Here is a 285213-nt window from a genome sequence, read left to right as displayed (position 1 = left end):
CATACGGGACCGACACGGCAAGAGGGGTTGTCTACAGGGCAAGAGTTGAGAGGTCCCCACTGGGTCCGACAGAGCAAGAGTTCCCTTGTTGAATAGGAAGGTGTACGTGGAGTCCCACAGGGCAAGGAGGGGTTCCACTATGGAGCAGGTACGTGTCCAGGGAGTCCCACAGTACTAAAAGTTTCCCGACTGAGCAGAGAGGTGCCCATGGATGTCCCACAGGGCAGTGGCAGCTCCCTTCAAAGACAAGGCCTGGTCTCCCCTCCCTGAGCCCCCCACTCACTCTTGCGGCAGCTCCGGCAGCGGCAGTTCTTGCACTTGCAGGACCCGGCGCAGGAGCAGGAGTCACCTGGGGAGCGAGGGAAGGAGAGCGGGATCAGCCGGGAGTCAGGCAGCCGGGAGTTCGGCGGGAGTCAGCCGGGACAGGACGGGGCACTTACCGGCGGCACACGTGCAGTCCTGGGGGTCCATGGCTCCGTTCGGCTCGGTTTAGCTCAGCTCAATCTAGCTTGGCTCCGTTCGGCTCGGTCCAGTGGGGCTGCCAGCGGTGCAGACCGGAGCCGGCCGCCCGCTATTTATGGGGCAGAACGCGGGGCGGTGCCGTGCCGTGCGCACGGTGCAGCGGGGCCGGCACCGGGGCCGTGCTCACCGGGGGCGGTGCCGTGCCGTGCTCACCCCGGGGCCGTGCTCACCGGGGGCGGTGCCGTGCCGTGCTCACCCCGGGGCCGTGCTCACCGGGGGCGGTGCCGTGCTCAACCCGGGGCCGTGCTCACCCCCGGGGCCGTGCCGTGCTCACCCCGGGGCCGTGCTCACCCCGGGGCCGTGCTCACCCCGGGGCCGTGCTCACCCCGGGGCCGTGCTCACCCTCGGGGCCGTGCTCATCCCGGGGCCGTGCTCATCCCGGGGCCGTGCTCACCCCCGGGGCCGTGCTCAGCGGGGGCCGTGCCGTGCCTTGCCGTGCTCACCCCCGGGGCCGTGCTCACCCCGGGGCCGAGCTCACTCTCGGGCCGTGCTCACCGCGGGGCTCCCCCCGGGGCCGTACTGTGCTTACCGGGGTCCGAGCCCTACCCTGGGACCATGCTCACCCCGGGGCCGTGCCGTGGTTACCCGGGTCACGGACCTACTCGCGCACCCCGCTCCCAGCCCGCTGTAGGGGTGTCCCACCTGCACGCCCCTCCCTGGCAGGATGCTGCACTCCGAGGGACCGAGACGCTGAAATGCGCGGGGTATGGGGGTAACAGCGCTGCCTTGGCACTGCCCCCAGGTCCTGCAAACTTGGGACGGCCCCGTGGCGCAGCCCCGCATGTCCAGCGCTGTGCTGGACCTCAGGGGTGGCTGTGGGGTACATGCGGCTGTCTCTGAGGATGAGACTGACTGTTTCAGCACCCCACTGGAGAGTGGGATGGCCCTGGGCAGCCCCCGTGGGACTGGAGTGTTCAGATGGCCTCCCAGGAGGGGTGAATCACAGAACATCCTGAGTTGGAAGAGATCCACAAAGATCATCGAGTCCAACTCCTGAACCTGTGCAGGACAACTCCAAAAAGCACACCATGTGCCTGAGTGTGTTGTCTAAAAACTTCCTAAGCTCTGTCAGGCTTGGTGCAGTGACCACTTCCCTGGGGAGTCTGTTCCGGGGCCCAACTACCTTCTGGGTAAAGAACATTTTCCTAGTACCCAATCTGAACGTCCCTAGGCAGAGTTTCATGCAGTTCCCAGGGTGAGCACGGGGATGCAGTGTGGTAGCTTGGCATTACCAGCTGGGAGCTGCTGGGAATCACTTTCTCATCCCTGTGAGTTTTCCACCTTGTCACAGGGTTTATGTGCCAGCTGGCTTCCACCACCTTGTGCGTACCCGTGGCCAGTTCAACATCCAGCATGGAAAACGGTGGCTGGGCCAGAACCAGGCTGTCCCCATGCCTGCACCCCCTGCTCTTGGTGGTGCCACAGATGGGACAAGCGTGGGTTCAGAGCCGGTGCTGTAGACAGGGTCCATCCCCGTGGAGCCTGGGCCAGTGGGCTGTAGGACCAGGAGAGGACGAGTGACCCAGGGTGGTTGTGCCAGGGAACAGCTCGTGCTTGTTTGCAAAAGCATGGAGTTGATTTTTCCTGGCAGTGTTTGCCAGCAGCAGCGAGGCGAAGCCAGCAGGCATTGCACACGCCACTGGCTGAGCGGGAAGGAGGAGAGGTGGAATAACCGAGCACGTGTGGTGTCACTGCACATAAACAGGGATTGTGAAATAACTTCCCTCCCGGACACCCCCAGCGCAGTGCGTCGGGAATGTGCTGCGCCCGCGGGCCCCCCTCCAGCAGGGCGGGTTCTGCTGCAGTTGTGATCGAGGAAAAGAGAGCCCCAATCACCCAAAATGGGATCGTGCACCCCTGCATGGGGCCATACCAAAACTGAGGGATGATTGTTCAGGGTCAAAGCTGTAGGGAAAGCAGGGGAATTCCCAGATTGCTAGGAATCCTGAATATAGGGGGGCTGTGCTGGGTCCCGGGACACATTGTCCTGGGCCCATGTCACTGTGAGTGGGAAAAGGCAGCACAATATCCCCACAGTACTGTATGTGAAGCTGTGATGGGAAAAGAGCCTGGAAAATACCTGGTTTCCCAATCGGAGCATTTCCACTAAGTAGTGAGGTCATCCTGCAAGCAGAATGGGGAGGAATGAATGAGTATCCCCTGAGCCATGGGCTTTCTGAAAGGCCGTGCCAGACATCAGTGGGGAGAGGAGAGCTCAGAGGGGCCTTCTGTATTACTGCTGGTATTCCAATTTCCCAGGGCATGGAGTAGTTAAACCCAAGGTCTGTTCCCATGTAAGAGGAGTGCCAGGTCCAACTCTGGTTTTATAACAGTCATAAAGTGAGCAGCAGAGCTGAAGCTGCCCAGCATGGGTCTCAGCACTCAGAGTTGGGATGTTGGAACCTCTCTCTGCCCACCCCCCCTGCCCCCCTCACCCCCACCACTTCCCCTGGAGGCAGGGGACAGCACCTGACAGCTGCTCTCCATTATACTGCCATGGGGCACAGGGATGGGCACAGCACAGAGCCATGGGGCAGGACCAATGCAAACCCACAGCGGCTGGCAGAGCCAGACTGATTTGGTGAGCTTTGCTGGTTAAACCACATGTTTGGTGATAAATCCCATTAGCAACCTCTCTTTCACTCTTGTTGTGAGCTCACCAATGAGGTTTTTGTATGGTTGGCACTTCCATCTCTCTGGGTTGGGAGGAATAAAGATAACCCTGCTCTTTGCAGAGCAGAGTTTAGTGTGATTGCTCCATGTCTGCCACGTGCCTGCCCTGCCTAAATTCAGCTGACATAGGGATGGCCTTTGCATCCGTCAGAAGTGTGGGGTGATGGTGACTTCTCAGGGGATACCCTGAGGAAGGTGCCCTCCTGGAGCAAAGGGGTGTGGGAACTGACAATGGTCAAATAAGAGATTTTTAGGCTTCAGGCATCAGCTTGAGCCTATATGAAACTAAGTCACACAACATTCTCACTCTGGACTGAGAAATCATAAGGAGGAATCCAAACAGTCCTTGGAGAGGGAAAACAGCCTTTGCAGATGTTGTTTGTCGCCTTGTTGTTTACTTGTAAGAAACAGTCAAGGGTTGTTGTTCCTAACTGACCAATGATGGTGATGTGTTAATTTCATGACCAATGAGAGTTTTACCTTTTTGGACCCTCTCGGAACTGTCTGTAAAAGAAGATCTGGAAGAATAAAACTTGCTCTCTTTTGCAACCAAAGCTAGAGAGTGCGTGTTGTCATTTTGCAGTTCCTAATACAGTGTGACAAAGGGGTATCCCGTAGGGTTTGGCGCTGTGAGCAGCCCATGGGCTGGAGTGCTGTGCTGTAGGCTGTGCCAAATCCCTGGCTGAGTCCTAGGGTGGTGACTGGGTGGGTCAGGAAAGGTTTTTTACCTAAAAATTGGCCATGAATGGCTGCATTTGAGGAGTGCAGGGACAGGCAGAACCTGTCATGTTCCTGGGAAGCAGCAGGGTGGCACATGGCACCTGGGGTGCAGCATTCTGGCAGCAGCATGGGTGTGCTTGGGCAGAGTGAGCATCACACCCTGACACGGGCATCGTGGGCGTCACATCCCATTGTGGGCTTTGCACCCTGGCATATGCATCCATCCCATTGTGGGCATTCTGCCCCATCACAGGCATTGCACCCCATCACATCCCATCATTGGGATCTTGGTGTGGGCATTGCAAACCACAGTGGGAATCACACTCTGGTTTGGGCATCATGTCCCATCCCAGGCACTGAACCCTATTGCAGGCTGTGCACCCTATTGTGGGAATCACACCCCATTATGTGCACTGCACCCCATGGTGGGGAGCCAGGTCACCTGAGGCTCCCCAGGAGCACCCAGCCATGCTGGCAGGGGGATAGGCAATGTGGTTCTTCCAGCCAGTTCAACTGAACTGCCAGGAGGAAAACTAAACCTGTTTCTCTGCCACCCCACCTGCCATTTCCAGGGAAACATTCCCCCTGGAAATGGGCAGGGCTGGGGTGGTTATTACAGTAAAAGCTTGTAATAACAAGCTACTCATTAGCCCCAAGGATCTCTGGTGGAGGAGACAGCATGGGATTTGCCCCTGGGTAACAAGAGAGTGTGTGTGTGGGGAAAATCCCCTGTTGTGTAGGGAAAGTGTTAAAACAAGAGTCAGAACTACTGGTAGGGAAAGCAGAGCCAAGATTAGAAGACGGGAGCAAAAATAAGACACAGGCTCTTTGCCATGACCTCCCACATGCACTGTCCTCCCGCTCCCCAGGGAAAATGCCGCACCCAACAGAAGTGCCAAGTTCCTTATGGGCCTTTATATACATATCACTTTATTTAGGTAGCTTATTACATGTCAAAGTGACAAACACTAAAGAAATCTGAACACATATATAAAAAAAGACAACCAACATACACAATAAGGTTATTCGTCTTTGGCCCCCCAGATGTGCATCACCCCCAGATGTGCAGCCAGGGGTCCCCTATTTGCAGCAGCTGCACTTGGCAGAGGGGGGCCCCTTGCAGACGCAGCCCTGTGCACACTTGGCACATCCAGCTGGGCAGCAGGAGCAGCAGCCTGTGGGAGAGATAAAAAAAAAAAATAAAAAATTAAAGGACATTCTTGGGAAGTGTCAGGCTGGAGCTCAGGGGCTCTCACTGTTATGGAGACCTCCCATGTATTCATGTCATTCCCTTTTAGCAACATCCACATTCTTGGCAGTGTCTTCCAGGGTGTTTGTGCAGCCAGGGCTGGCACTGGAGAGGCAGGGGGAAAATGTGGAACTTCTGGGGGATCACCAGGATTCCCCCAGTCCATCTCTTTGCAAACCCTCTTGCCATGTAGCATCGGGAGCACCCAGAAGTAATCTCAGTGCCGGTTTCTATCCCAGCGTCCCCTTGTGCTGAGCCTGAGATGCTACTGAGGGGAATGCTCAGGTTTAGGTGGTACTGAGTGACTTGTATTGCCTGGAGAGGTGGTGGGATTTGCACTGTGCTCCTTTGGGGGGGAAAAAGCCATATGTGAGGAATAAACTCGCCACTGGCAATGCTAAGACTGATTTGATCCAGTGAATACACGGATATGTAGTGAAAACCCCCTGAGCGTTTCTGTTCCCCCCAGGGGCTCAGAGACCCTTCTTACCTTTTTTGCACGATGTGCATTTGCAGTTTTTGCATTTGCAGTTGTCCCCGCAGGTGCAGGTGCCACCTAAAACGTGGAGAAAAGGAGAAAAAGAGGTTGAGAAGAGGTGGTGGGAGGGCATACCGAAAACCCAGACATCCGCGGGGAACAGCACTTCCTCCCCTCCGAGCATCCACCGATGCTTCAGCCTCGCTCAGAGGGGAATTCCCAGCCGCTTTCCAGTGAGATGCTCGCAGTGTGACACCGCAGTGCTGGGAGAGGACTTCAGCTGCTGCCCTCTCCCGAGACAGAACATGGGGAAGGGCGGTGGAGGCCGGCGGGCGGGAGCGCCGGTGTTCCCGCTGGGATGCTGGGGGCTCCCGCTGACCCCCGGGATGGAAGGAAGCGCTGCCTTACCTGTGGCACAAGGGCAATCCTGAGAGTCCATGTCTGGCTGGGCTGGGTGCGGGCTGTCGGACGCGTTGGGCGACGGGAAGAAGCTTTGGCAGGACTCGCCGCCGCCTCCTATTTATCCTTGGCCAGGCGAGAGCGAGTGCAAAACCTCCGCCCCTGCAGCCTGCGCACGGCTCGGCGCGGCTCCTGCCCCGGGCGCTGCTGATTCACTCCCCGGGCAGCGGGACCTGAGGCTCCCGCAGCCCCCGCGCCCCCTCCCCGGGCTGCTGTGGCAGCAGGGAGGGCTGCCGGGGTGAGCACCCCTCTCTGCTGAGATGCTGGAAGGGGTGCAGAGAGCGGCCAGACCTCATCTCACTGATTACACCTGTCTGAGGAGTGTTGCTGCACTCGACGGGGCTGGGGACTGAGGGGGTGCACCCAGGGAGCCCCCACAGTCCAGCCCTTGATTGATTGACTGATTGATTGATTGATTGATTGAATGATTGATGCCAAAATTAATCTGCCAATCTGATTTGGGGGATACATTAATCCAGGAAGTGCCTGTCCAACCTAACCCTGCCTAATCCACCACTGCTGGGAATTCTCAGTCCCCTCCTCACAGAGCTGGCACAGTAGGGTGATGGGGAGCTGGCACCATGAGATGACAGGGATTCAGTCCCTGCTTGAGACCCTGTCCCCCGGTTCCTACACCCTCCCCGCAAGCAGGAGTAGCAACAAGCTGGACTGGCCTGGCCAGAGCCTGCCATGCCCTCCCAGTGCCCCAGGACACTGGCACCCACGTCCCCTCGGCGCCGTGCATGGCACCTCGGGGCCTTGTCTCCTTCCTGGCTGCTGTGCTCCATCCCACTCTTCTGAATTAATTTCCGTGTGCCATTACCTGGGTGTGCAGGGGAGGAGAGTGGCAGGCGAGCTGCCATCACCCTGGTCAACTCCTCCAGCGGGTTTTACCCACCCACTCGAAAGCGCAGTGAAGGTTTGGGATGCTTGCTGAGATTTTTGGTGTGGGTACACTCTACTTCATGTGCAGGAGGCATTGTCAGCCGTGGAGCATCCCTCCTCATTCCTGTGTTTCTGTGTGCTCCTTGGTGTCAGTGATGCCCCATCCTGGCTGCCCCCTGCTCTGAGACTCCTTTGCCTTGGGGTTTTATCCCAGCTGGGCTTTTGCCTGAGGTACCTGGCTGAGGCAGTTTGTCGATGCTAATCCAGCCAAAACAGGGGCCCAGGGAGTATTTTTACCACTCAGCTGTCTGGGCTTGTTGGGAACTTGTTGGGTTACCTGATGGGGAGCATTGCCAGCACCCCAACCCAGCGTCTCCTCCAGCCTCTCCAGGCCAGTGTGGGAAATCAGTATGGAAAAGCCTAAGAAATGCAGAGGCAATGGGCCCCTTCCTCAACTCCTCTACCCTGGAGCAGCTTGTTGGTGCCCTGACATGCCAGCCCTGTGGCTGTGTGACCGTCACACTGCTGCTGATGCACTGGGGTGTGATGGCAGGAGATGATGTCAGGGACCAGCCATGTGCCAGGAGTTATTGCTCCTGTGGGAGTGGGGAAACATAAACATGGGAAACACATGTGCAAATGGTCACCTGCCACCCTGGCTACAGCCCAGTACTGTGTTGGTGTCATGACAGAGGGGCAACATCTCCTCGGGATCTTGCATTTGCTCTGCTCCTTGGCTGAAGTAATCAGCCAAGCACTCCTGTGGTGCAGTAATATGCCGAGGGAAATGTTTCCTGCCATGTCGTGATGGATTAATGGGGAACAGCAATATCACTGTTGCATCTGTTGTACCTTCCTTTGGCTACCAAGGCAAAAATTGGCTCTTGTCCCAGCTGGTGGTGGCCCAAGGATACAGGGATAGGTAGCTACTCCAAAGTGGTCCCTCTCCTCTAGCCTAGGGGGAGGAAGGTGAACCCCACACAAAGGGGAGAGAGAACAATCTCTGCCATGAAAGGACAGGGTGCAGGAAAAGCTCTCCAGCATCTGTTCTCAGTCAGACCCTAGCCCTTTTTACCTTCTTTCATCTCTGCATGAAGGAAAAAAGCATCTTGCAAGTTATGTAGGACTGGGAGTCGGGACTTTGGTAGATCTTACACTGCTCCTGGTCTATTTTGTAATTGATTTGGGATACATTCTATAATTAATTTGGGATTGGACTGAAATAGTGGGATATCAGGCAGATGCATACCAATCAGACCACCTCCAGAAGCAATCTGTGACTGGGGTGACAGTGATGAGCTGGGAACATCTTTCTGCTGTTTAAATAATCCCCCTGACAAGGTCCTGCCAGCCTCAGTTTGCCTTCTGGCCCCTGCCCTCCGTTTGTCTGGGGTTCTTCATCCTTTAAGTGGGCCTGATGCTGCTCTCCAGAGCCGAGCAACACAGGCAGGATCCCTGCACAGAATTTATTCACCAACCCTTGCCACACCAGAGCTGTACCCCTTGGCTCTCATGTCCCCTGCGTGGGATTCCTCAGCCATGTCTGTGACAATTACCCCGAGATTGCCAGGCAGATTAACAGGGGTGAGTCAGCATGTGATGCTCCAGTGCTCCAGGCAGAGCTGGAGATGATGTTCACCTGGGGGATGGTGATGGCTGAGCATCACCATGGGCATGCCAGGGACAGGGCTCCCTAGAAAGAAGAGAAGCTGGCAGCTTTCAGGACAGTGTTGTGGAGGCACCTGTTCCTGTGACACCTGGGGTGTTTACAGCTGATTGCTGAAAGCCACAGGATGGTGTCAGGGCTGGTGCTAATGACTGGCAGAGACTCAAGGCTGGTGCCAGGCAGGTGAGGAGAGAGTTACAGCAGCCAGATCCCGTGGAGGTGAGCTGGCACGGGTCTGCCTGACTGTCTGCTGAAGGACATGTGGCTCCAGTCACCTGTGGGCACACAGAGGCGCATAATGGACCAGCATTAGCCTCCAGCTGCCCGTGGTGCAGCTACCCAGCACATCACCTTCAGGAGACCCTGCAGACTGCTACAAGTCCGCCTCTCATGGCATATGTCTCCCAAAGTGCTTGCTCTGGGCTCATCATCCCCTCTGGAGCAGTGATGGGTTTGGTGACCCCTCTTTCACCCAGATACAACATCCCAGGCAGCCAGGGGGCTCCGCTGGCAAAGCACCATGGATCAGTGGGTACAGACTGTGGGCAGGGACACAGGGAGCTGTGAACCCCGTGTGGGCACAGCACCAAGCCCCTGGGGAACAGTCCCTGGGGTACCATGGCCCTCACCATTGCCTACTGCTTGCCAGGTAGGATGCTGATGGAGGGTACCCAGGGGTGCTCCTGACACTGCAGCAGCAGCAAGGGCAGCTCAGCTCTGCCTGCTCCAGCTGCCTCTTTGTGTTGGTCTCTGGGCAGGAGAGCCACGGTTGGCCCGGGCTCAGCTGCCGGAGGTACGTGGAACTGTATCCCACCTGTGACCAGTCTTTTAAACCCAAAAAGAGAAAACAAAAAATATTTTAGTACCCTGCAAACACCCAGCACACACAAGTGCTGAAAGCCAGCAGGAAGCCCTTGAAGTGATTGCTGCTTAGAAAGCAGGGTTGGCTTTGATCCGAATCTCAGGTTATTGTTTGCTGATTATAAACAAGTGTTTGAAACATGGGAAATAGGTGCTGACGTAGTTTTATTTTGCTGGCGCTTGCCAGCCCTTTGGCAGAGGAGGAAGAGGGTGAATCACCCCTTGTCTGCCCTGGGAAGCCATTCCCAACCACTCCCCAAGTGCATAGGCAAAACCTTGGAAACATTTGGGAGTGAAACCAGATCAGTGGGGTGACCTCAGGCTGTGAGGATTTCTTTCTTTTTCCCAGAAAACTGGGGCAAAGACTTGTTCTGCTCTCAGTGGCAGACATTAGCTAAGCTCATTGTCTGTTCTCTCTCCTTGCATCTTCCTGGGAAGCTGCACCTTGATGGCAGCTTTAGGAAAATACATCCCAGTTAGTGCTTCTCCAATATCAGCCATCAGCAAAGACATGGCATGTCCCATTTTCCTGGGGAAATGCCCTCCTTGGGGACTTGCTGGCCCACATCATGTCTGTAACCATAGGAAGGCACCTTCAGCAAGGGCCCGCTGGCAGTGGGAAGGGGACGGGCAGATTTCCATTAAGCAGGAATTGCACGGCGTGCAATCCTGGGACGCTTTCACAAGCCGGCAGCACACTTTGATGTGGGCTCTTTGGGAGCCGCCTTGTGACCCAGCCGGCTGCGCTAGGGCTGGGACTCCCAAAGCCGGGATTATGAGTCGGGCTCAACTGCCGGCTCATCCTATGGCTCCAGGCAAGGGCTTGGTCCTTTCTCCTTATTTCTTATCTGGAACAGAGCTATCAATATCACCTTCCCCTTGAAAAAGAAGAGAGGAGAGGGTGGGGATTTGCTAATTACTGCTTTTTAGGAAGAAGGGAAAAGAAGAAATGCTGAATTGATGCCATGAACTGGGTCCAGGAGGGTGAACTGACCTTGCAAATTTCCTGCCAGTTTTGGAGTGTGCATCCTGAGAGACCCCAGCACAAGGTGGGAGCTCCTGACTGGCAGGACGGGCTTCTGGGGCCAGGTGATGTGTGTTGGGGCATGTCTCAAAGATGAAAGGGCTGATTCTTCTTTTGATCATGAAATTCTCATAAATGTTAATGGGAATTACTTCGAGGTCTAATGAGGGTTGAATTGCAGCCCCCAAGGGAAGGAAGGGGGTGAGGACCAACAAAGCTTTGGCTGGGAAATAAAAATGCTTGAATTTACCTTGTCCTCCACCTGTGAGAGCAGAAAACCAGTGGGTCAGGGGCTGCCCAGCATCCCTGCATACTCTTCTGAGAAAGGGGTTTGCCAGGTGTCCCTCACTTTGCCCAACACTGCTGGCAACTGCATGACAGGCTTTGAGCATCACCTTAATTCTAGGCATCATTTTAATTCAACAATCTAATGCTTTCCCAGTGTACAGTTTGGGTTTTCTTCTTTTTCTTTGTTTTTGTTTTTTTTTCCTTACATCTTTCCTTCCCTTTTGTGTCTTTCAGGTTCCCACAGACTTCAAACTCACCTGCTCCAACTACTCGCCGCCTCCCCTGGCTGAAACGTGACCCAAAGTTTCCAAGTATCGTTACCTTGGGCATATTAATTATTATATTCCCCTTTAGTTGCTAATTAGAAGCCAAGAGTAGAGGGGATGAGTAATTCCCTGGGATGTCAAGTACACACTTGTCTGAGTTTGCAAAAAATACATCAGCCCCCTCACTATAAAAGGTGTGAAATAAAAGGATGTGATATTTTCCTTGATGTCTTTATAGCCTTGCTCTTGAGATCCAGAGATCCTTATTGTCTATCCTGGGAATGATTCACGCAGCTGCTGTGCTGGATCCTGCCTCCCCTGAGAGCAGCGTAGCTGTAGAGGCAGGATCTGGCACAATAGCTCTTTACATCCCCATCCAAAAGTGTCTCCCATCCCAGGAATGGCCATGGGATGTGGGGGGAGAAAAGCTGCTCCAGCTGGGGCAGCAGACCTGGGATGGTGGAAAAGCCCCTGCAGACAGGCTCATTCCTCATTTTAAGGAGTACTTAAGTGTGCAGATGCAATTGCTCATCCCTCCCCACTCCCTCCAGCCATATTATCCCCCTCCTTGAAGGATGGGGATGGTTACTTTTGCCAACATTTTCCCAAACTCTATATGAGTACTCCTCAGCATTCCTCTGCCAGGCAGAGTGAATTTTTGGTTTCAATTGAAGTCTATTCCACAAAACAGCTTCTGGGTGTGTGACAATCCTCATACCTGTTGTGCTGTCAGGTCCAGCTTCTACATGCAACCTGGCTAGAAAGCCAGCAACCCACACCAAGCATGTTTGATTATATAATCTACATATAGATCTATATATAATTTATTATATATTTTATTATGTAATATGTATTATATTAAATCATAGTGGCTTAAACAATGTTATATTAAATGATTATAGTATATCAATTATGTTAGTAGGAGCTCTTGCTGGATTTTAAGACCCGTGCTCTAGCAAAGGAGCTGAATAATCCCTCAACTACAGTCACACTAATCCTGGCTGCAAAGCAGCCCCTGTCTGTGCAGCAGGGAAACCCAGGGGCTTAGTATGGATTTTATGGGATTTCCCCCCTTGTAAATGTGGCAAAAGGGAAGGAACCCTGTCCTGAGCACTGCTCAGGATTCTGTACCTTTGGATGTAAATAAATTTTATTATGTTTTATTATTTTATTTATAAAATAAATACATTTAATTTAATTTTATAGATGATGGGCCTTTCAAACAAAGAGAAATGAGTGCTAAAAGCCACGATTTCAATATTAAGAGTTTCAGAGCCAGCTGATTCAAAGTGGTAGCTGTAATTTAACTGTGTTGCAGACATGCCAAACCCAATACCATAATTAGTGATTCAAAATAATATTTACAGCTCAAATCATACATATTTAGCAAGAAGTTGAAATTTCCATCTATTTACAATTTTACTAGCTTAAAAAGGCCTCTAAGCTCAGTTTTCCCCCCATTTTGCTTGGTTGGGTTTGAAAAGCCTGGCAGAGCAATGCTCAGCACTGCTAGGAGAGGACCTGGGATTTTGTCCCCACCCATGGCACGGGGATTGGAACTGGATGATTTTTAATGTCCTTTCCAAGCCAAACCATTATAGAATTCTGTGATTTTCCCTGCGAGGACAACAGTGTTTGCTGGCCTAGAGCAACACCCCATTGCGTGCCTGAGTTCACGCCAGTGCTTTGCCTTTGTGCTCTGGTACCCAAACCAGCACGAGGGAGGTGTGACCCACAGCACGGCTGGCACTGACACCCACGCTTACCCCAAACAGAACCACAGAGGGGAAAAAATACCCTCCTTAATATGCTGCACGCGATTGCTGCCTTGTTACCGACAAGTATAATGGCACATTGATAGAGGTGCCAGAGAACCTTGGTAAGAACAATTATAAAAGGAGAAAAAGGAGGTTTTCACATTCAGAATCGCGTGATCCCTGCTCGAGTGCTGCTTTTTAGAGCCCTCCTTTGCATGCGGGGCAGGGATGCCGTTGCCGGCCAGGGCTCGGCCAACGCACAAGGAAATGCCAACTGGGATGTGTCTGCCAGCTCTCCTAGAAATAAATGAATCTTTGCCTCAAACCAGTGGCCTTTGCAGGGAAGGAAGGCCACTGGTTTGAGGCACAGATTCAGCTGTTTTTCCAAACCTGCTTCTTGCTGGGATGGGTGTGATAATGTCCCAGTGCAGGTGATGGATTCAGGCACTGTCAGAGAGCACTGTCTATTTTAACATGACTGCCTTGAGGCTTGTCATGTTAAAATATTTCTTAAACCTAAAATAATTAAAGAATTTCTAAAGTCATGACCTTGAGCCAGGTTGTCTAACCTGTGTCCAGGCAGGGAGTGGGCACTGCAGGGAGACCCATGAGGGTCTGTATACCAAAATCAGGATTGGGACCAGCATCAGTGTTTACACTGTGGCTCTGTGCGGATTCGCCCTCTGTTCTCCTCATCTCCAACCTCCTCCCAGTGCCCCAGTGGCTGGATTCTGCTAGGATCTAGGTAGGATCCAGTGCATAATCCCACAAAGCAGCAGTAATGGTGTTCTGAGGCTGTGCTTTTGGCTTCACAGGACATTGTAACTCTGGGTAGGGTTTTACTGGCTTGGAGATGTCTCAGTTGGGGATGCTGCTGGCAAGGTGTGAATAAGGGTGCGTACTGCAGCCAGCAGGCAGCAAAGGGTGAAGTGAAGGTGCTAGGGACCGGGAGGGGACAGCCTTTGGCCCCAGCGGGGTGCTGACCCTGCAGAGAATCTGGGACTGAGATGGCAATGTGGGTGTTGGAGGCCACTGCAGCTGCCCAGGGGGACAATGGGGCAATTGCCTCTATCCTCCTGCTCCCGGTTGCCCCCCAGTACCTCCAGATACTCCCCCAGTTCTCCTGACCTCTACAAATGTCTCCCTTAGTTCAACACCTCCAACTGTCCCCTGCATCCCAAGCTGACTCTCAGCTCTTCTGACCTCTGCATTTGCCCTCCTGGCCCCCTAATCCCACACCCCCAGCTCTCCCAGATGCACCCTAACATCTCCTGCCTCCCCGTATCTCTGTGAGTGCCCCCGACCTCCTCCATCCTACACTTCACTTGGCCCCCAGCTGCCCTGACTTTGTAACTGCCCCCAGTCCTACCCCATGTCCCCCAGCTGCCTCCCCCCTACTTCACCAACTGCTCCTCCGGTCCCTCTGCCCTGCTCCTCCGCTCCCATCTCCCCCAGTTGTCCCCGGTCTCCCGCATTGTCCCCGGTCCCATCTCCCCACTGCCCCCAGCTCCACTGCCCATCTCCCCCGTCCCATCTCCCCCGTTGTCCCCGATCCCCCCCGCCATTGCCCCCCACTGTCCCCGGTCCCCCTCAGCTCCCCCCGGCCCGGCCCCACAGCGCCCCCCCGCGGCCGCCCCTCAGGCCGCGCCCCTCCCGCTGACGCGGCGCCTGCGCGCAAGCGGTGCCGGTGCCGGTGCCGGCGGATCCGCGTCCGCCGCGGCCCCGCGGCCCGGCCAGGCCCGGCTTCCCCCGGCGTGCCCCGCCCCGCCCCGCGGCCCCTCGCCCATCATGTTGGTGCCCGTGTTCACACTGAAGCTCAACCACAAGATCCTGCCCCGCATGGTGGCGCTGGGCCGGTACGACGGGACGCACCCCTGCCTGGCGGCCGCCACGCAGGCGGGCAAGGTAACGGGGCAGGAGCAGCCTCGGGGGCTGCGGCGGGGCCTGGCGCGGCCGAGCAGCCCCGGCGGGCGCCGCGGAAACCGCGCTGAACCCCGCGAGCTGCAGGGGTTGAGCCAGGCTGAGCTGAGCCGGGAGCTGGGGGCTGGTGCCCTTCGCCCTCCGCAGGCCCCCGGCCCAGGCGCCCGAGCGGCGTGCGGGCACGGGGACGCGATGCTCGAAGCCTCGCTGTGCTGCAGCAGGGAGCTTGCAAACATTAACAGCGAGTGACGAAGTCGAGCAGTAGCAGAGGTGCCCAGAGAGGCTCTGGAGTCTCCAGCCCTGGGGAGATTCAAAAGCTGTGTAGACAATCTGGAGTAACACGCTCTGGGGGACCCTGTTGGAGCAGGAGGTTGAATTGGGTGACTTCTGTGGCTTCTTCCAGCCTGAATCACTTTACAAACCCAAGCCTCTGAGGAAACTCACGTTTTCTAGCAGAAAACGGGATTTTTTGAAGCCACGGGTTTTATCATACAGCTCTCAGAGCAGTGAGCCTTGGCACTGTTACAAACCAAGCTCTGTGCTGATAACGGGGCTGAGGTTTCTGTGGCTGATGTACAAACAGTCTGACGGGAAGAGAGAGCATCCTGTGTACTCTGAGTTAGAAACACAAACAAAACAGGATTAAGTACAACCTGACTAATAAAGCATAGGTTGAAGCATAAACCCACAGAGGCACTTAGGTTGTAAATAAAAGCAGGGTTCGTCTGTGATGTTTCCCAGCATTATTCATTTTATTTTGGCACTTTCAGGAACAGCACAGAGCAAGGGCTTGTCTGAGGGACAGATTGCACAGCCAAAAAGCAAACGGTTGAGCTGACTTAGCTCCAGGCAATTACAATGACTGAGCATTGGTCAGTGAGAGTAAAACCATATTTATTGTTCATCCTTTTAAAACTAACCATGTTCACCTACAGATGGAGGTCACAGATATGTACCAGGTAAATTGTCCTAAATGGGGTGTTTTGCAAATACTGCTACCAACTGGAGGTTATTTGTTTAATTTGTTGTTGCTCCCTTTGGTTTCCTATTTTTGCCTTACTTTGAAGACTTGTCAGTTGTCATTTTCAGAAACAAACGAAACAATGATGCTGCAACTCCACTGGTCAGAGCACTGGTTTTTCTGCCATTTCCCTTTTTCTAGTATAGTTTAAAGAATAACTGTGAGAAATACTGTTGTCAGTAAAACCCCCAGTCTTTTGTCCTCATTTAGGTTCCTCATCCCAGTTATTATGCAAACAATAGTCTTTAGTGTTTGTATACAAACAGATATATGTGTTGTATTAATATTTATATCTTTGTTTCTACAGGTTTTTATTCACAATCCTCATGCCCGAGGACAGAGAACATATGCAAACCGAATGGTGCAAAGTAACCAAGATTCAGACATTTCTCTTCTGAACATTAATCAAGGGATCACTTGTCTGACTTCGGGGATGCTGAACCCTCAGCTGGGTTATGATTGTCTTCTGGTTGGAACACAGACTAATTTATTGGCTTACGATGTGTATAACAACTCAGATTTGTTTTACAGAGAGGCAAGTTGATTTAACTGTCTGCTTTTTTTAGTATCTCCATAATTTTCTGTTTCTTTAAATTGTAAAGATTACAGCTTTCACATTACTTTGTCAATTAATTATGTGTCTGTGCTGTACATTATTCCTACTGCTATATTCAGAATATTTTGTCTGTAGAATATCTGCAGTATTTCAAAATTAATACGTGAAAATTTACTCTCACACATACAGATATACATTGCATTCATATGTCACATCACCTAGCAAGACCAAATTAAAAAAATTATAGGCATTCAGAGCTCTGCTAAACTGACAGTGATAATGTTGGAAGCTCTCTTCTTCATTTGTGTGCTCTGATGTATTATTGTTTGCTGTTTCTTTTTCCTTTAATGCCTCTCTGTAGGTTTCAGATGGAGCCAATGCAATAGTTCTTGGAAAGCTGGGAGATATTTCACCCCCACTTGCTATTATTGGTGGAAACTGTGCCCTGCAGGGCTTTGATTATGAAGGAAATGACCGTTTCTGGACAGTAAGGACACTCATAATAGTTTTGATGTTAATAGAAGATTCTTTCAATGGCCCTAAATCATCTTCCTTTATTTTTTTTAATATGATAACTATTAATTTAGCTGTTGATTGTTGTTAATTTATCTCAGGCCTTAAACTGTATTTTGGCCATGTATTCAGTGCACTCAGATGTTGCTTTAACACTGGTTGTGTCAATTGTTCTGTTGCAGTTGAGATAATAAAAATAATTCAGCTTCTGACAGCTGTGACCATCACTGAGTACTGTCCTTCTCCTTGCAGGTTACTGGAGACAATGTTCGTTCATTAGCACTGTGTGACTTTGACGATGATGGGAAAACTGAGGTTTGTAACCATTTACACATGAATTCAGCTGTTCTTGTGGTCTTGTAGTGAAATGATAATTAAAAAAACCTCAGATTATCAAGTACAACTGACTTACATCACCAGTTAATGTTTCTCATTTTCCTTTATGCCAGGAGCAATACAATGAAATGCCTGTGATCATCAGTTGGCAAGGCGTCTGTTTCAGTGGTGTTTCTTGAATATGGTTATGAACTCTTTTAAATTTCTGAGAAACAACTTGCAAGCTAACATGTAAAAGTGAACTTAGGAAAAGCTATTCTTTTGAAAAGCTTCACTTACACTTGCTGACATCGAGAAATGTCTTCATATGCAGCCCTTCTGTTTCCTTGTAGTGACATGGGGAAATTAAATACTGTTTGTTTGCTGATTTAAAATGACAATAATTTGTAACACACATCTTGCTGATAATGATGTGAGACAAACAATAGGAAACAGCTGCCATTCTGATCATGCAGGGTGCAAGAGATGGGTGAAATTGTGAATTTGTGTGGCATTCTCTTTTGGAAATGTTTCTTCATCCCAAATGAGCAACTGTGCTTCTAAATATGAATCTTTAAGAAGAGTAATGGCTTCCTAGTATACATCAGATGCAAATGAATATGAAGTTAAATCATTATGCTAAAAATACTTACTTTTGTCATCTGTCTTAAGACTTTAAACATAATTACTTGAGCTTCTTCATTTAGTTTCTGAAAAATCCTTGTTTGGAATATCCAGTAGCGATGTGTAAAGGTTTCATGTGTCAACAGTTTTCATGTGGTTTTTTATAAGCACTAAACTGACACAGACCCTGCTTGATTGGGATCTTCAGGAAGTGAAGTGGTTCAGGTTTTCAAATCAATTTCTGCACAGCTCCTCTTTGTATTTTTTTAATGTGCTGGGAGGTGTTTATAGAAATTTGAGACAGTGTGTAAGGATTCAGAAACCAGGAAACTGATCTGTAGCACTAATTGCAAATGGTTTGCACTTGTGCTTTTAAGTGGGTTTTGCTATATTTTTCTGCTATATTCTCCATGGTTGCTGTAATCTGGTGCTACTTTGAGCTGAATCGATCTGGATACAATATCCAACTAACTTGCTGGGCCAGTTACCCCAGCTTGCATTTACTGAGATGTTTTCAGGGTTCTTTTTGATCTTAATTATATAGGTGATTTTAAAGGGTCTTCACTTATTTATTTAGTTTTATTTGTGGCTTTTGTGAAACTGCCTCTGGTTTAAAACTGAAGTTCTGAGAAAATGCACAGAAGCAGCTTCCCAAATTATCACTTTGTGTCTTACCTGGTAAATTACTGTGTTAGCTTAATTTCTCTTCTTTCTTCCCCAGTAAAAACATGTTTACATTTAAAATTGATTGCTTTTGAAATTGTATGAATATACTTTTAGTAGCTAACAGAGCTAACTTTTCACTGCCTTCCTCAGGATTTTTAGATTGATGGTTACTTTCTGCCATCTTACAAAAGACTTGTGGGGCAGAACTTTGACTTTCTTTTTCAGATTTCTGTCCAGTGGAATGAAAGTCAGTGAGGTGGATGTGGTGAATCAAACTAATAAAAAAAATCTAGACACCTCTGGAAAATACAGCATCACCATAATTGTTTCAAGATTGTATACTTTTATCTGGTTGCCTTTTGCTGGTGGTTGCAACTTGGTCAAGAAATGTGTGCTTCTTAAATATGTTAATTGTTGCAAATTATTTCAGTAGCTGCAGTAGACTTAGCTTGGCGTGATTTAGGTTGACATAATCTGAAGCATCTTTACTTCAGAAGAAAAAAAGCCTTTAATATTTTTAAAAATCCAACTTTGTTATGGATTTGTATCTCTTTTGCCAGGTAAAGATGAAAGGCTCATGGGTTTCAGTGGGGAAAAGTACTAACAGATTTTAGACTTTGATTTGTAATTCTGTTTGTCATTGATTTGATGGATGACTGTATGGACAAAGCACTGAGCAGATCTTTTTCTTGGTTTCTCAATTTGTGAAAGAGAACCTGACAATTGTCACCATCTTCATTACGAAATTTTCCACTGGGCTCCTTTCGAGTTAATGCCTTCTATTGGTGAACTAGGAAACAGGAAAAGAACTAAAATGTAGGAAATACTAAGGAGTGAGGATGCAGAGGATCCAATTCAATGCCTGTTGATATAGTAATTTACATCAAGATAAAGCCGATTTTATTCCTACTTTGCAGTAGTGGCAGCCACCACTTAGATTGAAGGAGCAGAGATGGTTGATACTTGAATTCATTTGGGTTTGTTTGTTTGTCTTAGTTTTTTCTGTGTGTGTTTGGTCAGTTGGTTTTTTAAAATGAGGGATCTTCAGTGCAACACTGGCAACATTTCATAGATCTGTTAAAAGCTCTTCATTGCTGGACTTGAAATATTCATGTGTCCTCTGGATCCTGGTGCTTGCTTCCTTAGCTTGAATAATTATTTTTAAGGAACACTATTTTTTTTTTCAGCTTCTTGTTGGCTCTGAAGATTTTGACATCCGCGTGTTTAAAGAGGATGAGATTGTGGCAGAAATGTCAGAGACAGAGGTAAATTGTTTCTAGCTAATGTTTATTATAGTTGCTGACAGAGCTGTAAGTATTGTGTACTCTAAAGCTACTCTGGTTCAGGTTTATTGTGTAGTTAAGTACTTAACTATTTGGCACAGTATCTGTTCTGCTAGAACTGCAGAAATTAGAGTTTCATAATGTCTTTCATTATGCAGGGGGCTTTTTGCTTTGTTTATTTACAAACCTTTCGCCCCACTGAGAAAAGTGACTATTCTTGGCTGACAGGACCCTGTGCAAGGGTAATTAAGGTTGCCAGGTTGTAGTTGAAGCTCCTAGTGTCCTCTGAGTAAAAGGATGTCTTCTACAGTTTTCCTCAAATGTTTTTGATGCAGTCATGATGATGTAACTTGTCCCTGTGTGTATATCCAGACAGTGCATGGCAGGGTAGAAGGGGGATTCCCAGGCAAAACTGGAAGATTGTATTGCAACTGGAGTTACACACTGGCGAAAAGAGCTATGGTGACTAAAGTAAGGTATGGGGCAAATATGTTTATAGAGGGATAAATAAAAGGTGTAGGTGTTTAGCTTAAGAATGGGAAGAAGGTGCCCACTAATTTTGGTTTTTAGGAAGGGAGTAAAATATCCTTATCACTGCATTTAGAAGTGTTCTCAGTCTTTTCGTGGCCCTTCTGGACCCAAGGTAGTGTAAGGTCACAGACTTCTGTCCTTAAAGATCTGAGGCCTCCCCGCTGCCCAAGATGGGACTAAAAGGCTTAGCTAATAAACCACTTATGAAGAGCTATAAAAGACAAAGCCAGCAGGCACTCTTGTGGAAAAGGAGGTTGTTGCTATCACTACAATTAGAACTGGGCCTATAATATGTCCTGCTCTCTCTGCAGTGGCTAGTCTGGTCATTAGATATTTCTAGTTAAAGGGATGCTAAAAGTTTGTCACTCTCAAATATGATGTATTTCCAGATCCTCAGTGGAATTGTTTTATATTCACACCTGCAGTCATAGGAGGCCTGTTACAATTCTACTGTTCTAATATAAAAGGATGCAGCTGAACCTAAACCTTTCTTTTTAGGAAGATAAATTCAGGGAACAGTGTTTTTGTACATTGTTTGGTTTGGAAAACTTGGATGGTTTTCATTTTCTGTGTTTAATCACTTATTCTGGTGAAGCTGAGCTTTATTGTTACCTTTGAGTTTCTGACTGTTGCTGTGGTCTTCTGTCCATACTAGGTACTTCTAATTTAGTTTGATACTTAGGAAAGACTCTTCAGAAGATTGTGGAGGAAAGGATAGAGGGTTTGGAAACAGTTTTGTGGTAAAACATCCAAGGAGCACAGTCAGATGAGTCTAAATAAGAAGTTGGGGAAGAATTTAATTGAAGGAAGTCTCCTGTGCTACGTTGTACAGAAGACCAGACAGATTATTGCAATTGTTTCTCCTGACATTAAAATCTTGAGTCTCAGTGTGTGGAAAAACCTGCATTTCCTAGTCCTGAGAACCTTAGCTCAATGAGGAATGGGTCTTAAAAGGGGTGAGAAACAAGCCAAGTTATGACTCTCAGGTCTTTCCCCAGAGTTAATTCAGGTAGGACACCTAGCCTGGTGTTCCAGTTGTGTTCCAAAGAAATCCAACTGTGGGAGTTTTTAGTTTTTAATTTACTGGTACCGGGCAAAGATTTTCTACCAATAATATCTCCAAGGCTTTCCTACCCCAGGCAAGTTGAACCTTTGGCATCATCAGCTCCTTAAGCTTAAGGAATATTGTTTGTAGTTTCTCAATGATGGTGTGTTGGCAGTGATGACCACAGGAATCCTATGAGCAGTTGTTTTGCTGCCTGTGGTAGGAAATAGTTGGTCAAAGTACGCAGTTTGAGGGCAGTTCTGCAATCCTTGCTGAAGTGTGTCCTAACACTGGCAGCACAGCTTGTGTGAGGAAATCCTGCAAGGCCTTCAGTGATTTCAGACTCATTCTTAAAAGTAGTTACTTCAGTATTCAATGCTTCCTCCAACAAACCATTTAAGAAATGTAGGATTCATATGATGAATTTCCCATGACCTGTTCCCTGCTATTGAAGTTACCCAAGTTCTCAGTCCTGTATCCTCTCTCTCCCTCTTTTCCCCACCAGACTGTCACTGCACTTAGCCCCATGTATGGCAGTCGCTTTGGCTACGCTCTTGCCAATGGCACCGTTGGAGTTTACAACAAGACAGCACGCTACTGGAGGATTAAGGTTAGTCCATTGTTGGAGTATCATTATTGGAAGCTTGAAGACTGCCAGGAGACTTGGTATCTAATTTCAGGTCATTCTGATGTTACCCTTAGGTGAACTTTGCTGAGCACAGAACTTAATGTAATTTTGTTCTTACAAAATCTACCTGTTCTTATACATTAATATAAAATACCAGGTCGGTTCCTGTAGTACTTTTGGGCTGTTGGTGGTGGTTTAAACAATGGGGATACAACCATACAACTAGGGATTCTTCAGCTTAACAAGAGACATTTATGTTAGAAAATCCTTTGGTTGAATCAATAAACTGTTTTTCAGAAATTTAAATCTTGCATTGTCTATGTTTAAGGTTATTTTTTTCTCACCAGTAGCAATTTCCTGCTCCAGCAAATCAGTTTAGCAAGAGCCTTTCCTGATGCTCATTTTAATATTCTTAATATAATACAGAATAGTATATTGGATAGTAATAAGAAGATTCCTCAAGAGGTGGCAGGAAGAGACTCATGTTTGTCCTCAGTAGTCTTAATTTTATGACAATGTTGGGGCCCTGATACTTTTTTTCCTATAGGATTTGGTTTTTTACACTTTGTTTTTGTGAGTTCTGATAATTTGCTTGGATGGAAGTGTATTTAAGGGAACGATCAGGTCCTTTGAAAGCAGTATACTAGATTAGTAGTGCAAGGGCTAAGGTGTCACATGTGTCTGTGACCTTAGAAATAGTAATGCTCAAGCTTCCTGTTAAGAGGCATAGTTATATTCCTTTCTGTACTCTCTGTAGTCTCATAGTCCAGTGTTTTGCAAGTGGTAAGCATGTGAAGTTTAGAGGACATACCTGAGCTTAATTTGTTCTTTCTTTTCTGCCCTCAGTCAAAAAACCAAGCAATGAGCATACATGCGTTTGACCTGAACTCTGATGGAGTGTGTGAGTTGATCACTGGCTGGTCTAATGGGAAGGTGAGTTTATACAGGGGGAAAATGAGGAGCTGCAGATATGGGGGCTGTGTTTGAACAAGGCTGTTAAGTTATCTGAAGAACAAAAACCAAAAAATGAAAAAGACTTAGAAACCTAAGCACTGCAGATCTATTACAATAAACCTAGTTTGGCTGGTGAGTCCTGTGCCAAGTGCTTGATCAGAGAAAAGCTGCTTCCCCTGCTTAGCTCAGTCAATTGCTAAGGTGTGGCAAGTTGTTTCCATGACAGCAGAGATCATATGCCACGTCCTAGAGTTCCTGAGTGTGTCTGTTCAGGTGTGTCCTGAGGACACGCTAATAAACCTCTGCCATATATTCTGAATGTTCCCAAACTACAGGGAAGACAAAGCAGTTATGTAACAGGAGAGCAGTGTCAGTCTTGACTGTGGCAAGATTAATCAAGCATTATTTCATTTTATGTAGAGGCATTCTGTACAGTTCAGTTTTAGTCTTTCAAGCCTCTTCCTTGGTATTCCCCTTTGCCAGAAATGACTGTTTTAACTGCCATATCTCTCCTGAATGCAGCTTGCCAGGTTTTTCTGTAAAGCTGTGCTTTCTTCTTCACACCTCTTATTACTCTCATTAGCCTGCGGCACTTTAATAAATTCATATCAAGCTGGCAGTCTGGAGCCCAGATGTGTTGTAACTCACATTGGATTAGATGTGTAACATTTTTACAGAGAGAACCTCTCCTTGCTTTGCTCCTGTTCTTTTCCACTGGTCTCTACCCAATTTGTTGGTCTGAAACAGTCCCTAGCTCCTTGAAAGAGTAATGCTGTGACCTGTGCTTTGGAAAATACACAGTGCATGGAACTGAGCCCACCTCACCCTTCTTATCGAATGAAAGATAATTGAAAGTTGTGGTATTTATGTATAAAAATAATTCACCACACAAGGATTGCAGCTGAGAGGAGAGGTTGTAAATACTGCGTTAAAGTTATTTCTGGTTTAGTCTCATCATTACTGCATCATATGTGCATAACCTTTCCAGTGCAGACTTGCAGTCCCTTTTATTTCCTTCCTTTTTAAGTTTTGCAACTTAGGGAAGCATTTCTGAAGAGATGTTCCTTCTACCTCCTTCTAGAGTCTGCCTAGAGGTCATTTCTTAATAGTACTTTTTTCATGTGTGGTGTTTGGATGAGCAGAGCTGCAACTTCACCTGCAGTTCTGTGAGCAGAGCTGGCTTTCAGTTAACAGCTCAGAGTATGGCATGACATGTGTTTTGGAGTTGGATTTTCTCTTCTGCTGAGACTTGGAACTATTTTTTTGTTCCAGGTTGATGCACGCAGTGACCGGACTGGGGAAGTCATCTTTAAGGACAACTTTGCTTCGTCAATTGCAGGACTGGTGGAGGGGGATTACAGAATGGATGGGAGCACCCAGTTAATCTGCTGCTCAATTGATGGTGAAGGTAAAGGCATTGTTCAGGATATTAATGTAATACACAGCAATATCAGGCACATCACATTATCTCAGATTAGCTAAACATCGTTTTGGTTCCAACGTTTTGTGTGCCAAATTTCCTTTGCTTTATGTGCAGCTAAGGGAATTTTGAGTTATGCTATCTGCAAACAGGATTTTGAATGTTGTCTTCTTTTTGAGAATCAGCACATTTCATTATGATCCAAGAAAACATCAAAATTCATTTCAATTTCTAATGGAAGAAACCCCATCCTAATGCAAAGATAATGATATTCAGTACAGACTCTGATTCTTCAGGCTACATTGTAATAGATGAATGTATAGGAAATCTTTGTTTTCTATGTTTTAATTCTTTGGCCGCTTTACAGTAGGTCAAGCTGTTTAAAGAACTAAGGGTGTGTGTGTTTTGGTTTTCTTCTGCAGATGAAGAGTTTTTATATTAGAAATTTTAGATGTTAACAGTGCTTTGTTTCCTGGAAAATGCTATCCTGAGCCTGGAGAAGTGGTGGATTTATCCCACCATGCATTCAAGAAGTCAGGCCTCATTATTGTGAGTGGAAATAAATATGATCACAGATGATTTAAATAAGCTCAGTATGAATTTACAGGGATGGCTTCAGGAAAGACACTGGTGTGATTATCCGACTCCTTGGCGTCAGTGGCCTGAGACAAGCAGGTCTGGCACAACCCATTTGAAACAAAAGCCTGTCTTTGTTAAATAGCAGAGTGTTTTGCTGTCTGTCTTAATCACAGGCTGTTGGGATTTGCTGCACTTGGGCTTCAGCTCATAAACCTTTTTCCCAAGCTTATGGAAGGGGAGCATTGTAAGCAGTTCTGGAGAACCTTTTCCTAGCAGAGTTGTGTAGGTTGGTATCACTGAACATGATCATCCTTTTCTGATGGGTCCATTGTAAACAAGCCTTGGCACAATGGGGATCCCTTTAAGTCTTAGTAATTAGTGTGGCTGGGGTTATATAGACAATGTTATTAGAGTTCTATTTGGGACCAGCATCCTTTCATATGAGGTGTTCTCCTGTGTTGCAGTGGTTTTTGTCTTGCTCTCATTTTAAATGAATGATTCAGTCAGAAATAATAAAGTGTGTCCTTTCATCAGAGGACAGTGTGCAAGCTGAATGATTTCAAGTTCCACACAGCTTTTTACAGGACAGCAGTCATTTGCAGTCAGGCAGCATATTCTTCCCAGGTAAAAGATTTTTGTCCCTGGCTTTCAATGTCAGAGCTGCAATCAGGGCACACAGCCTTAGAGCAAAATGAAAGTTGTCTCATCACCTGTTCACAGGCCCTCTGTCCACAGACAGAGGTATTTCCATAACTCTGTGCTCCACTGGACTACTGGGAAACAAGTCTTACCCCTAGAAGTGAAATATCCCTTGATTTGGGGAAAAACTAATGTGGGTAAATCTTGTTTACTGGCTGATTAACAGTGACTTACAGTCACTTCCAGACAGCAACAACTCCTCTGACCAGCTCTAGAAATCCAGGTACACATTTCATTAATTTTGCATAATTGTAAACTTGCCTAAGCACCTGAAAGAATGATTGCAGTGGGAATCCTCTTGGAAATGACTGGGTGCTGCCCATGCCTGGTCAGGTGAGTACAGCTTAAAGACAGCTTGGAAATTCACCTTTTTTTTAAAATGTACAGTTCTCTTGCCCCAGTCACGAAGAAAGGGGGAGCCTCTGTGGGTCTAAATCAATGCTCAGGTTTTCAATTGAGTAGTACTACCTGAAGATGGGAACTGCAGAAGTGGTACAAGGGAATCATGTCACAGAAACTGAAGTTCTGGGCAGGCTGTTGAAGTCTTTGCTGAAATGGGCTATGTTTTGTTTTTGTACAGTCCGAGGCTATCTGCCAGGAGGTGAGGAAATGAAAGGGAACCTAATGGATACAAGTGCTGAGCAGGATCTTATCCGAGAACTTAGTCAAAAGAAACAAAATCTGCTGCTGGAACTGAAAAATTATGAGGAAAATGCAAAGGTACTGCTTGAAGAATGTGTAGGGCCAAAACACACCTTCCTATTGGTATAAATCCAGAGTAATCTGGGAAGTGGTTGTGGGGCAGTCCAGACAAGTCAGAGCTGTAGCTTGTCAGGATGCAGTGAGTCTGCTGGGGGCTCCAGCCTCTGCATTTGGCTTGCTCCTTGTGCAAGTTCAGAACTTGCTCTTTGTATTTTAATAATGCTTTTTTTGCTTCCTCCTCTTGCCAGAGCAGTTGTGTTTAGAGCTGGATTCCCTTCAGTCTTGTGTTTTAGCTTATGACTGAAAATTGTAGTTTTCAGTGCATAAGCCATCTTGGGAGTCAGAGGGATTGTGTGAGAGGATCAGGTCACTGGGTGAGGTCTGGGAGTGCTGCCAAGATGTAGGAATCCCACTTGTGGCTTGATGGTGAGCATTTCAAAAAACAGTCTGAGGAAAGAGCGAACTCATATTTGAACAGCAAATGACCACCATGGCAGAAGCTTGGAATTCTGTAAGATTGTGTTTAAAATTAAGTGTTTTTTGAGCAAAGGTTTGCATACAGAGGTCCATCCGTAGTGAAGCACTCAAACACATTGTAACCCAAGTGTCCACAGCTCCATCCCTAATCCAGCCACCACTCATAGCTAATTGGAAGTGTCTGAGAATTGCTGTAACACGACCTTCTTCCAAAAGAAAAGTGAACTGACTTGTGCATATGTTTTCTAGGTTTTTTGAAAGAAAATCTTGAGATTCTGATACTGAAGGGTATATGTTTTGTAACAGGCTGAATTGAACACTCAGTTGAAGGAAGCTGATGCACAGAGAGGTGTAATTCCAGCAAACACCCAACTCCACACATCCCTCTCAGTTAATCTGGGCTCTGACAGCCAGTCTGCGCATGTGGAGTTGTGTATTTCCACCACAAATGGTGAGTGGTAGCTTTCAACCATTGATACTCAATTAATGTAAAGTCATGCAAATTTTTAGTTATATTTAGCTGGTGATTTGAATGCCTCCCCTTTATTGTCTGTAACATCCCTTTTGTGGCTTTTTTCTTTTCACAGAGTTTTGAATTAAGCTGTGTTCCTTGAATGGGTCTTAGGGGAAAAGAGTTTGATGGAATTTGTTTCTTATTATATGCTATTTTCTGAGGCAATTAATATTTAACTTGGCTGAAACCAACCTTGGTGATCCCTGCAGCACTTGTGTTGACTGTGTACCCACTGCTGCATTAGTGAGGGTATTGCATGAATGCAGCTGCATCTCAGCTGGCTTTACATGCAAAACTGGAACTACCCCAAGACAGCAAATTCACCTTGCATCAGCCATGCTAGGATGCAGTCAAGTCCAGATGTGGTAGTCCTGGTTGCCTGGGATATTTTAACAATTCAGAGGAGGGATGTTGAAGGAGTTGAACGTGCTTAATTCTGATAGCAGTGGCGGTTTGTTGCCAGAGGACAGCTTTTCATTTGGGAACTGCTTTTTCTTCCTGTTGCTAAGACACAATCATCCGTGCTGTGCTGATCTTTGCTGAGGGCATATTTGAAGGAGAGAGCCATGTGATCCACCCCAGTCTCCAGAACCTCTCAGGCTGCATTCGTGTTCCACTTACTCCACCCAAAGATGTCCCTGTGGATTTGCACATCAAAGCCTTTGTGGGTTACCGAAACAGGTGAGTTTTTGTGGTGTGATCTCTGCTGGTCTCCAGAACTATGGGACCAGGAAACAGCAATAATGTGGTTTCATGCTTGTCCCATGGGAAGTGCACCGTTAATTCCTGGGTGCTTCATTTCTCTGTCTTACTGAAGGGAGAGCCGGGATGCTTTCTTAAAAACATTGGTGGACCTGTGGCAGTGAGTTCTTTTCCACACAAAGTCTAAATGCTCTGGAATCACTGTGATCTGTTGTGTTCTGGCTCTGCCTTTAGGGAAGGAATGCACATTTGTCCAGATGTCTTATTGTGGGTGTGTGGAGGGAATCAAGAGATGAAGAGACTATCCTGTCATCCCTGAGGGGCTGGGCCCTGGGTAGTGGCTGCTCTGGATGGAATACTTGAACACTTGGAGTACTTGAACACTCTGGAGCCACAACTTTGTTTCTCAATCTATAGAGTAACCCCGAATCAATTTGGCTTCAGGGCAAATAAAAAGTAACACAGGCTTGATTTCAAGATAACATTTTTCCAGTCTCCCATAGAAATATCTGTCCATAGAAAATAAAATGTCTCTTTATATACCCTTGAAAATAGATTTCTTCTTGCTCACATCTGCCAGAGCTGTTGATGCCTGAGGAGGCAGAATTCTTTCCCTGGACAGGGAGGCATATTTTGAGAGGTAGCCACCCACTGCAGAAAGACTGTATGGGACTGAATTCCCTTTCTGTTTTCTCTCTTTGCCTTTATTATTGCTTTTAATAAGACTTCACTGAACTTGTAAAGAAAATATCCAATCATAAAGTTAAATTGTAAATGTATTAGCCTAGAGAGTATACTTCAGTGGAAGGATTATTGAAAATGACAGCAATGGGGAGGAATCATACAACCTCATGATAAGCCTGGAATTTCCAAGTTTCAGTGTTTCTTCTAGGGAAGCAGTCAGCAGCTGATTATATAACTGGAAATTGTGGGTGTCAGTCCCCAGGTAAAAAAGAGCCAGGAAGCATTGCAGTAGGTGAATCCTTGCTATGTTATTAACTCTGTTTTCCCATTGTTGCTTCCAGCACACAGTTCCATGTATTTGAGTTGACAAGACAGCTTCCCCGTTTTTCCATGTATGCCCTGAGCAGTCCAGACTTGGCCACAGAGCCCCTGAGCTTTGTTAACTGTACCATGAATGAGAGGCCACAAAGGGTGAGTTTCTGCTCTTCTTCCTGGTTTCAATTCTTGCAAAGATGGAGAGTTTGCAATCAGCTTGAGATTTCCAATAGCAAAGGAAAAATTATGCAGTGAAATGCCCTACTGGCCTTTGGAATCTGTATTTTTCAAGTCAACCCTGCTTTTTTCTGTCTTTAAAAGATGACTCAGTTGAGACATTCCAAGCATCAGGAATTCCTGCAGGAACTAAATGCTTGAGATCAGAAGGTGTTTCAGATACTATCTTGTTTGCTGTGTGCCTGCTGATAGCAGGAGACCTGTAGTGAGTGTTGAATTTTGTAAATGAGCAGAGAACAGGAAAAAGACAGCACAGTGCTCAAGTAGTGGCTCAGTTTCGTAGCAGTCTCTGATTGTTGGATTTGATTATTTTAGGTATATTCAGCTTTGGTTCAAGGATTCAACTGTCCTTATTCTAACAAATTCATGACATGGGGTTATGGGATAGAATTTAGTAAATGAAATTTCTGGGGTACCCTGAACAGAGTGTTCTGGTGCACATCATGTACAGGGACATTGTGTGGTTCCTGAAGCTTTCCACACAAGGGATGGCTGATGCTCTTAATTTTATTTTTGCAAGATCGTTATGTGGCTGAATCAGAGCTTCTTGCTGCCAGAGGATGCCGAGTTTCAGAGTGCTCCCTTTCAGGTTTGCTTCACTTCACTTCGTAATGCAGGTCAGCTCTGCATCAAAATCAAGCCTGGTGGAGAGGTGAGTGCCTCCCTGGATACCCCAGTAAAACCACTATAATTCTGTAAAAGTGAAGATGACTAAAGAGGCAGAAAAAGTACTGCTTTTGGAAACTTCTGTGTCTGTTTACTGTCAGTGGGTAAAATTCCAGGGCCTGTTACTGAAGTAAGATTCTTAGCCTGTGGATCTGTAGGAGGGAGAGAAATTACTTCCTCACAGAATGGTTTCAGGGAGCCATAATGTGAGGCACAAAGCTGCCTGTAACTTCACTGGTCCTGTGTGCACAGATGCCTCTCTATTACAAACCTGAATAAAAGCCCCTTTGAAATCAGTGTCTTTTTGCCTACTGAGAGCTGTAGAGCTTGTCCATGCCCTCTTGATAAAAGGACCTCCTTTCAGCCTGGGCTTTCTTTCCTTTCTGACAGATTTCCATCAACACAGATGATATTGATCTAGCTGGTGACATTATCCAGTCAATGGCCTCTTTTCTGGCCATTGAAGATTTGCAGGTGGAAGCAGATTTTCCTGCATATTTTGAGGAGCTGCGGAAAGTGTTGGTGAAGGTGAGGAGGCTTTGGCATTTCTAAGTAGGCAGATAAGAAGTCACTGGGGGTTATTTAAGAGGGGCTCTCTAAACTGCTTTATCTTTGTTGTGAAAATCAGCCCACAATGGCTTGCTGTATATTCTGTGTGATACCCTCAACTTTCTGTCTATTTTTGTTCTGTAGAACAGGCCCTTGGTTCCCATCAGTTGGGTGTTTAGGATAAAGTAAATATGTTGTCTGGGAGACTGAGCTCAGGGTTTGGGTCATCATGCTCATCCCTTCTGGGGGCCCTTCTGCTCCTGAAGTGGGGAGAGAGGGTAAGGTGAACAGTGTGAGGAATGCTGGGTTGGGATGTTATTTCCTATTGCACTGGGCTGAGGTTTAGCCTGAACCCTGTGTGCCCAGGGTGCCAAGGACCCTTGCTTGTGACTTGTTTGCCTTGGACAGGTGGATGAGCACCATGCAGTGAATCAGAGGCTCACTGCTGACATGGCTGAACACTCCAACCTCATCCGCAGCATGCTGGTTCAGGCAGAAGATGCCCGGCTCCTGGGAGACATGTGAGCAATTGCTTCCTGATTTGTGTGTTTGGGGTTTAGAATGGCCAGTCTTTGCTTTTCAGGCAGAAAAGAGCACAGAAAAACATCGGAGTGATGCCAGAGTTGTCTAGTTATGATTTTTGATGTAGAATTGTACCTTTGGCAGTCACACCAAGAGCTCTCCTTGAACCTTGTCAGGTTCTTTAGGTTCTCTCAGGTCCCTTTATATATCTGTGGTGCGTGTACTCTTGAGAACACCACAAAAGAAATGTTAGGTGTCAGGTTTTCACTCTGATTTGCTGTTTTCTGCTAATGCTGAGCTTTACTCTGAAGAGGAGTAGGGCAGTGGTACTTTCACTGGGAAAAGTGGTATCTCCACTTTGTCTTGCTGGATAACGTAACTGCAAAAATAGACTATTCAGGTTTTTTTTAGTAAAATAACCAACATGTCTAGACAAGTCTGTTGTCTTCTAGCTGGCAGACGTGCAGGTGACTGTGGTAGCCAACACAAGCATATATTGCTACACCTTTATATTGACAAATCAGGAATGACTTTCTTGTCCTCAGAGCTGAAAATAACTGGATTGATTGTTCCCCAGGAAAAACATGAAGACACGGTACAGTGAGCTGTATGACCTGAACAGAGATTTAATAAATCAATACAAAATTCGTTGCAACAATCACACAGAGCTGTTGAATAATCTGAAAGCTGTGAATCAGGCAATCCAAAGAGCTGGGCGGTTACGTGGTAAGTCTGTTTTTGAAAGCAATGAGGAGTTGAAACTGCCAGTGAGGCACATAAGATATGTCTCAGAGGTTACCTGTGACTTCAGGTCTTTTTGGCCTGAAACTCAGTAGAAATAATCTTCATTATTTAGTCATAGCCAATTATGTGTGACAGTCAACTGCGAGTGTCCAGTATAATCTGGGATCACAATTCTAGAAAGAACAGTTTGAAATAGTTCCCAGATTTTTGAATGAGGCAGACATTGATAGTTTTGTTGAACATACTACTTTAAAAATGTTTTTAGAATTACTTCAGTTCCTAGTTTATAATTCTGCTTTTAAAAAAAAGTAACTACTAACTTAAACAGGACTGTTTTATTTGCATTATTAGTCATGTAGATCTTTGGGGAGGGAGGTACTTTTTTGTATGTTTATAGCATTCCCCTTCCAACAAGCTCTCATAAAACAGAGCTACAGGGGATTCTTCTTTAACGAAAGGATTTCATCTATGTACTAAAAAAAAAGTGGTGTTTCATCATGTGTTTCAAAAGTATTTGAAAGAAACCCCTAAATTTTCAGACAGGATCAAATAAGTATTTTTACCAGTTTCTTACTCTGTAACTGAGGTTTTTTTCTTTTCTTTCCTTATTTTTCCTCTTTGCAGTTGGCAAACCTAAAACACAAGTGGTCAGTGCTTGTCGGGATGCAATAAGAAGCAACAATTTCAACACACTGTTCAGGATAATGCGTGTGGGAACAGCCTCCTCTTAGGGAGAGGAGCAGCAGCTGCACAGAGGCATGATTCCATCAACTGGGCAGATAATGGATGAGAAGCAGTTAATCCAGACCCCTACTCCACTGTAGGGTGAAGTAATTACAATGGTAGTGCTGTAGCTAAGTTGTCAGGTGAGAAATATTACACAGACCAAAGCTCCATGATGAGACCATCAGAGTTTAAGTGCAGATACGGTATTTATGCAAGACAGACATTCAAACAGTTATTTTTTATTGCAGTAATTTATGTATGTAAATATATTTTGTAGTTAAGACATTGATCTTTTCCATTAAAACATAGACTGGCTTGACTGATTTTGTTCTGATTTACTTGGGAAGATGTATACTGCTAAGTTTATTTGTTGAAAAAACCCAACCCAAACAACTTCTCTGGTTTCTGCTGTATAGTTCCTTTACACTTGAACTTCCTGTGCTGGAGAGTCCTGGGTTTTGCAGGGATGTGCGGCTCTCTAGGTTAAGTGCAGAGCAGTGCATGAAAACCACCAAAGGATAACATCTCGCTGGCTCTTGTGCCAGAAGATTTTTGACAGGTATCCAGTTCCATGATCTGTGCAGGTTGAAAGTGGTCTGTTTCATATTCAGCACTCTCCCCACACCTGGATTGCAGAAAGTTTTGCTTCCAGCTATTGGTTCTGTGCTACTGCTGGAAAAACTGCTGATATTGAGGTGGGCAAGGGTGCATTTCAGGAGCAACAAAAACAAACTACACACTCAAGCTTGGTGCGTAATCATGAAGAGCTGGTAGTAATGGGATCAAAAGAAGAAAGTATTGGAAAATTACTTGACTCCTGGCTCACACCTGTTTAGTTGTGTGATCCTTAGAATTGGATTCAGTTGTTACAGTAAGGCTCTATCTCAGATCTAAAGGTATTTTAGAACCTTTGCCAAAGCAAATTTCTTTTGGAAGCTAAAAATAACCTGGACAGGATGGAGGTTGGGCCCCAGTGTTCCTGCATCAGCATTACCCTTGCCACCATATGATTGTGTTTACGATGTGGGCAGGGAGGCGTCAAGTTCTTGGGTGGTTTCTTGGGGCTGTCAGGAGTTGTATCCTCTAACTGGTCTCTCATGAGCAACTACTGAATTAAAACCAGCAACCCATCTTTGTTACAAAGCCACTGGTGAGTAGGGTGTGACCAGTTGAATGGGAAATGTAATTCTCTCAATGTTTATCCCCAAAACTTGCCTCTTGCCACTGCCTTGGCCCTTTCCATATGGAGAACTATGCTCCTGAAAGCGCAGACCTGTGTCAGATAGAATCTGCAGCAGGAGCTCATTTGAATCCCTTTAAGAAACTGGTTAAGTCAAATCCAGCTGCTTGGTAGAAGGGTGGTGAGCCACCCATGCTGTTCTAAGCAAGTGAGCTCAGAGACTTGATTATGGAACAGTCTCCTGGCATAAGTTCTGGGCTTTCTGCCACTTGCTGTACCTGTTCCCACTGTTTCAAGCTCTTGTTCTTTATGTTCAAAATCCTAATGCTTGCTTGCTTACATTTATGTACTCCATTTAATGATAAGAGAGTGGCTCTGATCAGAAAGCAGTTTTCCTGTCAGTCTGATTCTCAGGACTATGCACCAGCCACTGCCAATCCCAGCTCTGTTCTGCTCCTGGCAGTGAGGTCAGTCCTTCACACACTGTGCAGACCTTTGGTAAGGCTGATTTCCCCTATCTAAGTTTCCGACAACAAATTTGTAATTTATTTTCCTGTTAAACCAACTTTTACCTTTGCTAAATGAAAAATGCATGTATTTTGCATGCACCTGCACCTAATTGTAGATACAGACTGGAATCCAGCAAGAGCATCTACAGAGAAAGCTCCCATTACTGGCACTGGATAAATGAAAGCCCCTCTTCGTTTAGGAGCTCATGTCATTTGAAATTTTAGTGAGTGAAGTCTTTCCTCTGTACCTGCAGCACCAGTCATGCCTGGGGCTGCCTGTGGCTTTAGGACCTAACAAGGAAGGGTGGGAGAGCAGAGACATGTTCATTTTTAAACCTTTGAAAGCTAACTGCAAATTTGGCTTCTTAAATTACTTCATCTGAGTCACCAGAGGAAGGGTGGTTCCTTGTGTGATCAGGTAGATAGGGGCTTACTCAAGCAGAGGCTGGTATGCCCTCTAGTGTAACACTTACTATTAAAAAGCAGCAAGCTCTAAAGAGCCTGACTTCTTCCCAGTCTCCTGGAAGGATGTTCCAAGGTCTACCACATACATTCTTAGACTCACAATGTAGTCAAAGAAGTAACTTTGTTTTGTTAATGAATTTACTCCCAACTTTGCCTAGCAGACTGTGCTTTGAATAGCCATGGTGTCTGTCACTTTTGTTCCAAATGACCCAAATTTTATTTTTTTTCTTTGAAACCTCCATTACTTGTCTTGTTCTAGGGGAGAGCTCAGAATAAGAACTGCTTTATTCCCAGGAAGAGCTGCTGCCCCAAAAGGCAGAAAAGTACCTCAGAAACCATGATTCAGAGAGTTCTGTCCTCACTTCAGGATTTGTTTCTAGCTTCAGCCCCTTGTCTTTGTAAGTGACAAAGGGAGATTAAAACTGAGCAAGAGAGTTTTGGCAGCGCACAGAGATGCTGGCTTTGGGAAATGAGTCTGAATATGAACAAGATCTTGCAACAGCAGCTTGGGGCAACCACCTCCCAGCCATCCTTCCTGCCCAACACAGCATGAAGGAGTAGCTAGAACTGAGCAGCTGCTCATCATCTGGGATGATGGAACTGACACTGGAACTAGAGAGTCCTGTGCAGCACTAACAGCAGCGTTGGCCCCTTGCTCTGGCACCTGCAGGGGCTGAGTTACCATTCCCTTTGGAAGCAATGGCAGGGGTTCCTGCCAACTGCTTCAGGGACTCCTTTTTTAGAACTCTGTGTTTTGGGGTCGAAGCTGAAGGGTGTTGCTCCTGTATCTTCACGCAGAGATGCCCACAGGACATCCCACCCGCTTAGGAAAAGTGCAGAATTCTCATGTCAACAGTGAGCCTTGCTGAGTTCACTGCTCCTGTGCTGCTAGCTGTGGTCTTACACCACTGTGGTGGCCTCCAACAACAGGTCTGGACTGGGAGAAGGAGCAGACTTTAATCCAAATCTACCCTCTCCCCACCCAGAGGTGACAGGACAGGAGTGATGCAACATGCACACTCCCCAGCTTACTACAAACCCACAGCCTCCACTGTCTGGCTTGCATGAGCTGGAAGAGCACCTGTCTCTCAGTGCCAAAAAAAAGTTTCAGGCAAGCAGGTGCAGGCCAGGGCTGAGCCTCCAGCAGGGTGTTCTGCACTCTGTCTCCTGAAGCATTGGTACAGCTCTGCTGCACTCTTGGTGGGCTGGATACCTCAGAGGTGAGTCTGGCACAGTCCTGCTTGCAGTGAATGTTGGGCAGGTGCACAGTATTGAAAACATGCAGGGAGGTGCTGCAACAAGGCCACACTCACTGCCTTTCTTACAGTGTTTACCACAGGGCTTGGCTGGTTGCTGCCTCAAAACATCTGAGCTGATCTCCAGTGACAGAAGCCGTGTTAAAACCCAGCAGATCCCAGGACGCAACCAGAAGGACACAAGGCCATGCTGTTGGGTGACCTCCCTACTACCTGTGGACACCAAGGCAGTAAAAGGTCAGTTACCTCATTCCTGCTTCCAGGCCCTGGCCCCTGTTCTGAGGCTGGAGCCTCAGAACAACCCAAGGAGAGTGTGCAGGAACAGATTTCTTGGCTGTTCACCTTGTAAATTCTTTGGAAAAAGGGCTGTGTCTAGGTCTGTCTGCACAGCAGTTAGCATAATAAATTCTGCTCCTTCTTATGGTGCCAAGTCCTTCCCCCTGCCTTTATAGCCTCACTGTCTTCCTTCCCAACTCCACAGAGTTGTGCAGCTGGAATAACCTCATATTTCCCATGTCAGCTCCTTTATTTTTGTCTCGGCAACACAGTTAAGCCTCAGCAAATGTGTTGGGCATCTTGTAACAAAACTTGCCCAACCAGTGTATGAAACATTTAACTGACCCATTTCCTTTTTTTTTTTTTTAATAAAATTGGTCAGTCAGCAGCTTGGGGCAATGTACAGTTGTAATTTTCACCCTGACGGGTCAGAGATGCCACTGTGCTGCTCCCATGACAGAACAGCTGGAAAGCTGCCAGCTGTGTGACAACCTCACCCACAGAGCATTAAAAGCAGTTGAGAGCATGTCACAATGGGCTCAGGAGAAGACTGAATTTCCATTTTTACAGTTAAAAAAACCATCTGCCAACATATTATGCAGTGTGATGGCGTTGCAGGAGCAAAGTTTGTCTGAGCTTAGGTCAGAGCTGAATGTCTGGGTAGGAACCTGCCCACCACCCACCACTGTTCTCTGTGCCAGTGGTCACACTGCACCATCACTCATAATAGACAAAGGAAAAATCCCAAAATCCTGTTCTGTTTGGATGCTTGTTCAGGCGTGCCAAGCTTCGATGATTGATGTATTTCACAAACTTCATAGTTTCTTTGTCTCTATAAACTAAGGCCAAGCAGTTGTCCTCTGGATTCACTGTCAACAGCTAGAGGACACAAAGATAAGGAAGTAAATCAGTTTCACAAAAATAACTGGTAAAATTCTTAACAAAAGACAAAACAGTGTCAAAAGTTAGTTAGAACAAAGGTCTGATGTTAGAAGATGAACTGTGACACTATTTTCATTTTAATACCCTTTACCTGAAGCACTGTTATACATTAAGGGCTTCTGGACTTCTTACTAGTGTGACTGCTCAGCACTGTCACTAGTACCAATGCTAAACGTGACCCCACTGAATAGCACTTCCTTGGAAAAATGTTCTCTCTGCTACAGCCTAGTGTCCCTTCAAGGCAGGCTTCCCAATGGCCCTGGGTGCAGGTGCTATGAGGCACTCTCAGGGCCCAGGTCTCATGCTTTAGGTGAACAGCAGCCTCTTGAAGCTGAGGCCAGAGTGTCACCCATGAGCAGTGACTGGGCCAAGAAGGCTCCACTGTGCTACTGAGCACCCTCTGCATTATGTTATGCAAAGTGTAATTATGTCTCTCCACCCTAAACAGTTTTATCTGATTTGCAGCTAGCAATTGAGGTCCTTACCTCTTCATCTTCACCTTTAGCAATGTAGGAAGTAAAGCCACCATATTCAGGATCCCAGTCTTAAAATAGAAAAGAAAGATTCTTAGAAACCTCAGTGCTGTCCAGGCTCCATGCAGCCTTCCAGGAGATGCCATTTTTTCACCCCGTTCCCCAAACCTACTGGATAAAAGGTAAGTATTTACTTCCTGCAAGTCTATTTGTTTTCTTCTGTTCAGAAACAACTTGAAGCAAATATACTGGATTTGCCTTTTATGGTAGATGGTCTATATAAAGTTGTTTGGTGCACTGTTCCTCACCTGTAGAACAGTTCTACCCTAGCAGATATGCTAAAAGATTTCAGTATAATCATCAGCATGTGCCAGATGGTTTCAGCTGTACATTCTGGCCTCATCTAGTCTAAGATGCTTGTGTTTAGATTTTTTTTAACACTATCTAACTAGCAATCAACCCAAAATGCCTAAACATGCCTAAAGTAACTTTTGAAAACCTTCCCTGGGCTTTGTGAATTGGAGGTGTAGTGATAATTCTGATGAGGAAAGGGGTGGAACCCTCCTGGTGGGTATTGTGGCCATCGTGAGCCATTGCTTAGGAGGAAAGGTCTGGGAGACTCAGCCTTTCCCTCTGTCCAAGCGCCACCTCCTGGCAAATGCGGGAAAAGCCAGAGATGATTCCAAGGCCACAATCCCAAACACAAGGAGGACAATTGAAACCAGGGTTTATGCCTAAGTGAGGACTAGGACAAAGTCTACAGACACCTTTTATGTAGGAAAAAGCAGGGAAATTTTTAATGTTTTAGCACGGAGACTTCTGAGAACTCAGAAGTCATTCCTTTATGCAAACCTTGTAAAAGGAGAGTCTGACATCTCTCTCTCATCCACTTACCTTCACAGCCACAGAAGAAGAGCAGGTCAAGAGCAAATTCTGTGGCTTGAGAGTCGTGGACAAGAGTGTAGTGCCCATGGGTCCAGTGTCGCAGCTCCCCTGCACACACAGGAGTGCCTGAGCCTAGGAGAGGGCACAAAACTCAGTGAGAGCCATGAAGCCACATCAGCTGAGCTCAAAGCATGTGAGGAGGTCAGTGATCTCACAGCACTGTGAAATTGTCTGCTGGCCCCAGTGAAAAAAGGGTAAAACTACAGATCACATGTCAGTATCTTTCCTAGAGGTGACTCTAGGTTAGGTACTTGGAACAATGTTTAGGAGGGGGACCAAGATTTGCTCCATACAGCCTTTGTTCCTGGTAAGTGCTCTGGTGGGCTTTTTTCAGTAGGACTTTTATTCCAGTGTCCACTAACTTGCAGGACATAGAGCAGGATGAGCATTTTCAAAAAGTTTACCCTTAAACTTTAGAGCCACTGTTTTAAACAAACATCAGCAATCAAAATCCAAAATTAATCTAATCTTTGATAGTTGTCACTGCTGACAACTAAATGGTTGTTTAGGCTGTCTTCTGAAAGGTTGAATCCTTTTTGCCTAGTTTTAGGTATCAATTTTCTAATTCTAAAATTATTTTACTTCTGACCTGCTCACCTTTCTCTTTTGGATTTATTATCTCATACAAGATTATGCTTTATATGAAGCAGGGGTATGTGGATGTAGAAACCACGTAACTATTGACAAAAGATTAACAGCCCCCTGCCCCCCAAAAGTCCCACCTTTAAGACCTAGGTATGTTTAAAATGGTATTTTCAAATTAGTCATTGATTTACTCCAAATTCTTTTGCAATGGTCACTGATTTCAGATAATCTAACATGCTTCAAAGTCCCATGTTTGTGCTCGTGCCTTGTGCTGGTTGCAGTACAAGGTGAAACACTAGTTCCAGGAAAATCACTGGAAATTTTGTTTGAATCCCTTCACACTACTGCTGCTCTACTCACCACCCTGTGTCTCACTGTCCTGTGCTTCAGGGGTGTTCTCAGGCTGGTGTGGCTGATGGGGATTGCCATTAGCTGGTCGTTCAGTCTCTTCCTGCCCAGGTTTGGGACTGCTGTGCCCAATAGTGTCTGCTGCTTGTCCCTCCTCAGCATCTTCATCCTCGTCAGAGGGAGCCAGGAAGTGCAGTTTTAGGCCAGTGAAGTTGGAAAGCAGTAGAAATAAGGCCTCAGAACGCAGCAGCTGCAGAAATTTCTTCAGGGTATCAGGGAGGCTGTCTTCCTCTGCTGCCTCATAGAGTCTGAAAGACAGGACATGTGTCTCCTTGCAGGAGAGCCAACAAGAACCATGTCCAGAGGGACAGCATTGACCAGAGCGGCCTCATGGCAGCTGCTGCTCAGCCTGATCACCAGGTGCAGCACACTGTTGTTCCCCACCTTTTATTGGCTGGCCCCCGACTACTCCACTGGATCTCTTTGTTCTCTAATGCTTCACATAGTAGCTGGTATTTCTCTTTCTAGGAGAATGAGATGCAGAAATGTTAGCATTTAGCTCCCGGGAAAAGAAGGCTGAAGACAAGTGTTTTATTTTTGCTGAGTCCCCATACAGCAATGTACAGGCAGTCAGAGGGATCATTCCACAGAATCTGAGTGGCTGAGATTGGAAAGGGCCTCTGGAGGTCACCTGGTCCATTCCCCTTCAGGTGTGAAACTTAGAAGGTGTTTTATCATGTGAAAGCAAGCCCTTTCCCAGTCTTCGTGCCATGTGGTACCTGCCAGCCCTCTGACCAGTTCTGGCAGATCACATCAAATTGAATGCTCACCTTAAGAAAGTCTTTCAGGAGAATTTCTGATCGCTCCTCAAATTCCTCCTGGATTTGAGCTTGGGAGTCCATGTCCAAATAAACGACATTGATCCACTCATACAATATTTCATGCTGGAAGAGAAATGGATTAGAACACTGAATTTTCAAAAGTGAAGGAGATTCTCCAATACCGAGCTGGCCACACGAAGTCCTACACACAAACACACTCCATTGCTTTATTTCATTGCACCACAGGTATTCACCACATTCTCTGAATTACTGTAGGCATACCAAACATACAAAGATGCATAAGAGAGAAACTGGCTACAAATATGGACAGGAAATGAAAAGGAGAATGGAATAAAGATTAAAGCATCCCCAGTGCATTGATGCATTCCCTAGCAGGTATTACAGGAACAGGACAGAGACAGAAATGCAGATGCAGGCTTGTTACTCACATCATAGGGGATGTGTGGGCTCCTGGCCAAGGGGGCTTCAATGTGCCGTGGAGGTCTGGCCACAGATGGGCCGTGGAACCAACCGCTCACTGACAGGCGGCACTTCTGTGACAGAACTTCTGACACCTGCAACAGCATTGGGCAGCACATCACTGGTTAGACAGGACTGGCTACCATGCAAACTCATAACAGGAGATGGACTTGGCTCCATTGCAAATGGACTTGAAGTCCATTGCAAATTTATAGAATTCCAGTCTAAGCTTTTACTCCAAGCTCGCAGAGAATCCGTTCTCTCTCTCCCTCTGAGAACTCTGAGTCATGGATTTTTAAGACAAAATTAAGTCACTACCTGAAAACAATCAAGGCAGTGACCAAGTAGAGGCTGCTGTTAAATAACAACTGTAGAACATAAATTACACAAAAATAGCCCCCAAGTGGCCTAGGTCAGGACATGCCCAACCTATATCACTGATCATCTTCCTCTCCAGCCTTCTGCTCTCTGGCCCTGTTTGATACAGTCCCTGGTAACTCAAGTATGCAGGAGGGTCAGATTTCTGTCAGGTGTTTGTGTCATACAGATCCCCAAATTATTCATCTTGTTCACAGGCATTTTCCTGGAAAGTGTCAGAGTACTCCTTAACTGTATCAGCATTTCTGCTGCAGGGCACTGCACCATGTCTGTGTCACTGAGGGGGTACAGCCATATCTGCACAGTGCCCTTGCACTGTTGGCTAGGTGATGGGTGGCTTGAGGAGCTCCTCTGGAGCAAAGTCATAACCACCACATCAAAAATGTGAGCTAGTTCAAAACAAGCCAACTAACAGAAAAAAGTGAGAGCCAAATTAATAGCAGTGGCTTGCCAGGATAATAACACAAAATAGAAATGGAAATTTTTCTTTCCCAGAATGATGCAGCTAGACTGATAGTTTAAAGTTTGCTTTGTTGGTTCTTGTCCTCCTTAAAGTCCTTGAAGTCCTCTCTTCAGAACACAGAACTTAGAACCACAGTTCTTCTCCCTCCCCATCAGGATTGTAATAACACACAGAATGAATAACCACAACAATGAGGATTAAAAAATTAACAAGAGACAGCTCCTTGCCTGATGGAAAGAGACTGGAGACACTTCAAAGAAAACCAGTGTGTTCCATGAAGGCACTAATGACTTGGTGATTTGCTGTGGCTGAAAATGTTCTGAGGAAGAAAACATATCCTGATTAAGATATGAACTGGGACTTCTCTCTGACTTCATGACTCTGTGACTGGTGGGACACCTGGGTGTAAGGGATAGAGCTCAGAGCAACAGCTTGGTGAGGAATCAGTGCACCCCTGCATGGAGACAGGAAGAGAAACTTGGGGCTGTTCAGCGTGGAGAAAAGGTTCTGGGGCAACCTAAAGCCTCTTCCAGTGCCAAAAGGAGCTACCAATAATGTTGTAGAAGTACTTGGGACAGACAAGGATATGGAAAAACAGAACAAGAGGGAATGGCTTCAAAGAAAGGGTGGGTTTAGATTAGCTATTAGAAAGGAATTCTTTACTATTAACAGTGAGGCACTGGCACAGGTTCCCCAGAGAAACTGTGCATGCCCCATCCTAGAAATGCTCAGTGGGGCTTGCAGCAACCTGATCTAGTAGATGGTGTCCCTGCCTACAGCAGACAAGCTGGAACAAGATAAGCTTTAAGATCCCTTCCAATCCAAACCATTCTGTGGTTCTGCAGCTAGAAAGGGAAGTTACTGTCATCAGTCTGGAGTTCCAAGCACATTTACTGGCATTGCTGCCATCTCGCCTCTACTCTTGACCCTTCCAAAAGTTTGTCTGCTGTTGCCTGTTAGCAGTGTCTGCAAAGCCTGCTACAGCTCATCCCTACAGGGCACATTTTACTTATACATCATCTTCTCTGAACAAAGGAGAAACTCTTTATCTCCCTTCTACTGTTTGAGGTGAGAGCTGCTGTAAGTGGCACATAAGCTTCATCTTTTTCATCCACCTGAGGCTGAGCTTGGAGCTTTTACCGTCTGTGCTGTACAGATCCAACGTTCCCCCATCACTTTTCTCCCAGGGTGGGACGAGGTACAGGATGAAAGCAATGCTCCGACCTTCCAGCTCATCATCGTGGCACAGCAAGACATCTGCAATTTCACACGTTTTGCTGCTGTAGCATCTTTCCAGTATATGCATGATTCATTCTAACAACTGCTTCCCAGCTTTGTCCCCACAAGGATATGACAATAAAAAACATGCTCTTCCCAAGAACTGCATTTTCACTCATCAGCATCACCAGCCTGAGATCTGCAAGATTCACTTCTGTTGGACTACACTGCAATTGACAGATCGGGTCGCTCTGAAGGTACAGGCAGTTATACACCAGCAACAATTTTTTCATAATTTGTACTTCATTTTCAGACACTGTTTTGCTGCTGACAGCCTCTGGGACCCTCTGGAACTTGAATAAAATTAGGTATCCTAAAGACATTTTGTTTCCTACACATGCACAGAAGCTCTAGGGAAAGGATCACTTATAGACTGACCAGTATATTCATATTTAGCACAGGATATGTCAATAGTTGGCTCCAGTGCTATCTGGGTCACAGCAGAAAGCCACGCTTGGAATTCTTCACACAGAGCATGCCTGAAAAGATAAGCACACAGTAAGTATCCTCCTCTGTTATAAAATATATCATCGTAGACTAAACTAATGTACTGTCTCCCTGCCAGCTATTTAAACAGTTACAGGTGCTGTTGCTGTGAGTGACAGTGTGTTCCTGTAGAACCACACAGGTGCTGGCCAGGAATACAGCCCAGCGCTCACAGCACTGCTGGCAATAACCAGCAGCAAGCATGCAACCAGTCGGAAGGTGCACCGGGAAGCGTTTCAGAGGTAACAGATGGAGGAGAGCTGAGCATGGATGAAAGCTGAACACTTCAGTGCCTATGACAAGCACAGAACAGATTCAGCGCTCCAGGGCCGGTTTTTGGCCTGAATACGTGGGTAGAAGGTGGACACGCCGCGGTCTCACCCCGCAATCACCCTCCCTGAGGAGCCACCACAGCTCTTCCCCACCCAGAGAGAGCAAAGCCCCGAGCCCACGCTTTACCTCAGGGCGGCGACGTGGGGCTCCGGGCTTGCCCCCAGCTCCTCGGACTGCGGCGGCCCATGGAAGAGAAGAAGGGACGGGGGTTAGGGTGGCTCGGCTCGGCCCAGCTCAGCCCGGCTCAGCTCGGCCCCGGGCCCACCTGCCGCAGCGAGAGCAGGTCATTGCGCCGCTCGCGGAAGCCGAGGCCCAGCAGTTCATCCCGCAACGCCTCCGCGAACGTCGGGCCCGCCAGAAAACCGGGAATGACACCGTGCCGGAACGGTGCCGGTTCCAGCGCCACCGCTTCTGCAAGGGAAGGGCCATCGGTGAGGGGCGGGCACCCGGGTCACGCCACACCGTGCCGGAGCCGCTCCCCGCGGGCCCGGCCGGGCCGTACCGTGCCGGAGCCGCTCCCCGCGGGCCCAGGCCGCCCCCGCGCGCTCCCGCAGCGCCGCGTCCCCGAGGGCCGCGCAGAGCTCAGTGCGCGCCTCGCGCCTCCCGCGCTTCGCCGCCGCCGGCGGTACCGCTCCGTGACGCTTGGTGGCCATGCTACCGGCCGGCCGGACTACAACTCCCTGCGGCCCCCGCGCTCCGCCCGCAGTGTCCAATCGGATCGCGCGGGGGCGGGATGGGAAGCCGTTGGCCAGTGAGCGAGGAGAGGTGTGAGCGGAGCGCGGTGGGTCCCGGCAGGCGGCGCGCGGCGCTGTGGGCTGGGCGGGCGTTAATGGCGGACGCCGCTCCCGGCGCCCAGAACTGATCGACCGCTCCCGCCGCCTGTTCCCGCCGCTTCTCGCCATGTCCGTGGTGCCGCCCAACCGCTCGCAGACCGGCTGGCCCCGCGGGGTGAACCAGTTCGGCAACAAGTACATCCAGCAGACGAAGCCGCTCACGCTGGAAAGGACCATCAACCTGTGAGCGCCGCCTCGGGCCTGCCTGGCTCTGCCCCCTCCCGTCCCCTCCCGCTGACGAGCTCGTCCCCGCTCCCTCAGCAGGCTCAGCTGGGTTTTCCCTCAGTGCCGGCCGTGCTAGGTCCGGTGGGTCCCGGCCATTCGGAGGGCTGGGGCCCAGTGGTGGCAGAGCCCGTGTGCCGATGGGGGCTCGCCCCCCTCACAGGGGCTGCTGAGCCGCGCTGAGGGTACCGAGGGTTTGCCGGCCTTCGGGGAAGCGTGAAGTATTTGGTGTAAACACTTTAGTGCTTAAATACAGCGTCTGGCTCGGGAGATGTGAATCCCAAGTAACACGGGAAAGGTTTAGGTGTGTTGAGCATCACAGGCGTTTTCGCGCTCTTATAAGCATCCAGAAAGGCGGCAGAGAGACACAGAGTTTTTTCTTGGCCTCGCTGGGATTTGAGCTGACCCTGGGCAGTCAGTAGGATGTGGCTGGATGTGCCTGGTGTTTGTGGATTGTCTGGTACAGGTGTTGGCATTTAAATTCAAAGTGCTTGCTACCACAGAAAATCATCATAGATACAAACTACTTACTAATGAGTGTTCATATATTTTATATGAGAAATCATATATTTTGCTTCTTCTGGATTTGGGACGTGTTCTTTGCTATGTGCATCTGTCAAGTTGCAATAACCAGCAAATGTTAGCTATAACTGTCAATATTCAATTTTAGCTATTAATCACTGACACTTTTGTCATTTTTTAGTGTAGCTAAGTTAATTTACAGAGTTATGTGAAAGTTCAAGTGCGAACTTCAGAAATTGGAATAGTTCTGTCAGGTTTCTGAAGCTAAGACTCATGAAGCTGTTTTATCAAGCAGCATTTTTTAAAGTTGAGGCTGAGGGTTTTGATGTACAGACTAATGCAGCCACATCAGTATAGTATGGGTTAGTGTAATAGGTTATTATTAAAGCCATTTGTGTATCTAAAACCAGAAATGAATGGAAAACCAAATGTAGATGGTTTTAAACTGTAAATGGAAGTGAGAGAGCTTGTTAGTAAATGAATCTGTGGTTTGGAAACTGGTTGTTTTGGCATACTTGTCTACATGAGAAAAGGCTCATGTAGACAATGACAATGGCAACTGACTTGTTATTTTAACCACTGTAAAACATGAGGAAAATTGGAGGAGGAGGAGGGGGGACCAGTGTACGCTACTAAAGTTTGGCATGTTTGGGGAAAGAATCCATACCAAGAGGCATCTCAAGGAAAACATAAGATCAGTCATTCATTCTGATAATTCAGTTGTGTGCTACAAGTCAGTAAAACCATGGTGATAACTCATCACTGCTCTGCCCAGAACCATTTTCTTCTCCCTTTGGATTTAGCTGGACGATTCTGTGTTTCCTCCAGGTCTCCTGCCATCAGACCTCTCTATTATATGGATTTAATTGTGCAGTAACACTCCCCTGTTGCCCTCTGTGCTGTCTTGGACTGACCCATTTCTTGCCTAACCTTTCTTTTCTGTTTTCAGTTTCTCTTACCTGGAGGAATTGCTGAGTTTCCACTGCATTATCACTATCCTGCTGGTGCAGGACCCCAGCACCAGCCCAACAGAGGGACCTGCTCACACTCTTGATCTTTCCTCAGGCTCCCAACCCTGTACTCCGAAACTCAACATTTCTCCTCTTTTGTGATCCACATGTCTGATTTCCCACTTCAAAACAAAACCACTTCTAACAGTTAATTCTCAGGCTCTCATTACATCTGCAGCAAAAAAAACCTGCAGTCCTGTGCGGCTTCCTTCCTTCCCAGCAGAGCTTTTCCTCCAGTTTCTTTTCTAGCTCCTTTCAGAGCTTCAGCTGCCTTTTCCCTGCAGCATGGAGATCAAAGAGGGTGACTGTTGAATGACAGTTGGTTCTGTGCTTCTTTTCCTTCTTTTGAGCCTGCACCAGGCTAGAGTGCAGCTCATCAGGACTATCTGTACTTGTGTGTTCCATAGTGCAGATCTTCCTGGGACAGGGACCTCAGAAGCCACCAAAGAAGATTTTAGTCCTGCACTATGACTTACCCGTCAAGCAGTGAAGGGTTTGCCTCAGGCTAGATGCTGTGTCATGATGATTTAAAGTTAGATTTCTTATGCAGTAGTAACATTTTTTCTCCTCCTTACAGGTATCCTCTGACAAATTACACCTTTGGCACAAAGGAGCCTCTGTATGAGAAGGACAGTTCTGTGGCAGCTCGGTTTCAGCGCATGAGAGAAGAGTTTGACAAGATTGGCATGAGGCGGACAGTGGAAGGAGTTCTGATTGTGCATGAGCACAGGCTGCCCCATGTGCTGTTACTGCAGCTGGGTACGACTTTTTTCAAGCTGTAAGTGTCTGTTTCTTAAGTGTAACTTCAGTTCATTGTCGCTAAACGTGTGGGCTAGAGGTTAAACTGTGGCCAACTTCTCAATGGGGATTCATTGCTTGTAAAGACTTAGTCTGGAAAGTATTTTTTGAATGGTGGGGCTTTAATCTAAAGTGTATTTGCTCGTGAGGGGGATGATTTAGTTTGGAACTGTCTGGGAATCTTAGTTACAGTGCATCACTACAATAAAGTCTTGTTTAAAACTCATTATCAGCAATTGGTTTGTTGTACTTGCATTGTGAAAGCTATTATGCTTCAGTAGCTTATGCTGTGCTTGTAAAAATGGGCAAGTGAAGGTCAGGACTAACCCTCTGTAAGTGCAGAATGACACCTGTTTACAAACTAATGGCTGAGCTGGATAGCAAGAAAGGTAGGCATCTAAATTTGAGAAAATTGCTTCAGTTCATCTCATAGTTATCACAGCAGGATGAAGATTAGTGTTTCAATATGGTTGTAGTGATGGTGGTGATTTTCTTTTTTAAACTAGGTGGCCTTGACTTGTCTCACATTACCATGCTTGTGTTCTTGTTCTTCTGTTTTAACATTTTATATTCTCAATTTTGTTTGTGTGTTAAGTCTAATTTTACATCTAGATTTGTTTTGGTATCTTGATTTGAAGGGTTGTTGCAGACAAACTAGGCAAGACTGTAATGATCTGTAAAATGCTGTAATGATGAAAATGAGTAATCCTGCATCGTTTTCCCGCATGAGTTTTATTTTCTGATTTCTGTGTGCTTCAGTGAGTGCTGGTTTAGTGATAAGAACAAATACAGGCAGTATTTACGGCCCTTCAGCTTCTGGTTATTATTGTTAAAAGTTTATCCTATAAGGGTCCCATTTATTATCATGTGGATTGTTATGCTTTGTCCTGCTGAGCTGAAAGTATTTTATGCAATGGTTATTTTTTTAGGGACATAGCCATTTTAGTTTTAGTTTTGGTGAAAGCTGTCCTGCTGCCTTCAAATTCAGCAAAGCTAGATTTGGAACTTCTGATTGAGGAGCCATAAGTGAATATGTAACTCTCTGCCTGTAAGCACACTGGAATTTACCTGTGAAGATGGGTAAATGCAATAAAATAACTTTGGCTTTCACCATTGATTATTTTAACAGACCTGGTGGTGAACTGAATCCAGGAGAAGATGAGGTAGAAGGACTCAAGCGCCTAATGACAGAGGTCTGTTTTCTTTCATTATGTTACTATGGCAGAATGTTGATTATTTTAGAATTACCAGAATAAGCTGAAGCAATAGAGTAGTCTTCTTACCACTGTTGTTATTTTGTTGCTTTTGTGATGTTCTCAGGTAGTTAACAAATAAAGCAGTCAAGTTTTCATTTATCTGCATCATGAGTGTGGCTGACTCCTTCCCGCTGCTCAAGTCCTGTGTTCATTTGCAGCTTTGCTTTCTGACTGGCATCAGGCAAGTGAGTGTAGAGATGAGCAATAAAATATGTTGTGGAGGACAACTGATGGGGACTTGCCTTTGAGATAGTCCTCCCAATGTACCATTTTCTCCAACTGAATTAATTCTGTTAGATAATGTAACAATGTATTTTATTCTTCCCATTGGTCTGATAGGACTCAGTCCAACTGAGTATAGCATAGATTTTGAAAAGCATTCTAGAGTGCCCTTGTCCTACCAGCTGAGGCTTTTACTAAAAAAAAAATAAATCTTACTTTATACAAAAATAGTATACAGTTCTGTTGAAAGCTGTCTCAGAGCAGTTATGAACTGCATCAGCCATATATTACAGCAAGTCTGTGTGCTTCCAGTATGTGTTTACTAAAACAATTTCCTTGAGGTAGTTTGAGGTCTGATTAGTACTGGATTTTTGATAGATACTAGGTCGTCAGGATGGTGTTCAGCAAGACTGGGTGATTGATGACTGCATTGGCAACTGGTGGAGACCAAACTTCGAACCTCCACAGGTAAGTACCCCTGTGGGCTTCCATCTTCTTTGGTTAAATTCTTTTTGTACTTCTAAAAGTCTCCAGCCTTCCAGATCCAGGTGGGCTTCTTGAGTACCTGCTGTCTGAGCAATTAGTTTTTCTGGGTTTTATCTGTTTCATCTCCTTTCTATGACTGAAGAGAAACAACAGCGTTTTTTTTAATGGAAACTCATCTCCCTTCTCACACCTGTCCTGGTGGATGAGAGACCACTGGATGTACTGGCTTCCAGGTCTATGCTGAGACAGATGCACCATTTCAATTCCTTTTGTAGCCACAGTGGAGACTCTTGCACTGCTGCTTATGAAACAGATGCTCTGTGAATAAATTAGTCTCACTACCTTATTTCTAAGGGCTTTAATATTGAAAATCATTGCTTAGTTTGCTTTTATGCATTTCTGTTTTATTGAGTTGTTTTAACTGCTCGTGAAGTATTGATGCCACTTTAGACCCTGTCAATAGTTGTGACAGCAACAGCATTCCTTTCTTAAGTGCTTTCTTATGAAAATGGTTTTCTTTATTTGATGCCATGAAAGAACAATATGTGACACATTGAAAGCTTGTACAGGGATTGATAATTTATAAAGTAGCACTTAAGATTACGCAATATTTTCAGAGCTCTGTACAACTGTATTTTGCCATTTTTATTCTAGTATCCATATATCCCAGCTCATATTACGAAGCCAAAAGAACACAAAAAGCTTTTTTTGGTCCAGCTTCAAGAAAAGGGTAAGTGTTTTTTTTTTGCATCAAAGTGTTGTATTTGTAACAATGTTTAAATGCTTACATTTCACTCAAGGAAAATCAAGTTGTGATTGTATGCTTGCAGTTGATTGTATGTTTGTAGTTGATCACTAAAAAAGTCAAAAACTGGTATTTGTTTTGAAGGTAGATGATCCTTTGAACATGAGTACCTAGTAAATTTTCATTCCTGTTCCTGCATCAGTTGGTGTACAGCACGTGAATCCTATATTTACCTAGAAAAGGAATAAACCTGTTTGAGTGCTCCATGTAGTGAATTTGTTTTGAGGTCTATGTGGCATGATGGTATGTTGGCTGCATGTGTGCTGGTTTTTCTGATTCATCAACTTGTATTTGGTTTTAGCTTTGTTTGCAGTCCCCAAAAATTACAAGCTGGTTGCTGCACCATTGTTTGAGCTCTATGACAATGCACCAGGATATGGACCCATTATTTCCAGCCTTCCTCAACTTCTGAGCAGGTATGTCGTATTTGTATAGTAGTTCTTGGGAACACATTAGCTGGGGGACACCAGTGCAAGGCAAGGTGCTGCAGAAACCAACTTAAAAAGGTGGCATCAATCCCAAAGATTCTGCTTCAGATGAGCTGTAATGGACATTTCCGAGGCACTGATCACAACTGGCTAGCACCAAAGTCCTACCTAGCAGTTGCAGCTAGACAACATGGAAGACATGGAAGACAGTGAGGATAAGGCAGTGCACAGACTGAGGAACAGCTTCTTGTAGCTACTGTGGACAGATGGAGAGTTAAAATCAGGACGTGAGTTTGAAACACTCAGTTAGGTGTGCATGTTATCACAGCTTTGTGCTGGTTAAATGTAGTGGATTTTTTACACTCTAGTAGAGTTAATGAAGTGTAGCATCTTTATGACACAAATATCTGTAGGGATAGCTGTATTTTTTTCCTTTCTCTTGCAATGTATACATGCTTTGACTTTCTTACCTGAAAATGGCTTGTGGCTTGTCTCTCCAGAGCTAACTAGTCTGTCTCACTGGTCTCTTACTTGAGAGAATGTTCAGGCATGCCAGGAGTCCCACAGCCTGCCAGCTCGTCCTCAGGGATGTAGTTCTGTCACACACCTACTGTGATGAAAAACGCATGTTAGCAGAATGTTAGCACTGGTGTTACCCACAATATTCTTGTTTCCTGATGAGTATTTTTCTCTCCAGCCCAAATTTTGGCTTGCCCTCCTCTAAAGACAGCAGGTACTTCCTCTTGAGTACCAGCAAAACACTGTCTGTTATGCAGGTTGGGTAGTGGTGCAACAGACACATCCAAAGGCTGGGCATCTGGAAGCTGAGATGGATGTTTGCTTCCACAGTTATTTATGAAACTTAGTTGGGAAAAATTCTCTCTTCAGTATGTCTGTATGTTCCCCTTGGGACATGTAAGGTTGGCCTGGCAGCAGAAATGCTGCAAAAGAGTTGCTGATGGAGGAATGTAACTCACTGTGATATATGTATGTATGAACATGTTTTAGGAGATGAAATGTTAATAATTAGTTCTTCTGCAACCATATGAGACAGTGGTGTGATGCTAGTGTAGGATTGGCTGTTAAAAATGATGCTCCCTGCTATACTGTAAAGCTTTGTTATTAAAAAATGCATTTTTGTGCTGTCAGGTGAAGGCTTATCCAGAGCAGAAACAAAACCTTTGCTTATTTATTCAAAAATGCCCTTAAAAAATAAGAATGAAAATTCCTCACTTGGTGTAATCCTTTTAATTTTAGGTTCAACTTTATTTACAACTGAATTCCTATATACCTGAAGACTCCATTAGAAGAAGCCGTCTCTGTGAGCACAGCTTTGAACTGTAGAGAAACAAATAAGTGACACAAGGATTTTTTTAAGTCATTCTGTTCTTGAAGGCCACTAAACATTCTATGGTATGAACAGAGAAGTAAATCTCAACTGTTTAGCTAGAGAGATGGCAATGGGCTACCAGTGTTCTAATCCCTTTTCATTGTAATACCAATTTTTTGTTTTGTACAACATTAAACAATATGGTTAAGATTCTGTTTGTCTTGGGTTTGGTTTGGTTTTCATTGTTGGTTTTTGCTTTTTGGTGATTTTTTAAAAGTTTTTTTAAGTTTTATTTTTCCTTCTGTTTATTAGTTTTATTTTTCCTTATTGTCTCTTACTTTTAGGTGCATCTTTTAAACTTTATTACTTTTCTTTAGGAATACAGATGATCTTGGAATGAGGAGGAACTAAGCCATTCAGGGCCTATTTAGATGCTGTGATCTCTATCCCTGAACAGGAAATATCCCTAAGATCCGGGAGAAATGAAATAGCATTAGTGGGTTAAATACTGTTTTGAGTCTTAATTGACTTGGAGACCAGAACTGCTTTTTTTAGGGAGAATGAGTACTTAGAGGCAAGTGTAGCTTCTACTTTTTTTATCAGAACTGATTTGTTTGTACAGGGCTTGGAGGGGATGCAACATGGATCTGTTCCTTCAGTGCCCCTTATGACAGAAACAACCCCAAAAATTCTGTTGGACTGATCTGAGATACAGTTAAAATAGGGAAAGTGAAGTTAATTTTCTATATTTTTCCTTAGCTCTGGGACAGAATTAGGGTCGTGCTGAAACACTTATCCAATGCCACATGCAAGTGGTTCCATGTTATGCTGTCCTTTGCTGTCTCATCCTGCAAGGGGTACCCGCATTTTTGCTTTTTCCCAACATTTCTGTCTCCTATAGGCAGTAAATATCAATCTTTCTAATTCCAGGGTTTTTACATGCTTGGCTAAACATAAAGTCCACTTGGATGTGACACTTCCCGATGCTTTTACTCTTCCATAATTTTGCTCAATGAGTCTTTAAAAGATTTGTTTCCAAGTTCTGCCTCTGATCAGAAGATGCACTGTTGCTTGAGCACTGTCCTCTTTTATGAAGGCAGGGTTGGAGAGTGCCTGCTGCCAAGAGAACTGAATCTTGCCAAAGTGCTTGGCTCTGCTGCCATCTGCACTGGTAAGCAATGTACAGAACAACCCTGACAGCTTGGTGCTTTGGTCAAATTGAAGCTGTGCAGCGTGGCAAATGTACTGCAAAATGCTGGGAAAGGTAGTGCAAGGGCTGTTCCCTTTGGTCCTATGGATGGAAGGCCCAGACAGATGGTGAGTAGAATGTATGCTTTCTTAGCTGCCAGCTGGGGGAAATAAAGCTAGCAGTGGAATGGAAAACAGAACCCTTTTTGCCCGTGAAAGTGAGGAAGGACAGGTGGAAGTTTGGAAGTCAGATGCTGCAATAACAAGTAGCAAAGTGCAGCTTTTGAGCCCTGGCACCTAAGAGCACCTCTCACTTTACTACACAGTAGTTTGTGAGACTAATTCTTGTTCCAGGCTGTGGAAGGGCGCTGCTCCTGCAGTCTGCGCACTCTCCTCTGGCACCCTGCCTGTAGGTCTGGGGGCTCCCGAAGGCCTCTCGAATTCCCCCAGGCGCGGCTCCGGCGGTGCGGCCGCTGTCCCGGGCGCGGGGGGTGCGGGGCAGGGCCGGGCCGCTGGAAGCGCCGCCCCGGCCGTGACTCAGCGCGCGGGGTGACGGGCGGACGCGGCGCCCGGAGCCGGGGCGGGTGTTCGGGCCCGGTCTCTTTCCTTTCTCCAGCGGGGGCGGCTCGCCCGGCCCCGGGGGAGGGGCGGCGGGGCGGGCGTTGAGCAGGGGGCGCGCGGCGGGCCGGGGCCGGGCGGTGGCGAAGGCTCCGCGATGCCGCTGCTGTTCCTGGAGCGCTTCCCCTGGCCCAGCCTCCGCACCTACACGGCGCTCAGCGCCCTGGCGCTGCTGGGCGCCGGCCTCAGCGCCTACCGCGCCCTCAGCCAGGCGCCCGGCGGGGCGGCGGGCACCAAGCCGGCCGAGCCTCAGCGCTGCGCCGGCCCACGGGCCCTGGACGTCGCCTACTACCTGCTCTCCGACAGCCTCTGCGTCTGGGTGAGCCCGGGGCGGCGGCGGGGCCTGCGGGCCCGCGGCCTGCGGGGCTGGCATCGGACTCGGCCTCTGCCGGCGCCTCCCCGCGGCCGGGGGGAGGCGGGCGGGTCCGGGGGGTGTTTCGTTATTGTTGTTTGGAAATTGCTCGCAGAATAAACAGGGGGCTCATCTGGGTTTCCCCTGCCCGCTCCGAGCCGCCTCCGCAGCCGCTTCCCTTCCTGCCTGGCCGGGGCGGTGGGGCAGCGTTAGAGCCGAGTGCCCCGAGAGTTCAGCCCGCGGCTTGTGCTGCTCTCCCCGAGCGCCCCTCGCACGTCCTGGCTGGGGGGCTTGGGAGAAGCTGTTGGGAGCGTTTGCCGCGGTCCCAGGCGCTTGCTGGGCTTAAGCTTCTCCAGGCACTGCCAGAAATCTGAGTAAGGGGCTGTCAGGTATTCGAGCCCAAGCCTTGCCTGCCTTTATTTATTTATTTAAAAATAGCACTGAAAGTCTTGTAGGTAAGAGGAAACATTCTCACTGTTTAAGGAAGATAAGAAAATAATTTTCTGTAACTTTTTAAACCCAAACCTCATATAAGGGTTTATGAATTTTGGCTCACTGGTTTGTATTTGAAATAAAGGCTCAACAAGGGGAAATTGGAAACCTTGCTGATGAATGTTGCTGTTGAACTTTTTATCTGTCTGTCACTCAAAGGTGGCAGTAGTTGGGCATCTGCTTCACAACATACTTGCTTGACTGAGGTGCTGATTTTTAATATACCAAACACATTAATCCTGTTGAAGCCTGGTCTCAGAGCGTTAAAAGTCCTGGAAAAGTTTATTTTATGTCCTTTGGAAATGACAGGGGGAGGCTTCTTCATCATCCACCTTCTAGCCTTTTTAGCGTCCTGCTTATGTCAAAAGTTAATTAAAGTGCCTTTGCCAGATGTGAGATAGCAGTTTTCCCAGGCCCCTGTGTTCTGCTTCTTGCTATTTTGCTGTAAAGAAGTTTCCCAAGAAAGCCTCAAGCAGTGTTGTTACTGAAGGGATGTGTGCTATTCAGCATGTTTTGAGGCAGCCTCTGAATCCTCTTACTTTAATAACAGATTCAAACTGGATTTTTCTCATCTGCCATATGTTAAAGAAATGAGCATCTTGGTGATCTATATGTTTTGTCCCCATGTTCTTTTATGAAATTTGCTAATCTGTATCAAATAGTTTATTGTGGAGAGGTAGAGCAGTTTGTTGGCTTTACTGCTGTATCAAGCTGACTGTGTTAGTATTTCTGGAAAAAAACAAATCTAAGTGACTTATCAGCTACTTCATGTGTCTTGGAAGAGGCCAGGCTTATATTTCACCAAAAAAGAAGGCAACTAATACTGTTCTGACAATGGCAGGTTTTGTTAGACTCGTTCATTCCCCTTCTCTCCCTTCTTCTAAATAGGGCAAAAGTATTTGTCACTGACTGCTTTATTTCTTTCCAGGTACTAGTGAACACTGCCTGCTGTTTTCTGATGCTGGTTGCTAAGCTAATTCAGTGTATGGTATTTGGTCCTCTTCGTGTCAGTGAGAGGCAGGTGAGAGAGCAAACAACGAAATTGTGAAACATGACAAATGGTTTGATTTTCTATATGGAATTGCTGAAACTGGGCAAGAAAAATAAATTTTACAATATATGTCTTACCATTTGGTTAGCTAGTATATCCACAGCCACAAACTTCCAGTTTATTTCTAAGGGAATTTTTCCTATTGTATTTTATAAGCCCACAGTCAACTTGAAAATCCTGTTTCTTTAATGAACCCTGTCAGATTTCTTACAAGCAGACCTCACTTAAAATACTTGCAACGTGTTCTTCTCTATCCTGCCTGCACCTGGCAGCATTTCTCCATCATGTTCTGTAGTTGTCAGCACTGGCAGTCTTGAAATCCCTCTTCTTTTGTACCTTGACTGCTGGGGAAGTGCTTTCCATCCTCATACACTGAATGGATGGTTTATCAGCCTGCAGGTTTAATAGGGAATAGGCAAGAAAATTGCCAGAGAAAGGAGATGAGCAGGACTGAAAACTCAGGCTGTTTAGTCCTGCTCTTGGCTATGTGAGAATGTTTGTAAAAATTCAGCATGGGAATCATGAAGCCCAGAGTTTTTAAAAACAGGATCCTGCAGAAGATGAAAGTAGCAGCAGGACCTTGAATAGTATCTCTATATTATTTTTAAAAAAAAGTAAGGGAAATAAGTCCAGAAGTTGCTTGTGTAAATGCAGTAGCAGTGGTCTGGAGTGTGTTCCCATATTAAAAAATAGTATGTAAAAAAAGTTCTTTAGGAGGAATCAGGCCATGATGATTTTTGACATGCAGAACTGAGGCACACAAAGCCTCGTTAATAACTGTGGATCCCTCAAAACGTATTGTATTTGTAATTCATGCCTCGTAGAGGCTCTGAGTGGTGTGTGAAAACCAAGGCACTATCAAACTGCTGTGGGCCAGATTTTCTTTCCAGTCCATGTTGACTATAAGGATGTGGAATTTTAACTGGTGATGGTTTCCAGGATGTTCTCAAGCCTCTTAAAAACTGAAGTGAAAAACAGTAGCAATGTGGATCCATTTGTGTTTGGACAGTGGGAGTTTGCCTCAGTTATTGTGTAAAGGAAAGCTGCTTATTAACACTGGCGAGCCCAAAACAGCAGCATCATTAAGGAATTTGGGGCCTGTCTTAACTAAACTCCTGATGACTTCATCATGTACTTTAACAAAACATTTAGTTTCTTAAATTTTTTTATCCCCTCCAAGCTGGCTTGCTCTCTGCTGCTTGAGAACATCATATTACTTCTTGCATACTTTGTGTGTGGGAATGGTTTTATTTTCATTGCTCATCCATCTCATTCTCCACTGTAGGCATTGTGATTCTTAAGGACAGACTTTGTCATCTTTTCTTAATCATCTGTACTTTTTGGCAGGTTTTTTGGAAGCAAGGTGCTAGGCAATTTGGGCATCTTGAATAACTAACTGTGGCAGCTTTTTCAGCAGAGAGGACTGTGTGTTTGCAGCCTGGTAGATGAGTTGCTTGGGCATGAAGAATCAAACTGAAATCAGACTTGCTTTGTGCTGAGCACTGTGTTAGGAATATAGCAGGAAACTGCATTGTGTGCTGTGTAGCACAGTTATGCTGCCATGCTACAAGAAACTAGATAGACAGTAAGGTCTGCTAGTATTTTATTACGTTTCTTACTTGAGTAAGGGTACCACTATTCAAGATGTGTATGCAGCAGACTTCAGCTAATGTATAAGTCACACTTTTATGTCCATATTTTTTTTTTTTCTTTATCTCTTCCCCACCTTCTCTGCAATGTGTGTATTGTCAGTGCTTTCACTACAGTAACCAAATCTCTTCCATTACAGCATCTCAAGGATAAATTCTGGAATTTCATTTTCTACAAGTTCATCTTCATTTTTGGTGTGCTGAATGTTCAGACAGTGGAAGAAGTAGTGATGTGGTGCCTCTGGTTCTCTGGACTTGTGTTTCTCCATCTGATGGTTCAGCTCTGCAAGGACCGCTTTGAATATGTAAGTTTTGATTAAGGGCTGTCTTTTGGGACATGCAGATTCTGTTTCTGGTTCAGGCACTGGCTCAGATAAGGTACAAACAGGCCATTTAGACCTTTTCCGCACCCTGCGGTACTGAGCACGTGCATTTCCCATTAGCTTCAAATACTTGCTATAAAGTACAATGTCAATCTTACTCCTTCAGTTTTCCCATGAGACAAATGGAGCTGAAGATACTTATTTTCTTTAATAAATTGCTCCTTATACGAGCCCTGTAATTACTATTACATAACTGCATGAGATGGCTTCATAGCTCTCCTTAGTAAAGACATCTTAACAACAGAACATCCCTTAGATTGGTGCCCTTTAGGATTGGCCTATGGAGCCTATTTCTGCAGATTCCTGTGCTCAGGTTTCACACTCATTTTGATATACTGAATTTTGACTGCCAGTGTCTTTACAATATACTGTGCAATTTTCTCTCTAAGCTACATTCCACTTTCTGTTAATACCAGGAATAAATTAGGTAGAGATGCAGAAATTGAAGGCTAGGCAAGGAAGAAGAAACTGTAATTTAAACAGTAAATCTTGGCCTTTAAACTATAATGGGCCCACATTTTTCTAGGCTCCTCTTTCCTGGCATAGAAGTTTGACCTGAGCTGAATCCATGAATTTCTTTTTGGTAGATCTGGGCTTTGCAGTTTTTATTTTTTTAAATAATGTCCAGTAAGGCCTGTTAATTCACAGGTAGCTAAGCACTTAAATTTGAAACTGAATTGGCTAGAGTTAGGAAAATGGAGACAGCAGTGAACAAGGCAGTTATCTGGTATTTTTAGTGTTGTTCAGAAAGCTGTGAAAGAACAAAGGTCACGTGGGAAGAAATCCTTATTATATTCCTTTTGCATTCAAAGTGTGCATAGCCATTTTTTGCTTGGACAAATGATATTTGTATGATTTGCTTTGTGAAGATGGGGCATGTAGAGCTGGACCAGATACAAAGAAGAAAGAAAGAACCCATTTGAAAACAAAACATGAGAATCAACTTTGTTAATCAGATCAGAGTGAAGCTTTGGGCAACTCCTTCTTTCCTTGTCCTGTTCTTTCTTATTCTGCCCTGGAAAAGAGGATGGACCAACATCCTCTTGGGTTGATTTAGACAGACTAGGTGTAGCCCTTTGTTAAGGTAGTTGAGAGTTTCAGCACACTTCGCATGCTACTGAATGAGAAGCAGAGTTTGTCCAGCAATCTCTAGCTGCAGCTTAAAATTTTTTTTGGGCAGATGCCTCTTTCTTCCAGAAGAAAATGACAGTAGAAGAAATATGGGGTGGAAGACCAAGCTGGACAAATTCAGATCAGCCGAATTTGGTGAAAAATTGACAAAACGTTGCTCAAAAACTGTGTGTTAGGTTAGGTGTCTTTGTAAAATGCATATTAATCCTAAGCAGATGCTGTGGATTTGATGCAGAAATTACTGTGTCTGTGGTTTTCTTGCACAGGTGATTGAAACAGCTCAAATAATCATAATAATTGTAAATAAAAAAATTGTATCTGATTGTTAAAATGTGACTGTAAATGACAGTAAAATGAATGAGGCTTTGGGATAGTGTGTGGGTTTAGCTTTATTCTTCATAATTTATTACTACATTGCATTGTGAAATTTGTTTTATGATAGCAAAAGATTTTCCTGAATGAGGTCTTGTTTGGTGAGGTGACAATGGAAGGCAGGGTGGATGAAGTACTCACTTAAACCTGTCATGTATTTATGTATTTGTGTTGCAGCTTTCCTTTTCTCCTACCACACCCATGAGCAGCCACGTCAGAGTGCTGGCTCTGCTCATAGCCATGCTCCTGTCCTGCTGTGGATTAGCAGTTGTCTGTGGAGTTGTTGGCTACACCCATGGCATGCACACGCTGGCTTTCATGGCAGCAGAGGTGAGACTTTCTTCATATGTGTTGCGGTTTCTGCTTTGCCTTTGACCCCTCACTTGGCGGTATCCCAATACACAATGGATTTGCTTTTAATTCCCATATGAAAGACGCTTTGAAGACACAAAAAAATCCTCCCTTGTTCCCCTGTTTTCTGGAAGTTGCCAGATTGACAGGAATTTCAATCTTTCTCTCTTCAGCCTTTAACCCTGAAAAAAAAAATCTTAGTCTGAAGAAGAGAATGAGAGGATAGACCTGTAAGATGATGCTGAAATCAAATGGCAGCTTATGAAAAAGTAATGATTGTGCTTCATGAGCATTGCAAGAAGGGTTGGTGAAACAGCTCTTGAGAGATGGAGAGTGTGTATGAAAGTGCAATGTGCACTTCAGCCACTTTCTTTGAAGTTGTATTTTATATTTCATTTCTCCCTAAAAGGAATGAGACATCCTTTTCTTAGAGCATACCCTTGGGATTTGCTTATGTTTGTATGAGTTGTGTCTCAGCTGAGATGAGCAAGACATTTTTGTGCACTCCTGAATGCTTGGCACTGTGGACTGAACATCAGTATGTTTGTAAGCATCAGTATGTTTTTGATGTTGTGGTGGGTTGTTGCACTCTGCTTGAGGAAGTGATGATCTTAAAGGAGAGGAATCCAATCCAAGTATGTTGTCTTAGCACATTGTTAGTTCAGATAACAAATAAGATGTACAATTTATTTTTCTTCTCCTATCTTGAATTCATACTTGGAGTTAGGAAGCAGGAAGGAAAACAAGTGATAGTAGGAGAATACGATGCTTGTCACACCACAGTTCAGTTATTCAATATGTCACTTTATTTTTCCATGAATACAAGAATACGCAAGACCAGATTTGTAATTAAACAGTGGAAGGGTATTGGAAGATTTAACAGTGTCTCTAAAAAGTGGGGTCTCCTTGGTGTCTCTTATCTTGGCTTGGCAGAAGGATTATCAGCATTGCACCAGCTTGGGCTTGGTTAATCAGGGAGTGTTGTGGTGCCTGTGATGCCTCCTCAGCACTGTGTTGTGTGGTAGTGTGAGTGCTTGGGGTTGCAGGATGGACCCAGTTGTTCATTTTAGTGAGAGCTGTTCTATGTGCTGATGAACGAAGGAGTGGCTCAGTCAGTGTAAGTGTGGGGTGTCAAGCCAAGCCCTGGATCCTCTGCTGTGCTGCTGAGGAACTTCGTGGGAAATGCAGAAGAAAGGGTCTCCTAGCTTTGCTTGCAGCCACTGGTGTTTGAGAACATTCCTGAGCTGAGGGCTGCACAAACCCATTGGATTTGACAGTCCCAGATGTACTCTGGAAGGTTGTGTGATCTCATTCATTGAACTTGTTTATATGTGAGCCTCTGTAATATCCAGAGGCAACAAATTCCACATTTACTTGACTTTGTGTACATGAAAGAGCTCTTTGAGTTGTTCTGAATCTTGTGTTTGAAAATCACAGAATGATTTGGGTTGGGAGGCATCTTAAAGATCATCTAGTTCCAACCCCCCTGCCATAGGCAGGGAATAATGTCCTTAGCTATCATCAGATACATTTATGGTGAAAAGAAGCAAAGAATCATTCCCTGTTTAATCTTTTTCATAGAATTCGTGATTTTATCATCTTTTTGCCTGTCCCTTTTCTGCTTTTCCTTCTAAGCAAAAGAATTCTAGTCTGTTTAATTTTTTCTCATAGGAGATGATATAATATCTTGCCATTTTTGAACATCTTAAATATTCCCTGTATGGATTGGGCAACCATGAGTAATTTCCTTGATTTTAATACCCAGCACTCATGTGAGTGGAATAAAATATTTAGGTTTCTTTCTGTACAGGTACTGGCATTGACACCTCATGACAGACTTCAAGCTCTTAGTGAAAAAATAAATCTTTCAGACTGAAATGTTTTCTGGTGATGGCTTGTGTGATGCGTCTTGAGAGGGACCCTGCCAAGTGTATTCCATTAGTGTGAATGAATTACATTAAGTTACATTAAGCTATTAATCTCTCTTCTGCAAGCATTGATTTAGCTCAGGGTTTTCAATAAAGCAGTATAGATGTTTTTCTTGTGTTTTAGGTAACTTCCCCTTGTTCTCTGTTGCTTGTCAGCATTTTTTTTTTTGCTGCAGAGGGTGGATGTGAAATGTGCAAATGCTCAGAGAAAGTTGAGTAGGGACTTGTCTGTATTTTTGAGTAAACATTAATCTTTTTTGCCTTAATATGTGATGTTCAAGAATTATAGTATAACAAGCAGTGTCCAGTCTGTCTATTTTTGCAAGTTTTTTTTTAAAGCCAGTTAGTAAACAGTTGGTAGATATGTTTGGTATTGCAAAGGGTTAAATATGCATAGAAGCACTTTAAGAATGCTTTTTACAGATGGAAAAAATTATTCAAACTAACCAGTTTATTGCTGCTTTGGGAAGTTAGTGGTTTTGATAGTTCTTCTGTCCTGTTTATAGCACTTATGCTGAAGGCATGCCATCAGACCAGTTTCACAGAAGTGGTTTCAGTTGCTCATTGTAAATCCCCTGCCTCTCAGTGTCACTTGGCCCCTGCTAACTACAGGGTGGTGTGGGCAGTCTCTGGGGGAAGCGTGTCTGGTGTTTTTCACTGTGAGGGTAGAATTAAGAGGTGGAGCACTGTGGGCTTGATGGATTACAGAGAGGTGATAGGGCCATTTCTTAGATGATAAGAGCCCATGGAAATGTAGTTACGTTTTTGGTGATTTGTCTTTACACTTCTGATCTTACACTTTCTGATATGCTCAGTTGTTTTTTTCTCTGTACTTAGCCTAGAAATGTAAGTATGATTAAAGAGAGAAGTTATTTTAGCAGCATTTACATCTCAGCAAAGGGGGGAATTATTTGAAATTATCTTCCTCAAATTTCTGATATTATTCTGTTCTTCCAGTTTTGTTTTTTTTTTAGGAAGTGGGATGAGAAGAAGTAGTTGATGGGATTGTGGTCTCTACACTTGCTGAGTGATAGTTGAAAAAGGCAATATGTCCTGTATAGTTGGGAAAAAATGACACTTAACAGCAGTAACACTAGTGGCTGCTTTAAAAGCGTTGTGTCTTTGGGAACAATTTCTTCCATATTTATTTATAAGCTTCATGGTTGTCTCAGGTATGTTGTGCACAGTCACCTATAGTGACCTTTGGTGCACAGGAACTTGTTAAGCTGCAATAAATGCATTTTGTGTTTTAGGCCTTGAGTTCCTGCATCTGAACCACTGTCCCTGCCTGAATGTTGTTAACATGTATGGTTTTTTTCCTTCCTCTTTTGCAGTCTCTGCTGGTGACAGTCAGAACTGCTCATGTGATTTTACGGTAGGTAGCTTATGTTTTACATCATGGGTATTCAGGATGGTGGTGCATATAGCATGTTGATGTAAGAGGTGTATGTAATTACCTCATTGAATTGCAAATGCATGTTTGGAGATTGAGAGCAGCCCTGAGGAGAGACTTGGGGGTGTTGCCGGATGAGAAGTTTGACATGGCCCAGTAATGTGTGCTTGCAGCCCAGAAAGCGCAACCACATCCTGATCTGCATCCTCACAGTGTGGGCAGCAGGTCCAGGGCGGGGATTCTGCTCTGCTCTGCTCTGCTCTGCTCTGCTCTGCTCTGCTGGGACTCCACATGGAGGGCTGCGTCCAACTCTGGAGCCCCCAACATGAGAGGGATGTGGACCTGCTGGAGTCTAGAAGACTCCTTAAAGATTTTCAGAAGAATAGAGCACCTTTCGTGGACACAGGCTGAGGGAGCTGGGGTTGTTCAGCCTGGAGAAGAGAAGGCTCTGGTGAAACCTTAGAGCCCCTTCCAGTACCTAAATGGGCACCAAGAGAGCTGGAGAGGGACTTTGGACAAGGGCATGGCATGAAGGAATGACTTCAAACTGAGAGAAGACAGGGTTAGATTAGGTACTGGGAAAAAAGTCTTCTCTGTGAGACTGGTGAGTCACTGGCACAGTGAGTGGTTTCCCAGAGAAGCTGTGGATGCCCAATCTTGAGAGTGGTCACGACCTGATTACATGAGACAGCCGTAGGGATTGGAAAGAGATGATCTTCAAGATCCCTTCAAACCCAAACCATTGCAGGATTCTATGAGATGAGCAAAGGTGGTTAGCTTTAGCCTGTGCTGCTTTTAAGCACAAGTTTTGCAATTGACTTTTTTTTTTCTGTTTAATTTGAGTGATGTGTGCTGCTGGATGAGGGTTGATAGATGCTATTTAATGTCATTCTACGGGGTTTGTTTTAAGGCCTTGGTCTCTCAAAGGTTTGCTTTGAAAAAGTCAATTGCATGTGTAACTGTAATACAACTATGTGTGCTTATGTAGGACATGGTGTGAAACACAGGAGCCTCTTTGTGCAGTTCACTGTCAGCATTTCAGGTCTGACACTGAGCTGTAATGACTCACCTAAGAAACACCTCACGTGCTGAGAAATGTGCTTCTGTAGTTACTATAATCTCCTAAGATCGACTTTCAGTACATGAAGTAGTTTTTAGCAAATGCTGCATCTGTTCTGTCAGCTGGCAGTGTCTGTAGTGCCAGTGTGGGCACTACATTGACTACTTTTTGCTTTTTTAAAATGCTGCTGTTTGAAACCAGTAACATTAAAAGAAGTCCCCCTCGAGTGAGCACAGGCTGTGGGCACAGGGCCTTGGACGGGCAAAGAATCCATATCCAGAAATTCTTTGAAAAATTGACAAAATAGTTTGAATTATAGAGATACTATTTAACAAAAAAAAAGAGAGTAATGTTCATTTCCTCACTCTTGCAGATATGTAGTTCATCTCTGGGATCTCAACCATGAAGGAACATGGGAGGGCAAAGGCACTTATGTCTACTACACAGATTTTGTCATGGAGCTAACCTTGCTTTCCCTGGACTTGATGCATCATATTCATATGCTGGTATGAAATACTGGACATAATGCTGGACAAATAGACTGGCATTAAAATAAAGGGTATTTGGTATACATATTTTATATGTATTCTTACTTTGATTATTTTAGAAACCAGATATTACAGAGAAGTGACTTAAATAGAGATGAAAATATAGGGAGGGCATTCTGGCATTCTTTCTTCCTGTGTAGTTGAAGTCATCACAGATAACTTTGTTAAGGAGTATTAACTACTGTGTGTAATTATCTGTTTAGTAGGTGTTTAATTAGCTTTTTTATTGAGTAATAAAAAAATAAAAAAATCAGACTGAATTGTTTTCATTGGCAGCAGAGGATGCTAAGCTGGACAGGACTGAATTCAGTTTATCCTCATTATAAATGCTGTGCTGCCGAAGTTGTATGTGAAGAGGTAATGAGTGGTAGTACCTTTGAACATACATGGTTGGTCTGAATGGACCCAACAAAAGAGAAGTTCTTCAGGGCTGGTTTCTTGATTTCTGTAGATCTCTTAAAACTTGATGCAGCTTCCTGTTTCCCATGGTGCTTATTTCTTATCATCACTGCTCTGTTTTTTTCCCAAGCTGTTTGGCAATATTTGGTTGTCAATGGCGAGCCTGGTGATTTTCATGCAGCTGCGCTACCTGTTCCACGAGGTGCAGCGGCGAATTCGGCGGCACAAAAACTACCTGCGTGTGGTTGGAAACATGGAAGCCAGGTGAGCCCCTTACTTGCTCTGCAGTCTTGATGTAGATCTAGTAGAGAGGATCCTGAGAAAGAAGTTGGGATGCTTGTATGTTCCTTTGATACATAGTGGTGTGGTGTGAGCTGGACAGATGCAGTGTTGCAAACCTGACGCTTAAGTCTCTACATTTAGAGTATGTTCTTAACCATTTTATTTGTTAGTGGGGACACTCTGCTTTTAACAGATACGTAGGATTGACTTGTATAATGGCAGTATTACTGGTTATGTATAAAGTGGCAAAAAGTGAACTGCCCTGTCCAGTATTCCTTCTTTTGTTTCTTTTGCATACTACCTTAGTAGGGTGACAGAAGCTCTGAAGAACTCTGCCTGTTCTAGCTGTCAAATAGTGGCTTTGGCTGTGATAGAAATCAATGCTTTTAATACCATTAGGCCGTACTGTTCACCTACTGACTGAAATGAAATCAAAATATTAATTAAAACCTGCCTGGCTTTACCTTTGTATTTACTAAACCTGAAGCCAACTCTGAGACTCTGCCTAAAGTGGAGCTGAGAGCACCGTGGCGGTACTTTAGTTCATTCCCTTTTAGTGAAGTAATACGGAGAAATTGGGAGGCCTGCTAAAACCCAATATTATACCAGATAGTACTGCATTTCTGACCCAATGTTTTCAAAATTTAGCTATGTTCTTAAAAATATTAAGAGCCACAGGAAGTATTACTCTTCCTGTACATCACTGTACTGTTTTAATTTTGGGCCTCTGTATGTTTGATTAATTCTGATTCCTGCTGGTGTAATCCAGGTGCCAGCTATAGAGAAGGCTGGCTTGTCTAGAAACTGCTGAGGCTTTTTTTTTTTTTTTTTTTTTTTGAGAAGTCATTTAATGGCTGTGATATCATGTTAGGAGCTGCATAATAAAGGTTATCCACAATGCATTATTTCTTTCCAGTAAGATGGAGCCACTGAAACCCTTTGAGCTGCTCACAAAGCTGTTTGATTTGCATATGTCACAGACTTCTTGTCTGAACTACTTGATGTGTTTTGGTCATTCTGACTGTGCTGGAAGAACCACATTCTAACGTCCTTCTGAAGCTGCCATTGGCAGCTGCCTTTATGTGCTTGTTCTTCAGGTGTATTCCCCACCAGCAGTGCTGTGAAATGTTGTTACACCACTTATTTCTATATTGTCGTGTTTGGACACTGTGTAGTAACTGCTTACATGGCATTGTAGCTTAAAAAGAAAGGGAGAAAAGTCAAGACAAAAGGGAATGGCAAAATCTGAGGCCAAAATTAGTCACCATAAATGCTTATGTTTCCAAAGAGACAGCTTAATGGGTACTGCTGTTAAGACTCATTTAGAAAAATGACATAAACCAAATCTATACAGATTATAATTTAAGTATCTCAGCAAAATGATCATATAATTGTCTCTTGGAAGGTACTAAGTCAAAGCTTTTTGCACTTAGGATGTATGAGGAGATGTGCAAAAAAAAGTGCCTGCAAAAGGCATCAGAGGGATGTGTGTTCCTTTGCTGTGCAGCTTGAAAAATAAATCAAAAAAATAACAAATCTGTTGGCATATCTCTCTTAATGAAAAGTTAACATGGAGGCTAAGGTTTTCTCCATTCTGGATTCTCTAGAGAGGAGGTCATGCTGAACTTATGTAATCATTCTGTGTGTCTCCCTGTTTCTTCTTTGTAGGTTTGCAGTTGCAACACCAGAGGAGCTGGCAGTGAACAATGATGACTGTGCCATTTGCTGGGACTCCATGCAATCTGCACGTAAACTCCCTTGTGGCCACCTTTTCCACAAGTATGTGTCCAGGCTGGAGAGTGTGCACCCAACTGAGAATGGAAGGGATAGATGGGCATGGCTGAAATTTACAGTGGGATGACAAGTAACAAACTACCAGCAGAACTCTTGGGTGCTTGCTGCCTGGGTCATCTTGGTCTACTTTTGATAACAAAGTACAAGTGTTTTTCACTCCAGTCATTTTCATGTTTGAATTGTTCCACCTGGTGCACTTCCTTACCCCCAAACTAAGAATGTGCACCTTGTCAGCTAGTGGGTAACTAGTGCTGAGTTTCTCAAACACAGGTCGGTAGATACGTTGTGTGGAGGTTGTGTTGATTTTCAGGTGAAGAAGAAAAATTGGAGCTGGATCCTTAAATACTTTCCAGATATCAGATTTAAGGAGAAAACAGGGAGTATTTTTATCTAGTGCATCCTCACATGGTGGTGAGTACCCCAGGACAGCTGTGGAGGCCAGGTCTGAATCTGTGGTTTCAAGGGGCATGAGTCCATCAGGGCTGTAAAAGAGGTTAACCAAATCAGCAGAATAGTCCCTAAGCAGCTGGTAGGTAGAGCTGGGAGACTTTTGGCCAGAGAACCTTTCCATACACTGCTTCTAACACTCATTCAGTAGTGAATAGTAGCAGAGGCTTGTGAGCATAGTGTTCTGAGCTGGATGTGACTTTCCTTGGCTCTTTTGTAGCAGTGCTTACATTTCCATGCCTGTGCTTAAATATGAAATGAGAAACAGGGATTGAAGCAGGTGTTTCTGGAGGGCCATGTGATGAATATGCAGGTCAGTTAAATTGTCCCTGTGGTGTTACTTTCTGTAAATAGCTTTTTGCTTTTCTGGTAACTGTCAAACCAGAGGTTGTAATCTGTGTGCTAATTTGTTGTCATTTATGACAAACCTTGCCATAAATATTTATTTGTGTTCCAAGAAGTCTCTAATGAGATAATGTGCCTCCATAGCAGAAACTCTTTTTCCAGTGCTACTGAATCATGTGAATATTTAATCACCTGCTGAGCACTTGAGAAACCCAGGGTCTTCTCTTCAGAAAGACATTTTCTCTGTATTTAAAAGGATCCTTTTGTATTTTTTTCTGAAGCAATTACAGCTCTGAAGCAAGTTACACTCCTTGGTGCTTTTAGGGAGGGAGCATGTTGCAATGGACAGCTAGCATATAAAACCAGATGTAACTAATAACCCTATTTACAACCTGGGAGTGTTTTCTCTCCTCATAAAAGCCTGGTGATGTTGTCAACAGGCTGAACACTCTGTCCATTTTCAATTACGTGGGATTTTTTTCCCCCATCAGTTATTTGGAATGGAAGAGAAGGTGGCAGGGAAGATTTGTGTTGCTGAGATCAACCATGTGCCCAAATATTAAGGAAATTAATGGGAGCAGGTGTCTGAATCTTTTAGGCATGGATTTCTCCTTTACCTTGTAGGAAGCAGGCAATTTCAAGAGTTGTTGCTCTGAATGGATGCCAGCCTTGACCTGCTGCCTGCCCTTCTCCTCCTGAGGTGCTGTGGGTGACCAAGCCCTTCTGCCTGTGTGGTACACAATGGGTGTGACCACAGCTGGCTTTTTGGGTCTGGTGCTGGTGCAGCTGAAGGGGTTGTGCCCATTCCAGCATCTTGGCTGTTGAACTGCTGAGGAGCAGCAGTGCGGTGGCAGCTCGGAAAACTCTGGGTGTTTCCCAAGTGACCTTTGGGGTACAGCCCTAGCAGAGGTTTGAGTTTGCTGTGGGCAGAGTGATTTTCCTGTGGTCAGGGAGGTGATGTTGGACAGCACTGCTAGTGCCAACATGCTGGTTGTGCTGGTGAACAAGGTGGTGTAAGGTGGCAGATTTTTACTGTGGTGCTTTGGTTAGTTTTGAGAAACCCATCACTGTGTATCCCTCCATTGGGATGTGATGGAAAGCATCTTGGCAAAGATTCAGGAATTGGACAGAATGCTTGTGTCTTTGACTTCACTATAGTCCTGCAATTAGAGCTTTTCCCTTGCTCTGTGCCATTGCCTCATCACAGGCAGAACTGCTATGAAAATACGTCAGGATACATTAACTGTATGTCCAGTTAGTTTTTGCCTTTTTCACTTGGGAATGGTGAGACAAAAGAACTGGTTTCTTTTCCCTTCCAGGCAAAACTTGCTTGTTCTGAGCCAGAAGGACAGCAAGCTTGGAGAGTGTTTTAAGCTTGTGATAAATCTGCATGCATGTTTATAAAAAGTGAACACTTGAGTATTTTCAGCTGAAAGAAATAAGAAACCTATGGCAGAGTCATCAGGAGTTCATTGAGGGTGTCTGAGCAGTCTATGTGTTGATGTTGTGTACAGAATATGCTACAGCTGCTTGGTGTGCTGGTGATAGTGGTGTCTTGGAAAAACACTGCAAGCTCACCACTGTGTTACTCTTTTCCTGTCAGCTCCTGCCTGCGGTCCTGGCTGGAACAAGACACATCTTGCCCCACCTGCAGAATGTCTCTTAATATCACTGACAGCCATCACGTGAGGGAGGATCACCAAAGGGAGAATCTGGATGAGAACCTGGTCCCCGTGGCAGCAGCAGAAGGCAGACCGCGCCTGAACCAGCACAATCACTTCTTCCACTTTGACGGTGAGCTGAGCACATTTGACATCCGCTGCTGTTGCCCAAATAAACAAGGGGAGCAGCCTTCTGTACAAGAGAATTCTCTCTCTGCTTCAGCTGAAATTCAAACCATGCTCTGCTTGTGTTTGTCAAACACCACTGTGTTTCTGATGGTTCTTTTGCAAGAGCTCAGAAGTGTCTCTGAGGTTTCCCAGAGCTGTGGAGATTTCTTGAAATATTTTGTACATGTGCTCCCTTTTTCTGGATTTGTTGTGGTCAGCAGCTTCAGTTACTGCCATTTAGATTCATTGTGTGCCATGTTGACAAGCAGCATGGGAAATTCCTGTGTCTTTTTTTGTTACCATGTGGTGGTTAATCAACAACAGTCAAAGAAGGGGAAAAAAAGCCCTCTGTGGTGCAGTCTAAAAGTCAGTCTTTCCCCTATCCCCTCGTTAATGTGTGGTTGTCAAAAGTCCATTTGCCACTCAGTTTACAAGACACTTACAACGCTTGGTTAGGTGCAGAAGATTAGTCTCAGAAGGAATCATGTAGCCACAGCAGTTTAAAATGTTTGGGGGTTTTTAGTAGTGTGTTTTAAGTACTCTCAAAGCAGATGTGATTCCAGGCCACTATAAGTTCTGTGTTTGGAGACAACTTGCTTTGAAAAAGACAATTTATGTTTGTCTTCCAGATTTTTTTTAGAGTTTTGGTATTGATGTGTGCTGATCTTCCACAGTTTCCCAGATTTTGTTGGCAGTCTTGGTGTTTCTCAGATAACTTCAGTACTGCAAATATTCAGCTTTGGGCTTTGCCCTTGTGGAGCTCCCATGAGGCAGTTGAGATGCTGCAGACTTACACAGTGACCTGTTCCTCATCTCTGCTTGTTTTGAAGTCTTTGGAGATTGTGGGAGGAGAATAATGGGCAGAGAAAGGTTAGACAATTTCTGGGTACATGGAGACTGGCTGATAGCTTCTGCATGGCTTCTACTTCTGGGGTGCTTTAGGTCTCTAGAGGACATTTATATTTAGAATAGCACTGTATTTTTGATGGCTGTCCTCCCCAGTGCTCTCCAGTGGCTTGGAGACCTGCAGAATTACCATGGAGATAGGAGGAGACATGGAATAGAGCAAAGCTTGTGTTTATTGACGTGGCAACACAGAAGAAGAAGGCAGCCACCCATGTGCCCTACTCTGTTGAGCTGAAGCACGGGATTGCAGCAGTCACTTTGTTCAGTTACTCTGTGTCCCTTTGAAGTAGTATTTCTCAGTGATGACCCATCTGGGGCCTGGATTCAGATTGCTTAGAAGCTGTCTTCATAAAATTGCTGGATTTATTCATGTATTCCAGAACTGGATTTGACTCTGGATTATTTTAATTTTCACTTTAATAGGATCATTAAAAAGAGAAAACAAGTCTGTGTTACTTCCTTGATCCTTTTCCAGCCCCCAGATTGTTAAACCACTATGACAGTGTGTTTGAAGAGAGTATGGGCAGTTCCTGATTCACTTCAGCCATCTCCATGTCTGGGAGACTTTAGGGATAGATTTCACTGCAGAACTCCCTGCATGGACCTTGTGGAATATGAAGACTTACATTAAATACATGTAAAAGTACTTGGTCTGCTGAGATTCTCATGCTCTTTCTCGACTTTCTTGGTGATTTCTTACTCCCAGGCTCCCGAATTGCCAGCTGGCTGCCCAGTTTTTCTGTGGAAGTGATGCATACTACCAACATCCTTGGAATTGCACAAGCCAGCAACTCCCAGCTCAATGTTATGGTAAGACTGCACCTCAGCCTTCCTGTTCGTGTTGTGTAAGGGAAAGGGTTACATGGAAATGGAGAACATAAAGGGGAAGGAAGTCAAAACAGTGGTTAGACACTAGATGAAAGCTGTTTTTCTGAGTGAGAGAAGCTTTCCTTCAGTGAGGTTAGGGCCATATTAGGGTTCAAATGTGCCAGCATAAAAGAACAGTTCTGGAGGTAAGTGAATGAGGTAGAAGAATGACATGACTTCCTGGGTAGGTAAGTAGGCTTTTTCTCAGCTTGCTTGGTGCAACTTTAGCTCTTTTTCAGTACTTCTGTGATAACTTGCAGCACCAAAGGGCACAGTGAGTCTTTAACCAGAGAATTTACTGTTGGTCAAGTAGCAACTGATCAAACCATTCTATAGGTTTTAATTTGTTTTTTAAATCCTTAATAGCACTTAGCTTTAAGATAGCAATTTCAGTGTCTTATCAGTGTGAGGTGGGCTCTCTGGCACCCTCAGCTTTTGCTGATTCATAATGATGATAGAAATGTAGAGGATGAAATTCCATATTTGTTTAATTAATCCATAAAAACTGTAATGTAGTACAAAAAGAAAAGGATGTGGCCCATGAAACACTACATTTTCTTGAGAAGTGCTGTTTCCTTTGAGTTCTTCAAGCTACTGTTCTATACCATGGTAATAAATATTCAGTGAGGTGTCTCATGAAAGTGGTTGAATTTTCTGAATGTTAGGTCTTTCCCATGGCCTATACTTCTGTTTAAACATCTGCAGAGTAAGGTCACTATTTTTAGGGTGTTAGAGGCAGGGAGGGACCAATAAGATGTTGGCAGATGATTTATTAGTTAAATATGCAGGAGCTCTCCATCTGAGGTCAATTCAATTTTTCTTTTACTGGACACAATGATACAAATGGGCTTTTGTTAAGGATAAGTAATGTTTTTTAGGATTGTATATTATCAAAAGTACAGTAGTAACTTATATTAAAATGTCTACTTTAATGGAAAGCTGGTTAAAGGTTAGCAAATTATGAAAATGTTACACATTTTTAATAGAAAATAAGTGACATTCTCCTTTGTGTTACTGGATAAAAACCTAGGGAGGTATTTTGAGAGGAATGCAAGAGGCTGAAATGCTAAATCAGTTGGTTTGGTCACAAGTTAATACAGTGGATGGTTAGGTTTGCAGTAGTTGCTTGTGTTGGAACTCACTGTCAGTGCATAATTTTTACTTTGTTCTCAAAACTCCTTCCGCCTTTCTTATTGCTGTTCTCATTCCCCTGTGCCCCCCATGACTTTGGGCATTAGTGAAAGTAGATCTTTAAATACTAAATGAAACCTAGTTGTTGGACTCTAAAAGCATAGTATTTGTCTTTCCTCTTACTTTACTTATTTAATTTGAATATTATTTAACTAGCTTGAAATTCAATAACAACAGTTCCCTGACAACTCAGTTTAATTTACTTGAATTTTCAGACACTATTAAACTGGTTTGTAGGGAAGATGGCTGGAGGTAATGGGTTATTAAAACTTACTCCACCTATCCTTATCGGTACCATTTTGGAGCCAATATGGCAAAAAGCAAAATAGTTTTTTTCTTCCCGGTGTTGATCTAACCTTCAGTGACTCAAGAGTCTTGTATAGATCTTTATCAAAAAGGCTGTCATAAGAAAAAAGTTGGGAAGCTTTTGAAGCCTTTCTGCATCTACAGGCATTGTTCAGGGCCATGTGGTGTCTCCCTAGGAGCTGCAGTTTTGGTGTTGACTTCAGTGGAGGCAGCACATTGCCCTGTAAGTCAAAGCCAGCATGGGTTTTCTTTCTATCTGTGGGTTTGCATATCGTAAGCAGCATCTTTGAGCTGGTAATATTTTTAATCTCTTTCTGTTGACATACTTATCAACTAACTTCTATTTACTGTCTGATACCAACTGTATTGCTTTCTCCAGGCCCATCAGATTCAGGAGATGTTCCCTCAGGTTCCTTATCATTTAGTTCTGCAGGATCTGCAGCTAACTCGTTCTGTGGAGATCACCACTGACAACATCCTAGAAGGGCGCATCCAGGTGCCTTTCCCCACACAGGTGAGTCATAAAACCTTGCACCTAAAATTACTTTCTATCTTATCACAGAACAGAGCCTCTAAATAATGAGTGAGGGGAATGAAGTGAGTTTGAAGCACTGGCGAATCTGGGATTTGTTTTCCCCTTTGTTTAAATCTCTGTAAATGCAGTGTATTCAGTCATGTACCAAAAATATATTGAAAATGTCCTAGCTAGACAAGAGACAAATATTTGCTCAGTTAAAGCAGCTCTTCCCGGTCTCTCTTGTGCAGAGCTTTTAGAACATTTCCAGTTGATTTCTCTGCTGACAGATAATTGAATTGTACCACTTAGGAAGATATTTTGCAAAGAAAGTCGGCAAAATTATGCCTTGTTCTTAATTAGCACCAGCAGATTTCAGTAAAGCAGTCTGGGGATAATGTTTCTGTTAATAAGAATATTGAATTCTGGTTCTGTGCACATCAGATAGTACTGTTATCTGGAGTCTGTGTGTGGGGAAGCAGAGAGAATTCTCTCTCAACATAGAGCATTCTGTTTATTGCTAACTTATCTGTTTCTAAATTGAACACAACGCCTGACATTGCAGAGGGCAGAGTTTGAATGTGTTCAAAGAACTCGGGTTTTTTGCCATTTCCCACACTGTGTTAAACCTGTGATGTTTGCATTTCAGCGTGCAGATAGCATTAGACCTGCATTGAACAACTCTGTGGAAAGGCACAGTAGTGATCAGGAGGATACTGGAACTGTCACACAGGTAAATTGGCTTAAAAATAGCCAAAAAGCACAATTAGAAGCTGCATGGACTGGTAGGTGCCTTTGGTTCTGTACCAGGTCGGGTTGGTGGCAGCCCTTCCTTACATTTCACATCAGAGCTAACACAGTCAGCCAGATAAATCTGATATTAATATAGTGCCCCTGTAGATGATTATCTGTGTGCTTTTCTTTTTCTTCCTTGAGGGAAAGTGCTATCAAATGGTACAAAGAACAGAAGATCATCATGTCTCTTCCCATGTCTGGTCAGCCCATGCCTGTCTGTGGAATATGAAGAGCAGGGTGCTCTTCTCTTCTGCTTTCTCTTCTCATTCCCATTCTGTACATCTCCAAGCGCTTCCATTAAAAGGAGGAGTATTTATTTTCTGAGTATAAGAATTCTTTTGTGTTCTGGAGGAAGCACTTTATGACATGGGGAGCTTTGGTGGAAATGGAGTGAGATATGAACTGGACCAAGAGATAACAGCCCTTCTATATACAAGGGACAATAATGGGTTTTGCTGTTCTTTGCTAAGGCCCTTACTAGGCAGCATGTGCTAGCTAAAGTGTGGCAGGGAAAAAAATTACCCTGTGAGTAGAGTAAGATCGTATTTCACTTTTGTTTTCCCCGAATGTAATAGTGACATCCTGACAGTTTCTGTTTTATAAATCTTCCTGCTGGTTAGGTGAATTTGTGAGGTGTGTGACTTTCTTTGCAGCCTTTAGTGACCTGAATAGCCAACCTGTTACTACCTGTAATTCACCTGTGGCAGTTCCCTTGTTAGCAGGTTGCAAGACAAAAGACCCTTTGATTTGGTCTGGTTATGCAGTTGAGACTGAGAAAGAGGTGGTAGCAATGGTACAGGTATTTGGAAAGAGCCTGGGGTAGCAGCTACAGAACTGCAGGAATGAAAATCTTGGTCTGGATCAAGCATTTTTTGGTTTCTTTGAAGGTTTTGGAGGCATTTGCCCTGCTCTTTCATGAGAGAAACCTCTTTTGGTACAAATAGTATCTAGCTAGTTATCCTTAGCTTGATTCTGGCTTCAAATCCCACTTTGAACTATTGTATTGCTGTTCATCTTTCATCCCCCCTGCCTGGCATTGGCTGTATTTCTGTCCTTTCTTCTACAGAACCTGAAAAACCTGGGAGTGGTGTCCATACATCACTGTACTGAACACATGCTCTCTAACAGAGATGCCTTTTAGCTTTGCAGTGCTGCTGAGCTCTCCTCAGATGATGTGTTCTGGTTGGAGCAAATGGTGGTTTGGATGGAGAACCTGTTTTTATCATGTAGGATAGCACAGAGATGACCTGGACACAGTGGAACAGCTGTGAATATCCTGCAGTTTAGTCGGGCTGCTGGTGGCTACTTGTGGAGAATGAACTGATGGCCTCTGTGAGAGTTTTCCTGGATGGATATGTACTATTCCAAAGGGGAATCATAGCCAAGAGCTGAAGTGGGAGACTGAGACTGCCATGCATAGAGAGAAGTGTGCTGCTGGGTAGTGTTGTGGAAGCTGGAAGAGGCTGCTGTCCTCTTCCTGCCTCAGAAATGCTTTGTGCATTTAGTGTTAGCTTAGGCTGCCTTTGCACAAGCTGCTCACTCTTTTTGCAGAACTCACAGTTCTACAAGGAGTCTTAACTCCTTGCTGTTGAGAGTATTGCTCTTTTGGAGAGGAGCCTTGGGAGCTTCTGTCTCTAGGAAACTCCTGTCATTTTGGTGTCCCCTTGATTTTGATTTTAATTTGTAACCCAATACCTGGTGTATCTCTTTCTGCTTACCAGAAGAATCTGTTGCTGTAGTCAGTCAAGGGCTTGTCTGTGAGAAAAGGGCAAGCAGCAAACAAGCTACTTCAGCAGGGTTCACTGGAGTTTTGAGAAGCATTTTAAAGGCAAGTGGGAAGGGACATAAGAAGCTGCCATTATCTCCTCTGAGTGTGACTTGAATTTCCAAATTGTGGATAGATAGACTTTGACACCTTATGACACAGGCTCTGACAGAGACTGTGGAAACTCCAGTTCCTTTGTGCTGCTGTCTTAGAGTAAGTTTTACAAGTATTCTGCCTCTTCATTTCTTTTTTTCTTTTTATCAGCATACCCACTGGGAATCTGTAGATCTCCAACAGCAAGTGGAGATCAACAACAACCCACCCATTCTGCTTGTTGGAAACAACACTTCTTAGCATAGCTAAGACACTCAAATAAAAGAACTGTTCTTCATGAGTGGTGTTGGTTTTCCTAGTGCCTTATGTCATATTATGACTTCATTCTACTTAGAGTTCAAAGGTCTTAAGATAGAGATAATGACTGGGTTTTTTTTCCCCAATTGTAGCTTGTGGTTTTGGGGAGTAAGTGCTGATGTAATGCAATGGTAGTTGAGAAGCATTTCTGAGCACCATCATGGTGTAAATCATGTTACAGATTTGTGAGATAATGCTGTAAATACTGACTGCCTCTATCAGTCCTGGCCTGTACCCTTAGTGAGACACACTGCATGTGCTTCTCTCCAGCTGTGCATTGTAATGCTGATGCTTCCAGTGATGCGCATAATGCTCTGCCTCCTCTCCATTCCTATCCTATATGCCCTCCCTTGCTTAAGTACTTGGTGGCTATTTAGAGACACATCTGAGGCATCCCATGATTTTCATGAAACTTTTTCTCTTGGAGCCTGAAAGAGGAATATTTTCTGCACTATGCAGGCTTCTACATCTGTGTTCTGCTACATTACTGAAGCTTATCATAACCTTTACTGTAATTGGCAGTGATAGTTTTGTCTCTAAAACCTCCTTGGTAACTGTTCCTGTGCTCAGATAGAGGATTGGGCTCTGGGTATTGGTTTTTGAATATTTGTAACCTTGTGAAAAACCTCCAAACCTTAGGTGAGCCAACTTGCATCTTGCTCTATACCTGTTCCACTGGGTCTGCCAAGGGCCATCCTGGCCCCAGGTACAATCCATTGGATCTTTCTGTGGGGCTCTCCCTCCCTCCTCAGGGATGTGGCAGTGCTTTGAGGCAGTCCAGTGCTGCCCCTGTGTTATCCCAGTGCACTCATGTGTGTACTGGAGCCCTTTGGTAAATTGCAGCACTGACTTTTTGCTGAGAGAGGCTGAACACCCATACTTGTGTTTGAGGTTGCAGTGTCTGTACTGTGCTGACTTGGGCTCTGGGATTCCTGCTTGGCTCACCTCCCTAATGGGAAGTGACATTTGCCTTGGTGTTTGTTCTCTGAAGGCGTTGGGTTGGGGAGATGGCGTTACTGGCCTGTCTCTAGGGCTTTGGGATGACTCAACTTGTTTTGCACATCAGCTGCCTAAACCTGTGTGTTGTGCTGTGATGCTGCCACATCCTGCATGCCATGCTGTCGGGGCTGGAGCAGCAATCCCATGGAATCGACCATCACAGCTCCTTGGCAGCTCTGCCAAAGGCCCCAAACCATGCAGTAGGAGCTGCCTTGGCCCGTATTTCCTTGGAGCATCCCACTGGCTTGAGCCATCCTCTGGGATCCCAGGTGATGGTAACACCCTTGAGCCCTTCACTGAGGTGATTTGTGTCGTGAGGCCACCAGTCTTGCCTCTCACCGTGGTTCTCATCGCGGGGCTGATGTGATCCTGGGTGGCAGGGTGTGATCAGCGTGTGCTGTTTCACCTCTGCTGCCGAACCCAGCGCCATCATCCATCAGCTCAGTTTTTGGGGTAGTGTTATCAGCTGGCTGTCAGAGGGGAGAGGTGCCATGTGGGGGCTGCCAGCTCCTCTCTTGGCACACTGTGCTTGGGACAGCTGCCAGCCTTGCTCCAGCAGTCTAAACCAGGATAATTTGGGTGCTGCAGAATCCAGTGAACCGAAGCCTCATAAATTCCCTTCTTGAACACAAATAATCTTTACAAGTACATTTGTTATTTTTTCCTTACTATGTAGATTTCTGCTTTTTCAACTCTTCACTGTTGCATCACTTGTCAAGTCAGCTGCAGAATCTGACTTTCAAATGCCCCATTTTCAGAGACCTTTAATTATGAGTAATTAATGTTTGTCTTTGACATTACTTTAAAACACAGCATAAAAGATACTGCGTTATAGGATACAGGATCTTTGAGCATGGTTTGAAATAGCTTTGTTCTGTTTTTTGGCTGGGCTTTTCAAAGGAACCCAAGGGAATTGGGTATAGCAGGTGAGACTCTGGTTTCTTCCAGTGCCTCAGAAAATGACAATTCTTTGTAGCTTGTTTTGATGCAAAGAAGCCCAGATTTTGCAAAGACGTTTTCCTTTTCTCTTAGACTGAGAGAGTGCCACTTGAACTGAACTCCAGACTGGAAGAAATGGTGGAATTGAACGAAATGGAAGCAGAACCTAATGAAGCAGAAGATTTTGAGGCCAGGGGAAGTCGCTTTTCCAAGTCAGCCGATGAAAGGCAGCGTATGTTGGTTCAGCGGAAGGAGGACTTGTTGCAACAAGCTCGAAAGTATGTTCTTTCCTAAAACTCCAGCCTGGCCACTTAGGTGGAGTTCCCCAGAATGGGTTTCAAATGGATTTGAACCACTGAGAGCCTGAGTTGATGTGAAAAGCAATAAGAGGAATGAATACATCTGCTACAGCAGGCTCAGGATGCTGTCTGACACTGCTAAACCCAGCTCTGAAGTAGTGTCAGGTGTCCCAACATGTACACCTGTTCAGCTTCCTGTGCAGTTTGTCCAAAGCTCTTTGAAATCAAAGGCTGATTTTTCCAGCTTAAGTGGGTTTTAGTCTAAGAATGTACTGAGGATAGGTTACTTGGCCTGAGTCCTTTAGCAATCTTTACTTTGGCTCCTGGCACAAATGTCAGCCCTCACTGCCTGTGCTCTTATAACTGAAATTCCTGTCAGGCACCACTTTATCCAGATACAGAGCCCAGAGCAGCACAGATCTGACAGGTGACCCTTACTAGACCTCCCCAGAGGAGCTCAGCGCCAGCCAGTCAGCACCACTGAAGAGGGACCAACTTGAACTGTCTTTTAGTCTAACCAGTAACACCTGTTACAGGTAGAATTCAACTTTTTTACTGGTATTCCAGTTACGTTGATAGACTTTACTAGGATCCAATTGCTGATTAGCAGAGAAGGAAAAGCACTATAGTGATGTAGAAAAAACTTTGTAGTGTTTTTAACAAGTGTTTTCTCTTCCTTTGTGTTGCTGAGAGGGTCTACAACAACCCCACTGAATTCTGGGTCCTTTGGTGTTGTCAGGCTACCGCTGCTCTTTTTCTTTTCCACACTGAAATGCCTTATAAATATCTGGGGGTGTAACACCTTTTATAAGTCTATAAACAGACTTGCTCCTAGACCTAATTTTTCCTTGATGTTTGAAAAAATCTCTTTTAGAGAGACAGTGTATTTTTGACTTCCTGGTGTACTGGTTTGAAGAGCTGTTGAATTTCAAACTATCGTTTTTTGCCATTAATGTGTAAAAATTCACAGGGATGTTAACTCTGGCAGCAACTTCCTTGCCCTCTGGCCTCACCTTACGCTGTGCCCCTTCTGTCACGGGTTTACCCGCTGTCAGCAGGGAGTGCCTTGCTGTGGTAGGCAGTGCCAGAGGCTGAGGAGTGGAGTAACAGGAACAGAGGGAGTCAGTAACTCACCTGCTGTGAATGGCTCTGAGTTGAGAGGACAGCCCTGACCTTTAGAATTGGCTCCTTCCCACAGGCACAAGGATCTTGCACAAAACCTGAGAGCTTCTGCCAACTCTGCAGAGCCTGTTGTAGGTGACGTGGGCCTTCTTTTAGGAGCACTTAACTTCTGTTGAGGCATTTCCCTGCTAGTTTGCCTTCCAGCCCTCCCCGACTGCGGGGATGCATTTTTCAGAGCCAGAATGAGGTGGGTTCTACTCACTCACCTTTTCCTTTTTTTCCTCAGGCGTTACTTAAACAAAACCTCCGATGAGGAGCTGAGCACAGAGAAGCCTTTGCCCGAGGGAGCGACGGCCGACGCCGTCACCCTGCGCCGCAGGACCCTCGCTGCCGCTGCCGAACGGAGACTTCAGATGCAGCAAAACTCTTAGCGCTCGCTGCCCCTCCTTCCTCCTCCTCGTGAGCAACGTTGAATAAATAAATTAAATACAAAAAACCCTGCGCTTTCTATACCAGCAGGAAAGTGTCTCTTCAGAGTTCAGCTGGCTGTGCTGCCGAGTGAGCTGGCTGCCTCTCTGCTGTATAAAGCATGTGGTCTAATAATGTTTGGACAGCTGACAAATTAACCTTTTTTGTAATATTTTCTATGTGACGTTGATCCTCTCCACAAAAAAAGGCAATTTCTAAACCACGGGCATGATTTCTACAGCTGGCATGAGCTATGGGGCTGACTGTACAGCAGAGGCTGGGGAAGTGTGTTCTGAGCTATCTGTGGGTGCAGGTCAGGAGTGCACGGGCATGTTCTGCTCGAGATTGGGGCACTTACTCCGAGGGAAGGAAGTTTGAAGCTTGCAGCAAGCCCTGTGCAGGCTCCTCAGTCCTGTTCCTACAGCAGCCAAGGTGTTCCGTAGGGCGGCTTGAAGGGCTGGGGGAGTGTCACTGGGAGGTTTTTACACTGGATGAAGTTGTCTGGCTACGCAACACAGAAAAGCCTGGATTCACGAGTTGTGCAGCAAAGCGCAGATTCACGCCAGTTCCCGCATAAAATAGTTCACTGTTGCTGGGCTCTTCTGCACTGGCAGAGGTTTGGCTCTGTTATCCCCAGGGCTGCACTTTTCCTTTGCCTTTTATGTCCAGGAGCAAGCGAGGGACAGAGGGGGATGAAGAAGAGGGGCCTAAGGCCAGGTTACAGTCAGTGTTGCCAGGAGCCGGGGGAGTCAAAAGTAAAACCTGCCTGTCCTGGACTCCAGCGCAACACGGATGGGACGGCGCGGAGATCGCTCCGTTATCTTGCTTTTTATTTCATTTTTAACCCCACAACCTCACCCTGAGTTTATTCAGAAAGACTGGAGGAATGGGGGCAGCTAGATCTTTGCTGGCTGCAGCCCAACCTGCTAACCTGGATTTTCTTAAGAACTTTTGAGATCCCCTTGGCACCGCCACCGCTAGCTTACATAGTTGAGTTTTACATGGCAGTGACTTAATTTTTAAACTTCTGGAGAGTGAGTTCTAGTTTCACTGTCCTTTAGAAGGAGCCCAGTATTATCTAGAATTGTTGGTAATTTTTTTACTGTTGGTTTTTAGGTGAAGGTGAATTTAATGAGAGGAATTGCATTGATGTTTAGGTAAAAATAATTTATTTCAATGAAACTCTTCGGGAAGCCTTACCTTGCAATGCTATTAGTAAACCTCAAAAATTTTTTTTGAGATCTTTGGTTTTGCTTTGAACACAGCTGTTTTGTTTTTACTGTTAAAAAACCCCAACCAAACAAAAATAAAACCTTGATCAGTGTTGGAAATTGTTTGTAAATTTCTGTAGTGTGATTTCTCATGTTTTCTTCTGGTGGGGATGTTTCAGAGATGGGCTGTTCTTTCCAGACTTCTGTTGCGCTCCCGACTTTTCCCGGCAGCTCCCTGAGGAGTGGACCCTGGCCAGCCACTGGATGGCACCTTCGCCTGCGGCAGCGCTGCAGAGTGACCTACTTGAGCCATGAAAGGCTGGTTTGTGCAGAGCAGCACAGGACCAGTGGCGGCCTCTTGGCTGGTTCTGCCTCCCTGGAAAGGGAGGTCATCTGAGGAGAGGCCTGATGGACTTTCCCAGTGCCAACATACGCTTCTGGTGGCTGTAAACAGCAGGAACCTTGGAAGAGCCGGCAGGAGCTGCTGCTGCGTGTGGGAGTCTCTGCCAACCCCCCCTCCCTCCTCGGGGCTGGGCAGGGACACACCGGGGGTGGCACAGGGGGGTCCTGGGTGCCTGGGTCACTTCGCCTGTGGCTCCATCCCCGGGTGGTCCCGTGGGCTTTGGGAGCGTTCCTGTGGTACGGGAGGGATGTCAGGGATGGTGCCCAGCGCTGTGCCCAGGGCCAGTGGCTCTCCAGGTGTCCCACCTGTGGTCACCGTGCCCAGTGCTGGCATGCACAGGAGCTGGGAACCTGGGATGAAGAAGAGTGCAGGAAAAAGCCAAACCGTGTTAAAAACCCCGACCCCCCCAAAAATCCAAACAAACCCTGAATCGCGTAAGCAGGGAGAAAACCTCAACTCTCTTGAAAAACCTTCCTCTATATACTAGGGGGAAAAACTTCAGTATTGTGGGATTTGTGATGTTGCCATAAATGAAGGACTCACCCTGGTGATTAGCTTTGCATTCCATAAAGAAATAAAAATATTTTGCTGCCTGGGCAAAAGGGAGGGGGACCTTTGCTCCCAGTGATGTTCTCTAGCACCAGAGAGCTTCCACACACCGCTTTCCTAAGATTTACACCCATTCCATACTTACACCAAACTGTAACTCCCTTCTCCACTACCAGCAGCAGCAAATCCCCCTAAAATGCGGTTTTTGCTATTTCTTGTTCCTCTCTGGAAAGAGGCAGGCAGGCGCGGGGGAAAGAAGGAGGCGTGGGAGGGAGAGCCCGGGGTACAGACAAACATTCTCTTTATTGAGCTACACATGAATTTTTCCATTAGTCAGAGAAAGAGATTGGCAGTGTGTAATATATCACAGAAACCTCACTGATTGGTAATAGAAAGGCTTAGAAAGACCTGGCGCTTTTTATATATATATATATAATATCTTTTTTTATGTTTCCTCTTTATTTATTCATTTTCTTTTGAACAGGTGTGACTGCTCTTCTTCAGCAAAGGTAACTCGTAAAAGTGAAACCGTGAAGACGTCTGGTTACTAATCAAAGTAGAAATGACAAGGGATTGGTCATGAAAACGGTGGCTTCAATGTAAACACTACATTCGATTTTTGTTGTTTTTTTATTATTTTTTTAATTATTTTTTTGTGGGTTTGTGTGTGTTTTTTAAAATTTTTAAATTATTTTCATTCTTGCTTTTTTTAAGTTTGTTTTTAAAATTTTTTTCCTTTTTTTTTTTTCCTTTTTTCTTATTTTGCAGCACAAACATCCCCACATGAGAGAGAAAACACCATTCACTAAAAGGGAGAGAGGACTGGGGCAAGAGAGGGGGAGAGAAAAGCAGCACAAAAAAGCATTCACTGGGAAGAGTTGAAAATAATAAAAACGAAACGAAAACAAAAAAATACTCTAAACAAAAAATAAAATAAAATAATATATATATATTTTTGTATAGCCCTCCCTGATGTCCCTGGTCAGCCCTGAGGGAGGGGTGAGGGGGACTCTGGTTGGGGGGGCCGAGCTGTGCTTTTGGATACGGACCTGGAGAGTGAGCAGTGACCAGGAGCAGGGAGTGTTAAACCAGGAGGGAAAAAATGGGAAAAACCCACCGGCTTGGGCTGGTGAGGGCTTTGGCCTGAATTGGTGTGGGAATTCAAAAATTCTGACCTAAACCCCCTGGAACCCTGCGAAGGGAGCAGGAGGAGGATGCCCCTGCTGCAGCCTTCCCCCTAAACTGTCAGGGTGGGAAATGGGAGAAGATCTGCTTGTTGTTTCCCTTTTAAGCTGTGACATGTGGCCGGGGGCAGTTTTCAATTTTTTCCCTTCTTAAAAAAAAAAAAAAAAAAAAAAGGGGGGGGGAAAAAGGAAAAAAGAAGAAAAGTGTTTTTGTTTCTGAAGGTGGCAGTGGGGCTGGGGACCGGCAGGGGCAGCGCAGCCTTGCCCATGCTGGAAAAGAAAAAAATTTAAGAAAGCCAACCCACAATAATGAATTATAATAGTCCTAATTAAAAAATGGCAGCCCATGATCAAATAACTGCTGGGAGGAGAAGCCCCTGCCCAGAGTGACCCCGGGCGCTGCCCTTTTCCCCTTTTCCCTGCCAGGTACCGGGGGAGTTGTTGGGATGGTGGGGCCGGGCAGAGCCCCCCTGGCCCCCGGGGTACCCCAAGCTGGGACACTGGGGACCGGAGGGAGGAGTCTGATGGGAGAAGGGGGTTCAAAAAAACAAACTAAAAAGGTGGGTGTGGATTTTTTTATATATATATATACGTATATATATAATTTTTCCTTATGCCTTTTTTTTTTTTTTACCAACTCGCATGATTATGATGACATTTTTTCTCTCCTTCAATCTGGTTTTTTCGTTTCTTTTTTTTTTTTTTTTTTTTTTTCTTCCCCGCGCGCGTGTGTGTCTGTGTGTCTGTGTGTGGTTGCTTTGGGGTTTGGTTGTTTTTTTTTTTGTTATTTTTTTTATGTTTCTTTTCTCTCCTGGCGCCGGGATCGCCACCCAAGCAGTCGCTGTGCGCCGGGGTCTCAGTACAAGCCGCAGCCCCGCAGGTTGTTGGCAATGATGATGTCGGTGACGGCGTCAAAAACCACCTGGATGTTGTTCGTGTCTGTGGCACACGTCATGTGGCAGTAAATCTCCTTGTTGGGGGAGCGGTTTTTGCTCTCGAATTGTGCTTGGATGTAGGCGGCCGCATCCTCGTAGGTGTTGGGACCTGCGGGCAGAGCGGGGGTCAGGGCTGGGGCCACACCCGGGCCCTGCTGCTCGCCAAGTGCGTGTGTTACAGCAGAAACACGCAAAACTATTTTCACCCACCTCCCCACCCTTCACCCCTTAGCAGGGTCCATTTTCCTCCCATCTCCCTCCTTTCCGCCCCCGTTACCCTTTTGCTCCCCCTCTGCCCCATTTTCCCCGAACACACATCACACCCAAGCCCTGAGGGCTCCTCCTTCCCCAGGTGTCGCTGCTTTGCCCTCTCCCGTTTCCCCCCAGGAAGGGCAGGATCCCCGAGGATCCCAGCCAGGCAGGGAGGCACGGCCAGGGGAGCTGCTGGCCACCCCAACATCACCCATGTACACTGGCTGTACCCTCCGGTGGGGCTGAGCCCCTCTGTGCCCCTCCTGGGCTGGGTGGGGGTCTCACCCCGGGCACTGCAGCGGTGCTGGCCCAGGAGCCGAGTGGGGACACCCGTGCTGGCTCCCTGACTGGGAGCTTTGCTTTGGGAAGGTGGGCTGGAGAGGCGCCAGATGTTTGAGCTGAAAAATGTGCATTATTGCATTAAGCTGCTTAGGGCAGCGAGAGAGGCTGCGCTGGCCCCTCGCGGGAAGCCACAAAGCTGAGTTACGCCCCTGAAATCGCCTTTGCGAGAGCTGCTATTATCTGGAGATTTATTTTCCTTTCCCAGCTTGCTGGTTCCCCTCGTTCCTGATGCGGTGGGTGGCTGAAGGAGAGGGAAGCTGGGCTGGTGCCACCGGGCTGTCCCTCTCCATGGGGTAGCCTGGCTGTGCCATGTGGGATAGTCTGGTTTGTTCCACCAGGTAGCTGTGAGAAAAGTGCTGGTGCCTTCAGCATGGAGAAGCCTGAATGCCCCTGGTGGAAACACTGGTGCACTTATGCCGTAGGGAAATGGGTCCCATCTTGCTGGGGGTCTCCCTTGTCCCTGGTGTTCGGCATCCAGGATGGATGTGCTCTGGGTGGAACAGTTCAGAGACATCTCAGTATCTGTAGGGGATGCTGGAGTCTGAATTTAAACTGCCTTTTTTCTTTCCCTTAGGGAATTCCAGAGTATCTACTCTTGCTCATCTTCTTGGTTATTTATCCTTTTCCCCAGGCCATGTAGGTTTCACTACAAAATGGGTGATTCTCTTGTGGTTCCACAGATTCCTGCTGTAAATGGGCTCTTGCCTCCCCTAGCCACACCCAGCGGAGGCACTCCGGGGAGGATGCAGCCTGGAGGACCATGAGTCTTAGCTCCTCTTGTAGGAGCTCCCCAGGAACCACCAGCAAATAGGATGTCTCCAGTGGTGGCCAGTCAGCTCCTGCCAAGTCTTCTTCTTTCCACAGCTCCCTGTGCCCAGGCTCATTTCAGCTCCTCTCCATTTGTCCTGACCCCCTCTCTGTGCCACCAGCTGCTCAGGCACCTTTGCCACAAGAACTGCCCCACGCAGGACACAGCCCCAGCCCATGAGTGGGTGCTGGAGCTGCATCACAGCTCATGAAGGTGCTTTTGCAGTGCTTTTGCACCCCCCAAAGGCGCCCTGTCCCCTCTGTCCCCCCAGCCCCGGCGGCGCAGGGTGGGTGTCACAGTGGCTGTGCCGTGTCAGCCCCAGGACCTACCTGTGTACTCAGGGAAGCAGATGGTCAGAGGTGACTTCTTGATCTTCTCAGCAAATAGGTCTTTCTTGTTGAGGAAGAGAATGATGGAGGTATCGATGAAGAATTTGTTGTTACAGATGGAGTCGAAGAGCATGAGAGATTCATGCATGCGGTTCTGCAAAGGGGAGCACAGAGGGAGGAGAGGAGAGAGAGGAAGGCAAAGACAGAGAGTTAGAGGAGAGGAGAACATTCTGTGAACTGAAACGGTTAGAAAGCCAAAAAAATAAAATCTCTATAATAAGATAGTGGTAAATTTGAGCTGGTTACAAAGGTGGAAGAAATGGGGTATTGTGCTGCTCTTGGGCTGGAGGCCAGGGCAGCTGTGGGGCTGCAGCTGATCCTCCCCCACATCTCTGTGGGGCCACTCTGCCAGGGAAGACACTTGAAACCTCAAGGAACTGCAGGAGAAAAGTAATTTGCTTCTCTCCTACCTCACCAAAGGAGTAGGGAAGAGGCCCTGTCCTTCTTTAGGGACTGGGTGCCCCTGAAGCATCCTTTGGAGAGCCCAAATAAAGGATGGACAGACAGCATCAGCCAGCAGCTCGGACACACTGGGCATGGGGACTGCGATGAAAGGGGCTTTGGCCATCACAACGTGATCCTATGGGCCTGCCTGGAAGGGTACTTGGCACTGAGTGGTGCCATTGTAGTGAAACCAGTGCCAAAGTATTGCCCAGAGGTTGGGGCAGGTCCAGTCCCTGGAAAAATCTTCAGCTCAGCTTTGAAAATACCTGTGGTGGCCGGGTTGCTCCTAAGAAATCCCAAGGAGGTAACCTGCATGGTGGTAACCAGTACAGGTGCTTCTGCCAGCCACTTCCCAGCTCTCCTGAGAGTTCTGGGCTTACAGGCTGCTCTAGGGAGACTTTAAGCTTGGAAAAGCTTTGGTAGGGCATAAAGGCTAATTTATAAAAGCTGTAGTTTTGTTCGTTTTTTTCCCCTTTTTTATTATTTTCCATTTACATGTGGACAAAACCCATAAACAATAATTTTTCCCCTATGCTACCAAAGTTTCTGAAGAAGTGGAGAGCAGACAGCAGAACAGAGGAGGTGAGGTTGTCCTGGGCCCCACTGGCTGCCACAGGGCCCCACAGAGCAGGGTGTCCCCATGCAGATGCATGCACTTAGTGTGAAGGTGCCACTGGACAGGACAGATCTGGCCCTCCAGAAAGCCATTCCCTGCTACCCACCGACAGCTTTGGGGGACATTTCAGGAATTCCCTGGACCCTTCCATTGTTTGTACCCACCTCATTTCTACTGGAACTTGCAAAACTTCTGGTGCAAAGCCAGGGCTTGGTGAAGTCTGAAGCTGCTGCCCCTCCCTGTAACCCCTGCTGGGGGCTGAGCCCCCCAGCTCTGGCTCGACTGCCTTGGGGACACAGCTGCTCTCAAAAGCCCTGTGGAAGTCTCATGGAAAGGTCTGTACATGGGAGGCTCTGCAGAGGGTGGGGAACCCTCCTGCTGCCAATGCCCCCCACAACGTCCCCCCACAGCCCCTTTTTTTGGAGGCGCAGCCAAGGGGGCTCTGGACTCACCGAAGATTCGCGAGAGCACATGTGTTTGCTAATGAAATGATGACCCAATTACACATTTTGGAGTTTTCCATGAATGTTTTATTAGTGAGTCATTTTATTAGCTCCACTTCAACGGTAGCTTTTGCATGCAAAATTTAGCAGCTGTCTGATTTCATCTTGAAAGGCTTTGCGATTGCACTGTCGGTTCCTTGACAAAGAGTAGCTGGGGATGCCAAGCAGGCGCTTTCCAAAGCCTTGGGACTTCAATTTGATCCTTATCTTGAAATGAAAAAAAAAGGCCTTATTCATAGGGAAACCAGAAACTGCCACAAAAGGATGTGGTTCTTCTTGACTTGTGGTTGCTGCAAAATTGCTGGGTCTTGGGATTTTCATGAAGAGTATCAGGATGGGCTTTTCTTTGTTGATCTCTGGTGTTGTCCTATATATGTATTATATTTAAATAAATAAGTGATGGTGTTGGTGGAAGAGCAGCTGAAATAAAGCTTCTGCCCAGGGAAATGAGAAATCCCATTCAGGCAAGATAGACCTGATGACTTCAGAGTCTTGAACACCCAGGCAGAATCTGAGCAGGATGGTGTCCTGGAGGAAGTTTTAAAAATCCCCACTATCAATACACAAAGTAAAATCCTTTCCCTCTCAGCCATTTGTTTTTCTCAAGACTGGCCTGTAGCTCTGGCTGATTCACAGGATGGGCCACGTGGAAATTCCTGTCTGAGGATGGGTCCAGCTGAAGCCACATCACTGGAAGTTGGTGAAGTCAATAGGAGCAATGGTTCATTTTCCTTTGCTGAGGTTTACATAAAATTTTCTCTTGGTTTCTTCAAATTCCTTGCTCCTATATTATGCCCCAAATAATGGAAGAGCTTTAGTTTAAACATAAAACAGCAAACTGGCTCAAGCATTGTTTTAAAGGGAGGGAGGGGTGCTCCATGTTTTCCATTACTGCAAGGAGGAGAACACACCATTACTGAACTGAACCAGCAATGGGTCTTCTGACTGTGCTCACACAAAGAGTCAGTGGAAAAGCAAAGCTTGTGACTTTGTAACTGATGTGGTGGAGGAGACAGTGGGGCAGCAAGGATGCTCTGCCCTGCTGCTGTCTCTGGTGAGCAAAGAAAAAAAAAATTCTGCCAAATACTTACATAAAATGAGGTATCTTTTGGTTATATCCTCTTCAAATTCCTTGTTTCCAGGAGGCTCTGGCAGACAGCTGGTGCTGTGTGTTGTGCAAGTGTTTGTGGAGCAGCCACAGGGTTAAATAACAAGTTTGAGAAGCTGGACGCACTCAAGGGAGACACAATAAAACCACTCTCACACTAGAAAAGAGCTGGCACTTTATTAACATTTTGTAACTAATAAATACATTACCAACAGCCAATAAATTATTACAATAACTAATGCTCTATTAAACCAATGGACAGTCACTCTTCGTACAAAATTACAGTTAATACAGTTTGGGCCATCAAACATGCAGGAGAAACGATTCAGTGGGGAACCAGCAAAAGGAAATTGGTGACGGCCTCCGGCGATCCTTTGGGAAATGTGACGGGGAGTGGGGAGCCCAGAGTCAGGGTGATGGTCACTCTTCCCTTGTTGAGCTGAACTGGGAAAAAGGAGGTGGGGGAATAGGGCTGAGGAGCACAAATTAGGGACTGGGCTAATTAACAAAGCCATGGCTGGTGCTTAAACAATCTTATCTGCTTACCCAGCACCACCAGGTTGGTCCAGCACTGGAAAAGCTGGTGACACTCAGGCACTACTGAAAATGGTGCTTTACCTGCCATGGTCTCTCCTCCCCACCTCAAGCAGTGGCTTTAGCCCTGGAGGTTTTCCTGCACTACACTCAGGACTGGGTCTTAATTTCCAAGACACTGGGTGGAAGAGGGCCTGGGGCAGTCAGCATCCAGCCAGCTCCCAGCCCCTCTACCTTTTCTCCTGGTTTCTCCTCCCTGTGCCTAGTGTCCACGAACAGAGCTGCCCTCTTGGGGAGATGGGGCTGCTTCTTAATTCCAGCTCCCCTTCCCTCTGCCTGCAGGCTGCCAGCTGGAGGCTTTGGTCCTCCTCTCACTAAGACATCGGTGTTTAAGGGCTGCACTTGCTTGTGTTTGCCCCTAAATAAAGATCTCACAGGCTGCTGGCTGGGGCACGAGGGGTCCTGTGCAAAGTCCTTTCCCATGGCCACATTCTCAGTATAACTAAATAGGTCACGTACCTATATCTGTCAGCATCAATTATCTCATGTCAGTGCTGGAGCTCAGAAATGACACGGTAACCTCAGGTCTCAGGGAGCCTCGGGGTGCGTTTGCCTGCTCTTTCCAGCAGGGAGGTAGAGGCAAGACTGCGCCTGCAATTTTGTGCCACTTGGTCTCTGCTTTCTCATGTGTGCACTGCGGATGCGAGTGAGTGATGGGTCTGGGTGCTCAGGGTGATGCTCAGTAACACCATTTCTACTGACCTTGATGTGTCCAGTGTCAGATCACTAACGAGTGTTTCAGTCTCCTTGGAAATGGTAGTGGAGTTTTTGGTGGTAAGCCTGAAGACAAACCATGAAAACACCCAAGCACACTCGAACTAAGCTTCTCTAATTGACTTGACAGATGGTCAGCCTTCTTCCCAGGAACTCAGCAACTCTCCCTGGCTCCAGGAGACTTTGTGACCACAAAAAGCTTGGGACATGTCACACAAACTAACAGTGCAGGGTTGGTCCCTTTCCCAGCACTGACTGCAAATCCCCCAGGGGCGATGTCTGCCTTGTTGAGCTGCACAGCGAGGCAGGGCGCACGGGGACCTTCTGGCAAAAGGACATCTTCTATGTCACATCCTGACCTCTCGGAGATTGCACTCCTGGACTGAGAACAAGGTCTGTTCCCTTGCAGGCAGGCACTGGGCTCATGCCACGATAGATTAAACCCACTAGATATGTTTTAATGGACATTAAAGACCGCCCTCATTAATACTTTTAGTGTCCTGTAAAACAAAATCACATCAATAGAGGAGGCACGGCAGGCTCCTCCAGAGGCTGCTCTCGCCTCCGTGGAGGGACAGGCTGGCTGGCCATCCAGGAAAGCTGGCTGAAGGCAAGCTAATTCCGGTACAAAACTCCTGAGAGAGCTGTGTCTGGCAGCGTTTCGGGGCAGGCTGTGCCCATGCAGGCGCGGCGGAGGGCAGGAGCGGGGATGCACAGGCAGGGCCAGATGGCCGCGCTGAGCGCTCCCGCTGTGCTGCCGCTCCGCCGGGCTCCTCCGGCCCCCTGTGAAAACCACACCGTGTGCGACTTCTAGATGCAAGATTAAAAACTGCCTGTGGCAGTCTGGGGCTGTATTTTAGCGTGCGCTTTCCCAGTGCCTGGTTATTGCTCGCTCTCCCAAGCAGCCCAGTTTATCCTCACAAGGAGCTCTGCAGCGCAGCCCGGCAGCACTGCGAGACTTTCCTTGCACGGGTGTCTCTATTTCATTGAAATTGTTGTTTAAATAAAGAAGCTATTTGCATTTTTGTGGTCTCATGGCTCCACAGCCGACCATTGACTATGGAGCAAGCCGACAGGGAGCTTCCCTCTTTCTTTCTGCTGCTGTCTGAAGCTCATCATGAGTTGCTAATGCTACTTTCAATGCTGACACCCCTTGGATGCTTCTGCTGCTGGAACAGTGACTGAGTCCTAAAAAGGGGTTTTTTGTTTTTGGTTTTTTTTTTTTTTGGTTTTTTTTTTTTTTTTTTTGCAAATTCCCATATTAGCTTTGAAAGGCAGCAGGATGTATACATAGCCATTTCAATTTTGTGCTTTCAAAATCTATGCTCCGTGCCCTGCTAGGATTTTTGCTATGTGGAGACTGCAAATGAAACACAACTCTGGATCTCCAAGGGATTCAGAGCATGGCAATTGCAAAGCACAAAGAGCTGCTAAGAAAACGGTTTTGAAAGCAGCTGATGTATTTTGAGGTACTTTTTAGGCAACTGCTGCAAGAATTGCTGGTGTTTAGGAAAAGCATGGGGCAAAAGATTGCCTGTGGAAGGCACGTCTGTCAGAAAGGGCTTCAGAGGATGCAGCAGCCAGCAGTGAGTAATAATTTGGCAGGTGTTCTGGAGACACAAATCTATGTGTGGCCATCAAGTGGGAGAAGTAGTAATGTTTAACACTGGAAGCATTTCATCTTCCAAAAGCTGTTTCCAGCATTTGTCAGTGAATCCTCATGACACTTGTGTGAGGGAGGGAATGTCAGCAGCAGCAGCTGAGATGAAGCTTTGGACACACAATATGCCAAAGAAAATGAAAGAAGAGGCTCTGTGTGGCAACATTTCCTCTGCTTTTTCTCCCTTTTCTCCCCATGGGGCACCAGCTGTTGATGGTCACCAACGTGCCAGGGATCTGCTGGAGATGCAGAGGGGCTTGGACCTCCCAGCTGGCAAAGCTGGGAATGGGTTACCTGAATCAAGCCTGGAGAGTGGTAAAAGCACACTGAGCCAGCACTGGCCACTTGACTGCATTTGGCAGTTCAGAGTTAATTTAAATTGTCTTTACCAAAGTATTTCTGTCTGCTTTATGCTGGGAGCTCATGAAGCCTTGGTGTGGTGCTGTCTTCCCTGGGAACAGCTTCTGTTAATTATTTGCTTAGATAAAACATCATTCACAGCAAGAGGTGGGAACAGAAAATCTCCAAAACTCCAGTGCTTCTGATCAAATTCTTCTTACAGAGTTTAATGAAAGACCTGCATCCCTGCCAGCACCAGCCATCATCACTCTGGGTCCAGTGGTTACACACATTACATACCAAAAGTAACCAATGTGTGTTTTTTCTGCCCTGGGTTTGACACAACATCCATGTGGATGCTGGGTGTTTCTGCTGGGGCTCAGACAGATGTGTGGGTGGGCTGTGACATGAGGAGCAGACAGGAGCTCCTGGTTTTGATGGCCAGCTCTTTGCAGGAGCCGATGTCATTGGAGACATTTTAAGGCTGAGATGGTGAAGAGAATGGTGGGTGCTGGCTTGTGCCACAGCAGAGAGGCAGGGAGTTGTGTTATTGCTGTCAGTGCCCAGCAGAACAGCAGCAGGTCCTTACTGTACAATAGTAAATGCATCATTTAATGCTCTCTAGGGGTTACTGACAGTTACCAGCCATGCTGGGCTGTAGCAGGCTGGATGGGTGAGACTCCTCGTTTTCCTCTGCAGGCCTTCCCAGCACTATCCTGGCAGAGCACAGTCCCTTATGGGGACTCTCCTCTGGATCCCAGGTGCCCTTTTCTTCCCATCCTCTCTGCTGCCTCAATCTGCCTCGTCTCCCTTCTTCTGCAGCTTCTCTCCCAAAACGTTCCCTAAGCCTCTCCCACTGTCCTCACCCTTCTGTGCCACCATATGTGTTCCTGTCACTGCCTCCTGCACACTCACCTGGCCCCTCCCCTCTGGGCTGCTCTCACACCATCTCTCCTAAATGGACACAGTGAGAAGAGATATTGTCTCTCTCAACCACAGCCCTGAGGAGACCTCCTGAGACCTGAAAGCCACTCCTAGATCAGGCTCCCAAGAGAGGACAGTTGAACTTCTGGCCACCCTGCAAAGATTCATGTTTTTCAAGATAATTGACTTCTAAGAGAGGCAGAGAAGAGGCAGGGATCAACGCTGCCCACCTGCCCCCAGGTGAGGTGGGCCCTGAGTGGGACCTCAGAGGTGGTTGTCTCACACAGACAACAAACAAGCTTTTGGAGTGGACTTCTAAGAGCCCCTCCATGTCCACAGAGGTGACACCCCACCTCTCACATTCCCTTCTGCCTTCAACTCAGCAGCACCCAGAGTTCTTGGTGGTGGCCACATGTACCTCAGCCACCTGCATTTGTCCTCTGAGCCCCCAGTTTTGCTGTGCTGGGTACTACCCTCACCCTTCCCACTCCTTTCCCCTGCCCTTCTGTCTTCCTTTCCTTGCACTTTTCCTTCCTACTCCATCACTTGACTCAAATCAGCTCTCTGGGCTCTCCCTTGCTATTGTTAACCATCCATTTCAGTACAGATACTGGTAAAGAGGTGCTGACTGGAGACACCAGCCCTGGAGCCGTCTCTCTGGGATACTCAGACAGGAGATGACACAGGAAAGCCACTGGCTTGTGCTCAGCCAAGGAGGCTCAGAGCACAAGGCTGGACATCTCAAGGGGTTTAGATGCCCAAGGGGTGATGAAAGGCCACAAGGCTCTTGCACACTTTGCTGCTACCCAAGCATGGGGAGGTTTTCCAAAGCACCTCTCCCCATCTCAGGGACTTGAAGGTCAGATTCTGCCTACAAGAAGCTGGGCTAAATATTTTTCATGCACCCCAGCATTTCAAGGCTGAAGTTTGGAAAGTGATGCCATGTGTGTGCACGGGCATCGCCTCTGCTGAATCACTAAGGGTGGGAGGTGCTGTGGGAAAGGTCCTCAGGCTGGATTCCTTGTCAGGATGCCACCGAGTGTGGAGTCTCCATCAGGACACCATTTCTGGGGCATCTTCACTGCCTACACTCCAGGGGTCCCAGCCCAGTGCCTCCATGGCCCCCATGGAAGTGTCTCAGAAATGGGTTACAGCAACCACTAGATAAATTTTACCATTAATTTTGAAAAACTTGAGTTGAAACTGCTACCAGTAATGAATGCTTTTAGACAAGACTTAGTAGGCTTTGTTACTCAGACACCAGCAGAACTCGATATGGCTGTTTTACTTGTTCAAATAGCTGTCTGGAAAAAAGGAGAAGGTACAAATACAAGCTATGGTGGCTGCATTCAACACCTCCAGCTTTGGGGTCAGAACTGGAGCTGTAAAGTACCCTCAAAAGATCAGGTTGTATTTAGCACTTCTCAAAGGAATAGTGTTTCTAAGAAGGCAAATAACCAGAAGAATGAACAATATCCCTTAATTTTCAAGGCAAAAAAAAAAGTTTTGGTTTCAAACTACACTGTTACTGACCAGTATTTTAAGGCTTTGATTTTTTTCTCTCTTTAAAACTGAAGTATTTTTGTCTTTTGGCAGTTGAAATGCACTTTGTGGGAAATGCGTTAGCTCCCTGCACAACACTGTGAGTTGGAACGGAGGAGTAGAACGGGGCAGCAAGGGAATGAACCAAAAATGAACCAAAATAAAATAAAATAGGTCTGGGGAAAGCAGAACTTGCTGCAGAGTTTTCTGGGACAGGAGGAGGGAATTATGTATTTCTTCCTTGTCATCTTCTGAGGAGGAAAAAAACAAGGAAAGGGAGGACCTGTCCGCGGGACCGGAGGATACTCCGGGCGGGTGCCAGGAGAGGAGGGTGCTTTAGTAGAGTCCACATCCCCGCAGGTTGTTGGCGATGATGACATCCGTGACAGCGTCGAAGACGAACTGGATGTTGTTGGTGTCAGTGGCGCAGGTGATGTGAGTGTAGATCTCCTTGTTGGAGGACTTGTTCTTGCTCTCGTACTGAGTCTGGATGTACGCCACCGCCTCCGTGAAAGCGTTGGGGCCTGCAGGAGAGCCGAGGGGAAAGGAAAAAGAGTGGGTTAAAGCAACCCTGCAACTTGGAATCCGCAGGGTGCCTGCAAACACCCCGTTGTGGGGATGTGGGGAGCTTGTGCAGGCTGCTGCAGCCCAGGTGCCCTCTCTCCATCTCAGGGATGGGCACCGTTTCCAGCTGGGATTGCTGCCAGGCAGGAGATGCCCCTGACTGTCAGCTCAGCTGTATTTTTATTCTGAACTGCTGTTTATAGTCTATAGAGATGACATGGATGAGGGAGCTGAGCGTTAAACAGGCTGTGATGGAAGAAATTCCACATCATGGTGACAAAAAAGAGAAGAAATCTGCCAGAAATACAGTAAGTGCTTGAGTGCTTGACCTAGGGAAAAGGCTTAGCTTTTTTCCTTTTCTTAGATTTTTATTTTTTTTTTAATTAAAGCTTCAGTTTTTGATGGAAGAGTTAACATGAATTGAGGGCAGTATTGGTAGCTGTGCCCTCCTTTCCCTAAATCATTAAGAGAAAGGGACATAAAAAGATCCAACCTCTGTTACAGGGCAAAATGGGCTTTTCCCAAAAAAACCCCAAAACCCAACAAAAAGGCTGATAGAGAATGTCCCTTTTTTTAGGAATTAGGATTGCAGTATTTTCTGCTACAGCCAAGACTAAAAATCACACTGTGAGGTGTTTCTTGTTTTGATTTATAGAGACATCTTTGCCAAACCTCATTAACCCTCAAATTTAGTGTTCAAAAAGCTTAGGAGGAGTCATGCAAATGAATAGATCCTTTCTCTTCTGGCCAGCTCCAACCCTGCTCACACACACAGCTCCACTTGGGCACCTCCTTAAGGCTGATGAAGGCTCTGGCTGGCCTGGAGTGCAGCTCCCAGCACTGCCAGGCACTGCCTGACCCCCAAAAGGCTCCACAACAGTAACACTGCTACTGCTTTTGGGTCCCTTTCTCTCCATGATGCTTTACTGATGGGAAATGCTGTTATTTGCTAGAGAGAAGCTTACTGGGGCTGGAGATGTGCTTGGTGGAAGGCAGATGCTCTGGGAAATCTCACTTGCACACACATGCACTGCTAGTTGAATACACAAGTTCACGAAGACCATGGGACTTGAGAATAAGCGTGAAGTAAGAGAAGCAAAGTTTTTTCTGGGAGCAGATTCTTGCATGAAGAGCTGTGTAAAGAATCAGTTCCACATGCTGAGCACAGCCAGGAGGGTATTTTATGAACAGGAAGTTGGTTGTTCAAAGGCATGAGGATTTAGATGCTTGATTCTGTCTACAAGAGCAGGGAATCACTAATGCCAGCTTGGTTTAAATCAAGCCATGGATTCTGCTGCTGCTTTACTAAGTATTGTGGATTAGTTAAAAGCATGAGTGAATTAAGGGGATGGAAACAGTGCTCCAGTAAACAGCAGGCAAATTTGTGGATGCAGTCTTCTAATAATTCCCTGTCAGCAGAACTAATGGACATCAGAAATTTCATTTCATTAAAAGCATTTTGTGGAACCTACTTGTGATGTTGAAAGTCTGCTTGTTCAGTTCATAGGCTTTTATCAAATAATTCTTTTTAACTCCAGGGCAACATTCTAATAATGTTGCTTTTTCATGAGGCCAGGAGGGTTTCATCCTGTGGGCTGTGGCCAGCAAAGCAGGGGCGAGCAGGCTGAAGTGTGCTTGGGTCTAAAGCCTGGGCTGAATGTTAGCACAGCCAGCTTTTAACAGCATTGCTGAACACCTGGGGGTGAGATAACTCCTTACCTCAGGTCCCTCTTGGATCAGTAAAAGGACTTTCAGCAGTCAGACTTCCTGTCCTCTCTGATGGCACAAGAGAGACAGGAGATCTGTTGAGGGTCTCTGGTGTTGTGAGAACTCCCAGCTTCCAGAAAAGCATCTTGAAGGAATTTAGAGCACCTTCAGGGTCCCCTGAGACTTGGGGAGGATTGGTTTGGTTCACTGATGGCTGAAGTGCTCCAGACAGAAGCTTTGTTTTCCTCTGTTTAATCAGCCAAGAGCTTAGCTCCATGTGTATGAATACTTCCCACACTGAACTTCCCTCTTGGGCTGGTATCCCTTGGGAATGAATATCTAAAATGACATTCCTTCTCATTCTAGGCTCTCTGACATCAGGGGCTCTGTAAGAATGCTATTTCAGACTGAGGTTTCTGGGAGACAACAGTGAAGACCTACAAAACCAGCTGCACAAAATGTGATCAGGAAGGACTGAGAGGTGAAGGTTTGCTTCACTGAGAAAAGGGAAGAGGACATGATAGAAACCACCCAGTATACAGAAGCACTGCTATAAAGAAGATGGTGATGAGCTGCTCTACAAGCCATCCAAAAGCAGCAATCTAATTTGCAACCAGGAAAATTTGGGGTAGGCATTATTGTGAGCTCAGCTGTAAAGACTGAAATTTCCATGATTAGATCTTTTCAGACAAATGTGTCGGGAATATGTTGGTTCTGTCTGGACCAAGCAGATGACTAGATGGCTGAAATGTGCTGGTAGTGATAAACACCAAAATCTTCCCCACAGAGGAAGTCTGCAGATGTTCTGAAGTCAGCTGGAGTTATTCAGCTCCATGGCCACAGACCATTCAGCCCAAAGCAGCCATGAAGGATCACTTCTGTCTATTCACAGTGAAAAATCGAGTGCTCAGAGATAAGAAGCTCTGGTTAATAATTTGTTGGCCTGCCCAGAACTGTGACACTCCTGGTGCTCCTGGTTCACAACTGTGTTTCCTGACAAAGAGATTGGCTTCTCTCTCTGTCGGCTTGATTCATCTGGATGTCTCCAGTGAGTTTAAATAATTCATGACGATAAAAGTTTATTTTTGTGCCATCTCAGAATGGTAATGAGGGTTTGTGGAAGCTGGCGAGATGCAGAGGGAAGCAGCGGGGTGCAGTTGCAGCCTTTGCATGGGTGATGTATTCCCATCATTAGCGGGTCAGATGCCAGGCAGGCAGCAGGAGTGGGGGCTTCTTGCACACTGCCCATCCCAGAGCTCCTACTCTCAACTCCACGGATCACAAAGGCCTCCTTCTCCCCAGCCAAACTCAGTGTATGGCTCACCGTGGCTCTCCTCTGTCTGCACTATGGGTTAAGAGGTGTGGGAAGAACAGAATCTTTTCTACTTCCATTTCACTGGAAGTGTTTTCATGTCCAGACACTTGACGTTGGCAAACCTGAGAACAAAACTGGGGACTCTTCAACTAATGTGATGAAAATGTATTGCTTGAGCTGAAGCAGCCAAGCTGTGAGACCTGCTGTCTGCATGCTGGAGGGCTGATCATGGAATCATAGAATGGTTTGGGTTGGAAGGGATCTTTAAAAGTCATCTCATCTAATCCCCCTGCAGTGAGCATCTTCAACCGGGTCAGGTTGCTGGGAATCCCATCCTGCCTGGATATGAATATTTCCAGGATCATGATGATCCTACAGCCCTGCAGCCTGGAAGTGGAGAAAGTGGTCAGGAACTGCAGAGGGATTCTTCTTGTGGCTATAAGGGAGCATGGTTGGGTAAAAGAAAAGAAAGAACAAGGCTGAACTCCAGTTGAGGACAGCCTAACAAACCCCATGTGCTGATCTCCTGGAGACCAGTAACCCATTTATAATGGTTACACTCACTGCACCTTTCTGAGAGACCTGCAAGAAGGTTCATGATCCTGTGTGACACCGGGAACTAGTGCACACAAGTTCAGGGCGTGCACAGTGGCCCCACACCTGCAGGTGCTGGCCTGGCATCAAACCCACTGTTGAGGTGGAGGTCAGACACCTGAATCAGCAGGGGTGGCCCTTTGCCAGCAAAGAACTTGGGTCAAGTCATCCTCCTGCTTTAAGTGGACCCTGGTGGGGGTGGTCCTTTGGCAAATACTGAAATAAAACCTGCAGTGAAGCCAATGGGAGCTCTAGCTCTGCATCTTTAGCCTTGTTGCCTGTGATACACTACAGAATCAGCCTGGCTGGGGAGAGCTCTGTGGTCCCTTTGCTCTACTCCTGTGCAGCCACATTTCTCATTACCTGTGTACTCAGGAAAGCAGATACTCAGTGGAGATTTCTTAATTTTCTCCTCAAATATGTCCTTCTTGTTTAGAAACAGGATGATAGATGTATCTGTGAACCATTTGTTGTTGCAGATGCTGTCAAAAAGCTTCAGAGATTCGTGCATGCGGTTCTGCAATAGAAAGGAAAGATCACATCAGGCCAAAGCCAGCGACCCAGGGACGTTCAACATGTAGGGAAGTCTAAAACAACTAAATTAAGGAGGAAAGCAACAAAAAAGAAAATCTACCATATACATAATAAATTTATGTATACATACAGCTGAACATATACATACACAGATGCAATTCCTATTACATTTGACATACAATTAGTAACTTAAGGGCATTTAACAATACAGAGCTGTTTTGATTTTGCATAACATTAATTTACAGGATCCCAGCTCATAGAAATCATCATGCACCATGCATGGATGGAGAATTATTTTTGCCCTTTGATCAGATTTATGTGTCGGTGTAGCTCATGCAGATTTTCTAAAACATTTTCAATAATTTTTCTAAAATGTTTTTTCCACTTTCTCAAATGTGTGCGCCACACAACTGGTTGGTTACATTAACCAAGGACTGGTAGATCCTTGAATTAATCTAGAGTTGGAAGCAGATATCAAGGTGACATAATTTTGGAAATGACCTTGCCGTGACCTTTGCCTGGTTTTGTTATTTTGTTTAGTGTTGTCTGTTGTTGGGCTTTTAATTTTTAAACTTTTTTGTTTTAGTTCTCTTGGAAGATGGCTCAACAGAAAGTGTCTCACAGGGAGGAAAAAAAGTGAAAAAGGAAGAGAAAATAGTATAAAAAGGAAAAACATAACAAAGAACATCTAAGAACAACCAGACTAGAAGTCAGGCAGCTACCACCGGTGTTAGCTCATGCCTCTAGAAGAAGATTAGCAGATGTGCCATACATTCAAACGTACGCACAGCGAGAAGTCAGCTTTTTGGTTAGAGGTCATGCAAAAAAGGACACAGAAAAGGAGAGAGATAAGAGGAATGAAAAAACCAGACCAGTTAGAGAGTTGCAAAGTCCGCCACATGGGTTTATGGTGGTGGAAAGAGCTCACGGCAAAGTCAACCAAGTGTCATGTTCCCTGCTGCTTTCAACTCTCAATTCGGTTTTTCTTTTTTTTTTTTTTCTCAGTTCAAGAGAAGCTTCATACCTGCCAAATTTGGTTGGTCTCTCAAATGCTCATTTTTTGGCCTTTGTTTGGCTAGATAAGGTCAGACGGCCGAGGAAAAGCTGTGGAGGTGCCGAGGCTGGCGACGTTTGGCGCCGAGGCTGACGCCGGAGTGCGCACGCCGGTTGCGTGGCCGTCTCTCAGCCAGGAGCCGGGTAGCGCAGAGAGCAGGCGCGGTGAGGACGAAGCACACCCAAGAGTCAGGGGGTTATCAAAGGCAAAGCATGGTACAGACCAGACCGGCTCCTCGGCTTTTCCCAGCGGGATCTCCTTAGGACAGCACTCCCCAAACCCGCCAGTGCACGTAAGAAACCGGTTACAGCCATCACCACAGAGACACTGGAGAGAACGGGGCTGCACGGGCTTGTTACTGGAGGGTTTTTGGGGTGGGTGCAGCATGTCCTGTTGCCCCCAGCCCTAGATTTGGGACTGTGGAGTGGTACATGAGTCAGCCAGAGGCCTTCACCCCTCTCCCACTCCATTTCACACCTGTGCTGGCATAAAATTGAGCCCAGCACTTCACTGGTTAATACATTCCTTTTCATTGATATGCTTTAGCGTCTACTGAATGTTTTAGATAGACAGAAGAGGCTCCGTGGATGAAAGAAACATCTGATCCAGCCCAGAGTGAAACAGGACACGTGTGATTTGCTGTGCCCTGTCTTGAATGACCGCCCATTTCCCCACCATTTGTATCGACACACGGGGACGACGCGATCACATAAAGACGTAAAAATGCATTTGCTCATTGGATCTCAGTTGCAACACGTTGCTTATCTGGATCATCCTGTGCCTGTGGGCATTTTTTTGCTAACCCATTTGGTACTGGCTGGTGTGGGAGCCCCTGGAGCAATGCTCCTCTTTGCTACTTGTGGTGCCAAAATTGTAACACATAGAAACCTGGTGGACAAAGGTTTTGTGCAGGAGGTCCTTGGATACCCAAAGCCTTTGGGAGGAACGAATGAAGTGGAGGGTGGTCAGGGGAACAGAAAGCGAATATAATTAACCATTTTTTAATGCAGGGTCCCTCACAGAACATTTTAAATGACATTTTTATCATCCTTGATGATTTAAATTAAAAGGGTTCAGAAACACATGAATGCTGCTTGTGGGCTAAAATCACAGCTCATCCTCAGCAGCCATCAAGCCACCTGGACAGCCTCATGCCATGGCCACCACACTGCACAGCCCTGGTGGACAGCTGAGGGGTGAAACTGCTCTTCATGGCATGGGAGCACCACGGGTGACATTGGGTTTGTCTAAGAAACATAAATCGAGGACTTCTGAGCTGGGCTTCATGGTTAGGTGAAGCCAACTTTTCTGCAGTTGTAAGACTATGAAAGGATCCTACAGAAGTCCTCCTACTTCTCCTATCCAGTCTGATCCATTTCCATTAAATGCATGTTAGGAGACAAGACTGTTTTTCCAAGACATAGCGACTCTTAATGTTCAGTGATAACCAGAACATAAAAATCACAGAATCAAATACACACAGCACAAACCAATACATCCCACTACAACATGAGGGTTACACTAAATGACCTCTATTCCTTTCAGATTCCAGAAACAAGGTTCAAAGCTTCTTAAGGCTGTACGACCTGGATTTCTGATCTCTACATGTTGATTTTTCCTCCAGCTTTGCCAGTCAGACAAATAAACATAATGAACTACTCTGCCCACTCATTTATGTGGGAAATGTTTTTGTCTTAAAATCCACCTTTTCCTTCCACACCACTAAAGAGAAGATGACATTATTCCAAAGCCAGAAGATGACATTATTCAAAAGCCATAAATTGCTTTCTTTGTGTATTGTAAAGGTGCAGAGCAATATTCTGGTGAGCAGGCACAGATGCTTCTGTTGTCATAACTGGATGCCATATGGGACATGCTGTTGCCTCCCAGGAGTGCTTCTGGGAGCCTACACATGGTCATAAGCTGTCCTGGTGCTGGCTAGCATCAGGAATCCTCACTATCTCCCTTTCCCTTCCCAACTGTTACTAGCTCAATAGATGTTTGTAGGAGCCCTCCAACAGCTCAGGCAGACCCAGGTGCAGAGGCAAGGATGAGGAAACAATGTCTGGGTAACATATGTAAAAGGACAGAGTGCTGCTAAAGGAGGATTGAGAAAAATCCTCCAAATAATTCCCCTCCTCCCAGTAAATCCACAGTGGAAGAGCAGTTTAGTCCCTTAGAACTTTCCTGGGGCCCCTTTCTGCTGTGGTGGGGCAGATGTGCCTGTTCTGCTAGGAGGCACTAAAGGTTATGCTCCTCATACTTTTAGATGAAGTGACACAAATTATTTCACCTGCTTTTGGACCCATCATGCTGCTTTTTCTCACTTTATGTTGGGTCTATCATTAAGGGGTCTATCAGATATTAATCTCTTAATGTCACTTCCTATTTAAAAATTGGTATTTTAAATCCTTACACAGGCAAATATTTTGTACCCCAATAAGAAAAGTAGCCCCAACAACCATATTAGAGGAGTAACCACTTGCCCATGCATACTCAAAGTCCAGTTAACTTTTCCTGCACAGGACAAGAGACAGAATTGCTCATAGCTGAGTTCAGATGTCATTGCAGACCTGTGTTCCCATCACTGATGTGAAGAGCAAACAGCTTTTCATTCAGCATGAGGGAGAAAGGATGTTGCGGTCAAGACTGTCCAGGCAGAAACACACTCATAAAAAAAAAATCTTTTTTTTACCAGAGCATGGGAGGAGAACTGGTGTTTTCTGCAACACCCAGTTGATTCAGTATTTTCTGTTTTCCTTGGTGATTAAGTGCTAGCTGTCACGCGAACTATACGGACACTGATGGTTATCCTAAGCTCAGTAATTCCATATTCCCCCTCCTGCTTCTATTTCCTACAATGTCCAAGCCACTTTGGCTTGCTTTGTCACTCCTAAAGCAATTTCTCATCACTGCAGTTCCATTTTCCTTGCCCAATGGCATCAGAGAGAGCACACTAAGCAGGTCATGCAGTGCAATACAAACCAACAGGCCAACACTAATGCACACCAAGGGTTACCAGCACAGAGCCTTCCACCCACCCCATCCTCAGCAATGGGGACACAAACAATACTTGCATGTCTTGGCTAGATATGGTTGACCTAAATATCTAAGCTTCAGAGGCAGCAATGTGCAGCATCAACATCTCCCTCTCTTGCCATGATTCCTTTGAATTTGTAAGGTAAAAAAACGGAGGATAGTCTCAGTTCCCATGGCAGATCCCATTCCATTGCTGTTTTTTAAAAAATTCCATTAGGAATTCTATTTAGAAAGAACAATGGAAATCTACCTTTGTGAATCATCTTCTCTAGTTTTACTGAGTGATATGACTGCCCCTCTCTCTTCCCAGATTACAGAGGTGAGGCTTTTCCTTCTGTAACTTCAACTTATGAAACAAAAAGATAACTCACAAATGAGACAAAACAGCCTTGTTATGCAAAGACATAATCTAGGGAGGTGTTCTGCCACGTAAAGCAGAATATTCCCACTGTGTAAAAATATGGCAGAGAGCCTGGCAGTTCTTTGTGAAGGATTTGGCAGAGGCACAGGCAGGTGTAATACCCAGAGGGTGCCTTGTGCATTGGATGGGCTGGGCAGAGGGCACCATTTTGCCACAGGAGCTCTGGCTTGGGCTATGACTGGCAGCAATGGGAATGATGAAGACATTGCTTGAATCTCTCTCATGCCTTGTTCCTCTCCCCTGGGAGCTGGGCACGCAGGGACACAGTTTAGATCTGCCAACAGCAGCATAAGGTGTTGGAAGCAACAGGAGAAGAAGAGTTTCGGTGAAAAGTGTGATCTTTATGGGTGTATGGGCCTAAAAACCACAGATGCAGAAAGTTTTCTTTATGTATTTCTGATCTGGATACAGGGAAGTACTTGCTTTCCTCAACTCCACTGTGTGGCTCTTTGTGACAGGGAATTAGAGAGAAAACACATCCCTCAGAAAAGACTGTCTAGCCTTAAGGAGCAGGGACAGCTTCAAACACAACAGTCTTGTTTGAACCTGCTGCAGGAGGATGGGTGCTCAGTCTTTTAAAACAAGGAGCACAATAACCCACAAAACAACTTTACAAGCATAGAGCTGTGTTTGAATTTTAAGGGCAGGGATAGGCCGGAGTGTTTCACCCAGCCTTGTTTAACCAGCTCAGTGGAAATGATTCAAAATTAACCTGTTTGAGAGCTTTTTTCAGTGAGACAAGCTGTCTCACCTGGAGCTTACCAAGGTGAGCCTGATCATGGTCCACGTGATGCTGATTGCATCTGAACTGCAGTTTCCACCACCTGAAGAGTGGTTTGACTTAGACAAGTGCAAAAAGCACCTGTGAAATCCTGTGCTCGTTGACAACAGGGTGTTGAGTGCAGGAGGAAAAGCCATTCTCCACACACACCCAGCTTTGGAAAGGTTTGTTTGGATGCTGATACGCAGTTGGGCTCTCTCCCTCTCATGGCTCCATGACAGCAATGAAAGCTCTCAAGTCCTTTCATACTCATGGAGACATCTGTACAATCCCCAAACCTTCAGTGGCTCAACACAGCTGCAAGTGCCTGGACTGTAGTATCTCAGAAAATGAAGCTGGAGGAGCAGCATCCAGCTCACTTTCTCAGCTGCCTCCTCTTTGTGTCTTCCAAGTGAGAAGCAATAAAAGCTGATTGACGTCATTAAAGCCAGCAGATGTGACGGATGCAGACAGCAAATCAGCTGACTGAGGAGATGCTGTTTTACTGCTGGGTTTTTGGAGAGGCAATACATTACCAAGGAGGGGGCCAAATGCTTGGGGGTTCACCTGGGAGGGGTCAGGCTCTGTGGGTTTTCCACATTTTCCACCTGCCATTTGTGATGGGGATATAATAGGGCAGGCAAGATCCAACACCACTGTTTTTTCCTAAGTGCATTGGACTTGCTCAGGGTTGTTTATTTGGGTTAGGCAGGGGCGTCCTGCCGGTGTGGTGGTGGCGATGCCTTTCCCCATTTACGCCGAATGTGTAAATGAGCAGCAGCTGCCTCTGCCCTCCTGTTGCTCAGCATCCCCCGAAATGTGTTGTGAACAGGGACTGAAATAGCAAGCAAATGTCAGTGCTGTGCCAGAGCTGCACCAGGCTGCTCTCCTGCTGCAAAGGGAAAGTTGGAGATGCATAAATCCCATTTTCTGCAGCGTGGCACTTCAGGGGGGAGACTGAGATGGCTGTGAGGTGGTGCTGGGTGAGGGACAATCACTGGCAGGGCTCTCCCCAGGAGTGATGCTCTAACCTCCAGCTCAGAGAAGCAGAGTTAAGGCTGACATTTAAAAATGGCATTGGCATTCAGGTCATTCCATTTTGTGCTCCATAGCTTTGAATCACAGGCTCTGACTTGTGTAGATGGGCATCCAAAGGTGATCTGTATTAAAAGCTGTCTTTGGCTTCACAATTTGGGTGTCATGATCCAAGTTATACCTAGAGAACACCTTGCTCTCTATTCATACCACAGCTTTGCTCCCTGGACCCATCCTCTCCCTCTGTTCTCTTCTGTGTCTCCTGGCTGATTTTGCTGCCTAGTTGCAGAGCTCTACAGTGTTGAGCTAATGGCTGGATTTTTCAAATCACATCAGGAGATTTTGGTTCCTTCCCACTAAATCCTACAGGGCTGAGCATCCTTGAATGTATCAGGGCCAGGGTCAGAGGGAGAAGACAACTGGGGATTATAAATAAGTGGACATGACAGGATGTAGCATGTCTCAGTCAGTCTGGAAGGAGACACAGTCATGATCACAGAATCACAAGGACCATCCAATCCAACTCCTGGTCCTGCACAGAACAACCCCAAGAGTCACACCATGTGCCTGAGAGCATTGTCAAAATGCTTCTTGAACTCTGTCAGGCTTGGTGCTGTGACCACTTCCCTGGTGAGCCTGTTCCAGTGCCTGATCACACTCTGGGTGAAGAACCTTTTCCTAATTTCCAGCCTAAACTTCTCCTTGACATAGCTTCATGCTATTACCAATCCTGTGACTGATAATGTTATTATCACCCAGAATTCTGGCATCAATATGGTTCAAACAACCAGGTGATTTCATCAAAGAGTTTGATAGAGTTCATAAACCTGGCTCAGAGGCTAGAAACCACAGTACCCCCTAGTCTTTTTGGGACAAGATAAGTGTCACCTAACAGCAATCTTTCCCTGGATTCCATCTTCATCCACAGCTTTCTGCAAACCTGACATCTTTATCAGTATGAGAATAAAAAGCCTCAGAGAGACAGAGCTGGCAGGAGCAAGCACTCCATGTTGCTGCTGCAGCAGATTGGCACCAATGAAATCACTACTTAGTCTGAGTATGGCCTCCAATTCCTTTTCATTAACTGGGTGCCCACAGTAGTTGTCATTAGTCCCAAAAAACATGCATCCCCATCATATTGAATGAACGGTCAGAATATAGTAATGAGTCTTACTGCATCCTTTTTTGTGTATTCAAGTCACTTGTATTAATTGCACTCTAATACCAGGGAGCACACAGGTCCTCACCAGCTTTATTTCCAGATGGTATTTTGAGCCTAATGTCACAGTGGGAAGTCATAAAATCTCTCCTAGAGCAAATTACCTGAGGACTCAAATAGTTCCATTGTCACTAAGGTAGATGGATTTCTGTAGCCTGAAGAAATCAGTTATATTCCTGGGCCAAGCCCTGGGCTCACACTCTGTCCTGCACCTCTGCACCATGGCCTGACTGCTTCCCTGATTTAAAGCCCTCCCAGCTCTATCCTCTTGCTGGTTATAGTGTCCTGTAATGCATTTTGAAAACACAGGTTGGCTAGAAAGGAGAAGCAAACCACCATGCCTTTACCAGTGTAAGGAAGCATTACCTGGGCACACAGACTTCATGTCAAAGAGTGTGAAGGAGGAGAGATCTCCCCAGGATTTCAGAGTCAAGACAGACAAAAGCACATTACTGTAGCAGCCCAGGGAGCATTTGGCGATCTCTGAGGAGCTGCTGGCTTTGCAGTATCCCATAAAGAGGTGTTGGGGCCTCCAAGACCCAGTTAGACTCACCGTGGTTTCGTCTTCATGGAGGACCTGGTCGTAGCCACTCAGCGCGACACAGAAGATGATCGCTGTGACATCCTCAAAGCAGTGAATCCACTTCTTGCGTTCTGACCGCTGGCCCCCCACATCGAAGAGCCTGCAGCACAGGGGGGAACCATCACCACCCACTCCTCCCTAGTTACCAGGGAACTTTAGCATTCTGGGCATTCTCTGACCACATGGGCCCTGGGAGGCTCCAAACACAAAGCAGTGGGTCTTTCACCACTGGCTTGGTCTTCTCCTCCAGAGTCTGCAGCTGAGGAGGACTGGGAGGAGCAGTTACAGACAGGGATGGGGGGATTTGTGGGAGAGCCTTAGGAGTGTGCTAGTCCCAGAGGGTCTGTGGAGGTGGAGACCACACACTCTTGACTTTTATATGCTCTAAATACTGTTTGTGTGTGGCCTTCTGTCTTTGTACCCTCTTCTTGCTACTGGATGGCATCATGAGGGTCAATGTATTGTGTTAACTACATGTGACTGACCCACTTAAGAGAAAAGATCTGGTCAAATATTTTTATGTTTATGAGCCTTGCTCAGATTTGGGGGTCAATCTTGTCTTATACATTCCAACAAAGAGGTGCTGTTTGGGTTAGAAGAAGCTGCCAGGAGCTTCTGTCTTATAAGCAGTGACTTTCAAGACAGGATTGCCAAACTTTTCATACTGTTGACCCTCAAAAATGCTGTGGAGCATTCCTTTCTGCAGTGGGAGCTGTCCATGCATTAACCAGCAATTTAAGAACTCCTTTAGAAGCTATGGGGAAACCCTGTGATAAATAGTTTTTCTGAAAAATTACTGTACAGTTTTAGACTAACCTGAAGTGGAGGTTTTTGAATGTGAAATGGGTTTCTACGATGCCAGTTGTTTTGACCCTGGTTCGGAGGATATCCTGCTCCGTGGGCTGGTAGTCTGCAGCTCCAATTCGATCTAAGCTGTCTAGGTAGCTAAGAGAAGGGAAAAGAAAAAGAAAACAGCTAAGAATAAGACACACATTAATCTTTGTCAATCTCAGATGAATCCTTCAGCTTCCTATTAATCTTTTTCAATCTCATTTTTCATGGCTGAATGTATCGTAGCTAAAGGAAAAAAGAAATCCTATTCTGGGGAAAAATAAACCTCAGTAAGCTAAGCATAAAATCTGATAGGGAACTGAAAGCAGGAAATTAAGCATGGTGTGTTGTGAGTACCGCCTGCAATCTGTGAAAATACACAGCTTTAATATTAACTTGGTATTTTTATTCCCTGAGGAACAAGGGTCCAAATCAGTCCATTGTTCTGGGTCCTGTACACACACCTTTTTCTGCAAGGGTTTATTCAGACAAGAGGTTGGAGCATACAGGTCTTGCTCCCAAAACATACAGGTTGAGTCCCCTTTGGACATGCCTCTCTCTGTGCTGGGAAGGGAGGGAGAGATATGCCATGCCTTGCTTTCAGTCAGCTCAAATGAAGGGAGATGAATCTGCACAGGTGAGTTGCTGCTTCAGTTCAAAATCCAGCATAGGGCAGGAGATGCAGCTCTTGGAAAGAACCCAGGACTCCACTTAAAGGGTCATAATCTGGGAGCACAACCTGGGGCTTTGGGGGAACAGAGAGGAGATTTAGCTTCTAAAACTCTTGGACAGTTTAAAACATGTAACTTTATTCTGCTTTAAACTTAAAATCTATGAACACAGGCAATGCCTCCCTAAGCTGAAACTTGGGGTAGGAAGTCCTATCTTTTGGCATGAAATGTTTGTGTAGAGGAACCCAACATCTTTGCACATATGACCACATTCCAGTTTTCCATCCACATTCAAGACATTAAAAAAATATATAAAGAAAAGAGGATTTTGGATTACCATTTAATATGAATTATAAACACACGCCTGCATCACACACCTCAGTCTTTCTCACCACCATTAAGCCTGCATGCAAACACTCTTAGTTTCTCTTAAAAGGGGTTTGATGTGCATTACAAGGCATAAATGCCCACCTCTAGCTCCAGGAGCATCAATCTAATGCTCTGAGATGCTTTCAATATATTGTGGATATAATAGAGCATGTCTGTGCATGAACAATGATCTTTTCCTTTGATCCCTGTGTCTGGATGTCACCCAGAGAGGCGGTGGGGCAGGAGGTGACCTGCTGGTGGCGGGACAGGAGGGCACCTATTCAGATGCCAGAAGATGGCAGTTTTGCCCAATGCAATAGGGAGAGAATAAAAAGTAGTACAAGCAGCTGCACAATTGCAGAGAAAGAAAAGACTTTGTTGTCTCAGGTGAGAGTTTGCTGGTGAGTGTGAAATGGTATGAGCTGGAACCATTCACTGAAGACAGCCATGATGTCTATGCATGACTTTCCATTTAGCTAAATGCAATTTTTTTAAAACACAGAACATGGTTTTAGTCCTGATGAGTAACCAATCCAACTCCCCTCGTTTGCCTAGCCATAGCACATCCCATTTGGCCTGAACTTGGCCCTGACCTGCTGCTGGAGGATCCCTGGATCCCTGCTGCATCCAAACCAGGAATGCATTTGTGTCCTGGAGGGAGTGCGCTGAGCCAGAGACACCTGGTGAGCTGGGGCTGTGCACTCTGCTACCCAGAAAAACTCCCTGCCACTGTCTCTCATGCCTACCCGACAAGCCTGGAACAACAAACAGCCAAACTCTACACTAAGGTCAAAGACAGACTTCACCCTGCTCGTATCACATATTTTCCCTACTCATCACATTTATAATTTATTTTTGCTAAACAGTTCCAAGAATCACATCACCCAGAGGAAAGTATATAAGCTAAGCAGGCTTATTTTTGTTGTGCCCTTTTTCAAGCATTTAAAGGCACTGTGGTTTTGTGACAGATGCTCCTTTAATAACCCTATGATGGGCACTGGATGGATGAATGGGGCTTCATTTGAAATCAGATCCTCGGCTGTGACGGCTGAAGCCACGATCACTCATCTATTCACAACTGGTGTCAACTCCAGTTATTTAAGAGACAGCTGCACCTCTTCACAGAGCCCTGCAGACCGAGGCAGCTCTGCAGTGCTGGTATTGAGAGACTCAGGCTCTCCTCTGTCCTCAGGAACAGAGTACTTTATGGTGATATTAAAAAGTTGAGGTGTAAGAGAGGGGATTTTCTTTTCCTCTTGCAGCTCCTGAAGTCCTGAAGTCCTTTATCACTTCCTCCATCTCCATTTTCTGATGACCCAACTCTCTTCAATTTATTGTTCCCCATTAATTATTCTTGCTTTTGAGATTTTCCTTTTATGCTGGGAGTGCAGCAAATGAAGAAATTTACTGCAAACCGGCCAAAGGACTCAGGTCCTCAGCAGTGCAGTGATGGAGAAGCTCATTACTGTAATTGTTGCTCTCAATCTGAAATGATTTGCTGGTGAATGGCAGCAGCACCTAAAACCTGTTTGTGTGCTGGGATTTCAGGGCATTCTCACTCTCACTACAGTGTGCCCAGTCCATGGTTCTTCCCCACAGCATTCCCCTTGGGTGCCTGACAGCAAGTCAACTCCAGATTTGATTTGATCCTGCATTCAACTTGGCTCTGAGGCTTGAAAAACCTTGCCTCCCTTCCCTTGTGATGCAGCCTCAAGTCTGGCTCCACCCAAGTCCTCTTGGGAATCTGGGCTTTGGGGAAGCTGGTGCAGCCTGCCAACCTCTCCAGAGGGCAGCATGATAGAGAGGGGACAGTCAAGCAGGATCCATCCCATCTACCCTCTCGTACCTGATAGCATCCAGTTTGTGATCCCAGCTGGGATATCTCCATAGGAACCTCAGCTGGGGGCCCTCTAGCACCTGCTTCCCAGTGCTTAACTGGTGCTTGGCAGAGGAATACTCAGTACTGCCGGTACTCAACCTTTTCTGGCTGCAGGTGAGCTGAGCTCTGCAAGTCTAGAGCCTTGATGTGACTCCCACACCAACTCCTCCAGCCTGGCTGCTGGGCACCCCAGCTCCAGTACCTGCTTGCCAATACACCCTTTGCCTTTTCTGTTAACTCCTCTCTTCATCTCTTTCCTCATCTCTAAGTCTTTTCCAGTCCCCTGTGTTTCTCAATGACTTAATTTTTTTCATTTGTCTGGGTCTTCTTTTCATCTGTTCCTGGGAGTCTCAATGGGGGTCAGCCATTGATTTATATGAAGTTATAAAACATTTTCAGTGCTAGTTGAGGCTGCCTTCCAAAACTGTTTAAATCTTTGGCTGCTCCCTTCTAGAAAGAGACTCAAGCTGTGGCAGATATTTTCTTCCCCTGCACTTGGCTGCAGCTGAGCTGGACCCTGTTGGTGTGTGCAGCCTGTGAAGCTCAGCTGGAGGAGTGTGCCATTCACCCAGCTGTGGGAATGGGAGGATCAGCCAGGCTGCTGTTTGGATGCTGAGGTGATTTTAGCTGCTGCTTTTTCTCCTGGGTTCCTGCTGGAAGCATCTCAGAGGTTTCACTGGAGTGTTGGTGCTCTCTGCTATGCTGCCTGGAAGGACCTGCTGGTGTGAGCCTGAGCTGCGAGAGGACGGTGTATTTTGGGGGTGCCACCTCTTTGGGAACAGTGAAACCCAAGTGGGGACAAATTGCTACACATGGTGCTGGATGGCAGCACCGCTGGTACACTCTTTGAGCTGAAAATCTCAAGGCTAAACTGCTGTGGAAGATAATTAGTTGTCACAGCCAACAGGCTCTATGACACATAATCCCCTCAGAAGCTGGCATATGTTTAACCAGCAGAAATAAGAGTACTTTGGAGGCTGCAGAGCGAGAGCTTGGCTCCCCCTTCCACGTCATCAGTGCTGGCATCAGAGCTCTTCCATTTCCCAGCTCCAGGGTTTGCACGCTGGAGTGGAAGCATATCTGAAATGACACATCAGCTCTTACTTGCAGCCTGCCTCACCCTGGGTTCGCAGGGGTTAAAAAAAGCTGAAGGAAGGTTAGAAGGTTTGTGAGTACATGAGTTACCCTCTAGCATTTCTGCTCCTGAGCTGAATAGCTCCATTACTGCTCATATCTTTTATTTTAAATGCTTTGTTTTGAAGCAGATTGCAGGTTTCTGAGTCGTTCAGTTTACCATGCTCAGGGAGGTGAAGCCCAACTATTTTATGCTGCTAAAAGCAAAATGTGAGGAAATGGCAATTCACAGAGGCTAAGAAAGGCAGGAACTCTGTACAGGCTGGTTGATAGTGAATAGCTATACACAATAGTATTCCCCCTTCATTTGCTGTTTCCAAAAGCATCTGGTAGCATCACTGTTGATGCCAGAGACACTGCATGGAGTAAAGGAACTCTAGTTCAGGTGTCCCACGGGAACAGCTCAGCAGCAGCAGCCTACGTGCAGTGCGCGCACAGGGACCCCTCCTCAGGCTCTCGGCTAGCACGGGAACCTGCTCCCAGGACTCTGCTGCCTATGCCAAAAGCTCCACTGGCTGCTTTCTTGAATGAAGAAGTGCAGCTGAGGTTGCAGGCTGTGGTCAAGGCTGGATATCTGTGGTAAAGCCCACACAAACATTCACGTCTATTGAGATTAATGGCAGCAAGATGGTTAAACGTCTGTGGGGTTTTTCTTGCAGTGAGGGTGACACCTTGGCAGTCTTTTTGCATCATCCAGCTCTCCATGTGCATCATCATCCGGCACACCCAAGGTGCTCACACCATGCTGATACCATGCTTGCATCAGCAGTGCTCAGTGAGCTGCGGTGCAGCAGCCACAGCTGGGTCTTGGTTTGGGGCAGGTCTGCAGGGAGTGGGAGTTGGAGCTTCGAGACAGCAAGCCTGGAGACGGCAGCATCTTCCCAGTGGCTCCTCCATCCCAGCTGTCCTGGGTTCTGGCCACATCTCCTCCATGAAGGAAAGGCCATGTGTGCGTGGGATCCCCCAGCCTCGATTTGTTGGCTTGTATTGTATTTGATGAGGAAGCAGATCCCCATTTGTCAACACATGCAGCTGAGTCACTGCTGGGTTATTTTGGACTCTGTGTACTGAGGCACTCAAGGGGCAGCTCCAACATTGTGTCTTGGCAAATGCTGAGTTTTTAATCAAGGTTGTCATGAACAGACTCCATCTCATCTAAATATAAATGATTATATAAAGGTGGCTCTACCTGAGCACTCCTTCCTTGCTCATGGATGGAAGGCTGCCTGTATCTGATCTTATCTTCCATTTTATCTTCTTCCTTTCTTTCAATGATGAACACACAATTCAATGTATATTTAGCATTAAAACATTTTAATATTTAGTGACTGTAAAGGTTCAGAGGATAAGCACTGAGTTTAGGGAGTGTCAGTAGTAGCTCTACAGCAGCAGAGTAAACTCTTGTATTATCTCCTACCAGAGAGCAAGACCATGTGGGCACTGCTGCCTGAAGGTGTGATAGAGTTTGGTTTGGCTTCCCAGGGTAGCTGGCACTGGGCAAGTACCCAGAGGTCACAGTGTTTTTTTCTGCAGACACTATGTCCAGTCATACCTGCTGTTATATTTGAGGGAAAGGGGAAAATCAAGCACCAGTCTGGCTTACATAGAGGTGATGTCACAGGTGTCTTATAAATAATCATCAGTTATGAAAGGCTTGAAATGTTGCCAGGCAGTGGCATCGTGTCCTTTCAGGAATCCTGTCTAAGGGCAGAGACCGTGCAGAGCCCTCCTCTTCCCCCAACAAAAGCCAGAAGATGGTACACACTGTTCCTGAGGCATTTGCATGTGGGTTATGGCAGGCAGGGAAAAGACCTTAGGGGATGAGTAACTCATCTGAGGGCAAGAACATTGTCTGGTGTTTTCTCAGTCCAGCCTAGAGAAGGAAGGTCTTGGGAATTTTCTCCTGGATTTCAGGTATTGCGTTTAGTGTTTCTGGCTGTGTTCCTCCATCAGCCAGTCCTGCCTCCATAGCAATCACATGAATTACATGGCAAGCCCTGCTATCTTGCTGCTGCTCCTAATAATAAATCTCATCTCACGTCCAACCAGATGAGATACCAGCATGAAAACTCCCCAACTTCCTTCCCCTAACTTAATCTGACCAGTGAGATGTCACTTCTGGTGCCTGCTTCTTGCAGGCTGCAAACAGCTGGAGTGATGGTCACCAGGCTCAGGGATTATTTGGGTTACTTTCTTGAAAGAACCTTGCTGGATGCCATGGGTTTTCACTATTCTCCTCTGGGGAGTGAGGAGGATGGTCCCTGCTATTAAAGGAAAGTGCCAAATCTTGACAAAAAAGATGCTGCGTTGTGATGCATTTTTAATTTTTTTGGCCCTGCACTGAAGCAAGGCTGTACAGCGCTTGTACATCAAAATCAACTTGACAAGTTGATATTAATACTAATGATAGGCAGGAGGAATGAATAAAAGCAGGTTGGAGTTTAGCTGCCCTAGTTAGACTTGCAGTTTTGCAAGGCATGACTGGATCCAGAATAATTTTTAGCATCACATGTGGATGAGAAGAGTCACTAAATAGCAGCTGTGTAACAAAGGTACTTGAGGACATGAGGGGTCTCCAGGTGCAAGTGCTGGCTGGCTTTGCTCACAGGTGGTCAGATCTGGCCGTGTCTCTGCTCCTTACTGCTGGAATTAAAGGCCACTGTGTTATGGTTTGAGTTTCTGACCAGAGAGCTCTGGCTGGGGGGTGAGGTGGGTTTTGGAGGAAAAGCAAGCATGAGCTTGCTTTTTTGGAGGGGTCCTGGGAAAGGAGATGTGGGCTTATCTTTCTGCATTGAAGCTTAAAAATTGGATGGGATGTAAGAGGAGATGAAAAAGGTTTTTTTTACATATCAGAGCCCTTACAAAAGAGAAAAACAACATGTCTGGGTCAGATCAATGACTCACCTAGCTTAGCTAGTGTCCAAGAGCAGATGTTAAAAGTACGAATACAGGGCAGGGATACAGTATTCAGCTTTTCCAGCCTCCAGTACTTCATATGGATAACAGAGTTTCAAAGAGAAGTGTGATATCTTTATATTATTACCCCTCAATGATTTTTCTTCCAGAAATTTGTCTAGGCACTTTTTGCAGCAATTTAAACTTCTAACAACCACATCTGCAGCAAGGAATTTCCAAGCTCAGCTACCCTGTCTGTGAACAAACTGCCTTTTTCTGGTTTTTAAACTGCCATGTCAGAGTTTAACTTTGTTAATTTTTGAATGGGAACAGCTGTCCTCTCTCTCCTCCCTATCCCCCACTTGTTTCTCTGTAGACATCTCTGAGACCTCCACAACATCTGCTGTGCAGCATCTTTTCTTTGCTACCAAGACATTACTGCACGGAAGCACTTTGGAGCCTCTCATCACATACGAAGGGGTTTTCCTCATCTCCCAAATCCTTTCTGAGATGGAGAAAGGAGGGAGCCATAGCTGTCTTGTTCTACAAGTGACCATCTGTTTTACAGCCACTCAATCTGATGCTATTTGGAGAACCAGGCAGTGTAACACCAGGTCCCTGGGGCTGCTACACAGGGCAGATTTGATGACCACAGTCCACCAGCAGTGCTGTGATGCCTTTTAGCAGTGTCCTCATCTGGGCAATGCCACTGTTTTATATAAAGCCTGTGATTTAAATTGTTGTTTAATGCAGAGCTGCTGACCACAAGGCACCCTTGGCTTTGTTTTATAAGCAAAGGATTTTGATGGGGCTGGCTGTGTCTGTCCAGTGGCTCTGCGTGAGCCCGGGATGACGCACGGCTGAGGCTGTGCAAGGTCTTCTCTCCTGGTGGCCCTGCACGCAGGTGTCCTCGGCACAGCAGGGCAGAGCAGGCACTGATCGAACTTTGGCTGAAGCAGGGGAAGGCTCAAAGCTCCAACCTTGCTCTTGCTTTATGTAAGGCACTGCTTCATTCTGATGCCCAGCTCTGAAGGACAGCAGCTGAGCTGGAAAAGGGATGAAAAATGGTGGGACTTGGAACCCTGGAAGTGAGCAGGATCTGTGCCTAAACCTTTATGCAACAGAGTCAGTGGGTTTGAAGCTTTTTTCTTTGCTCCAGGACTGCTGTTATAAGCTGGCTGACAGTGGAGCTGATCATTTTCTATACTGTAAAAAGAAGAAAGGAAAGAAAAGGAGGGGCTAAAAATAAGCCCCGGGGAGTTTGGGATAATGAAGGGCTTGTTCTGGGAAGGAGCCTTGCTCAGAGAATGCAGGCCCCGTGCTGCAGCAGGGCCCCTGGTGCATTCACAAGCATCTGCTGAGCCCAAAGAGGGGAGAGGCATCAACTAACCCGGTTTGCTGCATGCACAGCCCCCAGTGAGCACACCAGCACAGGCACGAAGGATCTCTCGCCCCAGCGCTCCTCGCATTGCACAGCAGACTATTCAATTTGGCCCCAAGGCCAAATGAGCTAATTACTCAGAATTACTCCAGCCCTGGAAAGCAGACAGCTGGGACCACAGATGAAACCAGTCCCACAGACTTTAACCTTTTGATTAGCCGCTGGCCAGAGATATTCATCAGGGTGTGCACAAAGGCCTGGGACATCTATTTACACACTTGTTGGTGAAATTGCGTTAATATCTCCATTTCTAAGCTGGAAAAAAGGAATTAGATACAACTGCAGTGTTTTGTAGTGCTCGGTGTCTGTCTGCAACAGGGATAGCACCGGTGAGGGATTTAGATCTAATGCTGCAAAAGAAAGCATCACTTAATGAGATCTATGTTCTCCTGTCAAGTAGCTGGAGGATGCCCATGGCTGGATGATGGCGCAATTATGAGGAGTGGGGTAGGTCTGTCAGGAGCTGACCACAATCAGGGGCCTCATTTATCCACTCACCCTGCTGAGGAAGATGTGTTCCTGGTGATGGAATGAGAATTGTATCTCTGTCTCTTCTCATCTGTCCATTTTCCTGATCTATTAGCAAGCTATGCTTTCAAATGTCATTTAAGCATCCCTGCCAAAAACCATGGGTACCAAAATTAGCCAGTGCTCTGCCACGGACAGATGTGACTCATAGGCAGCAAAAGCAAAACCTGGAAATTTTACCCTTGGCTGCACACTAAAAATATTTTAGTTATGCCAGACATAGGTGGATCTCTTGGGCGTGTAAAATCTGTGCTACGCAAATGGACTTTCTGGTCCTTCTCAGCAGCTGTCAGGCCGAGGCTCCTTTGAGAACAGCTTTGCTTGTGATATCACAGCATTTTGGTTTTAGTCCAGGCTGGATCCAGAAGCAGAGACATGTAAGGGAAAATTCATGGAGTTTCTCATCCCTTTAGAAAATGTTCAACCGAATCATTGTCAGCAGAAGATTTGCTTATCATATATCAAAATAGCTCGATTGTTCTCACCAGGAAAGGCTGTCACCTGCTGGCCCCCCATTTTTCCTTTTTCCCTCTCTATTGGCACAAGCAACTTCAGAGGTCTATTATTACCTGTCACCATACACCCACCCCTGGGGTTAGGCTCCTGCAGTCCAGACAGTGGCTTGGGTTGCTCCCAGGTCTCTGCAGGAGTGGGCTGATCCCCTGCTTAGCTCAAGATGCATCAGGGACATTTGCATGACAAAACTGATTTGGGATACTCTGCACGGGACAGCCCAGCCACAAAGCTGGTATGGCTTTGTGGGAGATGAGCTGAGGACACCACCCCAGAGGCATGTTCCTCCAGTAGGGCTGGGGAAAGCTGTCTGCACTTGAACTTCTTCAGACTTTCCTCTGTGCCCTGGGGACATGTCCCTGCCAGAAGCAGCATCTGCTGCCTGCCCATGGACCTGTCAGTGACGACATCTCTTGGGAGCAAGCCATGGGCCAAGGTGCTGCAGTAAGCCAGGTGGGCAGAGCAGGAGCTCCTCCCTGCTTTTGGGAAAAGTTTGATTGACCCTGGAGCACTTCACTTCCAGTGGGAGGATAGAGCTGGGCCAGAAAAACATTAGGTCTGGAAAACATCAGGAGTTCTTCCAGAAACTGAGGGCTTTATTCCCAAAAAATGCTTTTGGTGTGCTTCCTCTTGGCTGCAGGAGGGGAGGAGATCACCTCGAGCAGATGGCTGGTTAGCAAAGCATCGCCCCTGCTCCCTGCTGCTGGAGAACCTCAGCTCTTGCTGAGCAGGATTGATGTGTCCTCCCAGCCTCCCACAGGAGCAGGGAAATACTATTAATCACACTTGCTTTAGGAGGAATAGAAGTATTAAGGGGATAGATGATTTGCCTGAGGACATGATGGGAAGTCTGTGGTGGCACGTGGAAGTCACTTTGGGTTTCCTAAAATGCAGTAAGGAGCTTTGACCACAAGACATTTCTGTATTGAGTTTTATAACCCTCAAACAATATTCTTCCATGCTTTTAATAGAGATTTTGCCCACTTAGGGGCAGGTACTGCAAGGCTGGTAGAAACAGAATGTATTATATCAAGGCCTACTCTAAGAAAGAAATATATTCCCTACATAAAGAACAGCTAATAAAATGGTGTTACAATTGATGATTAAGTCACAAATTGACAAGTTAACGCAAGAATTTGAGTGGAGATAAATAAATGCTTTCTTCTATTTTTTTTTTTTTTGTGAACAAACAAGGCTGAAAATGGATGTTGTCATGTACCTTTCTGCTCCATCCAATATAATTTCATGCATTCCCTTATGGATTTTGATGAGTTCTGCAGATCAATGACATAGCACTTAAACACAAGCTAAGCAGTAATTACAGATGCATGCAAGATTTATTCATCTGGTGGCACTGCACCAGCTGATGGAAGAATCAGCCGTATCCAATCAATGTTTGAAGCTTCTCAAAATACAGAGGTTTTTTGGCTCCCACTGCAAAGTGAAAATAGAAATAACATCCTGAATCCCAGGAATGCCTCCTTAGGTCCATACAGGGTAAGGCTGCAGGATGAATCTGGGTTATATCTGCACTGTTGCTTGTCCCTTGCCTCTGCATCCCCATAAATATTTTTCTTGTGGGGGTCTTCTTCACAGGCTCACTGCATGACCCACTTGTCCCCAGCGCTGAGGACCGGATTGATGAGATTTAAGGCATAAGTAAGGAAAAAGAAGAAGAAGCATTGCAGAGAAAAGGGCCATGAAGCAGGCTTGTCCCATGTGCCCAGGCCTGATGTGCACAGGCAGGGAGCCAGCATGACGTGTCACACTGTGGTGTCAAGGGAGCACCTGCGGGACCGTAGCCGAAACCATTGAGGTGTGTAACGTGGCACTGTTGTTATGGGAACACGTGGCAGGGGAGGCAGGGTAGCATGTGTAAAGAAAGAAACTGGATTTTGTCCAATTTTTTTCAGGCTTTCCTTGTTGATGCGAGCTATCCATTCATATAGGAGGTCTCCCCTTACATTGCTCCCCACTGTCACCACAGGATGCCCTGACAAGCCAAGGAGTCCCACGCTGTGATGATCTTTGCTGGGACTTCAGAGAAGGCGCTGATCTTACACCTTGCACTGCCAGCCCTGAGTGCAGGTGGGACTGGATCAAGACTGTGGATCAGGAGATTCAGCTCTTTATCATGTGTGGGGGAAGAGGCTCTTCCATCTCCAAGTGTGGTCCCCTGGGCAGGGTGTAGTAATTGAGCTACTGGGAAGAAATATGCAGCCTTTTTTCCTGAATTTGTTTGTAACTTCTGCATTTGTGTCATTTCTCTGTTTATGCATTTTTGTACAACAAGAAGGTCCTCTGGGGAGTTCTTCATGTGAAGTTGCTGCTTTAACATTAGTTTAATTTGGGCAAAGGTTTTTGCCTGGACTCCATTATCAATTCCCAGCTCTCAGCATCTGCTAACTAGCATCAGCCACCCCTGCCTCTTTCTCCTGTTCCTGCCCATGGCAGATTTGGCATCACTGCTCAGCACACTGGTGCAGTATTTCTCATGTTGGGGACTGCAAGACCATGGATCTGTTTAACTGCAAATGTTTAAACTGACATTAATGATGCTCAGTAGGATGTACTGGCTGGTGTTTCCCTGAAGGAGGATTTGGAAATGGTTCTTATGCTATTGCCAAACCTTACATACCAACAGTGATACTGAGGGATTGAGAAATTCTGATTTATACCACTAAAAATGCTGTAAAAGCCTCAGAGCTACAGTGACTGCTCACATGGTGTTTCATGGACCAGGCGTGCAGTTTTTTAGCACTAAATTTCTTTTCAATGCTGCTGTTCCCAGCAAACCTGCTGCTCAGCGCTGGGGTAGCCCAGCAAGGAAGGAGTTACAATGACACAAAGTGCATTGTAAATCCCCAACAAAAGACTTGGACTAACCACCAAAACCAGAGCTGACACTTCTTGGCGTGGCTGCGTGGTGCAGTTTGTGCCTGGCTTTCCTCTCCCCTGTATCTCCTCCTTCCCCTCCCAGCAGCATGGAGTAGGTGCTGCCTAAAATCTAGGCTCACAACCATTTCTCCTCTTTTTTTGACAATAAATTCAGCCTCTGGAAAGTGTCAGGTTGCCCAGGGACCTTTGAGGAGGTCCCTTCTCCAGGCACTCAAGCACTCAAATCCATTAAATGTATTGGAGGTGGGGAAGGTTGTAAGCATGAGGATTTTGGCATAAGGATGGGTGTTCACTCTGCTGTTCTCCAGCCTCCTTCTGCTGTGATGAACAAACTGAGAAACCTGCCCAGAGCCTGTGCCCACAGAGCAGTGAGTGTGTGCTGGCCCCTGACAGTCCCTCATGCCCAGCTTGTATGGTAGAGCAGCACGTGAGCAGTGCCGTGGCAGCATCACATTTGTCTGCCTTCAGTTCTGCTGCCCAGATCAATGATAGTCTCATCTCTGAGTGCTCTGGGGAAAAAGAGGTACAAACAAACCCCTTGTCAGGTTTCCAAGAGAGGGAGGAGGCAGGAAGGCCACCCCTGGCACTGACCCAGCCCTGGAGTGCTGGTCTCCACAGGGCTGGAGTAAAACCCCAAGGAAAAGCACAGCCCCCTTGCCGCCTGCACAGCTTGCGCCTAAATGCCTCTGGGGCCAGGTTTCTCCCAGGACAATCCCTTTATCCACCACACACACGGCACTGGCCATGTCCAAACACGCACCCGTGCTGCTGAGTCCTGGAGAAAGGACTCCGAATTTCCCCTCTCCCCATCCAAAAGGCAGCTCCACGGCTGGGGGCTGAATGTTGGCTCAGCACACGTGCTGGATAAGCAAGACACAAAGTGCTGTTTGCTCCAGGGCTAATTAGAGCTATTGTATCGATTAGCCTGTGAAAGAATCGGTGCCCTGAGCTCCACAGAGCGAATCCCAGCCCACAGACCCGTCTCGAACAGGTGCTGGGGCCGTGTTCCCGTGGGGCTCCCCCAGCCGTGCCCTGTCTGCCCAGCCCCGCCAGCTCCAGCCCCGCTCTGCCGCCGCCTCCGCTGCTCTCGGCACCGTGCGCGTCAGCGCCTCACAAACAGCCCCGTGCTCCTGTCCCCAGCGGGGACAGCGACAGGAGCTGCAGCCTGCTGGCCTCCCAGGGGCCCGGCCAGCTCTGCCTTCCCGACAGAGGCTGTGCCACCCTCCCTTCATGGCCACACATCTGGCGCTTCAAACCCATCGCTGCCGAGTCCTGTGATCGTGTGATTTTACAGCGTGTCGCAACGTTTGCTACTCTTCGTCTGCTTTTCTTTCCCCTTCATTTTTATTCTCTCAAGCCCCTCAAGGCTGGTATTAGATGGGCTATTTGCTTAAGGAAATAAAAAAAGGGCTTTCCAGCTCTCCTGTTCACAGAAAAAAAGGCTTTAAAGTACAAGCCAGAGGGTTTAGGAAGCAGCAGATAAAAGCAATTTTCCAATGGTTCTCTTAATAAAAACAGAGAGTTTTAGCTAAGCTTGTGATTGGTTTTGGATTTAACTCCTAACCTTAAAGCTGGATTTTGGATAAAACTCCTGACCTGGGCATTGGAATGCTGCATTCTTCTAGTGGGAAATGTGAGAGTGTGTGCACTGTCTGGTCCCCAGGAGGGGGTGGGGGGAATGAGTGGCAGCAGCTGCACACCTCCAGCAGTCACTCAAAAGCTTTTGGAGATTTCCTGCACCGTGGGGCCTGATGAATTGCACCACTCTGGCACAGTGGTGCCAGATCCCTGAGCAGGGCACAGGATGGGAAATGGGCTGATCCACGGAGGAATCAGAAGCTGTAAAGGAGTGGAAAGGAAGATAACTGCATCCTGAGCACACAGAGCTGATCTGTCCAGCTGGGCAAGGCTCGTCCTAAGCTGGAGTGGCTCCTCCTTGGCTGTCCATGGCTGGTGCAAGCAGCTCTGCCCCAGAGTTCTGCTACATGCTCCCTGGACTGCAGCAAAGTCCTTTTTCAACTTTTCCTTACGAACTGAGGTGATTTCTGGGATAGGACTTGGGGAGGGGAGGCACAGGTGGCTGTGCATCATCTCCCCATCACACTGCCACCACTGGTGCCTGCAGACCTGTGTGGGAAACAGCCTGCTCCATCGTGGAGCCTGGCTACAAAGAAATCCCTGCGTTCCTGCCATTCTTTTCCATTTAAGGATTTCAAACGGATAGCAAATACATCAGGAAACCACATGCCACCGCCACGCTCACCTCCCAGCATCACAGATGGTGCCAGACCTGACGCCAGCCGTGTGAAGAGCCTCGGCATGGTGGTCTCCTGACAGATTGTCCTGCAGACACACTGCAGAATCAGGAGGCTGAGAGCAGCCGGATGGTCCCACGTGGTCACACGCATTGCTGGGGGACAGGGCTCCGAACCCCTGGTGCACAGAGCTGGGTGCTGACTAGCTGGCATAAAGCAGGAATCACACACAGGGGAGGACATATGCCTTGCTAGAGCTATCCAATTCCCAAGGAGCTTCTAGGAGCAATAGTTACCCTGAAAGCCTCTCTGGTGCACCCCTCAGGAGGTGCCCCATCTCCTTCCCTCAGCCTGTGAGTGATGCTGTTTGTCTTGCAGGGCAGGGTGTGATGGTGGAGCGGGGGACACACGGCACATCAAGGGTGCAGAAAGGGAGAGGGAAGCTTGGATTCCTTGGCTTTGCAGGGGAGGAGGAGCAGGGGCTGTGAGTTCCCAGGAGAGTCTGGACTCCCTGGCTGTGAAGCTGCATCCCAGCACTGCCATGCCCCGGTGTGATGAAGAGATCGGGGTGAAAGGTGGGAGATGCAGTGAGGGGCTCACTGCAGGGTGTGAGTGCTGCCTGTGGAAGGGCAGAGCTGGTGGAAGAGGGAGGATGCAGCCAGCAATAGGGGCAGCAGTGAAAAAACAAACCGAACGGAACAAAAAAAAACCAACCCCAACCCTTGGTGGAAGTCTGCCAGCTCCAGCTGGTTTCATAAGGACATTTCAGCCTAAAAATACACAAATACTCAGCCAAAAAAAGTCAAATCTTTCTGCGCCGAATCTGTCACCCACAGCCCTTCACAAGGCAGGAAGAAATTCCTGTTGGGTCTGTCAGTCGGAGATGAGAACAGATTATCCGGGGTTCAGGACTATGGTTCAGCAGGCTTCCTTGGGGGGATGCCCTGTGCTGTGTTTATAGATGGTGCTGGCTGCTCCTCACCACTAAGCAAAATGTGAAAGGAGAAGAGATCATTTCCAAGTTCTTGCAGTGTCTCCTCCTCTAGGCAGTGTGAACTACCTCAGCTCCTACCCTTTTGGTATGAGCTTTGCCAAAATGGGGACAGCCCTGATCTGATGAGTCCATTTATTTGTGTCTCATTAAATACCAATTTAGTTAGTCAAGATGTCAAGATTAGTAAAATCCAAAACCAGACCAAAGACAACACAGTTACAATGCACCACAGAATGAAAAATGGCAGGGAGGTAATAGGTACTGCTGTGCCTTTGTCCTCAAGGAATGAACTACCTATGTAGCTTCTCTGCTCCTCCTTGCAGGGCAGTCTGTATCTCTTGTGTCTCTTCAGAGCTGTGCCCCAAAAGAGGGTGGGTCTGGTGGAGCTCTGCCTCTGCCCTGGGGTCTGAGAGGGGCCAAGTGGGATGGGCGCTATAACAAGATCCAATGTCTTATGATGATGTTGTTATGCAGAGTCCTGCAGACCTGTGCCTGTGAGTTTTCTGCCAAAGAAGCTCAATTCTCCTGCTCTCCTGTCAGAGTTTGGTGGGATAGGGAGGTGAGCGTCACTTAACTCCTGCTGTCAGGATAATCTGATGTGGTCTCCCCTCTGCTTTGGACCAACAGAGGCAGCCCCTGGAGAGTTTGTACCCAATTTTGGTGAAATTGTGTGATCCAGGTGGGTGAAGACTGAGGGGGAGATGCTGGAAAACATCAGCTGATTTAAAAAACAATGTCTCTCCTATTGTGTTCTTCCTCCACCTCACATCAACCCTAGATGAAGCCATATAACAACAGTAATTCCTTAATTTATGAGGATAATAAAGAAACCTAAGACCTGTACCAAGCCCAAACACTGTTAGACTATAACAAGCTGAGGCTCAGATTGCCTGTGTCTCCCTCACCTTGCACTGACAAGAAACAGCCCCACTCCAGAGCCAGCACCAGCAGATATTGCAGAGCTGCTCCTCCTTGGAAATAGATTTGCATCTCTTTTGTGGGAATGGAGCAGGGTTGGTGATTCCAGTCAAGCAGCTTTGGCCTTTATGGACTGTTTTGTTTTTCTTATTGTAGGGGGAACTTGATTATTCAGAGCTGGTGGGCATATTTACTTACTGGGGTAAATTAAACCATAAATTCAGACAAATGTACCTACCTCTACACTTGTGATGTATTTTTCCTTTCTGCTTTATTGGGCTCCAAGACACAAAGGTGGATTGTTCAATAAACAGCGCAATGCAAGTCATCCCAATTAATTGGATTGTTCCATTTATGCTGCCACTGCCTCCAATTAAATGCAAGGGAGCGCAAGTGACAGGCACGAGTAAGATGGGTGTGCAGAAAACCATATTCTAATGCAAAAGCTGTGATGAGAAAATGGAATCTACACACCTGATGGGAATATTAATGCAAAACCTTGACCTATAATTTTTCTTTCTTCAATCTGAGTGTGCCAGAAACAATTGCAGCTGATTAAAATGGATCATCTCCTGACAGTCATGCATAATGACCAAGTCCCACAAGTCCCATGGTTTAAATGTTTGCCTTGCTGGTGAAGCCAGCAAGGTAAATGTTTAGACCATAGGACTTGTGGGACGTGGATATTATCACAGAGCTGCATGGTCCTGCATGACTAGACACAGGAAACCTTGAAGACCCTTTGTCTCTTTAAACCCAGTGTTATCAGAGAAAGAGTGAAGGGAAAAAAAACCAAATCCAAGACCGCCAGTGTGGGTTGGACCTCTGGAGTTCATCTGGCCCATCCCCCTGTTGAAAGCAGGACCAACTTCAAAGTTAAATTCAGTTTGAAAGTTAGCTCAGGTGGCTCAGTGCTGAGCACTTCCAAAGATGGAGATTTTACAGCCTCTCTGGGCAGTCTGTTTCAATGCTGCCTTGTCAGGGCTCAATCTGGAAGCCATTCACCACATCACAACAACATCTGGCTCTACTTTCTTAACTGCCTTTTTGATGCAAAGTGTGTGTTGGCACGTGGGATGCAGTAAGTATCAGTAGGGAAGGTGATAGCATCGTGCAAAGACAATTCTTTTGCAAGGAAAATAGATCAGAAAACAGTCCCACACAAGATGGGGTGAGAAGGAAGGCACTGCAGTATTTTATTCTGAGTCCGGTGCCATTTTTCTGTAAGGCACTGCCAGACCAGTTCTTGAAGATGGAACAACCAAAATATTGTCCAGTTTGGGCTTGGTACTTGGCACAGACTTGAGATGTCAGTGCTGTGGTTAGCTGTGGTAGAGCAACAAACACAATTGCATCTCTCTTTCTCCACTGAGCAGTGAGGTCTGTATCCCTCTTCAGAGGCATCTCTCCCTCCCTTGGCTCCTGATGGAGGGAGCCAAAGGCAACAAGCTTCCTAGCCCTGACACCTCTGATATGTGTGAAGATGGATGGGTTGAATGCAGGCCTAAAATATTTTACATTTTCACGGTAGTTTCACAGCCCTGGCATTATCAAATGATCTTTCAAAGCACTTGGAAGCAGGAGGAGAAGAACTTGAGAGAGGTTCTAGCTTTTTTGTGTCTGTGTACTTGCAAACTGTCTCTGCCTACACATCTTGCAGGGCCTGTTCCTGTTTGGATATGCACACGGAAAATCAGTGCTCGTGTGGATGCTCTGTCTGCTCCATTTCCCCCTCAAGTTTGGAGGCTGTTCAAAGCAGGTCCCCATCCCTGGGTGGTTAAGATCAGACTTGCCCTGTGTGCTGCACTCCACTGACCAACCTAGTTAGGAACTCGAGGCTAGGAAACACAAGACAATTTTAAAATCTGTACAAAAGTATGAGATTAAGGAAACCAGCTGGAAACCTCTATTTTGCTGATTTTGAAAGCCAAATGTGGGTCACAGATGTGCTTCCACAGACTGAAATTGGCTGGAGAAGAAAAAGACATCGGCATTGCCCAGACTCTTTGATGATCAGAGGTAGATTTAGCTCCTAGGCATAGAGACAAGAAAGGAAGACGAGACTAAGTAGGAATAAAAACATAATCAAGATATTAGGAATGTGGAACGCAAGCCACCCGTAAATTTGCCTTAGGGAACTACGAAAAAATGCAGTAACAAAAAAAGATGAAACCAATTGCTACATCTTACTCTCTTCCCTTGTCTTGCCTTCCTTATGGTTTTGCTTTTTGCAGTCCAAGACACAAGGGGTCCATTACAGAACCTTCCCTCTTCCTTGATCATGTTTTTTCTTTGCAAAAGTTCTGTTTTCTACTGCTCCTTTGCAGTAGCTATGAAATACTTGCTAAGGACCAGCTGACTTTAGAGCCCAAAAGAAACAAAGCTTTGCAGGAAATCCATACTGTCTGCGTGTATCAGAGGCTAGAAAGCCATGTGCTCTGGCCCATCTGCTCCAGAAGGGAGCTAATACTTCTTGTTTAGTCTAACACAAAAGATTAAAGTTATTTTCAGTGAAATTGATGACAGACCGGTAAGAGCCATGCTGCTGGCCCTTGCAGGCTGTTGGTTAGCCTGTGACTTGGTCTCCCAGGGGCTGCAACAGAAGGCCTGTTGTTCCAGCCATTAAAAAAAACTCAAGGTAAAGCACTGGAAGAGCAATTAAGGACAACAGCAGCACTGACTCAGAGAAGCCCAGGTGGTGGTTCCTCAGAAATAGCCAAGCAGCAGGGGGAGGTTCTGAAAAGCACTCAGGGCATTTGGTGGGTGGTTTCTGGGGTGAAGGGAAGTGCCAGGAGCACTCCTGAAGGTCTCAACCTGTGCTGGCCATGACCTGGTCACTTGGTGCCTTCAGGCTTTGTGGCATGTGCTGAGCAGCCATGCAGCACAGTCACCAACTCCTGCAGGGAACTTCCCTCCTGCCAGCAAAATGCCAGTTCCTACAGCTTAACACCAAGAGAAGCCTGAAATGAAATGCTAGTGCAGCTCACTCCCTGTCAGTGTTTTTCAGACTTTGTGGAACTTATAATTCTGTTCTTGTCTAGAATTTATTTTTCTCAGCCCTAATGAAAACACATTTTGTAGTTGTTAGTGTTTCAAATCGAGTATCAGTGTCAATAAAGACAAGCCTTTTCCCAGGGTGGGAAAAAATATAAAACTGTCTCAAATCTTCCACTCATGCAAAAGTAAACAACCCCAAAGCATTGGAGAATTAAATAAAATATATGCCTCTTTTCACTGAGAGTCCACTAGGCTTGAATAAGTGCCAACTGAGCTCTCACTTGCACCACCATCTCCTGATGGCACCAGGGCCTAGCAGTGTAGCAGGATGTGTGATGGTGCCTTGCCATGTGAAAGCATCTCTGGTTCCAGGGATGGAACCACCAGAGGCTCCTAAACACCAGCAGGGCTGTAAATGAGAAGGACTTTGTTCTATCCAGCTTCCTCATCCAACCTAACCCAGAGAAAAAAGGTGTCCATCCACAGCACAACTCACAGTGCAGCTAAGGAGAGAGGCAGCACAGCACTCCCCTGGCAAGGAGGGTGATCCATCCTCATCTGGATGCAAGAGATTTTGTCAGGGACACCAGAATTCATTTGGCTGGGCTGCAGCCCCAGATTGAAATTGCTGTGAATACTACAGCACAGCCTCTTCAGTTGATGTCTAGAAACTGCTTGTGGTTTCAGAGCTCTTGCTGATGAATTGCCCAGCAGCTGGTCATATTGGGAAGGCTCTACTTATTATTTTCAACTGCTATCTTGCATGGAAGGAAAATCAAAATACTTTCCTGAAGGTAATTGGCTCTAAAACAATTGAAGATTTTTCCACAAGGTTGTAGTGCAATTAGGACTGGCATTTTAGATAATTTCTTTCTCTAAAGATATGTTTATGCCACCATACCCTTATTTTGTGGGGAAAAAAAAAAGAAAAATAAAAAAGCTGATGGCAAGAGAAAGCTGATTTTGCTATTACAGGCAATGAAATATAGATTAAACCACCTAGTACTGATTAAAAGGCAGCAGAATGCCAGGATCATCTCTGAGGTGTGATCACGGTTGGGTAGGATGCTGTGTCACCAAGCACTGATATGCAGGTTTCCCATTCAGTTTTCCATCAATGCCAAATGATGTGTCATCACTTGCCTTCTGCTGCAGCCCCTCAAGAGCTGCACTCCCCAGCTGCCCTGCCAGCTTGGATGGGAGCAGCTGGTGCAGCTGTGAGCACCAGCCCCACCACACAGAACAAAACCAGCAGCCACACCACTGCCTAGGTTGTGTTTTGATAGATATCCAGGAACACCCCAAGCAGAGATGCCAAACAATCCAAACATGCTATAACAACTCCAGAAGTGCATGAAACAGCTGGTGAATTTGATTTGGGATATAGGGACAGCCAAAAGCATGGACATAGCATTGCCCGACACCACTGGGAAGCCTCTATTCCCTGACTACCAAGAGGTCCAAGAGTACAACTGAGGAAACCAATGCTCTCTGCCTGCCTGTTCCTTATGTTTGTACTTAGCCACCTTTGGCTGACTCTTGCCCAAGACACAGTCCAGGGCCAGGGGAATTTTGCCTGACAGCAACAGATGCTGTGATTGAAATTATGGGATGAAAACCTTTAGTCTCCTGGCCTAGGTAGAAGCAAATTAATTGGATCAATTATCATTACAAATGGGTCTGAACTGAAACTGGGGAGACACGGAATGTCTCTTCAGATCCACAGCAGCCATTTACGGGCAGATGTCCAGTCCTTATGACAGTATGAACCAAAGCCATGGATTCAGACAATCACCACTGAATGACATCTGGATGTGGTCCCTAATTGTAGAGAAGCCACTGACTGTATTATGAGAGGAACTCAATAGCCCTGGAAAGGTAAAAGACATCCCTTACCCTTGGCTGTAACCCAGCTGGCCTATCAGCACAACTATGGAAGTACAGTGGGAAAGAAAAGCAAACAGAGGAAAGAAAAACAAAGCCAAGAGCTGTACTGCTGTACAGAGCAGGTGATCATACCCTTATACTTTCAGTCAGATAGACAAAGGAACCATCTGCTGTGCCCACAGGTTGATCTGCCTATATTTGCTAGATCCATGTTTGTAAAAACCTACCCAGAGACATTAGGGAGCAGTTTGGGAACCTGGCCCCGGGGTCACAGACCTGACCCCAGACTGGCCAAGAAAGGACATGACTGTCCTGCCTGATCCTTTGGGCTTTGCAGCGCCCTGTGACACAACACACATCCCAGACTGTAAGCAGAGACATGTTCAGTTCCACTGCCATGAGGTCATTCACTTCAGTTAAAACTTTAACAAGTCCAAATGCAGCTTCTTAACATGAAAGAGTATGGACAGGGCTACTCACTATTGGGCTGAGTCGTTAAGTTGATATTCCCGGGACCGGTTGAAGCATTCTTGGATCCCAGAATCTGCCCAGAGCCTCATCATAGCTGACAGCAGCTCTGGAGAGAAGGGCTCTGTGTCCTCCATCCGACTTACGACATCGCAGACCATCTTGGCATCAGCCTGCAGAGGAAAGAAACAAGAGGTCACATAGATGCTCAAGGCAGAATTTGGAGCCAGAGATTTCAGAAACAGCTCACCAAACCATCAGGAGTAAAAAAGCTGTGTTTCTTGGGATAGGGCTTTAGCATCTACACAGTGTGATCTAGCTGAAAGGGCAAAAGGAGGCTAGAGGAAGGAAATCACAAGGAAAAAGATTGTTTGTACAATCCACCTCATATAAGCAAGTATTTCTATTCAACAGACAAAGCAGTCTGCACTGCACGTGTCAAATTTCATAGGAACAGAAATTCATACATGTACAAGGATATTTAAAATTGTTAGCAACAGTGCCTGCTTTAATTGAATGTGGAACCCTGCTGAAGTGGGGGCTTTGTATCAGAAAGAACAGCAGAAAGACTCCAGAAACAATTTTTTCCAGATGCTGGTTTATTGCTTTTCCTGAATTCTTGTTCTTTGCTGTGAGTCCCTGCTACGAGGGCTAATTCATGCTAATGCAGACCACCTTGGCTGGCTGTGGTGCTGTGTGACTCAGAGGGAGAGGAATCTCTCACAGTTATGGAGCATGGCAGTGAGGGCAGGCCCAGCTGGCCATTTTCAGATGGAGTCTTTTTTGGTGAGAAAAATGAGATTCACTGGGACAGCAGCTTTTCCAGGAGGATAGTGCTCTGACACAATTTAGGTCTGGAAGATGTCTCAGATTTAGGATGGGAACGTCTAGACAGTCTTGGAATAACTGAGTTCAGCCCTCCTGTAATAGTCCACAGTGGCTGATGCTTCACTTGTTTGTGAAGCAGGACACTGAAATTCATGACGCCCTTTGCTTGCTTTGCAAGAAGCAAATGACCCACAGCACCCACAGACTCCTGAAACCCTTGGGATGTTGACTAATCTGTGGAGTTTTTCTTTCATCGCTTTGAAAATGTCTCATATTTCTACTAGCTGAAACAAACCCAATTATTTTTGCTATAATTAATTGGAAAATAGGAGCTCTTGTTCCTTGTGTCTGTGCAGCAAACTTGTGAAGACAACCTTCTTGTTTTACTACCTGATCTCTTGTCTGCCAGACTGAACCCAGTCTTGGCCAAATGCAGATAGAAATCTTTGCCTTCCAGGGTGTTTGATCTAAGCCAGCTAGTGCAGACCAGAAACACAAATCTTGAGAGGGGAGTGCAGGCTCTGCCCATGCTTTGCTGGCTACAATTAGAAGTGCCATCATTGAGGAACACCACAATAATCTCATTGTATGGATGGGAATGACAAGTGTATGACAGGATCTGCATGGTCAGGATCAAAACTCTGTAGCCTCTTTGTTGAACTCTGAAACTGTGGAAAAATTGCAGGGCACCAAACTGAAAGCACTGGAGACTGAAGCTGCTGGAGATTTCAGTGCTCAATGAAAAAGCCTCAGATGCCCTGAACATCTAGCCTTTATGGGCTGAAGAACTCTCAGTACTGTATGTCTCAGTACTGTATCCCATAAAACTTAATGGGGTGGACTCTATGCTTTGAAGGCTTTATGAACATAAAATCTTTCTCACAGGGCACTTAACTTCATATTTTAGTGCCCAGGAATCCTCCCAGCCCTCTGTACACTCTGCTCATTTTGGAGAGAAAAGTATTGGTGACTCACACCTCAAAGCCAAGACAAACGAAGAACCTTGAAGAGTTCAGTTAATTTCAAAAGCTTGTTTTCTGCCCCGGAGTGCTTTGTGAGCTGAGTGAATATTCATAAATCATCCGTATGGTTTGCCTGCCCTGCTGGAGCTGCAATTTTGCTCTTTTCACAGAGTCTAAATGACATAAAACCTGCTAATGGCTGCGGTCTGCCTTGGCGCCATTATTTGTGCATGGGTGATGCGGGAAAAGCATCCATGCTTCCAGTCAGGTAGAAGAATGTCTTTCTATGTTATCTTGACTGCTGGAGGGGGTTATAGGTGTAAGTCACAGATCTGTCCATCTGTCTGCAATGGCAAAGCACATTTGAAGCTCTCCAGCTGTCATGGGCATAGTCTGGGCTTCTGCTGAGTTTTGTGGATTTAACTGCAGGCTGCTTTTTGCAAAATATCCGAGGGAAGGGCACAGTCATATTTTCTGTGCTGGGAAATAGCTGCATCACCTTTTCAGCTACTGAGACTTGTGGCAGTTCCCTGTGAGTAAGATCCAGCATAGGGGGTTTTTGAGCAGAAGACAGAGATGAACAGCAATGCCGAGGCAGAATGGGAGTGACCAGGCACAGACATTTCTGGCTGTAGTTATCTGTGAGTCTGTTGGGTCAGAAGTGGGGCTGAGCACATAGGGCAGGGGATTATTTTGGTACATGCTCCTCTGTAGTCACTGGAGGTCCCTTTTGGGGACAGGAGAGGCTGTCCTCCCACAGCATGGAGACCTGCCTGCAGGGCAGACTGAGAGCAGGCTGAAATGGGAAGAACGTGAAGGAAAGTTTAATGCTCCTGCTGAACAGTAATAAAAATATTCCAGACTTAGTTTTATTTTGCAGAATGAACCACTGAACTCTTGGTTTTACAGATCCAGAAAAAGCAGCTGAAATGAGTACTTTTAAAGATACCCCTTCCCCCTACCAAGGCTGAAGTCCCTCTGTCAAGGAGCATGGGGCCATCGAGGAGTTCAGGCATTTGTTAGATGATTTAACGAGCAATTAAGGATCCAAGAAGAGAAGATACCCCTTTCTTTTCTCACTCTCCAGGCTGTGTCTCAAGCTGGGAATGACATTAAAATCTCCAACTCCCCCTGGGCCCAGCAGGTAGATTTTTAAATACTGCCTGATTGACTTTTCCCTGCCTGCCTCCCCCGGGTCTGCTGCTCCTGCTTTTCCCGAGGTGAGAGGAGCTGAGCCTCCCGCCAGGCTCTGCCTCTGTACTTCAGCCAGCAATTAAATAAAGCAAAACAAAACAGGCCAACAGCCCCCCCACTCCCCTGCCTTGCAGTTCCCATCCGACAGGGCTGTCGTTAATGAACATCACGGTGGTATTTCAGCTACCTCGGGAGCTAAAAATAGGCAGTGCTTGGCCCCTGGGATTGCTGGAAGGAGCTACAAAATGGTGCAGGGCTCATTCCACCACTGCTGCCTCTGCCTTTCCCAGCTGCTCTGTCTCCCGTCTCCTCGGAACGAGACATCTGGGAGGAGGATAAGAGGTCAGGCTGGTCTCCTTCATGTTGGTTCTTATCCAGCATGAGCATCCTAGCCTATCTCTGCAGCACTCCCACACCTCCTGCTGCCGCTCCCCAATGGCTTGCATTTTCCATAGCAGGTGAAACCCTAACACCTGAGCTGAATGCCTTTGGGCTGTTCATTATGGAGAGTGGGATTTGTCACTTTGTGTCATTCCTGAATGCTGATTGCATCCACCTACAGCAGGAGAATTAAAGCTGGCTGGGCATGGCCTGGGGAGACAGCTGAATTAGAGACCATGGTAAGGTGAAATTGTACATCCAGGCTTTAGATATCAGGCCAAGAGACCAAAAACTCTGCTGAAGAACAAACCTCCACTCTGGTTGGGGAATGGAGAGGGCTCTGTAAGGCCAGAGCAGGGTCTGAAACCCATAGGCAGATGTGAACAAGAAGCTTGTAAACACAGCGGGAAGTTGGCATGTGTCATTCCTAACCCCAGGTTGCCTACCTGTGCACCACACTTTTGGTATAAATCCAGTTCAAAAAGGGATCTGCTCTCTCCCTAACCTGGACATGACTGCAGTTATTTAATTGTCTCCCATATGTCACTGTCACCAGGCTCACAGCCTGTGCTCAGCATACAAACTTGTGACTTCACTTGCAACAGCCACACAGCCCAATTAATGTGTTACCTGGCTGGAAGGGAGAGGGGCCCTTCCCTGCAGTCTGACACTACTGGCAGCTGCGTTTGTCTCTGCAAGCAAGTTATTTTCCATCATACCGATACAGTTCACCCCTAATTACTCATTCCTCACCACTACTGGTGCCCATGAAGATACCAGCAGAGCTGCACTATGAAGGGACCATCAAAGCTGCTGTGCTGCCCTGGCTGCTGCAGAATCACACTGGAGTAGGACCCAGGTCCCCATCTCTGAGTATCCCAGGGCAAACCCTGGCTCTGATCCTTTGAAATTGCCTGGACACTGACTAGGAGACTTTCCCCACCCCCCCACCCCCCCACCCCCCCCAAAAAAAGGAATAGTTTTCTGGAAGGGGAAATTTAAGGGAGAGGCAAAACCTTGTGTGAAGCTGTGTGGTACAAATCTGCTAAACCTTGTAAGAGCTGTGCTGAGCTGTGCTGTGTTGCAGCGACCGAAGATATCAGTTGGTGTGCCACACTGTACTGTCCTTTCCTTTTGGTAAACTAAATCCCAGTAAATACCAATTTTTTTCTGCTGTTATTTACTCTGATTAATGATACTTGTCACTTAGCCTATCTCAAAGGTTAACTCTGGGGCAATTTCCTCTGGTGGCTAGTTGTACTAGGAGCTGCTTCTCAGAACATTTCAGAAAATCCATGCACTGGGGGAAAAGATAAGCACTGCAATTTGGCTGGTGGTATGAGGCAAATCAGCACAGTACCAGCCATCAGCAAGCAATCTTGTGAAAATAGTAGTGGCCATCATGAGTCATGAACCTGGGGGTAATCAAACTAATGTCTTGAGACCATCCAGCATCCAAAAAGGACATCCTTGCAAGGGAACCCTGCAGGGGACCCAGATCGTGACCTCAGGGCACAGCAGTGTGTGCCTCTGCTACTCCAGTGAGAAATGATGTCCTGTAACTTCACAGCAGAACGTGTCTCATAAACTGAAAACCTCCTGCTTCTCCTTACAGAGTGTCTCAGAAATATGGACCCCACTTCCAAGCCAAAGAAAGTTTGGGGGTTGCATTGCAGCAAAAGCCAGTGATTTTCAGCATTTCAGCCTGAATAAATCCTGGAAACAAAGTATGGCTGGTGAATATGCCTTTTCCAGAGACATCCAGGGCCCATCTCCAAGTCCATAGAAGTTTTTGTAGACACTGAATAAATAGCTACATGTATGACTCTTCCCCTCACTCTCCCTCTCCTCACACATCCGTGTTTCAGAGCTGACCTCTCGATCTGTGGAAGTCTGTTTGGCATTAAGCAGCTGCTGTGCATTGTAGGAGAGACAACTTCCCTCCTGCACCCTTCCATCTACCCTCAGAACATGTCATTGAGGCCTCCCACCTCAGCTTGGCATTTGGCTTGCTGAGAGATCCTGGAAGGCACTGAGCAGGTAAAAATGTCTCCAGTGGCTTTTTAATATCTATCCCTTTGGAGATTACCTTGAGGTGGGCACCCAAACTTCCCCACTTCACTCTTGTTAGCTGGAGATGGAAATGCAAAGCTCTGGACACAGATCTCAGTGGTCTGGGAAAGGGGTTTACACAAAAACTCAGTGTAGTGCTCTCTAGCAGTTTGCATCACACAACAAAGCTAATCTTAAAAAGTTAAGTTAGAGACGGCTGGCTTTCCACAGAGACACAGTAGCCATCTACCCTGGCGTAAAGCTCTCACAAAAAGGTTGGCTGGCTTGGATACAATGCCGAAGGGCTGCCGTCTGTCTGGGAGCAGACAGACTCCTCTGTACAGAAAACATAACCCGACAGCCACGGTGACATCCAGACCTTCTCGCAAGCTTGTGCTGTCCGGCTGGCAATTAGTGCAGCCCTGGTTTCATATCCTTCTGGAGCCAAGATGGCACCATCACCTCTGACTGTCTTGGCCAAACAGTTCTGTGTGTCTGGGAAGAGGTCTAGGATCTCTAGCCTGAAACCTTGTTATAGCTGGCTTTTTTTTCTGTCTGCTGCTTCCTGTTTGGGGAGACATTGAGCAGGACTGATATTACAGATTATTATGTTCCTTGCAGCAGCCAACTGCTCTGTGTTCAGTACTACCTTCATTCCCATTCTGTACGTTTGATCAACTACAGTGTATCACATAAAATTTATCAGCCCTTATGTGGGTATAACCCTCTTTTTCCCTGCTGCAACACATTTGCTTGGACTGATGACTATCTGGCAATCCAGAGACCGGATAATGCATGGACTAGACTAAGTTCTTGGGCTGCCAGCTATGGCCACCACCATTGTAAGAATTCCTATAGCTCCACATCCTGTAGAAAATAGTGGTTCATTCACTATTGGGGGAAAAACCCATGACCCAACAACAGAGAACTCAACCTGCAAGGACCCTGCATTTCCTAAATTTGCTTTTTTCTAGGAAATGCAGGGTCCTCTCCTCTTCTTGAGGAGCTCAGAGAAGCTCCAGAGCTGGGTGAGACAAACGGGGTGGGTAGCTAACCTAATTTTTCCAAGCAAGGATAGGAAAGCCAGAAACCATGTATTAAATGGTCTCAAAATAGGTCCTGACCCACTAGCTGCAAAATGAGGAGAGAAAACGCATTCTGCCCATCACAGTCCCCTCTATTTCAAGAAGAGGGCATCCCCAAGAGACCAAGAGCCACTGCAAGCTCCACCAGCATCACTCCGGGAACAGGATGCTTTAATGGGTCCTCTGCCCTACAAGCACTGAGCAAAGGGGCTGGGTACAGGACCTGAAAGCCCAAACGTCAGCCCTCACTGAGGACTTTCAGGCCATGCAGGCACAGACAGCACTGCCCACCAGGGAGGGGATGAGAGAGAGAGTCACAGATGGGGGACATTAGCCGCATGGCTTCATGCTCCGCAGGGAAGTGCTCTGCCGCAGTGCTGAGGAGCAAGCTGAAAACACGTAAAGATGAGAGAGCAAAATCCTTGCAGCTTACTGCCCTTCTCCTCTCCCTAATATCCTCTTCTGGGTAGAAGTCCATAAAATGTAACAGCAGTGGAGTATTTGTGCTGCAGTAAATGGCAGGGAAATGCCTGAGATGCCACAGTGAGAGCACAGGTGGGGGAGCTGCACTGGCTCCTGGCATTTCTAAAATAAATGGCTATTTTCCATTCATTGCAATGCAGAGGGCTGAGGATGAACAGAGTGGGAGTGGTGGTGATTCTCTGGGAACCCACTCCGGGTTTGGGAATTCCTGATGGGTTTAGCCTATATGTCTTCCACTCTTCAAATGTCTTTAAGATTTTCCACACCAACATCCCTCTAGGGGATTGTGTTAAGGGCAGCAGGGCAGAGGGGACACATTTTCATTCCAAGCTTTCCCACCAGAAAGGGGGAAAACAGGCTTTGTCTTTGGAACAGAAAGGGAGACCAGCTCCTGTGGTGGGTGCATTCCCAGGAGAGAAATTCTTTTTAACACCTCTGGCTAAATGCCACTTGTGTATGATGGTTTATAGGGCAGTGTCTTCCTGCTGGGAAGTCGTGCAGTGCTGGAATCCAGTAATTAGTTGAATGCTCAGAGCTTGATGCTGAACAGTGGGTGCTAATCTCCACTCTACAATTAATTTCACAGATTTATCAGTGCTTCTGTGATGAAGGACTAAGCCTGTGAGTTACATTCTTCTGTCCCTGAAGAAAGAGATGGTGTTTCAACCAGAAAGAGCACTGTTTCATTTTATGGTCCTTTTTTCACTTGGTGATCCCTACTGAAGATTTATACCTAAAGGAAAACAGCAAGAGGGAAAATCCCTCCCTTTGCCCCCACCCTGTTAAATTTCATCTTCCTGTTGCCTCTTCTCATAACCCATGATTTCTTCTGTAATCCACAACTGTGATATCTGGGTAGGGATTTTGTACTGGCTTCCACTGACAAGAGCAGTCAGTGGCTTTGCTGTGCATACTCAAGCTTTGTGCCTGATGTGAAGGGTCTCAAAATTATTTCTTGCATTGCTGATGTGACATTAGGCATCACAGCAGCCAAACAATACTGATTCTTCCACTTGGCAGCAGAACTGAAAAATTAGGTAGTGTAAAAAATCAGCTGCAATGAAACATGGATTTTCCTGTGAACCCAAAATCCTTTGAAAAATTTAATTTCACATCCAGCCGAAGCACTTGCCTTAAGTCCTATCAAAATATTTTGAGTCATTTAGGTGCTCAGTATTATTTTTTAGAAGTATGTCAAATTCCAAACAAAAATTTTAGGTTTGAATGAAATGGAAAAATGAAAACAAATTACTTTATCCTCTTCAGGATAAAAATCTTCTTCAAAATCCTCTTGAAAAATTCTCACATGATTTCCTCTTGTCCATAACTACACGTAGATTTTGACTGGAGTTGTACATTTTAACCAGATTTGTAGATTTTGACCAGATTTTACAAATGCTTTTGGTTTATTTCAGACTATTTTTAGGCATTTCATCAAGCATTTCTGTCCAGGTCTATTAATAAGTACAACGAGAATTTTCTCAGCAGGAGCCCTTCATTCACAGCTTAATTTCTGTTTTAACTTCAATTGTCATCACCTTAAATTTTCTGGGTTTTGGTTCTGTGCTCTTTCACCAGATGTCCTACGAGATGATCACTGCTGAGTTTTCCTTGCAATGAAGGGGTTTGCAGCAGTTCCCAAAGCAAATATCCAAGTGAGGTCCTGAGTAAAGCATGTGCTGCCTGTCTTTGCCTCTGCTGGTGTGGGAACTTCCTGCTTTTTAGTCTCTGGCTGCAACACAACCAGTGATGGAGATGCAGGCTGCCCCAGACAAGGGAGAAGGACTTCACACTGACACATGGCAGGTTTACATTAGAAATTAGGAAGAAATTCTTCCCTGTGAGGATGATGAGGCACTGGCACAGATTTCCCAGAGAAGCTATGGATGCCCCATCCTTGAAAGTGTTCAAGGCAGGTTGCTTGGGGCTTTAGGCAACATCATCTAGTGGGAGATGTCCCTGCCCATAGCAGGGAGGTTGGAATAACATGATAATGTCCCTTCCAACCAAAACCATTCTAGGATTCTATGGTATTAACAGTGTGAAGGGGATAGGCTTAAACAAGATGTAATTCACTGAGTGACTGGTTAGCAAAATTTTGCCTATGACTTTTTACTACTATGATCTTTGTTTAGCTTCTCTCCCTCTTAATTTCCAGGTGACTGTGAATGCTTCTCTGCAGGGAGGACCAAAGGTAGAGGTAAGGGAGCATTTGGATGAGCTTCTGCTGTGAGTGGAAGCTGCATCTGATGGGGCTGAGGTGGAGCAATGACTGGTTGAGGAGTCTGTAGCTGCTTAAAAGGAGCACCAGAGTTCAGAGCAGATGAAAGACAAATTTTTCGTTAAATCTCCCCTGTACTGCTGTATTTCCAGCAAAACCAAGACTTGGGTGCTTGTAACAGGCTTGGAGGAGTTCTTTCTTTGATCAGCAGGGATTACAGAGACTAACCTCCAGCAAGTTCCTTCTTACTGGAGCTGAGGTACATCACACACTAACAGATTTGCTCACACATTGTTTCAGGTTGCTGCAGAGAAAAAATGCCCTATATTTTCCTTACAAGAGCATCAAGAAAGTTCCCCAACCCTTTGATAGGGGGAGGGTAGGAGAGGAAGAAGAGGGAAAGAAGAGGGAGGGGAAAGGACGTGTTGGGTTGAGTGTGAGCATTGCTGTTCCAGGGGAAGCTGTCCTCAGGGATATTAAGATGAACTTTATTTTTAATAACTTCTCTTTTCAGAGAAAAAGGATAAGTGGGACCTCAGGTGCATCATTAGATGACAGGATAGTTAATAAAATAAGTGCTGGCAGAGAACTACCTTTCTAACAGCTTAACAAGGGTAGGCATATATAGGCTGAGGGGCTGGAAGAAATCTTTGATGCTGTTGTGTGTATTTATTATTTATTCTTCTGGCACAAATATAGCATCAAAGAATATCAAAACCAAAAAAGCCCATAAACTGCTGTCACCAGATTAGTCCTACATCTCTGTAACCATGGCATCATGTAGTAACGACAAGGAAAAACAGCAACAATGGGAAAAAAGCACCCAGCATTTATGACACTTGGGAGGCTGAGGCAGACTTCCTTGCTCTGGTGAGGATGCACCAGAAGGGATAAGAAAATCTGGGAGCATCTTGCTAGCCTGGGCATCTGTGAAGCTCAGCTATGGTGGAAAAGGCCACAAAACAATGGATTTGCTCCCTTGTGTGTAAGCCTGTGTGATACAAATAGAGGAGAGAGGGTGGATCCCCCCCTAAAACCCTTTGCTGCCATTACAGGTCACCTCAAGCCCCACAGAACAGTGGGGATGGCACCAGTGCCTGCCTGTAGCCAAGAATGGAAATGGCTGCACCATCTCAGCACTGTGGTCGAGGCTCTCTGTCACTGTGACCTGCTGGTGTTCATCTCTGGGGGTGTGGCCCTGCCATCCTCATCCTCTGTCTCAGGTTCATCATATTTCAGTGCATTCCTTCCTTCCCCTCTGTGCTCCCTCTCTCTTTGTCCCACCCTCCCTGGGTCTGCAAGTCCTGCAGCTGCTGCAGTGGGAAGCCCTCCCTGGTGGCTGTACAGAGCAGAGGACTGTGCTGACATGAGTAGCAAGGCACAAGCTTAATACTGTGCTGAGTATTTCTTGGAAAATTTAATATATATTCACTTTTCTTCTGGAATACTTTGGCTGGATTGAAAATATTTCAAGTACCATCTGGGGATTAGGGAGCTTCTTTTAATCTGCTTTTGTTTTGTTTCTTTTTTTACATCTTTGCAGAAAAAGGAGTAAAGGCCTGCTCCAGAACGTCCTCCACAGAGGGACTGGGATTTGGCAGTGTCATGCAGTGATGCCAGTGGATAATGGGATGTGAAAACAGTACAGCCTGACTACCTCCCAGATCCCCTTTGCAGAAGGGGTCAGACTTCTCCTGCAGATCTGGGGCAGAAGTAACCAGCATTCTCCAGCCATCCAGCTGGGAGCAGAGCTCAGGCTTGGGGTCTGTTTGTGCTGCCCTGGACTCGCCCAGCAGCACAGAGCAGAATTGCCAATAAAACCTTGGAGCAGAGATTTTCACAGCTGCCTAATAGGTCTAGAAATCTGATTTCTTCTAAAATAAGCAGCCCAAGCCTGTAGTAACCGTGTCCATTGCGGCAGCAGAGTGCACAGTGGGTCCCTCCATGGCATAGAGCCAATTAGTTGGAAAGTAAGAAACGCCAAGAAATCCAAATTCTGCAATTCCTAACTTCTCTCCAGTTTTCCTTCCTGGTTCCTTTGGCTTTTTCTCTCCTGGCAAGCCTCTCTCCCCAGCACTACTGTGGCTCTGCCTGCCTGCAGCCATCCCAGCCCCAGGAACAGCCCTGCCTGTGCAGCACTCTCTGGAGATCCCATTTCTCTTGCAGGCGTTCAGCCCATGGTGCATCACAAAAAAATATCCTCAGTGGAGTGAATGATGCCAGTAAGAGTCTTGCTTTCCCTCCATCTCCCAGGGCTACTTTCTGCCTTGGCTACGAGCCTGCTGCATCTTTGTGTGGTTAATAAAAATAACCTAAAAGTACTCAGGAGCAGACAGAGCAATCCCAGAGACTCCAAACATCTAAGGGGCTTTGTTTCCAAGGCAACATCTTGTCTCCTAGCTGCAAAAGGCCACGGGAATGAAGGCAGCCTATGGAAAATGAATAGCTAAATGACAACAACAACAAAAAAAATCTGTTGGGGAGCGTTTCAGACAGGGAGGGGTGTTCATGGGGGGGGGCAGGAAAGAGCGAAGCTGAACAAACCAGGAGTAGCTGCACAGAGCAGGCAAAGGGACAGGGTGCAATTTATCTCATGAGAAGCTCAGTCCTGCCCCCATTGAAATGCAGAGCACCACTTCCACAGACTAAATGGGAGCAGGGGAGCTTGCACAAATCAGCTATTCTTTTCTTTCCCCCCTTTTTTAAGCTACAGTGTTTGAAGATTGGAGCTAGTTAAAAATAATCTATTGTCCAAGGCAGAGACTTTCCCGGTCCCAGGAGCTCCCAGCCAGGGCTGCAGCTCACTATTGATTTTGGCCACCCCAGTTTCCCACTGCCACAGCTGCCTCCTCCCTCCACAGCCCAAGGCAGTGAGGCAGGTGGGAGGTGCCAGAGCACCAGAGCATTCCTCCAGCTCTTCCAGGAAAGAAACATGTTTTCACCCATTTCCCCAGGTTTCCAGAGCTGTGTGGTGTGTTAATATCTGTGCGCAGTCCAAGCTGTAGTCAGTTCTTTCACTGTGGCTGCAAGGATGGCTTTGCTCTTATGGCCTTTTGAGCCAACTGCCCAGATAGCAGACTTGGAGCATCAGGCATGGGGAAAGCACAGATGCCTCTGCCCCCCACATCCCACCCATGACACCCATGGCCCCTGTCTGACACCATCCTCCCTTGATAAGGGCAGGCAGGCAAGTCTGGGGCTCCACCATGGTACATCTAATGTGCAAGCTTCCCTTAAGTGACTGCTACAGTCAAATGCCCCTGGGATAATTTATGGGATTGATATCAGACCGGGAGGGGAGAGGCTCCCCAGCACCAGTCGAGACGCCTGCCTGCAGATGCGCTGCTCCTGTCTTTCCTCTCCCATGGGTCTCGTGGGAATGCCTAAAAGCTGAGCATCATGATGCCAAGTGAGCTGCCAGAGCTTTTCCTCTGTGTCTCAGGAGGTGGCACGGATGCCCTGGGAACATGACAGGCATTGGGGTCAGGAGCTCCTCTGAGCTGGCTCTCAGGTCCTCAGCTTCCCAACCCACGCAGAGCTCCACCATGGCTGAAGCGGGCTCCTGACACAGCAAGGGGAGGAGGAGGGGGTCTGGGAATTTCCCTGGGGCAGCCAGGACAGATTGAGGACATTAGGGTGTGTTGGTCCTGGTCTCTGTCCTGGGCTGGAATCAGCCTTGGGCTCAAGCTCTCCCTCTCCTTTCCTCAGAGACTCTTTGGGATGATGAACAACTCAGCCATTGATGTCCTGCCTGATGTTAAAACATTTTATTTAACTAATGTTTTTTCTTTGTACCTTCTCTCAATCAATACCATGTGAGCTAGAGGTTCCCAGAGGGAACCTGATAGGAAATGCTCACCTCACACTTTTTTTTTCACACCCTGTGCTGTAGGCAGAGCCAATCCATCCACATGGATGGATGGATGACTGCTATTTATTATTCATCTTGGTATGCAGAGCAGAGCCTTTGTCTGAGCAAGTTTTGAGATGATGAGGTTTGCTTCTCACTCTCCTCCTTGAAATGGTTTTAAATTTAGCTTAACTTCAGGGAATTCCTCTGAAATTGCCCTGGAGAAGCAAGGCTGGAATTTGGTCCTTATAGGTCTGCCCAGAGCTGAAGGGCTGCCATGGGAAACCTGCCTGCAGGGAAATAGAGCTGGCCTGTCTGCTGTCACCACCGCTCCTGATGGGCAGTGCTGGTGTGTCACCCTCCCTGACTCCTGGAGAGCAGCTGGGTACATGCAGTGCAGGGCCAGGAGGCACAGGCTGCTGGAAAAGTGGGGGACAACCAATCTGACCAGCCATTCTGTTCCCCCTCTTCCCAGGGAACATTCAGTGGGGGAAAACCTGGGCAACAGGGAGCTCCTGGGGCTTGAGGATGGACCAGTAGGGAAGAGACTTGATTAAAGAATGGGGAGAGCATGGGACTTGGATGTTTTCATCAAAACCACCACAGCCATTTTACCTTCTTGTAGCCATTTTACCTTCTTGTCCCCATTTCATCCTTCTTGCAAGTACCCACTGAAAGTATTGTGCACTTAATAATTTTCTATCCTAAACTGCTTTGCTGCATTCCTGATCACCTTCCACTGCCATAACTTCCATCCCTACATGGCTGAACTTCTCTTCTACATGAAATGATTCCTACAGATCACACTGAGTTTTCACTCGCAAATACTCTTGGACCACTTTCAAGGCACTCACCCCCACTTTACCATGATATAAATTGTGTGGTACTCTCTGTACAACTGGTTGTCAAAATAGTTCAAAATATTAATACAGGAACTGGGATTTTCCAAGACATTTGGTATTGACCTAACCTGATTCACACTGGGCTTGACTGTAAATTGTTAGCAACAGGGAACAATGAATGTTCCTGAAAATCCCATTGCTTGGACATAATGATACAGAAAATAGACTTTGCAGAATACATTATTATTGGCTTGTTAAAAATTCTCACCTAGATGTCTTTGAAAATGCATCTGCTCAGGTCGTTAATGGCATTTGCATGGACAGTCTTGTCATTATGTCTTAATTAATAAATAGTATTGATTTATACTATAATAAATTTATAGAATAAGAGCTAGAATATAGGCAGCTGGGTGGCTGTATTATACTTCTTTGGAGTATTTGCTGGCAAAGGTCTCGTGTTTTGGTTTTTCAAGAGGACTGAACAGGAACAATACACCTGTTACCCTTGGTCCTAACATGACCAAGTGATAAGCATCTGTTGAGCAGTCAGGGCACTCCAACCCCCTCCTAAAAACCTGCCTGCCTCTTCATTTTCTGTGTCACCCTTTTGCTTCAGGTAGCTTAGCTCAATGACTTGGGCTCGACAAACACATAGGCTGGCTTCCAGACCCTCAGTCAGGGATAGACAATACATGTTTATATCTCCTCCACAGATACAAACTGTCAAGCTTACAATTTGCCTTTGAGCTGATATCTTCAGAGTAATAGGTCAAGCTGGAAATGCATTTCCAGCCCCTGTCTGCTTACCAGAAGCAAGCTCTCCTTCCTCCTTGCCGCTCCTTGTGAGCCACAGCACTCAGTAATGAGGCCATTGATGGAGCAATGGTATGTTCTTTTGTCCCTGCCAAAACCCTGCTCCCTCCTATTCAACTCAACAAGATGTGAAGCCCTGGTGCTGCCAAGTGTCTTTTCAGCTGCCAAAGGAAAAGGAGCTAATCAAATGAGGAAAAGAGCCCAAGTACCAGGCTCCATTCCCAGCTCAAAGCCCGTGGATACAATACCCACCAGCTGGACCGGTCGGCTCCCAGCAGCTCCTGTTCTGCCCGTCCTGGGGTGAGAGCTGTGGGCTCTGCTGCTCCCGGTCCACATTACTGCTGCCTCAGTTAGCCCGTGTTGGAGAGCTGCTGCACTGATCCCTCTCAAGGCACACCACAGCCTGTACTTGTTAGTCCTTTAGTTTTTTTAAATTCAGTTCTGCGATGCCAGCTTCCTATCTCTCCCCTCCTTATTTCCCACACAAGGAGAAAAGCCTCATGCTGTGCCTTTCATATCCCTTGGTCTGTCAGTGGACAGCACCTTTGAAGTCATCTTTCTGGCCTCTGTTTCAAACTCTGAAACTCAAACATTTTCTCCATAAAAAATGGAAGGAGACTGTTGGTTTTCAGTATCAGTATTTGAAACAGCATATGGGTTGTTCTCTCGTAGTGCTGCTTGGCCAGTGATGCTCACAGAGCTGGCTGGGCAGCAGCCGTCAGCCGGCACCGCTGTGTTGGGTCTGCTGCTGCTCCACATCGAGTTGCACCAGATGAGGATGGGGTTTGTTCTTGGTAGCATCCTGATCTGCTTCTCCGCAACATTCTCCCATCTCTTCATTTTTAGTACTGACATTAAGTATTTAGAGCATAAAATGACTAATTTGCTTCTGCAGCCGCTGTGTTTTGAGGCCGTTTGGGAATCGCTGAAGTTATTTGCTACCTCCAGCCCAGTGAGTTTTATAAAGGAATCATACGTTTCCATACTTTTTCCTTCCAGCTGCTTATTTACCACGGAGCCACCACTGTGACAGTGACTGGGGCAGCCTCTGCTGAGGTTAAATGTAGAAGTTATTGAACAGCCTGCTTACCACACATAACAGTTTAGGATGGGAGGTGAAAATGCTGCTTTGCCAAATGAGTAACACCAAGTTATCTGTTTCAGCTGGAGCTGCTCCAGTGCTTTTGGCATTTCTAGAGCTGATGGACACCGCAAAGAATATTTAAGGAGACAAAAAGTAATCTGCATGCTTTGGAGGCTGGCCACAGTGTCACTGTACATGCCTCTCTGCTGTTGTAAAAACTGCCACAGGCCCTTCAAAGGTCATGAGCGCTCAGCTGCTCGGGGTCACATCTCTCCTGCCAACACAGGGCCCCTCACATTGAAGGGAGAAGCAGGCCAGCTCTGAGGTGGAGAAAGACGCGGTATGCTCGTCAGACCTGCATCCCTCCTCTGATGCTCTCCTCCCTCACTGGAAAGCCTGCCTGAGCAATCTATCCTTGGGTGCACTGATCCTGGCTTGGCCAGAGTCTCTGGAGGAGGGGGCAGCCTTAGCACTGCCATTCCAAACCATTCCAGGCTGGTGATGTCACTGACACTGCGCTTGTGAGACAGGGAACAGTGCCACATGGCTGAGCTGGTGAGCAGCACAGTGCTCCCCAAACCCAGACACAGCAATCCACACAGGACGGCTCAGTGTCAGCAATGGTGCTGGTGCCATATCACAGAGGGGTCAGCAAAGCCACTCCTGATGGACCTTTGACTGCTCATGCTGAATCCTGTCGCATGGCTACCCTGCACGTCACTCATCACAGCACCGAGGTACTGGGTCTTTGATGACCTTGCCCTGCTGTGATGTGAAGGTGGCACAGGAGCTTTCCAGCAGCTCTGTTCTCAGCATCAACACGGAGGTGAAGCTGGGGACATGCCACTTGTGTGCCCATGCTCCCACACTGCAGACGGGCCCTTGTCACCTGTGTTTTGGCTCACTCTTTATCTCCAGGAAAACCTCTTCTGCTCTCTGGCTGGGCTAGGCATGGTCTGGCTGCATCTGTAGTTAATGCCTGCTGTGGGCCCAAGACATAAGCCTGGGGCCTTTCTCTACAGGCTTAGTTGAAGGGATCATAGTCTACAGCAATATAGTCTACAGGCATAGTCTACAGGCAATATTTTGTCAACCCAACTGTTTATGTTTATTGTCATGGGTGTGGTGAGTCTTGCCTACAACACTCACCTGTGAGCTCTGATGCTGCTGGATTAGGGATAACAAACTCCTAAGGAATGGTGTTTTGCATGGAGCATCCTTCTGAGCTGCAGTGTCAGGTGCTGGTGCCCTTCTCTGTATGACATCTGTGCCCTGGACAAAGCTTTGCTTGCTCCATGGGAGTGCTGTCTCCTCACCTTTGGCCATGCTACCTTCACCTGCCCATCCAAAACCAAACCAGAGTTTGTGTGATGCGGTATCTTACCTGCTTTCACTGCACTCCAGCAAGTTTTCTTTCTCTTCTTCATTTCTATGAGAAGCTGTACAAAGCCTGCTCCAGCATTAGGGCCTTGTCAAACAAGTGAGTAACACCCATGCATGACCCACCCCATCAAACTTCCCATCCCACTGCTCCAGGCCAGCCTGACGGACTCATAACCTCACAAGCTTTTCCATTTTAATGTGAATGGTCCTCATCCCCCAGCTGGGGTAATGAACACTGGAGGGAATTTTCTGTGTTCGTAAATATTTCCCTGCTACTGTGAAGAGGCTGTTTTTTCCATTCTTCATATCAGATGAAGATAGCTGTTCTGCCAGCTCACCATGTAAATTTAATAGCATTCCAAAACCTCTGTCCTACATAAATATGAATGCATTTCATCCAAGAGGAACCTGTTATTGAAGGAGCTGCATTGCTAAATCATTCAGAAGGTTATTGTTTGAAGTACTTGCAGTCAACAGTGTCTTGGTGATTACAGCTCAAAAAGGGAGGGAGGGTGGAGGAGAAGAATGAGTGGGGATCATGGAAACCTCTTTAAATGAGGGAGCTTGTGTACCGAGATCATCAAGGTATAAGCAGGGCATTGCCAACCAGCAGGTCTGGCCCCAGGAGGATGGGCCAGCTGCAAGCAGCTCGACAAATTATTCACTGGCAATTGCTTTCTTGCTGCTGCCCTGACTTATTTACACTCCAAAAGATTTATGAAGTATGTTTATTTAAGAAAGATAAATCCAGAGGCTCTAGAAGGGGAGAGGAGCTTTCCAAAGGAATCAGGCCCTGGAACGACACAATTCATTTCACTCATTAACCCCTCCTCACAAGGAACACACTAAGTGCTTATGCATTATGCATCATCAGGAAATTCTGATTTGATGGAGACTGAAGGTTAAAAGGCATTTCTGTGCTTTTTCTTGCTCCTCATTGTCATGCTGGAAGATGGAGAGATATTGTGGAGGTGGGGAAAACTGGGGGAGTGAGAGCCCCTGTACCCTGACACTGAGTGCCACAGTGCAGATGGGAAAAGCTTCACGGTCGCGGAAGGACGTGTGCTTCCCTCATGTTAATGTCTCTTACTGAATTCAAACATTTCCACCCTCTTTAGCAAATTCCCTATTTTTTTGAACAGTTTTGTGTCATCAGTACACAAACCCACCCAAATCCTCACCTTCAGCCCTGTTAAGAAACACAGTTCTGGGTGCTGCAAGAACTTGGAGAAGGCACAAGGTCCAAACAGAGACCTTGTTCAGGCACTGCACCTTCCTAAGTTTGTAAACCAGCAGCTGGCAGACCTCAGAGTTTCTAAGCTGATTTCAGTCATTTAATTGATGATGCAACTGTAGATATCAATATCTCTGTCCTTTACTTTTTATTGATTCATCTGTTCCTCAAGCAAATGTTTAAAATTAATCTGCTTTTTTACACCTGCAAGTTGCAAATGTATTTTAAGATGTCAGTCCAATCTTTTGGAGGGTATGTTTATCTGCCCATAACAAGCTGGGTGTATATCACAGGTAGCTGTAAGGGATAAAAGCTTTTATACCCTGCAAAAGTGTGCTTTGGGAGCATGTGTCTCACAAACAGGAACCTCCACTAGCACTTTGCAGACATCCATCATGATCATCATTCTCCTGGTTCTGGTGCACAGCACTGATGTCTGGAGCAGCCCAGGCCTCTTGGGTTACCATGAGATCAAAATGCCATATCATTCTGCTGTTGATCCAGCTCCAGATAAGAAGTAGTTATTTTCTTGTTGCTTTTCTTCTCCATGTGATGCTGCTCAGCCCTTTCTAACAGCAAAGGTTAGGACCCCATCTTGTTTTTACTTAGGTTCAGCTGCATGGATAATTCATATGAAGTGCTCACTCCCAGTGCTGCTGCTGGAAAGGCACCTCTGACACCATTGGCCTGGCCCCACTCTGGCACTTGAACAGCATGTGCTTGTTTTTATGATGAGTGAAAGGTGTCTTTCAGAGTTCTGCTGAAAGTTCTGCTGAGCTGCTCAGGGTTCAGAATTTTGTTTTCTGGAAATGGGCTTTCACAGTCAGATACTCCTCATGCATTGCAACAGGATGAAGCTATGAAAAATAGGATTTAATTCTGGTCTCTCTGCTGATGAGTCCACTGGGAATTCTCACTTACTCAAACTTTAATGTTTTCCTTGTAAATTTCAGTAAAATCAGTAATTGGTCTGATAATTGAATTTTCAGATCATGTGTCAAAGGAATAATGGCATGCATGGGATAAGTATCAGTCTGCCTCTTGAAGCCCAAACATCTGAAATGGAAAATTCTGCAGAATTTAGATAAAGATTTGAATATACTGCTGTGGAGCTAAGAATAGACATATTATTTATATCGTCAAAGGAAGCGGCAGAAATCACAGAGATCTTCAGAGACTAAAGATGCTCAGACAGTTATGCACAGGAATTGTGCTCATGGAGCTGACGCGGAAAGTTACTGACGTCTCAGCACAGGCACACTGCTCCCAGAGGGCCCCATGGACCAGGCTGCATTTCATGCAGAAGAGAAATGCCAGGCTTTTCTCTCCTGGAAGACACATTCAGGGTATCTTCCAAGTACCTAGGCAGAGAGTGGGGAGTACCGAGCCCCTGGCAGAGATGCCTTGTGCCCCACCAGGTTCTCCTCCCCTGCACAGAAATCCCTGTGTGCTGCAATGTGTCCCATGCTCCAATGGAGAGTCTAATTTCAGAGATTCATTAGTGTTTTCCCATTGAGTTATTCTCACAGTCCATTCCTTAGTAGGAGCTGATTTCTAACTAGATTGGAGAATAAATCAAACAGCTAGTGAGAAAAATTCAAAACATCCTTTCAATTAAAAATAAAATAAAATATAGGCTTCAAAGCCATAACAGATGCCTGCATTTCTCTGAAGTTCACATACTTTAAGAACTGTGTCCCTCTCTCCTGGGACCAAGACAGCAACACTCAGTTTTTCCTGTACTTCAGATGCTTTCAAGCTTGGAAGCATTTCCAGAAGTACAATAAATGTCTGCTTTCAGTCCTTGTTTAATTATTTTTTATTTTCTCCCAAGCATGTTTCTTGTCTCTTCACTGACACTTTTCACTTTTTCTAGTTCACTATCTCCCAAATTTAAGGTGACCATCTCCAACCCTGAATAAGATACAGATGGAGGGGTCCTGTTTTCTCTGTTTCCCAGTTTGTGGCTTTGGTGAAACTGCTTGCTTCTGTTCACATTAAGATACAGGAGAGAAGAATGAGAGCCCATGGACCCACTCCTGCTGGGTCTGTGTGATTCCTTCTTCCATCAAGTCAAGGCTACAGGGATGTGTGAGATGAAGGTTGGAGCGCGCCCATCCGCAGAGGTAGGAGACAGATGCTGGGTGGGAAGCACGGCTGCAGTCCGCTCTGAGAGGCTCAGGTGCCAGATGAAGGATCTGCTTTCCAGGGAGGAACAGGCAGTGCCAAGCACATGCTGTATCCAGGACTCTCCCCTGCAGAGGAGGGGAGCAGGGGCTGTTCTCACACTGCCTACGTGGGTGCCACCAGCCTCTTCAAGGAACTGCAGTCAACACTTGCAAAGAAGGTGATCACTCATCGCTCTCATCAGCTTAGGTGTGGAGGGAGAGATGATGTTCACACTAATCCAGACTTAATTTTTTTTTTTTTTTTTTTTTGACATGAGATGTCTTATATGCCTTTGCCAATCCTATGTCCATCAGAGCCAGCTGGATGCTGGGGCTTCTCCTCAGTGCCATGACAAGAACTTACACTGGTTTTTGCAAAACAAATGTGACAACAGATTTTGGCAGGTGTTTCTCCCCATGCCCTGTTTAGATAGTATTTGGTTCTCTCAGTTCAGCAGTATCAGATGCTTGCACTTGAGTAATGACAAAATATTCTCTTGTGTTTTTTACCTTAAATTTAAATTTTAATTTTCCTCTCACTTCCATTTAGCAGCTAAGCATTGATATTGCTATGTAGCAGAAATTAAGATATGCAAACTGTTCTGCTCAGCTTTTCACTGTCAAATATTCCAGCAGAACCACCTTCCCTGAAAATGGTAGATTTTGAAAAATCTGCATTTTTATACAGAAAATTACTTCCAGGGAAATAAATAAAATTGGCTAGAGTACATGTGCTGGCATTAGCTCAGCTCCTTCCATCTCGGGGAAGGGGAGTTGTTTTAAAATTCAATCACTTGGATGTGCAGGAAAAAATGGCTCTGATTTGTTTTGATGATTAAAATGTCCAAAAATATCAGTTTCCTGTCCATCATTCAGAGCGTGTTTATGTCAGACAGCAAGATGAAGGAAAGTTTATCCTTGAACAGTAACAGAAGAAATGGCTACCTCCATCTGCCAAGGGCTACTTGCCACTGCTGGCCTTGGTGGTCATTTCCACACTGCAACCAACCACTGTGTCAAGGTTAAAGGCTTACAGAGTTGTGGACACATTCATCTGCAGACACAGAAATCTGTAGGTAATTCCTTATTAATAGCTCCTACTGCTGTAAAGACCAGGAATTCTGTGCTAACTGATCCATCAGGCTGGTTTTGCTGACAGCATTTAAGTAGCAAAATGCAGTCACTCTGATGGTGAACAACCCCAAGTAGCACTGTGTGGTTTTGCTGTGGGGATAGAAAGCAATCCCTGGCTTCATCCTTCACCATTACATCGATGATGTTACCTATATGTAACTGGGAAGAAAACATGGTCCATCTACTACATCTATTACAGGGACTCTGTAGTGGTTTAACAGTTCAGAGCATCCTCAAAGGGTGACAGCCATGCTGTAGGGCCAGGAGAGCTCTTGGGCTGCTCAGGTTCCCTGGTCACTGCTGGTACCAGGCATTGTGGGAGGAAAAGAAAGGGTGGTTGTGTAGCTCTGAGATGCACATGGCGTGACTGTGAGATTGGCAGCCCATTCTTCTCAAAGGTGCTGATGAAAATCTAGCCTGAGGGGAATTTGGAAAAGGTAGGTAAAACTATGGAGAAGTAGGTGGCTTGCAAGCAATGACGAAGAAGTGGTGGAGGGAAAGGGTGCTCTCAACAGCAAATTACTTTCCAGAGTCATACGTGTATGATCACACTCTGGGCAGCACCAGGGATGTGTCTTCACCCAGAGCCAGCTCTTCCCCCACGCAGTTCACACAGCAACCATGCTTTTCCAAGAAAATGTCAGGGGAACATACTGCTGTGATGGCCTAAGTTGCCTTCATTCCTCATGCATTCCTGGGGAGCCTGGGAGAGATAAGCCCTCCTAAGTTAGTGGGCAGCACTTACACAGGGAGCACTCCTGCATTTCCATGGGGCACACACAGCCAGGCTCAGCGGCTGCCACACAAACACACCTCACATGAAGCCAAAGCACCAAACCCACCCTCCAGAACCCTGCAGCTCACTGAAGGAATAGCAGTGGGAAAGGCAGATGAACAAGCGTTAACAAACTGACAGATGTTTCCAGTGGCAGCAAGTTGGACAGAGAGGGGTGGATCCGGGAATCGTGTCTGTGGGTGAGCACACATCAGAGTCAGCTGGGCTGGGGAGCAGGCCCTGTGCTCACAACCGGTAGCACAAGCAGCAAGTCTCAGCCTAAAGATGGTCTGTCAAATATTTTGGGCTCGGTCTGTGGAGAAATTTTTTGTCAGGTGATTACACAGCCGGTACTTCTCATCTGCTAATAAGAATGTGCTAATTTCTGTTAGCAGAGCCACATAAATGGAGAGATTACTGTAGGAAAGGGGCTCTTGCTCTGAGGGACTAAGGACTGCAGGATTCTGAAGGGCTGAGCAGATGTAAGAAAAGCACCTCTTGTTGTCTACCATAAGTCAAGGGCTCTATGCACTGGAGAGCATAATGTAGCAATTAGGGCTTCTGTTAGAAAATCAATACTCTGCTTTAAGAGACTTCTGACAAGCAATAACAGGAGATTAGCAGAGTACAGAGGGGCTCCTGACAGAGAGTTATTCTCTTTAAGATGAAGCTGTTGATAGGCAACCAAGTTAAAAGTTGGCAAGATACAGCTGATGTCTTCTCTTTCCCTTCACTTTCATCCTTATCTTCTAACCCTTTTAGCTTCTAACTGCACACAATAGATGCTCTAAAACAGTCACCTCTCTAATCTGGAGAGGAAAAACTGTTCATTTTTTAAGGGTTAAACTAGGACAGTTTTAAACTAGGACAGTTACCCAAGTTATCTGCCCCTGGTCAATTCAGTCAGGAACCTGACTGCTCCTCTCCAGACACCTGTTTGTCTGGAGGCAGCTTTGCATCCTCTGAGCACAGAAGGACCCAAGTCATGGCTTTGAGACTAAGAATCTAAGTTTTAGACAGTTTTCTTTGGGAGAGAAAAAAGCTCAATCACCTTCACAATAAAGGCTTTTCTGGGCTCTTGCACAACTGCTTGGGTGTTGCAGCAGTGTAGGAGGAACTTCTGGTTTTAGGGTTCCTGCAACTGAAAGCAGTCAGGAGCTCAGCCATGGAGGAGAGGGAAGCCCAAGAAGTGTGAAATCTAAGCCCTCATATTGCTTTTTTAAAAGTTCCTAAGTGGAAAATAGCAAACTGTACCATAAACTTGGAAGTTTGACCTTTGAGAATACCTCTGACTTTGATTTCTAAACACCTTTTTTGCCTCTTTGTAGCTTGTTTTTGCTCTTAATTATACTGTTCAGATCCTGCTTTGTGTATGTGCTGTTTCCCTGCTCACCTTCTGGAAATGTGAAGCTGACTTGCCACCCTAAGGCTGTTCAGCAACCCATTGGTCATATCCAGCCACAAAACCTCTCCATCAGACAACCTCACGGTGGTGCCTAGTGAGCCAATGGTAAGTGCCAGAGGGAGCATGCAGGAACAGCAGATTTCAATCTGCTGCATCGTAATTTCAGGTGTTGTACAGTCTGAAAGCCCTTTCTACTCACTTAAACTTAATTGCACAAACCATTAAAGCTTCCACCCTTCCTCAGTGGCAGCTCTGGAACTGACTAATCCAAGCCCTAAGTGCTTCCCAGCCCTTCCACTGATACAGAAGACAGTGGATTTGGATTCAGGTATCGGAAGTTCCCAGCTGGCAAAACATAAAAGCTTGTAACTTTTAAAGTCTAGCTCTCTTTCAATGCATGTATATGAAGGGTGTGAGGCTTGTTACTTGTTAGTACTGAGTCAGTGGGATGCAGAATTTGGGCTGAAACACTGGGAAAGTTCACAGCTCCAAACTGACCTGACCCCTACAACTCGGGATGCCTGTGTAAGCAATATATGAAATGTAACTTTAAGGTCAGGTTCAAACCCTTGAGATTCCACCACTGTGAGAAATAACTTGAAAGAGTTTGGAGGAGTAACTTGCAAGAGTTTAGAGGGCTAATAGGAAGCAGAGACTTAGCTAAAAGACACCCAGCATCTTTGAAGGCAGGAGAATCTCAGGATGTGGCAACTGAATGGGCAAATATTGCAACAGCCTCAGATACTCAGGTTTTCCCACCCACTACCAGGCAGATGAGTTTTGAAACATCAGCAGTGACCCTGTGGATCACCAAAATTGAGTGTACTGTGAGACACCAGTTACAGGCACAGAAATCCCTGAGGTGCTTCAAACCTCGTTTCAAGTTCCCAAAGTAGTACAGCAAAGGCAAAAGGGAGTGGTAAAATTGAGAGATGTGGAGGACAAAGGGCAGAAAGAAGGATACAAACCCAAGACAAATAAATATTGAGTACTGTCTCACTTCTGAGTTTACTTCAGTGTACAGAGCATACTCTGCTGGACTTTTTCTTTCCCTGCCAGCCTGCCATAAATCCAAATTAAAACTAAAGTATGTTTTTCACAATGTGGGTTTTTCCCCGCTGTGAACTCATCCTGTTACTGGTATTGGACATGAGTAGCTAATAAGAAAGTAAGCACTAGAGTGAAGATTGGAGTAAAGATCAGGAAAGCAAAGGTTATGGGAGGTGGGAGTGTCATTGGATACTTGGACAGTTTGACATGATTGACCTCATGGGGGTAAAAACCTAGAAGAAAAGCCATAGGGTGTTGAGGGAAAAGAAATAACAAAGGAGGTTTAATATCTCCTTGCACACATGCCCAGCATTAGGTGAAAACACAGAAAGTGAGATTGCATACCTCACTATTGGTTACGGGTCAGGCTGTCACCACACGTTAAATCATCTTACTCAACAAGCAAAACCTCTTCCTGGGTAACTTTTCCCCAAATGCTCAATTTTCCTTCTATCAATTTTTCCTACAACAGTAACTTTCTGCTTGAGGAAAAGCTGATATTTATGATTACACTTCCAAATGTCAAAGTTCCCCAAGAATCAAAACAGACCCGTGATTACCTGACAAGTATACTATTTTAAAATCTCTTGTGGCAAAAAAAAATCGATGGTTAGGCAAAAGCATACATAAATAGCAGTCAGCTTGGTGTCATTATCCCAAACACAAAAAACATTTGGGGACCTCTTTTATGTGCTGAATATTTCATTCAGTCCTGCAGTGCAGTGACTCCCTAAACCTTCTCAAGCTGAGCTCTGCTTTTGAGGCTCTAATTTGCTGTTGCCATGACATTGTTAATGTCTGAATTGCTTTTTTTAACCACTTTTTTCCTTTTTTTCAATCTCTTGCAGAGGCATTCTGAAATAGTGGGCATGAGCTGATCTTGTGGAACAGCCTGCATGTCCTCAAAAATAACAGAAGTGTGTTCATTTTCACAAGCTTTTTGGCTGATAGAGTTCTGATGGATGGATAATTACAATCCTGATGGATGATAGCTTTTTAATTGGAGAAACCATAATCAACCTATCTGACCTAATTGTGATCATTTTGGCTTTGGTGGGGGAGGGGGGAAGGGTGGGGGGCTATTTAATCTCAGTTTTTTCTTAAATAATGACAATCAGAAAAAATGCTATTAAAAAAAAGAAACATCCTTGTTCTCTTATGCTTAATCAGGCTTCCAGAGTGAGTAGAATGTGCAGGATAACATTAAGTATCTCAGAAGTGAATTTATCCAGATACTTGCTTTCCAGATCCAAATGAGAAGGGCAAAATCTCTGTCAAGGTGAACCTTAGCAGAATGGCATGACCTGCTCAGGAACAGTTTTTACAGGAGATATATGTCCTTTAATGGGGTAATACTTTCCAACTGCCAGGCTTCATACAGCAGCATTTGCTGTTCAAGGGTTTAAAGAGGATGTTTTTGGTTATTCTGAAGCACAGGTCAGCTCAGCCTCCCTGGGCTTTGAATCTTCCCTCTTTCTGATCAGCCAACCTGGATATGCCCATCCCTTTGAGACCCAGATGGCAGCAAACACTCCCATTTCACCTGTAACAGCAGCTACCCCAGACTGGCAAATATCCCTCTGCCAGGAGGGTGAGGAGATGGAGCCCAGGCTGTCTCTGCTGCTTTCTTGAGGATGAGATCTTGAGAGCCTCCTGAGCCTAAAGCTGAAGTGACACAGCTGAGGTCCCCTGCTGTCAGCTCCTCCTGGCAAATGTGTCCAGTACTAGACCCAGTTCCTGTCCCAGCATGAGCCTGAGATAGACTCCAAAGACAAAAAGGTGGAAAAGGGAGAAAGAATCCTCTGTCATCAGTATCTTACCTTTGGAGTATGTCTCTGATTACCAAGGCTAGAAAAGTGGGAAATGTTTAATGATTGTCCAAACTTTAAAAAATGTACTAAGCTTGACAGAATGAACAGCATATTCTTAATCACATAATTTAGTTTTAGGTGGTCCTGTGAGGAGCAGGATGTTGGATGTGATGAGCCTTCTGGGTCCCTTCCAGCTGATACTCTGTGATCCCCTGATCCTCTAAAGGCACTGAGGATTGTCGATTAAACTTTAGCAATTGTCATGACACAGAAGACAGGCAGGAGGGTGTTGATAGTGCTTGGAGAGCTGCCTTTAGAGGTCAGGTGTGGACCCTGCCAGCTCCCAGGAAGGGGCTGATACTGGGACATACTGGGACACTGGTAGATCCAATGCCTGTGAGCTGTACTGTAACACAGTGGCATGTGCTGTAGTGATGCCCATTAATGGCATGGTTTAAATTCTGATGTATCAAGCAGAGATCCAAACCAGTTGCTCCCAAATGTTCTCTCTAACAGGAGAGATGGTGTTTCCTCAATGCCCTGGCCAGATGTAGTTGGTGTCTTCTCAGTTTGATTTCTGCTGGGTGGCTCTAACCTGAGCAATTTCTTGAGCAAAGGCTCCTCTGTCACTAGAGCTTTATCAAGTCACTGATGAAATTCCTATTCAATGAAAGAAGAATGGGTCCACAAACGTTAGATTTTTTGGGGCCATACAGAGTGCAAACCACTACTCAAAACCTAATAATCCTGTAACAGCTCTAAATATTTCCATGCTTCACTCTCAGTTTTTATAGGTACATCTGAAAATAAATACTGCTCTTAGAACACACTGACAGTGACATCTGAGTATTTCCAGGAACATACACTATAAAAATGTCTGCTCACCACTGAAAGGAACACAGATCGACATTTCAGATAACAAGCAAATGCCTTTGATTTTCTCTGTGTGCCAAGGAACACTGATATTGTCTCTGTCTCCTGGGCATTCCTCAATGTGCCTCATTAGAACGTTATGAAATGTTGCTCTATTTGTTCTGTTGTAAAAAACCAAAACAAGGCCTGGGGCCAGATGGACTCCAAGGGAGCTGGATGTGTTCAGGCTGAGGATTGGCCCTGTGCATGGGGATGCTTGTGCCTGGCGTGGCTGGGGCAGGGAGGGCTGGGAGAAGAGGGGGAAAAGGGAGAGACACTCCTTTGGCACCTTCCTGCTGTTTTCTTCCAATAGCTCAGCTAAGGAAATCCCTGGAGCTGCTGCTCTTTAACACAGAAGCTTGACAAGACCAATTTTGCTGTGTTAACACACATCAAAGGTTTCAGTCTCTAAGAAAGAGGTGGAGGCAAAGGCAGATAGAGAGCACTTTTCAAAATGGTTGTTTTTCTGAAGTTGGAACTCTTAAGCTAAACAGCTGAGATCATCTGAAAAATATCACAGGGACTCTGCAGTCCTACTGTGTTTTTTCACTTGATGAAAACCAGGAAAAAGTGTTTGGTTCTTTTTTTTTTTTAAATAAACACTTGCTAAGAGCAAACCAGAGGTCCACGGTTAAAACATGCGTGGAGAAACTTTCTATGGCTAATTTTGCCACTGTATTTAACAAGTCTTTGGTGTTCACACCTACTAAGGAGTTTCCTAATGATCCAAAGTGGTTATCAGATCTGCACAGACAGGGTGAACAGTCGTAAAACAGTCACTTACAACACATAGAGAATCAGCCCACACCTCTTCTGCTATTCCAGATGCCAGTGTGTTGAAGGAGAATGTCTAATCCTGCCCTGTGCTAATCCCATCATGTTTGCTTAACTACATTAGTCCAGTTACTCCCAAGATCTTTCCATCTACTATGAATAATCTTGAAGCTTGAGTGGCAAAGGCCCATTTCCATTTTAAAAGATTTCAATGCCAGCCACAAACTTAGATATAGATTGGTCTGGAGATCTACCAAATAAGAAATCTTCAAAATTCAGTCCTTTCAGAAAGGTCAGAAGTGACTGGGATTGCAAAATCTCCTCTAGCCTGGCAAGCTTGCTCTCAGTTGCTATGCTTTGGACTAAGTGAGTCCTGCCTTTGGACAGAGCTTCAACAGCATCTTCTAATCCTGGTATTTCAGACATCATGATGGGATGTTGCCATGTGGACTCACATCCACTTTATGTACAAATCAAAGTAGTGCATAATTGCTGGCTTCAAACCCTTGAAGAGTTTGCCCTGCGTGATACAGTTAACACAAAACTCGAAAATACTGTGATGGAACAAATTAGAGTGGCGTGAAATAGGATTGTAGTTACAACATCTAATTAGAAAGCACTGTGAATTATACACTTTTTATTCTATGTAAGCTGGTTATTAATAGGACAGCAAGACAGACCAACAAAAAGTTGCTTCTTGAAACCTGCAGTGTAAAAGAGTATTATAGGATCAGCTCTTTCACCAGAAACCAGTGCACTTTATGGACTTCCTGGCTCAAGCCCTGGATAGCTGACTCCCAGGATAGCAAAGATTAGTTTCTCTGGTTCCACATGCCCAAATTAAGTATTATGTTTTTTTCTGGGTAGAGACTAAGGGATTGTTGACAACATTTTTAAAGTTTTTGTTTTAAGAGGAGCTGCTTTCACTGAGGAATCATCTCTCAACCTACTGCACCTGTATCAGCATAGCAGGTATAAAGGGTTGTTGATACTGAGGGTTCCTGGACCTAATGCTCTGTTCATAATGGATTATGCCTCTATTACCTGTTTGAAGACTTTCTCTCTGGAGCACCTGGATATGGTGGTGGCAGCAGAACCTCACTGAGTAGGCTGCTGAGGTTTAGCACAGCCTGCAAAAGTATCTGCCTTCCTCCACCTACACATTAAGATAGAAATGGCTTTGCTGATACAGGTGTCTCAGAGCTGGCTGGCTCCAGCATCCCTGGACTAACATGTGAAGAAGGCAGGATGGCTGCTTCAGAGATGATGGTAACATGCTGACCCAAAGGAACTGTTCCCTTCCCCTCTGGCACTGTGTGTTTGCTACAGGACCTTTATTCCTGAATAAATGCCCAGGGATTCCTTGTGCTGCCATCTCAGTGTCCTGGCATTATTTTTGTGAGACACACACCAACTCTGTTTGACATTTAATATTTGGTTTTAGTTTTGTTTCTTAGTTGCCAATAAAATGCCTTATTGCCACCACAACAGAAGGACATCTATAACAGCATGGGAAAAGCAGGATTGGATTAGCCCTAGCGTTGTGTGGCTATTCTGTGCAGAGTGGCTGTCAATCTGCATGTGTGTGCCACCAGCACTGTGGAGTACTTTGGTTTTGACTTGGTGTGAGAGAGAGAAAACATACAGGCAGGCCTGCCAGTGTTTCTTTCCTGACATCTCACCTTAGAAGGTGGAAAAAGAAGCCCAACTCCAGATAAACAGCCTCGGGCAGTGTGTGCAGAACAAAAGGCTTCTGGCTTCTGCCTGTGCTTTCAAAGGGGCGCTGAGCAGCAGGTCTGTGCTGTGTTGGCAGTGAGCACAACGGTGTTACCCTCCCTCCGCAGGGGGGCACTTCAGCATTCTGAAGCCTGGGGCTGAAGGCTTGGTAGTGAGGATGGTCCACGTGAGCCATCTGCCCTCTTGGGTTGCTCCCTTCCATCATGTGTGTTGTATCTGCAGAGGCAGAGCCTGCGTTTGGAGCCAAGCCATTCCCAGTGATAACGGATGGGACAGCTTTAGTCCTGTTTATTTCAGCCTGTCCCAGCCAAAGCTCAACTTGTGGATGAAAGGAATAGCTGTTCACAGAGCTAGGAGAGTACATGCAGATCTGACCTTTAGAACAACCTTTTGCAGTTAGAGATGCTACATTTATCACTCCACTGCTTGCTATTCTATTTAGCATTCAGCTAGAATCTATTGCCCCTTTCTTTCCTGTAAGAGCTGCAAACAACCATCTAAAGATCTTTGCTGGTGGTCCTGCACATGAAATTGGATTCCTTCCACACATCAGTCCCTTTATTTCTGACTGCTCCTAGCATATGTCCATTCAGATTTAGGTGCCGGTCCCTTCTTCAGATGTCCTGGATTTACAGCTGTAATTTTCTGTGTCTGCACGAAGATCCTGGTGGTTCAGCAAATTGTTTCACACAACACTGTGATGTCTGGTTCAAGCCCAGAACTATGGTAACCCTCAAGTCCCTGTGGCTCTGTATGAATTTAATCTCTCAGTGCTACCGCCTTTATCACATTAATGGGCACTTTTCATTAGCAGTCGCCCTCTCTAGGCCAATTGAGAGGAAACAGAAATGAAGTTGGTGTCACCCTGTGGCATGCCTGGGCTCGGGCTGCCATTTGCAGAGAATACTTGAGCAAAGCTCACCTGAATCCTGCCACTTGCCTTGAGAGGAAGCAGTGACACTTACCCCAGCTCCTGCACCAAAAGAGAGAAGCTGTCTGGTTCAGTGAGGAAAATCAGAGTGAAATCAGAGTGAAATCAGCATTGCTTCTGCTCACCTGACAAGGCCCCAGTCTTTAGCCCATAGCTGATCGCTCCTTTCCAGAACAGCCAAAAGAAGAATGCAGTTCAGTGCTGGTGGGGGAGATTAGGGAGGAACTGAAAACTGCCCTGGCACTACTAAACCTCCTTTGTGGTTTGAGTGTAGCAAACTGATCAGTAACTCATGGTCTGAACTAGGAGCTGCATAATCAGTATGAAGCAAAATCTGATTTTTTTGGCTCGAGGAACTTGTTGGACTCATTCTTTCCAGTCCCAGGCAATACCCTCCAGCTTTTTACAGGAAACGGTTTAGAACTGCACGGTGTGCTGATGCTGCCTGATGCGTATAATAGGGTTTGCAAGGGCTGCTGGGGAGAACATCTGTTTACATCTGGAATTTAGCTTGCAGAAAGCTGCTTCTTTGTGGTGGAGTTGGCTCCTGAGCTCAGCTCTCTTCCTAAAGGGTCACTGAAGACTCTTGAACACTGGAACTAATTTCTGGCAATCTCTTGGAGGATTTCAAGGCAAGTCAGATAATGATAGTGTGGACTCATAGGCTTCCACTCCCCATCAGCTTTCACTGTTTATTTGCTGTCCACTCTTTCTTTTCAAAGTTGATGGCAAAGGAGAAAGGGACACAGTGCAACAGCCTGTTCACTCCCTTCATCCTCTGTGCTTTTGGATCAGCCTGGAGATACGAAGCTGAAAATGTGTGCTGGCAAGCAGTGTGACCCCAGAACTGTGGTCTTGCCTGCCCAGGATTTTAGGGGACAGATGACTAGTGGTGAAAAGGCAGCCCAGAGCTGCTGCTGCCTGTGTGGATTACTATTAGCAGTCTCTCCTCGTTATCTTTTTTCTTTTTACAAATGTATCAGTTGATCATGCTTTCTGGTAATTTGAAATGTGGTGGGCATGGCTCCTCCTTGGCCGTGCCTTGCAGCAGTGCCTGGGGAAGGACAGTCGGAGGTGTCCGTGTGGTGGCGTGGCTGGCTTGTGGTTAAAGGCAGCTGTGGGACACCGAGCCCAGACACTGCATGAGCAGGGCCAGACTTTGCACCCTACAGCTCCTTCAGGAGTGGGGAGAGCTGGAAAAGACGTGTCACCCCAAGAGGTGGCTTTTAAGCTGATTCAATGTCTGTGCATACAATCCATGACTGAAATAAGCAGAGATGTGGTTTGGGTCTGGTGTCTCTTGGTTTCTGAAACCTCATGGCCTGGGGAGCCTTGATGCTGAAATTGCTGAGTCCTCCTGCTGGAGGACAGGCTTCCTCCTCCTGGTACATGGTGCAGGGCTTTAGGGTTGGGATTGTTTTAAAGGTGTAAAATTTTTGCTTGTATAACCAACAAGAAATAGAAGATACTCAATACTTGGTCTGCAACAATATAAAGATCATCTGATCCAAAAGCTCAGCCCTGCAGAGCCTTACATGCTGCTACAAATCATCCTAGAGCCTTCCCTGAGGTTCTGTTCTTGAAGAGAAAGTTGAGGATATAAGGATTTTTGCCTACTCACTGGTCACAAGACCTGCCTGAACTTGGCTCACAATCCACTGTAATGCTGAATATAGTGTTTTCAGCCTTGGTACGACTTTTGCCTTAAATTAAATAAAGAAGGCTGCAACAGCAGCATGCACACCCCAACTGCAGACAGCAGATTTAACCTTGTGCCATTTCCTGGGTGAAGGATCTCACAAGTGGAAGTGAGCGTGGGAAGACTAAAAAGCCACAGCAGCTATGAGATGCAGAATTTGAACTCACTAGCAAAAGGTGTCCATCTTGGTGGGACCTGCCTGCAATGTGCATTGAGGGCAGCTGGAGTAAGACAAAAGCCTATTTAAAACCAAGGAACTCGAATGAGGACAGCACAGATATCACCAGTTAGAAACATGCCCATGGCAGAGGAACTTGGCAAGAGAAGAGCTTTCTAAAGCTTATAGGGCCAATAACAGCAATTACAAAGAATAAAAGCTGGAAGAAAAATGACTGTGAGACCTTTGGCTAAGGTGCTGGTGAGGTGGTGAGGAAAAAACAGCCTAAAATTCCCCTGTCTTTGGCATTCACAGTGTCACACCGCACCTCCAGATAAGCTGTGTTGCAAATCTGCCCTGCAGAAAAGAAAAAAAATTCCACAAATGTGATGACATGTGGAAGGGAGAAACAGAGGTGACACCTGCTCCTCATTTGGAAGAAATGAATTTGTAACTTTACAGAACTAATTCAGACTCACTGGATGGTGGCTACTGGCACCTCTTTCTTCTCGGGGAAAAAAAATAAAAAACTCTTATTACCTGTAATATCATCTACCAACACTAAAAGCTCTCACAATTTTTAATACAAACACAGTAAAACTGGTAAGCCAAATACTTTCCTGGACTCAGAAAACTCTACTTCTCTGCCACTGACTCCTTTTGCTTGGCTTTGATGGCACAGATAGAGACATAGGTGGGAGCAGGACCAGGTGATCCAAAGGGAGGGAGCATGGCTGTGTCCTGCTGCGCCCTTCCTGAGGAGGACTGGGCAGTGAGGTTTCTCCTCTGGAGCACAGCAGATGCTGGCAGTTAGAAGGGAGCAGGATGGGACCCTTTTTCCTTCCCAAACATGTAAAGGGCTCTTTTGGAGATGTAATTCTGTTTGTATCATCTCTTCTTACTGGATGCTCTTTTTCCTCTGTGCAGTACAGTTTCCTCCCATCCTTACTGGTAAAACCTCATCAAACCAGAAGCAATTTCTCTGGAGGACAGCCTTGCTCCAGTTTTACTGTCAGACCAACTAAGGAGTAACTGCTTGTATTCAAAATATGACCATACTTGAATACCCAAATGAACATCTGCAAGGTGTATTCAGCATGTAAGATTAACTTAGTACCCCCCTTCATGTAAAGGAACAAACATCTGCCCAGGGAGGTTCCAAATACACAAAGGTGGGTGACAACCATGTAGCTACCCTGAGCATTGACTGTAGGATTGCTCCTGTGTGTCACTTGAGTCTCCATTCCCATGATCTCAGTGTAAATCAAGAGTAATTCCCCTCTAATCAATGGAGTTAATGTAGTCTTAAACCAATCTGTAGGCAAATGAGGACTTAATTATACATAGACAACCTAGGGGAATTATTTCTTAGTAAGGGAAAAGTATCTAGCAACAGTCTCACCGTCAACACAGATACAATGTGTTGCAAACCAGAAACTCCTACAGCCCTGGAAAACGAATAGCACAGCAAAAAGGAGGAAATGTGTTCAGAGCCTGTGGGTGAGATTTTCTTTGGCTCCTGAGTGGGTTTTGACACTCGGAGGGGATGTGCTGTGCTGCCTGGAGCAATTCCGGGGTGACGTGACGCAGATGTGGGTCTCTGCTGGGGAAGGATGAGCTGTCCTGGGGCCCCCAGTGACTATTTATCAAAAACCCTAAACCAAATTCATGTATCCTGCACTTTTCCCCTCCACATTTTCTCTCTGACTTTGACCACAAGGCTAAACATTGCCAAGGTGCAAAATGATACTGTTTCACAGCAGATCTTGAGGCTTTGCTGTTTCTAACCTTCATGTGAGGCTTGATTCTTTCCTTCCTTACAATGAAACATCAAGAACTCCTGCCCAGTCACCTGCCACAGCAATTTTGGCCTGGGTGAATGGCATCTTTGAGCTCCTGCAGCCCTGGGGAAGGCTGGTCCCTGCTGCACTGGCAGGCAACCTCACATCTGACTCAGTGGGTGAGGCTGAGGTCAAAGCAGTAATTGTAGCTGTTAAATGAGTTCCCTCATGGTATCTTTAATCAGTTATTAGCAAGGTACACAATACTGATTAATAGCCTCAGTAAAACCTGTATTTGGATGATAAAGTCTTCATGTGTGGCAGACATTCTGCCATCCCCATGACTGATGCAGTGCAAGGGACACGTCTGAGGTGCCACCATCCCACTGTGCATTCCGTGAGTGAAGGCAGCCGTCACACTCTCGCCCCAGCTGGCTGATCCAGCCTAGGAGAAGCAGCTGCTCACTCAGGAGGGACAGGGCTCCTCTTGGGTAGTGTGGGGCTTGGGCACAGCATTGGCACATTTTAGCTTCCTCAAGGGCAGCAATCAGCTGGGAGCTCTGTACCGTTGCCTCACCAGCTCAGCAAAATTCCCCATTTGGAAGGATGGGGCTTCATGGCCACAAGCCATGAAATGGCTCCTCTGCTCCAGTGTGTTCCCTTGTCGGGGTTCATTTCAGGGTGTGAAGGGAGCGGGCTGTCAGCGAGGCCTTCACACACCTCCCTGCTGAAGCTGACAGTGAAACCTGATCTCACAGAGTGCGAGGAGGCCGAGTGCCCGGGTCCAGTGTGCCCTTGGACCTGGCACTCCTGCAAGGGCACCTGATATCGTGTCCCTTGGGGGTTGAATTGTTTTGGGGTCTGCTGCTCACACTCCTTCCTCCATCACAAGCTGTGTCAAGCCCAGCCTGCCTGTGCTTCTGCCATTTTGGAGTAAAAACTACCCCTCACCACCATCCCTGAATAAGCATCATACAACACAGCCAAGGGATAGATCCCTTGTTTTATACCTTTTTGTGAGTTATGCATGAGAGATCTGTTTAAAGCCAGGAATACCCTATACAAATGTTTTCATTTTACATCTGGAGACATTAAAATAATAGGAACATCATAGAATGCATGTGGAAAATAAATATTTTTAATGACATTCCTAAAACTGGTGAGCAAGCAACATGACTCAGCAGTGCTTCCCAACATTTCCCAGAAGAGATGGAAATAAATCTACTTTATAACTGACATGTATTTGAAATGTGCTGAGTAGTTAGTAGTTATCTGCAGTTGCTGCTTGGAGAGCTGACTTGCAATCATACCTGAAGGAAGCATCCTGTCCGTGCAAGGCTGTGGCCAGATGCAACCTGAACTTCAGTCTCAAACATGGTAGTGACTTTCTGGAAGGACTTCAGCAAGTGCCTGATCAGCCATGCAGTCAGAAATATGTATAGGCACCTTTGAAGCCTCTGCCATGCCAGTGTTTAACTTCAGTGCCTCCACTGTGAGTATATCAAATACCTAGATGTATTCTTTGTCCTGGCTTACAAGCCCTTCAATCCCTTTATGGACAGAAAGGCTCTAGTGAAGGACAGAGTATCTGCCTGTGTTCACAACACCAGATGCCACCCAGGGCAAGGCCACTGCCACCTGCTCTGTGGGGAGTGGCTGTGCTGAGCCCTTTCTGATACGATGGACTCTGCCTTGGCCTGGCTGCGCCATCCACCAAGAAGGAATGAATGGGGTGTGCAGTCAGCTCTCTCCTGACCCTGGACCCAGGAGCTGCCAGGAAGCCCCTTTTCAAGCAACAAGGTTTTCCCCTTCTCAGGGCTCTGCTCTGTCTGCCAAATATTTTTAAACACTTTATCTTTTGTGCTGTCCTACTCTGGTGCTTTCCAGGGGATCCCAGAGAAGCAGTCTTTCATCAGGATCTTGTAGGAATGGAAAGCAGCACTCCACCTCTCATTAATTTGCTGCATATTTGCAGTCCCATGTCTGCTTCATCCTCCCCTCTGTGCCTTGTCCCTGTCACACCATGGCCCTGACAGCCCTAACTGCAGCTGCATTTGAATAACAAATCTCAGGTATAACAAATTCAGGAGAAGGCAGGCATCCCTTCTTCCAAGGAAAAGGAATGGGTGGGGTTCTTTTCAAACTAAAAATATTCCCTGCATCATCCAAAAACTCAGTATCAAACACATAAAGCTCATGGAGGAAAAATACATCCCTCTCTCGGTGAAAACAGAGAGCTTGTGCACAAGGAGGAGGAAAGTCTAACCTCCCTATGACACAGGGTCTGCATTTTCACAGGTGAATGAGGGTGTTGGACAGCTTTAGGGGAGGTGAGGATCCTTTTCAAGGATGCTTTGGAGGACTAGGGTTGTTAATTTCTCAGAAGTCAAGCCTGAAATGGCAGTTGACAGCAGAAGCACCATGAAAAAATTAACATCTCTAAAAATGGATTTGCACCTGAAGAGGCTGTGTCTTCCACCACCCAGGGAGCAGACAATGCCAGGAGAACTCATCACAGATGTTTTTCTGCTGGTGGTTGGCTGAAGAGGAAGGCAATACCCATAATTTAAAAATTACCTTTTGGGTATTTTCTATTTTCACTGATCCTCCTATACACAAATGTCCTCAGACCTCTCTTATCACTCCACTCATGTAATACCCAAAGGGATGGGTAGTCCTTCAAGTGCAGATTGCCTTGATCTCTCCTGATACCATGGAGAGAAGAGGGAAAGCACTATGAGCCCAAGCTCATCTTTGACTTTAATTCCGTCTCCTGGCAGCAGTGACCACTGCCTTGTCCTCTCACTGTGTCTCTCTGGGAATACTCTGGCACCATCTTCTTTAAAGCCTTCTTTAGGTGGTGAAAGATGTGATTAGACTCAGTCTGGAGCTTGGAGTTGGAAAGAGATGACTGTGGTCCCTCTCTTATCAATGATCCCCTGAGACATCTCTTTGTCTTCTGCTTTTCTTCAAAAGAAAATTAAGAGGCTAGTTTTAATTGATGGAATCTGTTCCGGTCAGTGCTTTTGTAGGACATTTAGCTTTAAGACTTATTCAGAATTAGGAAGGCAGCATGGACAGCAAGTATCACCAGCCTACAGTGCCTGGCTGATGCCAAGTGTTCACCAAAGAAACAGATCTGGTGGCATTTTAAGGTGTGACCACATCTCTTATTCTCATCTGGCTCCCTTAGAAATGACGCTGTAGTGCTTCATAGTACTTTTTTCCCCCAGAAATGTTTTTCTTAGGAACAGATTTCTGACTGCACAGAGGGACTGGAAGACCAGGTGAACTCCTCTTCCACCCTGTCCCCTGACTGCTGCCCATTCACCACTTGTGTCCAGGAGAACCTAAAAAGCAGACCCATTGTTTACTTTAGAGTGAGGGTTGCCATGCCAACACCATGAATATCATCCTGAAACAGGACCAATGTGAAAATCATCAAGCTGGCACATCAACGCTCAGCAAGGTGGCACATCCAGCGAGCCGCCTTCCACACGACACGCGTTTCCAACGTGCTACGCGACTGCCGCCCACTCTCCCTGCCTCCTTTTGGATCCATTTCAAGAGGTCTTTTTCATTCGTTAGGAATTTTAATTGAAACTGGTACATTGGGCCACCCTAGGGAAGTTTGGGTTTTTAGAGCTCTTGCGAGTGATTGACAGTCTTCTGCTGAAAGAAAGGTTACTGGTACAGCCTCTGGTGCAGCACCGGCCAAGTGGTTCAGTCACTTGCCTAGAGCATCCAGCTGTTTCTACTATTACTACTACATTTTCTGACCGTCACGTGTTTATAGCCATGACTCCAGCAGCTTTTTCTCATTTCTGATCACTGTCTTTATTAGCATCATGAGTACAGCAAAGCAGACATTGGTTCTGGGGGATCTTTTTTGCCATGTGAAGATCACCATATGCTACAGACTTGATCACAACTTCAGCTCTGCAGGAGCACAGAGCCAGGCTGTACTGTTGCTGCTGCTGCAAAGCAAAGCAAGATCTCCCAGGTCCAGCCACAGGTCTCAGCTGACTTGGCTGAGATCCCTTCTGGTTATGACAAAGTTTGATTCTCCCTAAGAGGCAGAACAAAGGCATGGAAATAGACTGCTCCAAACTCTTTCAGCTGGCACAAAGTGCTATCGTAAAATGCCTTTGTGCTCTGCTGTTAATTTACTGCTATCGTTTATTAGGAAAGATCTTGTATTTTCAGGGTCTCAATGGGTTTTCAAAGGAGGAAAATATATTAGTGGAATGTGGAAGCTGCTGCTTTGGTTAGAGAGACTCCAGAGATGGTGCCATAAGGCATGTAGATCATGCCCTGTGACCACACAGGCAGAGCTTACTCTGGGCTTTCTCTTGTTCTTTGCTGTCTCCCTCTTTCTCCCACACCCTCATTTTGCAGCAAAGATTCCAAATACATTGGCCATCTTGGCTGGCAACCACAAGCATTTCTTGAATGAGCCAACCATCTCCCTGGCAACAAGGCAGGCTGTGACAATAACAAGTGCTTTCCTCTCTGTTTCATGTTTCCCACCTCTCGAGAAATGCCCTGCCCTTTCTTTGTTCCCCATCCCTCAGAAACATGAATAATGGCAACTGAAATGTGCCTTGTGGAAGGACCAAGAGGGAAGCGTGTGAGAAAGATGGCTTCAGCCTTAATGGAAAAGTGACAGACCTTTACAAAGGGAAGACTGAAATATTTTTTCTGGACAGTTACTTGGGTATTTGTACTGGGTCTTATACAGCACAGCAAATATGATTATGTGTGAGTTGTGACTATTGCAAGTAGACATTGTATGCGGCTGGATATCTGGACAAATGCTGACACCTGGTTAAAAATGGCATCTCTAGTGCCAGCTCTTTATTCCATTTTCCCTTTTCTTCCACTCCATCCTGCTCTTCTACAAAGCAGCCCTAGGTTCCCATCACTCACAACAGCAGATCAGCAAGGACCGGCTGCATCCTCAGTCAGGCGGCACAAGCCCAGGAATCCTGTGTCCATCCCCTAGCCAGGATAGTTAACAGAGGCTTCCTACCAGCACAGCAGTGCCTGATTAACCTCACCTGCCCTCCCCGAAGTTATTAGCAGCCTTTTTGCATTTCTGAGAGAGCTTGGGCTGGGGACACACAGTATGAGCCAGCTGGTCTAAACAGATACCTGACTGAAATGAAGTAGCACCATATCTTGAGCTGACAAGTACAAAAAGTCAGTAACGCAGGAGCAGTTCTTATGAAAGAGAGATCCTCCCCCGCACTGCTCCCCTCCAGCGCCTGGAAGGCAGCAGGTGACAGTGGCTGTGACTTTGCTCCTGCCACTGCCAAGCAAGAACGAGAGAAAGAGGGCAGTGCCTAAAATCCCCTTTTGGCATGTGCAGAGGGGAAGGGGCTGCCGGCACCAGGTTTCTACAGGCACTTCTCTGTTCAGAAGCAGATTTGACACGGACCTCTTTGCCAGCCACCCCGGGTGGGCTGTTCAATTACACCACAGAAGGGCTTTTTTTAAGACTACTAGCCAGTATTTTAAAATGTCCCAGCACATCTTTGTTTGGCTCACAGTTCAAGAGTTGCAGACAGTACACAGCAGAAGATCACCATAGACACATTTTGCTACAGAGTCTGAAAGAAAAAAATCCCAATCAAAATATTTTAACACTTCAGCAGCTTTTTAGTTTTCCCATTCATAGCTGAAGCAGAGATATGTCCAGACTCACACTGGGGAAAAGTTTGATGTGAAGGTCACTGCCTCCCACCTCTAGACCCCAAGTGCTAAACCGTGACCTCTTCCCTCAGACACATGAATCTGAGACATGCAACTGATACTTGCATACTCTGTTGAGTACTTTCTGAACAATTTCAGCCTGTTCCTGTCTGGTTTATGAAAATATGAGCATGCTTTACAGCTGCTTTCATATCGGCCTGCACAGGGTTGTATGGCATTGCAGTCAGGGACCATTCCAACCTGAAGACACCCCTCCAGGCCCCCCAGCCTGGCTGCAGGCTCTGGCATTTCACCTAAGCGGGATTGCAAATCTGCATTTCCAAGCAGGTTCTGGGGTCAGCACTGACACACAGAGGAAGAGACTTTTTGCTTCTTCTGGCTGGGGTTCTGAAGCCAGACTTCAGAACCAGATTTTTAAACAGAGATAGGAAAATCCATCCTTACCCTGCCTTTCCTGCTTGATCCTTTCCAAACACTTGGACTGACTTCTAGATTCCTGGTTTCAAACCTCCATTTCCCATTTGCTCTGCCTGAGTACACTGAAATGGAATCAGTGAGGAGCTTGTTTTATTAATACATTTGCACTTTAGAGGACCATTTAATCCACAGGCTACATGTTACAGCCTGACTCTTTCCTGCCTGTTAATCTGATTATCAAAGTAAGGACTGGGTAGTGCCCTACAGACCGGCAGGAGAGTCCTGAGTAGGCAGGTGAGACTAAGCCTCTCTTTTCCTGTGTGCAACCCCTTGGCTTGTCAGGGATCCAGACCTTGTGGTGGCAGTGGTGGCCCTGGAAATGAGCAACACCCACAGATGCCACTGCTCCTGCAGCTGGTTCCTGTCTCCTCACTGACTGCTCCTTTTCTGCCTGCCCTCTTGTAACACATGAAGGATTTGTGACTTTGCACTTGCACAGCTTTTCTGGAGTTTCAGCCTGCCCTCCCATGCTGTGTGCAGTGATAATGTGCTGTGAGCTGGCAGGATGTGCTCCTGTCTCCCATGCTGAAGGACACGATACAAAGACCTGGGTGCTGCCCATGGCCATGAACCTCTCGTGAGCTGGGCAAAGCTGCAAGAAAACTCACTGCCCTGGACAAGGAGCACACATAAAAGTGAGAACTGACATGAAGACGGTTTTGTTCTCAACCTGGGGACCAGTCCTTATCAGCCGAGAGGGTCAGCGAGACCTGGAGCTCTTTGTGATTTATTTTGTCTTTTTAGGTCCTATTTCCTGCACTGATCTCACTTTGACCGCCAAAAGCAAGGGGGTTTAGTCTTCCCCCAGTCTTTTCACTTCTATTAGACTAAATACTGGAGGTACAATTATGGGCAGGAGAAAAATGAGAACAGTGAGAGGATTTGGTAATTTTCTCTCAACAACAACATGCATTTATTAAGTAGGGGAGGGGTTTTTTAACTTTGGACATGGTCAGGGTGCCATTTGGAAGGGATACAGGTGCAGATCCATCTCCCAGAAAGTGGCATGGGGGAAGGAGTAATAGCCAAGTGGTCTTGGGGGAAAACCTGTCCCAGGCCCAAGTCTCCTCCTTCTGTGCTGCTGAATCAGGCTGGAGGAGCCACAGCCCTGGCTCCCCTTCCTGAGCTCCCTTCTCTTGGGGGCTTAAGGATGAGTAGGGGAAAATCCCCCACTAAAAGATTTGCATTGGAAACCCTTGGCTGAGGAATGACTTTTAAAATAGAAAAGCTTTGCCTGAAAAGGGATGAACCACGTAGCATAATACTCAACAAATCGCCTGTTTAATGGCCTCTCTTTCTAGCAGCTGTGCATTAATAACAAAAGCAGGGCAGCAGAAGCCATGTGCTTCTTTGTAAGATTAAAATAAATACTATTTCATACTAATACCAGCAACTTTTTTTGCCTAAGAGAAAGGAGCAAGTGGAAGACCACAGCCTGAGAGACTTGGTTTCCTTCCCCTTTGTCTGCTGCTGGATGAAGAAATATTTCTGCCATTTATGAAGGGAACAGATACACTGAATCACCCTCCCAGACAGTGGTTTGGTTTATAGTAGTTTGTGACTTGTCTCACACAGTCAGCATGACACCATTGTAAGACAGGAACAATTCCTCCAGAACGACATCTTAGGGGAAACTAGGCTGGGGAGAACTTAATCTAACTTACTTTTTACTTTGCAAAGCATAACACAAGATCCCTACTGCCATAAAACATAAATTGAAATAACGGTGGTTCACACTAGACATAAGGAGAAACCTTTTCATCATGAGGACTGTAAGAGCAGTGGAGCAGGTTGCCCAAAGGTGTGCAGTCTCCATCCTTGAATGATTTCAGACCCAACTGGGTAGAGCCCTGAGCAACCTGGTTTGACCTCAGACTTTACCTGAGCAGGGGTTGGGCTCGACACCTCCTGAGCTCCTCTCCAGCCTGAGTTATTGTACAACCCTAGGAACATTTGGCATCTTTTCCACGGGAATATGAACGGACACAACGTTTTGTTCAGCACAGTACTCCACCTCTCGTTCCTGGCAGTCCTGATAACAGCTCTCCTCCTCCACACCCTGTACTGTGCCAGGCCTGGCACTAAAGCAGTGATGAGTTTTCCCTCCTCAAATTAGGACTTTAGGCGTTTTATATTAAAAAAAAAAATTAAAAATTTACATTTTAAAGCTGTCTGCCACAGACTATTTATCAGACATGGAGAATGACTTGTTTCTGTTTTCCTAGGCATAGGTTTTAGCTGAGCGAGATACGTTGCCTGGCTGAGAGCTGAGTCACTGAGTAATCAACAGATTAATGTATTCCGTTTGAAAGCCATCAGCATTAGTTCTCGGCAAGCTCACAAGAACTCCATTATGGTATCATCTCCACGTTTGGGATGGAAATGTCTCCAGGATTTAGAGTTCCTACGGGAAAATCCCTAGATGCAAAGAAATCAAAGTACCTCTTTGTGATTGGGAGAAATAAGGTAACTCCTCATACAGTAACACCACAGCAGGATTTTGGCATCCTTTCCAGTGAATGCTTTTATTATCAACCCTCAGATAAGGAGTTTGGAGTATGTTGTACATCTGTCATTTGATAGCTACCTAAAAATAGTCATGACAAACTCACTGGCATATAGGACTTTACCTTTACCAGGTCTTTAATATGAAATTATTTTATTTCCAGTAAAATCAAGAAGTTTTACCTTCTCTGGAATTGCAGCATGCAAAAAGGGTGGTTTTGACTTCACTCTAGGGTTCTGAGTTCCTCTGTGTGGGCTTGGTCTGAGCCAGAAATGCAATAAGGAAAGGCAGAGGCTGGCAGGGGCACCTCACAGAGGAGCCACTGTTTAAAAATAGGGAGCTGATGAAAGTAATCACAGACTAGCAGCTGTAAAAGGACAGGCTGGCCTAGGTGTGTGGTACAAGAAGGCTGCCAAGCATCACATAGCTGTTCTGATAAGACAGATGCCAATGCTGCTGCCTAAGAGCCTGTCCATACCAACCTCCCTGAAGTAATACATCCCCTTGTTTGCAACTGAAATTGCTGTTTGGGTACACTTAAATGGGGGATATGTGAGTAGAAGCCAGTCAAGCCCAAATCAAGTTAATCCTAAAAGCTTTTCTACATTAGCAGGCTGGTGGAAGGGCTTTGAATGGCAGCAAGGTTTCCTGATTCATCAGTCTGTGCAGCCTGTGTATCCAGCACATGCACAGGAGACAGGACGCAGGACACATGTTCTCACTTTTCTCAAATCTATCAGTAGATCTGTCTAGGCTGTCCCTAGACGACAGATTATTTTTCTTCCCTGGACTGAATAGTGCCAGGGCATGAGAGATTGTGGTTTCTGAGACACAGCGGTCCCCAGGGTTACACTCCCAGGGTAAGTGTACAAATGGCACATCACATGCAATTGTGTCTCTGCTGTACAAAATGCACGTGCAAGAGGCATACAACAGCGATGGAAATCTCCCCCCTCTCCTTATCCCTCCAAGGTGTTGAGATTGTGCAAATGCCTCCTGCTCATGGGACGGAGTCTCTGGGTGCTCAGCTGTCTGTACCCAAGCCATGGTGATTTTAACTCACCCGTCGTTCCTTATCACCGTACTCGATGCCCAAGGTATCCATGGCACGGACAATCGCTGCCAGTGACTGTATAGTGTTGCTGTAGACCACTGGCTTGTACTGCTTCACGTCTTCTCCAGAGAAGCCATCCTCATGGATGATCCTGAATAAAATGAAAAGAACAAAAAAACTCTTGAGAATGTAATTTCAGTGGGAGAGACATTTAAAAGACAGCTGTGCTCTTCTGAAGAGCACATCTGCTGGCTTGATTCGCCTAATTTAGTCAGCATTTCTTTTTAAACCTTTCTGGTTGTTCACCAATAGTGTGTCTGAGCCCAGTGCTGGAATTAGCATCCCTTTTGCTCTCTATCAAGAAGGTTTTGTGCACAGTTGGTGCATATGGTGCCTCCTTCCTAAATGAACTGCAAACGCTGAAGCCTGGAGCAACTTGTGTTCACATGCTCAGCAGTCACAGGGGCGAGGTCTCCTACATTACCTTCCCAGTCAAGGTCTATGGATAAATGACCATCAGATCAGACCAGATCTTAACCACTGAAACAAGTAATTAAAACCCTCTGGTTCTTGTCTAGTCCTTTTAGTAGTAGTAACTCCTGGGGTCCCTTACGAAAGGAACCAGAGTTAAAATCCCCCTGTACACATGGGGACTCAGGCACAGAGGGGGGAAGTGTCTTAGTTATGAAGCACTTAAAATACTTACCCTCCACACTTCCTCCCCCCTCCTTCTCTCTTCTTTAGAATAAGTGCTGAGATTTTTTTTTGCCTCAAGGCATGTTATGTTATCCCTTCCAAGCAAGATGGGAATGTGACCCGCAGTCCTACCAGCTCTGTGCACAGGATGCTCTGTGCATTGGTCTCTATTAAACACTGCAAAGGAGTTATTTGATGGAGCAAGTTATTGCAGTCTCTTGCTCAGGTCAGAAGACTGACTCCTGTAATTTATTCATCTCTAAGTAACTCCAGAACTAAGTCTGGATGTGTCTCCAAAAACAACTAGGATTTTCAGAACTAATTGTCTTTGACAATAATTCTTCCAAGTGAAGAAGACGTAAGTTATGCCTTAAATGTCAGAAGAGAGGATGATCTGCTTAGCTAAAATGAAATCTTTGTTTGCTCATCCTCAGATATCACTGGACAACAGAGGGGTCCTTCAGTAAGAGATCTGGTCTCTGATAAAACCTAGCATCCTTTCTGTAACAAGATTTTTGATTCCTTTTTTTTCTAAATCAGATACACACCATCAAAGGTCTCAACAAGTGCTGGCATCCCCTGGGAGAGAGGGAGCACTATCTCACACTGTGAGCTTGCAATAGATACAGTGCTGGGATGGAGAATGGGGCTGGATGCCAGCTCAGTGTTATTAACAGATGACTTCATGAAGAACAAGGCTGGTAGAAACATGCTGACCAGGACAGAGATCTCCTTCCCCTGATGTGAAGCTCACAGAAAGATTTTCTAACACAAGTGACTGACCCTCTGCTGTCCCCAACACAATCTTACTCAACACTGAGCACTGAGCTCCCGGGAGGAGCTGCTCAACAACCCCTGAATCTTGGAAATACATGACTACAGGCAAAGACAGCTTCAGACAGACAATAATTCAAATCAATTAGTGACCAGGAAATTTTTAAGCTACTGATCTGAGGAACTGGGCAGAGTCCCCTGCTTGGGTGCCCTCCGGCAAAGGCAAATGGTGCTGGTGTGCTGGAAACAGCACAGGGGGCTGCTGCTTCCCTCACCTAAGCTGAGGAGAACAGAGGTGGATGAAAACCTTTCTGACTTAGTAAATCAAGACTTGCCAATTTGCCAAAAATTTTCAATAGCTTGTTTTGATTTTGATGGAGTTATGGGCAACAGCAGATCTTGTACTCTGTAGCTTTTATTTTCTGTGAATCCAGTGATTATGGTGAGGTTTGAAACAGTAGCATTTGAGTGATGGGGCAGGAGGCAGGGCAGCAGAGCCATGTATCAGCACTGGATCTCATGGATCGTTTACTGTTACTCAGACAAGTGCTGAACTTCTGGGAAACGTGTTCTTTGCCAAAAAGAGCAGTCAACCCAAAGATTTATGGGTGGCACAAGGCAAAAGCATCTGCATCAATTCTGTCTGAATTCAAGAGACTGTACAGCACCACTTCCTCCCAGCTCTGAGCACGACAGCAAGAAGCACAGCAGAGCAGGGGTCCCATGGGAGGCAGGCAGGTTTATGAAAGCATCACCAGGAATAATTCATTCTCTCTGGATGGTTGGCTCACGGCTGGATTTTGGGGCAAGCAAAATTAAATGCTGGGTTTTGGGCAACTAAGAGAAGGAAACATAAGAGGGGGGAAAAGAAAAGGGTGAGGACAGGCACAAGGGGCAGTGTAATAGCCTCAAGAAGATGCTGCTGAAATTTGTTTGGTCCAGCTGTTGGACCAGCTGGAGGAAATGGGAGTGATGCCCAAAGCTTGGGCTGGATTTGTTTCTGGCCTTTACTGACATTGACTCAGGAATTCAGAAGGCAAAAAGAAGGGCTGAACAGCTGTGTGGGGAAAAAGGTGAGCTTTGGTTTCTGGTCTTCCTCAGAGTTTAAACCGTTTTTAGCTTTGTGCCATGAAGTTGGTGCCTGACACTTTCACTTCTAAATACTCCAAGCCAGTAAGGTCCCTACTGAGTAACAGGGCTCCTTGTGCTGAAGGGGCAGAATTAAGGGATCCCTCAGTGAACACACTGTGGCTGGGCAACAACTCTGCCATTGTTCAAACACAAAAGTAGAACTGGTACTTTTAAAGGGGGCAGAGAGAGCATAGAGGAAAAAACATTCCAATTGTTTCGGTGTGAAATCTCTCTTGAAGGCAGCCACGGCGACTGATAGCAGCACTGTGGATGCCAGTATGGAAGCTTTGCTGTAGGAAGTACCTATGGATTCATGCAGTGAGCACATTACCTAATATTTGAGTGAGCAAATCCCCCCTGACTCCTGTTCCAAAGCCTGCTAGGACACTGTGAACTGGCTTATTGTCTTACATGCTTTTCACAAACATTTCTCCATTTGCTTGCCTTGGCCATCTGATGGCTCCAGTCCTGCGGCAGCTTTTTCCATAGTCTTTTGGAAATGTTCATGCTGCCACTCACTTGTCTGGGATACACCTTTCCTCTTGCCTGCTGTTGTGCTTTACTGTCTAGAGGATATTTAAAGCTCCAACACTACTCCTGGGAGCTAGCTTGCTATGGGACATGGCTTGAGCCAGCTCCTGGTGCCACAGGACATGAGAAGCAGTGGGGTTTGTGTACTGTAGTGAGCTGTGACCATTAAAAATATACAGGTGTAGGAACTAACAGAAGTGAGCAGCACACCAAGACTGTAAAGTCTTTACAGGTTTAGGCAGGGTGGGCTACTCCTTAATCAATCTGCAAATTATGGGAGCAGAGGGTTTTCAGAACCAAAAATGTAAATCCTCTGTTTCATAAATGGCATACATTTTTCCCAGTGTCCGAATTACAAAGGAAACTGCTGCAGGCAGGTTCCTCTTTGCTTCATTAGAACTGGTTCTCTCCAGGGCAAAGGAAGAAAAGGGATTCAAGAGGATCCCATGGGGCTGTGGAGGGGGGAGAAAGTGCTGTAATTTTAAAAAGTGATTCTGAGCAATTAAAAAGCCATTTCATTCACCAAGTGACTAATAAAACACTGTGCTCTGATTGGAATGATGAGAGACAACTGAAACAACCTGATTGCCTAAGGTACCCATTAATGCCTGCTCCCCATCCCTCAGCTGCTAACTGCAAAACCCATATATTGGCATGTTGTATTGGTGTACTCATTTCAGAATGGCAGTAACAGGCAGGTATTTGCTAGAGAAAATGGTTCCATCACAGATCAGATCTTCTGCCATCCCTCAGTAAGTCGTTAATCCTGAAGAAATGCCCAGTGCCTCAGCAATTATTGCTTAATTACAAAATAAATGAAATACTTGGAAACAGGGGGTGCATTCTGCATAGCAGCTTGCTTTGGCTTCCATTCAACAAAGCACTTACGTGCCTTCAGCCTTTCACTACACAACGAATGCATTAAGAAGGCAAAGCCAGAGATGATTTTGCCGCCTGTCCCTGCTGACACGCACAGCCCCTGTGGTTGTGGAACAGCGGCTCTGAACAAAGCCCACGACAGCTCCAGTGCAGTAGGGCTGCAGCTCAGCTGGGGGATGATCCCACCAAGGAGCCAGTTTGACCAGGTCACTGCTGAGGGAAATATTTGTCCATCATCCTGAAAACTTCCTGGAGCAGAGGCTACAGCCATCGTCACTCCCATACATCAGTTCCAGCTAAGCTATTCTGGTGCTTTCCTTCCAGCCCTTCCAACCTGAGCCAGGTTTAGTCAACACACTGACACTTTCCTACACCTTCTCCAAGCAGGTCCTCCTCCTCTTTTTTGAGGCAAAGTGCCCCAGACTAGGCTCAGTCCTCACGTCTCCAGTCTGCCAAGATAATTTTTAGCTGTAAAGCTTATCCTCTGATGTGCTGAAGCACCTCTTCCAGCTCCATATCACTGCTAGGGGTAATTAGTGATATATTTCCATTCATTTTTCACTGATGAAAATGTAGAAGGAAATTGACAGACTCCAGTGGAGTCCTGGCTGTCAGAGTCCTCTGCTCTGACCATAAGCCACTGATAACTGTATACTTCGGGAATGAATTGTGCTACTCACCCATTTTTGTGTAAGACCTGTAGTAGGTTTATATGCACTATTTTTCCAGGACACTTTTTAAAAAATCCAGTGGGGCTCTGACAAACTCTTCTCAAAATCTAGATATGACACCAACTATTGCTCTCCTACTGCTGCTGAGAAATCAAATGAGACTAGTTTAACATGCTTAATTTTTGTATAATCCATGCTGTATGTCACTCATCTCCTTTTTTATCTCCTAGGTGGTTGCAAATTATATGATTGATTGTTCAATTCTCTTGAAAGCTTCTACAAGTTGACTGGTCTATAATTCTTACTCCTCTTTTCTACCTCTATATTTAGAGAGGCACCATGTTTACATTTTTTTCCTGTCTTCTGGTGCCTCACCTGCCCTCCAAGAGCTCTCAAGGAGAAGTGTTTGTATTTCTGAGATGGCGCCTGTAAGAATGTACTAAGAATTTCCTTAAACATGGCTGACCTGAAGGCATTTAGTCTTATTAAATCTGTCCTTTCTGTGCCAGAAGGAGGGGGTGGCATGCTCAGCAGTAGAGATTTGTGGACAGCCTCTCCTGCTTCCAATGCTCAGCATCCTTCATCCCTTTCACAGCTTCACATGCAGATTCTCATGCCCCAACTGACACAGCCCTCTCTCATCTCATGCCCTTTGGTCATCACTCCAAAACCTCAAGCCAATGCCTCTGAAATATTTCCTGCAAAATTCAGAGATCTTTGTGTGGCTTCTAACTGTCTGTATCACTGTGAAAGATGTACTTATAAACTTCAAATTGCCTACCAGAGAAAATAAAACCCATACTGTTTCTGTTTTACCTAAGATGATTTACTTTCAATCAGCAAGATGTTTCCAGCTGAATGAAGTTTTCCCATATCAGTGCACATCCCTACAGTTACAGTGACTTGCTTGAATAAAACCAAGCAAGAAATCACCAGGAGATTATTACACTCAAAAGTGTATTGCAGGCAAATACCTTACAAATGAATGGTCCAGGTCCTATAAAAGCAGACCTGGTCCTCACCTTCACCTGGACAAATTAAGGAATTTACAGGTCATTGCACAGCTTTCCTACAGAGCCCTGTGCCTTGGCAATGAGTTTCAGCTCTCAGGGCTCTAGGGCTGAGCTGGTTTGGGCTGGCAGTGGCACCACCCTGTGTGGTACCTGCAGGTTCCCTCCAGCCTGGGTGGCTCTGAGCTCCTCAGCTCCATCTCCTTCCACCCCAGGAAAGCTCAGGTCTGCGCAGTGTTCCAAATCCACACGACACTGTGGGACAATGCAAAGTGTGTCAGGTGATGCTGGTGGGTGTAAAATGTGCAAAAGGGAGGAGATGGGCCATGGCAGAAGGGAGGTGGCATTACCCGGACAACAGAGAATTTGTCCACAAACACATTTTTGCTCAGGCTGTAGAGTCCCATTAGTACATTCACATTTATGGTATAGACTGATCCAAGGTGGATTTTAGATGGGAAATCTTGGAACAAACACACATCACAAAATCTATTTGTGCTCAGCAAACTTTTCTGATTTTTATCCCCTCCCTTCTTCCCCCTTTTTCTTTCAAAAATAATCTTTCCTGTCTCCTACCCAGAATCAGGCAAGTTATTCTGGTGTGGCTGGACAAAGCTTGAGTCAAAAGAAAAAATCTAATTCTGAAGAAAACTCTGCAATCTTTGTTTGCAAATGGGGAAAAATAGCACAAAAATCTGACTTTAATATGTAGAGAGGAGGATGATCAAATTCTGATGGAAAATCTCCTGCTAATCAGCTACTTTAAATTTATTTTTATCTTGATATGAGGTTAAAAACTTTGTTTACAGGGGAGTTATGAAGCTAAATTCCAGTGATTCTCTTCTCACTCGTTTAATAGCCTGAAATGCGATTAAAAATTCCTGGATTATGTTAAACTAAATCAACGCAGATGCCCATGACCTTGTGTTCAAAGACAGCAAAGGCACGGTTCAGACCTCCGTGACAGGGTGCAAATCATTCTAAACTCTCATTCTTCTTCCCCCCAGCTGTGCTAGAATGCCATGTTGTACATCCTATTCCCACAAGAAATTCTCCAAGATGAAAATTAAGATGACTGTTTGCCTACATGCCCTTTTTTACTAAAAGAAAAACAACTTCCTTAGTCAGGGTCATCTAAAAACTGCAAATGGAGCTCATTTTAAAAAGCATAATTTTTTCAACCTGGACTTTTAACACTGGTCCAAGAAATACTGATGAAGCCCTGTGACAGACACCCAGCTGGGGAAAATCTCCTTTCTGGAGGAAATACCTTTGGGTCACTCAAAACTGAATTCTTACCACCAAAGTATTTCTTGCATGCAAAGATATTATTCTAACTAACCAGATGGTTCATGTTAAAAAATAAGCAAATCCATCAGGTGATTGAAATGCTGCCAAAATCTACAGCCCTGGAAATGGCTGAGCTTACTCAAATCAATTGCAGAAGTTTCACAGACCTGTACAAGGCAGAGGCAGTTCAGTTTGTGCCTAATGCCTGTGAGTCCCTCTGATGCCTTCATGGTGTCTCTTTAAAACCAGCCATGTGCTTCTGCACCTCAACTGCTGGCCAAAAAGCTTGAAGATGATGTTACAAGAAACTCTCTTGTGTCTGCTCAGAGTCGACATTGCTACCATCTTATTTTTGTCTGTAGACAAGCGGCTATTGAGCCAACAATGATTAGCTTCCAGACATACAAGAGCTAGATACTGCATCTTCCCCAAAACCTTTGATTTCAGATTGTTTCAGGTGTATAAAATATTTGCAGAATACTCTTCATTTCCAGTTAGCCCTAAACTAGAAACATGTACAGCACTCCCAGCATGGCGCTGTGTCCCTGCAGCCCTGTGGCTGTTTGGAAATAGCTCTTAGTCTTCTTTTAATTATTATTATTATTTTTTAATTGAGTTCTACATCAATGCCTAATTTTGGCTTTGGGCTGTCTTGAGGGGTGATCCCTGCTTTGGTTGAATGCTGTAGCTGAGATGAGAGATGATTTCCTGGACTGCATGCTGAGATTCCCGCTATGTGTTCTTCATTGGACTGGGGTGTTGGGTTGGCTTTGGCACCCCACATTTGGGATGCACCAGTGACCTTCCCAACTCTGCAGTGTGAAGATTGTTTCAGCATTTACATTTTCAACAGGAAGCAGTGGAGTGAAATACTTTGTTTTTAAGTGTGTGCATAAAACAATTTCAAGAGCGTAAACAATCTACTGCATCCTGAAAGTAATTAATTAGTGTTGATGAATGAAAGACACTAGTTCTGATACTTCAAAAGAAGGAAAGGCTGGGTAGGCAGAGCAAAGCCAGCTACTGTGCTAGTACTCCACCCAACACAATAGGGACATAGTCATCCTTTGAAATTTAACACTACAAAGTCAGGAAAATCATAGAAGTGTTTAGGTTGGAAAATACCTCAAAGATCATCAAATCCAACCCTTACCCCAGCACTGCCAACTCCACCAATAAATCAGGTCCCTAAGTGTCACATCTACATCTACATATCTTTTAAATACATCCAGGGATGGTGACTGCCACTTCCCTGGGCAGCCTGTTCCAGTGCTTGACAACCTCTTCAAATCCTCTGAATATCCAATCTAAACCTCTCCAGGTTCAACTTAAGGCCATTTCCTCTTGTCCCATGGCTTACCTGTGAAAATAAGCACTGTCCACACCAAGCCTAATTGTGCACAGTCAACCATACCAATGCTTTAACTCACCTGAGGCAACCTAATGAGTTTTATCCTGCAGAGATTGCTGGCCACTGGTCCCCAGAGGAGTTCTGGTACCTGGATGTACTATCCTGCTCCCAGGTGTTAATAACCATAAATGAGCTCTTCCTTTCCTGGGAGCTGCTGGTTCTGGTGAGGGCCAGGCTATGGACTAGCTGAGGAAGGTACACCGATGTACACAGGCTCAGGATCTGATTCCCAGCATGGAACTGCAGGTACTCAGTGCCTGGCTCTGTCCCCCATCCAAACCTCAGACCTTTCCCCTACAGCACAGATAGGGGATGGCAGTATAGGGGTCTAGTCAGGGGAAGAAAAACCCATCACACTAGCTAATACAGAAGCCAAAGACCCTCTTTTTCCTGCTCCAAATCAGCTTCCTCTGCTCCTGAGAGGCAGATCTGCCCAATGGGAAGCAAAGGGTGGAAGCAGGGTGCAGGCAGAGGCTGCCCCTGATCCCCATGTCCCGCACAAAGCTGGGAGCAGCACAGGCTTGGGTTTTATGCAATGTCAGACAACTGGCATAGTTTGGTTTTATTAAAATTTGCAGTGGTTAACTTTGATAATGTGCCCTCTCCTGGGGCCTTTAATATTAAGATCAAATATTGAATACCCTACATGCATCTAATTAGTTTTAATATGCATCCTGCTCGGCTCAGTAAGAACAGCAAAGAAACACAGTCAAAAACAATTAGATCAGGACTTTTTTCAATTGAAAAAAGACAGCTGGACTACACAGATTCCTGCAGCAGCATTTGCATTAGATGAGATTGCATTTTTCTGTGGAAAAAGCCTTGGAGCCAAAAGGGTTTCAAATAGAACCAGAGGAGGCTGACAGCTGCATTCTTTGTTGTACATTCCCAAATAATAATTCAGTGAAGGAAAAAGTGTTCCTGCTCCGAGTGACTTATCGTCTCATCCCATGCAATGTGCTACACAGTCAATCTACTTTGTCCATGCTCTGCCCGAGACCAATGAGATCCCTCAGGGAAAAAAAATCCACCAGGCTGGTGATGACCCACATGAGAGAATTCTCATTAATTCCTTGGTAATGTTACATAAGGTCATTTTGTTGAATTAAAATTATTGGGATTAATCCTCTTAAATGTTCTCTTAGATGCAAGGGGGATCCAACTGCAGCTGGATCATCCCACAGCTGGTTCTAGAAAGTCAAAATAGTGTTTTAAAGCCCCGTAATGGTTTTGTTAAATTCATCCCCTGAACAAGGACACAAAGCAGCTTTTTATGGCTTTTTTAGATCACTTACAACTTCTGTAAGCTGTCATTAACTATCATCAAAGCCTGAAAAACGAGGCAAATGGGTTCAATGTCAGTTTTACTGCCCAAACCTAAATAATATTTTTGGTTTCCCATCTGCCTCATCTGAAGTGTTTTGATAGCTGCAAGGTGACTTTGCCTTTAAAAACCTTTTCAGATGTTGCTCTCCATAACCAAATATTCTGTGGACAACAGAGGAAACAAGAGGCATGCACAGTCTCTTCATTGCCCCACGTATTTCATCCTCAGCACCACCAATCCAGTACCACTGCCAAAATGCACAATAAGACCAGCCCTGTGTCTTTTACCCAGACATTGGGTGTACGACTCTCTCAGTGTATCAAAGCAAGGCTTTGGGAGAATGTACCTGGTTCCTTGCCCTAATGCAACAAACCTGGCTTCCAAAGCCCTTCGTTCCACTGAAATCCACTGGGATTCAGAGTTCCTCTTCTGTGTCTAGAGCTGATCTTTGCACAGTTGACATATTTTTCTGTGTGTCCTAGTTGTATTAGTGCTCATTAGGAATTGTGTGCTGTCATGAAAACACTCAGCTAAAATAAAAAGATGCTTTAAAGCAGCTTTGCTTTTTTGGGATATCAAATCTAGCAGCAACTGTCTTTCTGAAGCAATAATTGATGTGTTTGATTAGGTCTGGTGGCAGATGGGGGTTTTTCAGTACTTTTGATGTTTCAACATGCTAAGCTGAGGAGGAATCAATTCTGGAAAGAGCGATTATGCCATTCCTTGTATCCTGTCCATCTTCTCTGGCACGATTACAGCTCAGGGGCTTCATCTCTGAGCAGTGTGCTTGCCACAACCCCCTGGGTGTGCTGCCAAGCTGACATTAGCCTCCACTAATCTCAGCTCAGAGATTTTTGAGTCATGGTGTTCCCAGCTCTGCAGTGTGCTGCCTTTCCATTAGAGGATGTAATCAAGCACCACACCACACCCCACAGAGCACTGGCTGAGGGAGGGTATCTGGCTGCTGGGAAAATTCCCTGAAGACTGCAATGGATCCTCCATTGATATGGAAAATTTTGCAGTCAAAATGAGGATGTCTGGTGTATATGAGATACAAGCCCTGGGTGGAGGAACAGCAGTTTGACCTCTGTCATTCCTGCTGTTGCAAGCAGCAGAAATCCAAACCTCGCCTGTCTAACTGTGCTATTTCTTGCAATGGGGCTGCAAAGTTCCTGCTGTCTGTGTTTACTGCAGACCCATGGAAGTCTGCCTGCAGCTGAAGCATGGCTCTGATACAGCAGGGGTAGGCACCTCCCCAAACAGAGGTGGTGAGAGCTTGCTTTGGACCCCTGTGCTCAGTAATGCCAGGTCATGGCTCTGAGCTCTCCCAGCCTGCCTGCTCAGGTCTGCTCACTGAGCCTTTCCAAGCTGAAGACTTTGAGCTGAAACCTGGCAGATACACTACTTTAGGATTCTGCCCACACTGCTAATAAGATTTCACAGCAGGAAGGAGGTATGTTGCACTTGTGGTTAATTACATGCATTTGGATATATTTGAATCATAACTTCTACACTTGTACTCAGAGAACAGGTTATCTGAAAGGAAGACAAAAGCACAGCTCTTACAGATTTTCCCTGACACCTGCCACAAGGTTTCAAATAATCCTTCAGTGATTCTCAGATGCAGCTGATGTTTAGAAAATACCGGTGGGAGGGACAAGACTTTGGCTGGTCTAACTCAGCACAGGACTCCAGACATACCTGACCTGTAGCAATGGGAGAAGGTACTGCCTCTGCTCTGAGTCTCCCTAAAATTGCCATGAGAAAGATGAAGAAACATTTTTTTCCAGTGTTTTTCCAAGCTTTTCAGCCAATGTATTCCAACACAATACTGTTTGAAAGAGGATTTGAAGACCTTGGGCATCCTCAGTGTCTCATGGCATTTCCTGGCACAGAAGACACCTGCTCTTGTGTTCCTCTGTGTGTCTTTCTATCTCCTGTCTCTCTGAGCTGGGACAGCCAGTCAGAGCCTTCATGTGAGGCTGCTGGGTCACGGGGTGGAGCTGGGAGGTGGGGTGCTGCCAGTAGAGGAAGAGTACAAACATGTGCCCTAATGAATGCACCCACTGCCAAAAGACCACAAATAATTATTTGTCCTTGCTCTGCAGAGTGAGCTGGCACTTTGTAACCAGATCCAAGTGCTGTCCTGTGACCTCCTGGTGGCAGAGGGAGAGAAGGACAGGGCTCTAACCAGGAGAATTCCTATAAAATCAGCAGACCAAGGGCTGGCCACTGGCACAAAGCAGATCCTGCATCCCTGGGTGACTCAGCCACCCTGGTGGGATATGCAGAGTGCCCCTGTACCCCAGGCACACCTCTCACACCCTCACTGGGTAAGGCATAGGTCCCTGCACTTTCCTAGAATTTCATGTCAACTTATTGGCACAACAGCTCCTGCCAGCAGAGAAAGGACAGATCAAGAATCAAGTATCTGGGGTACCCTGGCCAGACACTCTTCCATCTGTAACACATCTGAAAGCCTGGCTTAGAGCCAGGCCGGTACTTAAGTTCTCCTCCCCAGGCCCATTCTTTGTTAATGGGAGCCCCAGGAGCACTGCACTACCAAGAACCAAGGTGGAGACTGCCGGGGAAGTGATCCTCTTGGGACAGCCATAGGAGAGCACGCCTGGCACCTCTTCCCTATCCCCTGCTGCAGCCACACTGCCTGGTGGGCCCCAGACCTCGCAGAGGCAGCAGATGCCATGGTGCAAGCAGCTGCCCCTGGGTGTACAGACTCATCCTGCTTCAGCCACCACTGGCTTTCCAGGAGACCCCATAACTGAGAGCAGAGCCACATTTAAACAGATGTGTAAATGTGTTTGCCCATTACGCTGGGACTGCTGCTGCAAACACCTCAGAACATGAGTATATTCCTCCTACTGCTTTCATCAGTCTTTGTCATCCCCCATGTCCTCATCTTCAATTGAAAAATTCCTTATTGATTTAATTTGCAAATTTGCCTGTAAGTCTCTCCCAAGAGTACCTGAGAAGATGCAAGGCAGTTCAAAGTGACTGTTTGAACCGTCTTATAAAGCATCCAGCTAGACATGGTAAATCTGCATCGTAATAAATTTATTCCACATCTGATCATCAGTGTTTAAGCTTATCTCTAGTATTATTTTACTGTCCCCAGTGTAAAAGATTACTGCCTTCTGGAGAGGTTTGATTAGATGCAGAGAGGCTGAGGTTTAATGAGCATAGACTTCTTTGACTCTTTCTTCCCACCCACTTAGTGGGTGTAGTGCTGGTATTTGGATGATAAGCCATTTTGATGGTATAGACTTCTGTTTTTCCAAAACCCATCTAGGAAAGCTTGGACAACTAACTTGTTTCTCAACGCTTTCAAGTTTTCCAAACAGCACAGACCTTCCCTCTCTGGCCAGGCTTTCCTCCTGTCACCTGTAATCCTATGAAAAGGAACTGCTCCCAGCTTTACTGCTGTTGGTCCGGGGAGGTAAGCTGCGAGCACCTCTGCCCTTTGGGGATGTGGGCGGGAAGAAAAGAAAACAAACACAGCAGTGATCTAAACTTAGGAAACACAGGTAGGGAAGTGCTGATTTACCATCTAATAGCGCTGACAGTGTCCCCTTTAAACAGGGTGATTGTGGCTTACTAATATCCATATAACAGATTAACAACCTACAGAATATGGGGAAATACGTGATAAAAAGCAGCACCTAATCTATGAGCAGAGGCAATAGTGCTGAGTAACCTTCGGCAAACAAGTGGCTCATTAAGCAATCAATTGACAATGTTAAATGGAATAACTCACGCTGAATGCTGCTGCTGCCCTGGCAGGGCTGGGGGTGGGTAAATCCATCCCCACTTTGGGAAGGATTGTCATAGGTGTCTCTACTTGGGAACTGGAGAGCTATAAATCACATTTATTCCAACTGATGCCCAAACAAGAGCCCGAGACAGGGTCAAAGGTCCCCTGAGAAAACCCCAGGAACAGACTGGCCTTGATGCTGTTTCATCCGGCTGATGGAAGTGAAACTTCTATTGCTGCTCTTCACTGATACCTCTCAAGGATCCCCAAATCCCTCAGAATATCAGGGCATGATGCAAGATTGTTCACTCCTCTTCATTCCTAAATCCTTGCTTTAGAAGATTCTGGGCAATGAGGCTTTCACCTCTTCTCTAGGAATAATAATCCATAGCATAACACATTTAATCCCTTAGAAATAATTCCTGCTGTCCACTCAAAATTTATCTATTGACAAACTCAAAAACAGCTTCCACAATGTCATCCACACAGTTATTTTTAGTACCAGTGTTGCCAGCAGAAATAACAGGCCTGATGTGTTTCCTCCCCCCAGCTTAGAATGAGGCTTCTGAAATTATAGATGGGAGCACTAATTGAGTACCAAAAATATTACAAATGATTTGCACTGCTGTGGAATCTGGTAGCAAACCAGTATGCTTCCAACCCCACTTGCATATGCAATTATGCCACTGTCCACTCAAAGGTTGCATATCCACTGGCAGGAGTATTTGTGACCACAGTTTACATTTGTTGCTACAGACCATCCCTGGCAAGAAAGCATTTCACATTTTTTACCCCGAAATAACATTAATCTTAAAGAACTTCCCCTCCCCTTGTTTTTCAGTTGTGGTTCTACAGACATAATAAGACTGAAAGGAGTCTTTCGATTCTTTTGGTTTCTGTGGTGGGGTGATGGATTCATGCCACAGTTCCAGGACTCCCCGGACCACCTCGGGGTCCCACACAGGAGCAGCCCAGGAAGGCTTCCTTGCCAAAGTCTTGCAAGCAACTGTGCACAGCTAAGGCTAAACTGTAACACAGCTACTGATCAACAATAGGAAAGAAAAGCTTTCTGTTCTCCAGTCACTTAAACAAATAAGATAAACAGCATTTCCCAGCCCAGGAAGATTATGTGTGGCTTTTGTCTCTCCTGTTTTGGTTTCCTGTGCTAAGCACTCACTCACCCATTCATAGTCACTAATGCCCAAGGCTCAGAGTAGCACTCCCTTGTGTTGATTTCCATGTGTACTTTAGGGTTTCTTTACATACCCAAATCCTCATTATCACTCTAAACCACGGTAAATTACAGGAACAGTGGGCTGATAAAAGTCCTCCTAATTCAAAGCAATAGTGAGCCTATTACTACTGAAAGCACCGGTCCCTGGCTGCAGCAGCACACAAGAATTGAGTGGGAGAAATAAAAAGAACCTGGTTAGCTGAACAGCCGGGATGGAAGGATGTACCAAGAGCGCAGGAGTGACACAGCTCCATTGGTGCGGGAGCAGAAGGCAGACAGACCCTCCCACCAGGGCTGGGGGAACAGAGTCATCTCAGAGGACTATTTCCACCCCAAAACCAACAAGGTTTCCTGATCATTCAATTCAGATATCGCTTGTCCCCTCCCTAGTGTCTTCCTAACTCAACACACCGATTTCTGGCTTATTTTTCATTCAATTGCCCCTCATTTCCTTATTTTAGTCACTCATTTTCTTGAAGCGTGAATATTAATGTCAATCTTGGCTCATTTAGTGTCGCCTCTTGCTACCCCACTCCCTTCAGGAACTGCCTTTGGCAATTTGGATCCTTCCTTTTATCAGTTTTCCCATCCAGGAACTCAGAGCTTCATAAAAGCTTGCAAACCTGCGGCAGCAGAAGGAATCATGTCACATGGAAAGCCAACGTGTCCGAGTTCAATTGAATCCGGTTGGCACCGCAGCTGTGGGGGGACCATGGGCTCGATCCCCCTGAGCTACCTGCCAGATGATGGAGAGACACAATGTACTTAACAGTCCTCACTGAGTCCTTACTACGCAAATTTCCTGGGCCCTGTGCAATTAGTCATCAGCAAAGGGGCTGTAAAGTGCAGGATAGAAACTCTACTGAAATCTGTGAGTGTCTCTAGTTTCTTACCGAAGAGTTGGATCAGGCCCTGGGAATGCATTTGTTTGTTTTTCCCTTGTCATCAGGCTGCCTTTGGCTGAAAGCTATAATCCGTTCAGGGAGGACCTGTTTATCTGTGAGAATAGCAGCATTGCTGTGAAGAGGTAAGAGTGGGAGTGTGCTTCAGGCAAAAAAATGCAGATTATAGCCCCGCTAGTATTGAATTCAGCACAGAAAGAAAGAAATGCAGGCTGTTCTAATTTTCTGAATAGATGTAATTCCATTTTGTTCCCTGTGAGTCCCTTCTCTGACAATTGTCTGAGTGGAGGGAGGAAAAAAGGGTTCCAAGCAAAACACTTGTCTATGAAGGATGTTATTAAAATGTCCTACTTGAACACAGGCTCTCTGCAGACCAGGGTTGCAGAATACAAACGTTCTCTCTCCCTTAGACAAGCTTTGTCTAAATGCAGAATGTTTGTCAATTATTTTCCAAAAGCACAATTGCTATCATCAGAATTAGAGCTGGCTTGACTTGTCCTGCCTGATTTAGCACCCACTTGAACAGGGTAGGTTCAGAAGTTCAACATGAACTTGAGGACTTTTGGATTTGCAGGCTTTAAAAATGCTCAAGAAAAAAACACGGTGAGGGAACAGATGCAAGATATACAGAAAATAAGAAAAAAATCTGAGAGTTGTCAGAGAAATTAAAAAAAAAAAAATGTGGTGAGTGAAAATCCACTGAAGAAACTGGGGCAAAAGTCTTTGACTGGGTGAACTTTCATCATTTGGCTCTGAGGTCCCACGCTCATTCACACCTGCATACAAACTTGGTTCCATAGATTTGCTCAGCCGGGCAGTTCTTTAGCCAGGAATTCGGCTGGAGGTCTGCAGTACAGATGCCAGTTAAGTTTTAGTACAGAAATTTGCCTACCATCCTCCAATATAACTGCCTTTTCTTTTTTGGTCAGGGTAACATGTCCTGTGTCAGGCATGTGCTACAAACAGGATGGGTGTACCGTGAGACAGGAAAATGTGTATTTTTGTGGCCATGTGCGGGGTTTGTTCACTGCAAAATTTAAGAGTGCTGGAGCTTCCCGAGGCACTCCCTGCAATGCAATCAATTACATCACATCATGAACCTATCTAACCTTTGAAGCCCAAAAGGATCTCACCCTGTCCTACAAGTGCTTTTCTTCAACCTTTCCTTGATTTGTGGGAAGAAAGGTGTCTTAATTCTGCAGAGCTAGACTCCTGGCTAGGGCTGAAATAGAAATAAACAAGACAGAACCTGGCTGTCCCTCACCCCATCACTCTTTTGAAGGTTGAAGAAACTTGTTCCAACCTTTTCTCTTAAAAACTAGAAGTTTTGCATATGAATTCTGATCTGCCTTTTGCACTTACATTCCCATACCACACAGAGATACCAGGGGCACCAAAACTTTCTGCCAAGAGCAATGGGAACTGGGGAAAAGTGCAAAGGACATTCACGTTCTGTTCATTATGTGAGTAGCAGCACCATCCCTGGCAGGCTAGGGCCATGTCCCTTGTGAAGAGGACACAGTCCCGTCCCCTAAACTCTCACTATGTGACTGTGCTATTATTGGTACACTCAATGCTGAATGGCCAAAGGAAAACACTGCACTGGCTCCTGTGTTTTTCAGATACAGAAAGGACAGCAGGCACAAAGGCAAACATAGCCTCTCCTGTGCACATGTGACAGTCACTGCATAAGCAACTTGCCATCAAAATGCCTCATTCCTCCTGACAGGTCTTGTCCTAAAACAATGTCTTAAAGTCTGCAGCTGGGCTGCATTTTCCATATCCAGCAGAAACTGCCAAAAGAACAGCAAAAGCCCCGCTAGCAGAAAAGATGCCTCTTAGTTTGGAGAGAAAAGCCTTCCCAGCAGTCTGTCTATAAGCAGTGGACGTGGTTTGCCATCCTCCTCCTGAGTGGATGTGCAGCTGGGGCATCTTAAAGCAGAGTAGGCTTGGGAACGGGTGTCTGCTCTGCTCCACACCTGTGCAGATCTCTGGATAAAGGGTATTTCATAGACAGGGAATAGTACAGTTCCTGTAATCAATGAGGGTGGGTTTCCTTTGCTATACTCACCTAGATTTGGGCTCTTGGCTCCAAACTGTTGAGTCCATTTTCACATGGCACCTGCTTAGTACATATAAGAACTTGGCTTAACTTGGGTGAAGCACAGTTGCAGTCTGGGATAATATTGTTTCTCCCTCTTAAATGCAGCACCTTTTTATCTGTTACTGAGTTTTACCTCATTGATTTTCCTGGGCTGTTTCAGCAGCACTGTTTCTCCTGCTGTCCACAGAAGCCCTTGCAGCTCTTCCCAAGTATTTCTGAGCCATATCGTCTGAGTTGTACTCTTCTTATACTACCACACCAAACATGAATGGGAACACTGAATAGCACTGTTTGAAAACACATAAAAACAGTGTGGGCACTTATAAATCCACTGTACACTCAGCTCTATGCTCAACACCATGTCTTACAAGGTGCTGTTTATAGGCTGTTTGATAATTTTTGATGGTATCCCTCACTACCAAGTTCAGGTACAACAACACTCCTGTAATCTATCTTTGTTTTTCTGAATTAGTGGTCTTGTTTTCTCCCCCCTGTACTGAGAACTTTGTAGATAATCCATAAAAGAAAAAAAGTGTACCTTTCCATTTCTATCCTAATGATTGCTTCTCAGCTGTTTTGCCATAAACAAGTCATCCCTTACAAATGAATGAGAGCACTTCGAACACGGCAGCCTCTAATGCTGCCACTGCAAAAGTCTCTTTGGTTTGTATCCCTTGTGAGAGAGCAGGGGAAAAAAAATCCTCAACGGATCTGCAACAAACCAGCCTCTCCTACCCGGATGGTCCCTGGCTTCTTTCCAGCCTAACAGAGTAGCGAGAACAAAACCCTTGCTGAGCGCGCTGCCTCTGATCCTGCCCTGCTCCAGCGAAGGATGTGTTGACACCAAGTGCTGTGTGAAGACAGACTAGAGCCAAGCTGGAATGCTCTTGGCTTGGCTGGGTGTCAAAGCACTGCTTTGGAGCTCAGCTGACCCAAGGGCAGGTAGTGTGGGGTGCCTGGCTGGGGGAACAATGCTGAGCTTTCACACACAGGCTCAGACTACAGAGACCAGGCCCCTGTCCTTTCTCCCAGGGGTAGGTTCCCCTCCTTGCTCCCAATAATGTCCCACAGAGGCCTGTTTTTTTAAGGCTGTTGTGGCCTTGAAAGCAACAGGGGACCTCAGGCACCTGCCTGGAAAAGGAAATGCACGGAGCATCAGGAAAGGAGCTCCCGCAAATTGAATTAGCCCCGTTAACTAGTACACATTCCTTACAGCACGTCACAAGGAAATCCCGGCCAGCGGGGAGCTTTATCCATCTTGCAATGGTTTCCACCCTTGCTGTTGTTTACAAGCTTAACAAACTGAAGACTGTTTGAAAGAGATCACTCCTTAATCTGGCTTGTCCTAAAACCAATAGGAGAGGAGGAAGGCAAGGTCATGCATATCCAAGGCCAGCACAGAAACATCCTTATTTATCTTCCCTAAGCTGTTCTCAATGTTAACTCCTTCAAGATATACTGAAATAATCAAGCTTTAAATTTGTTGGTGACTGCAGGTGGTGGAGAAACCCTGAGACTTTGTTAGCAATTAGTTTTGGTTGGGTTCAGACTTCACCCTGTTTGATCCCTTTGTGCAGGTCCAAGCCATGGGACCAAATATGCAGCAAAGTCCCAGATGAGCATCTCCTGCCTTCTACTTCCTACTCAGCTACAAGCTGTAGGTCAGCCTCAGAGCCCCATTTCTGTGGTACTGCCAGGTGCCTGAAGAACACAAGCTTCCAAGAGTCTAATTATGCATCCCCAACATGAAAAGCCATCCTCTAAATATCTGATTGGGGAACACGGAGCCAAGGAGTGAGACAAACCGCTGAGCATAAAGTTATTTTTTAGAAACTGAGTTTAAGGTTGGCTAAAAATACGCCCTATCCCTTTCAAGGGTTATTTTTCTTACGGTGTTGACAAGAATAAAGCTATTAGTAACAGAGCATTCGGAGTATTTGGGGCTGGTGTTTGTCTGTCAGTCACTCATCCTCCAAAACACTCTTGTCAACATTTGGAAAGTAAGTGGGATGTATGCTCCAGCCCCCTCCTGGGAAGGCTGGGAGAGGATAACAAAACTATAAGAGCTTCAAAAACCTGGGGCTAAAGAAAACAGGAGGGGAAAAAAAAAAAGAAAAAAAATCTGTTCAGAAGGAAACATATTAGAAACTCCAAATTGTCTAGAAAAATGGTTTTAGACGAGGAAAAAAAAATCAAGTACAGCACAAAAATAACAAAAACAATTGTTTACAAAAAACCATGAAAGTTGAGAAAATAAAATAAGAGACAACACATGAATTTCCACAGGGGAAGAGGAAAAGTGACCATAGGAAAATCAAGTTATCTTCTTTTCTTTGTATAGTACAAGAACTGTGTCCACATAGCATGGATTCCCAGGACATGTAAACCCTTCCCTTAGAAAAAAGAGCTCTGTGCCTCAGGCACCCCAGAAAAATAGGACTGGGGGTACCTTGAGCATCAGCTTTTGCAGTCTGCTCTCTAACCCAGCTTGCTTGGCTGCCAGGTAGAAGAGGTGATCACAGGGAAATTGGTTTCTTGCTTCTCCTTATCTCCCACAGCCAGTGCACGAACCTCTGCAGTCTGCACTACCCAAACCAACCTCCTCTGCACCTCTGACAGATCCTGTAACAAGAACACGTCTCCTTTCTTCTCCTCAGTTCTTAAGGACTGAGCTCCTAGTGTCGACGCCATTTCTTTTTCAAAGAAAATCCTTTGCATTTCCTATTGGTGCTCCCTATGGAAGCTAAGTGTTCTGCTGTCTAACAGCATGTTAAACACGATTGTAATTTAAAGTACCTGCTTGGAAAGGGGAGCAGGAACTTGGTAGGGTTGTTCCCTGCGCCCATTATCCTGGGCAAATTGCCTGCTCACCTTCTCTTCATCACAATACCAGCTCCAGCCTCACCCCTATGTCTCCACCACCAAGTCAAAGATCTGCAGAGCCACGAGATATTCAATGCTTAGCACAGCAATTTCTGTTGTGACTAATCCTGCAGTTAGACACCTTTTCCCAGGGATCCCATTGCTGACACACAGTCGGCTCCCTCTCTGCCTGGATCCGTGGCACACGGTGGAGAAGGCTGGGTGAGCTCAGCCTCAGCTGCTGCCTGTGCCCTGTAACACACAGACAAACCAGCAAGCTGCCGCTTCCCCCGTGGTGTAGAACCTCTCACCTGGGCTGTGTTGGGAAGAATGGGCTCAGCTAAGCATGCCAGACATGGTCTGCAGAAATGGGACAATAATCTGTCAGCACAGTAAAACCCTGAGGTGCCCAGCCTCGCCTTCGGATGATAGAAATTATTAACTGAGCCATTCCGAGCCAGGGGGGTTTTCACACTAAGGTACCACTTATGACAATGAAATGTGCACAGGCAAAGTGTAACTTTGCAGGCATAACCTGGGGGATGAGAAGTAACTTTACTCAGGCTCAATTTCCACCTCAGTCCATGAAGTTGGTCTAAACAGATTGAGAGCTGAGTCACTTAGAGCTAACTTCACAAGGAGCTCATCAATTTGAGTAAGCCATCAGCCCCGGGCTATAGCACATGGCCATCCTTGCTTTCACCCTCCAAAGCAGCACTGCTGACATCCGTGGAGCTCTGTGGATTTACATCAGTAACAGCAGAGAAGGAATAATCTCAATGCAGGAAAATGGTTGTGGTCCTGCTCCTGTTTAAGTTCATCTCAAAACTCTCAGACATGGCCAGGGATGCAGCTGACCTGGCCAGCTGTGCCCATAGGCAGAGCTCAGGAGAAAACAAAATTATTGTAGAGGAAGAAAGCCCTGAGATGGGTTTCCTCCCCTCCTACCTGTCCCCTCTGCTCTACAGCAAGTCACTGAGATCTCACATCTGCTTATTGCTAAGCTGCCAAATAGCTTATTCCTAGGCCTGAGACCAGCCACGTTCCAGAGGGCACAGCTCCCTGTGCAGGGTCTCCCTGTGCTGATGGATTTGCTCTCCACCAGGACACAGCATGTGCTGCGGGGAAATGGTGAAAGCAGAAGAGTCTCTGGAAAAGGCATGGGCAGAACCCAGATTTCCATGCTCTGCACTAGTTCACATGAGACCTGTGGCAGCATTTAGAAGAAAATGGGGGAATTCAATGGTTTTGTGAGCAAAGACACATTTTCAGGGGTTTTCACCTTGTGGCTTTGTCATTAACTGTCTAAAGAGGAGCTTCTACAATGAAAAATGCAACTCATCCCACTGGTTCTCTGGAAAGAGATAAGGCTGCAGTCATCAAGGGTGAAATACAGTTTGCTTCACTTGTAGGTCTTAGGCACACAACAGGCTGTAAATACTGCTCAGAGGAGGTTTACAAGGTGGAAATCCATTGGAGACCTTTTACTGCAGGGGAAGGAAGGTAAATATGCCAATGATATGAACAAATGCTAAATATTTAGTTGTTTAAATAAATAAAGCTCTTACAGATTTTTGGGCTCTATGATTCATGGTGTGCTGGGGGTTGTCTAGACTGCACCAAAGTATGAAACCATTTTAAGAGGGTAGAAAATGACATTTAGGCTCAGAAGGGTGAATCAGTTTGTGTACTGAGTGCTGGTCCAGGCCTGTCTATCACTGGACAGATGAACTTCAATTACCTCAGTACAAAATGTGCCACAATTTACTGGGTATTGTAGCGAAATGACAAGTAACAAGACCAAAATGCGATTATTTTCTTTTCTAAACACGTTGAACAAGAAGGGGATCTGTGTCAGCAGTAACATTGCAAGGTGTACGTGTCCCCAGGAAGGGGCTCAGCAAAAGGTGGAAATAAGCAGCTGTGCTAATTCATTCACATTCACTGTGCTAATTCATTCTAGACCGATGTGAAATCAGTCTAGAAACGACCTGATTTTCAGCTTTATAAAAACACAGAACATTTGAAGTGCTTTGGTCAAAGTGATTGTTTGAAGCAGTTGGAGGACTAGAAAAAAGGCCATTGTAATCCTTTTGGGATGCAGCTTTCCAGTTAGCAGTATGCCAGCTCAGTGTCACCATCAGAACTTCAATACAGGCTTCCTGACTTGATAAAAACACCACCCTCTTTTTCTAAAACTTTAAAATGCCATTCAGAATCCAGTGTTTTCCCCTGCCTGTCTGTAATCACATTGCATGATCTCAGAGACAACACAGCTAACCAAAGATGGGCTGTTCTGACCTGAGCAACTGTCTCTGTGTATTTGTGCTTTTGTGTTGGCATTTTCAGCAGGGTACAATTAATTAAAATTCCTGATTAATTAAAATGTTTTGCAACAACAGCAGCAAAAATTGCTTGGAGAAAAGCCTGTTCAAAGTGAAACTGGAGCCTGGTTGGTATGAATATGCATAGTGCCCAAAGTACACTGTACTGGCATGTGTAGCCTGTCCCCAAAGTAAATGACATAGTGAAGGAGGAGTAAAGTAGAGGCTTGACAGATGATGACACAGGGGTGTAAAAATTTGCATTACCTCCTGTATTTCTTCTACTGCCTGTGTCTCACAGTGCAAGTGCAAGGAAATGCAGTGGCTTTCAATACAGCTGGATGAATGCATGGCCTTGCCAAGGAATTAGGGCTTGGCTAGTGCTCCTGCTCCTTGTTCTGACCATCACTGGCTGAAAAGTTTGTACAAGTTGCTTTCTCCTTCTGGGCCTCAGTTTCCCCTCTGTAAAATGCAAACAACACCACTTCTTTATCCTGTGTGAAGTGCTATGAGAAGGAGAGAGAAAGAAATACAGTACAGAAAGAGAAATACGTGTTAGCAAGTGACTCTCTTTCCTTTTGCCTTTGTCAAATCCGTACTATAACGGGAGCCAGCTCCAGTCGCTGGGAGCTGTGAGGAAATCTTTGTTGTGCTCTGAAAGCCCTGCAGCGGACTGTCACTGTCAAAGCGCTGATGAATGGTTCCACTGGGGATCCAGAGCCTGCTCCGGCGGGAAAGCAGCAAGCCTCAATAAACAGCTCCTGCTATTGCCCAATCCGGATAATTAGCACTTCTGCAGTTTTATACGGAAAATGCCACGTTGTTGCAAAGAACGCAGGGGGCCCTTGGCCCCGTTCTGTCAGTGGAAGCAGCCCCGGCCCTGGCTCTGCCTCTCAGAGGGAATGCCCTCTTTGAAATGCCAGCAAAGGGGATGAAGTTTCTCGCCTTCCCCTCCTTTCATTTTTAAAACAGGGTTTCTTTGGCAGGCATGCCAAAGAAAGGCTCCTACTTTAGTACTTTAAGGGCTACATGGAAGAAGTCACACTGTGAATGAGCAATTTCAAAAAACATCTGCCTGCAAATGGTGCGTGTTCATGCAGCAGCTCTGTTCCTGGAGGGGAGGGGGTGCAGACTCTGGGCTGCTCATTTTTAGGGTCAAAAATTAAATTTTGCCACTTCCACACCAAGAGGGCAAAGAGTCAGAAAGAGAGATCTCTTGCCTTGAGCCTGGCCCTTCTCCGCAGGATGCATGCGAGTGCAAGGCAAAATACTTTCAGGGCAGGATGACACATAATGACCATACTGCCACGGTCACTGGCTATGGTATGTACACAAGTCAGAAAAAAATCTTGATTATGAGATGGTTTGTAGATTTTCAGGTGTTTAAAGAAATGACTCATATTAGATTGTTGCTCTAAAACATACAAGAATAGCATTTCTCAAATCTCTAATATTAAAGTATGATGAACACACATAATTCCTTCTAGTTATATTTGGATTTTTAAGTTTTTTGGGTCCACTGTCAACTTCTATGCTGCTATGGAGGATGAGACTTTAAAAAAAAACAAACCCATGCCCTAGAACTGAGGTTTCTCAAATTCGTGTGCCTCCAGGGGCTTCTAAGGAAAATTCAGGAGGTATCATAAGGCATGCAAGAAGAACAGGAGTGGGAAGAGACTTTTGAGCATAGTCAACACTGAAATTATGAGAGTAGAGGCACAGAAGCTTAACACTGGCATTTTGTTTTTTCAAGAAACAAATCACCAGGTTCAAATTGATTACTAATCACAGTTATCTACTGCACTAGAAGTCCAGTTATGTCACTGATTGCTCCAAAATTTTGGCTGTCAAACTGAAATTAATAATTCTTTATGTTTTAAAGATGATCAACCCTATTTCTTCTTACTTTCAAATAATATTTATTTAGATTATACTTTAAAGAGGGACAGGGATTTTTTTGTTACTCAAAATCCAGCAGGCAACCAGCTAGGAGGCTCTTGGGCCAGTACAGTGTCACAGCACTTTGCAGCATGGATGCTCAGATTCATTTCCACCAAGATTCAAAGGAAGAAAATAGTATTTCCTGGGAACGTAAGTGGCCATGGCAAACAGTCCTTCCAACTCAGAGAAGCACCAACCTGTTCTTCCAAATGCTATCGGGATCACCGGCTTTTCACTGCTTCTTTGTTTAAAACAGAGCGGTGTGACACGCATCCTACTCCCTCCTCCATAGGCTCAGCTTTGTAATCAGCTCTGCTTTTCTGTGGGGCAAAAGGGCCACTTGTGGAGAGTTACAAAACTCCTTTCCCAGAGGCACTGAGTGGGAAGACATGAGCATGTACCTTGAGCTTGCTGAAAAGCGACATGTTTTGGAGGAAGGAGGGGATGGGAGACCCTCTGGGTTTGACCTCTGGCTTGGCCAACACACTGCCAGATGCATAAGGCAGTCCCCTTCCCACCCCAGTTTCTCCACCTGTAAAATGGAGCAATGATACCAGTCTCACCTGTAAAGTGCTTTGAGATTCACTATGACAAACGCTCTGGATGGGTGTTATAGTCATTTATAGTCATTTATCCATCTAGTATTGCCAGTCCTGTTGGCTTAAATGAGCTCATACACGAGTAAAAAGTATGCATAGGCAAAATGCTTTGCATATTAAAGGAAATAGTTCTATAATATTAAGCATAAAATAATATTAAATATTAATTTATATAATATTTATATAACATTAGGCCATATTTAGGGCTAACAGCTGGTTGCAGAACAGAAAAACTGATTAGCACAAGCAAATATTAATTAAAATTACAGTCTGTATTCACACACAGGTTTTCCTTCCCATTCTGTTCCTCTGCTTTTTGATTAGAAAATAATCATCACATTACACAGTATTTTCCTCATTAAACTACAAAGATCCCTTGCTTCTTTGGCCAATTAGTGCCCGTGTACAATCATCAGGAATACAAATCAAAGCACGTTCCAGCTCTGACCTAATAAGCCATCTACGCAAAATCTAAGCTTTGCATTTTTCTGTCACTACAGAAAAATTTTCTTTACCCCAAAGCAATCAGCACTGAACAGAACTCTTCCTTTCTCAGGAAACTACAAACCGAAATTGCATGGGCTGGGGGCTGCCAGTCACCTCCACCTTTGCTGGTGGCTTTGTTTTATCAACAAACCCCAAGAATCCTTCCACACTCTGCTTAAGTGCGGGGCTGGCAGGGTGGGTGGATCCCAGGACACAAGGAGAAAGAGGAAGCTCTGGGAGACTGGAAGAAATCTGCATTTTCCTCAGGGCACATCCTGCAAATAGGGCCCTTTGTTCCTGGCGGCTGGTACCCACTTCTCACCACAAACAGATCCCTTCCTGGCCTCTCCTTTTTTTCTCCTCTCAGAAAAAGGCCATTTTCAAAGTTTGTACTTCTATATCCACCCCCGCCCCAAATCTGTGTAAGTTATTCTCACTTAAAGCAATTTTGCTTTCCCACTGAGTACCAAAGTGTTGTGAGTTACACTGTGCTGCGCTGCTTACGCCCACCCAACAGCCATTTTCTGACCAATTTCCTTCTGACATGTATCTTAACCATCTTCAGCTTCACTTATGAATTTGGCCTAAACTGGAGAATAATATACTGAAACTCTGCTAAAAGCCGTACATAATTGATCCCTACCAGAAGGGAATATGAGCTTTTCTGTTGTTTTTCAGGGAGACGGAGGGGGAGGTGCTAAGAAGGGGGCTGTGCGCCTGGAGATTCAGCTCCTGTTTTCTACTTCCCCAGCTATCTTACAGAAGGCAATTAGCAGTGTCTGTTCATCAGTGTGATTCTATTTATTGAAACTTGTTAATAAGCCCAGAATTAGTTTTCCTTGTCAAAAAAATGCTTCAGTGAAGAATGATTTCAGAGTGCCTTTAGTATGTCTACTTGCCTAGGAATAATTAGGTTTAATATTTGTCCAGTGGTTTAGGAAACCTGGGTGATACATCTCTTGAAGTGTTTCTCAGTCTGCTCTTTCTCTGTGCATCACCTGCTACGTGGCCACCCATGTACTCCTGCATGATCCTCCTGCATGATCCCCCTGCTCCTCATTCAGTAATGTTTCAGTTTCTTGGCCAATTTTAGTGAATCTGGTGGAGACCTTAAAGCAACTGAGCTCCTAGATGAATTATACAATGCGTGGTGGAGGAGAGAAACCCTCCCTGTTCCATCTCTTGGGGACATCCCTGAGGAACCAAACTGGCGCTCACTTTTGAGACAGTACTCACTGAAGCTGGAACTCACCATTTTGAATGCTCAAGGCATGATTTGATTGAGAGGTTTAAAAGAAACAGGGACAATCAGTGAGAGCACACCTCTCTGCAGCAGGCACCATCTCTGTGTGCTGGATGTAGAGCTCCTAGTGTGATGGGATCTTGCTCAGGTTACAGCTTGCTTGTGCTCTGGCAAATCACTGTAATAGAGCTGTCCTGATCCCTTACTAACTTCCACTGGGTGGTTCTCCATGGAGGAGAGCCTTCCTCTGTCACTGTGAACTTCCCTAATCTAATTACTACTAATCAGAAGTGTGAAGAAAAGCATTTTCTCTGGGTCTCAGGTGCACAGAGTCAGGGCAGCCAACTTGTGGAGTATGGACATCTGGTTGTTTAAGTGGGCAGGGAAAACGAAGCACACTGCAAATCCTGCAGCATGTCAAAGCAACTGGAAGCTCCATGAAATGTTGGGATTGGGTCTGGAAGCTGTGTAATCCCTTTGAATTTTCTAGAAAAGGCTGTGGGAAATTTTGTGATGGCAAAGGGGTGGAACTGGCCTATTTCTGATGTGATTAACCTCACTGTAGAATGTGTGGCACCTGCAGCTACAGACTGACCCAATATGTTTATTTACTGAAACCATCAAACCATCTCTTGCCACGTGCTCCGATTTTCCAGCCCAAATTAGCGGTGGCTCCAGTGCTCCAAGTAGAACAAATGTCAGTGTCGTGTTTCACTTGGTCTCCTGCTGCTGCTTTATTTTATTTTGGGTCCTGTTGCCTGTCAGGGAAGAAGCACAATCCTTATTTTGTGAGGTTTAAGTGAGCAATTTCACTTTGAAGCTGAACAGGCCATTGCCAAAGGGTTAATGACCATTTTTATCAGTATCCTGGAAAATTGAATCTTTCTTCCAATGACAGATCCTAAGGGCTTTTTCTGGCCTGCGTAAGCCAGCACGTATCAATTGCTGCCCTTCACTTGGCTTGGCAGTGCGGACACTGAGGGTGTGATGTCCCCTGTGTGACCAGAACTGGCACACCACAGCACCCTCTAAGCTAATCCACCATTCTCAGGCACTGCAAAGGCAAATCATTCCACTGCTAGAAACCTTGGCCTCTAAAAAGCAAACCCATCAAAAGCATGTACTGCTTGCTTTACATTAATGGGATGAATTCCAGGCATATTTGCTCTGCTGATCAATGCTTTAAAAAATACATCCTTGGCTAGGTGTGCAGAAACACATCATCAGCAAAACAAGCGTGCGATAGAACAAGTCTATCTGATGCAGAGGAAATTTCATTAGCCCAACACAATCTCAGAATAGTTAAACAGAGCAAAACAACTTGTATTTGTGCTCAAATCCTGATGATGTTTATTTACTAGGACAAATATAGCTGAGGGTAGCAACTTATCAACGCTTGCTTTATTTCGAGAGCAAATTGCTACCATGGAACCAGACACTTGATGTTTCCCTGCTATCGCCCAACAAAGAAAGCTCGCTTTACTGACTCGGCTAATGACCAGCAAAGTCGCCTCACGTGGATTATAAAAGTAAAAAGGACAAAAGCTCCAGGATGAAAAATAACAATTTCCCTTGCTTGCTTTTGTGATCAAACAGTAGGGAATTCGCAGCAGAAAACTCTGCTTTGAAATAGAAAAATAATAGTAACAGTGAAAATAAATGACAAGGTCTTGGTTCTATTGAGCTTTAGTGAGCCTGAAAACCCACAAGTTTTGCTGCTGGAGAGTGTATGAGGATTCATTCAAAAGTCAATAATCAGCAGAAAGGGATTAGTGCCTTCCAATAACTGTTCTAACTACAAAGACAGTAAAAGGCTCAAGCAACATGCATTATCTTATCCCTTTATACAGGCTCATGGCCCTGAGCTTCACATGTACCATGTTTACTATTATGGCAACAAAGTAAATTTGATCAGAGCAAAACCAACAAATAATCAAACAGCACCATTGGATAAAATCTGCCTTGGTACTTCATGAATTTGCTGAGCTGCTGCACCTCAACCCAGCTTTCCTGGGCTGTGGAATATGCTCTTGCATGGCTGACGGCATATGCAGGTGTGCAGCAGACTCCTGCATGCAGGACTGTGCACGTCTACCCTTTGGGACAGACTTCCCTTCCCATTCTTGGAGTGACCAAAGTCCAGAACCCCCACACCTCAGCTAGGTGGGAGCAGACCAGGACACTATCAGTTTGTTCTGTGCAGGCATTGAAAAAACAGATGTGATAAGAGCTGTTCCCCACATTTTGCAGCACCCACAAAGAATTTACTTAAAAGATTCATAATGTAGGAAATCAACCGGAAATGGAAAGTTCAATATCAGATGAAATTTGTTTGGCTATCTCTGACACAAAATATTTATCTACTAGGTTCCCAGAGATGCCAAGCTCTGAATCAGTTATCTTAGCACAAATCTACAGTTTTAAGTTCTCTCATTTTGGGTTTGAAGTCACACTTCCATCTTGGCCAGCAAATGGCATTTTACTGCTGTTCCTTATGGCCACTGCCCCTTCAGCTTTACTGCTAACATGTTTCTAGGATAAAAAAGATAATTAAAAGTGATCTGAATGCTTATGCATTCTTCTCTTCATGCTAAAATTTATTCCTAGTTGAAGACCTCAGAACACTTGGTGAACTGGTTTGTGGTACCTGGCCCTCTGAGTCTACCTTAGCAGCCACCCTAACAAGATAGCAACCTGAATTTAGTCTTGAGCATAAACAAGGGATGTGCCTACGCTAAAGTGTGGTGCAGGCTTACAGGGCACGTTTAGTCCTGAGGGCTGATCTGCAAACCTGTTGCACCTGGAGCCTTGCAGCAAGGATATGAGGCAGCATGGGGAACGGCAGGTGGTTGCATGTAGAGGGCCACTGGATGGCTCTTGGAACCAGATGTCTGTTTATCTGGCAGAAATAAAGCTGCTCTTCCCTTAGGGGCTTGTGTCTTGGAGGAACTGCCCTACAAGCCACTGGTCCTGAGCAGAGTCTGAGACTTATGTCTATTCACTCCTTGGTTTATATTTCCGAGACTTTTCTTGACAGGATCAAGCCCCTGGAGGGTTGAAGGATCAAGCCTCTGGCTTCCTGTGGGCCAGGTTGGGATGATTGCCTGATGAATATGTCACACAAAGCTAGGTTAATGCTCCTGTGATACTGAGAAAAACTCCTGTTTTCCACACCTGCACTGCTGCTGGTTCAGTGTTTAATGTCAAAACCAAATGCCTGGTTTTCTTGACTTTTAAGTGAATTCAGTGTAGACTGGTCACTGTTCCAAAGGGTTCCAGTAGTTTGTCCTTTGTTCATATGGCATCTGTCAGAGGGGGGAAAACACCGTATGTGTGCAGTGTCTAGGCTCTAGGAAGACAAGAGAATACTACACCAGCTGGCTTCCACTTAATGCAAACACGTCACAAGGGTTGTTATAGGTTGTGTGATGCAGAGCTCAAACTGCTTTGGTGTCAACCAGAAGCAACAGCCCTTTTGTAAGGGTGTAGTGCAGTCTTGAAAACCAGCAAGCAGTGCCTATCAATGCAGTAGGGTCATTCATGGTCTGCAAACAGACTGGAGGAACCTCTTGAACTGAGGCAGCCCACGACAGGACAGAAGGTATCTCTAGATAAGAAGCCGTGAATCTCAGGGAAGGGGCCTTGTGGAGATCTGTAAGCTTGAAAAATTTGAGTCCCTCTGTCCCTATCCCTGTGTTTTTGTGTTAGAAAAGGCAGAGGGGTTGGGAAAGACAGAGAGAGCCTAGATCCACCTTAAACACCACTGAAGAGACTAAAAGAAAAGCCCAGCAAAGGCGCTTGCTGAAAAACCAACTATATCAACAAATCCCAGCTCCTGCAGCTTGGTGACTACACTGCCCAGTGACTCCTGTTCATAAAGGGCTGATTCTCCTCCCTTTCAGAAAACAATGTGTTCCACACACTGAAATAAATAACAGCCCCTCATCAAGGCCCCAGCAGTGTCAGGGGGTGTCAGGCTCTGCTCAGTGGATAACAAAGGCATCAGCATGGAGCCAATCTCCTCCTGCCATCTCGGGCTGCCCTTGCTGCACTGAATGAAATTTTTCTCCTAATGGAAATGAAGAAAACCTCCAGCGCAGATAATCCTCTGTTATAGTGGCCATACATTTGGGAGAGGGACCAAGCAGTGTAAAGAACAAGCCAAATCTCTTTTACTTAAAGCCTGGCCCGAATGTGATAATGTAATGACTTTGATTGGGATGTTTCAAATGCCATTCATTGGGATTGACTTAGCACATAGATGGTATCAGCCAAAGTAATTAAGAACCAGGAACTGAACAGATAGGATCAGCTGACTCCTCCTTCCCAACAAAGCTGGTATCCTTTAGCAAGTACTGGAGAGGACTACTTGGTTTAAACACTGCTTAGTCCAACTCAGCCAGCACCCTTTCACTTCCATTGCCCTTTGCTTTCTGTAGATGGATCAATAACTTTCATCTTAAACACACACTCAAGTCCCAGGGACCCTCTTTGCAAAGGCAGTTTTCCTGGTTATTTTGTACCTAACCTGCATCTGGCCACTGCTGATCACACTTTGCACTCAGAATCTGATCAGAATCCCACTGAAGTCCTTGGGAAGATTCACATTCATTTAACAGGACTCCGGATCCATGAGTTTCTTTTAGCAATGTAGGTTTCCAAAAGCGTGGTAGCCTTGGCTGTTGTTTAGACTCCTAGTATCTGTCATAGCTAACTATTACTTCTGTTTTACAGAAATAAAACACAGCTCAAACTCTGATACTACATGGAAGCTTAAAATGGCTTTCAATTACTATTAGCGGGCTTTTAAATGGGATTGTGGTGACAACCCAAAAGAAGCAAAATACTTAGGGGAGAAATTAAGCTATTGGAATGACTGGTTATATTGAACATGTTCCTCACACAGCTGGCAAAGAGCAAAATAAAGCTGAAATAAATTGATGACGACCACATTCTGGAGGAATGACAGTTTATCTTAAAAGAGAAAAGAACATTCAGCTTCTCTGCTAGAACAGCTTATGACACTAAGCATTTGGACACCTCTCCCACAAACCAGGAAACCAGTAGCAACCAGAACAACCACAGTGGATAACTTTCTATATCCCACACCAGCATAAGTGAGGGCAGAAGGAAAAATGGGTGCAAAATCAACCATTCTGAATTTAATATGTCCAATTAGCATCATTCTGATGCCTACAAAGGATGGAAGGCAACAGGGGATTACATTCATTGTCCATTTCAAGTCTTCCAGTTGGCAAAATAAATTGAAACCTTTAAAAAAATTAAAAAAAAAAACCCCAAAAAACAAAACAAACCAACCAAACAAAAAAACAAACAGAAAAATTCATACATTGGACAAGCTTTGGAATGGTTACAAGGCCAGGATTTATTGTTCTGGTTGAAATTTTTACAAGCCTTGGGCATATCATAGAGGAATATCTGTATTTTAATGTTTTCATCTTTCTGGTCATCTAGTTCAGCTCCTTCCAGAAAGGTAATTTATTTTCTTCACTGTCGCCTTCATTCACTAGGTTTAGAGATGAAATCAAGACACATCAGCAGCCTTGAGCAGGGTGTCAATGCTACTTTGAATTTTCCTTCTCTTCTGTTTAATTGAATTTTCATTTGTACCTCCTCAGCTGTTTCCCCTCCAAGGCCTTTCCCCCCTTTCTCCCCCCTTTTCTCCACTCATCCATATACATCATACAAGCATTTCTGGCAAGCACCAGCTGCAGATACAACGAGTTCTTGGGCATCTTCTACTTTTAGAAAAGCACCAAGAGCCCAAATAACACCCGTGCTTGTTCTGTGAAGCCTGAAGTCTGCTCTTCAGAAAGACCAGTCTCTTTATTAACTCCACTGCCCTCTTGAAGACAAGTAAGACATGGAGGGCTGCAGAGCTATGCAGTTGTCACTGCAGCAGACAAAAAGCTGTGTCTGGGTTTACAGTTGCTTTTGCTGGGTCAGCATAGCCAAACAGGACTTTGCAGTAGCATTAAAGAGAGTTATTTTGAGATTTCTCCTCCACATTCCTCAAAAATTGCCCTGAGCTCCTGGCAGGCCAGCACTCCAAACACAGCCTAGCCACAACCTCTCCACTTCCAATTTGTTTGCCATCAGCATAATCTTTCTTTCAGCTTTGAGCCTGCTTTATTAGACACAAATTCACTAGAAGGAATCTGAGATGTAACCTGTGAAATCTCCCACCTTGTACTGGTATCGCTTTCTCCAATCACTTCCTTTCATTGTGGGGACTGAACAGTTCCTGTCTGTGGTTGAAGATGGTCTCTCTTGCACTGGAAATCTTCAGTACAGGAAAACACACCAACTCCTCCATCCAAACTTTGGTACAAAGGCTAGAGAAAATACAGTTCCTCACAGAGATTCACCAGTCACACTTACTACTCCAGCTGAAAGTGATAAAATCTCTTCTGTGCAGAGAAGTAATTAGGAGAAGCAAGAGAAAATTTCAGACAAAATTATCAGGCCATTGAAGAAAGATCTTTAATGCAAAAACTATCTGCAGTTGAGTGATATAGAATTTATATAACTATTTAAATTCTCATGTCTTTAAGTCATTTACAAGTAAACAAGCCATGCAGAACACTGAGGAATATGTAATCTAATAGAATTCTGCATTAGGACAGAGATGGACAAAATGACCTTTCCATGATCTACTCCATCACTCACTAGTATAATTTCTGCTTCTAGTTCTTTATTCTGAAGCTGTTTACCATTTTGTCTATGACAAGGGCAACATCCATCAATGAGTTCTTGAATGTGGAATTCCTGGCTCATTATCAGAGGAAACTGAGATTCTCATTTGAATATTCACATTTCTTGCTCTTGTACACGGTGCTTGATCCATCACTGAAAAGTTGATGTTGTCTTTGGCACTGATGCTCTGTCAATCTGACATAACCTGAGAGACATTCAGGGTATGTTTTGCTACTTAGTGAAAAACTACAGCACTTCAGTCATTAATAATTAAGTGTGAGTTTGTAATTGGATATAAGATCTGCCTCTGTACCTATGTAGGTTGGCATTTATTTTTACACTCATCACACTGCTGTTGGATACATAGTGCAGGAACTTTGGTCAAATGGTTCAGTGTCTCTCAGCTTATGGTAAGGACCACTACTCACAATAATATGTATTAAGGAGGTCTTCTATGAGAGAATAAATCAGAGATTAAAGAAAGCTTGCTTGTAACTGAAGTTGAATTGAAACAGTTTATCTCCTTTTCCCCTGTGTTTTGATGTTGGCTATAGAAGGATGTATTTTAAAAGTGAAAATCACATTGTATCATTATGTGTTTTAGCTTGTAGAGTTTTCAGTCCTGCTTCTTCAGCCTCCTGTAGGAAGTTAGTCTTTGAGTCTTACTATGAAAAGAGATGCAATTCTGTATCTCCCTTTAAAAGGCAGTAGTGACCTATGCAAACCACCTTGAGCACCAAGGCTAGGGTAACCACATCAATGACAGGCTTTTAATGCAGGCTTCAAAATTTGCTCCCAGTAACGTGGAATTTGAAAATGTTGTTCAGCACTCCTGTGATCAGGATTCTGTACCATTCTGGCACCTCAAGAGGGAAAGTTACCTTATAAATGACAAAGACTGTGTCTAAGGCTGAGGGAAAATAGAAGAGAGAAATCTCCAAAGCCCAGGACGACTAAAGCTTGTTACAAAACCAGAGTGATCATTCTAGTGTGAAGCAAACCTGAGCTTTGCATTAAAAATGTAAATGTGATTGAAATAGCATAACCAGATTAAATGGATTTGACCTCTAGAAGCATGAAAGATGGTCTAAATACAGTGAAACAGCAACAAATGGCTGCACTTTCCTTTTCACTGTGTTACGCATCACAGGAAATTTATTTAAAACAGCACAAAAATTTCAAGCCAGTGAGAGATTTGCATTTCTTTTACTAGAACTCACAGAGAAAATAAGGCTGGTTTGGTAAAAAAACACCCATCATTTAAACACCTAAAGGTAGAGAAGAACTTAAAAACTACTTTTCAATCTTGAACGTGACTGATTTACCCTCAAAAATTAAGCCCTAGCACATAGAACTAGCTGAACTAGGAGTGACTGAATCCTTCAATACAAGCCTACATTTCAACCTTCAGTACATTGCTGCCTTAAGGGAGCATTTGACAGACTTTTCTTTCTGAGTTTTTAGGAATTTTTTTTGAGTTATGTTAACTTATTTCAGTGCCATGGTCTGGTTCACTGCACTGCCATATCATCACCATACAAGAGCCATCATGCCACCACAGCTGGTAAGGACAGAAGCACCAACAGACGAGATGTTAGTCAAACCCCAGCTTAGGATATCAGAGGGCTGTGAGTAAAATGCTGTATGGAATAAATCCAAGAAGACAACACTTCACTGTGTATCTCTAAGAAGAGTCTGGCTTCACATTACCTCTTGCCCTCTTTGGGTGGTGGAAAGAAGCAGCAAGGTCTTCCTCAGCTTTGCCATCTCCCTCAGCCCCCCTTTATTTGACATATGCACCAGCCCCAAATACCTTGGAGGGCCCATTTTATCAGTGATCCACCCCTTGATTTAGGAGATCCAAAACTGAACACGACATTTCAGATTCTGCTTTGTGAGCACCAAGTGGGGGGGAACAGGAAGGTTTAGTTCCAGATGATTTCACATGACCTCATTTCTTGAAGTCATTAAATACATATAAAATGCTACAATTATACCTGCTTTTCCTAAAACCAGTGGTTTTTCCTTCTCCTTATACAAGTAACATGGCAAAGAACTGTAACTGAAATAAATTTGAAAGCTGGTACCTGAGAGCTCCTCTGGCAAAAGAGAAATGCATGTGGCATGACAAAGCCCACAACACAAGAATAACTTTTTTTCCCTATCTTTTATTTTCCAAGAGATGCAAGAAACAGAATAATATTTGGACAATGGCTGGATACACAGAGTGACACTAAAACTGGGTGGCAATCAGCACAATGATGATGTGGTCTTCAGCAAGGCTCAGGTGTTAATCCAGCTCTGTTCAAGCCTGTTGATGTTGATGTGCGCAGTAATAGAAAACTCTGTTGTTCTGGGGTTTGGGGTCTGAGCATGAATGAAATGTGAGCGACCTCCTAAACTTAACCACATACAGATTAGTTGCAGCTCTAATTTGGAAGCCCTGTAAGTCCAGTGGCCTCACTGCAGCAGTGCTGAGCTGTACAGCTGACACACAGCTGCAGGGCTGCTGAAAACTGAGAGCAGAGAGTTAAGCACCGAGTGAGTCTTCAGGAGGATCCAGACAATCGTTCTGCTGAATGAGGAGGATTCTCCCGGAGAACAGACTGAGCAGGATGTGTCTGAGAGCTTCAGACAGCCTGTGCACTGCACCAGTGTGTGCCCAAGTTAGTGAGGGAGCCACTAAAAATGTTATGATCTTGGTTATTTTAAAAATCTCAATGCATTTATCCAGTTACTTTAGAATTTAAATACACCACTTTGGTTGGGTTTGTATCATGGTTCCAGAAACTTTCTAAGAATTTTTTTCCAATTTTTTTTTACTGGAAAATCCAAAAACCTATTTTAAAGACCATGAAGCAGTAGTGAATAAAATCAGAATTTAAATTTAGTCCTGTGTACTGTATATCTGTTTATGCTAGAAGGTCTCACCTATATGTTTGATCACAGACGGGGAAATTAGTACTATTTGATCTCACTGATCAGAACTAAAAGTACTACTGTAATAATTCAATTTTCATGCTCAGTCACGTAGGAAAAACTTTATGATTTGTTCAGCAAAATATGAATTTAAAGAGATTTATTGAAAGTATTGGCAAACAGAAGTAGTAGATAAATGAAAACTTAGAAAAATAAGGGATAAATTCTGAATTGTTTACTGAACCATATTAAAGTTACTAATCACTAACTTTTTACCCTTTATGGGCTCTCTGATTGTTTCCTTCCTCTTCACATGTTTGTTGTTGTTGAATGCTTTTAATAATTAGCTATGCTGAAAGAAACTGAACAGACATCAGTATCACCACAGAAGATACCAAGATTTTGATTTGCTATCAGTACCTGGGTTCCCCAGTGCCAACAGTGGCTTTCCTTTTTCCTGCACATCCCACCTCACTGCAGAGGTGAGATCTGGCTGGTCCCAGCAACATGCTTCTAGGAGAATTCTTATCAAACACAAAGCTGTTGCCAAGGTGAAGGTACTGGGGGCTCTTCCTCTTTTAATGTGACCCTGATGCCATCAGTCAGTGCTGGAGAAATGCCAACCCTGGAGCTGGGATTTGGCACCGCACTCTCCTGTTCCTCCTTACCAGTGTTTCACAAGGGCTCAGGGCACACAGAGAGATGCAGATAACAAACCATGACCATCAGCTCATGTATCTACCATTTAAACATCTTAAATGCACACATTGAGCAGCATCAGGTTTCCTGCTGAAGAACTGGCTGGACAGAAACCAACAGCAACAAGTTGATACAGCACCGAGGCTTTTTTCCTGAGCTGTAAAAGCAGGAGGATATAAATTTATCGTACCACTAAAATGAGGAAAACAAGGGCATGCTTCTATGAGCTTTCTGCTTTATTAAGTAAACATCTTCTCATTCATGTGGAAAATTTTTTCCAATTTGGCTAAATAATTAATCACCCAAGAGTGACTGGTGATTAATGAACACTATGATGACTTTCTGAGGTGTATGTTCATCAAGAAAATTTTCTTTCATCCCAGTGATTTGTGCTGGTGTTACTGACAAAATGTGATGATAAAGGCTCTGCAGTGTCTGTGGTGTAGTTACAGATATTTCAGTGACAAAAATCTGTCCATTTTAGAACTTACAGGAGGTGAGATAGAGTCCCCACCTAACCTTGGGAAGGAGCATCTATCACTTGGGCATCAGTGCACCAGCCTAGCAATGAGTGACTAATTTCTTATTCTCCCAAGGGCCCTGTAGTAAGAGCTCTCTTTGGCCAGTGGAAAGAGCTGGTTTATTTGCAACGATCTAAACCACCCTGTAACCACCCCTGCTGTAACACCCTTTCACACTGCTTATAGATGTAAAGAGGCTGTGAGTAAATAAAAACAGATTCCCAAAATATACTGAATCAAATACTCAGTTCTGCACTACTGAAGAAGCCAAGCTGATTGTGGCTACATTTAAAACTCATTATGATGATGGTATTTCCCTCCTGCGGATGAAGCTGAGCAGAAACCTTCATGCTGTGGAGGAGCACGTGCCCTGCCATGCCAACCATTTAGAAGCACAGGAGAGGATGACAAATTCACATAGCCTTAGCTATTGCAATCTGAATATAGGGCATGTAGATTGACGTTGTGGTGCCTTGGAAGTAATTTCCCAGATTAAAAGATAAATAGATCTCACCATGAATTTTGGAGAGACCCAGAGCTGGTCTGCACCAGTTCCACACAAATTCCTCCAGAAATATATACATAGGACTATTTCATTGAGAGACATCAAAATGAGATATTCTCCCTCTGCTGTAAAGGCAGGAGCTGGATTACAGCAAGGTCCAGCTGTAATAAATAAGGAGCACTGGCAGTACAGGTGTACTGCCAGTGAGGAAACATCTCTATCTCATTATGAGATACTGCACACCACAGCTCTAGAAATCCACCTATAAAACTTTTCATTTGTTACCTAGATAATTCTGCTTAACATCCATTTTGTGCACAGTCTTTCCTATATACTTTTTTTTAATGCTTTAAAACTGGATCTACCAACTCAAATCAGCTCTAAGAGGGTGAGGATAAACCACCAAATTCTGCTAGGAGATACTATACATTTTTATCATTTAAGTGCTATTTTCCTCAATAGAGGCCCATTCTCATCTCATTCCCTTCTGTAATGATTTCCAGCTGATGCAGAAATATTCAGACTGTTATGGTGTGTACAAGTTGCTGTTGATTATGCTCTTGTAGAAAAGAGCATTTAATACAAGTCTGACGTTGCTGGAATCTCAAAGCATGTTGACTCACTGTTCTGCCTTTCAGACTGTTTTAAGCACTTGGGGGGTTATGTTTCAGAGGAAGGACATGCACAGAGATGAAATTTCCATTGCCAGCCTCCCTGCCAAGGTGTAAGACTGGGGTCATGAATTCTCTCAAGAGGATATTTTCTCTTGGACAAATGAAAGGCTGCTTCAGTCAACTGAAGACATCCCTCCTGGCCTCCCAATGGAAACACAGATCTCCCCATTCCTATCCTAAGTATGCCAAAGAGAAGAAAATCCCTTTCCTGGTTTTCAAACCCTATATTTCCTACCAGCATTGGATCCTGCTTCTGCTGAAACATGCTCCCAGTTTTCCTGGAACATCTCAATCCTAAACAGTCAGTCAAGAGCTTTGGGCTTTGTCAGAGATCACACCTCAAAGCACTTAGTAGGATCAGAATCTCCCAACCTTTTCCCACAAGCAACTCCTGCAACATGAACCAGCAGAATTTCTGCTGAAAGACTGCACAAGTTATCCTGTACACAAGTTGTTATCCTGTAACAAATAGAATGGATGATAAATTGTCTTTGGCTCCTGAGGAGCCAAAACACCCCACAGATGGGCCTGATGGGGAGAGGAGGGTTATTAACAGCCATGACCCAAACTCTGTATCGCAGGAGGGCATCTGTTACCCATCCCTCTTGTCTCTCTCTCAAGACAGTGTATTCCTTTGTTTTAAGCTTACAGATTTTATACTCAGATAAAAGGTTTGATGATGAACTGAAATAATTTTTGGTGACCAAGCAAAGCAGGACATGTTCGAGAATAAAGAAAAACAAAGTAATTTCAGCTTTCCCTTCTGAGGGCACTCCTCAGTTCTTTCTCAATTAACATGAAAGTTGGGGAGAATAAGCATTTTTATTGGTAAGTTAAGAAACGCCTCCATCTTTTATTCTAATATCACATTAAGTACACAATGATTGAGTTTTGGATTAAATTTTTTTTTTCTCCTTTTTTCTCAGCACTAGAAAACCATCAGTTCCTTTGCTTTGTGTTACTCAGTAACATTTTGCCTTTTGCCTTTTCTGATTTTAGGCAGATTCCTAAGAGCATCTTATAATCAGGACTGTAATCCTCCAACCTCCCTTACATCTGTCATTTTCCTGAATGGTCTTAAAAATAAAATGAGAATGATTCAACTAACAGTTTAGGGAGATTTTTACATTAGGCAGAGCATTTCTTCAGCATTAGAAGAAATGTGGCAGAAATCATTAGTATTGAATAAAAGAAAAAAAAAAATTAGGCAAGAAAAATGGCTGTAGATTTAATGTGCCAATGCCTTCCAGATCTTTTTGTTTCCTGGTTTTGGTTTTGTGATTAAAACTTAGCAACATCCAGGATCCCACCAAGTGTCATGCAAACATATGAAATGCATCACATCTCATAAAATGTACAGATTGAACAGATATCATCTTCAGTGTAGGAAGAACTTGGCCCAAAGTCCAGTGAGCTCAAAGAGAGGATTTGGGTCAGTAGCATTCAAATTGATTTGAATAAAGTGAGGTTGCTGGTTTCAATATTGCCAATGCTAAAAGGTATCAGGCTTCAAAAGTAACCAAGCAATTGAGATATATTTGGTTTCCTCACCTTCATTTGGGATGTTTTTTATTTTGCTCCCAATTACTGAGTCCACAGGCTAGAATAAGGTAATTTATTTTTTAACTTTTTTCTGTAGTGAGGAGAGCTGGAAGTTTTCTTCCAGAAACAAAATACACATTTAAGCAAAGACCACCTGAGACCAGAGCTGATCCAATCATCGTGTAAGTCCAGGCTCCATAGAAATAATTTCAGGCTCTACACAAACCCACAAATATCAGGAGATTTGCAATAGCACCAGGAAGAGTGACTAGACCCTTAAACACCCTATCCACTTGAATTTGAGGTTTTGGCAATTCTCACCTGCTGGAGCTCTCTAAACCAACATAATAAATAAAGGACCAAATACCATCTTTCACACCCAGTTGCATTGAAGGTATAACCACGCACTTCAGAGTATAGAGGATGGGTCTGTCTGTGCACTGTGTACAGCTGCTGCCTTGTCAGAAAAGATTTTTGCCTTCTTCACTACCTGAGCAGGAGTTTGCAAAATTGAGCTCTTGGTCCCTGCACTTGCATCATGCTTTCTGGCTGCATATCCACCAGCTTCAACACTCAGTTGTGATTTTGTATCCTGCAGATCCAAGAGAAACCAAGGGAGCTTGATACTTGCAGAGGCAGGCTGTAACTCTGAAAGGGGACTGAAGAAAACTAGGCAATTAGGAGTGTGCAAGACATTCCTGACTGCCTGGCTCTTACTCTCCAGCAACCTGCTCCTGCCTTGGCCATCACTGAAACACTTCTTCATTTCACTCTTTCTCTTGACCACATCAAACAGAAGAGCCAAACAGTGCCTTGACCTCCGTTATTTGTCTTTTTTTCATTTTTCACCCATTTTGATTATCTTCTCCGTAATCCCCAGGTAAGCATCCTGGAGAACTCACATTGGGTATGAAGTTGTATGCCAGACAAATGGGAAAGGACAGACTGAAGAGGAAAACCACAACCTTCTTTCATTTGTTGTCTAATTCATTTGTCAATCTAATGTCTCTTACAACTTCTGGGTTAGCCGAACCATAAAACAAAACAGATCCTTGGTTACATTTGTGCAGCAGATTTGTCTCTTTCTTCTGAGCTCATTAAAACAACTGCTTTCATCTCATTAGATTGCTAAAACAGTTCCAACAGGACTAGATGTGTCATGTCAGAATATGACAGGCAAATTTCTTTTAAGGTTTTAAAAATGGGTTGGAAGAGAAGAAGCTATGCAATTCACTGTTGTCACTGAAAGATATTTTTACTTTTATGAGTCCCTAAAACAAGAAACAAATTACGAACTGTCAAGGAAAAAGAAAAAACACAAACCCAAAACGTATTCCATCTTGCCTCCTAATATTGTTACTGCTTTTCTCTGAAATCTCTCAGTCTAATAACAAGAACCTTAAATATAAAAGAAGGAACTGTGGTTGTTAATGTTTTGTCACAATTAAAAATCCAAGAGAAGGGGAATAAATACCGAAAACATGATTACCTTTGCAAATACAAGCCAAAATGAACAGCCTCACTTTTCAATATTCCCATGTCTTATTCTTCTTGCCTGGTTCAGGGGCAATCTCCCTGTTCTGTGCCACTGCAGAGTGTGGAACATGACACCCACAGCATCCTGGGATGCAAGAAAGCATCTGTGAAGGTGGGGAAAAAAGTTACAGCGAGGGGAGAGCCCCCCTCATACAGCAGCCTCCACTGGGATAATCTCTGACACCCTAGCAGGAGACCCTGCCTTGCTCAGGGCAGGTAATGCACTGCCCAGCTGCCATCCCAACACCATAGAGCTGCCCCAGCAGGTTCCAGTGCCAAAACAGCCCCACCAGGGCCGCCTTCCTGCTGGGATCTGTGTGCCACGTGCACGGGGCCAAATCTACACCCAGGACAAAGTGCACCAAGGCAGTTCTTGGGAGAATGACACAACTTCACGGGGAAGGCTGCAGCTCTTTCCCCTGCTTATTAAAACCCAGTTCAAATGCTGCTCAGGTGCAGCCTGTCACTGCCCTACTTTGGGCTTTAAATCACAGAATTCCTGGAAAATAGCAGGAGACAAGTAAGGATGGGGATGGCTCGGCCTGACCTGGTGCTCTAGTGAGGTTCGTGCCTCTGGGTTGCCAGCTCACACCACACTCAAACAGTTCCCAGGTGGAAGTAGAGCTGAGTGGGGCTCTGCACCCAGTGCCACAGGGCAGAAGAGCTGTGCTGGGGAGTGGGACAGACCATGAAGATGAAGTTTGCAGCCCTGTCCCTGGGAAGATGCTGCAGAGGTGAAGCAACTCTGCACCGTTAGCCCCTGTGTGGTGAAGTATTCCTGGGGGAAGGGGCTGCAAGTGTGAAATCACTACGGATTTCAGACACAGACATGCAGCAAAGAGCACTCAAGTGGGTGTTCACAACACATTTCATTTCAAAGGCATTTGGCATCAAATTGCTGTAAAACCAGTGGGCGGGGACTGCTTCTCACTGAAGAAGTTCATTAGATTATAAGTAATTTGGTTACAGAGAGAGCAAGTAGAACCTGGGGCTGTTTTGAGGGGCTTTTTGAAAAAGGTCAGAACAATATATCAGCCGGCTGTTGGGACTGATGGCTGTTGGGGAGAAGACAGTAGATATTTCAAGATGAGCACTGTACACTAGTGTATTTTTCTTCTGATTGTATATTTCCATCCTTCTCATATTTAACATAAAAACATTTTGTGAAAACTGGCACAGCAGAGAAGCCTATCAACTGAGTTACTACCAGCACTTCTGGTGAAGTAGCACACAGCTGCTCTGGAGGACATGCAGGGCTGGAAGCTCCGGCATCTTGTAAAAAGGAGCTGGACCCAGCTCTCTGCACCCAGCTCAGCAGGGGACAGAAGCTGTTGCTTCTGCAAAAGCAAAATCCAAAACCATATCCCAAGCCCAAGATTTTTTCCTGTGGGCAGGTGAAGCCATGTCTCCTCTGGAATGCCAATCCTATTGCTAACACCTCATTTGGGAAGGTGAAATATTGCCCTGGCTCACCATCCAGAATGGTGGCTGCTGAGCAGGGGGCAGGACCTTGTTTTTGAAGCCATGCCAGCTAACTCAGCCTCTCTGTGTAAGCACGATTAAACAGTGAATTCCCTGGAAGCCTTGTGCTGATGGCAGCGGATGGTGTCCCCACCCAAGCAGTCCAACCCTGCTCACCACTGGACCGTTGCATGGATTTAAGTGTCCTGCTAAGCAGCGAGGGATGGAGATATGCTCAGTGTCCTGCTCCACTGGGGCTTTTGATGAACAAGCACATTCATCAGAGTTTTCAGTCCCCACAAAAATATCCTAGAATAAATCAGTCTCGATTACAGAAAAGAAGATTGTAAGTTCCAAATTCTGCATGTGCTTGACATTTATTTGAATATATAAGATCTAAAAAATCTTAACACCCATTGCACTCCTACATCATGAATTTACTGTTAGGCTGGTGTGAATGGAAGACGAATTTCTCTTGTCTGGTAACTCTCACCTTCCAGCGTGGATTTTAAAGGAAAGCCCCAGCTTTGCTTGGTTACAGTTGGTTTTTAGATTAAGCTGAGTGAAACAGAATCTGGTCACAGCCTGATTCTGAATGCTGTGGCACACTCTGGAGTCTCATTGGCTTGCATGGCACAACCATGCCTTTCAGGACTGTTCCTCTGACTAGCTTGGCTCTGACCATTCATTTTGAATCATGGGTAAAAGTATTGGGACTGCAGGACTGGTTGTAAAAAAATACAGCAAAATTAATCAACCAAGGTAAAGTAGTCAAAGTGAAAGGCTTAAGGGTGTGAAAACAACCATGGGTGCTAAGAAAAGTGTCATTCCTAGCCTGTGCTGCCACTGTTTGAGATGTACATTCCAGACTCCAGTTCCACCTCTCTGTCATCCACCAGCACCTTTTTTGCTCGATAACCCCCACTCACCAGCTAAAAGGTATTTCCATATATTTCACTAAAAAAATCCTGAATTAAATTTACAAATCCTTATCTCCATCCTGGCTACACTCTCAAATTACTGTAATTTATACTTCTTCTCCTGCTGCCTAACATTTCAAGGATTAACTGGGCAGTGTGTAACCTCTTCTAGTCCTATGTAACAATGTCTGCTCTCTGTTCCTTTGTCTTAGCATTCTCCAATCTGTCTATAGATTCCTGTGCTTGTTTTCAAGGCAATATCCAAGTGTGAAGCTGCTTTAGCCATTCATGAGAATGAGATTTATTATCTAGAAGCACACCAATAATACCATATTAAAAAAAAAAAGCAGTCTCTTTCATCAAAATCTAATGAACATGCGATTTAATCTTTATTAAGAATTCATTAGGTTCTCAGCAAGCCTGTCTAATGGAGCTTGACCAGGTGAAATGCTAATGCCTACATTATATTTAAATTAATTTTCAGCAATGTTAGTTTCCCCGCGTTGTTCTCTGCACATCGCTCTCCCTGGTGCCCGCGGCTGTGCGGCTCTCTCCAGATGCTGCTGCTGTGCTCATAGCAACACCGCTGTCCCCACCCCAGCCTCCGCACACTTCACTGGAGTTTCCACACTCACGGATGCCTCCCAATTTCCAACACTACAAGTCTATCCACCATAGCAGCTTCCTTGACGTTGTCATATCAGGTACAAAGCTGCAAGTCTAGCATGCCTTACTATGAATCCTTCTAATGAAATGTGTGTGTGTGTGTACATACACACACACACACACACTCACACACACACACACACATATATATATATACACACACACACACAAAATAGGTATATTTCAATCCTCAATATACCCATCTAGTCCAGCAAACAGGTTATTATGTTGATGTGATTTGCTTCAAAAAACAAGAGCTCTGCTCTTTGGAAAACAAGAGTGATTGTACGCTTATTGTGTAGCCAGTGTGGTCACTGCCTTCCCCCCTGCCTATGGGCTCTACGTGTTCACTCCACTGTTGTAGTTCCTACAGCCTCTCCCTTCAACCAAAATCCATCACCCGCCATTCCAGTATGCTTCTGCAGAAGCAATTCCTAGAGATTAAATAATTTATTGGTGTTCATCTGCAGCGACATGTCTCCTGATCCACCTTTTGCACACAAACAAGAGCAAACCAAACCCACCCCACCCCAGACCCAAATCAAACTGTGGGGGTGAAAGGGGGGAAAGCCCCCTTTCAAACAGTGAACCGGGATAATCAGAGCCTTTACAGAAGCAGGGTATACAAACGTCAGTGGGGAAAGCCACTGACACCATTGTACACTGGAGGCGAGTCTCCTGACAGTGAGACCTCCCAGCCCCGCAACGCCTTGGGAAAAGCACTGCCTCAGGCAGGGATGATGGTTTCATTGAACCCCCGAGGGGTGGGCACAGCGGCCACGGAGTTGATACAGAAATATCCGGGTCACCCGCCAAGCCACCCTGCCTGGCGGGGAGCTGGGCTGAAGGCCCAGATCTGCCTCCGTGGTGCACGCACATGCACACCCACATTCACACACACACACTCACATAAACACACACTCACACACACGCACACTCACACACACGCACACTCACACACACGCACGCTCACACAACACCCGGGGCGGCTACGGGAGCTCAGGGCAGGTGCCTGAGAGGGGCGCGGGCCCCTTTGGTTATTCCAGAGCCCCTGAGGCTTCTCCCCGGCCCCTCCGGAGGCAGCCGAGTGCGGTGCGGCCGCTGCCGGGAGGAGCCGCGCGGTGCCGGAGGGGCCCCGCAGCCGCAGGTTCGAGCCCCCGCCGGGCGCTGTCCAGCGCGAACCGCCTGAACGCCGCGCCCGGACCCGCCCGTCGGCCCGCGCAGCTCCGGATCCCCGCGCCGGGACCCGCACGCCGCTCCCCGCGTCCCATTCACACCCATCTTTAAGGCTCTTCCCCTCGCTGAGCAATCCCGATCCCGGGGGGGCCCCTCCCAGCCACGGATCCCTCTGCAAGCACCAGCATCGCAAAGAGGCAACTGCTCCCAGCTGAAATCCAGACCCTGAACCAGCGCCCAGGCTCGTTCCGTGATGGCGCCCGCCTCCATCCAGCCCGTCATGTTTGTAGCGGTGGGAGGACGGGGTATTTCATTGTATTTTAATTAAAAACCATAAAAAATAGGTGGGGGCAGGATAGTCGCACCACGGGTGTACCTCCACCCCTTCGCTGCACCTGCTTTCCTACGGGGTGCATTTACACGAGCCACGGGGATGCTTGGAAGAGACCTTTGAAAAGAGGGGCTTTTCACGGCTGTTTATTACACGGTTTCATCTAATTAAACACAGGAAGAGGGTGTGGAAAGCCCCAGCGAGGAGCAGCGCCGAGTACCATAGGGAGACCCGGATCCCAGAGCAGCAGAGGTTTGAATGAGATGAGTGGCCAAGCTCGTCGTTCATTAATTAAAAGGAGAAGGTACAAGCTCAATAAAAGGGGCTTTCAGTGATAGGGAGCCTTGGTTTAAATCCGCAGAGCCGGCAGATAACACCTCGACATTAAGCTTAACTGACAGCGGTTCGCTTCACGGGGACATCTGCGCGGAGGGGGAAGGTGGGCTGCCGGCCTCCCTCCACCGCCGCCGGGGGCGAGGCCGCGGGGCGACGCTTCAGCACCAGCGGGCCCTGGACAGCGCCGGGAGCGGCGGCGGCCCCGCCGCGCTGTGCCTGCGCGGTCCCCTCAGGTAAACATGGCGCCCGCGGCCCTCGCTCACCTCCGCGAGCCCCCGCCCCGCTCTCCCGCTCCGCACCGCCGCTCACTCGCTCCCCCCGCGGGACTTACTTCATTTGCTTCACGATGGTGCTTTTTCCCGACTCTCCGGCTCCTGTTGGAAGAGAGATGAGGTGGGATAAGCGCGGGGGAAAAGGAGGATGAGGAGGGGGGCGATGGGGGGGCGACCGGCGGGTTCTCACCGAGCAGGAGGAGTTTCACATCTTTGGCCGCGCTGATCCCGTCCTCCTTCAGGTTCTTCTCGATGGCCTTGCTCCGCTCCAGGGCGGCTCTTTCCTCAGCACTCAGGGTACATCCCATGGCGGCGATGAAAATTTAAAAAAAAAAAAATTAAAAAAAAAAAAAGGGGGGGGAGGGGGGATGCAGCCCCCGCCGCCTCGGCTGGCTCCCGCGGGCAGAGAGGAGGAGGCGGCCGGGGGGCAATAAAAGAATTAAAGCAAATGGCCGTGAGGCTCCGGGTAGCGCAGCGCCTCCGCGGCGGGGCTCCCGGCTCCCTCCTGCCCCTCTCTCCCCGCGCCCGAGCGCTCAGTGCATCCAGCGGGGCTGCAGCGGGCACGGCGAGCTCTTCCCGGCCGGGAGGCGGAGGCGGAGGCGGGGGAGGAGGTGGAGGAGAAGGAGGAGGAAGCGGGTTGGCGGCGGGGGAGAGTCCGTCCCTCTCCCGTGCTCCCGGCTGTCGCTGTCCCCTCCTCGGCGGGCGGCGGCGGAGCCGAATGGAGGCGCGGGAGCGGCGGCGGGCGGGCGGGCGGGCGGGAGGGAGGAGGGAGCGCGGGGGCGCGCCGGGCTGCGCGCTCCCGCCGGCCTCGCCCGTGACGCCCGCGGCTCGCGCATGCTCGGGGCGGCCCCACCCGGCCCCGGGCCCGTTCCCGCTACCCGCGGCGGGGCCGCCCGCCCGGCACGGACGGAGGCTGAGACCCCGGTGTCTGTCCCCCGTTCCCGGTGACTCAGAGCTGGGGTCTGCCTTGGTGGAGGCTCTAGAGGGGAAGCTGTACGAGGAGCGGCTGAGGGCGCTTGGCTTGCTCAGCGTGGAGAAGAGACTGAGGACAGAGCTCATCGTGGGCTGCAGCTTCCTCAGGAGGGGCAGTGGAGGGGCAGCACCGATCTCTTCTTGCTGTGACAGGACCCGAGGGAAGGGCTGGAGTTCTGCCGGGGGATAATTAGGTTGGATATTAGGAAAAGGTTCTTCACCCAGAGTGTGCTTGAGCTCTGGAACAGTCTCCCCAGGACAGTGATCACAGCACCAAACCTGACTTCAAGATTTCAAGAAGCATTTTATCAAGGCTCCCAGGCACGGGTTGTGACTCTTGGGATGTCCTGTTCAGGGCTAGGAGTTGGACTCGATGATCCTTGAGGGTCGTTTCCATCTCAGGACATGCCACGATTCTGTGGTCTGGCCCAGCAGTGCAGAGCTGAGTGACAGGGGATGGGACAGCAGTGTGTGTCTGTGGGCACTGCGCTCCCCGGGCACTGCCCTGGGCACTGTGGAGACCCTGGCTCCCCCATGTGCCCCGAGGGTCCCCCACAGCTCCTGCACCCACACCCTGCGCCTGTCCCCACCTCACAATGCCATGTTCATGACCAGGCCTGCAAGGAGCCCTTTGGGAGCTCCTCGTTGTTCAGGCACTTTAATCAACACTTGCAACGTGAATCGTTTACACGCTCCATGCAAAGCATCAGGTTTCACCACCATGTTGGATTATGTTTTCCATCAGTGTAATTAACAGATGGTTTGGGTTTTTGTGTTGCAGTGCGGTCACAGACCTCACCAGATGACCTGCCTTCTTTTTCATAACCATTCCATGACATCTTACAGTGATTTAAGAATTCTAGTGAATTAAAGTCCCACAATTTTCCTGGCAGATTTTGCCATTTCACAAGGTTGGAAAAAAGAGAAGCAAGCAACTGTCAATGGGGAAAATAAAATAAATAGAACTTTGTTTAAAATGCTTCCGTACAGGCCCAGACAAGTCACAATATATTCAATTTTAATCCATAACATTGATTGGTATGTGACAATCTAGCTATAAAAAGATCTAGATAGGAAAGAAGAAAGTGTTGAGCACAGCGAGGTAAAATGAAGATGGTCAAGGATTGCTACCTGATCCATGGAAAGAATACTCACCATTTCAGTAAACAAGAAATCTGCAAAGCGAGGTTTGGTTGTTCGGAAGTAGATGTGAATGCTGAGACTGCTGATTTTGCCTCTAAAGGCCACTCCACCTCTCCGCCAAAAAGCACCCAGCTACAGGAGGCTTGACAGGAACATTCCTGTGCTGTGGGAAGGAAATGCAGGGCTGCCCCACAGGGGCTCGAGGAAGGCAGGGGGCTGCTGTTCATGCCGTTGGGTGTGGGTGACCGTGTGCTTACACTGTGCTTCTTTTCCACTTAGGATCTCTGATCGCTGCCTCCTCCATCTTACCTGCTGTCCTGAGTTCACCCGATCCCATATTCAGGACCATTTCCTTAGAGGTACCAATATAATTTCTAATAGCACTTAGAGTATTTTAAGCATGAAGATATTGGCACTTTACTTCCAGACAACCATCATCTCCTCCCAGTGCTGTTTCCAATTCCTTCTTCCTCACAAAACATGTTCTTCCCATTTTCCCTCCTCACCTCTGAAACGAAAGGGAAAAACAGGACGTGGTTAATGAGATGAAGAAGGGGCATGAAAGAAAAGCAGACTAAAGAAAGCAAAAGGTAACTCAGTGCATTCAAGAACCAGTCATATTTACAACACATTTGTTAGCTAATAAGTGCAGTATATTTGAATTTTGGGTAATTTATTTCTGGAAGCTCAGGGGACTGAAATGGACAATCAAGCATACAGCATGTGTTCAGCAGGGAATAAATGGAGATGGGTGCGGTTACAGAGCAGTTCCTGCTCTTTCATATTTGCACAAATCTCATGTGTAAAATCAATAGGATCAGAATTTCAATCAATAAGTTTCATTTCAATGGTTCTAGCCGGAGGGAATTATGAAAAGTGCCGTATAGAAAAAACACAATGAAGAAATCCAGAGGCAGTGTCCTCATGAGATTGCTGCATTTTCTTCCCATCTCCTCCAGCAGCTTGCCAGCCTTGGACTCATATTGGGAAACTCTCCAAGGGTTTTACTAAGAGAATTAGTCTTTTGTATCAGCCTCTGGCTACTCGTTATCTGACAAATTTGTAGCCCGAGCCTCCTGCTATGGAGAAAATTATTTCTCTTCTTCTTGACCAGTGTGGAGTCTGCAGTCAGCCCTTTGTCCCATGAACATCCCCATTGCTACACAATAATCTGCTAATTTCTTTCTTAAGGGAAAATCAGAAATTGGCAAGTCTTCTCCTTGCTCTCTCAGCTCTCAGAAAAATTCAGGGGAGCAGCTGTGAAATTGAGCCATTTCTGAGCCATTTTTTTTGCTGCTGCTAACTGAGCAGAGCTGGTGGAAATGTTTCTTTTGAAATTTTCTTAGAGGGAAATTTCATTTTTAAAAAGTATCTGCTTATTCATGGCAGATGAATTTCAAGAACCTGAAAGAAAAAAGATTGCCTCCTCCACCAAACAAAATGCATTCCAGCCTACTTGGCTTTTGAGATAAATATATTGGGTTTTGTTGCTGAAAAAGATGTTTCCCTTTTTCAGGAACTGACAGAAGTCCTCTTTTAATAAAAAGTGGTTGCTGGTAGTAACAACTTCAGATGAAAATAGGCTTCATTTTTTCCCCCTTGTAAATGAGACAACCTATCCATTAAAGGTGGAGATGAGGAACTTTCTGGCTATTCCTGCAACTAAACTATTTCATCAAGGTGCATAAAGGACACACTTGTTTCTGCTCAGACTGCTCTCTTCCAAATATAAGAGTCAGCAGTGTATTTTAAGCAAAAGTCTTTATTCTCCTGTATCTGATCTGTGCCTCAGCAAAACCCAGCTTCTTTCTGCAATCAGTTTTCAAACATTGTGCTAGAAAAGTTAATCAGATAGTAATTTCTTTAAGAAGTGAAGGATGGTAACAGAACTGATGGATGCCATTGAAAAAGATTGTGCCAAAGTGATGTTGCGGGGTAGATGACAACTTTATGATTTCATATGTGTTGTCTTATCCTGAGCACTTACAGACTGGGGAGAGATGAGCCCTCCAGCATACATCACCATCCTGGGCTCTGCTACCCAGCTCAAGGGTTTGTAGAGTGCTCTGGCTTTCTTCTTAGAACTGCAGAACAGTTTGGGGTGGAAAGGACCTTTCAAAGCCATCTAGTCCAACCTCTCCCCAGTGAGCAGGGACGACTTCAACAGCACCGCGTTTCTCAGAGCCCTCCCCAATATTGCCTTGAATGTTTTCAGGAATGGAGCATTCATCACCTCTCTGGGAACCTGCAATGTTTTACCCACCTCAAAACCAAACATTTCTTCCTTATATCTAATTTAAATCTACCCTCTTCTAGTGTAAAATCATGACTCCTTTTCTCATCGCAACAGATCTTACTGAAATATTTCTTCCCACAGCTTGCTAGGAGGTAGTAAAGAGGGGTGAGAAAACTCTTCCATGGGCCTTGAGAAAGTCTCATAGCTACCACGACACCACCACAGCTGAGGTTGCAATAGTATTGGAGGGAATACCACATTGGTTCCATCCCTGTAATTAGTTGATATTGCGGGATCAGCATGTCCTCAGAGAACTGGTGGGTGGTATGAGGACGGAGTGGGGCAAGCCCAGAATGATGTGATTGTAGCTTGTCTTTCCCCCCCTACTTCAGGATTGTTCTGTCCAATCTATAATCTTCTCTTCCTTCAGTGTGGTTTTAATGTACGTGCTAATGGAATGGCCACCAATCCCATGGAGAGATAGTGATGCATTCTAGCAGATCTCACCATTAGGAAGTTTTCCCCGGATATTCAGCTTAATTTTTCATTCTTTAAATTGATGTCAATTACCCCCCAGCTAAACCTAGTTATGCAGTGGAAGACAGGTTTAAAATACTGCATGATCTCACTAAATTGGAGAAATGGACAGAAATCAATACAATGAGAGGCAATAAGGACACCCATAAAGGTTAAGTGGTTGATGGAGGAAGGATTAATGAAATGCACAGATACTAGGTTAAATTGCAAATATCCTTACTTCACTCTTACTCACTCCATACCCCGCAAATATGTTCTACTCCAGCAAATCAAATGAGGAGGCACCTTAGAATTTGACTAGAAATTTGGAGAAGTAGAGACGAGTATTAAGGGATGAGATAGTCTAGGGTGGATTTATTATGTGGAAAATTGGCTATAAGACAAGAATGAGACACTAAGAGTAAAAAAAAAAAGGGACCTGTCAATAATAATATGACCTGCAATATAATTGGTGTCAAGAAGTAAGTTGGACAGCCTGCTGAAATCTAGAGAAATGCTGAAAAACCTACTTTTGTTGTTAGTTTTTCATGTTTGTCTGGGTGGACAATGATAACCACAGTACCTGGGAGTCACTGACAGCTCCTGTCTTGAAACGGGGTGAAGTTTTTGGTCTAGGGCTTATGAGGTTAACACATTTGCATGGCAGACAGATACAACAGCTTGTCTTCAAAGTACTTGGAACTAACCTTAGAAAGTTTTCTGTTCAGGTCTGTCATGCCACAGAGGGGAGAACGGGATGTATTCTGGGGAAAGTAACAAATGCCAGAGAGAAGATTTGCAGGGGAAGCTGAGGAGAACTGCATGTACCAGGGCTGGAGGAGGTCCTGGGGCTGGTCTGTCTACCAGTCCCAGAAGACAGCGGCTGAATTAAAGCACTGCTCGGTACTGTGGTTCAAACCAAGGATTTCCTGAGAATCCACACCAGTTTCTGCATAAAAAAAAAGTTTTTTAAATATTAAACTAAGATTTCTACTACTTATTGTGAAAATACATTTATTGTGTGACCTGAAACAGGGCATTACCTAAGTTTGCAGAGGGTCCCAAGTTATGGTTTCTTAAAGTGAGAAAGAACTTGTCAATAACCCTTAATGTGGTGTGAGCTTCTCTCTCTTTTCTGCAATGACTTTCAGCTCCTGGCTCTAAGGAGTCTTTGCAGTGTCAATGTTTTCCATTTTCTGGTGGTTCAGGGACACATGGTGGTTAAAAGGCTTTTAGACCTACAAAAAAAATTAGAAGCAAAATTATTAACTCTTTTGCTGCTGATTATTGAGAGGAAAGCAGTACAGATTCCCTCATGGGTATTTTCATTGTTTGGGACACGTTTACATAATGATGAGATGTTTTCTACCCCTTCATCTGATCCAATTTCTGCCTGCATGGTAGTGCAGATATTTGTACTTCAATCGTGATGGGAGAACCTAATGGAACAGGACTGAAAGCAGGGAAGAAGTCAACATCTATCCATTTTCCACAGTAAAAAATATGCAATAACATGGCTGATTCAGCAGGTGCACCAGTAACCTTGAAAAGCCACAAAACTGAAGCTATGCAATGTTGTCCTTCAGGCAAGGGTGAAATGGTGCCAGAAGTGAGACAGGGTAGCTGGCCTTGGCTTGGAGCTTAATGACGACAAGGATCCGTCAGCCCTTTACTATTCCTATTTCCACAACATCAAGGGTGATGATTTAGTAGAAATTAAATTATTCCAGCCACAATCCAGGAGTGCTGGTTAGAGGCAAAATCTTGATTACTCTCTGTAGGAGAATCAGTCATTTCTTGGTCTGGGTGAAACTGAGCTTAACCTTCTGCATTAAGAATTCAAGCTCAGACATGCAACTGATTGCACGCAAGTGTCATTTCATTCAGCTACTGTCATCAGATGCAAGACTTGGATAGACAATTAAAGCAGCTCCATTTACAGCACTTCAGGAACATTCCTGTTTTTATATAAATGCTATCCAGGAACCTTGCAGCTCTCATTCACACAAGTAGTCCTGATGAGTGATCTTATTGAGGAATGCTAATTCAGTCCCTGAAAACATCAGTGTATACTTACAAGATTCACAGCTCTCAGAAGCTAACTCCAAGTACAAATATACCATTACATACAACTCCTGCACTTTTTCTCTGCAAAAAATCTTGATTATTTTTTTTACAGAATTATCATTGTTTTTCTATCAGAAATATCTGTTAAAATATTAAAAGAAGCATCAGCTCTACCGAGCGTTGTTTCAATGTTATGCAGTGCTTCCTGATTCTAAGTACTGATGTGATTCACAAAGGCTGGCTTTAGCTGTCAGAGGCTGTAATCAGTGGAGGAAAAGTGACACTCCTCTGGAGGATGAATAACAGAAATCATCTCTTACCTCTGATTTTGAAGAGAGCCTACAGAACGGCTGTCCTTGGCTGAAGCTAACCTTTATGAGCATCCCTCACAATGCCCTAAGACAAGGACTTGCTTTCATTGGGAGGGGATTTGGGAGAACAAATTCTGCACATGCAAAACAGGCAGTGGTATTCTGAGAAGGTCATGTTGGGGGAAATGACATCTCGGGCAAGAATGAAACAGTACCTGAAGCAAACTCTGTATTTGCAGGATCAGTGCACTCAATATCAAAATATTGGCTGGATGCTAAACCTGATCCAGGTTCAAAAAGAAGAAGAAAAAAGTCCTGTAGAAAAGATCAATCAAAGGTTATTAAATACAGAAAATTACTGCCTCTGGCTAAAGTTGTCCCCAGGTGACAGACTGGCATGAGTGCAGGAGGAGAGGCTGCAGTGCTCATATCCCTACTAGTGCAACCTCCACTGGCCTTGGAGAGAATCAAGGAGGCTGGGCTGGGCAGCTCTTCAGTCTGCCAGGTGTGCCGTCCTTACCTGCTGAGTTTGGCTGTGGCCAGCAAATACCCTGAAAATTGCTAAGAGCGGGGTGTTGCCCTGGGAGCTGCTCTTGGCTGTTTCTCATGGCTTCACCAGGCAGCAGTGAAACTCCCCTTGATTTCAGTGATGTCAGAAACTGAGCATCTGGCCAGCTCAAGAGAGTTCTACATTAATGAATAAAACGTTGAAAAATGCGTTGTCACAGCATGAGGAATTCAATTTCTGTAGTAGTCCAGCTTGTCTGAGATATATTTCACTGCTGCCTGGACTAGAAGATCCAAAAATTGACTGAAAATGCTTATTCTGTGGCTGAGGAAGGATTTTCCAAATGTACTACATGAGTTCCCTAATTTCCTCACAGAATTGTCTCCAAGAGATTTGGGTGCTGTGGGGGATCTCTGGCAACCTGCATCGATAGTTCTCTTGAGAATTAAGCTGGCTGCCTCTTGCTTTCTCAGATTCATGTAATGTTGTATTATTTTCTTCGCCTCCTTTACTGCCAGAAAACAATCACACTAAATTATTAAACACCTGTCCTATTCCACCCTTCAGCAGGAGGCGACATGAGACATAGATAGTCCTATAGTTTGCTGTTCTTTTTTGGGATGAACAGATATGTAAATATAAGTTATTAATATCTTCTTGGTTTTTTTTAAACCTTTGGAAAAGGTAGATGACCCATTAGCATATACGTAAGAGTAGTATTTCTTTCTACCCTCTCTTCTTTTCTTTGCATGATATGAAGAACAAAATAGGTCAATGAGAAGGATTTGGTAAGTACTGAGGATGACTGTGGTAGGATGTAACCTGTGTGAAGATCTGGAAGTTATTTAGAGGAGAGAAAATTCTGGTTGTATGTAAGTCCACAGTCTGATGCCAAGATAGAATTAAAATGTGTTTTTGCTAAGAAAGAAAGTGAGTGTCTTAGCAATTAATTTTTCTCCCTGATGATAATCAGTGGTCATAGAGGGTTTGGAGGTTCATGTGACAGCCATAGATCTCTTCTGTCCAAGGACAGCCCTGACCTGCATGAGCTGAACACCAGAGGCACATTTTGGAATGCCACCTGTACTCCTGGCAGGAGGAGGTCCAGAAGGGGTTTCTGACAGCTCAGCACCACAAGGCTTATCAAGCAAATAAAATGTGCCTCCCCCACACATCAGCCCTGTCTACTTTAGCATGTGATTGCAAAATAATCAAACCAAAGTCCAGAAACAAACTGAGGATATATCCTGGGCAGTTTTGACATAAAAAAAGTAGTGAGGTAATTTATTTCCTCTATCCTTTGTAGCAAATGTGTTACACTGGCTGGCTGACTTGGGAATAAACACAGTTTTAATCTCTTAACCTAGTCCACAGGAAATCAGTCTCAGTGAATCTCAGCTAAATGAAGAGATATAATGGATGTATCTGGGGAAAGAAAAATCTGCTTGCAGTGTGGTTGCGCTGCTGGGTGAGTGGGTTGCTGGCCTCACTTTCCATTCCTGTGTGCCCAGACAAGCCAGAGGATTTTGGGAATGACCAAATCATGGTGAGGCTGCACAGTGTTGGACCCCTTGATCATACCATCCCAGGAGCAGCCCAGGAGGCCACTCTGCCCTGGGGTACTTGGTCACCATCCTGAGCCCTCTCTGATGAGCAAGTGGCTTCCCTGGTTGCTGGGTGATGGCGGCACTGAACAGCAGCACAAACACATGCTTGTGTTGCTGGGCTGGTCCAAGGCAGAGGCTGGTAAAGCACAAATCTCTGCCTGTTTTTCTCTTTCCATGTAAGAACTTCATCCCCATGCCCTACTCTCGGGTCCTGGTCTCTGCTTAGCCACAGTGAAGCTGCAGTGTTTTCATGTGGTATATAAGAAAAAGGAAATTAGGCTGTGTGTTGCTATCAGGAGGGTCACAAAGAGGACCCCAAATCCTGGATGTCATCTGGAAAGTGGCTGCTCTGTTGTCGGAAAGTCCTTTTCACAATTTCTGATACTGTATGGATAAATACATCCCAACTCCTCAAGCATTTGCTCAAGTTGCAGTAATAGGGAACATTGCAGGGAGCAGAAGAATAGGGCACTGAATCCTTAAGTACATACAGAGTTACCAAGTGGTATCTAAATTCATTGGGTTATGACCATAGCAGGACATCTAGGTCCCTACTATCTGCCTCCTAAAATCTCCATCTTGTTCCACTAGACACATAGGAAGAATGACAAAGGGTGTCTGAATAATTTTTGTGATTGTATGAAGCAGATGGAAGTCTAACAAAATTCATTACTTTATAGAAGTATAGAAAGAAGTGAAAAAGCCTTATCTGAAGAAAATCTGAACCTGTAAAAATCTCAGGTGTCTGAGAGCCTTCTCAAGACCATGTTTTACATTTTCTCTTTTCTTCCTGTGATGTTTTGTCTCCAGATTTTTTCTCCTTCTCTCTTACTGCCTTTCCTCATTTCATTCCATACTGCTATTCCCAGGGTTTTTTTCTTGCTCAAATTCCTGCTCCCTTTTAGAGAGCATGGGGGTAGCTGGGAAGATGTCTGTGAGTCAGAGATAAACAATCTCCACTGTGAGTAACTATTTCAGATCTTGCCATGCAATGACACAGGGTGCTGTCAGTGCCTGTTAAAGAGAAACCCTCCTTTGGGAGCGTGTCCTTGCTAACTAGGAAGTTTTATCTTTCAAATACCTTTGAACCCACACTTGAGTCTGGGTTTGCTTGTCTCAAGACAAAACTCAGTAGCTGCTGTTGGTGGAGCCAAGGTGAGATGACGTGAGCCTGTGGATACGGGTGCCCTGCTCTCTGCACTGCCAGGAAGCTCTCTGAAGGTGGTTGGACACAGTTTATTTGCACAAGGCTGGGTGCTGCAAGAATTACGCTTGTGTGACTTCAGCTTAGAGCAGAACAGATCCTGGAAGGGGAATGTGTCCCCCCACCCTATGTTCGAGTGGGAGATTCTGGAAAAACTGTCATTATTTGGAGAAATATCAACACACTTGATAGTGATCCACCAGCCATCCTCCTTGCCAGTATGGGAGCCTGAAAAATGCTTTTTCTCATGTGACACTGCTTTGGGGCCAGATCTAGAGAGCAGGAGGTGCCCAAGCCCCCTTCTTTGGATTTCCCAAGTAGTGTTTCTTTCTGGGACCACTCAGTATTATGAGATGAAGAGCTGCGGGTTTGTGGCATGCTGCCCATGTTCCCATGGCTGTTGCATTTCAGGAAGGTGCACCAGGATCTTCTTTGCAAGTCCTAGTTTCGCTTGCCAGGAGATTTTTCCTGTTGATGTCCCTGTGGTGGTGGCCCTGGGTGGGCAGAGCAGTTGTTTCCTACTGGCAAAGAGGAGCTAAGGCAGCTCCTGTCTGTGCAGTGCCTTTGCTGATACAAACAGTTTTGCTTTTTCCTTGTGACAGGACAATCTTACCTTGGTTTGCTTGGCTTTATTGAGAGAAACAAGCTGAAGGGGTAGGAGTTATCTGAAACTCCCACTCATCTGCCTGGTACATTGCTTCTCTTGCAGAATATTTAGCTTTCAGGCCGTGGAGACTGCATCAAGCTTCATCAGCTGATGCTGAACGTTTTTGAAGTTTCAATTGCTTCCTTGCCCGAGATGGAGCTATCATTTTTATTGCTTTGGTTGCTTAGGCAGGGAAAGGGAAAGATGAGCAAATCAGTACAGCCCTCTTGAATTAGGATTGATTTTCACGAATTCTTCTTGTTGATTTTGAAACACAATTGTTTCTAAAACATTTAATTGATTGAGGTTTTTTCTTTCTCCATTCTTTTCAGCAGCATTTGTCCTCAGCCATTTGCCACTGCTGGGAGAGGAAAAAAAAGAAAATAAGCTCTGTGTGAGATCAAGATTTCAACGCATTACACACCAAAACATTTGTTGCTATTTACTTTTAAAAGTGCCCTTCTGAGGCTGCACGGCTACAGCTGCCATCTGTTCGGGATTACGCTTTGGAACTCCTGGTTTCTCTGCAAACCTCCTGCCTGGCGCTGCTCTGTTGGCAGAGGGAAGAGGTGCTGGGGACAGGGCTGGCTGCAGGGGAACAGCACCTTTACAGCTGGGTCTGCAATCCTGCTTGTCAGGAGACCACCAAGATGGAAGAAGGCTGCAGTTAGTTAAGGTGACTCCAGAGCATTTTTTCCAAGATTCAGTGAGATATTCATTACGTGTTTATTGAAACACCAGTGAGGGCCTTGACAGGAGTGTTGCTATTCATCTCCTATGTTTAGACAGCAGGGGGATGTGGCCAGCGTGTGCCTGGGCCCCTGGAAAAGCTTCTGCCCAGCTCAGCTTCTGAGCTCTGTGATGTGGTGCAGAACAGAACTTTTCAAGGTGCTGGGGAAAAACATCATCCCCTGAAGTGGCAGGAGCATAACAGTGTCCTGGAGTCCATCTCTTAGGAAGAGTGAGTAACTTCCAGTGCTGGAAATCCCTCACAAGTGTGTGACAGCCTGAAAAACGCTTTTTCTCATACAAGCAATTGTGCACATCAGTTGGTGAATCAGCTGAGGGAGGTTTTCTTCAGGAGCCAGTGCAGGCTGTGTTTAGCTCTGTGCTTTGGGAATAAAATGCTTTTCCAGTATAAGAAACATGAGGTTTCATTATGGTGTGGTCTTTTTCTCTCTTTTTCAAAACAGTTTTTGGAATAGGTCTAAGAAAATTCTCTGGGATATGTTTGGCAAGGAAAATTATGGAGTTCCTGTTACCAAAGGTGCAGGCCCTGCTCTGAACTCACAATTTTCAATGGCTCCAAGAGCCTTTACTAGTCCCTCCAGGTGGTGGGAAGCTGGAGAGTCTCAGTGACCAGCCACAAACCCAACAGAGATGCTGGCGCAGCATTTTCCTTCCTGCTTGGATCTTGCTGACAAGCTCTGATGGCAACAGATGCTAATTATTAATGTAAAGTTATCACCTTTGTGGCTGTAACTCTTCTCTACACATCCCTGTACCCTTAGCCCCAGCATCACTGATGTGACAATGGTTAAGCTACGCAGGAGCCTGAAGATGGGTCTGTGTTTACCAGCTTTGCAAATCAACAAAATGATGTAACAAAGGCTGAAGGCAGAGTATTTCTTGAGCCTGCATCAGGGAATTCTGCCGGCCTGAAAGGGTCCTGCTTTTTGCAACATGGGCTTCTGAGGCCTACTTTGTGAAATTTCTCAGAGATGTGAAAAATGAGCAGTGTTTTTCACAAGTATTCAGCAAACAAGAATTCTTCTTGTGCCAGTGCTGTTCATATGAAGGAAGCTTGTTTCTCTGGGCCAGATTCTGGATGGTTTTTGCATTTTTTTACTTGTGTGCTTGGATATCTGGGGAAGGTCTGAATGATGGATAATACAGTAATGCTGTTCCTCTGGGTCCCCAGTATGTGCTCTGAGTCCTCAATACACTTCTGCTGCGGAGGCTAAATGGATCTGCTTTTCTAGATAGTCTCTTACTCAGATTTGTAATTACAGCCAGAAATAATATTTTTTTTAAAAACTGACAGAGTTTAACCTCCCAAGTGATGAGCAGTTTTTAAAAATTGCCCTGGTGCTTCTCAGTGACTTGAGTAAATTAGAGAAATATATCCTCTCGTGTGCTTCTTGTCTATTTACTTATGCTTCTGCTGCCCAGAAATTATTTGCACAGCTAGCAAGGAGGCAAGCCAAGACAGCATCCCTGTTTATAGCAGTACTGCCATTTGGAGGATCTGTTCTTGCTTTGGATCACCCTGGCCATGCAAACTCCAGCCCCCAGAGCAGCACAGTGCTGGCACTTGGCATTCCTCAGCCAGCCCAGGGAAAACGGTTTGGGAGAAATCAGTGTGGTTCTGTGTGTTTTCAGCTTTCAGTGGCAAGGAGCTGCTCTGTGTTTGGTGTGCACAGTACAGCTGCTCCATTGGAGCCATGGGATGGTCTCATCCAGCTACTTTGGTTTACACCCTGGATTTTTATGGGTTTATCACTAATAACTTTACATAAGGAATGGAGAAATATGCAAGGTTGGTTGTGTAGAGGTTTTGCACTTGTTGGACTGTGTTGACTCAGAGAAAAATTTCTATGAACCTGGTGCCAGGTTTATGAGGAACTGGGGATGAGGAGGAATTTCTTTGCTCTTTAAGTGGTCAGATAGGCTGTGCTGTGATCTGCAAGGATTTAGCAGGTCTATTCTGGAACTAAACTACATGTTAGACCTTTTCATTTCCTCTAGGAATGTTTTTTCCTTTCTTCCCCCTTGGTCTCTGTGTCAATAAGATCTGGACCGAAATAGTGCCAGTGCTTTTGCAGATAATATCACCAAATGCAGGGGAAAGGAATAATGCACTTCCTGGATGGGTCCCTGGGGGCTTGCAGGGCTTCTGGTGACTGCAGGGATTCTGGCTGTGGGCAGAGAGTGAGGCAAGGACCATCTGGACAGCACTGGGCTGGAAAGGCAGTGGCCAATTTTTTCTTGGACTAATCACATCAGGCAATGGAGCCAGCAGCAAACTGTGTCACGAAGAATGTAAAATATTGGCAACATCCCAAGCCTTTCCATTAGGGCTGGATTTCCCATCTCATCTCCCTCCTTCCTCAAACCTGTGTTGATGCTGTTTTTTCTAGAAGAATTAAAGTATGTCAGATTCTGGCTTCTGTCAGGTCACAGTGTTGTCAACACAGGCATCTTGCCACGGCCCAGTAGAATCTCAGGGAATCTGCTCTCTAATGTTATGAAATCAAGGCTTGAATTGCAATAGAGAATTAATCTTTTCAAATTTGCATTTAGTCCATGCAATTCTGACCATCTCCATATTCATATTGTAAGTGGGTTTTATAAGTTTGCTGGAGAAAGCAAGGGATAGTTTGCATTCTCCTTGCTGGAAAGCAACATTGTTTAACCCTTTAGGTCTGATACGTGTGGCTGGAGGGACTGGGATTGGCTTTTGCTGAAGGCTGGGGTTAAATTTGAAAGACGTGTGAAAACTGAGACACAAATGTGACCTTTCCCTGACCAGGTTTCCAGCACTCCAAGGCTGACTCCAGCATCATGGTTTGCAGCCTCTCCAATACTGGAAGGCTAGGCCAGCAGACCCTACCCAGAGTTTTCACAGAGCTGCCTGCAGCACTCAGTCCCTGCTACACCAGCATCAGCAGCATGGCCAGATTCAGTGCTGCTTTTCCACTGCAGCCGCTTGCTTGAGCCCGGGATTCAGCAGCTCTTTGGACAGAGATCAAAGGCTCCATCAGAGAACGGGGGTGCTGCTGCTTCTGCTTGGTCTGTAATCAAAAAGGCACAACCCATCAGCAACTCTTGTTGACAGGACATGCAGGGCAGTGAATCCCTTCTTTCTTCCAATGCTTAAGAGGTGGTTTTGATTTTCGGATGCGTGATTGTGTTCTTCGGTTGTCAGGCTGTGTTTAATTATTTAATTAGTCATGCAAATTTCGCTGGCATTTTTGTACATCCAAGTTGTTACTCTAGCAATTAAAAGGCTGCTTTGATGAGCTTCTCTCACGGTGCGTGGTGCAGCAGAGCCTGCTCAGCAAGGTTTGGATGGGGTGGGCGGTGCAGTGATGAAGGAGATTTGCTTTCTGGCTCATTGAAGGACCATCAGGGGTACACAGAGGAGGGGTCTGCTCCTGGCAGTGGAAGATTGGTGATGTCCACACCTTGGGAAGCTGAAGATACCATGCAATAGCTAGTCTTCGTTGGAGTAAAATGTTGGCCAGATGGAACCGCAAGAACTCAGCACTTCCACTTTTACTGATGGCAGTAAAAGTCTCATGGAGTCCCTCACAGGATGCATCATCAACCACACAACTAGGCAGAAACCTCCCAGTTTCTCCTCTCAGTCTCACAGGGAATCAACAGGAGGAAATTTTTGGTGGCAATAAGCTTCTCTGAAAGAGAAACATCCAGTGCCATGTTCAGTGGTGCCTTCAGACCAAATTGTACATACCTCCTTGTGTAAATTGGACAAAAACTGGCCAACATAACTGGAAGAGTGACAGTCCTCAGGCTTGTATGATGGGGGCAATTGTTTTCTTGAGACCATGTGTATAAGTGCTGAGCTAAGAAGCAGCATCTGTAGGTTCCTCCTCTGCCAGAGGAACTGGTGGTGAACAGGAACAGTTTCCAGTGGCCCATGTGGGCTCTGTGGGAAGGGAGGTGGGGTAGTATCAAAGTGTGGAAGTGGCTCATTATATGGAGGGCAAGAGACTTCTGTAGATGGGGCCGAGTTTTATGGGCCTACAAAGCCTTGAGGGCAAAACCACATTTTGTTGTTTCTGGAATGGCAGGAGAAACCCTTGGGACAGAGAGTGCTTGAAGGACACAGCCTGGTGTCATGCTGGGAACTTTCATTCGAACCATCATTGGTGGGCTTGAGGTGAACTCAAAAGCTTTGATTGTTGGTTCTTTGGAAATCCATTTATCCTGCCTATCACCCTTCTAAAATTAGGTTTTGTTTCTCAGCCCTTAATTGTTTTACTTTGTCAAACATTGTTTGATGGGAAATCAATCTCAGTGTTTTTGCTATCGCTTTCTCAAGGAAGCCTCTCCCTTCTCCAACTTATTCCATTAATATTTATTTCACTGGCAGGTAGGAACCTGAATTAAAATTTCTGTTATTTCCCCATCTTCCTGCTGCTTTCTCTGTACTTTTGATCAATGTTCAAGTTGCTTTGACTCTATAAATTCGTTGCCCTACATTTTCTCTTGCAGCCTCTAAGCTGCAGCTGTATTTTGCTTGCAGGTCTCCTGAATCCACATTTCCTTAGTGCAGTCTTCTTCCAGCCTCTCCTGTCTCTGACTCTTTGAGATCACTGTAAGGAAGAAGCTGCTTTAGGACCTCATTGCTCACCACTGTTATTAATGCTGCATTTCAGCCCTGTATCTCTCAGTTCTGGGGCGAGCTGGGGACAGGCTTCATGTTGGAAGGTGCTGAGGAAGTTCTTCATCGGGAAGACATTAACTTCACACTGTCCCAAAGGCATGGGCATCCCTGGGTTGGCATCAAGGTTGTTGTGCCTCTGTGAGAGCCAAAACCCTTCATGTGGGCAACAGGTGGATGGCTGGAGGGAGCCGGGGAGGCAGCTGCTGATGTGGAGCCGGTGTGGTGCTTCAGCATGTGAATGGCCACTTTGTGCCTCTGCCGGGGAGGTGCTCGATTACTCTCACTGAGAATGAGACTTCCTTCCTCCTGGAAATCCTGTCCAGGAAAGCAGAGGAATTAGCTACGTGAATCTGCTGGGGAAATTCACAGAATAGAAAAATACTGCTTCTGCCTGTTGCAACTAAACAATTCAGGGGCCCAGTGGTGGGCACAGGAACGGACTTAGCAGGATGGGCTCTGTCCCTTAAGCTGCAGCTCTGGATGAGCAGGGCTCTGCAGTGCCAGGGCTGGGAGGGGAAGCTCTCCGAAGGCAGCCTCTGCCTTTTGAAGCAGGGGAGTGGAAAAGGTGCGCTGGAGGGAGACTGGGCTGTCATATTAACATAGCAAATGTTTTTTTTAAGCTGCTTGACAGAGGAAAGAGGGTGTTGGCTGGCAGCACACGAGCTTGGCTTTTCTCCTCTTCCAGCAAGCTGTCAGAGGGTGGGTGCTCGTGCACTGCTGCTCAGTGACAGCAGGTGAGTGATGTGAAATGGCTTTCTCCCCATCTTCTCTTGTCATCCCACACTCCAAACCCCCTATGTCCCTGCAATGGGTGCTCTGGCAGCACCCAGGGGTTCTCTGGCCATCCTGCAGCCCTCAAGAAGGAGATGTTATAACCCAGAAGCCTGGGAACACCACAAGGTTGCCAGCACGTGGGGAAATATGTTGCAATGGAGTAACATTTTATGCAGTTAATAAACAGCAGAAGCTCATCTGTTTGTTACATGAGGCCGACTACCAGGTCACTTAGTAACTGAGCATAGACCAAGCACAAGAAGAGAGGGAAAGGGAATAATTCCGTGATAGTTCAGTAGTAAATTATTATTTATTTATGTTTATGGTTGGTTCCCACATCAGCACGTGGGTCAGGGTGGGATGTGCACTGTGTGCTGTGTTTGGCAGAGGACCAGGTTCCAGTGCTGTGTCCCAGCACAGAGCTCTCCTGCACACTCTGGCAGCTAAATGAATGTGAAAAGAAAGGGAACTTTCCCAAAGTCCTGGAGGGAGATGGTGTTTGTGCAGATCAGTGAACCACTGAAGGCTGTGTGGATGGAAAAACAGGACAGGAGGAAAACACTGACATAAGAGCCAAGAAGACAACAATTTCTGTACCAACTTGCTCAGCCCTGGCTGTATTAAAAAGCCGTTTTCTTCCCATCTGTCTCAGAGCTAAACCCCCAGCCTCGAGGATTACAGCATACCCCACTGGCCCTATGGCTGAGGGTGGGATCAGGTCCCCCAGGGTGATGTGCAGGATGCACATCTGCATCATGCTGGATGCAGAGGGCACATCTCCCATGAGGACCCTCCCCCAGCTCAGCACTGGGCAGCAACACGAGGGGAGCTCAGGTTTCAGCCCCTTGGTTTGCTGACTCAGGGCCTCGCTTTTGGCTGTTGCCACATCCTGCAGCTCATTGTTTGGCCAAGCTTCCTTCCTCCCCGGTCCAGCACCGGTGAGGGAGTGGGATTCCCTGGCTGGGGAATAAAGGATTATGCTCCCAAGTGCCACTTCACCCCCATTTTCAGCGCATCCCCTTCCCCATCCTGCCACAGCAGCCATTTCCAAGGAGAAGTAAGGTTACAGGAGTGGGGAGAGATGCTCCCTCTCTGCCTCTCCTTCTCCAATCCTTAGATTCACTGGGTGCTCAAAATCCACCACTGCCTTCTGAAATGAATCCTCAAATGATAAACTGAATTGTGGCAACATCTGGGATAAGCCTGCTAGAATTCCCTGACTGAAGTGTCTCACCTTGACAGCTCCCTGTTTTTAGGCTCTGATTATGTAGAAATGGGTGTTTAGGAGAAAATGTTCTTCAAAGGCTTTTGTGTCTTACAGAAATGGAGAGATAAACAGAAATTACTTGAAATGTACTGAATGAATGATGGATGAAATCTGGCTTGGTCCAGCTGCTAGGGGTTTTATGCAGCACACAGTCTGGCTCATTGTTGGGTGCCTAAGCTTTGCTAAACCTCAGATTCACAGAAAATAATTTTAGTCCCATTAAAATGTGTCCTGACAGTCGTTCAGTCCCATCTGCAAAAGGAATTGTACCTTTCCCAAGGCCAAACAGATCTCATTTGTGTTTCATTTGTTCAGCCCATTTGTGTTTCTTCTTTGTGTTGCTTCCTTTCAGTCCTCTTTGAATAAATCAGAGCTGAATTATATCCTGGAAAGAAAATGCAGTTGGTCAGTGGAAATGAAGAGCAGAAGTGGATTTATTTGGCTAAATATTCATTTCTAGAGGCTTTTGGAGGTTGCAGAGATTCCAGGGAAGCACATGGCCTTGTGGAGGACAGGGTGAAGGCAGGGTCCAAGCAAGGCTTGGGATAACCCCTCCATCCAGGACAGAGCTGCATCTCCTGGAGGCAGCTTTATCCCCATAAGATGTTCTGACCACATTACCTGTGTCATTTCAAGTCCTGTCTTCAGCAAAGCCCTCCTAACTCAGCTGCTCACAGCAAGTGAGCTCTGCCTGGGCTCTGGCAGGGCTGGCAAAGTGCTTGGCCATGGCTCAGCGTGGCTGTCCCTGCTGCAGCCATGCCAGTGCATGTGCTGTGTAGTGCAGAGATGCTCAGGGAGGTTCAGCTCCTCCTGCTGTCACTCACCTGGCAAAAAGTTCTTCACTAATTCGGGTTTACTCGTGGCCTTCTGGTTAAAAAAAAAGAAAATTTAAAAAAAAATTAAAAAAAACCCAAAACCCTTGTTCATCTCACCTTGGGGTTTTTTTTCTGTGTTTTCTCACCTTCCCCTCCCTCTCCTCCAGCTGCACTGCAGTTTCACTAAGGTAGCCCAGCTGGCCTTTCCAGACTCAGAGAAAGCCCTTTTCAGAAAATAAGGGGAGAGATTTTATTTTATGTCCACTCTAAAAATAAAATGGCTTTGTATTTCTAGAGCACTTTCCAGCTGCTGATTTCAAAGATCCTTGAAATTCTCAATTAGTGAAGTGTCCCAGCTCCCTCTGGAAGGAAGCCCTGAGTATTGTGATTGGTACACCCTGCAAAGGAAGGACTGTTGCTTGTTCTGGGCTTTGCTCAGTCCCTGAAACTGTGAGTTCCTGCGTGACAAGAGGGGATATGAGGGGATTTGAGCCCTGGCTTGCTGTCTGCCAGATCCCAGCAAGAGCAAAAACTCTATTTCTTGTTCTAAATTAGATTTGGTCCCATGCAGTCCCTGTCTGTATTCTGCTTCCATCTTGTATCCCAGTTGCAAGAGGCAAAATCACCTTCCTCCTTTCACTTTTATACAGCACTGTGCACAGCCAGGACTTAGTCCAAACCCCCCCAAATCAGAATATGTTAAAACTGAGGGGTTATCCCCAGAACAGGCTATGTTTCAGTGGAAGAGGGAATGATTCCAATGTCAGATTTGACAGAACAATAATACAACAGCCCAGTGTGCAGGGTGGTGCAGACACACAGACCTACCTGAGGCTCCCCAGCTGCCCTCACAGCAGTACATCCCTGCGAAAACAGGAGGAAAGGTTTCAGCATCTGTGTGAAAGCCTCCAACACAACCCCATGTACCGAGCAAGCTCTCAAGGGCTTATTTTTTTTGCATGAAGCATCCTTGAAATATAATGTTCCTCATGTTAGATGCTTTTTAAAAGCTTTTTTGCTTTTTGAAGAAGGACAGGAGCAGCAGCTGAGCTCTGTGGCTGCCTCACCCCATGGCACAGCACTGCTCTTATGGAGCAGCCAGGAGGATCGCCTCCCGTGTCCTCAGATGGACTCAAAGTGAGGAAGAGCAGGAATGGGAGAGAGAAAACCAGGCCCCCCAGGGCCTCTTCCCAGCCTCAGAGAGGGGCAGGATGGGGGAGGTTTATTTTGGGAGCTGTGGTTGCTCTTCCCAGCGGTGGCCATGGTGCAGCTGCATGCATGGGTTCTGCCCCAGCTCGTGTTGGTGCTGACTGGAGCTTGTGGCAGGCTCAAAACTTGTGGAAAAGGTTGGCAAGGGTAGAAAATGTGGAATTTTACTTTTCTCAGCCAATATAATGCATGGAGAATAAATTTTATTTTTTTTCTCTAAACCTACCCCCTCCTCTACCCTAACCAGCTGAACAATGTTTGAGTTACATCAGACTGGGGGGTTGAAACTTGTTGATCTTTCTTAGTCAGAATGCCTTGCAGTCCTCTGGGGGAGAGGCCTTTGTGGGGATCACTCTCTGTTCCTGGCTCCCTCCAAGGGACATCTCCTGATGCCCCTTGGCATGCTCTTCTAAAGGTGATGGGAGCAGAGATCGATACCCCCAGGAAAAGCAGGAGGGGGGAAAAAAGGATGCTGAGGCTTTTTGTGTGGTGCACAATATCCCTGAAGCCCTCAGATGCTGTTTTTCAAGGTTTGGAGCCCTGCTGAAGTTTTTCCCATGGTTACAAACCCATGCTGCCAACATTGCTACTGTGCCTGCTGATTTCCAAAGGAGCCAGCACAGTCCTGCAGCCCACAAGACCCACGACAGAGATGTTCTGCTGGCATGCAGAAGCCTGTGAGATCCCCACAGTCTTTGATATCATCACTCCTGTTTTCAGCTTTTTTATCTTTCCAAGAATTGCTCTTTTCCAATCCTATTTTACTACCCCTGTAGCAAGGCTTTCATCTGCTGAGGCATCAAAAGCTTTTCTGAAGTCCAGAGTGAGTCCTGCCCACTCCTTCCACCTTCCTGAGTGTTTGATTACCCCCCAAGCAGATGATGGCCCTGCATCCTCCTCTCCCAGCCAGGAGCCCAAGCTCAGCCAGACCCAGTTCTGGCACAGGGAACCTCAAAACCATCCCATCCTTCTGCTGCTTGGATGTAAATGAGGAACCTAAATACCCACATCCATCCCACAGCCAACTCCTAAGTGGAGTGTTGTTAGGTGGGGTACAGGGGAAAAAAGAAAAAGCAATTTTTTTTTCCAACATGATTTTTAGAATTATTTTTAGAGCCTGATGAGTGAATGTGAATCATGGATTTAGCCGTATGAAACTTCCTTTTCATCTTTTTACCTTATCATTATCCTTGCACACTCAGTTTTATCTGTAGTTTGACATCTTTTATCCCCAGCCTTGCAGACAGCAGAAATAAGGGCAGCTCTGCTCCCCAGCACTGGAAGCACTGCGTATGCAGGGCACACCGATTTGAAATTATAATCCTCTTTTTGTTGTATCCTCGCACTGTTTATTGTTACTGTATATACTGCTTGTTGTTGTAGTTTTCCATTTCATGCAAAATACATTAAAAAAAAAAAAAAGCCACAAATGCTTGAGGTCTGTTTGTTATTCTCTGTGTTTAAAACTATTTCCTAAAAACTAACTTCCCCAAAGTGCCTGCGTTTGCCCTTTGCTTGCCATCCCTCTGACTCCACTTACATTAACACAAACCCTACGAGCTTCCCAACAAACTGCAGAAAGCTCTTTGTTTGCAAAGGCTTGGAGGAAAAACTGCAAGTATGTTCCCAGAACCGGGAGCTTGTCCCTTTGCTTTGATTTGCTGCTTGGCTGATGTAACTTGGGACTGTTCAGATTTCTTTGATGTGGCTGGTGCTGTGGGTCTGTGATGCTCCTATGGCTTTCTGGGTAGTCATTATCCTGTCTCTGTCATGCTGCTGACATCTTTTACGTGGCCTTTCTCCCCCCTCCCCCCAACATTTTAAAACAAAACAAAAATACATCAAATGGCATTTTGTCCTTTGTCTTTAATTTGGCCCCAGCCTACAGTTTTGGCAGTGAGGAGAGGGTTTCTGTATGCACCAGCATGCAAAGCCTTCCTCTGCAGTCCTACTAAAGGAACTGTGGAAAAAATACCCCATAACCTGTGGATGTTCATCCTTGAGCTGTGTTTTGGGCTTGCCCTGGTGCCTCTCCCTCTGCACAGTGCAGTGAGCAGGGCTGTTGGTCCTCTTGGCGAGGCAGTGCTGCTGGTAGGAGGCAGGAAGGAAGCAGTGCCCCAGCCCTGAGTGTGCAGCTGCCCCAGCCTCAGCTCCTGGCTGGAAATGGACCCCAGAAAAAGAAAGAGCTGTGGTCAGTGCTGCTTGGTGGAGGAGATGGAGTCAGATGCAGCAGAGTCTCTCAGTGAAAGCAGGGACCAGAGGACATGAGCTGCATGCAGGGAGGTTGAGGCTGTTCTCCCTGATCCAGGCCAGGAAGTCACCGATGTCCCCAGATAAAAGTGCAAAGCTGGATGCTTCTGTTCAATGGCGTTATACAACCTGGCACAAAGAAATCTCATTTATTTTCTCCTATCAGCCTAATGTGATGATTTGGGAGAGGGGGGAAGAGCGATCTCCTGAACAGTTGGGCTGGGATTACACTTTTTCTATGGAGCTCATCACCGTAATAACCAGGAGCTCTGTTTATCAGCCCACCAGCCATGCCCTTTTAGGAGATTACCATTTTCCAATCTCATTTCTCATAAAAGAGGATTGCTGCCCATCCCCTCCCTATCCCAAACCCCTCGCTTATGAGTGTTTATCTGCTCAGGGTGTTTATGAAGCTCCAAACAGGAAACTTCTGTTTATCCTCTGCGTCATCAAGAGCTGGAAACTCAATGGGATAATTACTCTTTCAACAACACACGTAGCCCATCAGTAGGCTTTGGCATTTTGCTGGTGTCAATAATATATATATTTACCCTGCAGAGAGACAAAATGCTTATTTCTTTCTCTTTCCTGTCTCTTTAACCCAGGATGAGATAGGGGTTTCTGGCTTTCAGGGTATCTTATCTCATGGAAAGGGGGATTTTCACTTAAGGTTAAGGACAGGTGCTGCTTCCCCCAAAGCCAGTGGCACTGAGGTGTCCCTAGCACTGTCCCTGGACAGTGCCAGCCCCAAGACACTGCTCATTCTGGGAGGACATCACTGACTGCTCTCACCCTGCAATTGGAGAAGTCACATGTGGAGATGGCTTCTTCAAATGTTAACACAAGCACCTAGGCTGGGAGAAGGCTGGGTAATTAATCATTTATTTGGCAGAGCTCTTTGCTTTTCTCTGTCTGCAGGCTGCAGGGAAGACATTCTGATTCCCTTCACCCTTCAGCCGACAATTTTTGAACTATGCAAAATGCAGAAGTTCATTAGTGATATTCACCCAATGAAATTCAAGACATGAAGTGTTTTGACTAGCGCTGTTCAAATAGAGGAATCACTCAGGAGTATATTGCAATCAGTGCATTAAGATAAGATCCCAGAGCATTGGGTTTCTAGAGCATTGATTATAGATTAGCATCCCATTGCTTCAGAAAGGGAGTCAGCCATCCATGTATAAACCAGAAGAGCTGACAGATATGGATGGACTCATGAGGGAGAGGCAGGGAATGCCAGAAAACACCGGTGTGCAGTGTGCTCCCCAAAGCCAGCTGAGCGTGCCCAGGCAGTTTGTACACACCAGCAAATCACAGTATCCACCTTTTCTCCAGGGGCTGCATCATTCCTGCTATGCAGGGGCTCCCCTGCTGCCCCCGGGACTTGGCCTCCCTGACCATGCACGGAGCGTTGTTTTGGCAAGGCTACAAATGTGGAAAACCTCGTGCGGTTGGTCAAAGCAAATTCATTCAAAGGGAGTGAGTGCTTGCCAAGTTGCTTTTTTTTTTTTAATTCATTTTAGCTGTATTCACAGACCACAAATCTGCAGGCAGGAATGGGAGCCGTGTTTCTAATTTGGTACGAAACTTTTATTCCCACTTGGCGCAGAGCTGTTGTGAACGTTGAAGGCTGTTCCTAATCCTCTGCCCTGCGCATTGAAAATGTGCTCCATCCATCCGGAAATGGAGTTATTTGCATTGCATAGCAATTTTTGGGCGATAAATACAAGGTTCAGTATTTGTGGGGACAAGGACGTGGCATCCTTACTGCATCATATGCAGCCAGAAAGCAAAGACAGCAGTGGAGCAACGCGGAAGGGCCGGATCTCAGGAGCTCGTAAAGTTCAAGGCTGCCTTAAAAAATTTAAAATCAACTTTTGCCTTTGTAAACAGAGTATTTTCAAGATCCTGTTGGAGGAAACCAGCACTTGGCTGTGTGCTTAAGAAGGGGACTTGTCCAGGTTTTATTCCAGTCGATAGTATTAGCCACATGCCGAGGGATAAGCACCTGCTTAACCAGTGGGGTGCTGGGGTCTGTGGGGAAGCTGTGCCCAAACGGGGCAAGTCCTGCTGACCTCAGCAGGTCCCAGGTGCTGCTGTCTGTCACTCAGGATGTGATGTGGTGTGGGAGCACCCAGGGTATGAAATGTTGTGTGTCAGGAGGAGAGAGTTTGCCATTTTTTCACCAGTCAAAAAAATGGCAAACCAAATAAAAATTATCTGCCTTGTATCAGGTGTAAATATGTTCAACATCATCTAAGAGTGATGCTTTCCTGCAACCCCTCCCATCACCTTGTGATTTCAATTGAAGATGAAATCAGCTCCACAGCTGGATCTAGCTGGAAACAACATCTCCTTTTTGAAAGCATTCTGGCCTTCTTTTTCATGCCCTTTCTTGAATTCAGATGTTTTCCCTATGCATAACTCTTACCCAGGAAATACTCACAAGATATGTAGCAGAGAAGCTGTGGCTGCCCCATCCCTGGAAGTGTTCAAGGCCAGGTTGGCTGGGGCTTTGGGCAGCCTGGTCCAGGGTAAGTTTTCCTGCCCAGAGCAAGGGGATTGGAATGAGATGAGCTTTAAGGTACCTTCCAACCCCAGCCCTTCTGTGGTTTTGTGATTTGCAAGAGGGTTTAAATGTCCTCATCAACATTGATATGGATGCTAACTCTGCCACAGATCACTACCAAGGCTCACTGCAGCTCCAGTAGCTGTTGGCTGTGGTTATCTTTCCTCCCTTTTGGGGGCTGTATTTACCAGCAGAGTGCTTATCTTGTTGCTCCCTTGGTGGGAACTGGGTAAGCATCTCCTGACAGCTGTGAGCAGAGTTTGCATCACTGCTAACAAGGGGCAAGGGCAAGAATTCCCTTTTCAGTGGTGTTTTTTGCCTGGCAGGTGCCATAGCCCAGGGAGGGGACAGATGCTTCATTTGCAGAGGTATTTGTGAATACTGGGGGAGATGTGAAGGAGAGTGGCCAGAGCAAACATGGGGAAGATTATTTTGATGAACCGCCTAATAGTCAGAATTTCTGTTTCATAAAGGGTTTAATAGCACTGGGGAACTACAGGGCTTCCAGATCCTGGAGGAAATAAGTTGGACAGTGATTAAAAGAGCTCTGCACACTGCCACAAGCGTGGCACCATGGGAACACACCCTTGCTCCTCCAGCAGCCTGGCTCCACGGAGGAATCCAATCCCTTCTGCAGTGCTAGATGGAGGAGAGCTGGCACAGCCTCTCCCCTGAACTGCTGGGAGCACACGCCCCTCCTCACGCAGTCGAGACTCTGCAGTGATGCTGTTAAAGAGCAGCCTGGGACAAGCAGCAGGGAGCTGTGCTTAAGATGTCGATAGGGAAGAGAAGGGTTGGGCAGGAATAGCAGGGCTGTGATCATTTCCCAGAAATTTGAGTCCCAGAGGCAGCAAGCTACAATAAGGAAAATCCTTGTGTGTGGATCTCATTCCTCTGCCAGGAATGCATCTCTTGCGTCACCCCAGGCCAGGAGCTGGACATTTTCATGTGCCACCTGCAAGCCCAGCCTGCAGAGAGCAAGGCATGTTGAGGGCACGAGCTGTGTGCCCCCACGATGCTCTGCAGTACTGAGCAGAGGGGTTTCTCCCTGCCCCACCGCTCATCACTGCTACTACTGGCCAGGAAATACCCCAAGGAGTGATGCAAGAGCCAGGGAGGGAGGAAAAGACCCCCACAGAGATTGACAGCAGCATCTCCCAGGGTTGGGAGCTGCCCGGCCATGCTGGCATTTGTGCGATGCTGGTTTCCATGGAAACGCAGCACACGATGTACTTCCACAGAGGAGCCACCAGTGATGCAGAGTGGACTGCAGGGTGACCTCTGGTCCCCACTTCGGTGGCATAGGGGGGCTTGTAGGGCAGAGGGGACGTGTGAACCTGCTCTAGGATGAGTCCCTGTGAAGCACACGGGCCGTGCACGTGGGGGTGCTGTGGGTGCTGTGCTGCCTTTGCTGCTGCCCTGGAGGGATGGGGGCGTCTTTGCAATGTGTTCTTCACCTGGGGTGTGCTGGGGAATTGCTGGGGTGTCCCATGGGGCTTCAGCAGAGCAGTGAGGGCATGCTTTGAGAAGCTGAGGGAAGCCCTGACACAGCCCCAGCTAAGATTAGAATGGGGCTGAGACAGCCTCTCTGGAGTATCAAGAAGGAGAAGAAATAAGGCTGTTTCATGGGGTTTTTATGGTGCCTCTTGTTTTGCCATCCTCTAAGGTCTGCTTGGGTTTTAATATTTCATTAAATTGCATTGCACTTTTCCCTGCATGGTCAATGGAGAGCAGCATCTCCAGGCCAGATGCTGCCAGATTCATCCTGTCTGGAGCAGGCAGCAAAAACCATGTCCTGGATGTTTCCATTCCAGTGCAGGTAGGACATCCACTTCTTGGAGACACACTGTCCCAACCCCTATGACTTTGAGCTGCCCAGGAGAGAGCGGTCCAGGAGATGCAGCAGTTAGTGTGCTGCTCTGCCCCAAGCAGGGCAGACAGGATTTCTCCTGCCTCATTTCTGCTGCAAGGTGCTGTGGATGAGCTGCTCTCACAAAAAGCGGCTTGGATTGGTGCAGGAGAGAAGAAAGCAGGATTTGGTCCAAAGGGACCTTGTCCCTCCATGGCCACAGCTGAAAGCTGGGGCCACAGCTGGGATGAGTCACTCTGGGCTTATTTTATCATCCCAGGAGGAAAGCAGTGTGATTCATCTCATCCAAATGCAGAGGTGTGCTAGGGTGCCTGATGTACCTTTTGTTGCCTGGGGCTCCCCTCTGGCTGCACACTTTACAAGGGACCATAGGGCTTGGGAGTCAACATCTGACTTTGTGGCACTGTGAGTCAGCTGAGCTGAGCCTATGACTGTCCTGGATTGCCAGGGAGCAGCACACAGTCACACTACAATGGGTGCATCACATCCTAAAGCCAGGAAGCAAACCACAAGGAAAAGGACCCAGGAATTGTGACACGCAGACCAGGGACCTTTCTGCTTCCCCACCCTTCCTTCCAAACCCAGGCCTCTCCTGGTGCTGCAGGCTGTACATCCCACTTACTCTGTTTCCTGGAACTTGAACATCCTAATGCCCAGGATTGCTGATTACCAGTGGAAAACCTGCCTGCAGGGAGTGGTACCAGCTCCAATGCCTGCCAGTGTCTGCAAGGAAGGAGGGCGCCAGCTGAGGATGCTCTTCAAGGTTGTACTAGGGAGTAGATGGGCTGTGCTAGTGTTAAATTACCTGTCACTGCAGAGGCAGCACTTCCACCAGGTGAGTGATGGGAGCATTGGTGTCACACACCGCTGGGCTGGCCGGGGTGTGTGGGGACAGAGAAGCCATGTCCGTGTCCAGGTGCTTTGCTCAGCAGTGCTGCCTTTCCCAGGATCTCCTCTAGTCCCGTGCTAGGACCAATAACCAGGCCCAGCTTGGCAATGCATTCAGCAGCAGAACAGAGCTCATCTTCATGCTCTGCGTCCTACCTCAGAAGCACCTCCACACCGTTTCCCTCTGTACCAGCTGAGTGCTCTCGTTGCCCGTTGCTGGCTTTGCTGGAATGGGCCTGACTTGTTTTGTGAAACCTGACCACAGTGCAGCTCTCATAGCCAATGGAGATGAGCAGCAGAATTTCTGTGTTCCTCCTGCCCTCCACCTGGGGATGCTGGGAGGGTTTTGGATCTTGACCACCTCAGCCTTTGCTGGCCTGACTCCCAGCATACCATTGCTTCTGGACTGTAGTTTCCATGTCCAGGTTTCCACCAGCTGCAAACACAAACTTGGGTGTCTGACAGTTGGACTGGAGAATATGACATGGATACAGGTGATTACAGATGGTGCTGGCTCTGCCTGTACTACCTCCTGGTGAGTTTCTTTGAGTTCAGGATGGAAAATCATTCTAGGCTATGCACAGCATGTGGCACTGGTGATGACAGATGAGCCCTTTGCCCAAAACATCCCCTGCTCGAAGCAGATGAGGAGCAGTGAAATTGGTGGTGGGAGATGCACTTGGTTCAGAGGAGTGTGAGTGACATGTGGTGCCTGGGCATCTCCCAGCACCGCTTGTGGAGGAAAGCAGAGCCATGTTTTGTCTTTGGAGGTAAAGCAGAACTGCGTGGCTTATTAAATGGAGACACAATCTCCCGACTGTTTTGGGGTTTCTCAGCCAATCCTTGCAATGACTTTCAGATTTAAGGCAAGGGCACAGATCCCCAAGGAAAACTGAGCCAGGGGGAGGTGAAAGGCAACTCTCCCCAGGATGCTGCCCATGGTCTTCAACTGATTTTGAGGTCAGTTCTTTCCCAGCAAAGATGGACCCAGTAGGGCCCATGAGGTCTAAGCCACAGGGCTGGGCTCGGAGGGGGAAGGCACCCCTACATCTCCTGCAGCTCAGCACTCCCCAGAGGGCATTGCAGAGGAGGGAAAAGACTGAGTGGAGAGACTCAGATTACAAATGTACAAGCATAGGAAGCAGAGATATATATTCCCTGGATATTAATTACCTCTAAAATGTCATCTTTTTTCCGGTGAGTGGGTACTTTAAGCAACTGGATATATGATGGAAAGGAGACTGTGTCAGGCAGTGGGAGGACACGGCAGAGGCAGCTGGACACCACTGAAGGGCTGGGTGCTGCACGGAACACTGGGGCATCTCAACAAGCCTCAGGCCCACCCAGGACGCTGCCCTCACACACTGCCCTCTGCTATGATTGTGGTCTGACTTGTTCCCTCACCGGCACACTCAGCTTAGTTCAGAACAAAAACCTGCTGAAGGGAAAATCCTTGGGTTTAAATAAGAATAGGTTCAAAAAGAGTGTCATAAAGCATCATGCTCTGCTCTGAACTGGGAAGGGGCACCTCTGATTCCAGCATGCAGGGCAAGAGGCAGAGGCAGGGAATAGCCAGTGCAGTGTGAGTGAAGATGTTCTTCACATCATCAGCCTGTCAAATTAAAATACAGGAGTCACTGAGGAAGATATTTTGAGGACTACATTGAGAATAAGGGTTACAATTAATTTTTCCCTGTGGTTTGGAGTTAGCTCTCCCCATGGATCTTACTGAAGGGCTCAGATGCCAGCAACTGGGCTTTGAGGGTCAAAGCTGCATTTTGGGGGGCTTAACATGGTGTAAACATGTTTCTGCCTGAGAGCTAATGTACCAGCTGGATCCAGACAATGCTGGCACCCCCAGTGGGAGCTGCCTTGGCCTCTCCTGCCATTCAGAAGAGCAGGAAGGTGCAGTCCTGGCATGGGGGATTTTTGCTGCCACTGTGCTAAAGCATCGGTGGCAGCAAAACCAGTAACAAGACTTTATTAAGTGTCAAAACCTTTCCTTTCACCATTTTCCAAGTGGAACACTGCAAATGTTGGCTTTGAACTGACCTTTGGTCACAAAATTACCTTGCCTCAATTAAATATTAAAACCAAACAGAATGTCCTGAGTGTGGAATGAATTGTTTTGCTCCACCTACAGGGATTTTTTATTTCACTTGAGTGGAAAAACTGAGAACCCAGTGTCACATTGTCTCACCCTGAAATGAATTTTTGTTCTGGCTTCCTATCATTAAATGTCAGCAAATGAAGAAAAGCAATTATTTGCAGAGTATTTTTATGACATGAGAATGTACCTCCCTTTCAACACCTCTGCTGGGATTTGGGTGGTTATTGCTTTTTTGCTGGCTCTAGGGAAGACTTTTGCCTGATGCTGGGTTATAGTTGGACCCACCAAACCCGTTGGGCTGATGTGCTGGGCTCTCCTACTGAGGCTGTAGAGCCTTGCTCTTCCCTGCTCTTTGTCTATGTCAGCATATTCATCATTATTATTGGTTTATTGTATTATTTATTCTACATAACTGCTTTGTTGGTTTTCCCCATTGGGATGCTGAAAAATCAGCACATTTAAATATCCTGTGAATAAAACTTGAACTGGCCACTGACCTTCCAATCATCCTGACAGGAATAATTTCATGGAATCATAGAACAGTAGAATGGTTTGGGTTGGAAGCAACCCTAAAGAACATCTTGTTCCAACCTCCTGCCTTGGACAGGGACACCTTCCAGACCTTCCTTCTAGACCAGGTTGCTCATAGTCCCATCCAGCCTGGAACTGAACACTTGCAGGTCTGAGGAATCCACAGCTTCTCTGGGCAAACTGCCAGTACTTCACCACCCTCAAAAGGAACAATTTCATCCTAATATCCCATCTAACCTTGCCCTCTGTCAGTTTGGAGCCGTTCCCTCTAGTCCTGTCAGTCCAGTCCCTTTCCAGCTCTCTGGGACCCCTTTAGGTACTGAAAGCTGCTTTAAAGTCTCCCATGAGCTGTCTCTTTCCAGTTTCCATGAATTCCCCTCCAATAGCCCAGGCCATTCCTGGCATGGCTACTGACCTGGTATGTTGTTGTTGCTGCTGAGCCTTTGCCTTCAGTCCTTTTTCTTTTTGAGATGGACAGAAGGGATGGTGGGATGGATGTGTCCATCTGCCCCATGCCCACCTGAGACATGTTATGCTCCAGCCTGGGTCACCCCAGGCTAAACCTCATGGAGCGAGCTGGCCCGAAGAGAGATTTACAGCACCAAATCCCATCCTGAGCCTGAAGATGGATATTCATATTTCACTCAACAGGGATATTTACCTACTTAAGAAAAAAAAAAATAAAACACTAAGTGCTTTCTTCCCAGGCATGTTTTTGCCTGACAGTGTGTGTAATCCTAATCCCCTGGCAGGGCTAAGCCAGTGCTGGAATGGGCAGGTGCCTGGCACAGGGAGGGAGGCAGGCTCTGATGGGCACTGGGACTGAGGAAGGGCTGGAAACATCAAGTGAAGTGGCTGTAACAGAAGGAGAGGAAGAGTTGCCATAGCTCAGAGGAATCTGGGTCCTCCACCCTGCTTATGCCAAAAGCTATCCATGGATCACAAATGTTGGGGCAGAGGCTGAGATGTAGGAAAGCTCAGGTCTGGTTCTCAGGAAGATCATGGTGGTTTGAAGGTGGATGGGAAGGCTTGAAGGATGGCACTGTATCTGGTCTGGGGTCTGGACGCAGGATCCTCCCCAGCACTGTCCTCCCCAGATGCTGAGCTTGTCCAATTTCTAATTTAGAAAAGGAATACCAAAGGAAGAAGGAACTGGTTTCTATTTTCCCTAGAAAAGCCAGTGCCTTGCACTCTTCCCCCAGGCAGGCAGGATTAAATTGCAGCTCTGGGTATGTACAAACATTCCCTTGTTTTCCCAGCACTGAGCTGGTCAAGGGAGCTCAAAGGTCATTACTGAAGTTTGGGTTGATTTGGTAGCAAAAGGGTGACTCAGAGAACAAGTTCAGGTTATGTTATCATAGGATTATGTAGAGTTTTAGACTAAAATCTTCTTTAGAGTCCTTGGGCCTTAGCCAGATGTCAGATTCCCCTCTGAGCATCCACCCGACGGGGCTCAGCTGTGATAAGGCACCTCTCCAACAAAATGGCTTTTACTGTGGACAAATGAGCAGAGCCCTGAATGCCAGAGAAGTGTAAAAGACAGTAACTGTGTGTAGCCCCTGACTCTGCTTGAGAGGTCTCAGGGCAGAGGGATTTTTTGTTTGAAAACCCATTAAAGTCCTCCAATTTGAAGGGGTATAATTTGGCCCCTGAATTGTTAAAACTTGCTGAAGGATGAGCAGCAACTGGTGGGAATTGTCTGCTCATGCTTAATGCAGCATCTGGAGCCTGGGAGCTGGGCTCTGTGCACTGTCACTCTGGTTTGGCAACAAAGAGCATCCTTCACATCCCTGACAGTGCGAGGGTAGGGGGGGAGGAGCGGTGCTCGGCTTTATCAGGGCCCTTCTCCCAAAATCAACCAGATCAGCTTCCAGCCTTTGTGCCCATCCTCTTTCTCTGCCTTCTGTCCTTTTCCTGGAGCTGAAGCCTTCCATGGCTTCTCTGAGATCAGTAAGCCCATGGGGATCATGAATAAATGTTTTTGCATTTGTGCAGAGCACCCAAAACTTCTGCCATTCCTGGCAGGGCTGGGTGATGGGGAGCTGAATCTCAGCAGTGGCTGTTGCCAGCATCCCCTATGCTGTCGAATTCTTTAAAATGGCTTAATCTGGGAAATACTGTAATCCTTGTGTGACTTTGCACGATCCAGGTGGCATTTTGCAGTGCCAGCAACAATGCTGTTATCCTGGCTGTGTGTTTTACACTCCCTTCAGTGTCCCCTGGAAAGATGAGCCCATCAGCTCAGCAACTGGCAGTGCTAAAGAAATAGGAAGTTTTAGAAAATCAAATCCTTTGCAAGGAAGAAGGAAAAAAGCAGTGCACCAGCCACTTTGTAAGGTCTGAAATGTGTTAGCCCAGGCACAGGGCAGCACCAGGGAGCTTCCTTTTCCTGGCTGCTTGTGCATTCTGGTGGGAAGCAACCTGTAAAAAATGAAATATCTATGTAATATCATGGTTGTTTTGGTGGGTGGAAAACAAGCTAGCTCCTCAGCCCCCTGGGGAGATGAAAATAGCATCTCTGGATCTTTGCTCTGAAAAATATTTGAAATATTTTCAGAAAAAAGAAAATAGGAAAATTCTGAGTTATGTTTAGTAACAGAAGCCAGTTGTGCCCTGAACTGGAAGACAATGTGGGTTAAGAGTCATTTCAGGGCTCTGAAATCACACGTGCCATGCACCAGGATTCGTGTTTGAGCTCCATGAGGAAGGGTGTGAGGAAGAGAGATCTGCAGTGGATGGGGGACCTGTGCTGAGCAGTCCAACAAAGCCTGGGGCCAGGGTGGCTGCAGTGGGGGCACACGGTGCTCCTGGCAACCCCAGCATGTTTGGGTGAAAAGTGGGCAGTCACCAGTCAGGAGAACTGTAGCACATCCCTCCCTGGTAGCCAGGAGAGTTCTCAGCCCTTTGATTCTTGTTACTATCATTTCTATTTTATGCCTTTTTGAGGCCTATTGACATGGGAGGCTGGAGCCTCATAAATAATGTCTGGTGGCATGAGACTGTGGTAAAGCTCACCCAGCTTCCTTCTGGGTCAAGTGAGAGGCCCCAGCCACAGCCCTCGGTTGTTTCCCACTCAACTTGGCTCTCTTTGATTAGGTCCTCTCCATTCTCCATCACTGCTTTTTCCATTCTCACCATCATCCTTCCCATTCTCCATCTTCTCCTTCTCCATTCTCTATCATTGTCCTTCCCATCCTCCATCACCATCCCCCATCACCATCCTCCCCATCCTCCATTATCTTCTCTATCCTTCATCCCTATCCGTGTGGTGGGTGGCTCTGCCAAATCCCGACATCCCCAACGAGCCAGCACAGAGGCTTGCGAGCCACCAGCCAAGCGCCTCTTCACACGTGATCTCAAATTCAGGGATTTCTTTCAGACTTCTTCAGGGAAAAAAAGGAATTGAGCAATCACGTTCGGTTCCCTAGCAACACTCCTCCTTCTAATTCCTGATTATTTTTCCTTTTGGGGGGATCCTTCACATGGTGTGCTCTGAGCCACAAAAATTCTCCATTCCAGAGCAAGGAAGAATCCAGACAGGAGGATAGTGCCAGCACGTGCATGGCATGGCCAGGGACAGACAGGGCTTGGGGACAAACCTCTCTGCAATGGGTACCCACAGATCTCCTTTTGCAACCCAAATCCCCCATTTTTAAAAGAAATGGCATTTGTGAGCGTGGGGAGACTCCTGCCAGTGCCCCCCCCACTCCTGTGAGTGCTGGGTGTCAAGTCAAAATATCAGCAAAATGATGGTGAGTGGAGAAGCTCTCCACAACTAATTTTGTGCACAGAAGTTATTCCTTCAACCAGCCATGAATATCTCAGAGGAGATTACTGCATGTAGAACCAATTATGTACTTAAACAAGGAGGGAAATAATTTTAAAGGCATATTTGAAGTTAATTTAAAATGAGCCACTGCTTGGAGGAAAGTTTTCCTCCTAGTGGTGGGGTAGGAATATGTGTCATTACTGGTTAAGGTAAAAATGGCTGAAAATGGAGGTTTTAGGCTTTGTGGATTTGTATTATGCTGGCAATGCTTTGCACTGGGAAAATAAATAAGGAAAAATATTTTTGGGGTTTTTTAGGTCAAACATTAGGAAAATTCTTCTTAATATTGCATAGAAGGGAATATTACAAAACCCAAAGTATTTCAGGGCTTTTCAGTATGACATTCACAAAAAAACCCATCTCTGACTGGGCAGGGAGAAGAGATGAACTTATCTCCCCATGGTCCCCAACATCACTACATTCACCAGCACCACTTCATCCCCTAAACTGCCTGAAAGTAAAATTAAATTGCCCTCAAATCAAGAGGAAAATGCAACATTCACAGCCTGCAAAAGTCAATCCACAAATGCTAACTTGGGAGCACTTTTCTGGCAGGGAACACTCCCAGGTCTGACTGGTGCAGCTGCAGGATTAGGACGTGTCTCAGGAAAAACACCCGGCTGCATTTTGCAGAGCTCCTTTGCTTTTCCATATCTTTTATATTTTTCTTCTAAGCAACATAATGGAATTTAGTACAAAGCTATATCCATGCTGGAAATTTCTTTTGCAAGTAAAAGCCTGCCAAAAATGTATGATTTAGCTCTTTCAAATTTCTAAATATACATTTGCATGCAAATTTGTAACTTGAAATTATAAATTGAAATGTGCATTTCCCCTTTGCTGATGTTAGGAGTGCTTTCCTGAAGCCAGAAACATTATCCTCATTATTTGACCAAAATGTGTAAGAATTTTATCGCCTATAAAATAAATGTTCTTGTTATTTAAGGCGTGTTTAAAAAAAAAGCTCTCAGTACTACTCTCTTGGCTTCATTTCACAACAAATGTATCATTTCCAATGACTGGCATGGAGCAGGAGATGAATTTAAAGTGTGTCTAAATCCAGCTGGTTTATTCCCAGCATTGGTGTGGATGTGGCCAGTCAAGCTGAGCGGAAGCGGCTGCTCCCCATACTGGAGTCAGACCCTGGTGTGGGACAGATCCTGCTCCTGGGCCTCCTGCCTCAGGTATTATATTTGAGACCAGAAGGAGTGAGGATGTCTGGCCCTTTGTTCCCTGCTCCCATCCTGCCATGGGAACGGTGCAGTTTGGCTCCCACCTCTACCTGTGCACATGACGAGCCGTTTATGCCCATGTGCAATTCTATGTGGGTTTAAAGGCAGTAAACCACACCCCTCCAAAGCTTCTCCTTTTGCATTTAACATACCAGAAGCTCCCATTGTCCCTTTTTGTAAGCGGGGGTGTCCCACATCCCCAGGCTGTTCTGTGTGTCCAAGAGTGATGCTCCAACCCTCCGGTCCCTGCCCCATGGCTCTGAGCATCTCACTGTCATGGTTTGCAGTTCAGCTCTGTCTGTCCTAAAATCTCTCCTCAGCCTGTGTAAAATCATACATCCCCTGGGGCATCTTGCCTGATCTCACCTGCTCTGTTCCCACCTACTCCTCTGGGAGCCAGGATCAACCCCTTGGGAAAGGAAAGCCTCCCCCTGTCCTAAGGGTGGTCGCTAGGCTTGCAGCAGCAGCAGCACAGACTCCTGTCTGGAGCTGTGCCAGGCAGCAAGCACAGAAGGATGCTCCAGGTGTTAAGCACAGCACTATTTTGATCCTTTCGTTGTGGGGAAATTGCTTCAACGATCTTTTTTTGGTGTAAGCAAAGCTAGAGTAATTACCGGGGAAAAAAAAAATTAAAAATCAAATGTTAACATTTCTATGAGAAAGGTCTCATGATGATTAAATATTTCAATGGGTTCCTCTTTAGTAATGCAAAACTAATCAACTTCCAGATGATATTTAAAAAGCAGAGAATGGTGTACGGTTTAATATCCCAACTTCAATAGGCCAGGGTTTAGAAGACAGCTAATTGTAAAATAATCCTTTTATGTTGTGTAAAACATCATTTAAAGCAGATACTCACTACAAACACAGGGTTTCCTTATTGCTGGAGGTAATTAGCTGGGTGCTGATTAAACACGTGAATGTGCATGTGGAGCAGCGCTCAGGATGTGCTGAGATGATGAAGATGATTTTGGGGTGAAACATCCCCTCTTTGGGCTTGTTACCTGGGTTGTGTTGGTCCCAAAGGATGTTCTGACATCAGAGTCTCACTGCACTCCATACCTGTCCATCCCTCTTGGCCGAGGAGGGGAATGCAGAGGTACCTGAGCCTGGAGCTGGGACACAGCTTGGTGACAAGAGGGGTGATAAATGCCGCCAGAACAGGCAGCAACACAGCCCAGCAAGACACAGGCCAGGCAGCACCTCTCAAACCTCAGAGCACCCCACGTTTGGGGTAGGAGATGGCTGGGTGAGGGGGTACCCCATTTCTGTGGTCTCACAGCCAAGGTCTCACTCCCTTGGAGCCCCCTCCATCTCCAACAATAGACAAATAATTGGAGCCACAATTAAAGCTTGCTTAGGGGCATCCCTACCCTTCTCAAGGGCTTGTCACCAGCAAGAAATTTTCATCATGTTCTTCAGCTTTGCAGCTCCAGTTTTGCCTCCTTAGAGTGGCAGAAAGCAATGGGAACCAGTGGCAGGAACAGCACTGAGCCAAAATAAATTAACCTGGAATTTTCCCTCTGGAACTGGTGTGAAAATATCTCCAAATGACACCAAATATCAAGTCAATGCAGGGATTTAAGGGTCTGGATGGGATTTGCACGGGGGAAGAATTGTGAAGGGCATTGCACATGGCAAGTGCAGCAGCAGCGCAGCTTCAACATGTGCCTTGAATTATAAACACTGAGGAGTGCATTTAGGCACACTTGGCTCCTGTCAGCCTGATAAGCACCACAGCAGGACATGTTGGCGGGGGGCTGCTCCCCAGGAGCACGAGGAGGGATTCCTTCTGTGCCCTGGCACAGAATGGGGCTGGTGCTGTCCCAGGGGTGAGGGTGTCTGTCCAGGGCCTGTGGCCGAGGCTGCAGGGACACCACCCCTGCCCTTCCCATGCAGTTACAGCACATGCATATTTCATGGCCAATAATGGGATTTCGCTGTCGATACCACTCCCAGATTTCTTTCCACCCCGCTACGTTTTCAGGTTAAATAAATGTAAGACTCTAGGTTCTCTCCAGCTCCAGGGGAAGGAGCTTTCCTGGTGAGCTGGCAATGTCCCAGCACTGGCCAAAAGTAGGCATGTGGGAGTTTGGGCTCACCCAGTGCAAAATCCAGCCCCAGCAACTCATCTCTGTAAGCCTGTGGAGGGCCCTGAGTGCCAGCTGCAGCCAGACCAGAGGTCTTTGCCCTGCACTTGTCCTCATCTCTGCAGGTGGCCTTTGGCTGAGAGGGACAGGGACAGAGATGGGGAGCCTCGGGATCACCCATGACTCTGTGAGCATTCACTTCTGAGGGGTAGGAGAGCAAATTTTTCCAAACATCCTCCCCACTGTCCCAATCCACTAATAGCTTGGTAATCCTCTTATGGGGGTCAGCCTGGGGCACCCACGGAGCCTTTGTGTAATGCTGGGGAGGAGAAAAGTGTTTTCACTGTGACAGTGAAAGGCTGGTGCTTGTTGGCTGCCACTGCCCCAGGGCAGAGATGGGGCCCGATGTTGCCCCATGCCTGTGGGTGCTCCCAACACACCACAGCCCCAGACACACTGCTGCCTGCTGTCAACACGCTTTTGGGGAGCTCCCTGACAAGAGCAGCTCCATTCGGGCATCCCCTCGTCTTGGCAGCCTATTTCAGGACCCGTAAGCGGTGGTTCCGCTTTGCCTCTATAAATATCCTGCCCAGCCTCTCTGGATGGTTAAGCTCCCATTTAATGCTGGGCTGGTGCCAAGTGAGACTCCAGGAGGGTGAGGATGGTTTGGCAGCTGCTCAGGGTCTCCAGCCCCAGTGAAGCCTCAGGACATGTCCAAGCCCCCTTGGTCCCCAGGGCTGGGTGCATGTGGTGCTGCTGTCTGCTCCCTGCCTGGCACAGCATCCTGCAGGATTACAGTTGATGATCTGCAAGTGGACTGCATGTTAAAATACCTGTAATTTCCTCCAAAACTGGCTCCTTTTCCCTGCAGGTAGTGGAAAATGAAGTGCAAACTCCAGAGCAACAAGGATTTTATGGCAACATCAGTCAGCAGTGTGGTGTTGAGTGTCAGCAGATGAAAATAGCCATTTTCCACCATATGCCAAATGCTGCCAATTGGTGACATTGCTGATGAGGCTCAAGGAGACACTCAAGGACCATGGTGGTGCTACCACAGCCACGGACATGCTCTGAGGCATGATCCAAACATGTGGGCTCCCAGACCCAAACCCCATACCCAGCCAGACCTCTTCCCTGGGGCCAGGAATTTTTTTCCCTGGGATTTTTTTAATCTCCAAGACCTTGCAAGTTCTAGCCTGGAGCTTTATTTACATATTTTGCAGGAGCTGTGCTGGTTGCCCATCCCTCCTCATGCCCTCGGGCCAGCACAGACAATGCTGCAGCCTAAGAGAGGGTCTGGCAAGGGTCAGCCCCCCAGGAGTGAATTGAGGTTGTCACCAGCTTGAACATCCCCAGCAAATGAGCTACTGCATATCAACATATTCATTTCTTTCTGGTAATGAGGCAACTTCATTTCCACGGGTTGCTTGAACAGTGCACAGCATCTGATTATTAAAAATGCTGCTGGAAGCCAGCCCACAACCTACTTAGGCATTAATCTTCCCTGACAGATGCTGACGAGGAATCGCTCCAGCAGCCGGGACCAGCTCCCCTGCCCAACGCGCTTCATCCCTTAAAAGCCGGGTATTATCCCCGTTACCGCCGGCAGGAGCCGCGGCTGGTGCCACATTGCAGGAGAGGCTGAGCCGGGCAAGCTCAGCACACACATCCCAGGGGAGCTGCCCGCCTGTCCCAGGGCTGCTGGAGGAGCTCGGAGCTGGATGGAGCTGGTGACAAATGGCACAGGAGCTGCTCCGGTACCGGGCAGCGTTATTGAGTCACAGCATCACGGAGTTTCTATTTTCTTCTCACACAGAAATAAGCAGAGTCATGTCAAGTCAATCACTCCATGGATTCCTGTTTTGTTCATCACATTTTTTTAGGAGGGGAAAAAAAAAAACCCAACAGAATTTCTCTCCCAAGTCAGAGTCTTTCACACTGGTTGTCTCAGAAGGATTTTACACTTTTTCTGTACTGACATTTCCTCACCAAATGTACCCCAGTGCAATTTAAAGAAGCAATTCAGGATCCAAAATTAAACGTTTTACCCAATTCAGATGCCTTTTTCTCATACCAGCTTTTACCGAACTTTTAATATCTCCATTTACCCCAAAAAACTTCTTTCCTAATGGTTTCTCTTGGCTCATGGTTTGGAGGAACCCATCCTTGTTGCTGCTCTCCTGTAAACTCCCCACTGCATATATTTGGGGGGCAAATGTAATACACGAGCAGCCAAGTAATCACTCAGGATTAAAAAACCCCGTATTTCATATTTCTGGTGCTCACTGAGACATTTGGGCATTGTGAGTATTTGAGATGTCTCAGCAGTTTCAATCAGCTACTGTTAGTGGCAGAGGAAAACCCAGGGGATGTTATCCCATGTTTCAGCAGAGCTGTGACACCTCCCAGCAGGAGCTGGGACCACACTGGGTGTGGGCAGGCATGAGCTGCGCTCCCAGACTGTGGGTGCTGGCATGAAGGCACAAGCATGGCCTTCCTGTGCTCCCCCTCCCACCTCTGCCTTCATAAAAAGCCCAAAAACATAAAAAAAAAAAAAAACCAAACAAAAACCAAAGGAAACCAGGCAGGTAGCAGGGGCAGCACTTGCAGGGATCCTCACCTGCCAGCATGAGCCAAGGGTTCCTGGGCTTGTGTGGGCAGTGGAGGGGCAGGGATGTGGCCAAGGCCACCGGGTGAGTTGGTGGCAGGATCAGCTCCATCCCTGCCCACAGTCTCCCGTTGCTGGGAAAGCAGATGGGAGGAAATCAGTCTGGGTCTGGCACCTCCGTGGAGTTTTCTCTCCCTGATTGCAGGGTGGGTGAGGAAAGGCGGATCCCTCGCATCTTGCAGGACCCCTTGGGACAGGCGTGTGGCCACGTCAGCCCCTTCAGCCCTCTCTGCTGAAACACCCGAGCGCTGTGGAGCAAAGCTCTGAAGGCTCGGGTGCTCATTGCATTCTCTCTGTTGCCTCTGAATTATTTTTAGCAGCTCGATACTGGGCGAGTGGCGAGAGGCCAAGCGAACACGTGGCGAGGTCGGGTCCATCTCCAGCCCGAGGGCTGCTGGTGCTGCACTCAGGGGTGCTGAAGAAAACCCTCCAGGGCTTTGAGGGCCGGTGGCACCGGCAGGGGTGGCCTTGCTGAGGTGCAGCAGGCGCCAGCCAGACCCACTCAGGCAGACACAGCCGGAGCGTCGCGTCCCCAGGGCTTATCAGACCTTGGGAAACTTCCCCTCCCTCCAGCCGGCTGCTTGCTGGCTGCGGCTTTTCCAGCCAGCCCTTTCACCCGACACCCACATAAGGTTACAGGTCACAATAACCCCCTGGGGTTTAGCTTTCCAACAGACGAGACCAAATTAAACCAGTTTTCCTGCTTCACTCTGAGTTACTACGATGTCCTCACAATCTCAGCATCATCTCTATGTGATTTTTCTCAGAGAAAAGATGAAATCAAGTGTCCCACTGGTGGCGGGTCCTCCTGTCCCAGTGCCCCTCCCCACCACCTCTGCAGACACTGGGTCCAGCAGCTACTCCAGGATATCCTGTGGTCCTGGCCGGATCCAGGGAACAATTGAACTGGGCATCTCCTGGCCATGCGCATCCGGCGAGGTGAGAACTGCCAGTCGGCTCCTTCCCATCTCCCAACCCTCACCTCTGGCTCAGGCTCCTGCCCCGGGCTGCGGTGGCACCTGAGCCACAGCTGCAGCTCCTTCAGCAACCGATTTTCCATCCAGAGGCTCTTGCTCCCCACTTCAGTGAGCAGAGGAAGCTCTCCCTCCCTCCCTCCCTCCTGCTTTGTCCAAAAACAATTGCAATTAATTAGGAGGATAGCTTCATCCTCAGCCAATGTCAGGGAAATGACGAGATGCATAGCTTTTCTTTCCCTCTTTTCCCTCTTTTCCCCGTTTGCTATGAATCCCTGGGCACTGAGGGGATGCTCTGGTCTCCCCGGGTTCCTTCCTTGGCCATGCCTCTGCTTCCTGCCAGAGTCCTATCCCTTTGCAGGAAATCACTGCTTTGCTTCCAGTTTCTGTAGTCCAGCTTCCTCCCTTTCTCCATTCTCATGTGCCACACAATCACTGAGGCAATTTTAACATCAAATAAATGTCCTATACCTGCAATGGGAGCAAGAAGATGATAGAATCCTGGAATGGTTTGGGCTGGAAGGGACCTCAAAGCTCATCTTGTTCCAACCCCCTGTAACGGGGAGATCAGGTGGAAGGGGCATTTCTTGGTGGAGGCCCAGGCTGGGACGTGGCAGTCCCTTTTACAGATGAAATGGATGAATTTGGGGTGAGTGTGGAGCTGCCCCTAGATCTGCTTTTGGTCCTCCCTGGTGAAGTACCAGGGATGTTGACAGCAGCAGTGCCCTGGGAAGTCACAGTGGGGCTGCACAGCCCATGGAGGAACAGTGCCTTCCCAGGAAATCTCCCCTGCACCCAGCTTGTGAACCATAAACAAACCAAAATGGTAAAGCCATCCTTATTTTTGGTAAGTGAGGCTTTGCTTCCAACCCCATCCCCACTCCTGGAGAAAGCCAGGTGAAACATCTCAAATGAGCTCCTGATGCCCAGGCATTTGAAGTTGCCTTGAAACTGTAGATGGAGTGGTTAGAGGTGGCTTTTGGTCAAGCTTGATTTCTTCTCCTGAATCCTTGCACTCTGCTGCTGGATTTTAGGGTGAGTTAGGTTGACTGGTGTTAAATCTCTTGGAGTTCAATCTCTGCAAGCATTCTCACTGTATATGTGATGGTCAGGAGGTCTCCTGAGTGCCAGGAGCCTCAGGGCTGCCACAGCTGGGATTCTTGGGGATTTTGCAGTGCTTGGAAGAGCTGGGATTTGGGCATGTACACAGCCATGTCACACCAGAAATGGTGCCTCCCTCACATGTTCTTCTGAGGCACATTTGATTTTTTCCATGTTCTGGGCATCAGTACAGCTTTGTTGCTACTTTCACTGGGGTGTTGGGTCAGTCCTGTTCCTGAGTCCTGGAGGATTTGATCAACAGCAAGAGCATTTTGTTCTGGGAATGACAGAATGAGAAGCGAGTGTGTCAGCTCTGGAGCACTTAGAAATAAGCTTCTGAAGAGACTATTTTTTGTTTTCTTCATTTCAACTTTCCAAAGTGCCTTCACTTCTACTTCTCTTCCATTTTAAAACTCCAAATATCTTTAAACATTTCAGAACTGAAAACAATCCATTCTGAAAAAAGCTCTACCCACCTGACAGAGCAAATCTCCTGGGTTTGAACTAAACACCATGAAGAAAAAAAAGAAACAGTTCCATGCCCAAACCATATTCACCATAAATTTTGCAGCATGGACATTTTCCATTGGCCTGCCAGGAGGAATAAAAACATGACTTCACTGTGTGCCTGGTTTCCTTGCTGATTCCTTGCAGATGGATTCATGGGCACTTCTTGTCACCCTCTGTCACCCCATCACCCACTGAGCCCAGCCAGCAGCAGCTCCCTGGTGGCATTGACTCTGTGCCTGTCCACCTGGCCTCTGGGATGTAGGGTGCTCTCCATGGCTCTCCCTTTTGGGGAGACCCCCATCACCCAGAATCTGTGCCCACAAGCCTTGTGCAAGGGAGGGAGCAGCTGGGTTGAGCAGGAGCTACCACAGGAGTGTGGTGCAGGGCAAAGCCTCTGAAAGCTGCCTGAATGAAACACTCCAAGCAAGAAGTATATCCAAAGAATATCCAAAGTATTTCCTAGGAAGATGAACATCAACACAAGCTCTGCACGAGGTTTGTGTGTGCATAACTGAGCTGCAATCCTACTGTGCCCCACAGACACCTGCACGTACGGGGCCGTTCTCTGGATTTGCAACTGGAATTTGCGTTTATTTATTTTTGCTCCTGGCCTGTAGCAAGACAAATTTTGAAGTTGCGATGTTTTTGTGCAGGGAGAAGAGGTTTGCTGGTGGCCGGGTCGCTTTTGCCGGTACATGCTGCCACCTTCAGCATCTCACAGGAGGAGCCGGCTCTGCCTGAGCCCCGCCGGCCCCACCGCTCGCCTCCTCCAGCTGCTGGAGCCGCCTCTCCGGCTTCTTCTGATGCTCTGCACACTTGCTGCTGGCATGTTAATTTAGGTATTGAAGAAGAAACCCCCTCTGGATGTACTCTCAGCTACGTGAGCTGGGGAGGGGGAGTGGGAGCAGCTGATGGTGGCTGGAACAGCAGGAGCCAAGGGTCAGTGTGTGACAACCACAGCACAGCCAGAAAATGAATTTTTAAAAATCCCCAGCAGATTACTGTGACATTCCTGGAGCATTGTATGTTAGATGGAGTATCTTCTATGCTAAACAAGTACCATAATGTCTACCCATGGAGCAAATCAAAGGGGTTTTATGATTGCAGGAGGGCACAGGTGATGGTGTGGGACAGACTTGTGGTGTCCACAGCCACAGCAGCTCCAGACCAGAAGGTGCCATATCCCCAGCACCTCTGCATTGACTCCACAACCCTGGGACTGAGCCATGAGGCTCTGGAAATTAATTTCAATTCCTTTAGCAGCTGCTGAGAGCAGCTCATGGGGTTGGGAAATCACCAGCGAGCTGGGATCCTGCATCAATCCTCCCTAGTGATGCTCCACACTGCTGCTGCTGCTATTAATCACAGCTGCAGTAATGAAGTTAATGATCTGGGATCTCTTCTAATTATGTCTTCCCCAAACACAGGTCTGCCTCTGCCTTCACTGAGGGGACTCAGTGTGGGTGATTCAAGCTCCACTTGCTGCAGATGGCTCAGATTTCTAAATCAGCTTTGATTTACAGGATGGCCTTAGCTGAACTCCTGTGTTTTCCCCAAGCTGGCTGACTGGGCAGCAGGACACCCTTGGTCACAGAGCATTTCAAGGGAGACTTGGATTTTGCCACTTTTAATAGAACGGATTTCAAAAAAGGAATTTAGTATAAACTGGGTGTCTGATTACAACCCAGAGCCTTCTGCAGCTCCTTACAGTCATAGTCTCGGGTAGGGCAGATCCACCCTGGTGTGGGGAAGATTTGGGGTTCATTGCTCAGGAAACCTACTCAGTTTAATAGCCTGGAGCCTGGCTATGGGGTGCACTTGCTTTGCTAACAGCTGGCACTCAGGTTTCTAAAAGAAACCAAAGTAAGCTTTATTTTTATTTTTAGACACCAGCTCTGGGACTCCTTACCAGGGATGTTCAGTTTTTGTGGCCATAGGAGGTGAAAGATAGTCACAGTCTGTTGCATCCCCCAGCAAGACTAGCTCTCACTGGATTCCAAACACAAGTTTCAGAAAAAAAAATGAAGATTTCAAAAGTTTTTGAGGGAGATGCCAGCCCACACTTCTGGAAGCTGATCAGGTGCCTCAAATGACAAAAGTGTCATTATAGCTCCTGTGGGGAAGAGCTGAATGGCGTCATGCTGAACGATGCTTTCATTTCCTTCATCCTCGCCAGCCTTTTACAAAACAGTGTTGAGCTGCTCAGACACTCAAGATGCCACAAGAGGTGGCTCTTAATAGAGTTGGGGACTTTGTTTCTGATTTGCCGGAACCAGATTAATTGCAGCCAGGAACAGGCACGGGGAGCAGCAGTTTGCTCCTCGGGGTAAAAGCAGCGTGTTTGCACAAAGCGCCTTTATAAACTCCTGGGGGGTTGAGGTTGGTTTGGCATTATTTCCCTCCCTTTCCCCTATTCTTCATACTTGAGCACTAAATCAACACCATATGATGTCTGGTTCATTTTCTCATCAGAGCAGCTCCATTGACTGTTCAATTTCCCAGTGTCACGTTGTAGCTCTGCTGCTTCTCCGATGGTGCCCCAACAGCCAGCGCTTGTGTGCTTGGGCATCTGGGCTCTGCTTTACTCAGGCAAAAGAAACAACTTGTCTCCTGGGGCTTTCTCTGGATCCCAGAAGGCTGAGGGAGCATGGCATAGAATCATAGAATTCTAGAATGTTTTGGATTGGAAGGGACCCTAAAGATGATCCAGTCCATCCCCTACCATGGGCACCTTCCAGTAGACCAGGTTGCTCAGAGCGCTGTCCAGCCTGGCCTTGGATACTTCCAGGGATGGGACAGGCACAGCTTGTCTGGGCAACCAGTGCCAGGGCCTCACTACCCTCACAAGGAAGAATTTCTTCCAAATACCCAATCTAACCCTGCACTCTTTCAGTTTGAAGTCCTTCCCCCTTGTCCTGTCACTCCATGCCACTGTCCAAAGTCCCTCTCCAGCTCTTTTGAAGGCCCTTTAGGTACTGAAGGGGCTCTAAGGTGTCCCTCGAGCTTTCTCTTCTCCAGGCTGAACACCAGTAGCCCTCTCAGCCTGTCTCCAGAAGAAGAGGTGCTCCATCCCTCAGAGCATCTTTGTGGCTTCCTCTGGACTCACTCCAGCAGATCCATGTGCTCCTTGTGCTGGGGTCCCAGAGCTGGGCACAGCAATGCAGGCGGGGTCTCAGCAGAGTAGGGCTGAGTCTTCCTCTCCTGAGGTGTCTGGGGCCACCCCAGCAGATGCTGAGGTGTAACAGTGCAAATATTGAGGCATGAACAGTGCATGTGTTAAACCCAGATCCCAACCCCTTTCCTGATTAGGGGCTGAAATCGAGATAGAACAGAAGAAAATGGTGAATAAAATATTGGGACCGAGGGGAGACAATGTTTTGATTCTAAACTGCGAAGTTTCACTCTGAATATGGTAAATTAATTACAAAGAGTGTCTGATCAGCCTTTGAACGTGGTCCAGAGTCCCGGCTGAGCCGTCGCCATCCGTGTCCAAGCCACATCCCTCTTTGGAAAAGAAGGCCCCAATAACATGTTAGTAAACAATACTCGGAGCTGGAAAAAATTATTTACAACTCAGCGGGGAGTAGCCCAGACATTAAAGAGCTTTTAAACGCTGATGGACGTGGAGGAAAGGCCGGGGGGAGCGCTGGAGCCGTCCCGGGCTGGCGGAGCCGGCGCCGTTCCCCGCGCGGCCGCCAGGGGGCGGGGCGGGGCAGCGGCCGCCGGGGGCCGGGGGCGTTAATTGGGTTTGGGTGTAATTAACGCCCCTGGCCCGAGGGCTGGGATCGCTGCGTGCTGCACGAGTGGCGCTGGGCCGGGCTCTGGCCGCGCTTTTCTCACTTGCCGGGTTGGAGTTCTGGAACCTGAGTTCTTCTGGAACCTGAGTTCTTCTTCCACCGCAGGTTCCAGACCCGGAGCAGTGCTGCAGAAGCGTTGCTGGGTCCGCATTCCCGCCTGGAATCTCTTTCATGGCTTTTTTCTTCCTCACTGTGACTTATGAACATGCAGACTTTTGGAAATGAACCTCTGCCTTCGGACAGAAACGTCTTTGCAGGGATGAGCTCACTGAGGATCTGCTGTCATCATCAGAATTCTGGGCTAGAGGAGCATGTTCCTTTTTGGAATGGTGATTTCCTATTAACAGGCTGCTGGCTCAAGGTCATGGCTGTCCCATCATAATGTGGTGAATGTCACCGTTGGATGGGATCACTTCTCATCCCAGGCTCAGATTTTGCTCCCGATGTAGTTTCCAGGCAGAACCATCAGCTGTGCCCAGGAAAGCCAGATGTGTGGTACCCACAGCTGCCTCGTGCGATGGGTAAGGGCACAGGCCTGCAAATCCTTCCCCAGATGAGAAAGATATGTGGCCTGTAAATCCTGGATCAGGGCAAAGTCCCAAAGTGAAGTCAACAGCAGAACTTTATTTCTTCATTATTATTAATTCCTGGATAAATGTTGCTTAGTTCCCCTCTCCCCTCTCAGCTGCTTTTATTCCATCACATTTCTGACAGGATTTTCCACCTCATCCCTTTGAACCCATTTTTGGATTCTCTTCCCAAGCCCATAGATACCTAGGGTGTAATCACTGCTGTGGGATCAAATGTCGCGTTAATCCTCCCAGGAGACCTTTCCCTTTCCTACTTCAGACCACTGATAATGTTCTCCAAATCCTTGCCACTGTTCAGAAGTACAGATGCTCATTTTCCCATACCTGCAATGAGATCCAGTGTGCCTGCAGCCTGTGTGTCAGCCTGCATCCCAGTGCCATCCCAGTGCCATCCCAGTGCCATCCCAGTGCCACCCAGGGCTGGCACATTCAGCTCTCACATTACTCTCTATCCCAGCCTGACTGGCCACTGCTGGTGTCACTTGGCAGAGGTTGTGACTGCTGCAATAAATTGTTATAACAATAAATTGTTATATTTATTTATGGTATTATTTTATTATATTATATATTTATTATACATAGATTTATTATTATTCTTTCAAGTGCTGAAACAAGCGAAATAATCTTTTCTGGCCTTAGGGTGTGGGAACAGCCACAAGGTTTGGCTTTGGTGGAGGTCAATGATGAGTGAGCCTGGGGGATGCAGCTGCGGGGAGTAAACCCCAGGAGAGGCCAGCCATGAGTGGAGGTGACAGGGAGAGGGCTGGCAGATGTCATCACCAATTCTCATCTCTCTTTTATTCCTGATGTTGCTAGTGTGAGTCAAGGCCGTTGTTACCCATTGTGGCCATCCCCAGTGCTGCCAGGGACAGGTACCAGCTCCTTCCAGAGTGTGGGACATTTTAACAACAATGAGCACTGGCTGCCAAACCAAAATGAGAGGACAGGCAAGGGGATGAGCCTCCCCTCGGGAAGTGCAGGGCCAGCTCTCCTGCACACCTCCTATATTTATGGCATGTCTCTACTGCCTTTAAGCCATAAATTTTGTCAGTGGCTGTCCCTTGGTGGCTCCGTGAGATCCTTTGTCCAGGATTTACTGCTCAGCTTTGCAAGGCAGAAATACAGCCCTGGCCACAACTCACGGTGCCGCACCTGCCAGCCCCGAGCGCTGCGGTGCTTTCCCAGCTCGCCCTCCGCCAGAGCCCGGCCTCGGGCATCATCACTTTTATTTAGGACTCTGCTGCTTTGTCGCAGCTCTTCAGGTCAGTATCTCATGTCTTGGAGCTAAGCAGAGAGCTGGTGCTGTGCAGGCGAGCGGGACTGGCCTCGGGGGCCGCCGGCAGACGCCGCGGGCGGAGGAGCGTGTGATGGTATCGCGTGTTGCTGTTGGGTTTCATGCACCACGTACAGGTTTGGGCTTCCTGTTCTCCTTGATAACACAGAGCCCATTAAAGTTTCACATCTCATGTTATGAAATATGGCACACGTCAGGGGTTTTTTTCCCCCCTTCCTGGGCTCCTCTCGTCTTTCAGCTGACAGCCTGCGGGAGCCGGCAGCCCTTCCGCCCAGCATCGTCCTAGCAGGGCCGGTGCCCACCCCGTCACTCCCTGCTGATGGTCGGCTGGGAGCTGGCTGTCCTTTCTGTCCCTTCTGCCCCTCCAGGACGCTGCTGAGCCTGGCTGCCCTCCCCAGCAGCTGAAGCCAAACTCTCACTGTGTGATTGGCCACCCTTTTTGCATAACTGCTCTGCTTTTTCTCCCACGTTTAATCCGAGACGATTTTGCCTGTGGAGTGATCCACCCTCAGGGTTTTACGGGATCGGCCTGGCCCACTGCCAGCCCCAAGAGGGGCAGGAGGGAGTTTCCCAGCTTCTCCCCGGGAGCAGGACAGCCCCGGTGTCAGCGCAGTGGGCTCGGAGGGAGACAGGGCGCTCCCACGACACGCTCAGCCTGGCGCTATCGGCCTTGGCATCTCCAGCCTCGCCTTCCGTGGGGGATTTATCTCTGCCAAATCTGCAAATCGTAGCATGTAATTTTCCCTCTTTCTAGTCCGGGGGAGGGTTTGTGGCCGGAGCGGAACAGACAGATATTTGAGGCTGGGAGCAGGGAGCCTGCTGCGCCACGTTCGCAGCCAACCCCACAGGGCAGCCTTGCCAGTAACAGCCACGGCGAGATCAAAGATGCTGTTTGCCACCAGGATCTGTCCCTGACAGCCAGTGGCTTCCCGCGGCGAGCTGGGTATCTCATCTCAGAGAGGGGAGTCATCTGATGTCTGCATGGAGGGGAAAGACGAGTGCTGTGTTTCACTAGGCTTTCCCAGCCTGCTGCATCAGTGCTGTAATTTCAGGGCTGGACCCTTGCTGCCCATCTGGAGGCCCAGGTTTCTACACCAATGTTCCTGGTTTTCAGCAAAGCCTCAGCTTTCCACGGACAGTAGATGAGGCTGTTGCGTGCTGCCCAGCCTGGTGTGCAGAGATACACTTGTAGGTTTTACTGATTTTCCCCCTTCTCAGGTCTCAGGAAATGACAAGTTCAGAAGGTGACTTTAATGGGTTGTGTCCTGATTCTACTTAACTAGAAGTTATGGAAAATAACATTAAGCCAGACAGAGATAAAATAGGCTTCACTATAACCAAAACTGTGAGTATCTGGCCTCAAATGCTTAGTAAGAGGAATTATTTTTTCCCGTCTGGCTGCTGAATCCTTCCTCTCTCCGGAGCTGGAGCTGACAGAGAAGTATCACCTTGGTAGCTCACTTGCTACAGAGCCTGCTTCGGGGACGAGAGTAAATGCAAATCAGGAGGCCTTGGGGCAGGCACCCTGTGTTCCGAGGAGGAGGAGGATGACCCTCATCTGCTGACCTCCCCACTCTCCAGTCAGCACAACTTGGCAGCAACAGGGCCAATTAGTGCAGCTCCGAATTGTCCCCCCGCTCCAGCCAGGGTGGGCAGAGCGGTGCGCACACGGCCGGCACCGCGTCACTATCCCCGGCCTCCCGCACCGCAGCTCCCGGCGGGGCAAAGCCAGAGGTGCTTAATGAGGGTCCCGGGGGAGGGGAGGGCTGCGCCTCTGCTTGCTGTTCCAGCCGGGGGTCACTAATTAAGAGGCAAAACGCCGGCGGTACCGCGCAGCCGAGCGCGCTGCTGCCGTGCCGTGATGAGCCGGAGCGGTGCCGGAGCTGCTCGCACGGGGCTGCCCCTTCCAACAAGTGCTTTTGTCTCTTCCCCGCAGGCTCTCACGCTGCCTGGGCTCCCGGGGGCTTCGTTAGCGCCGGGCTGCGCTTGCAGCGAGCGCACGGGGAGCCGCGTTCTCACCCCAGAGGCGGCGGCTGCTCGCCCGGCGCTGGTGGAACAGCGATGTCAGCCCCGCGCCCGCCCCTCCGCAGCCGCCCTTCGCCCATGCTCAATTTATTAACGCGCTCTCAGCCTTGCCAGTATAAATAAATACCCGCAGACCCAAGCCAGATGTGCGATGCCTGCCCAGGATAGGGGCACAAACTCGGGGGCGTCCATTACAGCCCCGCTGGTGTCAAAGGAAGCATCTTTCAAGAGGAGCGGCAGTGCCAGCAGCCCTCCAGCAGAGACCTGGCAAAGCCGGGCATCCCCAGCTCCCTGGCATTGCTCCTGCGTGCGGGGGTGCTCCCACCCATTCCCTCTGATGTGGATTCTCTGGTGTGCGCTAAGGGTTGGGTCCCCACTGTAGTCCCAACGCCCTGGTCCCCACGAGGAAGAGGAGGGGACACGCAGAGTGCCCAGGGCGACAAGCAGATACAGCCGGAACAAACAGCTGCCGCTCAGCCAGGAAGCCTGGTGCGGCTGGGAGGGCCAGGGCCACTCAAAGCCAAGGTGGAGGGTGTCAAGGCTGCCAGCGCCCCGGGGAGCGGAGCTGCATCTCCTCCTGCCGGCAATCGCCTCCTGGCGAGGACCGGGGGGCTTGGGGGGCCCCACAACGCTGCCCGCGGCGGGCGATGTCCAGGGCTGCCCCTCCACCTTGGGACACGGAGGTGGGACGTTCCTGCCCCGGTTGGACTTGGACTGGGTTTCTCTGCACTGCGATTGATGGGGAGTGAGCATGGCCGGCTGGCGAGGGATGGGGACACTCTGGGCTCGGATGCCCCATAGGGACCTGTCTGGGGGAGCTGGGAATGGCTCAGGGTGCCGATGAAACTGTGATGGGGAACTGGATCAGCTCTGGTCCTGCTCCACCTTGGCCACGCTTTTAACTCCTCATCGCCAGCGCCGTGCCTTTTGGTGAGGATGGCGAGCCCTGCGTGCTCATCGCCGCTGGCACAGGCAGCATCTCCCCTCACAGGAAAAGGCTTTAATTCACCCTTTAACTCCCTCTTTCAGCAAAACGCTGTAGATTACACAGGACAGAGGTGCAGGGCACTCCCGGGCTCCTCCCTGCCGGCTGTGCCGAGCCGGGGCAGCACCACCAGCAGATAACCCCCTGGATGCTTCCCAGGGCTGGCAGCTTCTTGCTGCCCTGGGCTAGGGTGAGGCTGTGCTTCGGTGAGCGATGCAATCGGAGGCCGGTGCGAGGGCCAGCCTTACCAGCCAGTGACTTTGCCATTGCCTAAAATAAAATCCACAGGGGAAAAAAAAAAAAAAAAGGAAAAAAAAAAAGGAAAAAAAAAAAAAAAAAGAGAAAGAAAGAAGCCCGACTGGATTATTAATTCAGGCTGGCAAGAGAACAAACCCATCCAGAATCCACCTTCCATTATATGCCCACAAACCACATAAAATGGAAAAAGAAAGAACAACATAAAAGCCCAGCGACCTTGAGCTTCAGTGGCAGCCCCAGATGTGCAGGGGCACAGGCAGAGGGAACAGGGTGTGGGGATGGTCCTTGGCTGTGGGGGTCCCGTGCCTTTCTGCTGCTGGGGCTGGGCAGGATGGATGCTGGGGTGCCCCTGATGAGGTGGGGTGCGGGATGCTGTGCTCGGAGGTGGCCAGACCACACAAAATGCAGTCCAGACAGCCCCAGGTCCTCCCTGCAAAAAACAGTGCAGCAAAAATGTGCTAAATCCTCAAACTCAAACAAGGTTTGCCTGCCACAAATTGCAGGGGAGATTTGGGAAGGAATTTGCTACCAGAAAAACAGTAGCAGGCTGGATGTTAAATATTTGGGGTGGAGATTTTCAGATCCATAGTGGGGGGATGCTGAGCTGGGGCAGGGCTGCTAGGGACTGTAGGAAATAATTATAACTAGGTAATTATAGAACCCTTTCCAAAGGAAAATCCCTTCGGAGAGTCTTTTCCCTCCATGGAAGAACAGATGCTTGACACGCTGCCCAGCACCCCCATTACCCAGCCCCCCAATACCCAGCCCCATCCCTCCCTGTTGCTTCTCCAGCCCCCAACCTGTCCAAACCAGGGAACCCTCATGCTGGCAAAGCAAATGGAGCAGTTCATCCCATTTTTCTCCTCCTCACTTCTCATTTGTGGTTGTTACAATGAGAAATTGTTCAAAAGGAGCCCTCTGCTACTAGAAACCTGCCTGGCAGCCTAGAAATTAGGGAAGGGGGTAAATCCTGCCCCTATGATCTTCTGGGGACTTCCTGCCACCTTTCCCTGCGGAGGAAAGGAAATATTTTAAGTAATTGCCCTGGGGAGCTGTGGCAGAACATCCCAAGAGAAGCCCCTGGGTTTTGGATCTTGCTTGGTGCTCTCTGGGCCACCAGCTCAGGGAGCAATGCCACCTCTATGGCCATGCCCAGTCCCCAAACCCAAACTTCTTCTGCTAGTCAAACAGCAAAGCAATGCAATTTAAACTTTAAATGTCCCATTACTCTGACCCTGGGAGTAGTGTTTCCTTAGTCTCCCCAAACAGAAATGAGAAACACTGCTGGAACAGCCCCCTTCTCCCTTGCTCTGCTTTGCATGTTCAATATTATTATTATTATTCCTTTTATTCTTTTTTTCCTTTTCTCTTAAATAAACTGTCAGCACAGCATGGCCCCAAGCACTGCTGCAGCTTCTGCTGCGCCAATTTAAACTTCTGATTTTCTATTAAAAGCTCTCAGTGTCTCCCTGTGAAAGTGTTTACCGTGGAGGTGAGCAGGGGAAGGGGACTAGAGGGCTGTGGGACAGGAGCCCTGCCCAGCCATGGTAGGCAGGGGCTCTGATGGAAATGATTACATCTTAATCCCACCCTGGAAAAACTCTCCTGCCTGCCCAGTTTCCATCTCTGGTGGTTTCAGGGCTGCTTCATGCCCCTGTAGCAGTTCTAGGAGGATCTCCCCCTGCGAAATAGGGTGGTGGTTGTGGGGTGACCAACCCCATGTGCCTCATTTGGCCAGGCTATGTGTTTACATATGTTCTGTAAGTCACAAGGTGAAGCCAAGACAAAGGTTATGGGTCTCTACTCTGCAGCAGTGTTGCTCCAGTAAGAAATCCGTGCTCCCCAAGCCTGAGAGGGAAACATCTCCATAAAAACCCCTTTTAACCCCAGAGAGGGGTGACAGCCCTGGTACTCAGTAGGACTGTGCCCACAACAGAGCAGGGTGAGAAGGGACTGGGAATCCAATACCTTTGGACACCAGGGGAGTAAGCTTTAATTGAGCTGTATTAATGAGCCAGCAGCCAGAAGGAAAAAGCTTTTGTATGGGAGTGGGGCAGCCCCGGAATGCTGAGCAGCATCGGGATGGGGACTCTACAAAACCCACAGGCTGGGAAAGCAGCAGAACCCCCACCCTCCCCAAATCAAAATACATGTATATATTTAAAAGAAAGCACAGGCGTTGCAATGAAATAACTATATGTGGTTTGAAATCCCCTGCTCAGCTCATGCCAAAGGAATTTCCAGGCCTGGTTTAGATCTGATTCAGCAAAGCTTTTATAATGGTGAGGGGGGGTTCAGAGGACCCGGGGCTGTGGTGGGTGCTGGGGTACCACAGTCCCTGTCCAGCCAGGGCACTGAGGCTGGGCTCTCCTTTGGCATCCCTGATGTAGGAGAGGTGGGCATGTGAACTCAGGGCTGCCTATAAAGAATTTTGTTTTCTTTCTCCAGCCTCAATCCTGGAGTAAAACAAAGCTGGTGCTTTCCTGGGGAGGGATGTGTGCAGTACTTGTGGCTCTTGCCCCGACTCCAGCCCAAGTTACAGGCCCAGTGGGATCCAGAATCAGCCCCAGGGGTGATCATGCTCCCCCAGGTTTCATGAAATCACTGCATGGGGTGAAGGGAGAGATTTTGTCCACCAGCACAACCCTTTCTAGCCACCAAAGAATCTGCACAGTGGCGTGGCTCCTCTGGGGAGCAGGCACATCCCCAGCCCTGCTCTGCTGCAGGGGGGCTCTGGCAGTGGGAGAAACAACCCCCCCACATCCCCACCCCACCCTCCCAGAGTGAAAAAAATTCAGACAAAACAAAGGGAAATGGTGAAAGTTGTGGCGTCCCAGTGCCAGGCACTGGAGATGATGGTTTCTTTAGGCAGAAGTAGGAAGAAAAACAAGCAGTGTAGGCAATTATCTCCCCCATGAGTCACTCAGGACTGGGAATTTTTTTTCCATGGCTAAGATTTCCCAGAAACTTGTGAGCTGTCTGTCTGGGGGGTGTCTGTCCAAGGATGGGTGAAGCAAAGCCAGCCATGGTCCAGGAGCTCCGTGATTCCCCTGCCAGTGAAAGTCCTAAAGCTTTAGAGTCAGAGAGAGCTCTGGGGGTGTTCTCTACATCCATACCCAGGGATGTGGAGCCCCCCAAACCCCACAGACTCTCCTCCATCCTTCAGCCCTCAACGCTGGCTACATTTGATCATCAGTTTAAATGAACCTTTTGCCCACAGGGGTACAAGATAGGGACAACATGGACCAGCAGGGGTTTCAGAATCAGTCCTAGGAAGGGAACTCTTTGTTGGATTTTTGGATACTTCCACCCATGGATAGATTCTCCATGCTTTTAATAGAAGGTGTTCTTGTCCATGGCAGGGGGTTAGAACAAGATGACCTTTAAGGTTCCTTCAACCCAAACTATTCTGTGATTTTATGATCCCTGCATCCTGGCCTCAGATCCCTCTGGCCAGGAAGGGTTATCCAGGGACGATGGCACAGCTCTGTAACCCGGGGGAGTTCCGCAGATGGAGATGCCGCTGCTTTGATAAGGCTCTTCAGAAGCTTGATTTAAAGCTTGCAAGCCTCTTCCGAAATGCTTTTGAGCCTAATTATTTTTCAAGATTAAAGGGAAAAGAAGAACCCAAACCCTCCTCTTTACTCCTCACTGTTAAGGTAAAGGCTTCAGCCAGCTCTGTGTGGGGAAGATGCCCACGGCCTGTGGCCCTGGCCAAGGGCTGCATCCAGCATCCCCACAGTGCCAGCACAGCCCATGCATTACGGAGCCCAACTACCACTGCACACTCTCCTCCCTCTTCCTTTCCTAATTGTGTTCCATTTCAAGACAATTGAGGAATAATTGCATTACGAAAGACAGCTCCAATCTGGCGTTAAGGAGCGTTCTCCCCGCCTGCACATCACGGAAGGTCCCGAGCCCCGGCGGTAATGGAGCTTACCGCAAGCACTCAGGGAAAGAGCTCTCAGCACTTCAGCTAAAACACTTATTTGCTTTGAGCACATCCTGAGTTTCTGAATCTCTTCCCTCCTTTCAAGGCTCACATTTGCCAAGAGCATACCTGGGACAACAGTGAAGGGGATGGGTGAGTTGCAGGGGTGCTGGACATGCTGTGGGACAGCACCATGTCCCTATGGGATGTATGGCATTCCTCTCTCCTTGCCCCAGCTGGACAGAACAAACCATTGCTGGAGGTAAATTTTGTCTTTGCAGGAGGCAGAGCAAAGGGAACGGGTGCAGCAAAGTATGTGCAAGGAGGGTGCACAGCAATACTGCAACCTCCCTTCCCCTCTCCCCTTCCACTCCCCTGCTCTGAAGAGGAGGGAACATCCTCATCCCACCTCAAGCAGGAGCTGACCCTTCAGCACAGCCACCAAGGTCCTTTTGATTTGGAGCCAGGTCTTCCTTTGCTTCCTTGATCCCCGATCCCTTTCAGCTGCCGCCGCCGTCTGCCTTGTGGTTCTTTATCAAAGGCTGTGTTGAAACCCAGATAAAGGGTGGCGCATGCTGCGAGGCTCCCACCCTCGCATGAAACCACTCAGACATGCTGTGGGGATCAGCCAGAGCCCAGCTCTCCCCTGCTCGCCCGTCTCTGCCGAGGGCCAGACCTGCCCAAGGCAGCGATAGCAGTGAGGGTATCTCCCCGAGACTGAGCACTGCTCGTGCACGATGACGTGCACCACGGTGCCACACAGACATGGCCCCGTGAGGTGCTGCACAGAGGAGTAACACGGCTGTCTGAAATGTGAGGTCCTCACAGGGGGGTCAAACACGTGGCGTTTGGAGCCAAGTCTGGAATACAGAGGTTTGTCAGCCTTGCAGATGGATGAGCTGTTGTCACAAGCCTTTTGATAAACGTTCTCCTGAGGTTTTATGTGAAGATCTGAAAAGGCTCCAAGAACAAGCTCACCTTCAAGCTCGGACAAGGTCTGGATTTGGCACCATCCCTCTTGTTCCCATGCAACGAGCTGAGCAAAGGCTGGGCTGTCCTTGGGGCCTCTGCACCCAGGGTGGTGTTCCTGCAGCAAAGATTTCTTCCAGGCAGAGTAGGAGCAAATCCAAACCAGCTTTGCAGCAGGGTAAACTGAGGCAGGAGCAAACAGGGACTTGTCCCAGATCACCCTGCAGACCTGTCTTCTCCTGTTGATGCTCTTGTCTACCACCCACTCTTTTAGCTCTGCCAGAGCCATTTCACACCCTTGGGTCCCACTACAGCCAGCAATGCCAAGTGATAATGATTTATTATTATAGTTATTACTCCTGCTATTATTATTGCTGCCTAGATAATTCCCTGTCAGAATATAAATGTGCCTTCCCTTCCAGCATCAGAGTGTCCTTCTTAATGATGTTGTTTTCCTCTCACTGATACCTTCAGCTCTGATATATCGAATGTTAATGGCACCAGGAGAGCTTTGGCTACGCTGCTCTTCAGAAGACAGGTCATTATACCATCAGCCATCCTGGTAGGAGGACTGCTCTTCCCTCCTCCTTTATTAAGATTTGCCTTCCCTTGATTAAATTAGCTCGAACGGCCTGCTTCCGCGGGAGGGATGGATGCCTCCATTATCGCCTATTCCTTCTGAAAAGGACGGGGGGAGAAAATACAGCGTGGCCCGGGATAATTGAATGAAAATTTAATGAGCACTTGCGAGAATACGTTAAGAGAAATGCCAATCGATGGAAAACTGATTTCCTGTTTTTAGCACCAAATGGACTCGTGCTGGAGAAGTCATTCCCTTCCACCTGTAGCAGGAGTAAGAGGAAAGGCTGGAGCATCCAGCCTGCTCCGCTGGCAAACAGGGCTGCGAGCCTGGGCCACAGAGGCAGAATTAAGTTATTAACACACTGGTAATGACCTTGCAAATGAGTATTTTGCCTGGTGCCTACTCGGGGCAGAGCAAGTGGCTGTTGCAGGAGGAATAACAGCTACTGACTACAGAGAAACATGAATGGAAGCTGAGCAGCCCTTACCACCCAGCTGTGTTTCTCAGCTCAGTTTAACTCTTCAGCACTAACCAGCTGGTGAAGCGGCGAGTACAGGCTGTCTGACTACTGCAGCCATTCCACAGTGAGGATGCAGATGATCCCATCACTTTCAAAGCTCTCACATGAGCAGTTCACTTCAGGGGTCCAGCCCCCCATATCACACACATTCCCCAGAGACACTGAGGGGGCAATGGCCTTTCCTGTGTCACAATTGCCTCCCTGACCTCAGATACATCCTGGAGCAAGATCTTCAGAGGGGCACCATGCCAAGTTTGGAAAGATAGCACATGTCCCAGCCAGATTTTCCCAAGCCAGATTTTCCCAAGGCACTCTACTTCCCCCAGCCTGGGTTTTCCCAGGAGCTCAGCCTAGCACCTTCCCCCAGTTTAAAAACGTGGCAGCTGAATCTGATGAAACTGCAATGCTTTTGCTCTTGGGGCCAAAGGCATCCTCGGTAGTGACCCACAAAGCTCACTGGAGCAGCTCCAGTTCAGTCCTGTGGACAATTTCTCAGTAAAACTGGTCAATAAAATACAGCTACCTGAGAAGAAGAGTGCAGTTTTCAGGTCTCTGCCTGTTGCTGTTGGAAAATGCTTTTTTTTTTTTTTTTTCTGATGAAAAAGCAGGACACTGAACAAAAGCTGCTCTTTATTAACTAAAAAGAGTCCCCATACAGGACTCTTGGCATGCAGTGGGGGCATCTCCCTACCAGGCCCTCCCCAGCAGGACACACTCCATGGCTCCTCACTCCTGCAAATCGAGATCCTGCAAACTCAGGCCACTTTTCCACTTTTTATTACCATCTTTCCAAGAAGAAAGGATCTGAGCAGCCATCCTGGCAGGAGAGTAACCCGGCTGCCCCACACCACAAGACTGTCCCCGTGTCCCCAGATGGCCCTGTGGAGAGGCCTTTGGACACACTGACACTCTCATGCACACGTCCTACAGCCCACGTCCTACAGCCCACGTCCAGCTCGTGGCTGAGCTCCCTGTGCCCCGGGAAGCTTTGGTTTCACCCCAGATGCCCTGAGCAGGAGGGTGGTGGGGGGACCCCCGGGAACCCCCACCCTCCCAGAGCTGCCCCGCACAAAGCAGCCCATTCTCGGCAGCTTCCAGCGCTGCTCCGCAGCAGTAAATATTGCATTAGCTGCGGTGGGCCAGGGCTCCGGGCCCTTTTCCAGCTTGGCAGGCTCCTGTCAGCCAGCCGGCACAAGAAGCAGGGATTATGTGAACTGGGCACAGAGTGAGAGGGGCAGAAAGTAGCCTGGGGGAGCAAGAAGTGCTGCCAGGGCAGCGATGGGTCATCTCTATCCTGCTTTCTGAGCTGTGGTGCCTGACAATACCCTTGTGCCACATGTGGCTTTGGTGGAGTCACAGATTTCCCCTTGGGGAAAAAAAAAAGAAAAATATAGTGATTTTTGGACTGAAGCATTTGGGAATCAGAGCCGAAAAGCTTCCAGTCTTGATCTGAAAAGGGCTTTTCTGCTCCCAGGCTATGCTCTGGGGTTTTGCCGTCGTGATTTTGAAACTTTCTGGAATTTGTCGGGTTTTGTTTCTGCTTGCTGGGAAAGGTCACTGCTTCCCGGGCAGGGAGGGAGAGCTCTGCTTTCATGCCCAGCCTGCCCTGGAGTGCTTGCTGTGGAAGTCTGGGGCAAGGGGAACCTGGGGAGACAAGACAGAGGTTTTAATAGATAAGTCCATGAACAAAACCTACATGCAAAATCCAATTATAGTGGGGCAAAATAAATCCAAGGTGGTCCTTCCAAAACTGCCTGGCTAAGTGAGTTCCTGGTCCCGACTCTGGCGTTTCCCCTCCATCCTGTGCACAACAGGCCTTTTGTTAAATTTCACATCCTGAAAGAATTTAATAGCATTTTTATTTTTAATCCATCACATGTGTTTTGTTTGGACTAATCCAACGGGGCTCCGTTCACAAGCAGCTCTTTTCCAACATCACTAAATTTCTCAAGGCTTAACCTGTTGACAAGGACGGGATGTGTTCGGCCCACGTTACACAAGCATCATTAGGTGCACAAGAACTCGGGCCCGTGAGCAGATGGAGTGCTCAGGGAATTTTGCTGAGGATGGTAGGAGAAGTGGATCCCTGCATGGAGGGGAAGCTGTCCCCCCTTTCTATTGAAGGCGACTTCAGGGCTGCTCAGCAGCTTGCAAGGATTTTGTATTGACTGGTGCTTCTGCAAACCAGACTATGGGGTTTTGCTGCAGAGGAACTGGTGTTCCAGCTGGAGGACTGAGCTTGGAACTATGGAAAGCAGCAACACTAGTGTCCCTCAGTTGCTGTAATTCAATTAAGCCCTGCAGTGGGTGCAGCCAGGCAGGAAACCAGCCCATCCTCCATGAGCCCAGGGCTGCTTTGTAGCCACAAGATATTCAAGCACAGGTTTAACTTTAAGCCTGGTTTGAAGATTATGCCTGCTTATAATAGTGTTCGCTCCCGAGGTGACTTGTCCTCAGGTCCTGTTGTTTTTCTGCAGGGCTCAGGCAGGGGAAGGCTTGTGTGCTGGGCAGCACAGCGGGCAGGAATGGCCTCAGCAGGGTTAGGAAAAGGCTGGGGAGCCTACGGGCTTTACACACGCTGCAGATGCGCCTTTGAGCACATCTGGATCCTGTAATAATTTGGGCCGTGAAGAAAACGCGCCGACGTGAGCTCACACCCCCGTGAAGCGCCTTTGTGTGATCCCTCAGAAGTGCCTGATGCCCAATCTGAGGATTGCTGCTCTAATGAGCTCCAGACGTTGTTTTGAATGTCAGATAGATTTCGGTTGCTGCTGCAGAAGATGTCCCTCTCCCCAGCCCTGTGCAGGAGCAGGAAGCAAGCAGGGCTGGATGGCAGGGCTCGGAGATCCTGCGGGCTGGATGCCAGGGCTGCCCGCCTCAGTGAGGCAGTGTCTGTGGACTAAAGCTGGATGGCGGCTTTCAAGGGACAATAGCACAGTGAGAAACCCCACTTCAGACACTCCTTGCTCAAGAGAAGCCCAGCCAAGAAACCGCCAGCAAGTCGGGTTTTATCGCTGCAGGGCTCAGCCCTCAGCCTCCGGCACGGCTGCAGTCAGCACGCCTGGCTGCCCTCTGGGTCACGTCTGCACACTGGGCCTGGATTCGAGCTGGGAGTTTTTAAGGGGCACCAGATTGTCTTGTGATCATTACCTCTATGTGCAGGTGACCATTTGGTTTAAATCCAAGCTAGAAAATTAGGTCATTACAACATATTCTCTCCTGGGCAGGCAGCCGGCTGCTGCTGAGGCCATGAATGGCATGAGTGCATTTTATACAAATCCATTTGTTTTGATATCCTCAGTGACAAGGAACCAAATTTCCCTCCTTGCAGTTGGTGCTGGCAGCAGGGGTGCTGGATGCAGGGATGTCCTGGCTGTGGGTGGACACAGCTCTGTAGGAGCTCTCTGGACTTGATGGCCAATTGAGCTTCTGAGCATTGTGGTGAGTTTCCAGGCTCCAGGAAACCCTCCCAGCTCCAGGGTCTGGAGACCTCTGAAGATTTGCTTTGATCAAAATATGAAACCAAAGGCAGAATAAGCTCTCACATGCTCAAGTTTGGTCTGTAAGACAAGGCAAGTTCTAGGAGACCTTCTTTTTCAAAGCTGTGAGACCCACTGAGGGCAAACCAAGGCCATCAGCACTCCCAGACATGTCCCTGCCAAAAGGGACAGCAGGATGTGTCCCTATCAGCAGCAAGGAACGAGGGACAGTAGCTTTGCTATTTACCAGTGTTTAACAGAGCAGCTCCATGAGGCTTTCAGGAGGTCTGGAAGCATGCCTTGACCCTGAGGTCCTACAGCAGTCATCTGGTGAGAGTCAGTGGATGCCCTGCATTTATTTATCCCCCTCCACAAAATGCCTGAGCAGCTCATGCCTAACCACTGTGCCCCCCCCCATTAAATCAACATGTGCGTGGTATGGCAGGGCTTGGAGATCACCTGGTAGCTCAGTTTGGGGTGGGTTCTGTGTTTGGGTTATGTTTGATACTGGAGTCAAAATTAATCATTTGACAAATCCAGGCTTTGTCACAGATTTGCAATAAAGCCCCAAACTGGAGGAAAATTCTGTGCTGGGTGGAGTCCAAGGGTGCCGCATTGCACAGGGATCATGTTCAACTAATGGATTTATTTTGTCCCTGGGAACTGGATCCCTTCAAGCTAGCTCCCGGGCTGGGGCGGCACAAACCCCAGCCACTCCCTGAGAATAAACCTGCCTGGATAAACTGTGAAGAGGCAGGAGACAAACATCTCATTCACCAGCTCTCCTGGAAAAGTCGTCGGGATAACAGTTGTTGCCAAAGCCACTGCAGCAAAGGCATTTCTCTTCATCACACAGGAGCAGGCAAGGATGAGCCTGGGGGTCAGGGTCACCCGGGAGGAGATGGGAATGATAGGGCTCAGTGGGGTGGTCTGTTTGCTGTGTGGCCATGGGAAACCTCCCAGGGTGGCACTCACCTCAGTGGGGGAAATCTCTCTGCATGGTGCTTTGGCCCCTTGTGTGTAGGAAAGGACAGCAGTGCTTCTGCAGGGAGTTTCAAGGACAAACTGAGGCTTTGTGTGTGGAAGTAGACTTTACTGTGAGGAAAAAGGGATTGAAGAATGGCCAGTGAAAGCAGGGAGGGGACTGAGGCCTCTTTGTGCCGTGGCAGGCCTGCCCAGATGGCACTGGGGACATGGTGCTGGGAACATATTGGGAGCACATTGGAGAGATCAGCTGCACTGGCTGCTCTGGGACAGACCCTGCTCAGCCTTTTTCCTGCTTTGCAAGGGAGAACAGTTATCCATGCATGCACACCCCGGTGCCCCTGTGCACTGCCACGCTCACAGGCACCTCTGCACCACGTGCAGCCCCCCATGTCCAGCCTGGCACACCAGAACTCACCTCTTACCAACACAGTGCCCTCATTCCTGCTTTTTGCTGGGTGATTTTTCACTTACTCCATTCCTTCAGCCCAGATCCCAAAGTACTGCAGATTTAGGCCTGGCTAACTCAGGTCAGCCTGCCTAACTTAACAGCACTCAGTTTAGGAAGGAAAGAGTCACTTGCTGTCGTGCAGATGAGCCCAGAGCTGCCCCAGGGCAGAAGGGTCCACGTGAGGCAGGAAGGGATTTGGTCCAGGATGGGACATTGCCAGGGATGCTGCACAGCAATGCTCCCTGAGCTCTGTGCTCTGTTGTATCTGAAACAGTAACTTCCTCTCACAGGGAGAA

At 46.5% G+C, this 285213-nt stretch overlaps 6 protein-coding genes across 8 annotated transcripts in view; 2 read left to right on the top strand and 4 right to left on the bottom strand.

Moving 5' to 3' along the window:
- LOC131582839 (metallothionein-2) overlaps nt 1-920 on the bottom strand; it is a 1422-nt gene extending 502 nt beyond the window's left edge. The window contains exons 1-2 of the mRNA XM_058846384.1: nt 441-920; nt 284-349 (exon numbers count right to left, since the gene is read on the bottom strand). Of these exons, the coding sequence (XP_058702367.1) occupies nt 284-349; nt 441-471 (97 nt within the window). The 5' untranslated portion in view covers nt 472-920. The remainder of the gene's footprint in view (nt 1-283; nt 350-440) is intronic.
- A 3906-nt stretch (nt 921-4826) lies between these two features.
- Nucleotides 4827-6198, bottom strand: LOC131582840 (metallothionein-1). The gene is made up of 3 exons (XM_058846385.1): nt 6051-6198; nt 5655-5720; nt 4827-5090 (listed from the first exon to the last, which is right to left on the bottom strand). The coding sequence occupies exons 1-3, from the start codon at nt 6079-6081 to the stop codon at nt 4996-4998; spliced, it is 192 nt and encodes a 63-aa protein (XP_058702368.1). The 5' UTR covers nt 6082-6198; the 3' UTR covers nt 4827-4995.
- An 8331-nt stretch (nt 6199-14529) lies between these two features.
- Nucleotides 14530-32759, top strand: BBS2 (Bardet-Biedl syndrome 2). Its single transcript, XM_058846382.1, has 17 exons — nt 14530-14753; nt 16097-16324; nt 16707-16832; nt 17111-17173; nt 19651-19728; nt 21828-21932; nt 22797-22883; nt 24177-24312; nt 26183-26322; nt 27088-27232; nt 27805-27976; nt 29023-29152; nt 29754-29885; nt 30290-30427; nt 30857-30969; nt 31548-31696; nt 32339-32759. The coding sequence occupies exons 1-17, from the start codon at nt 14637-14639 to the stop codon at nt 32443-32445; spliced, it is 2166 nt and encodes a 721-aa protein (XP_058702365.1). The 5' UTR covers nt 14530-14636; the 3' UTR covers nt 32446-32759.
- Nucleotides 32760-36672: 3913 nt separating this feature from the next.
- Nucleotides 36673-44674, bottom strand: OGFOD1 (2-oxoglutarate and iron dependent oxygenase domain containing 1). Its single transcript, XM_058846383.1, has 13 exons — nt 44161-44674; nt 43924-44069; nt 43785-43831; nt 43218-43318; nt 42702-42818; nt 41789-41880; nt 40690-40815; nt 40250-40363; nt 39864-39943; nt 39432-39727; nt 38436-38558; nt 37554-37612; nt 36673-37005 (listed from the first exon to the last, which is right to left on the bottom strand). Exons 1-13 carry the CDS (start codon nt 44666-44668, stop codon nt 36844-36846), a joined length of 1971 nt encoding a protein of 656 aa, XP_058702366.1. The 5' UTR covers nt 44669-44674; the 3' UTR covers nt 36673-36843.
- An 8639-nt stretch (nt 44675-53313) lies between these two features.
- On the top strand, nt 53314-81106 carry AMFR (autocrine motility factor receptor). Of its 2 annotated transcripts, XM_058845550.1 has the most exons (14): nt 53318-53695; nt 55149-55241; nt 57061-57225; nt 58984-59136; nt 62420-62460; nt 63912-64044; nt 64616-64749; nt 66436-66546; nt 68957-69147; nt 70795-70898; nt 72832-72966; nt 73616-73699; nt 77969-78153; nt 79583-81106. In XM_058845550.1, exons 1-14 carry the CDS (start codon nt 53474-53476, stop codon nt 79725-79727), a joined length of 1896 nt encoding a protein of 631 aa, XP_058701533.1. In that variant the 5' UTR covers nt 53318-53473; the 3' UTR covers nt 79728-81106. The 2 variants fall into 2 exon arrangements, with proteins under 2 accessions (XP_058701534.1, XP_058701533.1); XM_058845551.1 differs by lacking the exon at nt 77969-78153 and having other exon boundaries at nt 53314-53695; nt 79583-79741.
- A 1105-nt stretch (nt 81107-82211) lies between these two features.
- GNAO1 (G protein subunit alpha o1) lies at nt 82212-222462 on the bottom strand. Of its 2 annotated transcripts, none has more exons than XM_058845554.1 (8): nt 221932-222462; nt 221801-221843; nt 174292-174433; nt 129797-129957; nt 107923-108051; nt 107077-107206; nt 85778-85931; nt 82212-84155 (listed from the first exon to the last, which is right to left on the bottom strand). In XM_058845554.1, the coding sequence occupies exons 1-8, from the start codon at nt 222047-222049 to the stop codon at nt 83968-83970; spliced, it is 1065 nt and encodes a 354-aa protein (XP_058701537.1). In that variant the 5' UTR covers nt 222050-222462; the 3' UTR covers nt 82212-83967. The 2 variants fall into 2 exon arrangements, with proteins under 2 accessions (XP_058701537.1, XP_058701536.1); XM_058845553.1 differs by lacking the exons at nt 82212-84155; nt 85778-85931 and adding exons at nt 88667-94805; nt 98825-98978 and having other exon boundaries at nt 221932-222454.
- Between the last annotated feature and the right edge of the window lie 62751 nt (nt 222463-285213).

The sequence above is a fragment of the Poecile atricapillus genome, chromosome 10, assembly GCF_030490865.1.
Source record: "Poecile atricapillus isolate bPoeAtr1 chromosome 10, bPoeAtr1.hap1, whole genome shotgun sequence".
Lineage (NCBI taxonomy): Eukaryota > Metazoa > Chordata > Aves > Passeriformes > Paridae > Poecile > Poecile atricapillus.
Note: the sequence above shows the minus strand (reverse complement) of the source record. Positions and strands in the feature narration are given on the sequence as shown.

Coding starts and splice junctions, on each gene's coding strand:
- LOC131582840 (XM_058846385.1), bottom strand. CDS start 6,081: ATGGACTCTCAGGATTGCCCTTGTGCCACAG. Junction 5,721..6,050: donor GGATTGCCCTTGTGCCACAG/GTAAGGCAGCGC, acceptor TCCACGTTTTAG/GTGGCACCTGCACCTGCGGG. Junction 5,091..5,654: donor ATGCACATCGTGCAAAAAAG/GTAAGAAGGGTC, acceptor TCTCTCCCACAG/GCTGCTGCTCCTGCTGCCCA.
- BBS2 (XM_058846382.1), top strand. CDS start 14,637: ATGTTGGTGCCCGTGTTCACACTGAAGCTCAACCACAAGATCCTGCCC. Junction 24,313..26,182: donor CTGCTCAATTGATGGTGAAG/GTAAAGGCATTG, acceptor GTTTTTGTACAG/TCCGAGGCTATCTGCCAGGA. Junction 27,977..29,022: donor TTTGTGGGTTACCGAAACAG/GTGAGTTTTTGT, acceptor TGTTGCTTCCAG/CACACAGTTCCATGTATTTG.
- OGFOD1 (XM_058846383.1), bottom strand. CDS start 44,668: ATGGTCCTTTCCAGCGTGAGCGGCTTCGTCTGCTGGATGTACTTGTTG. Junction 42,819..43,217: donor TGCTAAATATGAATATACTG/GTCAGTCTATAA, acceptor GTGAAATTGCAG/ATGTCTTGCTGTGCCACGAT. Junction 39,944..40,249: donor TCCTGAAAGACTTTCTTAAG/GTGAGCATTCAA, acceptor TCATTCTCCTAG/AAAGAGAAATACCAGCTACT.
- AMFR (XM_058845550.1), top strand. CDS start 53,474: ATGCCGCTGCTGTTCCTGGAGCGCTTCCCCTGGCCCAGCCTCCGCACC. Junction 59,137..62,419: donor TGGCTTTCATGGCAGCAGAG/GTGAGACTTTCT, acceptor CCTCTTTTGCAG/TCTCTGCTGGTGACAGTCAG. Junction 69,148..70,794: donor TCACTTCTTCCACTTTGACG/GTGAGCTGAGCA, acceptor TCTTACTCCCAG/GCTCCCGAATTGCCAGCTGG.
- GNAO1 (XM_058845554.1), bottom strand. CDS start 222,049: ATGGGATGTACCCTGAGTGCTGAGGAAAGAGCCGCCCTGGAGCGGAGC. Junction 174,434..221,800: donor ACCATCGTGAAGCAAATGAA/GTAAGTCCCGCG, acceptor CATTTTATTCAG/GATCATCCATGAGGATGGCT. Junction 129,958..174,291: donor ACGGTGATAAGGAACGACGG/GTGAGTTAAAAT, acceptor TTTCCTCTGCAG/GCTGATGCCAAGATGGTCTG.